Below are 288,358 nucleotides of genomic sequence, written 5' to 3' on the forward strand. Positions count from 1 at the left end.
CTTGGGAGCCTAAATCTTCTCTATTCTTTCTGCCTACTCCCTCCGCTCTCCAGATACCAAAGAGGCCCTCGACTCTTGCAGACCACGCTCAGCCAGGAACAAAGAGGTAGCCCCTTGTTTTCTACAGCTTTACAGCACAGAATCTAACGTCCAAAACCTGAGCTTTCATTTTTAACAAAGTGCTAGCAACAGGGGGTGCTCCAAAAACAGCCTAGAGTTCACACTCAGCTTAAAGAATTTTGTAACTTGACTAGTAAATTTTAAAATATACTGTAGCTTCATCTTTTTTTTTTTTTTTTTTTTTTTTTTTTTTTTTTTTTTGAGGCAAGGAGGGATAAGTGCTAAGTTTTAAACTGGTTACTCTTAAATAAGTACTCCATATTCATTGGGAGAAATTAGAAACTATAAACAGGTGTAAATAAAAAAAAAAAATCCACTCCTAATCCCACTATTATGTTATTCTAGAGTTCTGTTTCTCTTCTTCTATACACTTATTTCTTAATGGGATTGTTCTCTGCTTATAGTTCTATTAATTGTTTTTCTCACTTAAGCTTTACACTTTATAAGACCACAGGTGATCATCTGGTTTTTCTTTCCCATGATATCTCAGTTCCTAGGCTATCCCTGGATAAGGCAGTTTTCATCAAACTAAGTGCTAGGGGCAGAGAATGTAGTGCTATTTTGCAGGGTAGCCTAGTTTGGTTATTTTTTTTTAGTATGTGGATAACGGGTCCACAATACAGTGTCTCCCTGCCTCCTCTAAACCAAGTGTGGGCAGAGAAGTTCTGGGACAACTTTGGTCTCAATCAAAACAGGAAGATGATGGATACTTTATCCCCAGCCCAAGCGCTGTCCCTAAGCAGAAAGCCCAGGAGAGCTAATGATACCATACTCTTTAGTGGAGGCCTCTAGAACACAGATATAGGTAAAATTTGTTGTTTTATTTCACACGACAGATACCTCCAGGTTATGTTTATAATTGCTTGTGTTAAGAAATAGACTTTTAAAATTATTATTTTTTTCCCTCTGTCATCCAGGCTGGAGTGTAGTGGCGTGATCTCGGCTCACTGCAACCTCTACCTCCCGGGTTCAAGCAATTCTCCTGCCTCAGCCTGCTGAGTAGCTGGGATTACAGGCGCCCCCCACCATGCCTGGCTAATTTTTGTATTTTTAGTAGAGACAGGGTTTCGCCATGTCAGCCAGGCTGGTCTGGAACTCCTGACCTTAGGTGATCTGCCTGCCTCAGCCTCCAAAGTGCTGAGATTACAGGTGTGAGCCACTGCAGCCAGTCTCTTGTTATTTAATGTTGACAATACGTACACCTGTGTGTAAACACATACACACACACACACACACACACAGTGTTTAAAAGGTGAGACAGTTTCAGCCAACCACATAGACAGTCCTAGAGCACATTCACCTTCCACAGTTATCAACCTCAACTCACCTCACTCACCCCCACCCACATGCTCCTCAGATTCCAATCACCTGAAGCCTGGCCATTCTCCAAGCAAAGCCTGTAGTCTCCTGCCCTGTACCTGCCCCGCTTTATCTCAACACTAAAAGTCACCCACTCATAATTCTCTGGGCCCCTGTTACCTCTTCCTTTAAACCTCCTCTAGTAGTTCCTGGCATTCATTTGGCATCTGCATCTCCCAGGCCCCAGCCGCTCCCTTGAGGCTCTCCTCAAGGGCGGGACTTCAGCTCCATTCCACTCTGTCTCTGGCAGGCCTATGAGGTGTGCACGGCTGCTGTCCAAACTGTCTCGCTCTCATCTTCCCCCAAAGCAGGGGTTGTTTGGAGGGCGTGTTGCAGAACATCCTTCATCCTGACAGGGTATAACTGCACTGCCTAGGTGAGACTGATGAGTTGGTGCATCAGGACAGGAAATGCCATTTTTCTTCACGTTTTCATCTGCTAACATGCTCAAGATTTGACTTACAGGTACTGCTTGTCTGTCTCCCTTTATCAGCATGTAAACTCCATGAAGGCAGAGGTTTTTGTCTGTCTTGTTCACCACTGAACCCTCAGCCACTGAGGTCCAGTGCCTGGTCCAGGATAGGAACTCAGTAAATCACAATTGAATGAATGCATGAATTTGTCTCACAAAAGAGATCTCACAACAAAATCACCTTAGTCTGTTTTTTTGTTTTGTTTTGTTTGTTTTTTTCAAGACAGAGTCTCGCTCTGCTGCCCAGGCTGCAGTGGTGCGATCTCAGTTCGTTGTAACCTCCACCTCCCGGGTTCAAGCAATTCTCCTGCCTCAGCCTGCCAAGTAGCTGGGATTATAGGCGCCCGCCACCACGCCCGGCTAATTTTTGTATTTTTAGTAGAAACGGGGTTTCACCCTGTTGGCCAGGCTGGTCTCAAACTCCTGACCTCAAGTGATCCACCCAGCTCAGCCTCCCAAAGTCCTGGGACTACAGGCATGAGCCACCGCACCTGGCACTCGTAGTCTGTTTTAGAGTTTGCATCCGCATATGAGAGAGACAGGGATGAAATTAGAACTACCCAAATTGCCACAGTATCCCAGCAATTCTAGGATTCCTTGCATCCACCAATGAAAGCCCTCTAAAACTCCCAGGGGACCTGCGTATCCCCCACCAACTGGGTATCCATCCGCCTGCAGACTCATACCTCCAACCTTCTGGGAACACACACAATCTTAAGATGCACAACCACTTTTTCCAAGCCTCCTCTTCACTAAATGGCCCTGAGTATGTGTTACAGGCTGAACTAGGTCCCCTCCAAAACTCATATGGTCAAGTCCCAACTCCCAGTACAACAGAATTTGACTACATTTGAAGACAGTGTCTTTGAAGAGGTAATTAAGGTAAAATTAGGTAAATAGGGTAGGCCCTGATCCAGTATGATTTGTGTCCTTATAAGGAGACTGGCCGGGAGCGGTGGCTCAGGCCTGTAATCCCAGCACTTTGGGAGGACAAGGCAGGCGGATCACGAGGTCAGGAGTTCGACACCAGCCTGACCAACATGGTGAAACCCCATCTCTATTAAAAATACAAAAAAATTAGCTGGGCGTGGTGATGGGCGCCTGTAGTCCCAGCTACTCGGGAGGCTGAGGCAGGAGAATCGCTTGAGCCCAGGAGGCAGAGGTTGCAGTGAGCTGAGATGGTGCCACTACACTCCAGCCTGGACAACAGAACAAGACTCTGTCTCAAAAAAAAAAAAAAAAGGAGATTAGGACACAGACACGCAGAGGGAAGACCATGTGAAGGCACGGGGAGAAGACAGCCATCTGTAAGCCAAAAACAGAGGCCCCTGGAGGGTGGGGCAGGAGAATCGCTTGAACCCGGGAGGCGGAGGTTGCAGTGAGCCAAGATCATGCCTCTGCACTCACTCTGGGCAACAGAGTGAGACTCTGTCTCCAGAAAAAAAAAACAACAAAAAAAAACCCGGCCTCATAGGAAACCAACCCTACCCACACCTGGATCTCAGCCACCAAAATTGTAGGAAGAAAATCTCTGTTGTTTAAACTACCAGTTGGTGGTACTTGTTACAACAGCCCTAGAAAACTAAAACAATCTGGAAATCCCAAAGAGAAATATGTTTTTGTTAAGGATGCCCAAGTAAAATGCAAGCCAGTAAACTGCTTGGTACATTGTAAGAAGGAAAAAAAAAAAGAAGAAGAAGAAGAAGAAGAAGAAGAAAGAAAGAAAGAAGCAAAGGCATAATGCATTGACTTTTTTTATATTTGGTATTTGTAAGTCTTTAAAAAAATGTTTTCAGGCCATTTTTTCCTTAAAAAAAAAAAAAGCAACCAACAGCAATACTCTGTACAAGTATAACAAACATTAGAAATATGCATCATTCCAAAATAGTTACAAGAAAATTACAGTTTAGAGTCCACATCAACACATCCTATTCATATGTGCCCCCAAGGGAGAAAAAGCTACAGTATGTTAAACACACAGCTGCTACACAGTAGTCTGCAAACCCAGAACTTAAGACCTTCGAGGCAAATCAACAACAGTCACCGAGGCTTGTTTAGCTCAGTAAGTACAATCAAGCATTTCAAAAGAGAACCAGGCTTTTTCATCCCAGATGAAAAACAAACGCGATCGGCTGCAAAGCGGACCCCGCCCCTCCATCCCTAACCCCAGGGAGCCTCTGACTCAAGAAAGCACAAATCCAGTGGAGTCAATTAGGCAGAACTCTGGCTGGAGGTCACAGTATGGCCGCGGTGGGCAGACACCAAACGTCATTTCCTGCTGGTGCCGAGATCATCACTAGATTCGACTTCGGAGGCAAAAAGTGGTGGTTCCCGGGAGATGCTATCAATGGCCCGAATCCCCCAAATGAGCTGGCCACCAATCTTTGGCCCGTCCATTGATACCGAAACCCACACCAGCTGCTTTTCTGTATGCAACTGTCAAAGACTGAGCAGGGGCGCTCACACCATCCCCCCGATTCCATTGGACTCTTCCAATTTGAGCTCATTGTTCCTGGGAGGGGCTGAAGAAGCTCAGAGGCACCCTCCTCTTGCCTCTGACCAACCCCCAGCCTGTGTGTCCTTTATATTTACACATCAATCTTCCCTTTTCAAGCACTGTGCTATAAATACCCTTACCACCCCCACTGGCCCTGTCCCCAGCCCTTTTCAGGATGCAGAGAAGCATCGTGACCTTCGTGTGACCTGCCCATTTGGAATCCCAGACCGCTCCGCCGCAAGAGTTCCTCCCGTGATTGCTGGGGCCGCTTGCCCATTTCCCAAGCCCACACCAGGCGGAAGGAAAGAGGGTTACTGTGTTTTGCATTTTTATACAATGTGTTTACAATTATGTTGCTTTAATCTTTTAAAGGATTTAATCTTTCAAAGGATTTTTTTAGCAACAAATCCCTTCCTCTGACTTCCAGGTGGCAATGATGTGGGCAGAGCAGAGCTCAGGAGCTACCTGGGATTTGCCAGGCATCACAATGGTTTCAGACACATTGGACCGGGAGAGGACCACAGCCCACAGAACTGCTGCCTGAACAGGGACCTATGAATGAAGTACCGACTGCTCCGAGATCTGCATGAGTTGGAGGCAGGCCGGTGTGAAGGTGTGGGAGGAATCTGCCCACGCCCAGCTTCATGCAACGCCCCAAGGACAGCGTGGCTTCCCTGATTCACACCTATTGAGTCAACACCCCCTCTGAAGTTAGGTCAAGAGGGCCCCCCCTAGCCTGGCTAACTCATTCCCTTGAGGACCTGATACTCAATGAACTGCTTACTACCAAAACAAATGCAAAGGATTCAGCAAAAAGTGCAATTTCCATTTGAGAAGGAAGATTCTCCCCAAAACATGACACCACCTTTTCATCCTTTCAGTACCTCAAAGGGAAAGGGAAATAAAAGGCATACAGCACTAACCCTCTGAACTACAGCCAGGGCGTTTAAAAGTGTGGTTCACCCTTTAGAACCCTAAAAGACCCATTAACACGTCCAGTCAGTTATCAAAGTGCCAGTGAGGTGAGGGGCGTGGCAGAGTCAGGAGGGGCCAGGAGGCTGGAAGAGCCCGCTCCCATTCTCAACAGGACACACCTGTCCTGTTTCCAGCAGGACGCATTACTGTGGAAACAGCCACAGGACTCCAGGGACTTGGTTATTCCTTCATAAAACCTTGTCAACTTCATTGCCTATTGGAGGTTAAACTCAAAACTTCTTCAAAATATAACCTGAGCCACAATATAAAATAAAAAAGAAGAAAAAAAAATCTTTTCATGTTAATGCCTTAAGAAGTTTACAGATTATGTACCAATAAAATAAATCCACATAAATTCTGAAATTCTTGGTGGACACACACCTGAAGCAAAAAAAAAAAAAAAAAAATTACTCTACATTTTAAAAATCAAAGTAATTACAGCAGCAGTATAGTGAAAAGAGGTTTTAAAAATAATAATTACATCTTTGATACAAATTCAAACTTTGTACACCTCAATTCATAGGAATGACTGTTTTTGAGAGCTTAGTATATATATATATATATATACACAGTAGATTCCGATATGTGTCACGGCAGAGAGAGACAAAAGCCAGTGGACTTTGGGGAAGGAGGGATTAATCTGATGCTGAATTCACGCTGAAGTGTCCACAGATTGCCACACTTCTGAACACACACACACACACACACACACACACACAGACACTTAAAATGCCAACCTGAGTAAAACGTTACTAAAAACCTAGAACATCATGAATCACTAAGTCACATATTGCACCTTTAAATAATCCTTCATACCAAATACAGACATGAGAAAAGGGATAATACAGGGACAGGAAAAGGATTTCTGTCACTGTAGGATTCCTCTGCTTCTCCCATTCCCACCCACAGAAATTCTCAAGGTGATATTTGAGTCGCCATTCTCACCCAACCAATGGGCTGAAAATGTTGCCAACAGAAGAGTCTTTGGAGAAAACTGGGAGGGAAAAAGGAAGAAAAAATGGAGCACAAATGTACAGGGGGCAGGGGACGTGGGGTCAGGGCAAAGAGGCCTCCCCTGATCAAATGAGAACAGAAATGTTACGGAGGAGGCAAACCTCTGATGCTAAACTACTGTTTAAATATTCCGTATATTCCAATTATGAGATTCAGTACAAAAATATAGATCTCTACTGAGTTTTGCCTGTGGAAGCATAATTCAGAAAAGGCACATGTTCAAATAGAAAATCCATTCGGAAGAGGCGCCACGTACCCCTCCCTGCGCAACCATCATCCACAATTAGGTATTTTCCATCGGCTAGATTCCAAGATACAGTAGGTAAAAATAGACCTCTGATACTTAAAATATATTCAACCCAACACAATCCTGGCTTTAGCATGTGAACCATATAAAATAGTCTTTTTTAAAAAAGAAATTGTTTTGGAAAAAAAAATCATAGCTCCCTTTTCCTGGTTTTCCACAATCCTCAAGGGGGGGGAAAAGAAAAAAAAAAGAAAAGTGACCTCATCCCATTGGTCATCAGGAATGCAGGTGATTTGCTCCCCACCCATCCACAGCCCCCGACAGCCCCAATCTGTCATCTGTCACGTGCAGCTTCATGCCCTCAAAATTAGTTCTCACAAAACAGAACAAAGAATTAAGATATTAGACATATAAAAACATGTCGACATCGGGGCCTGTGCCTTCGCTGTGGGTGCGACGGTCTGGTTCACTCCAGAAAGGTTTTTCCTTTGGAATTAGGCGATGTAACCATTGGTCTTTCCGAACGTGGTCACAGGCGCCAGGTTTTCATAGATTGTCATTGCAGTTGTGTTCTGGTAGATGAGATCTACTTTGGAGTCTTTCTGGGATCTGACAATATCCAAAACACACTGATTGAGGAAAACATACTGGTCCTGATAGAAAAAGGAAAGAGAGAGACAGAAAATGAACACGGGTCCCAGAAATGAGCACCCAAAATTATTTTCAAACAGGTAATTCCCCGGCCCCACTCCCAAACCCCATCCACCCAACAGCAAACAGTTCAGGTGAACAGTTCATCGAGACATAACAGCACTGCAGTGAAATCTGAAATCACAGATGTCCATCGTCAATGATTCTCAACCAGAAGAGCACACTCCACACCTCCCCTCCCCAAGGAGAAATGCCACAGTCTCGGGGAAGGGCAAAGGAAGGAGGAAATGTAGAGGAAAGAAGGCAGACACACATTCGAACAATCAAATGTCCAACAAGATGGCCTTGGCTAGTGAGGCTGTGCAGGGTAAGAATCAACTGTTATGCCCAACCGAGGAGCGAGGTTAAAAGGAGATGATCAGGTGGAGCTGGACGAGGACTACCCTTCAGGCAAGTATATCAGAATCTGCGGGTAGTGATGAAAAAAAGAGGAAATGGGGGTATAAGCTGACACAGAAAAATATCCATGATACTGTAAGAGGAGGAAAAAAAACACAGAGAAGCAACATATATAAAACAGGATCTGGCCGGGCGTGGTGGCTCATGCCTGTAATCCCAGCACTTTGGGAGGCTGAGGCAGGTAGATCGGTTCAGGTTAGGAGTTCGAGATCAGCCTGGGCAACATGGTGAAATCCCGTCTCTACTAAAAATACAAAAATTTGCTGGGCATGGTGGTACATGCCTGTAATCCCAGCTACTCAGGAGGCTGAGGCAGGAGAATCACTGGAACCCAGGAGGTGGAAGTTACAGTGAGCCGAGATGGTGCCACTGCACTCCAGCCTGGGTGACAGAGCGAGACTCCATCTCAAAAAAAAAAAAAAAAAAAAACGGATCCAATTTTTTCAAAGTACTGTGTATGTGTGTGTGTGTGTGTGTATATGTGTTTACAGATGTACATAAAGAGCCTTATAAAGATGGACACCAAACTATAAACATTGGCTACCTCCAGGAAGCAGGACTGGGAAAGGAAGAGTAATAGAAAAATATATTGAGGCTAGGCACGGTGACTCACGCCTATAATCCCAGAACTTTGAGGGGCCGAGGAAGGCGGATCACGAGGTCAGGAGATCAAGACCAGCCTGGCCAACATGGTGAAACCCCGTTTCTACTAAAATACAAAAAAAATTAGCCAAGTGTGGTGGCATGCGCCTGTAGTCCCAGCTACTCGGGAGGCTGAGGCAGAGGAATCGCTTGAACCCAGGAGACAGAGGTTGCAGTGAGCCAAGATCACACCACTGCACTCCAGCCCGGTGACAGAGCAAGAATCCGTCTCAAAAATAAAAATAAAAAGAGAGAGAGAGAAAGAGAAATATATTGTCAAATGCTTTCATATGAATAAGTATTGTTTTGAAAATATAAAAAAGATTAGACTCTAGTAGCAGGGATAAGAGTTCTGTGTTTCTCAAAAAAGGATAAAAGATTGAGAAATACTACTTTATATAATCATAGCAGAAAAAAGACAATCTCTCTTTTGACCAACACAGGAGGTGAATTTCACTCTTTCCACAACAACCATCAAGCTCACCCCAGAGCACACAATGTACCCAGGCATCTAGAACATTCCCTGCTAGACTCAAAAACACAGCATATATTCATAGAGTTCTAAATCGGTACAGGACGATAGCCTGATACAAAATTAATATTCTGCTCTCATCCTGGTCAAGGAACATTCACCCCTTTGAGGAAAGCAACTTTGCAATATGTTCTCTGTTGAAAACATGCCTCAAAAACACTGCTTCTCAGTAACATTTTGGGTAAAACCAAATCCAACAGTAGTACAGAAATTATACTGTAGATATTAAGCATTCCTTTTCTTCACTGGTCAGCCACCCTTCTGTAGCTATGATAATTGATATTCTTTAAAATGTATAAGTCTGAGTGAGGATAAATTGCTGTATTAACATTTAAGTGGCATTATATGTCACATCATTAATGTTTGATGAGTTTGTTTCATTAGCTTATTTTAAAGATGGTCAGACCTTCTTAGAAACAAAGAATGGAAAATACCAGTTTTATGAGTTTAAAACCCAGAAGCCAAAGTTCAAAGATGTCCCAAGATTATTTAATGAGTCAGAGGCAGCAAGGTAGAGAATCCTGACACTATCTCAGGTTGTAGTTCCATTACTGACATCAGTACTACTATGTCACTTGTACTGGGTAACTTAATTCCGAGTCAGCTTAGAGTCTGCAAAGAAATCCAATGTTAGTTCACAGCCAAGAGCCAGAAAGATCTGGAAAGGTGACATATTTTAACACAAGTGCATGATACAATGCAACCTTTTAAAAACGGAGGGGAAGGGCCAGGCGCAGTGGCTCACGCCTGTAATTCCAGCACTTCGGGAGGCTAAGGCAGGCAGATCACTTGAGGTCAGGAGTTCGAGACCACCCTGGCCAACATGGAGAAACCCCATCTCTACTAAAAATACAAAAATATAGCTGGGCATGGTGTGCGTGCCTGTAATCCCAGCTACTTGGGAGGCAGAGGCAGGAGAATCGCTTGAACCCAGGAGGCAGAGGTTGCAGTGAGCCGAGATCACGCCACTGTACTCCAGCCTGGGCAACAGAGCGAGACTCTGTCTCAAAAAAAAAAAAAGAGGGGAAGGGTGGAATGTCAAATACAGATCTTGACCTCACCTCTGTCTGCACCATTAAAGGCCTATGCATTCGAAGGTCATACACAATCCCATACACATCCACGGTGTTCTCATTCTCTATCTGGTAGATGAGACGATCAATGGCAATGAAAGTGCCCGTCCTTCCGACCCCAGCACTGAGAGAAAAGAGAAATAAGCCTATTACAGTGGGTTCCCTCAACTGCAAGCCTCTTAGAGTTCCTCATTTGTACATACATCTTGCTTTCCTTCACTGTCACACTTTGAGGGCAATGCGCAGGATCAGTACACATTTGCTCAGATGAAGCCTCAGCAAGTCAGACAGCACTAGCTTGGGACTGGGGCCTAAGTTCCAAAGTCACATTTGAGTCAAATGCCACATATACAACCCCTTGCCCGAGCTTCTTCAATCTCAGTCGTATTCAAGTTGCCGCCATAACCTAGCATGGCATGTTTCATCGATTTATTCCCCACTGGGCAACAGAGTCCCTGCTGTCTTCTGTCCTAAACTAATTCCTTTAGCTTCAAAACTAACTTCTTGTTAGGCATTGGCAAACTTTTTCAGTACCTTTACTGAAAGGTAAAGATGTTTTCCAGAGAGGAAACATCTTAAGCTCTGCAAACCATATGGTCTCTTTCTGCCATTATAGCAGAAAAGCAACCATAAACAAATAAATGGGCATGCTGTGTTCCTAGAAAATGTTATTTACAAAAACAGCAGCTGACCAGATTTGATCCATGGGCTACAGTTTGCCAACCCCTGTTTTGGAAGTTCAGGGTTTAGGAAGTAAGTCCATGGTTCCTTATCCAAACCCTTTCCTGAATTCGTACATGCCTATTACATTCCCTCTTAGGCTTCGCTTATGTAAAGTGCTGATAAATATATAATAACATTGGAAATCTGTCGCACATGACGTGCCATCTGCATACCTGCAATGCACCAGAATCGGCGATTCGGGAGGACTCTGCTTCATGTAGTCACGAACGAGGTACCGGAAGTTGATGAGCAGGTCAGTGGTGTCGGGAACACCGTGGTCTGGCCAGGAGGTGAAATGGAACTGTCTCAGAGGGTGACTCTCACTTGTCTGGATCTAAAAGCCCAGAAAATGAGTTAGATCCAGACAGAAAGGCCGCCCAACAAATCAAAAAGGCAGGGGAAATCAAGCAGAGCCTGAGTAGTAACCGGGAGTTGTAATGACTAAAAATGAAACTTTACATTTGCGCAGCAGCTGAAAAAGTGCTTGTTCATCAAACCCTCACAATATGCCCAAGAAGGGAGTTTATTATCCCCCTTTAAAGATAAGGCAGCAGCGATTCATAGAAGTGAAGTCATTTCCCCGACACTGATTTTAGATGCAACAGAAGTCCCTCATCCTCCAGTTGTGCGTTTAGATCCTTCCCTTCCTGACACAGCTGCCTGTCAATAATGAACTCACATTCTTACACCTGCACCTCCTTAGAGCTTCATGAACCCCATCCCCAAGCCCCCCTGGGAATGTCACTGACCATAAAACCAAAAATAATTTACTCAAATACACCATGATAATCAGTGCCTTCTGGGCAAGAATGGCCTCATAATTCACTATGTCCCCTAGAGAAGCGAATAAAGTGACAGGCCACTAGCAAGCACTATGCAAGTATTTAGAATTCGAGAGAGCTGAGAAAGGACTTCCCCAAAAAACCATCCATTTCAACATCTGAAAGACAATAGAGCTCATTATTACACAGACTGGTTCCCTACCTCATTCCAAAGCATATACCTTGAAGCCCAGGAGCCCACCACAGCTGGGGCGGGTCCTGTCCCTAACTCAGCTGTACTCGTTATGCCCATACCAGGGAATGACCGTACCCATGTGACCCACATCCGTACTGCAGGCATTTCCATCTCCTTTATGACAGCTGCCCTTTGACACTCATTTTTTCAAATGTATATTCATGATAAGAACAATAAATCTGCAGTATTCAAAATTTAGAAAACAGCAGGAAAAAAAGATAGAGGGGAGAGGTGCTAGAAGACCTCATCACAGATAAAGTTAACATTCACAAATGTAACCAGAAGTACTGATCCAAAGTCAGAAACCAGCTGTGAGAGATGGAGGTGGAGGAAGAGGAAGAAAAAAGGAGGGAGAAGGAGAGGGGAGGGGAAAGGGAGTGGGAGTGGGGAAGGGGAGAAGGAGGGGGAGAGGAAGAGGGAGGAGTGCGGAGGGTTATACTTAGCATTATCTTCGCGGAGGGCCAAAGGGGCTCAGGTTAGGGGTGGTAGTCAAAGGAAACCATTAGCTCTGTAATGTTCTCAGTTTTCTAAAGGAAAATGTATTCATGCATTTTGTATAATTAAAAAATAACATGGTACTAAATGCCATATGGTGTCCTGGATCAGCTCCTGGAACAAAAGAAGGCTTTAGTGTAAAAACATGAAATCTGAATAAAGTCTGGAGTTCAGTTAATAAAAAATAATCATCATAGTAATAGCAATTTTAAAAAATGATGTGGACAACTCCACCCAAAATTCCCCTCCACAAAGGTAAGCCCCAAACAGTGAAGGCAACCAAGGAGAAGCCAGTCCGTTCAAATGAGCAAAATCTATAGAAATAAACATGACAGGCCGAGCACGGTGACTCACGCCTGTAATCCTAACACTCTGGGAGGCCGAGGCAGGCAGATCACAAGGTCAGGAGTTCAAGACCAGCCTGGCCAATATGGTGAGACCCCGTCTCTACTAAAAATACAAAAAAAAAATTAGCTGGGTGTGGTGGCAGGTGCCTGTAGTCCCAGCTACTCAGGAGGCTGAGGCAGGGGAATTATTTGGACCCAGGAGGCGGAGTTTGTAGTGAGCTGAGATCCCGCTACTGCACTCCAGCCTGGATGACAGAGTGAGACTCCGAAAGGGAAGGGAAAGGGAAGGGAAAGGGAAAGGGAAAGGGGGATAGGGAAGGGAAGGGAAGGGGAGGGAAGGGAAGGAAGGGGAGGGGAGGGGAGGGGAGGGGAGGGGAGGGAAGGAAAAAGCACGACATTTTTCCACTGCAGTGAGCTGCATTATTTAGGTGGCCAGATCAGTGAATGGTAACAGCTTTGATGGCATCTCCAGAGGAGGAACTGAAATATCGAGGCCAGACCCTTTGAGACACAGCAATTAGTAAAGAATTAGTATTTAATATACTATACTTTATCCATGACTTATGGAATCTTCAAGAATAATCTCATAAACTAGACCCTAACCCATCAACCCCAAAACCCACCCAAAAGATTCAAGATTCAACTCCAATGAATCTACTTTCCAGCTTTCCTTTTATGCACTACTTATAATATGCATAAATTTTCATCTCCTAGAATGTTTCTCTTACATGACATCCTATCATGTCCCCATGGTAATTATATAGTCTACCCATCCATTATTTTTCTTTTTTTTTTTTTTTTTTTGAGACAGGGTCTTGCTTTGTCACCCAGGCTGGAGTATAATGGGCACAATCACTACAGCCTCGACCTCCTTGACTCAAGCCATCCTCCTACCTCAGCCTTCCGAGTAGCTGGGACTACAGGTGTATGCCAGCACGCCTGGCTAATTTTCGGGTTTTGTTTTGTTTTGTTTTTGTAGAGACGGGGTTTCAGCATGTTGCCCAAGCTGGTCTCAAACCTGAGCTCAAGCGATCCTCCCACCTCAGCCTCACAGGCATGAACCACCACACCTGGCCCATCATTTCTAACAGCTGAATAATGATATTATAAGCAGGCGAGTCATAGTTGAGTTATCCATTCTACAAAAGCTAGATGTCTGCATGGTTTCCAGAGTTTTCCTCTATTATAAATCATGCTGAGACTCGTCTTTCTGAATAAGCCTTTTGTTGCATTTCAGATTATTTCCTTAGGAGAGTCTCAGACTTCGAGCCAGCAAATCAAAGAGAACAGACATTTTTAGGCCTGTGATATAAACAGCAAAGAATTATGCCAATGCACACACCCATCAACAGATACCAACGCTGCCTCACGGCACTGTCTCTATTTTCAAAGCATCCTTGAAAAAGAAAAAAGGCACATAAACTTGACTTCCTGGAATGCCTGCACAATTTAATTGGATTGGCTTTTGTAAATTTTGAGGGGAAGGGAGGCCATGTGCATAAGCCTTGGAATCCTATTAATGTAACTGTTATCAATTACTCCTAAGAGCAAGTAGCCGCTCCTGATGCCGTATTTCTAACCAAATAATCCAAAAGGCTCCGGTTTGTTCTATAAAATCTATGAGCACGTCACCTGGAAATGGAAAGAAAGGAAAGAGCTCCTGATGCAGAGCCATGCTCTTAAGATTCATTTTATTCAGCAATAACTTAGGAAATTCCCAAGAAAGTAAATTTCCCAGAAAAGTCAAGGGGTTGCCTTGGAGTATACATGCATATGGATTGTTCTGTTCTGAAAGGAAGGAAGCAAAACATTTCTCACTGCATAGGAAAACATATGAGTTAATATCAACCTAAAACATATCACCCCCAAATTAACATACAGTAATTACATAAGCTCGATTGATCCTGACTTCTTACTTACATTTTTCACTGTGAAATCTCTGATGGTCCATTCCGGAAGAACAATTTCTGATGTCATTGCCACAGTTATGTCTCCATAGTCCTGAGCCTGCTTGGAGGGCCAATACTCCTCACATTTGGTCTAGAACAAAATTGCATTTTTATAAGAAGACTCAGATCATGCCATCTGCCATCACTAAAACCTCACAAGGGAGACTAGCTATTGAAAACTGGCATCAGAGACGGAATCAGACCTTCTAGTTGGGTTTTGTTTGACTCTTCGAATTGTTTTATTTTTTAGAGACAGGGTCTCACTATGCTGCCCAGGCTGGAGTGCAGTGGCTATTCACAAATGAGATCATGGCACACTACTGCCTCCAATTCCCGCACTCAAGCAATCCTCATGCCTCAGCCTCCCGAGTAGCTGGGTCTATGGGCACACCACAGCGCCTGTCAGAATTGTTTTTCTTTTTTTAATTTACAGTTCTTGCTAACTCTTAAAATTCCTCATAAAAATCCAGACTTATTTTCTCTTTAAAAATCAGATCTGCCTACACCAGGCCCAGCTTTCAGCATGAAAATTGATTTAGAGCAGAGCAGCAGCTGGTCCTTGACCTGGGACACTGTCCCTATCCAGCTCCCTGTGCCCCTGGAGTCGCCACTCCACAACTGTTCACTGACCTCATCCTCTCCCACAACCCCAGAGAGCTGGAAGAAAAATGAGGACTTTTTCCCAAGGCTTTCAGATATACCTTGGTTGCAATACAAATACACACACCAATAAAGAATATCAAATTAAATTATTCTGGGGTCTTTGATTTCTATAAAGTTGGTGGACAGATGTGAGCAGAAATAACCAGGAAACGCCTGCTCTCCAAGAATATCTGAATCCCCATTTGGCAAAAGACGACACACAGACACACACACTCTCAATACTCTAAGGTGTGCTCTGCTGCTGGCAGTTTTCAAAGCTAATTGATTACCTGACTCACCTGAGAAGGCTGAGTTGTTTTGGGGTTTTGTTCTTTGTTTGTTTGAGACAGTCTCACTCTGTCATACAAGCTAGGGTACAGTGGCACAATCATGGCTCACTGCAGCCTCAACCTCTCCGGCTCAAGGGATCCTCCCACCTCAGCCTCCAGAGTAGCTTGGACCACAGGGATGTGCCACCATACCCAGCTATTTTGTATTTTTGTAGAGATAGGGATCTCCCTATGTTGCCCAGGCTGCTCTTGAACTCCTGGCCTCAAGTGATCCTCCCACCTCAGCCTCCCAAAGTGCTGAGATTACAGGCCTGAGCCTCTGTGCCTGGCCTTGTCATGTTTAAAAAGAGATGCCTGGGTTCTACCTCCAGAGATTCGGACTCTGGCTGCGGGATCTGTATTTCTTCAAAGACCCAGGTTCCGAAGAAAGAACCCAGGATCTGGATACACACTAGCAGGGAGTTGAGTCTCAGCTCAGCCTCTTACCAGGTGTATTTTTGGTTTTGTTGCTACCTTGTGGGCAAGTTCTTAAACTCTCCAAGGCTCAGTTCCCCCATCTATGAAATCGTAATATCTCACAGGGTTGTTACAGGAAAGAAATAACATACATGGAGAATCTAGTTCAGAAAATACACTCCCTTCCCCATTCACCCAGGGTCAGTAACACTCACTTCAATCTTGATTTTAGATGAACAAGACACCATTTAAATTCATCTTCATGTTCTCCATTAATGTAATTATGTCATTTTTGTTTGTCTAACAGATAGCTGTATAAGAATGTTTCATGTATAAGGCCCTGGGCTCAACAGTATTAAAAAGTTCATTTGCATTCTTCTTTTTTTTTTTTTTTTTTTTTTGAGACAGAGTCTTGCTCTGTTGCCTAGGCTGGAGTGCAGTGGTGCAATCTCGGCTCACTGCAACCTCCGCCTCCCGGGTTCAAGCCATTCTCCTGCCTCAGCCTCCTAAGTAGCTGGGATTACAGGCACGCACTACGACGCCTGGCTAATTTTTGTATTTTTAGTACAGATGGGTTTCGCCACATTGGCCAGGCTGGTCTCAAACTCCTGACCTCAGGTGGTCTGCCCGCCATGGCCTCCCAAAGTGCTGGGATTATAGCTATGAGCCACCACACCCGGCCTATCTACATTCATTTAAAAAACACTTTTGCTGGGCGTGGTGGCTCACGCCTGTAATCCCAGCACTTTGGGAGGCTGAGGCGGGTGGATCATAAGGTCAGGAGATCGAGACCATCCTGGCTAACACAGCGAAACCCCATCTCTACTAAAAACACAAAAAAATTAGCCGGGCGTGGTGGTGGGCGCCTGTAGTCCCAGCTACTCAGGAGGCTGAGGCAGGAGAATAGTGTGAACCCAGGAGGCAGAGCTTGCAGTTGCCGAGATCACACCACTGCACTCCAGCCTGGGTGACAGAGCGAGACTCTTGTCTCCAAAAAACCAAACCAAAACAAAACAAAACAAAAAACGCTTTTATTTCTACTATAGCCTATTCTCCTGATGCAACAAGAGGGTAAGGAGCCCACCCTCTATCACAAGCAACATGAGGATGGGCGTCATCTCTTACTGCTCTGTTATCTTTCCCTCCTCCATCCCCAGCCCCTAGCACAGGACCTTATATACACCAGGGGCTGGATAAACATCTGCTAGCCTACGATGAATTATAGAACTTTAAAAGAAATGATGCCTGATGGGCTCCCACTATCCCAGGGACAGCACCACTCCAAGTGTGCACCCTGGTGCCACAGCAGCAGAATCATCTGAAAACAGGCAGAAATGCAATTCCGAATTAGAAATTCTGAGGGTAGAACCAACCTTCTGGTGATTCTGATGGACGCTAAAGTTTGAGATCTACTGGCTTAAGGAATCGACTCCTATTCCTCAAACAATGAACCTACACTAAAAAACAACTCATAAAGCAACATTAAGTCCCATTCCTAAGGCACAGCATTTTTTAGATTAGCATGTGTTTTTCAGTTCTCTTCACATCAATTTATGGAAATACAGAATTTTATTACTATAAAAAATCTTGTCCAGGCACGGTGGCTCACGCCTGTAATCCCAGCACTTTGGGAGGCTGAGGCAGGTAGACCACAAGGTCAGGAGATCGAGACCATACTGGCCAACATAGTGAAACCCTGTCTCTACTAAAAATACAAAAAGTAGCTGCGCACGGTGGTGCCTGCCTGTAATCTCAGCTACTTGGGAGGCTGAGGCAGGAGAATCGCTTGAACCAGGGAGTTAGAGGTTGCAAAAGCCAAGATCGCACGACAGCACTCCAGCCTGGCAACAGAGTGAGACTCCATCTCAAAAAATATATATATATATATATACACACACACATATATACAATCTTTGATGGAAGCAGCAGAGGGATTTCAGGGCATTACAGGAGAGAGGGGGCTGCTGAGGCTTATCCAGGGATAAGTCTGAGATTTTGCTCAAAGAAAGGGTTCCAGGCCAGGTGTGATGGCTCACGCCTATAATCCCAACACTTTCGGAGGCCAAGGAAGCAGGGTCACTTGAGGTCAGGAGTTTGAGACCAGCCTGGGCAACAAAGTGAGACCTTGCCTCCACTAAAAACAACAAAAATTATCCAGGCATGTGGTGCACGCCTGTAGTCCCGGCTACCCGGGAGGCTGAAGCGGGAGGCAGACCACGAATTCAAAGCTGTAGTGAGCCATGATCACACCACTGCACTCCAGCCTGGCTGACAAAAAAAAAAAAAAAAAAAAAAAAAAAAACCTGGGGGGCTCAGTGCTCAACCTAAGCTTGAAAATCACCGAGCTGATGGAAACCCTCATCTCACAGATGAAGATACCGGTTGCTTAGAGACATGATGGGCTTGTCCGTGTTCATGGGGCCAGTGAAGGACAGCGCCACACCGTCCGTCAACAGCATCTTGCACTACGCCTGGGAGATTGTTCCACGGCACTAACCCGTTCCTGCTTACTAACTCCAGCCACGACGTAATAAACAGAAGACACTGATATGTGTCCACAAAAAAAAAGATAATGACAAAATTGTTTAAAGAATGTTTTTAAATGTTTCTCTTAAGGGGAAAAAAAAGACAGAAAACAAGTTTGTAAGAATAAAGTGCTAATGTTTGAAGTTTTTTTTTAAAGAAACAAGTGGTTTTTAAGATACCCCTCTGCCACAATAAAAAGCAATTAATTTAATGTAATTTTAAATTTCAAAAACTAAAAAACATACTTACTCTTCCCTGTTCAACGCATTTGGTCAACATAATGATGGCATATACATTTTTCTCCCAAACCATACGCCAAAAATCTTTCAAAGTGTTCGGTAAAGGTCCTTGTGTGGCAATAAAATCTTTCTTGGAGTGGTAGCCCTAAAAATAGGAAACAACACACAGTCAACCTCAAAGAAACAGAAAGAAGCAAAGCGTTCTGAAGATTTCATCGAAACAGTCCAGCACTGCGAGACCATCCCCCAACTTACAGGCATGTAGTTGGCATTGATGTAGTCGTCCGTTGAATGGGTCTGGACCGAAAGTTTGACACGGGAAATATCATCTATGACATTAAAAAAGGTCCGCATTATAAGCAAACATGTTAGTAAAGCTGGACACAAAACAGAAAAAAAAAATGAAATTCAAAATGGCAACACTGGGACTTGTGTCTTTGAAGATGCACAGCATGGCATTTCACATAGACCACCTCATTGAATCCTCATGGTCACTCTATGTGACCATGGCACAGAGCAGTCACACTATCACAGAGCAGAGCTAATGAGTGGCATGGCCAGGATTTGAACCTGCAGCCTGACACCAGGGCCCAAGATATTAACCACACCAGACGCCTTCTCACATAAAATGAACCTGCTACTATTAGCATCCTCAGGGGTCTACCATGAGCTCACATGAGGGAATATGCTAAACAATTTTATTTACTCCTCAAAACCACCCTACAAGCCTCTGCCCTGTTTCACAGATGAGGAAACTGAGGGTTATAGAGATTAAGTGACTTCTCCAAATCCATATATCTGGTGAGGGGCAGTCGAAATTCAAATCTAGTGCCCCTTACACTAGGACAGGTTAGGTCCCTAGGTTAACCTTTCTACTCTGCCTCTAGCCTCTATTCTCATACAAACAAGTTGTTATAAAAAGAGAGTACCAAGTTCAAGAATAAATTGAACGTATAAGACTACTATCAGTAGGAGGATCTAAAACACAGAATTATGTTTTATAAATATTATTGTCATCTCAAAAGCATACACACAAACTTGCCCAACTTAAGAGATGAAATAATAACCTTAGAACTGCGAGTGTCAGGCTGAGCCAGAAGCAGCACCACCTCAGTCTCCCTGTCTCTGATTGTACTACCTCACCCTCCTCTGGACAAAATAACATAACAATGCTAAGTCCAGTACTGACCTGAGTCTCAGCCTAAAGACTTCCCAATAAAAACAATACCCAAACACCCACGTCCCAGCTCCCACTCCAGATCTGAGAATCTCCACAGACATTCACAAGAAGAGGCCGATAGCCGGGCGCGGTGGCTCAAACCTGTAATCCCAGCACTTTGGGAGGCCGAGGCGGGTGGATCACGAGGTCAGGAGATCGAGACCATCCTGGCTAACACCGTGAAACCCCGTCTCTACTAAAAAAATACAAAAAACTAGCCGGGCATGGTGGCGGGCACCTGTAGTCCCAGCTACTCGGAGGCTGAGGCAGGACAATGGCGTAAACCCGGGAGGCGGAGCTTGCAGTGAGCCGAGATCGCGCCACTGCACTCCAGCCTGGGTGACACAGCGAGACTCCGTCTCAAAAAAAAAAAAAAAAAAAAGAAGAGGCCGATAATCCCAAATCACCCTTAGAAGGGCAATACCCCCAGCCTAGTTTTAAAAGCATTTCCCTCAGAACATGGGCCAATATTCCTTGTCAAGTACAGGGAAATAAACGGAAAGAAAGAACCCAAGAACAATGCTGAATTTAAAAAGAACTTAATGTTTTAGTCCAGGAATGAAAAAACACAGCTTCAAATAAAGACGATGATGTCCTGATGTAAAAATTATCTGCAAAGTCTATCAATTTCAGCTACATCAGAACATGGCTACAGTCTACTTATGCTCCTCTCCGTGCCCTAATCCCCACCCAAAAGAGTGATCATGATGAACTTTCAATGGAGAAGTATTTACATTTCATCTAATGGTTTGATGTAATAAATAATTCTCATTTTAAACTCAGTTTGCTGTTATCCCTGTTGACTAAGATGCAGACATTCTGAAAAACAGGAAATGAGCTAAATATAATTCATACTTAGCTGTGGAATTCACTCAGCCCATGTGTCTGGACACAGAAAAGTGTGACTCCCTGTCTCGCTCTGCTCGCTTTCATTCCAGAATTATAGAATTGAAATAAATAGTTGTGAGACAGAGGGGTTAAGAACACAGACTCTGGCCTTTTCCCTCAATAAGACAGACCTAGTACAAAGCCTAGTTTTCCCGACACTACCTGTGTAACCTTGGAAAGATCACCTAACCACTCTGTGCATTTTCCTTACCTGCGAAACAAATATTCTACTACCTACTTCATAAGGCTGTTGTGAAGATTAAATTAAAGATAATGTACCTAAATATAGTGCTTAGCACATAGTAGGTGAATAACGGATGGTTGTGGAAGTAGGTGACTAATGAATGGTTGTGGAAGTGGTTACTTAGGATCACTGATTCCCTCCCCTCTACAGTTAGAGATGTGATGGCCACTGACAGAAAACAGAGAAGATGCTGTGGATAAAATAACTTACAGGGCAGGACATTATTATAGCGATTCTTTCCTCTATTCTCAGCCAGTTCTGCTGCATATTTAGGTTGACTAATTCCAACAAGCTTCAGATCCTGAAAACAGAACAAATGAGGTGTTCATTTATTTAGTCTTCAAATATTATTCATATTTAGCATAGCATATGACAGTGAAACCAGCCCAACAGTCCCATAGACAAGTTGTTTTTGAACAAACATAGAAATTTACCCTTCTTCTATTAAAGCCTGAAACTTGTATTTATCTGAGTTCCTTTCTCAGGAAAGGACCTTCAGGAAGTACCAAAGAACTGAAACTAGTCAGATCACTGTACCAGATGCCTCCTTGCCCCTCCCTAGTTCCTGTTTTCTTACACATTGTTACATTTCTTTCCTGCTACATAAACCCCAGGTTTTAGTCAGTCAGGGAGATGGATTTGAGATTGAGCTCCCATCCTCTTGGCTGCAGCACCCGATTAAAGCTTTCTTCCCTGGCAATATTTGTTGTCTCAGTGATTGGCTTTCTGTAAAGGCAAGGAGCAGGACCTAGACCAAACCCGTGGTGTTTTGGTAACAACAGAACAAAGTGGAAATGTAGAGGCAATATGGCTTAAATTGTACCCCAAAAAGACATGTTGGATTTCTCACCCCTAATACCCATGAGTGGGATCTTATTTAGAAATAGGCTCTTTACCTATGTAAACAAATTAAAGTGAGGTCATACTAGAATAGAATGGGCCCTGAATCCCATACGACTGGTGTCCTTATAGGAGGAAAACAGACAAAGAGACATAGACACGTGAGGGGAGATGGCCATGTGAACACAGAGGCAGACATGAGAGTGTCGCTGCCACAAAACTAAGGGACGCCTGGCACCCGGAAGCTGCAGAGGCAAAGAAGGATGCTGCCCAGAGGCTTAGGAGGGAGTGTGGCCCTGCCCACACCTTAATTTGGGAGTGTGGCCTCTAGACAGTAAATTTCTGTTGTTTTCAACCTCCCAGTTTGTGGTGCTTTTTTATGGCAGCCTAGGAAACTAATACAAAGGTTAAAATATAGGAAAAAGGTTAAAATATAGGAAAAACTGCCTTCAAGCAGTTGCAATCTGGAGGAGAGGTGCACTGTACACAGAAAAAACTAACATTACAACAAGGCAGAATTAAAGAAATGCTGAATATTGATAACAAGCAACAGGGGAAACAAAGCAGTCTGAGCACACAGAACTCAAGTTCTCCTAATGGGATCCCAGAAAGCCCATGGAGGAGGCAGCATGTGCACTGTGCTGAGTGCTGAGCAGGATTTCAAGAGAGCAAAGGCAGAGATGCTGGACAGGGCAGCACATGAGGACGAGTGTGCACGGACACTCTGAGCAGGGCTAGTTCCTGGGCTGGTTGGAGCACAGCAGGGGGAACTGAAAGGCAGACACTGGCCAAGAAAGTCCTTGTGCAGGGCTTCATGTGAACCTCACAAGCCACCCTAGGCCACACTGTCATCAAGCCCCAGACCTCACCATGCCCATTTGGTTTCTTTCCAGCTCATATAGTTTCCTAAGTATGGTGGCTAATAGTTCCCTGACTTGAATTCCTAGTTTCTGTTAACAGTTTTCTAACTTTCAGGAAAAACAAGCCAATTTCTAAGGAAAGTGGCTGTGCTTCAGTCAGGAGTAGTCCGAGGCAGACATCCAGGACAGTATGACACAACAGGTTTGGAGCGCAGGTGCACAACCCTGAGGTTATATAGCCATTTAATGTAACCTGTTTGGGTGAGTTCATACCTGGCTTTAAGCCACTATTACCTGTGAGTAATATAACTGCACTGCTGACTCTGTAGGAGACAGAATAAAGCCATGTCCCAACTGCCTACAGTCCCTCAAGTCCTTCAGCTACCTGCCACCCGTCCACCAACTCCCCTCGGACCCCGGGTTGGGTTGGAACCTGACACAATTAAAACACAGTATTTACAGCAACGTACTTCATATTCCTCTGCAAACCCACAGTTGGAGTCGGCTTGCTGCTTCTTGAAGTAGGCCTCAAAATTCTCCACTCGGATTAACTTAGATCTAAGAAAACAAAACTTATCAGGATTTTTTATATTCAATGAAGTCCATATTCAATAGAAAAGTACAAGTTATTAAAAAAAAATAAAGAGATGACTCACTTTTTAGGCCTTCATGATAGAAAGGGAAAGAAAAAAGTAAGCGATTAGAAAGACTCATTCATACTCTAGAGATGACAGTAAACAATCTTCCCAAAACAACAAAACCGAGGGTATAATTTGGCAAGAGGGGATCAGAGTACTAGTATTCACAAAACACTAAAATATGAATCAGGAAATCTGATTTCTAGACCGTACTTTGTAAATAATTGGTTTTGTGACTTTAAGTAAGTGCTTCTCTCCCTTGGATCTTGATAACCTATATGACTTTTTTAAATAAAAAAATATGTATTTATTGGTAGAAGAGTAGAACATGTCAAGGAAGCTAGCTTCAGGAGACTAATAAAACATAGATTCCTTGCAGAAAACAGAGTTAGTAAAAACTTCCAAATGATCATGGTCAAAATGTGCCAATCAGGAAAAATGACAGCAAGTTCCATCAAAAATTATTTATAGATAGTCACTGAACAGATTGGAGGATTTAAAATAAAGCTCATAATTTGAGAGACTTACTTAATTTGAGAAAAGGACACTTCATTATTCTTTGCATCTTTCCTGTTTTAAGAGAAAAGAGACCCATTAGACAAAAAAGGATTCCTTCCTGTGCTTTTCCCTTGCGTATCTGGAGTTGATGTCACCTATGAAATAAAGGTGTTACACCTTTTCCTCGGGCATTAGTTCACAGATGACACCAAATCCTGCCCCCTAATACTAAACTTAATGACCCAAGCTGCAAATGCTAATTATAAATTTGTGAAGTTATTTTCTTTTGTACTATCTACAAGAATGAAAAAAATCATATCCAAGTCACTTTTAAGAATTTCCTTTCAGCCGGGCGCGGTGGCTCAAGCCTGTAATCCCAGCACTTTGGGAGGCCGAGGCGGGTGGATCACGAGGTCAGGAGATCGAGACCATCCTGGCTAACACCGTGAAACCCCGTCTCTACTAAAAATACAAAAAACTAGCCGGGCGTGGTGGCGGGCGCCTGTAGTCCCAGCTACTCGGAGGCTGAGGCAGGAGAATGGCGTAAAACCCGGGAGGCGGAGCTTGCAGTGAGCCGAGATCGCGCCACTGCACTCCAGCCTGGGTGACACAGCGAGACTCTGTCTCAAAAAAAAAAAAAAAAAAGAATTTCCTTTCAAATATATAGCAGTGACATTACTTTAATGTAAAGCAAGACTTGTTATTTCATACTTTGCTTTTGAGAAAGCTTTTCTGATAAATGAATGCAATAAATCAAAAAACATATCAGATCCAGAACTGGCAAGTTGGTGAGGCATCTGCACACTCCTGCACTATTGACTCAACTCTGCATTGGCGTTTAAGAACAATTTTCTGGAAGGCAATGTGGCAGTATGTATCAAAACTGAAAGCATGCATACCCACTGACCCAGCACTTGCCTAGCTTGGAATTTAGCCTAAGGAAATAATCGTGAATGTACCCAAAGATTCAGGCACAAGGATAAGTAACTGTGGCCAAGAAAAATTTTTAAAAGTGGAAACACCTAGGAAATTGGCTAAATAGATCATGGTACTTCCATACAGTTGAATACTCTGTAGCCACTTAAAATGATGATGAAATGGGCCAGGCATGGTAGCTCAGGCCTGTAATCCCAGCACTTTAGGAGGCCGATGTGGGTGGATCACCTGAGGTCAGGAGTTTGAGACCAATGTGGCCAACATGGCAAAACTCCGTCTCTACTAAAAATACAAAAAAAATAGCCAGGCATGGTGGCGGGTGCCTATAATCCTAGCTACTCAGGAGGCTGAGGCAGGAGAATCGCTTGAACCTAGGAGGCAGAGGTTGTAGTGAGCCAAGACCGTGCCATTGCACTCCAGCCTGGGCAACAAGAACGAAACTCTGTCTCAAAAAAAAAAAAAAATGATGATGAAATGAAGCTGCCAACAATGTCTAAACTGAATAAAGCAGGCTAGATACTAACATGTAACATAATTCCATGTATGTGCACACATTTGTGTGTGAGTTTGGTCACATCAAAATGTTAAGAGTAGTTTTGTGTGGGTTCTGCGATTGCGGATTTCCTATTTATTTGTGCTCTTCTTTTCTGTATTTTTTTGCCATAAGCATGTATTACTCTTATTCTTAACAAGAAACAATAAAACTGTTTTACCCAGTCACTGACTGATCCATCTCCTCCCCCAAAATCAGAACCTAATCTGTCAGGGCGCAGTGGCTCACGCCTGTATTCCCAACACTTCGGGAGGCTGAGGCGGGTGGGCCCCTTGAGGTAAGGAGTTCACGACCAGCCTGGCCAATATGGTGAAACTCCGTCTCTGCTAAAACCACAAAAATTAGCCGGGTGTGGTAGCGGTGCCTGTAATCCCAGCTACTCAAAAGGCTGAGGCAGGAGAATCACTTGAACCCAGGAGGCAGAGGTTGCAGTGAACCGAGATCATGCCACTGCACTCCAGCCTGGGGGACAGAGCCAGACTTCACCTCAAAAAAAACAAAACAAAACAAAACAAAACAGAACCTAATCTAAAAGTTGGAGCGGGGTGGCAGCACAAGGAACCCACCTGGGCCACATGAGGACCCCTGGGGCAGGACGGAGTTTCCCTGGTTGGCAGCACCCTACAGCAAAGAAACCCCAACTCACACACACAGGCTTCACATACTACACAGACAAGAGGGCGTGCCATGAAGTACAAGGACCAGGTTCAAGTTCTATTTCCACACCTCCTGACTCAGCATCTGCATCCGTGGAAGGGACTTACCGGACTTCCCTCGCAGAGCCTCATGCATGAGATAATTCATGGAAAGCACAGATGCAGGCACACAGTGAGCACTCAAAAAAGGGCTGCTACTTTTACCATTTAATGACCTCACAGGGCAGTTATACAGGTAAAATAATAATAGCATCCAAGGTACAAAACACTGAGAAGTGCCTTATTCAATCCTCCTTTGCTTCACAAGTTAGGCACAATGATTATCCTCCTATCATAGATGAGGACATTAAAGCTAAGCTTCCTAAACAGCTGGTCAAAGACAGAGCTGGTGTTCAAACTTAGCTACCTCTAAAATGAAATCTCTTAACATGATAATACTATGAAACTGACTTGTAAACAAGAACATATCGTTTGAAAGTAGCATCCCATACTGCGGCATCTATCAATGGCCTGATGTGACAGCTGGGAGCACATTAACATCACCCAACTGGGGGCACAGAGGAAACACGATTGGCCAAATGCAAAAGACTGTGGGTGAAGGGAACATGGCACTCATGATATCATTCCTTCCAATTCTGTGAATGTTTGAAATGTTCCTCAATAGAAAGCTTCCTTAAATACCAGAGTATTATTATTAGCATCAGCATCACCTCTTCTTTCTCCAGAAGATGAAGCCTCCCACAGTCACAATAACCAGGGCACCAAAGATACAGCCAAAAACTGCTCCACAGATGACACCTGAGAAAAGTCAAAACAGGAGACACTTGAAGAGGTGGTCATGCAGACCACACGACGTGCTAACAACCAGCCAGGGACCCTAACACCAGAGGGTTCAGGTATATGTGGCATACACACACACACACACACACACGTGCACACACACAAGAGTTAAATAGCTTGGACCTAAAATTAGTCCATGCATGCGGAAGCCAGGTTCGTATTCCCAACCCACTACCACCTGGATGGTCCTGAGAAAGCTACTGTTCCTTGCCAGGTCTCAGTCTCCTCAACTGCAAATTTAGGGAACTAGGCTGGATTTTCAAGGATTTTTCCTGCCACCTCTGACGTGTTAAGACTAGCACCCACATATGAGCAGAGGTACCTACAGCAGCATCCATGCTCAGGAGACAGGAAACCCATTGGTTTACTGGAGAAGGATGTGGGGACTCCCTAAACTTTGCTTCTGGGACAGGCATTCTTTCCGGCACCCAACAACCACCAACCAGGAAAAAAAGCAGACAAACTAACAAGCCAGTCAGTCCATTCGCCTCTGGCTTGAAGGTAGGGGATGAATCCCTCTTGGATCCTTGAAGCTCCTGTATCACTTAGGTCTATGCGATAAAGGGTAGAAGCACTTGACAAGGGTCCAAGACCAGAATTTCAGGCCTGCCTCTAAAGCCACCTTGTAACCCTGGGCAAGTTACTTCCCCTCTCTGGGCCTTAAGAATCTCATTTCCAAAAAGCGGGCAGAGCACAGTGGCTCACGCCTGTAATCCCAGAGCTTTGGAAGAAGGTGGAAGGAAGCTTGAAGCCAGGGGTTCGAGGCCAGCCTGGGCAATAGAGCAAGACCCCATCTCTACAAAAACTTAGCCAGGCATGGTGGTGAGCACCTGTGGTCCCACCTGGGAGGGTGAGGCAGGAGGATCCCTTGAGCACAGGAATTCAAAGTTACAGTGAGCTATGATCACGCCACTGTACTCCTGGGCAACAGAGCAACACTCTATCTCAAAAATAAAATAGATAGGCTGGACATGATGGCTCACGCCTATAATCCTAGCACTTTGGGAAGCCGAGGTGGGCAGATCACCTGAGGTCAGGAGTTCAAGACCAGCCTGGCCAACATACCTAAACCCCGTCTCTACTAAAAATACCAAAATTAGCTGGGCGTGGTAGCAGGTGCCTGTAATCCCAGCTACTCAGGAGGCTGAGGCAGGAGAATTGCTTGAACCCGGGAGGCAGAGGTTGTAGTGAGCAGAGATCGTGCCACTGCACTCCAGCCTGGGTGACAGAGGGAGACTCTGTCTCAAAAAAAAAAAAAAAACCATAAAATAAAATAAACAAATCAATAAATAGAATTAAAATTATGAAGTAGAATAAACAGGATTGAACAAGACAATTTATGTGGCTTCCTCTGATTCTAATATTTAAGGATTCAATGCACTATGTCAAACTGTGCACCTGGCATATGAGGACTCAATAATCTTTGCAGATTGGAAGAACAACTGGCACTTAGAGAAGGGAGAGTGTCGGGTCCAGGCTATGGGACCTCAGAGGAGGAAGCCCAGTGAGCCCGGTGACCCAGTGACATCTCAACCTCTGGGAGGGGGGAGTTGGGCACACCAATCCTCCTGAAGGTCTGAGGGAGGCATGCACACAGCTGGCCTTCTATGGACACGTGGAGCAAAATGCCACTGAACCGGTACCAGGACTGTTGTCTTCTCCCTACCTGGATCCTGGGGCAAGGAAACAGCATCTGAGTAGCGACTGAAGGACACGTAGCTCTCAGCCCCATCGATGAGCCCATGGTTTTGAGGGTGGAAGGTAATGTTGGTGAAGCCAGCCACACAAGCCCTGTGGGATGACAAAGAGCAAAAAGAGGTCCCTGAGACGTGTCTGACCACAGGCACGGAGAGCTTTATGCTCATGAGGCTCAGCCCCCAGACAGCAAGAACCAGAAGACATTACCGGTAGGAGCCCAGAGGTTCCAGCTTCCCATTGTAATAGCCAAGCGTGGTTGACTCATTCCCAACATCAATTTCATATTTCAAAACTTCAGACAAGCTCTGAGAATGTCCCTTTTCTTCTGTTCTGATCAGGTATGTCACATAAGTATCTGAGGCTCCCTTTTTGAAATCCTCATACGTGTATTTCAGGACATCTGCAGAAGGGTGACCAGCTAAGAAAGGTACACAGAAGGAGAATCATAAGAAAGTGACGGCAGAGAGACGACTTCTCCTGCATGTCCACATGGTGGTGATGCTGGGTGACAGTGATACCAGCAACCACCTCTCAAGTATCTCTCTGTGCCAGGGTTGACTCACGTTGAATTCTAAGGACTTCACCTACAGTAACTCACTTCATCCCCATGAATCCCATCACATAAGCTTATTGTCTCCATTTTACAGACAAGAAAACGAAGGTACAAAAGGCTAACAGGACCAGGCACAAGGTCACATGGCCTATGACAGAGAGGTGGGTTCCTAATCCAGGGCATCGGGTTCAGAGCCCAAGGTTTCATCCAATCACAGACCAGCACTGGTCCGTCTGGCTGCCATGCAACATGGCCTTCCTCGATGGACTTGTTGACAAGCATCACAGCAGAATGACTAAGAGCTGGAAACAGACCCAAAATGAAAAGATAGAAGAGAGAGAGATTTCCACCTCACTTTTTGAAATTTTGCCACAGGTTATTGCACCAGAAAATTTCTATCCTCCCAGATCCCCAACCCCCTGACAGTGTGTTTGGTCTCTATCCTCCTCGAGGAGATGAGGACAGCACCACAGTGCGAGAGAGTGGGCAGAGGAAACACTGCATTATTCATGCATAAAGCATCCCCTAGACCAGGCACAGAGGCTTATGCTTGTAGTCTAGTCCTAGCACTTTGGAAGGCCAAGGTGGGAGGATTACTTGAGTTCAGGAGTTCAAGACCAGCCTGGGCAACATGGTGAGACCTTGTCTCTAAAAGAAAGAAAGAGGAGAGGGCAAGAGAGGCAGAAGGGGAGGAGGAGAGGAGGAGCGGGAGGAGGAGGAAGGAACCCCCACAACAAAACTTGGGGGGAGGGGGGGAAGGAAACAGGAGAAGGGGGAGGAGAGGGGGAGGAGGAGGGGGGAGGAGGGGAAGGAGAAGGAAGATGAGGAGGAGGACGAGGAGCAGGACGAGGAGGAGGAGGAAGGAACCCCCACAACAAAACTTGCGGGGAGGGGGAGAAGGAAACAGGAGAAGGGGGAGGAGGAGGGGGAGGAGGAAGGGGGAGTAGGGGAAGGAGAAGGAGGAGGAGAAGGAGAAGGAGGATGAGGAGGAGGAGGAGGAGGAGGAGGAGGAGGGAAGCCCCATAACAAAACTTGGGCTTTTAAATCTAGGCCTGGGCCGGGCGCAGTGGCTCACACCTGTAATCCCAGCACTTTGGGAGGCCGAGGCAGGTGAATCACGAGGTCAGGAGATCGAGACCATCCTGGCAAACACAGTGAAACCCTGTCTCTATTTTAAAAAATAAAAAAAAATTAGCCAGGCGTGGTGGCGTACGCCTATAGTCCCAGCTACTCAGGAGGCTGAGGCAGGAGAATGGCATGAACCTGGGAGGTAGAGCTTGTACTGAGCCAAGATCGCACCACTGCACTCCAGTCTGGGTGACAGAGAGAGACTCCGTCTCAAAAAGAAAAAAAAATCTAGGCCTTATGCAAGCGCTCAAACACAGCTACCAAAGAGACTCTCGAATTATTCCTTTCCTACCACAAAAAAATGTAACAGAGCCCTTTAAGGAAAAGCAGCCTTTAATCCACCTCTTCTCTCAGCTAAGGAGATACTCTGCAAATTCCCACTAGCAAATGCAAATCTTTTTCTATTTTCTTTCAAAGGAAATTCATCCACTGAGGATGGCATGTGTGTACGTGTGTGTTGTGAGTGAGAAAGAGAGACAGAGTTGGTTAAAACTAATATTCTACCACCTAAAAGGTCCTGTGATGTAAAAGAGAAGAAAAACCTAGATCACAGATCAGCAAGTTATGGGCCACAAACCAAATCCAGCCACCTGCCATGGTAAATAACATCTAGTGGGAATGGCCCCACTCATTCCTTCCGTATCTTCTGTGACTGCCTGCACACTACAATGGCAGAGTCGAATGCTTGCAACAGAGTCTATACCACCGGCAAAGCTTAAAATATTTGCAATCTGGCCCTTTCCAGAAAGCTTGTCAACCATCAGACAAATACCTCACCCTCCTCCTCTGTCTGAGTACACAGCATGGGCTGCAGTGAGAAGACAAGAGTGTGTCTGCATCACTCACGTGCCTCAGTGGGCACAGAGAAAGCTCTGGTCACTGAATCACTCACATGCTGTTTAACCCACAGAGGCCTCTCCTTACCTTCCCCAGTGGTGAGAACGACAGCATAGGCTTTGATGGGTCCGTGGCTGGCTTCAAATCCACTGAACTTGACCTTTACTGAATTGTGACTGACAGATGTAATATTAGGGGATCCATCTGGAGGAGGGGGATCTAAAACAAAACAAAACACGATCACCCAATATTGAAAACCAAAGCAACACATTAGGTAGAGAACATGCTTCAGCGACCTCCTCAAGATCTTACTCTGGAAACTACATGCTGGGCTCTGCAAAGCAGCAAATCCAGAAGCAAAAAGCACGGAAGGAAACTGGTGAGGAGCAGAGACAGCAGATCCTGGGAAACCTGCCCGGCTCACAATGACCCCTTCAGGGCATCCAGTCACATCCCCAGGGCAGGCACCCAGCAGCCTTGTTTGGTTTTGCTATTGTTGTTTTGAACTGTGCATGCTTTTATTTTATTTTTTAACAGATTGATTGAAATATAATTAAAATACAACCAACGAGATGAAAGACTTGTACAGTGAAAACCACAAAACATTGATAAAATAAAGAAGACACAAATACATACAAAGACATCCCATGCTCATGGATTGGAAGACCTGATATTGTTGGAAGACTTGACACTACTCAAAACGATCTATAAATTCAATGCTACCCCATCAAAATCCCAATGGCAATTTTTACAGAATATAAAAAAAAAAAAAATCCTAAGGTTCATATGGAACAATGAAAGACCAGGAACAGCCAAAGTAGTATTGAAAAAGAATAAAGCTGGAGGTCTCCCACTTCCTGATTTCAAGATCTATTTATTCAAAGCTGCAGTAATTATAACAGTATATTACAGGCATAAAGACAGACATCAACCCACAGAACAGAATACTGAGCCCAGAATTAAACTCTCACACATACAGTCAACTTATCTTCAACAAGGGTGCCAAGAAGACACAATGGGGAAAAGACAGCCTCTTCAACAAATGGTGCTGGGAAAACTGAATATCCATGAGCAAAATAATAAAACTAGACCCCTATCTTACACCAGACACAAAAATAAACTCCGAATAGGTTCAAGACTTAAACATCAGACCTAAAGCTGTACACTGTTAAATTTGTTTAAAACAAAACACACACACACACACACACACATCGGGGAAGAGCTTCTTGACACAGTATTTACAACAGTTGCTTGGATACCACACAGAAAGCACAGCAACAAAAGCAAAAATAGACAAGCAAGATTAAATCAAACTGAAAAGGTTCTGCCCAGTAAAAGAAACCATCATTAGAGTAAGAAGTTAGTATCCTTGCATGGGGAAGCTAACCTGCCCTTGTCCTCTCCCCCAGTCCCTTCTGACTCGAGATGAGCCGGGTTCATTATCCTGAGATCAGGGGTGGAAGGAGAGTGAGAAAGAGACTGTGGTGGAACTCTAAGGTGTGGCCTTGGGAGCTGCACGCTGACACCACACGGACTTGGCCTGGCCCCAGGATCAGCCGGTCGGCTGAGAGCAAAGATGGAGCAGATGTCCAAGAAGAATAATCAAAGATGAGGTGGGAGAGAACGTACTTTCTACTGAGACCTGGCCACGGCACTGCCCCGTGTTCTTCATAAACAGTCCCCACATTTTTCCCAGAGTTGGTCTAAAATACCACCTAGAGAAACCCAACAGATCCTCTTCCCAGAAACCAGAAAAGCCCCCACAGGACCCTCCATGGATAACCTCCATGATTCTGCACCCTCCCTTTCCAAGCCAGGGTGTAGAGCCACTCTCTGAACTAACACAAAAGAAAGAACATGCTGAATTAAAGATGATCCACTCTACACACTCCCTCTCTACTTAAATTCATCTCACATATACAGTTTGGATTTTTTTATATTTTTTAAAAATAAATGAGATGGGATCTCGCTATGTTGCCCAGGCTGGTTTCAAACTCTTGGGCTCAAGCAATCCTTCCACCTCAGCCTCCCAAAGTGCTGGGATTACAGGCATAAGCCACCACACCCAGCCTGTTTTCATTATTATATATATTCAAGATTCAAGGAGACGGAAATCTGAACTCCAGAACAACCACAACATAATTGTCTAAACTTGCGGCCGATACAGCAGCCCCTAGCCATACGCAGCTGCCGAGCCCCTAAGAGGTGACCAGTTTGCATTCAGATGTGCTACAAGCATACAATACAGACGAGATATCAAAAACTTAGTACAAAAGAAGATGTAAAATAATTCATTAATATAGAAATTACATGTTGAAATAATACTTTTAATATACTAAGTTAAATGTTATTAATGTTAATTTCAGCTATTCCTTTTTATCTTTTTTTCAATGTGGCTTCTGGAAAACTTTAAATTATACCTGAGGCTCACATTGTCCATCTAGTGGATGGTCCTGTTCTAAACTACAAGCTTCAGCAACCTCGCAAGTACCTGGCAGCAGTGCCCGCTGGGAGGTGCTGTTCTCATGTCTAATGGTCAACTGCTAGCACAGGCTCTTGCATTTCCCATCAGCTCTATGCCCTATAGCTGGCCAGAGAAGGTCCATCCCCAGGTCCTTGCTCCAAAACTGGCAGCAGCATGCTAGCTCACCCACCACCAGACCTGGAAATCCTCTCCTTCTCAATGCTCTTCTCAGTCCAGTGCTCCAGGGGCCCTGTCGTCCATACTTCGCATAGAGTCCCTCACCACAGCACACAGTAAGCCACCAACAGATGTGGGCTAACGGACGACCAGGCGCAGTGGCTCAGGTGGGTGATCCCAACACTTTGGGAGGCCAAGGTGGGTGGATCACTTGAGGTCAGGAGTTCGAGACCAGCCCCGCCAATATGGTGAAACCCTATCTCTACTAAAAATACAAAAATTAGCCAGGCGTGGTGACATGTGTCTGTAGTCCCAGCTACTCGGGAGACTGAGCACCAGAATCGCGTGAACCCAGGAAGCAGAGGTTGCAGTGAGCTGAGATCGCGTCACTGCCCTCCAGCCTGGACAACAAGAGCAAGACTCCATCTCGAAAAAATATAAAAGAAAACATGGCAATGAGTTATGCTGTAAAGAAAAGGAGTTTTTAGAATGCAAAAAAGGAGCCTCTCTTACTCTGCTTTTTTTTCTTTCTATAGAATTACTATAGAATGAGAAACAAGTCTATGCCAATAAAAGCAAATATTTCAGGGGAAATAAAAAAACAAAAACAGGTTTCTAGTCCACACGTGCAGCCCCACTGGGTCAGCCGCTCCAGGAGTGGTCACCGTGCCATCTGGCCAGCCCCTGCCTTGGAGCCCACCTGTGATGCCAGTGGTGCAGGTGCTCTGCGTGGGGGCTGCCATCTTTCCACAGGACACGGTGGTGATGCTGATGTTGTACGAGGTAGAAAAATTCAAATACGTGACTTCTGTTCTATACTCAGTGCCATTCTCAGAGGAGCAGCTCTCCAGGTGGGTTGCATTGTCCCAGGCTCCACTGCTGACCTCCAGCTCAAAGCCTGCATTGGCACCAGGAGGGCAGGCCCATTTGAGAACCAGGGCTGGCTCTTTGGGGACCACTTCACAGTCAAAGGAGGCCACCGACGCGGGATCTGCAAAACAAGCACAGCACAGCATGAGGTTCCGGGACTTTTGCCTTTGCAAACACAGAAATAAGGAGTAGCAGAATCCTGGCGATGAGGAGGTGGGTGGGTGATGTGGTGGAAGAGGCAGGGGCTGACCCTGAATTGGGGGACACCAAACTGTGTGACCTTGGGTCAGTCACCCAACTGCTCTGAGCCTCGGCTACAGGACTCTTTGAAGAGTAAATTGAACAATGATGTCCGGCACCAAGAAAGATGCCTGGAAGAGACCAGGGCTCCATGAGAGGCAGCTACATCGTCCTGTGAGAGGTAGTGACATCCTCACTTGCACCATCTCATCTTGAGGACCCACCTCCTTTTTTTTTTTTTTTTTTTTTTGAGATGGAGTCTCGCTCTGTTGCCCAGGCTGGAGTGAAATGACGTGATCTCGGCTCACCTCAACCTCTGCCTCCCGGGTTCAAATGACTCCCCTGTCTCAGCCTCCCAAGTCGCTGGGACTACAGGTGCATGCCACCACACCCAGCTGATTTTTGTATTTTTAGTAGACACAGGGTTTCACCATGTTAGCCGGGATGTTCTCAATCTTTTGACCTCATGATCCACCCGCCTTGGCCTCCCAAAGTGCTAGGATTATAGGCGTGAGCCACCAGGCCCAGCCAAGGCCCTCTTGATGGTCCTTCTGAGACAGATGAGGCCCATACTGTCCCATCTGCAGATAAATCCACAGAGGCTCAGAAAGGTTAAGTAACTGGCTGATGATGACATGGCAGGTGATGAAGCCAAAACTAGATCCCAGGTTTTCTAAGTCTAAGTTCAAGACACTCTCTATTCACATAACATACTGCATCATCAATGACAAATGGTATCAGCTTCCTCATCTTCAAAATAGAGTGTTATTTGTCTCTGAGGGCCAATAGATTTTTACTGAGGACTAACATCAAACTCATGTAAATGGAAAACTCCATATTAAAACTGGAGGACAGTATTATCATTAACTGAATGTCACAGAATTTTAGAGCAGGAGAAGCTCTACCAAGGCACCTAGTGCAACTCCCACATTCGCCACCCAAAGCCTGGAAAGGTAATCTGAACACTGCACCTACTTTCACAGTTCCTGTTCCACCCATACTCAGTCATAAATGCTCGGATACACTTTTTCTCTGGCTATAGGCTACAAATAACTATAGCTAAGATAGATATCAGCAATGAAAGGCATCCAAATATCAAAGATGGGTGTCTAGACCAGGTGGGATGGAGCAGAGGTGACCCAAAGCTGCAGGGATTTCTGTGGCCACCCCACTGACCACTGAAAGGCCAGAGGCCATCACGGGTGGAGCTCCTACATTACCAGGCAGGCTGATCCCATGAGATCCCCACTTCCAAATCAGCCTGAACATATGAATGGCCTGCGCTAAAAAGGGAAGAGGTAGGAGCAAGGTGAGCAGAAAATGAGTAGTGCACAGGTGCTGAGTGATAAAGGTGCTACAGTCAGCACTGTGAGCAGAAGTGCCCACCACTGTCTGCAAAGTCTTCCCTGGACTGCCCTGAAAGCATCCTCAGTTACACACAGGGCTCTTCTCTTTATCACACATTTTGAGTTGCGAGATAGGTGAGGATCCAGATGGACACAAAGGCTGGGCATCATGTCAACAATAACCTTTCCATCTTCTCCAGCACAAAAGACAAACCAATGCCAGACATCATCCACGTCCTGGCCCAGCCCCACCCAAGCCTCACCTCCCACCTACACCCTCCTGTTCCTGTGGGTCCACTCCTCCCACCCTTGCCTCCCGCTCTTCCTCCAGCCTCCAGGACACGGTGGTGATGCTGCACAGGCCCCTCTGCACAAGCCTCTGCCTGTAATGCTCTCATGCCCTGATATCCAAATAGCTGGCTCCTTCCCTTTATTCAGATCTTTGCTCAAAAGTCACCTTCTCACTGAGGCCTTTCCTGAGCATCCTAGATAAACATTCCACTTCCTCCTTCCAAAATAAAAGTTCCAAGAAGGCAAGGACTTGACTGGCATATGGTATATGCTCAATAAATATTTATTGAATGCAGAAATGATGAGGGCATGGAGACAGCACCAATAAGCTAACAGGATGCCTCAGAAAGCTCGATCACTGCACATCACACAAAACCAAACAAACTACAGACTGTGGAGGACTGACCTGCAAGGTTAGCACCACTCAGGGAGGAGTCCAAGAGGCAGCTGGGGCTACACTCACCTGTACAGAATGACTTCCAGCCAGGTTCCAGTGACTTGATTCTGTCCCCTACTTGTGTGAAGATCTCCACCGTGTATGATGAGCCAGGTATTAATTCAGTGACAGTAGCGTTAGTAATTCCAATGCCCGTGACTACTTGTGTTGCGTTGCTGGAATTTCCAACCTTCTCAATAAGAAGGCAGTAGGAGTATGTGGGAGAGGCGTCATCAAAGTTCTGCCAACTTAAAGTTGCTGCTGTGGTGCTGGTACTTACATCAATGTTGGACACATTGCTGGGCCCTTGATTTTAAAAAAAGGCAATTCATGTAAAAGCACAGATTAACCAGAATTCCAGGACTATTTACTATATCCAAAAATAGCCTGGCTCATTTTAGAAAGAATGAATAAAGCTAATATTTGCTGGCTCAAAAGACGGAAAACTTCCCCAAAACACATCAAGAAAATAATTATACAGATTAAATCTCAAAAGAAGTTTAATTTAGGCTTCTTTTAATACTTCGTTTATTTCAAATATATTTTTAAGATATAATTTCTAATCTGTTTTTCAAATCTAATAGATGAAGGAGAAAAATATACTAAAAACATATTACAAACATCTTTACCATATATTTAATTCAAAGATTTGCAAAACACCTCCCTCACTGTCGCAGGTAAAGCTCCTCATCTGGGCAATATCTTCCAATACCAACATGACAAGGTGACCCTTCTCTACTCTGTATTCCCAAGGAATGACTAGAACAGTTTCAGTCTCCACTCCCAAGGAATCACTTCTTGCTTCTAATGACAATTCTAAGTTCACACAGCTTGAAGAACAGTGCCCCATGGGGACAGCAGAACCGTTGCTGAGACCAGTGTTTTCAACTTCAGCAGTTTCAGGGTCAACCTGGATCCTAGAAGCACACTGGCCATCATTTAACCAGTGCCTCCTCCAAGAGACGGTTAGAGAGGCTGTTCCTTAGAAGGGCATCCTAAGAGACTTACGTGTGTACTGTGTAGTGGAGCTGGGGTCCCCCGGGACGTGGTCCACTTCTGGAGAGATGGTAATGTTATATAAGGTACCCGGGATCAGGCCCTCGAAAGTGACCACGTTGTCAGATGTGTTTGTGTGGTTACAGCCATGCTTGGACTCTATGACTAAATGGTAGACATACTCGGAAGCATTGCCTGGGCTCTTCCACTCCAGCCGCATCTCCGTGGTGGTGACGTAGACCACGTGGATGTCAAACACTGCACTGGGAGCTGCTCAGAAGAAAGGAAGAAGGGAAACCCATTATTGACTATCATGAGGCCCAGCTTCCTCTCCAAGTGCTGTCGAGAGAACCTGCTCTTCTGCCATCACACTTTCAAATGAGTTCATAAAAGGCACACTCCAAAATCGAGCTGAGAAATGCACACACTCGGTGCTCTCAAGAATTTTAGCTCTTCTACAACGCAGACGAACTTCCCAGTTTATCTGACCAGTTCTCTAGTTTTTTGTTTTTGTCATAAAAATGAGCCCTTAGGCTGGGTGCAGTGGCTTATGCCTGTAATCCCAACATTTTGGGAGGCTGAGATGGGTGGCTCACTTGAGGTCAGGGGTTCGAGACCAGCTTAGCCAACATGCTGAAAACCCATCTCTACTGAAAATACAAATATTAGCTGGGTGTGGTGGTACACACCTATAATCCCAGCTACTTGGGAGGCTGGGGCACGAGAATCACTTGAACCCAGAAGGTAGAGGTCGCAGTGAGCCGAGATCACACCACTGCTGCACTCCAGCCTGGGCAACAGAATGAGACTCTGTCGCAAAAAAAAAAAAAAAAAAAAAAGAAGGCCAGGCACGGCGGCTCACGCCTGTAATCCCAGCACTTTGGGAGGCCGAGGCGGGCGGATCACATAAACTCAGGAGTCTGAGACCATCCTGACCAAGATGGAGAAACCTCATCTCTACTAAAAAAAAGTACAAAATTAGCCGGCTGTGGTGGCGTATGCCTGTAGTCCCAGCCACTGAGGCAGGAGAATGAATCGCTTGAACCCGGAAGGTGGAGGTTGTTTTGAGCTGAGATCGCGCCATCGCACTCCAGCCTGGGCGACAACAGCGTAACTCCGTCTCAAAAAAAAAAAAAAAAAAACCTTCAAGGGGTCATCTGAGGTGGAAATCACATTCAGTTTCTTGATATGGGTGCTGGTAACGAGGTGTGTTCAGTTTATAAAAGTTCATGAAGCTATGCGCTGAGGATACGTCCCTTTTCGGTATGTATATTACATCTCAATAGAGAGGTTTTTTTGTTTTGTTTTTTTAAATCACTCATTTAGAAGGAAACATCTCCCCGTGACACTGCCTGACACACTGAAGAGGAGAACTGAAATGGAGAGCTGACCTTTACTACGCTGCAGCATTTGAGGACGGATGAGGAAGGGAAGAAAACGGGCACACCCTGCACCCTCAGGGCAGAGTCAGAAGTGGAGTCCCCCACAGAAGCCCACCCGCCAATCATCTCCCCGCTGCACACTCAGCCACTTGCACCAGGGATGCCTACATCGAGGCCCGGAAGTAACCACGGAGGCAGGGCCGGTTTTCCAGGGCAGCTTTCAACCCCGTCTCTCTTTACCTGGCAACAAACATCGCCCGCCTCCAGGGAGAGGAAATGGGCAGGTAGGGGACAAAAAAGGGAAATGCTTTCATTGCAAACACCTTGTCCTAAAAAATAAAAAAAAGTGCCATGTTTACGTATGATCTACTCCAAAATTAATTTTTTTTTTTTAAATCTTAAGTGCATTCTCCTTAAAGAGAAGCCGCTGGGAGAAGCCTTTGTTTCCTACTGGCAGATTCCTGGTGTCAAAGGGATTCCACAGACAAAAGACCATGAAAGGCAGCCTTTGCCTATAAACATAAAAAACTAGAAACAACCTAAATATTCAATAACATGGGGGGAGGGCTGTGGGCACTGTGATATGGCTGCATGATGAAATATTCTGCAGCCACTAAAAACATGAAGACCATGATAACTAGAGGGGAAAGTTGTGGTATAGACTGAGTAAAAAAAAAAAATTCAAATACAAAACAAAAGTACTCGTATAATAATTACAGTAATACAAGCAAAATGTGGACATAGAGAGAAAAGGAATGTGGTTGGGTTAGAAAAGTAGAGATATTTGTTTCTTTTCCTTTTTATTGTGGTAAGACATACATACCATAATATTCATCATCTTAACCATCTGTCAGTGTACAATTCAGTGTCATCAACATTCACAATGTTGTGTAACCATCACCACTACCTGTACCCAAAACACTGTTATCATCCCCAGCATAAACTGTAGCCATGAAATAATAATGCCCACTCCCTCCTCTGCACAGCCCCTGGTAACCTCTATTCTAATTTCTGCAGAATATTAAGTTGCCTAATCTACGTACTCAGGTAAGTGGAATCATCCAGTATTTGTCCTTCTGTGTCTGGCTTATTTCACTTAGCATGATATCCTCAAGATCCATCCATGTTGTACCATGAATCAGAATTTCTTTCTTTTTAAGGCTGAATAATACTCTGTTGTATGGATGAACCACATTTTGTCTATCCAGTCACTTGTTGATGGGATCTTCGGTCCCCCTTTGGCTACCGTGAACAATGCTACTACTATAAACACTGATGTACAAATAACTGTCCAAGGCCCTGTTTTCAATTCTTTTGGAGATATACATAGGACTGGAATTACTGGATCATATGGTATTCATTTCCTTTTTTCAAAATTGCTTTTAATGCTGTTAAGCTGACTTTTTCCAATAACAATAAAGGTTGTTCAATAATAGAAAGGTAACTCCCAAAGAGTTTAGATCTTATAGCAAGCCTTCTTGACTTTCATTCAATGGGACCACTGAATGAAATGGGTCCTTTGAGACAATGGAATTCCAGGCAGGTGTTAAAATTACCATGTGAAAATTACCCTGCAGAAATACTGATATTAAGAGGAAAGAACATTCACAATAAACTATAGTAAAAGAGATGCCTTCTCCTCACTAATACTAAACTTTACTGCTGTACCACATCAAAGTGTCAATCTACATGGTGGATAAGCACTTGGTCTTAGACACCAGACACAAGTCAGTTTGCCACCTCATCACTCTGGGCCAGTTACTTAAGTTCGCGGAGCCCCCATTTCTTACTCTAGGACAGAAATGATAATAATACCTGCTCCATGAAGTTGTGTTAAAAATGTAAAATACAGTATGAGAGCACTCAGCACTTTGTAGACCCCCAACATATTATATTATTGTTACAGTAAGTTCTGAGCAATAGCAAGTAGCACGATATCACACATCCCCGTCAGTGGTGATCCTCTTACCATTATCCACATCCTTAAAAGACAGAAGAAACATGTTGATGTTAAGACTTCATGTCAACAGTCTAAAATGCAGACTTGCAAAGGGAATACTGCATTTCATCTGAGGGATGCATTTTAGTAGACCCCTTATTTCGGAAGCAGATCCTCTGAGTGACTATTGGTGCTTAACCTAACCAGCACAGTTGAAGAAGCTTCTTCAAGGAGAATCTCAAAAGCCTAACTCATTTCATGTGTGTTTCAAGGAATCTGTCCCATTTCTTTATTCTACCCTCTGTATAAAAGATTTCAACTATCTTGAATCAAAGATCTAGGAAGACTGTATGTTTTTCAACCTTTCAAAAAAAATAATTTCAAATTTTTAAAACGATAAAAAACATTACTCTCTAGAATTTTCCAGAAGTTTCTCCTGTAGGCTAGAAACAATTTAATAATTTATTTAAACTGTTTCTATAAAAAAAATTTTTTTTTTTGAGACAGGGTCTCCCAGGCTGATGCTGGTCTGCAACCGCTGGGTCAAGCAAATCCTCCTGCCGCAGCCTCTCAAGTAGCTGGGACTATGGGTGCAGGCCACCGTAGCTGACTACAAAATGATTTTATCAATTTCAATTAGCCTAGAACTGACAAACTATCACATCACAGTGTTGTGTATGAAAGACTGTCAAGAGTCCACCTGCCCAACACAGCACAGTAGTTAATTTCTAACACATCTTGACCAGAGGTTCTTAAACTTTTTGCTCTCAGGACTTCTTTACCTTCTTAAAGGTTATTAAGGCTCTCAGAGAATTTGTATTTACATAGGTTATATTTATTAAGATTTACTGTATCGGGGATTTAAAATGAAGAAATTTTTTAAATGTAAGAATCTACAGCATATATTCCATTAGCCCTCAGAGAGACAGTGTCATCCCATGTCAGATCAAAGTTGGAAAACTCCAAAAGAGAATGAGAATGAAAAAGTCAAGTAACATTTTAGTATTGTTACGATAATACTACCTTGGAGACACCTTGAAAGAACCTAGGGATCCCTAGAGAGCCCTGGACCACAATTTGAAAACCACTGATCTAGCCCAGAGGTCAGCAAACATTCTCTGTAATGGCCAGAAAATAAATATCTCAGGCTTCACAAGCCACACATTCTCTGTTGCCACTACTCAATTCTAGCACCAAAGTAGACATAGACAGTACATAAGCAAATGAACATGGCTGTGATCCAATAAAACTTTATTTACAAAAACAGACAGTGAGCCAAATTTGGCGTAGGGGCCATTCTTATCTGCCAACTCTGTTTCAGATGATGGAATTCCAGGCAGGTGTTCAAATCATCTTGTAGAAATATTGTATTAAGAGGAAAGAATATTCATAATTAATTGGCAAGTTGGGGAAAAGGCAGATTACAAAACCACGTGTACAGATGGCCTCACCGCGGTGGCGCACACCTGTAATCCCAGCGTTTTGGGAGGCTGAGGTGGGTGGATCACTTGAGATCAGGAGATCAAGACCAGCCTGGCCAATATGGCAAAACCCCGTCTCTACTAAAAGTATAAAAATTAACCAGGTGTGGTGGCACACACCTGTAATTCCAGCTACTCAGGAGGGTGAGGCACAAGAATAGCTTTGCTTGAACCCAGGAGGTGGAGGTTGCAGTGAGCCGAGATCACGCCACTGCACTCCAGCCCGGGTGACAGGGTAAGACTGTCTCAAAAATATATATATATATATATGTGTGTGTGTGTGTGTGTGTATGTATTATATATATGTATTAAATATGTATGTATTAAATATATGTAAGTATACATGTTTTAAAATTATAAAATGTCATACATCAAGAGTGATTATCTCTGTTTGATGGTTTCCATGTAAGTTTTTTCTACTTGCCTGTATTTCATATAATAAGCATTACTGTTATTATGAAAATTGTTAAAGGTTTTTCTTAGATAATTAAAAGAAAAACAATATTTGGAAACATTATGTTTATTAATTATGCTGATTTCCTTTAAGAAACATGACGGTTTAACAGAAAAGCCTATTTGCTTACCAGTTCTATTGCAAACTGTCCGAGACGCCCCTTCAGTCCCATTTGGTCCTTCTGGAACTATTTCAAAGCAATACTTGGTTCCAGGGAACAAGTCATCAATGATAATACTTTGGTTGGTGGTTATTTCTACCCAAGCAACCTCCTGCACACAGGATATGCATGTGATATGCATCTGAAAGGATTCTGCATCATGGCTACTCCACGCTAAGCCGATCTCCGTCGTGCTGACCACTGTCACTCGGAAGTCAGAAACTGGACCAGGGGCTATGCAAAGAAAGTAAACAACTAGATTAAAAATATATTTCTCCAGGAGACAGGGATGTCCCACTTCAGAAAATATTTACACTGAGATGAAATGTACACTTAGGACACCTGATCCCTCTCTTTGTCTTCTTTGTATCATCATCTACAACACGAGCCCCTCAGAAACAGCTGTTTCTGGCCATGGAGAGAGCACTTGACCATGAGAGTGCAGAAGCTCCGTGCTCACACTGCACACAATCGTTCACAGGAAATGAGAGGAGGCGTGAGCTCCTGTGGTCCAGGGCTCAGGCTCTGGAGGAGAACCTTAGCCACATGGGCTGCTTTATCTTGAATGCATTACTAGCCTCCCAGAGCCTCTGTTCAGGGACGGACAGCAGAGACCACTCTTGACCCCCAAAATCCATTTCCCTGTTTTCCCTTCATCATACCCACCCAGATTTTTAGCACTGTGTGTGCACAGCTGTTCAAACAAAGACCACATTTCCCAGCCTCCCATGCAGCTAGATGTTGCATGTGACTAAGTTTTGGTCAACAGAGCGAGAGCAGAGGTACTGGGTGACTTCTAGGAAATGTCCTTTAAGGGTGGAGCACAACCTTCTGCCCTTCCTCCTTCTTATAGCTGGAGTGTGGATGCGATGACTGGAGCTCACGCTGCCTGGCTCTAGAACCAACACTACAGCAGTGGCTGCAGCTTCCTGATCCCAGGATCACAGCTCAGAACATACACCCCTGGATCCAGCAACTACAGCAGGGACTTCCTGATTCCTCCCTCTGCTGTCTGTGACCAAGGTGGTGACTCTCCAGGGGGTCAGCTCTGCAGCCTTGTCCAGGAGTCATTTCTTGGGGCCAGGCCTAACGCCTGCTCCCCAGCTGTTATGAGCTGACTTGTGCTCCCTCACTCCCAAATGCATATGTTTATGTCCTAACCCTCAAGACCTCAGAATGTGGCTGTCTTTGGAGATAGAGTCTTTAAAGAGGTAATTAAGTTAATGTGAGGTCATGAAGGTAGGCCCTAATCCAGCAATACTGGTGTCCTTACAAAGGGAGATGAGGACATAGGCACACGAAGACTAAGGACAACCACGTGAGGGAGAAGACAGTCATCTATAAGCCAAGAGGGAGGCCTCAGAAGAAACCACACCTGCCGTTGCCTTAATCTTTAACCTTCAGCCTCCAGAACTATAAGAAAGTCTATTTCTGTTGTTTAAGCCACACAGCCTTTGGTACTTGTTCTGGTAACCCTAGCGAACTAATACGCCAGCTCTTCCAATGATTCTGTGACACCTCAATTGCCAGGATAAATCCCTTTTGGTTAAAAGAGCTCACAGTTTCTGTTTCATGCAACTGAGTCCTGGATAACCCTGTCCTGCCTAGCACTGGGCTTCTGTTACAGGAGGGAGAAATAAACCCGTCTTGTTTAAGCCATGGATACTTGGGGTTTGTTGTTGTTGTTTTTAGTGGTGCTATTCGTGGCTGAACCTAATCCTAACTAATAAATAGTAAAAGAGTAAAAGGTAAAGAAATGCAAGCATATTTCATTTTCCCAAAGAGCCAGTCCAAAATACATCTGTAAGAATGCTGAGGTGTGCTTCCTGGGAAGGAATGGACGTTCTTGTGGGATAAGCCCTGGGTCCAGAGCCACACACGCCTGGGTTCAAGTCCAGCTCTGCCACTCACTAGCTCTGTGGCCCTGGGCAAACTGTTCCGCCATGAGGGTGTCGCTCCCTCATCTGTAAAAGGGGACCCCAATACCTATCTTGGAGGCCACTGCAGTGTCTATAAATCTCCTGGCACAGTGCAGAATGCAATGCTGGTGTCACTACTATCGTTTAATCGTATATAATCAATATTATACCACCATACCACTAGTGCACCATTACTGTTTTATTTTACATTACTGGACCTTCTTTGGAACCAAAAGCTTTTTATTTGCTGCATAAAATCTTAGTTTTAAGGGACATTTAAACAAACAAAGATGAGATGCAGCTGTGCCAGTGATTCATTATAATGTCAGCACCCAAGACACAAGGGGACATGAATATCCAGGTCATTTTTGTCTCCATGTATTAATTCACTCTAGGTCTCCTCCACACTGGAGAGGGAGTTACAAGCGCAGGCTCCAGGTGAGAAATACCAGAGGCTTAATCTCACCTCTGCCACTTTCCAGCTGTGACACCTGTCTAGCCCCTCTCTCAGCCTTGGCTTCCTATCTATAAAATAAGGCTACTGCCAACCACGTCGCAGGGCTGTTGTGAGCATATCATGTGCCAGTGCAAGGAAAGCATGTCACACGAAGCTCGGCGTGTGGTCAGCTGACAGTCACCATTATTATATCACACACCCTGTGTTCGGGCCTACCATGTAGCACGACAGCAGGAAAGGGTGGCGAGAGCCAGGCATGAACTCACGGGTGTACACTTGGAGGAAGCCCGGTGTGCCCTCAGTGTCCCCTAGGAAAGGACACACTGTGATGCGGTAGAAGGTGCTTGAGCGGAGTCCCGAGATGACAGCGCGAGCCTCGCTGACGGTGAGATTAGGAGAATCTGTCTCCCCGGCCACATGTATCTTGTAGGTATAGTTAGACGACGACTCATTATCACTGACTTTCCAGGTCAGGGTCAGGCTTGTGGCACTGATATTCACAACGGTGACGTCAAAAACCTGAATAGCATCTGTGAGAACACAAGAGGAGTTCAAAATAACCAGAACATCCAAGGCAGAGGGAGGGAGAGGTCATCAGGGCATGCTGTCGAGCCCAGGAAACTCCTGGGGAGTGTTCCTTCCTCCTCTGCACCATCAGCCACGGCTAGGAAAGCATGAGGGTCCCAGCCAAAGTCAGGCATCATCAGGCAGTGAAGAAACAACCTGGCCAATGGCACCTACAGGGTTATTCTTTGTCCCTTTTTGTAAGTTGACTTTAGAGATTTGACCTAAATGATGACTTGGACTCTATGCGTGTCTTACCCTAGGGCCAGGGGCACCCAGAAAAGTTGTCAAACACAAATGATGCAAAAGCGAACACTGCGATCTACGTGATCGCCTGAGATCACAGAAGTCAGGACGAGGCCGGCCTGGGTTCCAGGGCTCACTCTGCTGTGACACCCAGTTGGGCCGCAGGAAAACCACTTGAGCTCAGTTTCCTCATCTATAAAACTGGGAGAGCAATCCTAACCTCAAGAAAAGACAACCCAAGTGCCAGTTATTCGCCACCTGCCCACCCCACCCTCCCGACGTATCTGCTGTCCTTCCCTCACCTGCTCTGTGCCCAGGAGGTTGACCCTGCACAAGGCATCACAGGGGGGTCTTGCCACGCGGGCTGTGACCAGGTTCCACCATGAGCCAATGGGCAGGCCCTTGAAGGGCCACAGGAGAAAGGAGTCGGTGCCTTCCTCCATCGCCTCCTGCTCTGGGCCTCCTGTTCTGACACAGCTGTGTCCTCCACTGCCCCAGCTCTCACTGGGCTCCAGAAACACCCTGTCCTCCTCTAGCCCTTCAGTCCTCAAGGTGGCTTTCTGCTGTGGACGAGTCTTGGGTGCCTCAACAATGTCCTCTGATGGTTTCCTTAACCCTGCCCCACCTAACTAGTCACTTGAAAAGTGCAGGGTGCTCTGAGGTGGGTGGAAATGTGTGTGTGTGTGTGTGTGTGTGTGTGTGTGTGTGTGTGTGTGTTGCAACAGACTGAATGTTTCTGGCCCCATAAAATTCCTGTGTTGAAATCCTAAGCCCTGTGATATGATGGTTTTTGGAGGTGGGGCTTTGGGGAGGTAATTAGGTCATGGATTACCTCCCTCCCAAATGGTATTAGTGCCCTTATCAAAAAGGCTGGAGAGAAATCCCTCCCTCACCCCTTCAACCACATGAAGACCCAGGGAGCCTGCAACCCGGAAGAGGACGACGGTGTTCACCCAGAGCCCAGGCATGCTGCAGCACCCCAGTCTCAGACTTCCAGCCTCCAGAACCCTGAGAAATAAATGTTCATTGTTTACGCCATCTAGTGCATGGCCATTTGTTACAGCAGCCCAAACTGAATCAGATCTATTTATACACACACACTCGCCCCTTAGAGAGAGGGAAAGGCTACTATAATGATTATTTACCAAGCATGAAGACAGTTCAATGCAAACCAGGATGTGTGTGAATTCACACCACCAAGAGCCTGAGATGTAATCACTACTACTTTGCTTTTGCTCAAATTGCTTTAAAAAACAGGGACCCCAGGCCCACACGAATTCATGAGTCATTTGAGCAAATCAGGCAAAGGGCCCTTCTCCTGGCTGGACCCAGCCCTGGGTGCATGGCTTGATGCAGGGCACACAGGCCAGATTTCAGCCCCTTTCACCCTCTCACGCAAGCTTACCATGTGCAGGACACCCCACCACTGCCAACCGCACCCATGTAGGAGCCCCTCCCTCCTCCTCCAACTAACCCACCCTCTGAAATCCAAGCCCTCCTCACCCGAGAGCCTCCCGCCTGCCACTCCTGCCAGGTTACTGCGGACCCAATGAAGTCAGGTGGCCTCTCCTACAGCCACATCCTCCCCACCCACCCCGACGTTAGCAAAACAAGTACAAGGGGAAAGAAGGACACAAATGGACCCTCCTTCAATGTGGATACCACGAAAAGCTGTCATTCCTTACAGACATGGCTTCTCACCGATGTCTTGCCAAAACTTCTAGCCCCGTACAAGTAACACAGCCTGGCCAGTAACTACCTCTAGGTATTCCCAAACGTGTTCCCCTCCCGCTCTTTTCACCAAAGCCTCCAAATATTGGTGAACTTACAGAGTGAAAGTGCTGATAAATTACAGCGAGGAAGCAGCAATGTGCATTTCAACAAGCATTTCAACAGAAAGACTGGTACGAATGACGAGGGCAGGAGACAAAACGAAACTCACTTTCTTAACTCAAAGTAGGGGAAAAATAAGCAATAATGATCTATTTTTAAAGAGGAAAGTATGACGCCAGTTTGTGTCATCGGCCACCACGCAGAGCTGTGAAAGACGGCGCGAGGCAATGCCCGGTGCTCGCACACAGGGGCTGCTCCGTGTATTTGATTTCACTTAATGAGAGATGTGCACTGCCCATGGAGTTAAGAAGAAACTGAGCAGATCTGCTCTGTCCAAAATCTCCGCCAGAAAGCTCCCTCTGACATCAAAACTAGTTGTTATGCAAGAAATCACTCAGAATCGGAATCACAGGAGACAGAACACTGCGCTAGGAAACTCTGGCTGCCACCATTTTACAAAGCTCAACCTACTTGTCCTGAACTCTATGGTCTGGGGCTGTCCTTCTGTGCCATTCGCTGCCTGGGAATAAACGGTGGCATTGTATCGGGTGCCAGGCTTTAACTCGACAAGCAGGACTTCCGTGTCTCGGGACTGCTGGCTGGAGGATGAGTCCGCAGGTCCCAGGAGGGACTCATTGTGCCCAGGGGCGGTGGGGCTGCCTGCCCGGCTTCTCTCTGTGTTGCTGGCATCTGTTTCAAGCACAGGAGACAAAAAGACATCAACCTCAAGAGGGACACATCCCCCATCTTCCTTTGGAGCCCCCCGCCCCATCAGATGGCCATCAGACAGTGGCCACAGTTGGTGCTCCATCAATATCTGCTCCCTTCCTCCTCCAGAGAGAGAAGCAGCCCCATAAGAAGGCCTGATAGCTCCATCTCCATTTGTACTGTTATTCCAGTAGCACCACAGATATCTGGTGCTTCTCTTTCAAACTCTGCTTATTTCAGGTCATTCTCCCTTCTTTGGGACGTTTTCTTCTCCTGTCCCAGCATGGATTTCCAGGGATAGCTCTGTGAAGCAGACTTTGCTAATCAGACCCCACTCAAGACACGTTTCCCTGGACCAGACCTTGGCTGGTGGGGCAGCTGCAGGGTGTGAAACGGGAGCAGCTGGGCTCCTTGAGTGTGCAGAGGGAGCTGCTCTGAGAATGAAGCTGACGAACAGCAAGAAGCAGGAGGGAGGGATGAGAATTGCCTCATCTCTTTCTCTAAGGCTTCCCGCTAGCAGGAAAATCCACACGAGACAATAAATTGTTCCTTCTGTCTGAGCTATCCAAAGTCTGGTTTCTGTCACTTGCAAGCAAGGACCCTGACATCCACTCTGTGGCTGTTTTCCTAAGTGTACAATGCAGGTTAAGTTCCTGTCCTCCTCGTGGAGTTAGCCTGGGGATCCTCTACAAATGCTCTGAAATCTGCAAATAACAACGCCAACGTCACCCAGCAGACGTGATAAGTTCCTCTGAAGGCCCAACTTGGGTTGACACAGCTGTTATTTGCTCAATTGAAAGAGAGAAAGCTAAAGGGGCCTCCACTTTCCCGGGTACCAGACTCTACACAGTTTCAATCCTTATTGCTGTTCTCAGCCCCAATGTGTTCCCCTGTAAAATCAGAACACGTTTCCTTCCTTCCTCATGCAGGTGGGGGATCAAACTAAAATGCGGAGGAAAAGCCCTCTATAAATTCTAAATCTCCATACACATGGAAGAGCAATTTATTTTTTAAAACATTAAGATACTGAAAGTGAGAACCAGTAAGGGAGATGGGAGGTACCCTTTGTAACTCACCCAAGCCACCTTCTGTGCCCAGAGGGTCTCCCTCTGTCTTATCTGATTGTAGAAGATATGGGTTGATGCTGTATTGAACCCCTGGCTTCAGGCCTGAGATATTGACTGCGAAGTCTTGAGTCGACTCCTCATAGCTTCCAATGCCTTCAAGAAGCACCCGGCAGGAGGCAGTGCCATCGCCATTGCTCCAGGAGAGAGTAGCCTGCCTCACACCCGTGAGGGCAACACGGAGACCAGAAACTGGAATCGGCTCTATTTTTAAAACACAACATGCATTAATGGAATAAGAGATATGCAGTCACCTTCATTAAGAATGACTAGGGTTCAGTGCTGGGAGCAGGTTTTCAAAGAAAAGAAAAAAAGAAAGAATGAGGTCACTGAGGTCCTGATGTGACTCACTAAAAATACTTCCTTTCTATCACAGTCCAATGCATTTCCATCATTTCACAGCAGGGCTGGGGGAGAAAATAATAACGCGGAAAAGAAGAAAAAACCTTAAAACTGAAATTGTTTAGGATCCACACTGGTCTCCAAGATTAACCCCAATAGTGACTGGACACTCTTCTAAATTGTCCCTTTTAAACGGTAGCATTTAATTACATGTGTTTTAGCTATCAGGAACAAAGCCTCAACTAAAGTGACTGCCTACTAATCTAAAGGTCTCAACTTGTCAAGACAATGCAAATAATATCACTCTAAATTACCGTGATATTTGAAGTAAGCAGCACATAAGACATCCCAGCCCCGAGGGGATTTTTCAGAAGACATTCCATCTCCACTATATCCTGGCCCTTCCTCCCATCACCTTATTTGGTTGATGGTGACATAAGTCAAACCACGTCACCCAAAATGACATGCACTCCCCTCACTTTTCCGATAAGAACACGGAGACCCAGAGAGGCAGGGCGGTTTGCTCAAGAATGCACACTCCCAGTAGCAGTGGGGACAGGAGAACCAGGGCTGCAGCTTCACGAACAGAAAAGCACAGGTAGGGCTGCAGATAGAGCCCTGCCTGAGGGCTGCAGCGGTCTGAAGGTGAAGACGTTGGCCTAGATGATTCTAAGGCACCGTCCAGCTCCGAAACAGTGAGATGATTCCTCACAGCACATGTCTCTCATGCAAAGATTTCTAAATCAGGTCAGTCGTGTCTTTTTGTTTTATTAAGTAACGCGGAACCAATCAATTCCCAGCTCGGTGACTGTGGATAGCTGTTATGAACATCACTGCACCACAGTGGTCTAGAGTTAGACTCCGGGTTCCAGCCCCACCACTTGAAGCTCAGTCACTCTGAGACGCCGGAAGAAACTTAACTTCTCCACATTACAGCGTCTTCCACTGCAGCCCCCAGGGTTACTGTGAGGACAAAATAACAGTAAGGACAGCGAGGCACACGGTCCGTGCTCAATACGCAGCAGCTGACGGACCGGCTCCAAAGCAGCCCTGCGCTCGGGGCTGTAAGGCAGATAAACACGCTCAGCCCCTCTACCGGTGCTTCCTGCCCCTCCGCATCCCCTTTCCCACGGCCACCCCCTCGGGCTCACCTTGTCCTCATCACCATTTCCAAGTTCTGTGCTCTTTTCTCTCATTCTCATCTCTTCTGTCATCTCTCTGTGCTCTCCTTCTTTTCCTCTCTTTCACAAGGTAACAGAGCAAACCTTTACAGCGGGTTCCCCCCGCTCCCCCACAAAATAGGGCTCTGAGGGGCTCCAGGAGTTTTGTGAGGGTGCCCGTGACACCCGTTTCTTTGGCTCTTTTCTCTTCAGCTCTTTTTGTTTTTACTTATTGAGCTCCTGGGCAAGGTTTTGTTTAAAGAAATAGTTTCCTGACTAAAAATGTTGGAAGCTACTGGTTTCGTGTTTGCTGCTCCACGCTGGACCTTGTTCACCTCCAGCCGTGGGGGCTCCAAGAGTTCAGGTGCCCATGGGCGACTCCAGCCCCTGAGATCACACCCCCAAGTCCCCCAGGTCAGAAAACTAACAGAGGACCTCTTTTTTCAATTTTTGGTTCTCTTCACCTTAAAAAAGAGTTTCTCCACCTGTTTTTTAAAAATGTTTGGTTCTTTTCAGCTTAAAAAAAGAGCTAAGTTTGCAGCTCTAATAGATGGCTTAGGCACTGACATCTAAGATAAATCAAAATCTAAACTATCAAATCTGAATTAAAATTTAAATATCATCAAGCTCTTATTTCATTTGAAACACACACTCCTCTATAAAATACACCAAACTTCCCTGCCCAACAGAAACTCCTGGGAATACAAACACAGCTTCAATTTCCTGGGAGCTTAAAAGGCTGGTAATTACCATGAAAACACGTTTTTAAGGAAGTCTCTACTCCTGAGTCTTAACAGAAAAGTAGGTATTAACCAACAATAACGGACGATTTGTAAAATCACACAGAAGTAGTTAGAACTTCCCAAAACACAGAGGGCCTTCATACTGAATGATGTGGTCACCAGAAATCCGAGGCTTGCAAAAACACAGCACCTTTTCTCCTCTTCTAGTTTATGAAAACCACTCTCTTCCCAACAGGCAACTTGAATGGACAAGGCCCTAGAATACAGGATAATACGAAATGGTTTGTCATCATCCCTGGGAGCCAGTCATCTTACCTGTGACGACATTTATGACTCTGGGATCTCCCCAAGTCTCATTGCCTGTTCCTGGAGTGACGGAGAACACATATGAAGTTCCAGGACGTAAGCCTGTGATGTTACACCGTGGTTGACACACAACAGTAACTGTCTCGTTTCCCATCTCATTCTTAACCACACACTTGTACTCGGAAGCAGCTGAGTCGTTACTTTTCCAGGTTAAGATCACATTGGTTGGACTGATGGAAACAGCTTTAATGTCAAACACAGGACTGGGCCCTATATTGTTTTCAAAAAAAAAAAAATTATTGCACTTCAAAAAGAAATGTAAGAGCGAGGTCTGCTCTATATGTCTAGTTTCCAGAAGTGACTTTCCAATCACAGAGTTTTATCTCTTTGCTTCCTAGAATTCCCTGCACCAGAATTTATTTAAATCCATATGCATACATGTATGTGTGTATGTTAGTAAAACAGAAGCCTTTGGAACAGAAGCAAAACTGATAGAAGTTGGTCGTGTTGGCTGTGACTTAAAAATGGGGTTAAGTCTGTATAGAAGCTGATACAAAAAGAGACCAAACTTTGGGAGGCCAAGGCGGACGGATCCCCTGAGATCAGGAGTTCAAGACCAGCCTGGCCAACATGGTGAAACCCCATCTCTACTACAAAAATACAAAAATTAGCTGGGCATGGTGGCAGGTGCCTGTAATCCTAGCTACTTGGGAGGCTGAGGCAGGAGAATCACTTGAACCCGGGAGGTGGAGGTTGCAGTGAGCCGAGATCGCACCACTGCACTTCCAGCCTGGGTGACAAGACTGAGACTCCGTCTCAAAATTTAAAAAAAAGAGATCAAAGATGCAAAATGAGTCCATCTCCCCATTCTCAGAAAACGCTGCATGATGCAGAAGCACATGCTAACTTTTTTGCCAAACTCTGACATCTAGAAGGAAGCTCAGTGGTTTTCTGACATAAAGATAGCAGGGGCCGAGCAGCATAAAAAGAAAAGAACTGGTCTTGGAACCCAGATCTGGGATTAAAGACCTGCTCCATCCATTAGCTGTGTGACCTAGAATTAGTCCCTTCAAACCTCTCCGTCTCCAATTCCTCTGTTGACAGCTCTAGCACACCACACTAAACACAATCAATTATTATTGAACCACCATGATACGATAAACAAGGGACAAGATTTGGACATTAGAAATCGGGTTTCAGGGTCCAATTCTGCTAGTCGCTCACCATGCAATTTTACTCAAAGTAATCTCACCTCTCTGAACCTAAGTTTCATCATCTTAGATGTACAAGATCGTAAACCAGTGGAAGCCATCAGGGTTACTAACTGTAGAACTACCAAATGGATGCATCCTAATTAAGCTGAAGACTGAGGAGTAATAACCAGAAACTGAAGAGTAAAACCCAGGTGATATGGCCATCATTCTCAAGGAGCTTGGGACTAATCCCAAAGGAGTAAAGATGGCATAAGTGTTACCATCTTGGTATGTGCATGGGAAGTGTGCCTCACCTGGCTCATGGGATATACAAACATTCATCCAATCAATAAAAAAACTGCAGGAAGCCAGGCACACTGGCTCATGCCTGTAATCCCAGCACTTTGGGAGGCCGAGGCAGACAGATCATTTGAGGTCAGGAGTTTGACACCAAGCCTGGCCAACATGGTGAAACCCTGTCTCTACCAAAAATACAAAAATTAGTTGGGCATGGTGGCAGCCACCTGTGATCCCAGCTACTCAGGAGGCTGAGGCAGGAGAATCGCTTGAACCCAGGAGGCGGAGGTTGCAGTGAGCCAAGATCGCGCCACTACACTCCAGCCTGGGCAACAGAGCGAGACTCTGTCTCAAAAGAAAAAAATTAATTAATTAATTAAAAAGGCAGGAGAAGAAAGAAGAGAAGGGAAAATGGAACAAGCAGGGAAGGATCCTGTGGCCCACAATTCAACAAACACCATGCCAGAAGGCCCCTCCAGGCTTGAGTGTCCTCTTTATAAAGTGACACGTTCACAGAGTCAGAGTGGCATATTTGGAAGATGATCGCAGCTGCTCCCATTTACAATCAGTAACAATGATGGTGGTGAGGATAATGATAAAACAGTAACAATAGTTGCAGTGATACAGGTAGCAAGAACAGCAGCACTCCTTTTGAGAGGCCAACCATGTCCCAGATGCTATACAGTATGTTCTCATTTATGCCTCACAACAACTTCATGAGAAAAGTATGGCACCATTTTTTTTTTTTTTTTTTTTTTTGAGACAAAGTCATGCTCATCACCCAGGCTGGAGTGCAATGGCACAATCTCAGCTCACCGCAGCCTCTGCCTCCCAGGTTCAAGCGATTCTCCTGCTTCATCCTCCCGAGTAGCTGGGATTACAGGCGCCCGCCACCACGCCCAGCTAATGGCACCATTTTAAAGAAGGAGAAATGCTTTAAGAAGTAAATTTTATTGATTCACACAGGAATTCTGGGAAGGTTTTGGAAAAGCAAGTTCTTAAGTTCAGAAAAGAAAGCACAGTTAACAATATTTTTTGGTCAAATGTTTTTTCTGCATCTGCTGAAATGATCGTACGGTTTCTGTCCTTCATTCTGTTAATATGGTGTAGCACATGTATTGTTTCGCACAAGTTGAACCCTTTTTGCATTTCTGGGAAGAATCCCACTTGATCATGGTGAATGATCTGTTTAATATGCTGTTAAATTAGGTTTGCTAGTGTTTGGTTAAAGATTTTTGCATCTTGGCCTGTAGTGTTTTGGGTTGTAGCCTTGTCTGGTTTTGGTATCAAGGTAATGCTGGTCTTGTTAAATGAGTTTGGAAGTATTCTCTCTTCCTCAATTTCTGGAAGCATTTGAGAAGAATTGTCGTTAGACCTTCTTTAAACGTTTGGCAGAGGACTGGGTGCGGTGGCTCACACCTGTAATCCCAGCACTTTGGGAGGCCAAGGTGGGGGAGTCACTTGAGGCTGGGAGTTCAAGACCCGCCTGGGCAACATAGTGAGACCCCATCTCTACAAAAAAATTTTAAAAGTTAGCTGGATGTAGTGGTGCACACCTATAGCCCCAGGTACTCGTGACGCTAAGGCAGAAGGATCATTTCAGCCCAGGAGTTCAACTTACAGTGATCTATGATCACACCACTGCACTCCAGCCTGGGTGACAGAGGGAGACACTGTCTCTTAGAATAATAATAATAATAATAATAAATAGAAATGGGAGATGTTCTATTACTGATTCAACCTCCTAACTCATTATTGGATTATTCAGATTTTCTGTTTCTTCGTAATTCAATCGTAGTAAATGGTATATGGCAAGGAATTTATCCATTTCTTCTAGGTTATCCAATTTGTGGGCATATAATTGTTCATAATTGTTCCTTTGTATTTCTGTGGTGTCAGTTTATAATGTCTCTCATTTCTGATTTTCTTTGAGTAGTGTCTCTTTTTTCTTAGTCTAGCTAAAGCTTTGTCAATATTCTTTATCTTTTCAAAAAAACAACTGAGTTCATTGATCTTTTCTATTGTTTTTCTAGTACCTATTTCATTTATTTCAGCTTTGACTTTTATTATTTTGTTTCTTTTACTAATTTGAAGATTAGTTTGTTCTTGTTGTTCTAGTTCCTTAACGTGCCACATCAGGTTGTTTACTTGAGGGTTTTGTTTTTTTTGCTTTTTTCAGACAGGTTCTCAATACCCAGGCTGGAGGTGTGAGCTTGCTTTTTTTTTTTTTTTTTTTTTAAGATGGAATCTTGCTCTATTGCCCAGGCTGGAGTGCAGTGGTGCGATCTCGGCTCACTGCAATCTCTGCCCTCTGGGTTCAAGCAGTTCTCCTGCCTCAGCCTCCCTAGTAGCTGGGATTACAGGTATGTCTCACTACACCTGACTAATTTTTGTATTTTTAGCAGAGACGGGGTTTCACCATGTTGGCCAGGCTGGTGTCGAACTCCTGACCTCAAGTGATCCACCCACCTCGGCCTCCCAAAGTTCCGGGATTACAGGCACGAGCCACCATGCCCAGGGAGCTTTCTTTTTTGATGTAGGAGTTTATTGCTGCCAACCTTCTTGGAAGGGTTGCTTTTGGTGTATCCCATAGGCTTTAGTATATTGTGTTTCCATTTTCATTGGCTTCAAGAAATTTTTTAATTTCCCCTTTAATTTCTTCACTGACCCATTGATTGTTCAGGGGCATCTTTGACAAAACAATTAACAATAGTTACTGTGGGAGATGGCAAGATCAGCATCACCCCTATTGGGGACCTGACCATGTCCCAGATCCTGTACCAGGGCTGTACAAGCATTTTCTAATTTATGTCTCACAGTAACTTTATGAAGGTGGTTATGGCACCATTTTAAAGAAGAAGAAGAAATATGTTAACAAATTTGCTTAAGAAGTGATGTTTGTCTCAAGATATTTTTTAGTTTCCCTTTTAATTTCATCATCAACCCATTAGTTGTTCAGGAGCATGTTGTTTAATTTCCATACATCTGTGAATTTTCTGATGTTCCTCCTGTTATTTATTTCTAGTTTGATGCCATCATCAGAAAAGACATTCAATATGATTTCACACTTCTTAAATCTGTTAAGACTTGTTTTGTGGTCTAACATATGATCTACCTGGAGAATGTCCCAAGTGCAATTGCAAAGTGTATATTCTGTAGCTGTTGGATGGAATATTCTGTATATGTCTGATACATCCATTTGGTCTAAACTGTAGTTTAAGTCTGATGCTTCCTTATTGATTTCCTGTCCGGATCATCATCCACTGCTGGAAGTAAGGAAGTCCTCTACTATTAATGCATTGCAGTCAATCTCTCCATTCAGATCCATTAATATGTGCTTTATATATTTAGGCATTTCAATGCTGGTTACATATATATTTACAATTGTTAAGACTTCTTGATTAATTGATCCCTTTATCATTATAAAATGATGTTTGTTGTCTCTATTAAAAGTTTTGAACTTAAAGTTTATTTTATCTGATATAAGTATAGCTACTCCTGGCTCTCTTTAGATTTCCATTAGCATGAGTATCTTTTTCCATCCCTTCACTTTCAGTCTAGGCATGTCCTTGCAGGTGAGGTGAGTCTCTTGTAGACAGCATATTATTGAGTTTGCTGCTTTTTTTTTTAACCCATTCACACACTCTATGTCTTTTGACTGGAGTATTTAAACCCTTTACTTTCAAGGTTATTATTGATAGGTAAGAACATACTATTGCCATTTGGTTGTTTTCTAGACTTTTTGTTCCTTTCATCCTCTCTTACTATCTTCCTTTGAGGTTAAGTGATATTCTCTAGTAGTATGTTTTGATTCCTTGCTTTTTAATTTTTGTGTATTTACTAAAGGTTCTTCTTTGTGGTTACCATGAGGCTTATAAAAAGAATCTTATAGTTATAACAGGTTATTTTATGCTGATGACAACTTTGATCACATGCACAAAAACTGACCTCTACACTTCTAGTCCATTCCCCCCTCACATTATGAATTTTTTATGTCACCATTTACATCTTTTTATATGCATATCCCCCACAAGTTACTGTAGTTATTATTTTTTAAGTATTATCTATTGACTTTCATACTAAAGATACGTATGACCATTACAGTATTCATGTATTCTGAATTTGGCTGTGTATTTTACTAGTCTTATCCTTTCATATGTTTTCAATTAATCACTAGTGTCCTTTTCTTTCGGCTTAAAAACTCTCTTTAGTATTTCTTATAAGACATGTCCAGTGGTGATGAACTCCCTCAGCTTTTGTTTCTCTGGGAAAGTCTTTTATCTCATCTTCATTTTTGAAGGCCAGTTCTGCTGGGTATAGTAATCTTGGTTGGCAGGTTGTTTTCTTTCAGCACTGTGAATATATCATCCCACTCTCTCCTGACCTGTAAGTTTATGCTGAGAAGTCTGCTGCTAGCTAAAGTGGAGCTCCCTTATATGTTATTTGCTTCTTTTCTCTTTTTGCTTTCCAAATCCCCATTATCTGTGATGTTTGACAGTGTGATTATGTTCTGGAGTAGTCTTGTTTGAATTGACTCTGATTGGGGTCATTTTTCATTCCCATACCGGATATTTATATCTTTCTGCAGGTTTGGAGAGTTTTCTGCTACTATTTCTTTAAATAAGCTTTCTACCTCTTTATCTTTCTCTTCCTCTAGATGAACTCTGATTCAAACACTACCTCTTTTGATGCTGTCCCATAAATCCTATAGGCATTCTTCATTCCTTTTCATCCACTTTTTCTTTTTCCTCCTCTGACTGTATATTTTCAAATAATCTGTCTTTAAGTTCAAAGATTATTCTTCTGCTTGATCAATTCTACTCTTGGTGCTCTCTACTACATTTTTCATTTTGTTCAAAGTATTTTTTAGCTTCAGAATTTGTTTATTCTCTGTTAATTATCTCAATCTAGTCACTTATTGTTTTCCTCATTTCTTTGAATTATTTATCTGTATTTTCTTAAAGTTTGCTAGGCTTCCTTAAAACATGTATTTTGAATTCTCTGCCAGATAGTTCATACATCTCCCATCTCTTTATGGTCAACCACTTGCACTTTATTTTGTCTCTCTAGTAATATCATGTTTGCCTGATCATTCTTGATCTTTGTGACTCTCTGTTGATGTCTGTACCTTTGAAGAAGTAGGTTCTTATTCCAGTCATTGTAGATTGGCTTCCTCTGGAAATGCCCTTCAACAGTAAGCCCGTCCAGAGATTTCTGGGCAGACTATCTGGTATGGTCCCAACCCATAGGGCTACAATGGCCACTGAAGTACTAGGGGGTGCCCTAAGCCCATTTTTGTAACAATACTTAACATAAGCTCCCTAGGAATTTCTTTTATTTATTTACTTTTTTTTTTTTTTTTTTTTTTGAGACAGAGTCTCACTCTATCAGGAGTGCAGTGGCACCATCTCCACTCACTGCAACCTCCACCTCCTGAGTTCAAGCAATTCTCTTGCCTCAGCCTCCCGAGTAGCTGGGACTACAGGCACGCACCACCACACCCAGCTAATTTTTGTATTTTTAGTAGAGATAAGGTTTTGCCATGTTGGCCAGGCTGGTCTCGAACTCCCAACCTCAGGTGATCACCTGCCTTAGCCTCCCAAAGTGCCAGGATTACAGGCGTGACCCACTGTGCCCAGCCCCCTAGCAATTTCTAAAAGTTTCTCATATTACCCTAGAAATAATTCAATGATTTAACTGTGTATGTGAAATGATACTATCAATACTTCTAGAACTAACAAAACTATTGTATCACAATGTTTTTTATGAAAAAAATGCAAATAATTTAAATAATCTACCTTCTCAACAACAGGGGAGTAGTTAAATAATTTACAATGCTTCTAGACAAGTAATTCTTCAACACTGTGGTCTCAGGGCCCTTCTAACTGCTTCAGAATTATTAAGGCTCTTGGAGAATTTTTGTTTATATGGGTTATCTTGATTAATATTTACCATACTGTATTATAAATTAAAAAGATAAAGTTTTTTAAACATAACAATACGAAAGCATACATTCCATTAGCTGTTAGAGTGACAGCGTCATCCCATATAATATAGAATCTGCAAAACTCCACTGTACACTCATGATAAAATGAGAGTAAAAAAGCCAAATAACATGTTAGTAGTATTATGATAATACCCAGAAATACCTTGAAAGAATCTAGGAGACCCCTAGAGATCTCTGAACCACAGTTTTAGAATCACTGATCTAACCCAGGTCTCAGCAATGTTTTTCTGTAAGGGCCAGAGAATAAATATTTCAGGTTTTGCAAGCCACATATTCTCCATTGCCACTACTCAATTCTAGCATGAAAGCAGCCATAGGCAGACTCAATAAAACTTTACTTACAAAAACAGGAAGTGAGCCATATTTGGCCCAAGGACCATTATTATCTACCAACCCTGATTTAGACAACAGAATGCCAGGCAGGTATTAAAACTGTCCTGTAGAAATGTACATACTAACAGGGAAGAATACTTGTAATATATTGTTGAGAAACTACATGTAAAGGATGACCTTGATACTTGTAAAACAAAATAAAACGTATATATATGTATATACATACGCACACAGGCACGTATACATCTTAAAATTGTAAAACTCGTATATCAAGTGATCAGTGGTTATCTCCAGTTAATGATTTACTTGTTATTCTTTTCTTCTTGTCTATATTTTATATAATGAATATGCATTACTATCATTATAAAAATTGTTTTAAAGATTTTCTTAGGTAATTGAAAGAAGAACAATATTTGAAAAACATGACATTTTAAATTATACCGATTTCCTTTAAGAAACATGACTGTTCGGCAGAAAAGCCCATGCTTACCAGTAGCACTGGGAGTTTTTTGAGATGCTCCATCAGTCCCATTAGATCCTTGTTCAGGTGTTCTTAAACTGTCATTGGCTCCAGAGTCTTCGCTACCCTCACTAGTATTTGTTGGCACCTGAGGTGTTCCAGTTCCATTCTGGTTGTAAAAGGATGCTGCTTTACTGCTGATCTGGGTTACGCCACTTTCCCCTGTGGCAACAGTTGTTACTGAAGGGTCACGAGTTGGACCAGGGGCTATGCAAAGAAAGTAAACAATTAGATTAAAAATACATTTCTCCAGGACAGGGATGCCCCACCTCACAAACTATTTACGCTGAAATGAAATGCAAACTTAGGAAAACTGATCCCTCTCTTTCTCTTCTTTGTATCATCACCTACAACATGAGCCCCCTCAGAAACTGCTGTTTCTGGCCACATGGAGAGTACCTGGCCATGAGAGTGCAGAAGCTCCATGCTTACACTGCACACAGTCATTCACAGGAAATGAGAGGAGGCGTGAGCTCCTGTGGCCAAGGGCTTAGGCTCTGGAGGAGAACCTTGGCCACACTGGCCGCTTTATCTTGAATGCATTACTAGTCTCCCAGAGTCTCTGTTCAGGGAGGTGCAGCAGAGACCACTCTTGACCCCCCAACTCCATTCCCCCATTTTCCCTTCATCATACTCCTGGAGATTTTTGGCCCTGTGTGTGCATGGCTGTTGGGAACAAAGATCACATTTCCCAGCCTCCCATGCAGTTAGATGTTGCACGTGACTAAGTTCTGTCCAACAGAGTGTGACCAGATGTTCTGTCTGACTTCTAGGAAGAGTCCTTAAAGGGTGGAGCACAACCTTCTGTCCTTCCTCCTTCTTTACCTGTAGTGTGGATGCGATGACTGGAGCTCACGCTGCCTGGCTTCCAACACTACAGCGGTGGCTGCAGCTTCCTGATCCCAGGATCACAGCTCAGAACATGCACCCCTGGATCCAGCAACTACAGCAGGGACTCCCTGATTCCTCCCTCGGCTGTCTGTGACCAAGGTGGTGACTCTCCAGGGGGTCAGTTCTGCAGCCTTAGTCTGGGAGTCATTTCCCAGGGCTAGGCCTAAAGCCTGCTCCCCAGCTGTTATGAGCTGACTTGTGCTCCCCCACCCCCAAATTCATATGTTGAAGTCCTAACCCCCAAGACCTTGATCTTATTATAGCAGCCCTGGCAAACTAATACAGCAGCCCTTCCAGAGACTCTGTAAACTCTCGCTTCCCAGGGTAAACCCTTTCAGTTAAAATAGCTCATGGTTTTTGTTTCCCACAACTGAGCCCTGGCCAACATTCTACGATCTACGGTAGATGTCTGCAGAGAAGTGTTCTTCTGTGGCCCTAATTCAAGCCTGTACAAGGTACCCACCAGTTTATTTATTAAACTGATTAACAGGAAGAAAAACCAATGGCAGAACTCTTCCCATTGTTTGTACAGGCTCTAATTACCATTATTAATTGAGATTTGCTTTATTAGAGGGTTTCAGCAAGATCTGACCTTGTGTATGCTTCCAAGAGTACAATCTAATTATTATCTCTATTTTATCTCACAAACTGAGATTTTACCAATCAGGAAAAAAAAGTTCCCAAATTTTGAGAAGAAACAAAAGCCACTGTTTTTTTTTTTTTTTTTTTTTCCCTAAAAGGTACATTTTTTAAACCTACCAACTACTATTATCTTTAATTCTTTTTTTTTTTTTTAAACAGAGTTTCACTCTTGTTGCCCAGGCTGGAGTGCAATGGCATGATCTCAGCTCACTGCAGCCTCCACCTCCCGGGTTCAAGTGATTCTCCTGCCTCAGCCTCCCAAGTAGCTGGGATTACAGGCGCGTGCCACCCTGCCTGGCTAATTTTTTGGTATTTTTAGTAGAGACGGCGTTTCACCATGTTGACCAGGCTGATCTCGAACTCCTGAATTTAGGTGATTTGCCTGCCTCGGCCTCCCAAATTGCTGGGATTACAGGCGTGAGCCACTGCAACTAGGCTTCAATTCTTATAGAAACGTTTTATGACCAAAAAATTAGTAAGACCAGATTGTCGGGGCCAAAAAATAAATAAATAAATAAATAAATAAATAAATAAATAAATAAATAATCCCGGGATGGATGGTGCCTTCAACTGAATATATTTAAGCTTCCGTAAAAATCTTGTAGTCATATCCTTATTTTTCTCATTTTATTACAGACCAGGGAATGAACCAGCACTGTCAGCAGTTGGGACTCAGCCCTGTACATGAAAGCAAAACATGCAGGAGTCCAGGTCTCGTTTTCCAAAGGTTATGCCAACCTTGCACACCATTCTTTAAACGTAGCAATGTAGCAATAAAAGGGCAATGTAGCAACACAAGAAAATACTTAAAGGATAACAGTATATAAACCATATACAAATACTGTATTACAATTTCAACTAAGTTAAATCACCCACAAATGGGGCTTGAAAAAAATTACAGAAAATATAAATTTTCATCATGATTGCACAATTAATTAAAATTTTTTCTTTCATTTGTTGTTTCCACCCTTACTCCTACTTCTAAAGAAAAACTGGGGCCCGGCGTGGTGGCTCGCACCTGTAATCCCAGCACTTTGGGAGGCCGAGGTGGGCAGATCACCTGAGGTCAGGAGTTCAAGACCAACATGGGGAAGCCCCGTCTCTACTAAAAATATAAAAAATTAGCCGGACATGGTGGCACGTGCCTGTAATCCCAGCTACTTGAGAGACTGAGGCAGGAGAATCGCTTGAACCCGAGAGGCGGAGGTTGCAGTAAGCCGAGATGGCACCACTGCACTCCAGCCTGGGCAACAGAGCAAGACTCCGACTAAAAAAAAAAAAGAAAGAAAGAAAAGAAAAGAAAAAGAAAAATTGGAAACCGAGCAGGTTTTATTTAATAAATTAGCATTAGCATTTTCACATTGCTGTTAATGTTGCTATGTGTCCATCAGGGGGCAGTAGCGAACAACACAAGAATGGAAAGGAAAACGGTACTCACGGTCACCTGCGCACAGGATCTGAAACAGAAAAAGAAAACGGAAGTCAGCAGATTCATTCAGCCATGGAAAATGCAAATCAGAAATAAAGCAGTTGAGGATTTAATAATGGGGGTGGGGTGGTAAGAAGCACATTAAGCAAAGGTCGGCTGGTCAGGGTTAGGGCGTCCTGGGACATTAAACACAAGGAATCATTGCAACCTCGGGTCATTTACAAAGGATTAACTGGGTTATGTGGGGGCTGGCGGCTGCTGACTCCCAGCGCCCAGTGCTTCTCCCCAGACACATCCCCCCACCTCCAGCCCTCTCCCCAGAGCAATTCCCCAGGTCAGCACCTCCCTCCACCCACTGTGTGATGAGTTGAAGCAGAAGGACACAGAAGCAGACACCAGATTGTTGGGGCCAAAAAAGGGCAGTTGGGTGGGTGAGAGGGGGGTACCAAGACCAGCACACCCCTTTCCCAGACCCATTTCCCAGTCCTGACAGCACGGTAGAAACCAGATGTGCAGCAGAAGAAATCCACTGGGCTTGGGATTTTCACTGTACAAAAATTCATCTTGTTCTATCAGTAGGTGGCAGTAAAATTTTTTAATCACATGTCAAGCAGCTTTGGGAAGAATTAGTGTTTGACACACAAGAGGCCTTAAGGGTTTAGCTGACAGTGTCAGCTGGGGAAGGGAGCAGCCCTCAAGGATATTCATTGTGATCCATAATTATTTCCCTATACTTTAAAAACCTAAAGTGATTCAAGGTTGTACACTCTACTGTTTCATAAACACATCTTTTTGGTGAATAGAATTTTTTTTTTTTTAAGTAGGATTGTCACAAAGAATAAAATAATCAAAAAGGACCCCGGTGGAAAAAACCATCCTCCTACTTTCCATGACACTTAGAATAAAATTCAAACCCAACCACAACCCACCAGCCCCTCTGGTCTCACTGCCCACTCGCATTCTCGAAACTGATTCTCCCCTACAGCCTTTACATATTGACTCCCTCCCACAAACACACTCTGCCCAGACCTTTTCATGGCCTGCCCAAAACGCCACCTCCTTGGCAAGTCCTTCTCCAAGCAGCCATGGAAACCAACAGCCCTCACTCTCCATCCATCACTGACTCCTCCAACCACACTGTGTGCTCCATGAGAATAGAGACCTTGTCTGTGCCCCGTGGCTAGAATGGTGGACACAGTAGGCGCTCAATAAACGGCAATGGAAGGAAAGAACGAACCCAGAGGGGAAAGTCTTGCCCCAAGGTCCTCCAACTCTCAAACTTCCCATTCCCACCTTTCACCCTACCGGCAAAGTCCTTCGCATCTCGGGTCTACCATTTTTCAGCTCATCTTTCTCCTCCAGTCCCTGCCCTTCAATCTATGCTGAGCCTCAATCCACAGTCTATGATGAATCATAGGAGACAGGGAGAAAAAAGAGAAGTCGATAGCTAGGCAAGTCGCACAGGGCAGCAAACATTTTTTTTTTTTTTTTTTGCCCAGTTAGGGGAAAGATTAAAGTAAAAGCACTGGGGGAGGCTATACTTGGAAACGCATTCTGCGGATAAAAAGGAACTCTAACTTACTAAGTACCTACTATGTAACAGGCACTGTGCTAGGCTTTCTACATCCCTTGTCTCAGCACAGAACCATGGAGTGATGGCTAAGAGCTGGGACCTGGACTTAGACCACCTGAAGGAAGTCGTTCACTGCTTCTGGCCATGTGACTGTGGGCAGGCAGCTTGCTTAATTAACCTCTCTGTCCCTCCCTGTCTGTATCTGCCAATAGGACGATCCCTGCTTTAACGAGAATTAAGTTAAATGATCTATTTGCACTGCTGTTGTCACCATCATCATCCTTACCTCTTCACAGCAACCCTGCGAGGCACTTTTATACCCATTTTACAGATAACACCACTGAGGCTCAGATCCTCCTGATAGAAACCAATGTGTAATCTGAAGCTCATACTCTCCCCAGCATTGTTTTCCAAAGTATTTTTTGAATAATTTATTTTTATAATTTTTTTTTTAAGAGACAAGGTCTCATTCTGTCACAGGCTGGACTGCAGTGGTACAACCACAGTTCAATGCATCCTTGATCGCACGTGCTCAAGCGATCCTCCCACCTAAGCCTCCCAAGTAGCTGGGACTACAGGCATGCACCACGACCCAGCTAATTTTTTTATTTTTTATGGGGACAGGATCTCACTTTGTTGCCCAGATTGGTCACAAGCTCCTGGGCTCAAGCAAGCCTCCTACCTTGGCTTCCCAAAGTGCTGAGATTACAGGCATGAGCCACCATGCCCAGCTTTTTTCTCCAAGTATTTAAATAGACCAACAACCCAGTTGCAGAGGGCACGGAGGCCCAGAGACAACAAGTGGCTTGTTCAAGGACACACAGCCAGAGAGGACGCACAAGAACCAGAACCCAGATCTTGACCTCCACCACTCTCCCTTACATCTTCACAGCAAAGTCACTAGTACAGATGACCCAAAGCTTCTGCTGGTCCCCGTAGCTGGACAAAAGGAGCAAATACTAAGAAAAGAGATCAAGCTCACAACTCAGCAGTGACAGACACGGGAAGAATGCAGTACGGCCCACAGTTCTGGCCAAAGACTTCCCTGTACACCCCAGGTGTGGCAGAAAACCCGTTAGTCACCCAGATGTGCCCAGGAACACGCAGTGCTACCCAGAAGGTGGAAGCTTCTCTGTCCCCTTTCCTGAGGGGAAACCCCTTGCCGGTGAGCCTTCCAGCCTTGTACACTGCCCTAGAGATGGTTCTAGTTTCACATCCTCCTTTGTTTGTGCTGATAAGTCGAACCCTTTCTTTTTTCTTTTTTTTTTTTTTCCTTGCCAGCAGGAAAAAGCACTGCCAGTCCCAACTATGGTTCCAGTCACAAGGATCCTCCTCCAGGCCTCAGAGAAAAATAAACTGTTAACACGGCTTTCTGCAGCATCCCAATTCAGCTAAGCCTGCAGCCATGACATCAGTGGTCCACTCTGAACATCGGATTCTTCCCACTCAAAAACTAAGGCCGGGCATGGTGGCTCATGCTTGTAATCTCAGCACTTTGGAAGGCAGAAGCAGGGGGATCACCAGAGGTCAGGAGTTCCAGACCAGTCTGGCCAACATGGTGAAACGCCGTCTCTACTAAAAATACAAAAATTAGCCAGGTGTGGTTGCATACACCTGTAATCCCAGCACTCTGGGAGGCTAAGGCAGGAGAATTGCTTGAACTGGGGAGACGGAGGTTGCGGTGAGCTGAGATCGCGCCACTGCACTCCAGCCTGGGTGACAGAGTGAGACTCCGTCTCAAAAAGAAAAGAAAAAAAAAAGAACTAAGTCACAGGGATCTTACCAGCTGCATTTATACCTAAAACTTCTAAAATTTTCCCCAACTCCTCTACACGAAAATCCTACACGTACATACACATCAAAACACACCCCCTACGTATTCTCCTCTTCCCCTCTGACACGACTGTGTCATTAAAACTGTCTCCCAGTCTGCAAACCTGAATAACCTCTGGTTCTTCCCTCCTCTTCATTCTTTGTGGGTCACACAAAGATGTTTCCTTGCCCAGCGCACCCTGACTTCCCCGCTTCTGTACTGTGCATATTGTAAACCAAGTCCTCATCACCTCCAGCCCTAAATCACAGAAACAGCCTTCATCCTAGCGCTGACGAACACTCACAGTATTTCCATTTTCATTTATTGAAACTCCTGGGGCACACACGTACACACAAAATTAGGAAGTATCAGAACAGGGTTGTACCTACTGCCGTATATTTTTGGTTTTGCTTCTGTTAGAGCATCACCCTGACTCGACCTATAACCCCTCATTTGGAATTTAAGAGGCCTTAAACGGGGGCCGTTTGTGAACACCAGTGGGGACAGCCAGGCCCTACTCCCTCATCCATATACCTGGTTGCCTCTCCCTTCAATCCACAGTAAAAAAAAAATAAACAGAACTGCGAATTCCTCTTTCCAAAACATGCAGTATTAGCCAGGATCCCAGCTGGAGCAGATGACACACTCAACCAGGGTGAGTGAGGGAGAGTTTTAAAGGGTCTGTTTTCAAGGGTGAGGGTGGCGTTAAGGAAAACCAGTAAGGGATGGGCAAGAATCCTGGGGTAGCAGCAGCGAGAAAGGGCAAGGAGAGAAGCCAAGGCTGCTTCCCCTCATCTCCAGCTGGAGCCTCTCGCCAGGCTGGCCCACTGGAAGCTGGAGGCCAAGGGCACCCGCTGGTGTAGAACATAAAGGTCAGTCTCCTCCTGCTGGGAAGAGAAGGGTAGAGACGGGTGGGCAGGGTCTCAGGAGCCCACAAGAGATCCGTAGCACAGAGCTCCCATCACGTCACCACTGAGAGCCCATCAGTCTGGCAGGTGTGGACTAGGGTGGTTAAGAGGTTAATTCAACTTCCACTGTCACTCATGAGCTCTGGCACATGAGGCTCTCGTGGAGCCATTGGTTTCATCTACTGTAAAATGATGCAGGGGCATCTGCAAGACAGACCCCACATCTGAGTTGTCCTGAGACTCGAACAACAGAAGGTTCCTTCATTCCCAGCCTAACAGCCTTCTTCTTGCCTCACTGAACCTCCGCAGCTACCGCCCTTCAATTCACTTAGTGACTTCCTGTGACTGCTGTAGCCCCTAGGAGCTCTCCAGGCTCTCAGCCCCTCTCCGTCCATCCTGCTGTCTATGCTGCTAACTGTGGCCCTGCAGGGCCCCAGGCCCCAGGTTAGGTGCCAAAGATGCAGAGGGTACTTAAGGTGGTCCTGACTCCCGAAGAGCTCACAGGCAAGAAAAGCAGTGAAAGATCTGGGTGCGCCAGGACCTGGTGAGCCTGCGGGATGGAGAGGGAGGGACTTGAGGGATGGGGAGGGAGAGGCTTGGGGGTACTCCAGGGTAATATGCAGGGGGAGAGTGGCAGAAAACATGATACAAGGAGTGACCCTGTGTGAGAATCTAATGCTGTTCCATTCTACTTATTATAATATTGACTAAACCCTTAGCTACTGGCCAATCGCATGTCAGATGTTGTATTTATCATCTCATTCAAGCCTTACAATAATCCCACCAGGGAAGAACTGTTTATCCCCATTTTACAGATGTAGACACGGAGCCCTGGAAAAGTTAAGGTCCTGACTGAGCATCTTACAGCCAGTAAGTCTAAGATTCAGTCCCAGGTCAGTCTGACCCTGAAGTCCTTGACCTTAACCACCCCCAGGGAGCACTAAGCTGGTTCAGCCCTGGGCAGGTCTCAACTGAGACCATGAAACCCAAAGGCAGTTCCAGGGCTGCAGGTCCCAAACCCCCGCCTGTCCTGGGCCTTGGGAACAGCCCCCATCAACCCATTTGAATGGACTGAATTAAGGCAGTTTGCACAAGTTTCTCAAAAGGAGCAGTGTTTGGGGGTAAATTCATGGAGCAGCCTGATTTCAGCAAGTGACAAAGCTCTCCAGGTTTTCTGTTATCCACGTTGGGCTTTTAAGGATGGGTAATAAGTGACTGAATAGCACAATGGGTAACAATAGACTCTTTATCCTTCTAAAACCAAACCCACACACCATATGACAATAGTTATTTTTACCCACTGACGTAATTAACCAAAATGTGAACCGCTTCAAGCAATGTTTAAAATCAAATAGCAGTTTATGGGATTTGGAGCAGCACAGATTTCAACTCTGAAAGGCCATCATTCTTCCTGCTCTCCCATTTATCTGCCATGTGAGCATTATCCAACAACTCCCTATAAAACTGATTCCTCAAAGGTAAATCATTAAAATGACAGGCTGGGTGGGCCCTCCCACTCGACCCAGAAGCCAGACAACGAACACCCATTGTAGAAAGCTCCCCAGAAGGCAGGTGTGGCATTGTGGGGTGGCCTGAGTATCTCCCGTCCAAAAGGCAGGGACAGGCAGGCCAGCAGGCAGCCCGGCGAACAGTGCCTCAAGCACAAGGCATCAGGCACAGCAAGATGAGAACAGGCTGGCTTCGCTGTCTCATCTGCAAATAAACTCTGGACTTCATGCTGTCATCAGGGACTGTGGGGAAGGGTCAGAATAATTCACAATTCCAGGTCCCAAAAATGCCATGGAAGGCTTCAGTGGAAGGAACGAGAACCAACCACCCTGCAAAGATCCCCCTGGCTCATCTTTCCCCTTGGGGAGCTGGAGGCACGATGGCCTCTTCCAAGAGCACACAGAAAAAAGTAGCCAGAAGGGCTATTTTGGTGAGGCTGTGTGGACTTTGAGACGCACAGCTGAGGGTGAACTTAGAAATCCCAGGCCAGAAGTTTCCATTGGGTATTTTTAGCAATAGAACTATTTTCTCAAAAAGACTCTTAGGAGGAACTCCATACATACGGGTATAGAGTTCCACATTTCATACATATCTGTGTATGCATATACCGGGTATACACCTGGATAAAAGCAGCTTTTTCAAAGTTCAAATCACCTTGCTTTTTACTTTGAACATAACTGATGTATAATCAAATTAAGAAGCAGATGGTTTCCAGTGAATTTTAAAATTTGATGTGATTTGCTATTTGGGCAAATGTGTTGGTTGGTTTTTTTGGTTTTGTTTGTTAAATTGTTTTTTTGTTGTTGTTGTTTGTTTGCTTTTTTGAGACAGGGTCTCACTCTGTGGCCCAGGCCAGAGTACAATGGCATAATCACAGCTCATCACAGCCTTAAACTCCTGGGCTCAAGCAATCCCCCAGCCTCGGCCTTCCGAGTAGCTCAAACTACACATGTGTCCCACTATACCCAGCTAATTTTTTTTGTTTTTTGTAGAAATGGGGTCTCCCTATACTTCCCAGGCTGGTCTCAAACTCCTGGCCTCAACTGATCCTCCCACCTTAGGCTTCCAAAGTGCTGGGCAGGCATGAGCCACCACACTCCATCCTCAGCAATTGCTCTCATTACAATTTCAAATATACTCAAATACGAGAGCGCAGGTTGCTTTTAATTAAACTGAAAGTAAATGCTTATGGAACCCCTGACACACCTCAAGGAGCACACTTTAAAAATGTGTGATCTACCTATCCTTTGACTTTATGGAGGAAGAAAGTAAGTCCCAGAATGGTCTAGCAACTCAACCCAGAGCACCCAGTATCGAGACTAAACTACAAATCCCACACTCCTCCACAGGGCTAATCTCTTCATCTGAAGAGAGGGTCAGAGTTGGCAATCCCCAAGTCCCTATCTGAACCCTTCCTCCACCATGTATGATAAATCTGGGGGTCCTAAATTAAGGCTCCCCTGTCTGAATCTAGCCCACTGCCATGCATTGCTTGACCTGTGATGTTATTAAAATCTTAAGTATTTAAAAATTAGGGAGATAGAAGTCAGGTGCAGTGGCTCACGCTTGTAATCCCAGCACTTTTGAGGCTGAGGCAGGTGGATCATCTGAGTTCAAGGGAGTTCAAGACCAGCCTGGCCTGTAACATGGTGAAACCCCATCTCTACTGGAAAATATATATATATATATATATACACACACAAAAATTAGCTGTGCATGGTGGTGCACACCTGTAATCCCAGCTACACGGAAGGCTGAAGCCGGAGAATTGCTTGAACCTGGGAGGCAGAGGTTACAGTGAGCCAAGATTGCGCCATTGCACTCCAGCCTGGGCAACAAGAGCAAAACTCCATCTCAAAAAAAAAAAAAAAAGAAAATTAGGGAGAAAGCATTTTTTAAATCTTGTTTTTTGGCTTCTCAGAAACAGATCTGGTTTTCTCCTCCGGCCACATTAAAGACATGAATTGGATCTGAGTGTCAGCCTCGCTTCCCATGGGGGAAGCGCTTGGAGTTCACAGCCATTCCCTAGTAATGTCACCCCAAAGCTGAGGACAAATGGCAGTTGCCAAGCAACATGGCCCCCACGCTGTTGGTTTTCTGTATCAAACATGAGCATGCAAAAGACTGAGAGGCAGTATGCTTTTCCACCTTTTTCTCCATTCCACTTATTTATGTCCCCAAATATCCCTGAAGACGGTGGTGTTTGTAACCCTTGATCAAAGTGCACCTTGCAACCAAAGTCCACGGGCTGAAATGATTAACAAACTGTTTACTTTCTAAGTGTCTCTCCTAGGAGACGATTTCTGGCCCATGTCAGGTGTGAATAATGTGCACAGTGTGAATATAAAACGTACCATTCTGCTTACCACTACCTTTTCTCCTCACCCCTGAACCAGCCCCTCACACTGCCACCACCACGATCCCCAAAAAAGAGCAAAAACCAGGGCAGAGAGTTTCAGTTCTTCAGTTGAAGACTTCTGGTTGCATGCACAAAAATCTGAATAATGAAACCACTCCATTAATCCTACCAGTTCTCTCCTGCACTGCTCGTCCACCTTAGAACATGAGTAAAAACAGCTAACAGGCACCATTTACCAAATGCTTGCTGTGTTCAGGGCTAGCTCCCCACGGAATCCTCCCTTCCCCACTGCCCAGCTGACTGTATATACAACATATGCCTTCCTGACTCCCCAGGTTCCACATCCCTCCCAGAGGAGGACACCGGCTTCCAAGTTCCTGGTTCACAAACTGCCTCTGACTGACCACAAAATGCTAAGCGGGTCTCTGTCTACACTCTGGCCAGAAAAGCCAAGGGTGAGTCCTATCACAGGCCCATGAGGAACATCAGCAGTGAGGTCAACAGACCCAGATGCTTCTCACGGAACTATCTGCAGTCACCTGGGTCCTTCCGAGGCTTTGCAAACAGAAGTTCCCACAGTCAGACGACCACCCCACCGACCCCACCACACTACAGACATGAGGAAGACAGAGACAGGGTGGGGCAGAGGAGCCACAGGACTTAGAGTCAGGCCTGGGTTTGAAGCCTGGCACCACCACCTATTAGCAGGATGTCCCCGGGCCAGTGACCTAACTTCTTGCATCTTTTCACCTGTCAGTTACCAACCACTCTGCAAGCTTGGTGAGGGGATTAGCAGCACACAGTAGGGGCTTCAGAAACAGTAGCCAATGTCATGGACCCCAAAAGGGGAGTCACCTGGCACTGTCAGCCACTGAGTGCAGGAACTTTGAGGACAGCAGGATCCTACCAGCTACATGAACCTGAGGAAGCCACTTACCCACTCCCAGCAACGAGCAATGCCAGGAGGGAGCTGAAGCAAAGGTGGGTAAAACGCTGATCAGTACTCAACCTGAGACATGGGCACTTGGAAGTCGATTTGATCTTTTCTTTTTTTTTCTTTTTGAGAACAGTTGCACTCTTGCTGCCTAGGCTGTAGTGCAATGGCGCAATCTCCACCTCCCGGGTTCAAACAATTCTCCTGCCTCAGCCTCCCAAATAGCTGAGATTATAGGCATGCACCACCACACTCAGTTAATTTTTTGTATTTAATAGAGACAGGGTTTCACCATGTTGGCTAGGCTGGTCTCAAACTCCTGACCTCAGGTGATCCACCTGCCTTGGCCTCTCAAAGTGCTGGGACCGCACCCAGCCCATTTGATCATTTTCATAACTAAGAGAAAATGGCAGGGGGTGCTTGGGATATCTCTGTGAAACTTGCTCTACATTTTGCTGTGAACCTAAAAGTGCTCTAAAAATAGTCTTTAAAAAATATATATATATATACACACACACACACACACACACACACACACAGTATTTACCTCATAAGACTGTTGTGGCAAGTATTAAATTATATAATCTACATGAGGCATTTAGCATACCAGGGACACACAATAAATAGTAACTATTTATAATCACTCCCACTAGCACAGCCTCGGGAAGGAGGGTTCAAGTGCTGAAACACGGGAGAGGTGAACCACCTCACTAGGACAAAGCAGGGCCAGAAGGTATCTCTGCGAACACAGAAGCCTGAACAGCAGACAGGGGCAAGTCAGTGTCTTGGATTCTGCTGCATGAAAGGAGGGACCTGGGGTGAAGTTCTCAGACTAGCTACATTCTTGTCTCCTGCTGCCCATCATGGCCAGAGCTGCACTGAACCCCCAAGGCAGCCACCCCACCTCCACCCAAGGAGCTCATGCCCTCTGCAAAGCCTCCATCACCCCCACAACACACACCTGTCAGTGGGGTCTGCCGAGTTTAGCTGGGAGCCCAGGACCCAGGTCCCTTCTTCCCCATGTGCCAGGAAAGTCCAAGGCTGGGCTCAGACATCTCAGGTGGTGGTGACAGGTCAGCTCTTAGACAGTCTCCTGCCTACAATAGTCCCTTTCAATTAGAAGTTAGGGCATCATTTGACTTCAATCCAGACAGCACAGGAAACTGCCGCTGTTCTGCAATCCCCTTTCAACGATAACCTAAATACAACGATCAGCAAAGGCAAAACAAATTCAAGGCAAACCCATCTAGTCATCCTAAGACTTTTGATAAAACGGCACCTTAGCAAATCACATTGAGCAGGTACTCTCAAGCCAGAAATGCCACAAAGCAGACACTTTTATTTGACATCCATGCAATGGAAAAAGAACTCTGAGCGTCAGATAGGAGATCACTGGAGAGCTGGTACACCAGAGCCTAACCACAATCAGAAGAGAGTGACAGGAGGAGACAGGTGATTTTCAACATCTCATCAAGCCTCGTGAGTGCCCCAAATCAGGGGTCAGCAAACGTCTTCTGTAATAGGTCAGACAATAAACATTTTAGGCCTGGCAGGCTTTACACTGTGCCCTTGTACTGTGAAACCAGCCATCGATGATACGTAAACTAACGACTTTAGCTGAGTTGCAACAGAACTTTACTTACAAGCATTAAATGTGTATTTCATGTAATTTTCATGTGTCATGAAACATTATTCTTTATTTTTTTTTCTTCACCCATTTAAAAATGTAGAAACTATTCTTGGCTCTTGGGCACCCAAAAACAAGCAGTGGCTGCCTTTGGCCACTGTTTGCTGACCCTTCCCCTAAATCATCCATTTACCCTGGACAGAGCCACAGGGATGGACCAGCAGCAGCTCAGAGCAGGGACCGTGTGGTCTGGTCCTGATTCTATATTCTGGTTCTGACGATTACTAGCTTCAGATCTGAGCTAAGTTTCAATCTTCCCCTCTGAAAGGAAGGATTATGGCAGGACTCTCCTCAAGCCCTTAAGAGAATTAAGTGAAATAATATCAGGCATAAGGCAGATGTTCGAGAGAAGATAACTCTATTATTACTATCGTTATTTCTAGATTTCAATCAACCCAATTTAAGAACACAAGATCTCAATGCTCGTCTGAATTTCCCATTGGAGATTTTTGGTGGATAAGACATGGGAAGGAACAAATGCATACAGGTTATTTAGGAGATAAAATGATTTGAAACACGGGTCCACTGGCAACAGAGGACGGTGCCTGGTGGTCAAGGCGGTGGGACCACAGCTGCCTTCTGAAAGCAGGCCCTGTGGTGTCCAGGACATGTGCGGCCTGGCCCACTCTGTGAGCCATGGCATAAGCCTCGCATTTCCATGGATTTACCTTATCCCGCTAGTTACAGCAGAAACTGTTGAGGTAAGAGGAGTCACATACTTCCTACCCACTGGAGCCTAGCTCGTGGCCTTCCCCATTACATGCTCATTCAGCACCCGCTGGGAACTGGCTGGTGAGGGGAGTTTTAATGGGATGTTCAGGGCCTGGAACAGAGCTGGCCTGGCCTCTCACGGGTCAGGCTGAATAGGCATGTGTGGACACCAGGGCCTCCAGGGCAAGCAGTGAAACTGTGTGATCAGTCATAAAGGGGACGAGATCCTAGGGATTACCTATATCGACATCCTCTGTTTAGAGTTGAGGAAAGAGGCCCAGAAAGGTAAAGTGGCTTATCCAGAACACCTGGGTCTGAAACTCATTCATTCATCCCGGTTCACTGACTGTGTCCCCTAAGCCAGGCCCTTTGAACTCTCTAGGGATGGAGCGAAAAAGCCCCCTAGTCTTGGGTTGTTTAAAGGCCGGCAAAAGCAACTAAGAAATAAACAACAAAAAAACATTTCAGGCTGGGCGCAGGGGCTCACGCCTGTAATCCTAGCACTTTGCGGGCCGAGGCAGGGGATTGCCTGAGCTCAGGAGTTTGAGACTAGCCTGGGGCAACATGGTGAAACCCCGTCTCTACTAAAACACAAAAACTTAGCCGGGCATGGCAGTGTCCGCCTATAGTCCCAGCTACTCCAGAGGCTGAGGCAGGAGAATTGCTTGAACCTGGGAAGCAGAGGTTGCAGTGAGCTGAGATCACACCACTGCACTCCAGCCCAGGCAACAGAGACTCCATCTCAAAAAAAAAAAAAAAAAATTCTCTGGGTGGAACCATTTAATTTGGCAAGAACAACTGTTCACATCTTACCATTTTATGTCTCCACTTGATCTCGTTCTGAACTCTTCAACATACACACTTTTTAAAAAAACAACAGATGTAATTCAATGCTTCTGTAAAGGAAAGGGTGAGTCTCAAAAGCAGGACTCACATTTCAGGTACATTTTTCCATGTATCAACATACCTCAAATTCCCTGAATAAGCCATGCTGTCGTCCCCTACCTTGGCTCATGCTGGTCATACTACCTAGAAAGTGAGAGCTTCCTCACTCCCTCCTTTGCCCACTTAATTTCTGCTCATCCTTCTATGAAGATGACCTCTCTAAACCCCCCTCCCCAGCACAGCCAGAGCCTTCCTCGGTGAGTCCGCTCAGCACTCATCTCTTACCACCAGGTGCTGGAACGTCTATGGACTGGCCTGAGACTCGATATCCATGCCTAGCACTTGAACTGACTGGCAGTGGGGCTGGATGGGGAGCAGGAGGGTGGGCTGAAGGATGAGAGCAGGGACAGGGTCTGGGTGTGAAAACTAAATTTGATTTGGACAGCAGGAAGGAACACAGAAGAGCAATCAAGCCAAGAACAAGGTGAGAAAAAATTTCAATGGCAAGAAATCACAAAGGCGTAGTTCTCACAGGCTAGGAGGTAGCAGAACCATCCAGGGGAACTTGGTAAAAACACAAAGGCCCAGCACTCTTCAGCTTCAATCAGTCTGGGCTCAAACCAGCCTGGGCCTCTGTTCTTTATCACAATCACTCTTGAGGTGACTCTCCCAAGTTTGAGAACAACTGGCTTCAGGTACTTTAGAGAGACAATGTGGAAGGATGATACAGCCCAGGGTCTGCTCTGATCTGAGGCAGCCACAACCACAGGCCGCCAGGAAGGGCCTGAACAGCCCTAGGGGATGAACTCAGGGGTGGTTTGGTTTGAGGAAAGCTCAGTCCAGAATAAATTGAAGACATTCTTTAATGGTCTTTAAACAAACAAGGTGGGGGGGGGGGGGAGGGGGCGGGGGCCAGCACAGGAAACTGTTGGGCTAAAACCAGGATAGTTTCGGTGGAGAAGTGGCCAAAGGGAGTGTCTCCCTCCGATGCCCTGTAAACTTCTGATAGCTTCTTCCAGTTCTCCCTTCAACAAATCCAGCAATCCAACAAATCTTAAAAACAATCCCATCGGCCTTCGCAGGAATTTGGGCTAAGAGTGATTTTCCTCACTAAGAACTCGACACGGTTTTCATACCAAGGTCAGGAAGACCAATCCTCTGCCCCTCAGTGCCTAGCAGATCATTTTCCCGCCTGCTGACCGGCATCCTCTGTCCACACAGCACACGGTCGGTCACACTGCGGAGCCCGTGCTTTGCTTTGTGCGGTTTCAGGAAAGAAAATCGACACGTAAAAGGCACAATGGGTGCAGACACAGCCTGTAAACTGCAATGAACTGTGATCAACTGAGTAAGTCAGTAATTTACAGAGAAAGAACAATGCTGTGGGAGTCAGGGCTGGGTTTGAGTCTCTGCCCCATAACCCACTATCTGAATGCTACGGGTGAGGCACTAATTCTCCCAAAGCGTCAGTTTCCACATATTCATGGGGGAGCAATGTGGCCAACCACGGCTGTGGCAGGAAAGAACTTCCACAAGCTCTTGTACAAAGTAGATGCTTGAGGCTGGGCACGGTGGCTCATGCCTGTAATCCCAGCACTTTCAGAGGCCGATGTGGGTGGATCACCTGAGGTCAGGAGTTCAAGACCAGCCTGGCCAACATGGCAAAACCCCATCTCTACTAAAAATACAAAAATTAGCTGGATGTGGTAGCGGACACCTGTAATCCCAGCTACTCAGGAGGCTGAGGCAGGAGAAATCGCTTGAACCCATGAGGAGGAGGTTGCAGCGAGCCGACATCGTGCCACTGCACTCCAGCCTGGGTGACAGAGCAAAAACTCCATCTCAAAAAAAAAAAAAGTATATGTTTGATAAACATTATAGCTGGTTACACTCATAAGGTGCACTCATCTTCAGAATTAGCAACGTTTAGCTTTGAACAAAAGATATTCTCCCTCTCCTCCTACCCCTCTCTCTCTCTCCCTCTCACACACACAATAGTATTTTACCCAGTTGAAGATCATTATTAGCTATTAACAATAATTGCCACATTGTACAAATAAATTGCATTATAGAAAGAGTTGCTCTCTTCCAAAGTTTCATTAACAAAGAAAAAGCTAAAATTCTCAAAGTCTCATAAGTCCAGTCCATCTTTCTTTGCCATCTAATAAAACACTTTTTATTTCCTTTCATGGGCTTAAACTTCACTAAAAGGCAAATTGTCTGAGGGCACGCTGCTGAGACAACAGGACTCTGTGTGTGCTCAAATAATCCCCTGTTCCAGTTGACTGTTTTCTATTTTTCTGAATAGACACTGGACAGAATTGGGAATCAGAAACGGTCCTGTGATCTCTCTAATTGCTTCCACAGACAAGTCCAAAATGGGTAATTTTTTTAAAAGACACAACTGACTCAAACTCCAAATGCTTCTCAAGGAGCCTCCGCCTTCTCTCCGACCATGGCCCGGCTCCCTTGGCCAGCCCTCACCCCCTCAGGGCTGGGCAAAGATTCACATGACAGAAAGGGCTGCCCCTCCAAAGACCCATCACTACCCAGAACTTAGAAGACAGGGGCCAGGAAGTCGGAGACAACATGTTCCCGGGTATCCATCCTCTTGCTACCCTGAAGTTGACCCAAAGCCTAATCCAAAATGTAACGTTTGGGAGCCTCTCTGTTACACAGAACTTCTGCACACCAAACACATCCTTAAAGGCCACATACCGACTTCAAATAACACACCCATCGCAGTAAACATGGCAGAAAAGCCCACCAAATCTCCAATTTGACACATCCCAATAGAGATCAGAGTCTAAGTCCCTCCAGCATTTTACTGGGGTTCTCCAAATCCTTGTATTAGATCTGCAAGAAAACAGGTCCAGTTAATCAAAAGGTTGGGCCGACTAGCCCACGCAGAGGCTAATGTCTTATCAGGAAAGAGTGCAAGGTTCAAATTCCCCACAGGCTTGACATCAGACAGACAACACTTCATTTCAGACATCAACCCCTGTCAAAGTTATTTCCCCACTCGGTAAACTTACGCCACAAAGATCTCATTATGGTACTTGGTTAGCTTGACAAAATGATTTTATTGCCATTTGTTAAAAAAAGGTAATAAGAAGCTCCAGCAAGGTGGTTTTGGCAAGGTCGCTTGGTGGCACTCTCTTTGGGACCTCACAATGTAAGAATTTTCTTCTTCTTACATGTTTTAGCAAATTAAATATCATGGGAACATTGTACTTGGTCCTTGCTGTTCAAAGAAAAATTTCCCTGCTTGCACCGTGGCTTCCTGATATCCTGCCAAGTTTCAGACACTGAAATATGAATGGGATTAATAAGGATTAAGAAAGAGTAAATGCTATTAACAGCTCTTCTATTGCATGCATCTATCTTACTCAGGAGCCAATGGCCCACCAGGGAAAAAGAAGGGCTGGGAGGGAACTGAGCTCATTCAACACCTGCTCGCAGACGGCAAGGTCAGCAGTTAATGCTGGGCTTTCTCCAACCACGACCATGTGTCTGTCAAAGGTCTGCACCACTCATCTTGACACTTAATCAAAGAACACTTCATCAAGGATCGTCAGAGCCGCAGGAGCCATTAGCAACCAGTGGCTTCCCTTTTGTTCTTTTCTTTTTTTTTTTTTAGGGCAGCAAAATCTTCTGGAGAAATTACATTTTATAAGAAACCCAAATAAACTCAGATAAAATGGATAATATTATTAGTAAGCCTTAATTTGAAAACTCCAAATTCACATTTACTTATTAGAGAGTATCAATCTCTTTTAAAAAGGCAATTAGAGCAAACAAAAAATATATAAAATTGCTTGCTACATTTCCTTCACTTCTGGGTTTCATTTAGTTGTACACGATCAATAAAAGTCTGACTCACAGAGATATATAGTTGCTAATGGTAAAAGTTTAACAATTCATCTCCATTAAATAGACAGCAGAGGTTTCCTTCCTGAAGATGTCATAAAAACAAGTTAAGCTGGCACTAAAAGCAGCACATGGATGGTCACCAATGCTAAAAGTTTTAAATAATAAAAAGAAATATTTTAAAAATTGAACCAAACATCTCATGAAATTCCTGAAACATATCACAAAATATTTGATTGAGAAAGTTTACTCGTGTATACTCTCACCTTAGGCAAACTCTACTAAATAATTTTTTAGAAGGATAAACATTTACCTCATTCTATGAAGCCAATATAACTCTGATACCAAGACAGACAAGGACAAAATGCGAATGAAAAGTTACAGAGCAATCACATACATGATCATTGAGGCAAAAACCCCAAAGTATTAGTGAAAATAAATCCAGCTATGTATAAAAATGAGAGTAACACATCAGTTGATTTACACCAGGAATACAAGAGTGGTTTAAAAATAGAAAATATAGGTCATTTATTATAGCATAGATTTTTAAAAATACATAAAGTCATCTCAATGAATTCAGAAAAGCATTTGATAATATTCAGCGCTCATATACGAAAAGCTGTTTGCAAACTCAGACTGGAAAGGAGCTTCCTTAACATGGCAATTTGCCCATGTTCACTGCAGCACTATTCACAATAGCCAAGGCATGGAAACAACTCACGTGCCCAGCAGAGCCTGGAGGACATGATGCTGAGTGAAATATGCTAAACACACAAAGACAAACACTGCACAACTTCACTTGCATGTGGAATATTTTTAAAAAGTCAAACTCAAGCCGGGCGCAGTAGTTCACACCTGTCATCCCAGCACTTTGGGAGGCTGAGGTGAGTGGTTCACCCGAGGTCAGGAGTTTGAGACCAGTCTAGCCAACATGGTGAAACCCTGTCTCTACTAAAAATACAAAAATCAGCCAGGTGTGGTAGCAAGTGCCTGTAATCCCAGCTCCTTGGGAGGCTGAGGCAGGAGAATCTCTTGAGCCCAGGAGGCAGAACTCGCAGCAAGCCAAGATCTCGTCACTGCACTCCAGCCTGGGCAACAGAGCAAGACCCTGTCTCAAAAAAAAAAGAAAAAAGGCACTGAATTTTTCAGCAGTAAGTAAGATGCTACCCTTATCAGTTTGGTAACTACCTTGCTATCCCACAGCAGTAGCTAGAAGTATCTACCCGCATTTCTTTTTTTATTTTTTTTTAATTTCTTTTTTTTTTCTTTCTTGAGATGGAATCTTGCTCTGTGGCCCAGGCTGGAGTGCAGTGGCACAATGTCAGCTCATTGCAACCTCCGTCTCCCAGGTTCAAGCGATTCTTTTGCCTCAGCCTACTGAGTAGCTGGGATTACAGACATGCACCACCATGCCTGGCTAATTTCTGTATTTTTGTATTTTTTGTAGAGTTGGGGTTTCACTATGTTGTCCAGGCTGGTCTCGAACTCCTGAGCTCAAGTAATCTGCCTGCCTTGGCCTCCCAAAGTGCTGGGATTACAGGCACAAGTCACCACACCCAGCCACCTACCTGCATTTCTAAACAGCACCCAGGGGACTCCAGAAATAACCATTCATGCTGCCAAAGCCTATAACCTACCAGCTTCACAGGGGAGGCTTACCTCTACCCCACAGACCAGCAATGAAAGCTTCAGGCCCAGTCCTATCCTCAGCAAACTCTGGTTCCCAGAAAACAGGACTGGATCATTCTTATGGTTGGGAAGGGGACACCATCCTTTGAAATCACAGTCCTGCATAAAGAGCAAGGCCTCTTGGGAGGTATTTCCAAAAAGCTGACTTCACTCTTGTTGGTTCATTTAGTCTTGTCTTGAAACTAATTCTGAGGAAGCAGGTGACTTTCAGAATTTTTTCAATCACCTAAAGGAACAAAAGGTCAAATCCAGAGCAGAAAGGGAAAAGAAAAGTTGCGTAAACTACATGTTTTTCCCCTGGAGAAGACCAAGTCAAGAGCTGCCTTTAAGCAGACAGTAATTATAAGATCACCTGGGTAGGTGACTTCCCCAGCAGTCACCAAATGCCCCTAACTAAACAAGCGCTATCCTGCCCCAAGGTTCTAAAGGATTTTACTTTGTAGCCTGACCTTTTAAATATACACACACACTTTCACACACTTAACGCCTCACAGGGAAATAACAAGAAAATGCAAATCTGGGAGAGTAACGATATTAGGGCAATAGCAAGCTTCGACTGAGCTCTTCCCCTAGGCCAGGAAACATTCCAGCACCTTAAGTAATCCTAGTAACATCCCTGTGATATAAGGGATGCTCTCAGCTCCATTTTACACGTGGGAAAATTGAGGTGCAAACATAGGAAGGGAATCACCCAAGACCAGACAACTCACCTGCAGCTCCAAGGCACAAAGGCTCCTAACACTGCCCCGCCTTCCTCCTCGGGGCACAGCTGTTCCCTAAGAGCCCACACACCCTCCCCTTTCATCAAGGAGGGGTTTGCTGGATGGCAGATTGAAGAACACCTCCTAGGCAAACAGGTAAATGCCCTCATCTGAAGTCTTTGGAATGTGGTATGACAAACAGCCTTGGGTTCGAGAAGCACCACCACCTCCCCGTACTCACCCTTTGGAGTGGGGCAGGCTGGGTGCCTTTCCCATAATGCTTGACATCATGAGGCAGATGCACCACCAGGACAAGGACTGGGCCTGAGTGACTCACAGTGGAGAGTGCTGGCCACAGGACCAGGCAGGCAGGACCAGGGGACGGACAGCTCCAGGGCACAGGCACCCGAGAGAATCGAAGATGGAAAAGCCGGTGGCCCATGCTCTTTCTCAGGAAAGGGAAAGGTACACTCCTGGCCTCTCGAATTTAAGCAAATTGGGAAATTGTTCATCATAAGGAATTTATGACATGCTGACTGTTTCAAATAAACCAGCCTTCTCTGACACTGAAGTGTGCTGGGTCCAAAAAGCAGCATTCCAGGGCAGGAAACAGCCTGCGAGGCCCATGTGCACCCACTGCTGGTCTGGGAGGACAACAGAGGTACCATCCTGCTGCACAGATCTGTCTCTGAAGAGGGCCACCATGTTTGGCTCTGACCAGAAGATGACACCGAAGCCTTAGGGGTGGCTTCAGGAGACACGCAAAAACTAGCTACCGGGCTCTGTCAGATGCTAGGCCCTTCAAGACCAGTGTGAGCCAGGGGCCTGGGAGGGAGAGACCACCTCCTACTTCTTACTTCCTACTTCCTCCCTGAAGCCTGGAGAGCAAGTGTTTGAAGGAGACAAAAGAGGGTACCAGGAGGAAGGGAAGGATGCAGGGCACCTGAGGCTGTGAGCCTCATCCATCAGCTAAGGATGCACGGGCAGGTGCTGCGCTGGGCAGGGGATGAGTGCTGTGTCTGCCCTCGAGGGCTGCTCCCGGGCCAGCACTGAATCACACAGTAGACTGGGAATTAAAGAGAGTTTTCTTGGTTGGGGACAGGGAGAGGACTGAACACCTGCTTTGTTTAAAAATGTGTTTTCCGCCCGGGTGCGGTGGCTCATGCCTATAATCCCAACACTTTGGGAGGCTAAGGTGGGTGGATCACAAGGTCAAGAGATCGAGACCATCCTGGCCAATATGGTGAAACCCCGTTTCTACTAAAACTACAAAAAAAAAAAAATAAAATAACTGGGCTTGGTGGCAGGCGCCTGTAGTCCCAGCTACTCGGGAGGCTGAGCCAGGCAAATGGTGAACCCGGGAGGCGGAGCTTGCAGTGAGCCAAGATTGCACCATAGCACTCCAGCCTGGGTGACAGAGCCAGACCCCGCCTCAAAAAAAAAAAAAAAAACATGTGTTTTCCAACATTTTCCTGAATAATAACAACCAATACCTACTATGAGATGACTACCCAGCAGCAGAGCTCTAAGGATCTTAGAGGGGATATTTCATTAAATCCTCATGACAATGCTTTGGGGTATATGATAATTACCCCCACTTTACAGATGGGGAAACGAAGGCGCTGCACTTCGATGGCTGACTTGAGGCTCTAGCAGCCAGATATGGCAGAGCCAGGCCTGGAACGGGGCAGTCTTGCTCAGGAGCCCACTCTACCTTACACCCTCCATAAAAATTCCTTCCATTTACTGTGAACAGCTCCAGGTGCCAAGCACCTTGCTACGCATTTTACATTTATCACACAGCAGCCCTTCAAATGAAATCTATCAACTCCACTTAAAAATTTATATATGAACACTATGACAACTAGATTTTTTAACACATTTTTAAAAAGACTGAAAAGGCACACAACCATTAACAATGGGCTCCTCAGGTGATAGGAAACACGCAATATTTATTTTTTGTTGTGTGTTTTGTTTTGTTTGTTGTTGTTGTTTTGGGGTTTTGGGGGTTTTTTTTTGTTGTTGTTGTTGTTGTTGTTGTTTTGAAATGGAGTTTCGCTCTGTCGCCCAGGCTGGAGTGCAGTGGCGCAATCTCGGCTCACTGTAACCTCTGCCTCCTGGGTTCAAGCGATTCTCCTGCCTCAGCCTCCTGAGTAGCTGGGATCACAGGCCTGTGCCATTATGCCTGGATAGTTTCTGTATTTTTAGTTGAGATGGGTTTCACCATGTTGCCTGGGCTGGTCTCGAACTCCTGGTATGAAGTGATCCACCCACCCTGGCCTCCCAAAGTTCTGGGATTATAGGCGTGAGCCACCGCTCCTGGCTAATGTTTATTTTTTCTAATGTTTCTGTGCTTGTCATGATTTCCACGTAGGACATAGCTTCCTTTTACAATTTCTTTTTAAAATGGGGTTTTATTTCATGCCATTTAACCACAACATATTGGCATGAATAAATAACCAAAGCAAAAACGTGCAAAGTGGTTCTTAAAGACACAGACAGCCCTCCTGGCTGCTCAGCACACTGACCAGGGATGAAAAATGGGAGCAGCACCGAAATTAAGAGATCGAAGTGTGTTACCTGAATAAATAATAGATGATGAACTCTTCGCAGAGTCACTAAAACAAAGCATGTGAGCTGACTTGGCAGAAGCCAATACAACATGCATTTCCTTAATACGGCATGGCAGGGTGGAGAGCGCATTTGCTAACATCACCCTGAGCCAAGCACAACAAAGCCTCAGTAGAGAAACCAAGGAGGGGGAGAAGGAGGCAGCCTTGTGCACAAACAGACCTATCCTGGGTACCTAGCTCATCCGTCCTGCAGAACACAAGAGCCATAAGAAGCAGATACTCAAGTAACATGGAGAGTAACGTGGCAAAACCTCAGGACGTGCCCAGAGTCAGGAATCCTCAGGTGATGACCTCTATAGAGAGCCCATAGAAGGCCCACTGGACACCAAGAGCAAAGGTGGGCATTTTTCACACATCACTGTGCCCGGGTCTCGAGGCCAATCCTGTGGCAGCAAGCCAGGAGCGTTCGGAGCTGTTTGCCAAGTTACCACGCTTCCTTCTTCTGCAAACATATGCAGCCACTAAAACTGTCACCAGGAGAGCCTGGTACAGCACAGCTTGGGCCAGGGCCACTCCATTCCCACGAGATAATTTATGGCAGTTATTACAAGCCTTCAAGAGGGAACATGGGATGTTCTTTGGTCTTGAAATCTGTCAGGATGTCATGAGAACTTCTGCATGCTTGCTACTCTGTAATGTCTCTGTTAAAAGGGGGCCTCCCAGTCCTCTAGATGAGAAGAAAACATTATAAAGGAGTGTTATTGTTGTCAATCATCTTGGGTCTCCAAGAAGGGGACAGGTCATCTCAAGAAAGGAAAGAGCGACCAAGCTGCGTACACAGCATTTGACCCTGGGCAAAACACTTTTTATCTCATCCTCCAAAGACCTGTGCTGGAATTGGAGATAGAGATGCTGGTAGAGGGATTTCAAAGCTCTTCCTAGATCTTTGAACTCATTCAACAGCTAGAGAGAGAGATCACCAAGAGAGAGCTGAGAAACCAACGCAAGCAACAGTTAATATTACTTAGGATTGTAATCGTACATGCAGGGACCTTGCTGAAAACAAAGCCCTTCTGGCTGATATTGCTCACTGACCTATCACAAGGATCTATTTATTAACAGGTGAAGGGGAGGCAAGGAGAAGAAGGATGGGGAAAAATTTGCCAGTTTTTCCTAATCCAAATCATCTCATTAAATCTTCCCATGAACCCCTTGGGTAGGTATCCCACTTTCACAGGTAAGAAATCAGCTCATAAGTAACAGAGGCAGAATTTGAACACAGGTGTGTTCAAATGGATGACTCAAAACCAGTGCTCACGACCATCCTCTGAGGGTTTGTAGCCGACTTGCCTCAGATTTGCTGTGTGACCTTAGGCAACTCACATGCCTTCTCTGAGCCTGAAGTTCTTTATGAAATGAAGGCAGTATTCCTTTACTAATTCCTAAGGTCCCTTCCTGCCCTGACACTTTTTAGTTTTATCCACCTGGGTTTGAGATTTTACAGACCAATGCAGTTTCAAACATTACACACACCAAAATGTGACGGGTCGACAGGGGGCCACAACTTTTTACTTTGCCAAATAAAAGGTACTTACCGCCTCCTAACATTTTTGTCTCACAAAAGGAAATATTTTCCCCAAAAATATACAGGAAGGACATATTCTCACTGAAGGATGATCCTTTGAGTCAAGTAATATTTAGCTTCATTTAGCTTCACGAGAATCTCAACACTTTATCCTTTATCTCTTTTTAACAAGGACCGCTGAACACTCCACAGGCTGTGTTCCATCTGCACACCAGTTTGGGAACCACTGTCACATGCATTTCCAACCATACTAATCTTAGTACATAAAATGTACTGTTGTTCCTGGCACACAGGAAGAACCAGAGCATTTTAGTTGTAGAACGAGCTTCTGTACTACGCGTTATACAAGTCAACTATCAAGATTGCTAAAGAGAAATAACACTATCATAATGATGCATTGTGTTATTATTATTATTACTATTGAGTCAAAGTGCTCAGTGCTTGACATGCATTAGTTCATTTAATTCCTTCAGTACAACTTTTTTGCCCATTTTCTATCAAAGTATGCATTTCCCCAGGTGCACAAAGATACGGAAATATTTTGGAGTAGAAAAAAAAGATTGAACATATTTCATGGCTCAAAGTGGGGAAACACACACAGAGACATTTTTTAAAGCACTGCTGCTCTGAGAAGAGCACCCGGAAGTTATAGAAGAGCAACTAAAATAAACACACACAGTGTCTTCCTTGAAGAATAACTGGTCAGTCGAGAGACGCAGGTGGCCTGAGGCCAATGACCTCAGTGGCTCAATAAATCCCAGGAAAAGATCCCATGGAAGGTCAATGCTGTCATCCTGGGCTATGGAGGAAGGAAACAAAGCTTCGGGCTACAAGATGGAGACAGTCTGGGACCCAGGATGAATGTAACAGCCTTCATCTGTCGCTACCTCAGTTTACCCATCTGCAAGATGCAGTGGTCCCCGCATCTAAATATCCTTTCTGGGCTGGGCACTGTGGCTCATGCCTGTAATCCCAACACTCTGGGAGGCTGAAGCGGGCGGATCACCTGAGGCCAGGAGTTCGAGACCAGCCCGGCCAACGTGGTGAAACCCCATCTCTACTAAAAATACAAAAATTAGCCAGGCATGGTGGTGTGTGCCTGTATTCCCAGCTACACGGGAGCCTGAGGCAGGAGAATCGTTAAACCCGGGAGGCAGAAGTTGCAAGGAGCCGAGATCACGCCACTGCACTCCAGCCTGGGCGACAGAGACTCCGTCTCACAACAAAACATGCATTGGTTACTTGGAAAATATCAGTTCACTGAGATTGGCACACATGAGGGAATGGGAGTGAAAGGACAAATAGTTCACTATTATTATAAAAATACTTTGACCTCACAGACCTCACAAATACCTAAAAGGATCTCAGGAATCCCCAGGAGTCCCAGGACCACTCTTTGAGAACCATGGGTCTAGACTAAGGTCCAAGAACTTCCCACCCACTTAAGTATTCATTCATTCATTCCACAAACATTTACTGGGTACCCACTACATGCCAGACACTGTCCTGGGTGCTGGAAATTCATGAGTGAACAAAACAACGTCCTGACCTCATGCAGCTTACATTCTCACAGGAGAGGCAGACCATACACAAATAGACAAGTAAACTTACACTTGTCAGGTAGTACAAGTGCTAGTGGAAAAAAATGAAGCACTGTGTCACCAGACATTTGCACACGTGGGATGTGGTTTGCCTGGGAAGCCTTACTCAGCCAGCCTGAGATTTGCTAATTTAAGTGTTTTACAATAAAATAAGAGCTTTTTAGAAAAATAATATTTTTTATTTGAGACAGTTTCACTCTTGTTGCTCAGGCTGGAGTACAATGACATGATGTCGGCTCGCTGCAACCTTCGCCTCCCAGGTTCAAGTGATTCTCCAGCCTCAGCCTCCCAAGTAGCTGGGATTACAGGCATACACCACCACGCCCGGCTAATCTTGTATTTTTAGTAGAGATAGGGTTTCACCATGTTGGTCAGGCTGGTCTCCAACTCCCGACCTCAGGTGATCCACCCACCTCGGCCTCCAAAAGTGCTGGGATTACAGGCGTGAGCCACCGCACCCGGTCTTAGAAAAATAACTTAATACCAAAATGCTTGCAGACACAGGGTGGTGGAAAAGGGACCTGCCCTAGAAGAGCTGAGAGCTTACCACTGAGTCTGAATTGCTTTCCAACTGCTTTAGGAAGAGTAAATAAACCGCAGAGGTCATCTCACTTAGGGCATCTACCCCTCCAATGAGCCAACCACACCCTCTGCTTACACACATTATCACTTCCGCAACCCCTTGCACCCATACGGTGCATTCACATACACTATGCTTACATGAGCCTTGCACAACTCCTGGAGGGTGGATACTATTCATCTATTTTACATACGAGGAAACTGAGCCTGGGAAAAGTTAACAAGTGTCACCCCTATTACGTAATACATGGTTTATTGCACCGCATGAATTTTTACCAAGTCTTTAACCTCTGATATTCCTCCATGTAAAGAGAAACTGGACCAGGCAGAGTGGCTCACACCTGTAATCTCAGCACTTTGGGAGGCTGAGGTGGGAGGAACACCTGAAGCCAGGAGTTCCAGAACAGCCTGGGCAACAAAGCAAGATGACTTCATCTCTATTAAAAAAAAAAAAAAAAAAAGATAGCCTATCAGGCTGGACAACATAATGAGAACCTGTATCTACAAAAAAAAAAAAAAAAAAAAATTTAGCCTGGCTTGGTGGTGCATGCCTGTAGTCCTAGGTGCTCTGGAGGCTCAAAGGCCGAGGCAGGAGGATGGCTTATGCCCAGGAGATAGAGGCTGCAGTAAGCCATGATTATACCATGCACTCCAGCCTGGACAACAGAGCAAGACCCTGCCTCTCAAAAAAAAAAAAAAAAATTAGCCGGGTATGGTGGTATAAGCCTGTGGTCCCAGCTACTCAGGAGGCTGAAGCAGAAGGATCACTTGAGGCCAGGTGTTTTGAGGCTGCAGTGAGCTATAATCGTGCCACTGCACTCCGGCCTCCAGCCTGGACCACAGAGTAAGACCATGTCTGAAAAAATAAATAAAAAGAAGAGAAACTGGATGAAACTTTGAAAACAGAGGTAATGTTTCTTCCTCCAAAAGTGCCCTGTTCCTCGGATCCCCTCTTCTCAAACAGCAAGTTCAACCTGTGAAGAAGACAAAAGAGAGATGGAGCTGACGCTTCGTAGGTGCCAATATTTGGAGATACTGGCCCCATAAACATTTATGGAGACTACTGTGCGCCCAGCCCAGTTCTAAACAGTGGGGATGCAGAGAGGAAGAAGAAAGACCACGCCCCTGCCCTCTGGGAGCTTCTGTTATAGTGGGCCACCAACAGCACAATACCAAGAGACTATTCACCACATCTACCCTGAAAGAGTTAACTACAAAATTCGAGCTTCCTGAGACTTCATCAGTAGCATCAGCCCAACAACAGAGCCCTGTGTTCAATCTTGACATGGGCCTTAAAACATCCCTTTCAGGAGAAGAAAGAAGCTTTATGATGCTGCCCCTTCCCCCCACCCATTTTACAGATGGAAAAGTAAGCCCAGGGCCCAGAAGCCACTCCCTCTGAATCTTACAATGAAGTCTGCGGTGGGACAGGAGAAAAGGCAGCTCTCCTGTCTCCCCGCACAGCCCTGGCCGCAGCCTGGCCCCATTCTCTCTTTTTATATCCCAAGAGGCCTCCTTGAACAACAGCCACGCATTTGTGGCGACCGACCAACACACAAGCCAGCCAGGGAAGTGACTATTTCAAGAGGAAAGGGGCATATTTAGCAGTGGTCCTCGGCGGCCACCCAAAGTCCGGCCAGTCCCACATCGTCGGCCAAGCCCAAGCCCCACATGGAGCTTCCTCTCCTCCCTGTTCACTTTGCCAGCACAGTTCCCACCAAGGTTTTAAAAAAGAAGTGGAAGTTCCCTTCTGCCTGACTGGCCAGCACATTCCACTGACTCAGACTGTTCTGGGCACCACGGAGAAGACACTGTTCATTTTCCCTGGGCTGAGAACTGGCCCACATCCGGACCTGTCGCCGGCAGGAGGAGGCACTTGGCGGCTCGGCACAAGCAAATGAATGGCGTGCTATTTTTAATGCTTACTTCCTGTCTTTATTCCAGAAGGCTGGGCACCTGTGCCAGGGTTGCTGCAAGTGTGGTTTGCAGACCACCCGCATCAGAAACACCTGGGCGCTCCCGGGAAATTCAGATTCTGGGGTCCCACCCCAAACCTAGGAGTCAATCACCAGGAGTAGGGCTCGGGAGTTTTGAATCTTTAACCAGCTTTTCAAGTGATTCTTTTGTAAAATAAGGTTTAAGAATCATTGACAATCTGGTATTGAGTATTCACTCATTCTTTTATCCACTCAACAATTCCTGAGTGCCCCCAATATGCACTGGGCTAATATGCCCTGGGCTATAGGCACTGGGCTAAAGAAGTAGGACTACAAAAATAAATGGTACATGCTCTTGGCCTTAGGGCCCAAGGGGAGGCGTGACACAGTGTGAGGTGCTAAAGACAGAGCTGAGGCACTCTGGGAGCTTAAAGGTGGAGGAAGTCAATCCTGCCGGGGTGTCAGGGGCAGTTTTAGAGGAGGGGAGCGTGGAGCTGAGGCCAAGAACAGTCATTCCCTATCTCGGCCGATCTTTGGCATTCTCTTTGGCTTGGCCAAAGCCAACATGGTATACAATTTGTCCTCACCAACCCAACACCCTTCTGACTTCTTGCAGGTACTCAGTGCACATCTGATGAATGAACAGAAACCGAGAATGGATTGGACAATGGAAACAGGAGCTAGGAAGCCACTCAGAACAGTTTTATGTGCCCCTATTGGCTAAGGACATTGGCTCTGAGTCAGTCTCAAACGGATTCCGGTCCAATTTCCCTTTTGAGTTACCGGATCACAGGCAAGTTGGCCTCTCTAAGCCTCACTCTTCACACTTGCAAAAGAGAGACAATAGCTACTTCCCATAGTTGCAGTGAAGACTAAACATGCAGATAAAGCATTAGCATGCAGCACATAGCCAGGCACACAGTACGCAGTTGAAAAAGTTAAGATTTGTTCCATAGTAATAATAAAAGACCTGAAATTAAATCCAAGTTCCAGCACCAACCAGCTTTGGTAAATCCATCCATCTTGGGCCTTGGGTGGTTTCTCATCTGAAAAATGAGAGGCTTAGACCAGAACCTCTCTGAAATATTTTCTATCAATAAGACTCAATTTCTGTAAAGGTGGGAAGAAGCTTTTGTCCCCAGGAACTGTCCTGGACTGATGGGCATCTGCCCTCAGACTCACAGCATCTGAGATGACCATTCTGCACCTGCAAGCCAGGTGAAAATCATGCCTCTTCCCTGATGGGGGATATCTTCGGGATTTCTGCTGTCCTCTGGGGTCTCCCTTTTCACTCTGTGCTTCCTCTTTGTATCTTTTCACATTTAGAGAGTTCCGTGGGCAGCACTCTCCCCTGCCCCAACCCAGAAGCAGGCACTGCACTGTAGAGAAGTTGACCTCCTGGCCCTCTCTTTAAAGCAGTCATCAGCTTCCCCTATCATCCCAAAAGGCAAGTGGGGGAAAGCCTGAACACAGCCAGAAAAAAAGAGCTCCAACACCTTAGGTCAGACGCAAACACACCCTTGAGAAGTGATGGCTTGGTAGAAGACATTCTCCCAGGGGCCGCTCCTCCTCCTCCTCTGCCCGCCTACCTTCTCTGCACAACACAGTTGCCCCCAAAAGCCTCAGAGTTAGCTGTGGGCCTTTGACTTCACTGCCCAGTCTTGTCCGGCTTCATCAACAGGCAGCAAGCTGTCCAGCCATGAAAGTTGCACTAAACTCGCAACCATCCAGTGTCTGGGTTTACTCTAAGACTAGCTCAGCATCACTCACATACACACACACACACACACACACACCAGCGTCATGAAGGCACAACCGTTTCACCCTCCCACACACAATCCCCTGCCTAAAGATGCCTACATCTAGAACACCACCACCAAGAGATGGAGTGACATCAGAAAAGAATGGAAGGCCAGGCACGGTGGCTCACGCCTGTAATCCCAGCACTTTGAGAGGCCGAGGCGGACGGATCACCCGAGATCGGGAGCTTGAGACCAGCCTGACCAACATGGAGAAACCCCATCTCTACTAAAAACATAAAAATTAGCCGGGCTTGGTGGCGCATGTCTGTAATCCCAGCTACTCGGAAGGCTGAGGCAGGAGAATCGCTTGAACCCAGGAGGCAGAGGTTGTGGTGAGCCAAGATCGCGCCATTGCACTCCAGCCTGGGCAACAAGAGTGAGACTCTATCTCAAAAAAAAAAAAAAAGAAGAAGAAGAAGAAGAAGAAGAAGAAGAGAAGGGAAAACTCTCCTGTACCATCTCTTCCTCTAACCAGGCTTGACCAACCCATGGCCCACATGCAGCCCAGGATGGCTTTGAATGCAGACCAACACAAATTCATAAACTTTCTGAAAACATTTTGAGATTTTTTGTGTGATTTTTTTTTTTTTTTTTTAGCTCATCAGCTATTGCTAGTGTTGGTGTATTTTATGTGGGGTCCAAAACAATTATTCTTCCAGTGTGGTTCAGGGAAGCCAAAAGACTGGACACCCCTGCTCTAAACTGTCCGTTGATCCTGCCTGTCTTTGCATTTCCAGTCATATGCTCACTCACCCTGGATGGTCTACACCTGGGGTCTGCTAACTTTTTCTGTAAAGGGCCAGATAGTCCATATCTTAGTCTTTGCAGGCCATACGGTCTCTGCAGCAACTACTCAGGGCTGGCATGATTGTGTGAAAGCAACCACAAACAATGCATAAATGAAAAGTATGGATGTGTTTCAGAAAAAAAAAAAAAAAAAAAAAACCTTTATAGACACTTACATTTGAATTTCATAGAATTTCCACATATCACAGCATATATTCTTTTGATTTTTTTCAACCATTTAATAAGGTACAAATCATTCTTAGCTCTCTGGGTATACAGAAACAGATGGCAAGCCATTGCTTTGTGATCCCTGGTCTATACCCCTGCCACCTCCTTCCTAGACTGTAGCAATGTTCTCCTACCCAGCCTTCCTGATGCCTCTCACTCCGCCTTTTAAATCCATCCCACTCACTCCTACTCAGGCAGATCTTCCTAAAAAATCCACTTTAATCATCTCATTCCTCTTCTAAAAATGGTCAAACATCTTGGCTGGCACTTGAGGCCCATCTGTGTAGGGCCCCAAGACACCTTTCCACCTTTGTCTCCTAACAACCTGAACTGCCGAAACCCATCTTAAATTTTGCACATAAACTGAATCCATCAGGCCAGGCACGGTGGCTCATGCCTATAATCTCAGCCCTTTGGGAGGCCACAGTGGGTGAATCACCTGAGGTCAGGAGTTCAAGACCAGCCTGGCCAATATGGTGAAAACCTGTCTCTACTAAAAATATAAAAAGTAGCCAAGCGCAGTGGTGGGCTCCTGTCATCCCAGCTATTCAGGAGGCTGAGGCAGGAGAATTGCTTGAACCTGGGCAGCAGAGGTTGCAGTGAGCCAAGATCACACCATTGCACTCCACCTGGGCAACAGAGCAAGACTCCACCTCAAAAAAAAACAACAACAACAACACTGAATTCATCTTTAGCTATTTGTCCCAGATCTCTTCCTTAAAACCTTCCCTGATCACCCAGCTCCAACTTAGTCTCAATTCCTATAGCATCTGTTTATGCCATTCACTTAGCCATTGAAGGGCAGGATACAATTTACAGGGATAGAAGTGTAAATAGATCATTCCAATAGAATAAAATGACTAGAATATTTGTTCGCAAGGTTACAAATCATTGGAGAACAAAGCAACCAGCTGGGGAAAAATCAGAATTCTCCTTAAAGGATTTAACCCTTGAACCAGGTCTTGAAGGTTGAATATGAGGTCAGGATTTGGGAGCAGGGAAAAAGACCCATCTCAGGCTGGAAAGATTCGTGCAAAGGCATGGGGAAGAGCCAAGGGTGAATGAGTGGGCAGGTGGCAGGATATTGGATCAGGAAGACTGTAGCACGCTCAGTAAGGCTGTCGGGGGGAGTCCTGGCATGGTGCTGAGACACAGAGTAGGCCTTCAGGAAATATATTTTGGGACTACCATCAAAACTGGGAGGGTTTTCTCATTCCTGGAAGAGTCGGTCACTCCAAGCCTCAAAAAGTCAACAAACAAGAGCATCAAAGGGTCCATGGAGGGAAATTACTGGTCTTTAATCTCCCTGTCTTCTCTTTCAACCCACATCCACAGCTCCAAGAAGAAGATCCAAGCCTCTGTTTTCTGCTATGTAACCTGCAACCCCACTTAGCCATCTTGGAAAATGTCACATACAAGTTAAGGCTTTAATTCTGTCCTAAGATCTTGTAACTAGGACAAAATAGTAAAAGTAACCTTTTTTTTTTTTTTTAAAGAAAAAAGATGGCCAGGCACAATGGTTCACACCTATAATCCCAGCACTTTGCGAGATCAAGGCAGGTGAATCACCTGAGGTCGGGAGTTCAAGGCCAGCCTGGACAACATGGAGAAACCCCATCTCTACTAAAAATACAAAATTAGCCAGGCGTAGTGGCACGTGCCTATGATCCCAGCCACTCGGGAGGTTGAGGCAGGAGAATTGCTTGAACCGGGGAGGTGGAGGTTGTGGTGAGCCGAGATCACACCATTGCTCCCCAGCCTGGACAACAAGTGCAAAATTCCATCTCAAAAACAAAAAATGAAAAAGAAAAAGAAAAACGAGTTGTTCTTTTCTACCGATTGTAAAATCCCTTTCATTTCTCTAAGACATCTTTTTTCTTTTTTGGAACTTTACTGGCTTATGTTTGATATCTTAAAGGTGCAGATATTTCTGTAACCCTCCCCCTTTACCATTTAAAAGAATTATAAAAATAGAAGTCCCCAAAAAAATCTTAAATGCAACTGCCACAGGGTCTTCCATTGAGGCCAATTCCTACAGGCTTCAGGGGCAACTATTTCTGGGCTCGGGGGGGGGAACTTTGAAGTCAACTCTTTGAAGTCAGCCTGGTACTTTCTCAATACTAAAGGAAGTAAAAATGGAAGCTAAAAAATGAGGAGGAAGACAGAACAAAAAAAGGGAAGAAGGCCCCTTTGAACACAAGAGCTCCCTGATTTCATCCCTTATCCAGAGTAACTCCAGACCGACTTGATCCTACAGATATCAGCGAAACACTTTTTATATATCAAACAAAGACACGACAGTGTCATCTCCCATAAGATTATAATTTATTAAAACAAGATAAGACAAAAAAACAAACTCTAATACAATAGTGAATGCGCAGAACACCATTAGAGAAACAGAAGAGGTAAGATACCAATGCTTGGAGAGAAGCTACTATAGTCAGGCCCTGTGTGAGGTACTCCAGATGCACCTGCTCACAGGTGTTAGGTATCCTCTGCCCCATTTTGTAAGGCACTGAGAACATAAATTGACCCACCCAATACCACTCCCCAGGTAAACAGATGGGTGGGACTGGAACCTAGGTCAAGTCACCATGTTCTTCCTATAGAGTAATTCCAAGAGGAGAGAAAGTATACCTGGTTGGGGTAGGGGGAAGGACCATGAGAGGCTTCATGGACAAGGGGACCTTTCAGATGGAAATGGGATGACCAGGACTTTAGCTGGGAAGGAAGAACACTCCATGCAGGAGACTCAAACACCTGGTTCCAGGAGAGAAAACAACAGGCAGGCTAGCTGAACTGGAACTCCGGCTATGTTTCAGGGAATGAGGCTGGAAAACGAGACATGGTAGAAGGTGCAGAACGCCAAGGTAAAATGTGGCAGCAAGCAGCAGCCACCAAGGGAAGGGACATAACATCTGGGAAAGACGTTAAGAGCCCAGCACGGGACAGGTGCGGTGGCCCACGCCTGTAATCGCAGCACTCTGGGAGGCCAAGGTGGGAAGATCGCTTGAGTCCAAGAGTTCAAGACCAGCCTGAGCAACACAGTGAGAACCCATCTCCACCACAAAAAAAAAAAAAAAAAAAAAATTTAATTAGCCAGGCATGGTGGCACATGCCTGTAGTCCTAGCTACTTGGGAGGCTAAGGAAGATGAATCACCTCAGCCCAAGAGTTCCAAGCTGCAGTGAGCTATGACTGCACCACTGCACTCCAGTCTGGGTAACAGAGTGAGACCCTGTCTCAAAAATAAATAAATAAGGCCAGGCGTGGTGGCTCATGCCCGTAATCCCAGCACTTTGGGCGGCCGAGGCAGGTGGATCACGAGGTCAGGAGTTCGAGACCAGCCTGGCCAACATGGTAAAACCCCCGTCTCTACTCAAAATACAAAAATTAGCTGAGTGTGGTGGCGGGCCCCTGTAATCCCAGCTACTCGGGAGGCTGAGGCAGGAAAATCACTTGAACCCGGGAGGCAGAGGTTGCAGTCAGCTGAGATCGTGCCACTGCACTCCAGCCTGGGTGACAGAGTGAGACTCGTCTCAATAACTAACTAAATAAATAAATAAATAATGCTAGCATGTAACTGCTAGTTGTTAACAAAGACAGAAAAATATCGTAGGTTCAATGGTTTCCAACTATTCTTCATGTTCTCTTCCTTTAGCTGTCCCAGCTAGTATACACCCACTAGCTCCCCTGTATGCAAAGGAACCTGGCCAAGGGACTGACAGCCATCACTGCCCCTTCACTGCACCTCAACCATGCTTGCTTAATGTGTAAAACCCACATAAAATGTTTGGAGGTGAGATTCTTCCATGCTGAGAGCACTGACTCCTGGCCCTAATTTGCTGAAATCTCCTATTCTCATTAATTATTCCAGCAAGGGCCTTAGAATTCTCAGAATTACCTAAAAACTAGGGCACACTGCACTTTAGACAATGTTCAATATAAGAGTCAAAAAAAAACTTTGAATTCCTGGCCTAAGGCTTAAGGTTCAATGTCTCCACAACCGTCATGTTAACACCGAACTTCACAGTTTCACCCAAATTGCATCAGTACAATAATTGACTTTTCTCACACCAACTTTACTAATGACCCCTCTGGGTTACAGGAGAAAGGGTCTAATTAGACTAAGGCTCAGAAAGATGACACACTTTGCCCAAATTCACAGAACAGGTGAGAAGACAGCCTTTGCCACTCCCTAAATGATGCTGGTTTATATAACGCATCGTTGCCTAGAATCTAAACACCGTCTATTAATTTGGGCCTCATGCTGGGGAAATTACCAATTCAGTCATGATATATGTGATTCTTATCAAGTAAAAGGCTCTAAATATATCCATGCACAAATTAATCCAAGGTTCCAACCTGTCAATACTAAAGACAGCTGAAATAATTACTGCTGCAAAAATGTTAGGAACACAGAATACATGAAGATATTTAAGGTTCTCAATTTAAAGTCCTTTAAACCCTGTTGTTTTTTTTTGTTTTTTTTTTAATTACAGCCTGAGCAACATGGTGAAACCTCATCTCTACAAAAAATACAAAAATTAGCTGGACGTGGTGGCATGTGTCCACAGTTGGGAGGCTGAGGCAGGAGGATTGCCCGAGCCCGGGAGGTCAAGGCTGCAACGAGCCGTGATCGAGCCACTGCACTCCAGCCTGGGTGACAGAGTAAGATCCTGTCTCAAAAATAAAAATAAAAACACGCTACATGGCTTATAAATTATAAACTATGGTTTTTTAAAGTTTAATATGTTTTAAATATAATTCTGTCATGTAAATATATATATAAGAAAACAGCTGCAAGCTGTCTTAAATATAATATTCTAAAGATTTACAAAATGAATGGGTCAACTGAAAATGCAAGAAAAACCTGTAAGACATTTTCAGCCACATGAGTTTACTTTTAAATCACATATACATAGAAATTTTTTAAATAATAAACCATCACCCAGAAAAAAAGGAGAAGAGAAACTGAACTCGAAAGTGAAAAGATGTCAAATATCTTTTTTTTTTTTTAAAGGAAAAACTGATCAAGGGAATTGGGAAGGGATCCTTTTACTATGAGTCCAAAAGTCCTAAGTCTGGAAATTTTCAAGTTACAGTTGATCAGTTCACACTGAAGAAGCCGTAAACAGACAGAAAATAGGACCTATTGGCAGCAAAGGAAAAGTGACTCGACAGTAATGACAGTTGTTTGTGCCAGCAAACACTGTGCTAAGCATTTATGTTCTCTCTCCATCTTACAGATGAGAAAACTGAGGTGAGCAGTTCATGGGAAACGGATCAAAAGGCAGGACGACGGGTGGGAGGCTGGACTGCAGGGAGCATCTGCTAAACAAGGTCACCGTCATAGCAGCTGCACCTCCGGGGATCTCAGGAGGAGCTGGACCTCATGTGGGATGCCCACATTTTAGAATAAAGAGACTGCCAATGGAGAAAGGCCGGGGCAGGAATGGCCAAGGCCCGCAGGGAACAGATCAGATAACTGGGGACATTTAACCCAGAGAACCTACCACAGGAAATGAGAGAGACATACATAGCTCCCTGTGTATGACCCCAGAGGAACCAAACAGAGCCAGTGGGCACAAGGTGAGGCCTGGAGACCACCCGATCGCAAGACTGTTCTGAGCAGCAGAACCACATTAAAATGAAATGGTTTCTATGAACACATACGTCACTTAAATTAATTCGGACATTCAAGTACCATCATCATTTTTGCTGCAGCCACAAGCCATTTACACGATTATCTATTTAATATTTTTATTTAAATTGACCTGCATGTTTTTTACTGAAATGAAATTAGCTTCACCCTATGTAATACTATCCAAGAAACCATGGGGTTTTAGTGGGTTTCATTGTTTTATGGGCTTTTTCCTAATACATATTAAAATAGATGACTATTAAATGTTCATCTGTGCAACATTTAAAATCATCCTGTAGTGCAGTATATCAACACATTGAGAAACACAGATCAAAAAGAGTCAAGAAAAACAGATCATTGGCTTTTGGGACAAAAATCAATGATCTTCTGTTTCTAAGTGAACACTCCTGAATTTCTGTGCATTTCCAAATGGGTATGATACATATTGCTGTATCTATTCGAATGCTTTTTAGGAGTGTTGGAAAAAATACACCCCTGTACAAAGCACATTGCCAAGGACCTAGTAGTTTGATACTTCTCGCCACCTGCCATAGTTTAAGTGTTTGTCCCCTCATTGTAACAGTATTAACAGATGGGATCTCAGAGAGATGATTAGGCCATTAGGACTCCACCCTCATGGGTGGGTTGGTGCCATTATAAAAAGGGCAAGTTCAGCCCCCTCTCTTTGTCCTTCTGTACTTCTGCCATAGGATGGCACAGCAAGAAGGCCCTGGCCAGATGCTGGCACCTTGATATTGGACTTCCCAACCTCCAGAACTGTGAGCCAGTAAATTTCTGCTCATTATAAATTACTCAGTCTCAGGGCTGGGCACAGTGGCTCACACCTATAATCCCAGCACTTTGGGAGGATGAGGTGGGTGGATCACCTGAGGTCAGGAGTTCAAGATCAGCCTGGCCAACATGATGAAATCCAACCTGTACAAAAATACAAAAATTAGCCAGGCATGATGGCGGGTACCTGTAATCCCAACTACTCAAAAGGCTGAAGCAGGAGAACTGCTTGAACCCAGGAGGCAGAGGTTGCAGTGAGCTGAGATCACACCACTGCACTCCAGCATGGGTGACAGAGTGAGACTCTGTCTCAAAAAAAATGGCCAGGCGCAGTGGCTCACACCTGTAGTCCCAGCACTTTGGGAGGCTGAGACAGGTAGATCATGAGGCCAAGAAATTGAGACCATCCTGGCCAACATGGTGAAACCCTGTCTCTACTAAAAGTACAAAAAATTAGCCGGGCATGGTGGTGGGCGCCTGTTGTCCCAGCTACTCGGGAAGCTGAGGCAGGAGAATGACGTGAACCTGGGAGGTGGAGGTTGCAGTGAGCTGAGATCGTGCCACTGCACTCCAGCCTGGGCAACAGAGCAAGACTCCATCTAAAAAAAAAAAAAAAATTACTCAGTCTCAGGTATTCTGTTACAGCAGCAAAAGCAGACTAAGACACCACCTCTACTAATGTTTTTCACATTGTTTGACAGGAAGAGTTCAATCAATGGCCACTGTTATAATGAGTTACTATATCTGTTCAGAACCCCATTGAACGTTCCCTGCACTGGAAGAAAAGTAAACTAGATAGTATCTAACCCTTCTTTTAACTCGTCTGTAGTTCTAGTGAACCAATAATTATGCAATCCCAGGAAAACCAAGTCCCTCTACCTCTCAGAAAATAAGTAATATACTTTAACAGCAATTTGCACAATTACGTGACATTCAGACCAACTAAAGGTCCTATCATATGGTACTAAATTATCAACTTCCCTCTAAATTTGAAAATGTCAAAGCCACTTTTAATTAAAGAATATGAAAATAGCTCTGTCCTCCAAACAGTCATAATGAATGATATTTGCTGCTGTTGATAAACTGCCAGAGGATAAACAATGAAGTATACTTCAATAATCCCATTTAAGAAATTTTCCACACAGAATAACATACAGAACAAAAACTCTTAGCAATGGCATGTTCACGTTTAAAATCAGATCACCAGCAGGAGCAAAAACAAAAGGCCCACGGAGAAATCCCCTAGCATAAGCGTATTACTCAGGTGAATTAAACTATACTTGCTGAGGGGATTCAGGTAGTGAAATAAAAATAATTTAAATAGTATGGGTACTACTCCACCCATACTATGGAGTTGAGCCTGAACTGGGAGATCTAAATCTACTGAGTCCCAATTCCTGTGTGCTTTTTTTAATTTTATTTTATTTTTTTTTTTTTTTTTTTTTTTTTTTTTGAGACAGTCTTACCTGTTACCCAGGTTGGAAGGCAGTGGCGGGATCTCAGCTCACTGCAACCTCCGCCTCCCGGGTTCCAGTGATTCTCCTGCCCAGCCTCCCTAGTAGCTGGGATTATAGGCGCCCGCCACCACGCCTGGCTAACTTTATTTTTAGTAGACATGGGTTTTCACCATGTTGACCAGGCTGGTCTCAAACTCGTAACCTCAAGCGATCCACCCGCCTCAGCCTCCCCAAAGTGCTGGGATTACAAGTGTGAGCCACCGCGCCCAGCCCCTTGTGCCATTTCTCCACATCCTCATGGTGAGCTAACCTTTAAGGATATGGATTTTCCATACAGGTAGCCCCGAAATACAGTATTTTATTGGATGCCCAACCAAGGATATAGCACTTTTTTCAGCCATACAAGGACCAACTGGCTGAGGGGAGCTTACTGAGATATGGTGAATGTTTCTCAAGGTGGCAGATAAATATCACTTTGCTCATTATATTTTGGGATGATCCAAGGGATGATTTTCACTGATGATTTTGACTAAACATCATTTCTCCCACAGCACTGACTTTTCAGGGAGAACCAACTACAAATGAGATGCAAGTCCACGACATTAGCTGTTTCCTTGAACAACAACTTGACATCTTTAATGGTGACTTTGGTCCAAAACCACAATAAGTATTATACAGTCAAGTTGCATGTGTTCACCATCATCACATAACTGGCTTTCCATAAACAAATTAATTGTCAATGCAGTTTTTATCACAGCCATTTAGAATTGAGAAGATTTGGGCCAGGTACAGTGGCTCATGCCTGTAATCTCAGCACTTCGGGAGGCCAAGGCAGGTGGATTCTTGAGGTCAGGAGTTCAAGACCAGCCTGACCAACATGGTGAAACCCCGTCTCTACTAACAATACAAAAATTAGCCAGGCATGGTGGGAGGCACCTGTAATCCCAGCTACTCAGGAGGCTGAGGCAAGAGAATCACTCAGACCCAGGAGGTGGAGGCTGCAGTGAGCCAAGATCGCCCCACTGTACTCCAGCCTGGGCATCAGAGCAAGACTCCATCTGAAAAAAAAAGAAAAAAAGAAAAGAAAATTTGAAAATGGGTACACATCTTATTCTTAACTGGTGTCACCTTCTTTGCACCTCCTAGGGTGATTTCAAGATTGGATTCAAAAATCACTTCCTCTCCAAAGCTGTCCTGGAATTCTCCCTAGGGCAGATTTGGAATGTCAAGGAACATAAAAATAAGAGACATCAGAATATGCTAGGCTGTGTGCAAAGGCAGTTTCCATGCCTTTTCTCATTTAATCTTCACAAGAGACCTCTAAGTGTAGACCTTTCTTGATCTTCATTCCATACATGAGCAAAGTGAGGATGAGGGAGGAGACGAACCCAGCCAGTGCTCCTGGAGCAAACAACGGCAGGGCCAAATTCAGTGCATGGACCATCCTGGCTCTGTGCTCCTCTGCCTGAGCTCGCTCTTCTATCTTAAAGTGGATCACATGAGCTCTCGCCGTCACTACAATGCAAACTCCCTACAGGCAAGGTCCATGTCTGTATGAGTCTGTTCTCACGCTGCAAATGAAGACATACCCGAGACTGGGTAATTTATAAAGGAAAGAGGCTTAATTGACTCACAGTTCCACATGGCTGCAGAGGCCTCACAATCATGGTGGAAGGGGAAGGAGGAGCAAAGTCACGTCTTACATGGTGGCAGGCAAGAGGGCTTGTGCAGGGGAACTCCCATTTATAAAACCATCAGCTCTCGTGAGACTTATTCACTATCACAAGAATAGTATGGGGGAAACCACCCCCCAATTCAATTATCTCCACCTGGTCCCACCCTTGACACATGGGGATTATTACAATTCAAGGTGAAATTTAGGTGGGGACACAGCCAAACCATATCAGTGTCTTTTCATCTATCCATTCCCAGCAACCTGCGCAGTTCCTGACCTATACCAGCTGATTTTAAAATGTTCGGTCAGTGTTCCTGCTGCCTAAAGCAGGCCATTCAATCAATAAATCAATCAATCTAGCCATCGCTAACATGTCTATCTCAGCCCTGTTGCCTCTCCAAATGAGGAAGAAAAGAAATGATGGAAATCTGTATGTATTGCACTGTGTCATCTTCCTAAACTGAGTGCTCTGAATGTAATATCGCCCTGATCTTCTAAGCAGGCCGAGTCGTACAATGAGCAGACTGTTCCTACTGGGCTGGATTAATATTTTTCGGGCCTACTGAGACATGGGCCTTCTGGATTCTCATTAGAAACTAAGCACGTTAAGGGTCCCAAAGGCTATGGAAGCGTTTGAGCACATGCCTCCCCGTTTTTCAGTTTCTCCCATTCTGTTTCCACCCTGTCTGTCATAGCTTTTTGCAGGCCTCTCCGATTCCTTCTAATATCTGCTTATCTAGATAGGAAACTAGAAGAACTGCATTTGTTGGACCAATCTGTAAAACATGAATGAAAAGACTGTCCTCTGAGAAAAACAAGAAGGCATGCTTTGGGGAACTTCTATTCTCCTTGCTTGTTCGGGTTTCTTTTTCCTGTGGTTTGCCTCTTGGTGCAGAGCAGTGGTTTGGATAATTGCTGTTGCCTGGCCTGTCAAATCCAGGGGGAAAGAAAAAGAATACTTCCTGGGATAAGACTCTCCTCTCTTTCAAATTTCCAAATAAATTCACAGTCAGAGGGCCCTTCCCTGCCTAAGAAAGTCTGAAACTTTCTTTCCTGGACAACAGGCTGTAGAGAGTGAAAGCACATCCTACCTCCAGGTCCTACCAGGGGACCTCCGAGGAGGGACTTTGAAAGCGCAAGCAAGTCTGGCATTGAGGAAGTCATCCGCACCATTGGCAGTGGCATTGCTTTCCTTTCCTTCCCCCCATTGTCCGCAGAATGGTGTCTCCTCCAGGCCGGTGAGGAAGGTTCCAGGCCGGAGGCTCTGTAATTGCTCTGGGGGAGGGAAGGGCCAAGTCTGATCACAGGAAAGGGACTCCTTTCCAGGAGGCCTCCTAATCCCTTCTCTCTCCAGAGAAGAGAAAAAAGGAAGGGGCAGAGGGGGCTGGGGGTGGAGAGACTCATTCTACTTCCTTCTTTTCTGTATTCCCCACCACAGGTTTCAGATTTTCTAAACCAAAACTGAAGATTTGCATTATTCTGTCTTTGTCCAAATTAATTCCCTTTTTCACTGAAACCCTGGGAGGTACCCACAATCATTATTTAATTGTGACTCATTTAACCATTTAATTGTGACCCTGGAAGGTGCCCACAACTTCCTGGAAAACCATTTGTCAAGAATACGACTGGAAGGCTGGGCGCAGTGGCTCACGCCTATAATCCCAGCACTTTGGGAGGCCGAGGCAGCCGGAATCATCTGAGGTCAGGAGTTTCAGACCAGCCTGGCCAACATGGTGAAACACCGTCTCTACTACAAATACAAAAATTAGTTGTGCATGGTGGCGCAAGCCTGTAATCCCAGCTACTTGGGAGGCTGAGGCAGGAGAATTGCTTGAACCCGGGAGGCAGAGGTTGCAGTGAGCCAAGATGGTACCACCGCACTGCAGCCTGGATGACAGAGGGAGACTCAGTCTCAAAAATAATAATAATAATAATACGACTGAATAATTCCTATAAAACCAGCCCCTGACTAGTTTCCCAGTAAATGGTCACAGTGGAAAGGGGAGATCTGGATTCAGCTCAAGCTCTTCTGTTGCACCATTCTGTGCCCCGGAGCTGACTTAACACCTGAACTTTGGCCCACCGCCTACAGAGCGATGGTGGGGACCCATTAGGGTAACTACATTATGTTATGATACTTAATGTATAAAATACACAAGCTTTCCAAGTGGCAAGTCTTCAAGAGCATCCCTTGTTAACTCTCCAGTCTATCTCAGAGCACTGGAGAAGGAGTGGGGATTCTCACTTTTCACTTTTGTGCATCTACACTATTTAAGTACTTGCTGCAATATGCATTCGTTTGGGTTTTTTTTTTTTTGTTATTGTTTTGTTTTGACAGAGTCTCACTCTGCCACCCAGGCTAGAATGCAGTGGCATGATTATAGAGCTCACTGCAGTCTCAAATTTCTGGGCTCAAACGATCCTCCTGCCCCAGCCTCCTGAGTAGCTGGGACTACAGGTGCACACCACCGTGCCCACCTACATATTACTTTTGAGTTTTTTAAGAGAAGGGTTTTCATGTGTCAAAATAAATCAAAGTGACAATTCCTTATCCTGCTCAATAACATGAAGGCCAGCATGGTATAGTGGTTAAACACCAGGATTCTGAAGTTCAGTTGCCTGGGTTCAAATCCCAGACCTCACTTGGCAAATGCCTGGCCTCAGGAGTGTCACTGCACCTCTCTCTGCCTTCTTCTCTCCACCATGTAATAGGGGTGACAATAACACAATGGATGGTTGGGGAAGATTAGTAAGATAATGTGTATAACATTCTTAGAACAGACCTGGCATAGTAAGCACCCCATAGGGTCTACCTCAGTATCGTCTATAAACATTACTTATAAGTAAAACAATGCATGAAAGGGCTTTGTAACCTATACTCTTCAACACAAACAGTTCACCACAGAGAAAGACACTTACTTTTTAGTGGTTTAATCTAGCAGAGGATATACAATTTACAAACAGGAAAAAGATATTTCTAGAACATGTAAACGTGAATCTGTGTAATGGGGAAACTCTGAGGGGTACCCCAGGTGGGGGTGTGAAGACAGGAAGAGTGCAGATTTGGGCATGGGGCTCTGGGAGAGCCACTTCCTCCCAGGAATGACACACACTGAGGGGGCTTAGAGGAGGAGGGAGGACCCAGAAACCAAAGCAGTTGGCCAGGTGCAGTGACCCACGCCTGTAATCCCATCACTTTGGGAGGCAGAGGCAGGCAGATCACCTGAGGTCGGGAGTTCGAGACCAGCCTGATCAACATGGAGAAACTGCTTTTCTACTAAAAATAAAAAATTAGCCGGGCATGGTGGTGCACACCTGTAGTCCCAGCTACTCAGGAGGCTGAGGCACGAGAATCGTTTGAACCCCGGAAGCAGAGGTTGTGGTGAGCTGAGATCACGCCATTGCACTCCAGCCTGGGCAACAAGAGCAAAGCTCCATCTCAAAAAAAAAAAAAGGCAGTTGAGGAAAACAAGTCTCAGCCCCACTGGTGCTGGGGAGAATCTCTTCCTTCAGTTTTCCTATTAAATTTGCAGCTCGGGGCCAGGTGCAGGTGCTCACGCCTGTAATCCCAGCACTTTGGGAGGTCAAGGTGGGTGAATCACCTGAGGACAGGAACTCAAGACTGTCCTGGCCAACATGGCAAAACCCTGTCTCTACTAAAAATAAGAAAATTAGATGGACAAAGACTCAGTCTCAGGCCCGTGGTGGGCGCCTGTAATCCCAGCTACTGAGGAGGCTGAGGCAGGAGAATTGCTTGAACCCAGGAGGCGGGGGTTGCAGTGAACTGAGATCTCACCACTGCCCTCCAGTCTGGGCGACAGAGTAAGACTCTGTCTCTAAATAAAGAAAGAAAGAATTTTGCAACTCTGGCTGCCTAGTGGGCTTCATTCCCCACTCCTTGTTCAGCAGGAAAACATGCTGAGGATCCTCAGGGAGCAGGAAGGGCTCGGGCAACCTCTGCCTAAACAGGCAATGCCCAAGTTCAGCCCATGGTGAGCTGACCTGGCAGCTCCGACTGCCGCTGGGCTGCTGCTGCCCGGTGTCAGCTCAGCTGTTCAGACCCTGCTGTATCCTCTCCCCACAGAAGGTCCAGCCCTTCCCACTTTCTGAACCAACCCAGCCCTTAGAGGAAAAGACCTCCAGGTCCTCAAGGAAGGGCCATGACAAAGCCAGGGTTCAAAGGCCTTCACCATCTTCCCGGACTCACAGAATTATACATGAAGAAGAAAGAGGACCCATTTGACGCACAGTGAAAATGAGGGTGGAGGGGTGGGGAAAAGAGCCCGTGTACTTTGAGACCCTGTCCCTCATAAAAACTAAAATCAGAAGGAAACACAAGCTGGGAGCAGCACTTAAAGGCCTAAAAAACTGATTAAGTCACCTCTAAAACGAAACAACTTTAGGCACCCACTTGAGAGCTGGACTTTCAAGGAGTAGAAAATCAACTCTCAGGCAGAAAAAAAAAAAAAATTCACTGAGAATCCAAACTAAAGCCAAAATATGAACTGTTTTTAAACACACACACACACACATAAGCTGAGAACTTTCTACAACAAATGCCAGATTTCAGCTTGGGAGAAAAACAGAAGCCTTTGGATAAAATAAACAGAAGGGCGAAAAAGTTCCCCTCACATAAACCAAGGGGAACCTCCTTCCCCAGATCAAGTTCTGACCTTTATGTGAACTCAAAATAACTAGCTCATGATTTCACAAAGCAAAAGGAATGGCAAGCATTTTGAATGGTGCTAAAAATCTTAGTTCTTCTCTGGCTTTTTGTTAGGCAGCCAAGTGTATCAGTCAGAGCAAAAGTAGCTGAAAAATGTGCACTTCCCTCCTCTGGGAAAGACTGGTGAGGCCATCACAAATGGCCACCCCCCAGCAGCCTGTTGGGACACTGCCCATATATGTGAAAACCAGAATTTTTAATAAGAACTGAGCAGGGAAGGCCGATTACCTTTCGTTCATTCATTCATTCAACAAATATTTACTGACTACCTACTATGTGCCAGTCACTATTTTAGAGCAGTGAGCAAAAGAGACCAAAACCCTACTTTTCAGGAGATAACCTCTCCAAAGTTAGGGGTTTTTTCTTTATTTTGTTTTGTTTTGTTTTGTTTTATTGTTGTTGTTGTTGTTATGGAGTCTTGCTCTGTCGCCCAGCCTAGAATGCATTGGTGCGATCTCAGCTCACTGCAACCTCCACCTCCCAGATTCAAGCGCTTCTCCTGCCTCAGCCTCCCAAGTAGCTGGGATTACAGACATGTGCCACCACACCCGGCCAATTTTTGTATTTTTAGTAGAGACAATGTTTCACCACATTGGTCAGGTTGGTCTCGAACTCCCAAACTCAGATGATCCACCCACCTCGGCCTCCCAAAGTGCTGGGATTACAGGCATGAGCCACTGCGTCCGGATCAAAGTTGGGTTTTGAAATACAGGCATCAGTTCTCTCTTTTAACAACTAAATGGACATCTAAGACATTCCCCGACACCCTCATTTATACAAATCTGCTCTCACCTAGCTCCTGTTTCTGCATAGCTAGCAGCCTGGAATGCATGACAACTCCACTGCCCCTGCCTCTATCCAGGCAGAGACAAAGATAACCTGACCAGGAACAAATCTTAGCCCCAGGCTGACAAAGACTAGCTCTACCTAAGTATGCACCTGTTGGAAAAGTTGGCAGGAAGGAGATGATTAAATGGGAGAATATATGAGAAAGTGCTTCAGAAACAAAGCTGTCCAAGGGCAAAGCAGGCTTCTTGTTCGAGCTCTCTTCCTTGACGCTGCTCCAGTACCTTGTCCAACCTCGCAGGCAATTTTCTATCTCCACATCGACACGGAGAACAACAGTTGCTCAATTACCTGCCAGTGTTGTTGATAATGATCCTTTAACAATAACAACAAAAGAACAACAAGCACTGAGGATGTGCCAGGCACTTTTTTAAGAAACCTAGAAGTTTGTCCGGGAGTGGTGGCTCATGCCTGTAGTCCCAGCACTTTGTGAGGCCACAGCAGGCAGATCACTTGAGTCCAGGAGTTAGAAACCTGCCTGGGAAACACAGCAAAACCCACCAAAAAAAAAAAAAAAAAAATTAGCCAGGCATGGTGGTGTATGTCTGTAGTCCTAGCTGCTCAGGAGGCTGAGGTGAGGGGATTGTTTGAGCCTGGGAGGCTGAGCCGAGATCACACCACTACACTCCAGTCTGGGCAACAGGGTGAGACCCTGTCTCAAAAGGGAGAAAAAACAAACAAAAAAAAACTCTAAGTCCGTGCCATTATGATCCCCACTTTACAGAGATGGGAAGACCAAGAGAAAGAAGGTTAAGGAATGTGTCCAAAGTCACACAACATGGAGTGTTTCCATCAACTACACAAAGCATTCGGCCCTTAGTAATAAGTAAGGGGGGTATTTTCCCCAATAATAAGTCCTCCCAAAGCAGGCAGCCCACCCAGGACACTTGCAGCCTCTCAAGGCCCCTCTGGGGTGGGACTCGCACCTGTGTGAGAGGCAAATGCTGGTGCCAGGATCCCAGCTCTGTACTTAGTATGTGGCCTGAACGGGTCAGTTGTCTTTCCTCAGACTGTTTCCTCATCCACCCGACAGAGATCATGATAGTATCTCCCTTACCGGGTCACTGTGCATGACACAGCACTGCCTGTGTTACTATCAGCAGCAGGAGAACCATTACTGTAGCACCTCTGAGCACGGCATCCATACCTCAGTCACGCCAGAGTCAATCCTCCACAGAGGGCTTTCCCAGGAGCCCCGCCAGTGATGACAACCTGCAACCATTTGCCAACACTGGGTCACGTGGTCACTCCTATGTGTGAGTGAAACTGAGAAGCAGGGTTGTGTTAGAAAGGAGAAGAGGGCCAGGCACGGTGGCTCATGCCTGTAATCCCAGCACTCTGGGAGGCCGAAGTAGGCAGATCACCTGAGGTCAGAAGTTCGAGACTAGACTGGCCAACATAGTGAAATCTTGTCCCTACTAAAAATACAAAATTAGCCAGGCATGGTGGTGCACGCCTGTAATCCCAGCTACTTGGGAGGCTGAGGAGGCTGAGGCAGGAGAATCGCTTGAACGATTGATCATGCCATTGCATTACAGCCTGGGCAACAAGAGCAAAACTCCGTCTTAAAAAAAAAAAAGAAAAGAAAAGAAAGAAAGGAGAAGAGATTGAGACTAGAAGCAGTCAGTAGTGTCCTCCACGGTGGCAGAACCGAGACTGGTCGCCAAGCAGCACACTGCACACAAGAGTTCTTTGGGGGCAGCCTGAGCAGGGAGCAGTCTCTGCCCCCTCAGAGGAGCAAAGTCTCAGCCCCAAGAACTAATCTCAGCCCCTTCAGAGGCCCGCTAAGAAGCCACCTGACACACAGGACTTGAAAGCCGTGCATTATTCTGGAAGAGTAGAGATGAGGAAGAAAAGCAGGCTAGAAGCTGGGGCTAGGGGATCCTGGCGGCTCAAAGGAGGCAAATCCCCTAATTAATGTCTACAATAACAAATTCGTTGAGATGGTGGTTCTAATAGAACACTACACAACCTAGAAGCTTCTTCCAGACTCACTAAAATTAACAGGAGCCCCTAAAAGAATCTGCCATTACCTCACTGGCTTCCGACTTCTCCTTCAATCAACCCTACATCTTTCCAATTGCGCATGTGGGCAGAGCAAATGCTTGTTTTTGGAACACACTGGTTTATTTTGTTGTTTGTGTGGCAAAATGAGTGTGGAACTTCAGAAAAAAAAAAACAGCTTCTGTTTCTATAAGTTATAGAAACGTGGCAGCTCACGGGAGCTGAATCTTTGTTTACAGTTACACCATCCATACTTTAATGGAAAAGAGAGTTTTCCTGGAGTTTGCTTCCTGGCTAAAAACAGGACATCTCAAAAACGCTTTTCAAAAAATAAAATCGCATTCAAATGTTATTTCGTTAATCCACTTCTTGAATTCTCAGTAACCATATAGCCCTCAATCACTTTAAATTTTACTAATGGCAAAAATCTACTTTATAGACCTAGAGGGGGAAAAACAGGCATATCTTCACTTTCGAAAGTGTGATGTATTTCACTTAATCCGAAAAGCAAGCTAATTGGGGGCCAGTCACTCCATTTACCAGGGGAGTTCACTTAACAAAACCTCCCTTCCATGGAGGCTTCCCAGAACCCCTTTTCCATAGAGCACCCCATTCACCGTGCTCAAAGTTCCTTCATAGCTTCAATCAAACAGGATATGATGATTCCTTAATGCAATTCGGGTTTGAATCCGGCGGCAGCTTCAAGAGCACAGATTCTTGAAGCCAAGATCCACAGCTAAAGCTCAGCTTCACCACACGCTAGGTGTGACCCTGGGTCAATTACTTATCCTTTCTTTGCCTTACCTGTAAATCGGATGTGATAACTAACAGTAGCTACCTCGTCAGGCGGCTGGGAGGAACCATTTGGCACAGTACCTGTCCTAGAGTAAGAGCTATGAAGCGTGCACTACCTTGTCACCCAGGAGACCATACCCCTGTGAGGGCAGGGACGATGTGTCTTGCTCCTGCTCTATCCCAGGTGCACAGAGCACAACCTTCAGTATTTGTTACAGGACCATATTCTGTTCCTACTCTGTGCCAGACACTGTCTTAAGTGCTGAAGAGGCATCAGTCAACTAAACAGACCAGCATCCCCCTGTAGCCTCCATTCTAATTCAGGGAGGGGCAGCGTCATATATTAGAGCCAGATCTATGGGTAAAAACCAGAGCAGCCGGGAGCGGTGGCTCAAGTCTGTAATCCCAGCACTTAGGGAGGCCAAGGCGGGTGGATCACCTGAGGTCAGGAGTTCGAGACCAGCCTGGCCAACATGATGAAACCCCACCTCTACTAAAAACACAAAAAATTAGCCAGACGTGGTAGCGGGCACCTGTAGTCCCAGCTACTTGGGAGGCTGAGGCAGGAGAATTGCTTGAACACCGGAGGCGGAGGTTGCAGTGAGCCGAGATCGCGCCATTGCTCTAAAGCCTGGGTGACAGAGTGAGACTCCGCCTCAAAAAAAAAAGCAGAGCAGAGTAGGGGGCGATCAGGAGTATTAACCAGGAGGACCTATTATAAAGCGGTTGATCAGGGTCGGCCTCTCTGTCGGGTGGAGGAAGTGGGGAGAGCCCTACGTTGTGCCTGGGAAGAAGGACCATGCAAAGCCCAGAGGTAGGCATGAACGTGATGTGTTCTAGAAACTGCCAGGGCCAGTGTGGCTCTGCAGAGGGGGCAGAGGGGGCAGAAAATGAAGAGGCCAGGGAACTGCCGGGTGCAGATCATACAGGACTTTGGGAGGATCTTGCCTTTACCCTGGGTGTGCCAGGGAATCACTGTGGGGCTTTGAGCAGAGGAGCGACATGATCTGACTTCAGTTTTTAAAAAAGATAATTCTGGTGGCCTCGTAGAAATAGACTGAAGAGGGACAAGGGCAGAAGTGGGGAGACCAGGAAGAGAGCCCTGCACTAACCCAGGTGAGAGACGATGGTGGCTTGGACCAGGGCGGTGGCTGGGGAGAGGTGAGAAGTAGTAAGCTTCTGGGTTTGCTTTGAAGGTTGAACCCACACACTGGCAGATGGGCTGGATATGAGGTTTGAGAGAAAGGAGTCAAGGAAGACCCATGGCTGGGTACGGTGGCTCATACCTGTAATCCTAGCACTTCAGCAGGCCAAGGCAGCAGGATCGCTTGAGGCCAGGAGTTCTCAAGACCAACCTGGGCAACATAGCGAGATCCCATCTCTACCAAAAAAAAAAAAACCATGTTTTTATTAGATGAGTGTGATGGTACACATCTGTAGTCCCAGCTATTCAGGAGGTGGAGGCAGGAGGATTGCTTGAGCCTAAGAGGTCAAGGTGCAGTGAGCTATGATCACACCACTACATGCCAGAGACCCTGTCTCTTTTGGTTTTGTTTTTGTTTCATTAAAAAAAAAAAAAGGCTGGGTGTGGTAGCTCATGCCTGTAATCCTAGCACTTTGGGAGGCAGAGGCAGGTGGATCACTTGAGGCCAGTAGTTGAAGACCAGCCTGGTCAACATAGTGAAACCCCATCTCTACTAAAAATACAAAAATGAGCCAGGCATGATGGCACACGCCTGTAATCCCAGCTACTCGGGAGGCTGAGGCAGGAGAATCACTTGAACCCGGGAGGCGGAGGCTGCAGTGAGCCGAGATCGCGCCATTGCACCCCAGCCTGGGTGACAGAGCAAGACTCGGTCTCAAAAAGAAAAAAAACAAAAACAGGAAGACCCAAAAGTTTTGGGTGTGATCACCTAAAAGGATGAAGCAGTCATGAACTGTGGTGGAGAAAACTGGCTAGAACCATTGGCAGAAGTAGTTTCTTATTTTTGTGGGTGTTTTTCTGGGGTGTTGGGGAGCTTTCTTTAATAGTCATTGTGATCGATATGCTTCTTCCCTACATCTGGCTTCTGAAAGGAAAGATTTTTTTCCCCTCAAAACTCCAGGTTCCCATCTGCCCCTCTACACAGTTCTCCCCAGCAGGGCGCAGGAGTGATTTCTCTCACTCAGGTGGTCTGCTCTTCCACCCAGAAGTTTTATGGGGGCTGCCGGCACCACGGCCACCACCTCCACCACCTGCCTCGACCCATGGGAGAAGGCCTCTGGGTACCCGAGGCTGCCTGTGACTGGCTGGGTACATCCACCTAATCTCAGCCTCATATCAGAAAGCTAACGCTGTCCCACAACTAAGCCGCATTCACCAAGCCTCTATTAGGAGTAAAGGTGATATTCTCATCTCCACCTTCTTTACACTGTGCCTCTCTTAAGTGGTTCTGAAATCTGAAATACAGGGTGCGTTTAAACCCCAATAATAAGCACCTCAGGACATTTAAAAGAACAACTAACATTTACCCAGAGCTTTTCTAGCTCACTGGAACTTCGTAACACGGTCAGTTAATTAGCAAACGATGCCTAAGCACCTATCATTAAGCACTCAGAGCCGTGAACCACACCAGGCAATGGGGGGCGGTCTGTATCATTAGCACCATTTTACAGTTGGGAAGGCAATCAGAGTCAGGCACTCTGCGGTAGGCCACACCACCAGGACACAGCATGCAAGCGTGCCACCCAAGTCTTCTGACTCTAAAGTCCCTGCTCTTTTTATATTTATGAGCTGGGTGACCTTGGGCAAGTTACTTAACCTCTCTGTGCCTGAGTTTTGTTTTGTTTTGTTCTGAGACGGAGCTTCGCTCTTGTCACCCAGACTGGAGTGCAACAGCACAATCTCGGCTCACTGCAACCTCCTCCTCCTGGGAGTGACTCTCCTGCCTCAGCCTCCTGAGTAGCTGGGATTACAGGCATGCACCATCACACCCGGCTAATCTTTTTGTATTTTAGTAGAGACGGGGTTTCACCATTTTGGCCAGGCTAGTCTCAAGCTCTTGACCTCAGATGATCCGCCCACCTCGCCTCGTATAATCCTAAAGTGCTGGGATTATGGGCACGAGCCACCACGCCTGGCTGCCGAGTATTATCATCTGTAAAACAGAGATTAGAATAGCACCTACCTTATCACTTTATTGTGAGAGTTAAATGAGCTAAGTGATGCAAGTACTTGGAAGAATAGCTGAGGTGGCAAGCACTCGGTGAAACTGTCACCATCATCATTATTCATGTCATGCCAAACTGCAGCTCTAATAGTTAAGATAATAGCTACCATTACTAAACATTTACACTGTGGCAAGAACTGTATACTAAATGCTTTACACACCACAACTCACTGAAACCTTACAATAATCTTGAGGTTTTGTACCTATTTTACACTCAGGAATCTGATGCTCAGAGAGTAAGGTCAAGTACACTGGCTAGAGCTCACACAACTAAGAGGGATCAAAGCCAGGATTTGAACTCGGGTCTTATGGCTTATCTGGCTGAAACATATTTACTGCATCAAGTAAAGCAATATGTGTGCGTCTAACTTCTATTCAGATGTTAAAAATGCATGCAGAATCAAGGATACCTCCTTGATAAACAAAGCTCCTTTTGAGACACCTTCGCTCAAAAGTACAAAAGAGGAGAAAAGCTTCACAATTTGTGTTAACTTTATCCACAGTGTGTGATACTAATCATCCCAGACCACATCCTATACCCACCACAACCTGAAAACCCACTTCCTCCCCAGAACACATCCCAGGGAGCACAAAAGTCAACATTCAGCTCCGCCTTCTCCAAGAACATCTTGTATATTGACCTATGCATGCCAGCAAGTAACCGAGCTGGAAAAAACATTCTCCCAAAGCCTGGAAAGGGATCAGAGTGCTTTGGGTTGAAATGCATCACGTCTTCAACACTGCTTATTACTCCCAGCACTCGCAGAGCTGAGCCAAGCAAGCTAGCAGTGTCCTGCTGGATCCCGAGGTCAGCGACCAAGACCAGAGACAGGCTAGCCTAGTGGCCTTTTCTGGACCCAACTTCAGGGATCTACCTTCCTCACCTGACCCCGAAGCCCCAGAGTGGAATGGGACCCCTATGCCCCTAGAACTGCACAGGGATATCTGTCACCATGCCTTGGAAACTAGCCTGCCTTGAAGTATGGAACCTAGAGACCCTTCTGAGAATGTGGAGTAGGGAGTGGCACTTCTCTTCACTTGTCAATCATAAGACCAGCCCTCAAGGCTCCCAAGGCCAGAACTTACCAGAAATGTTGTAGAGAGGATGTGACCATCACACTGGTGGGGGTGGGGAGGAAAGAGGCCAAGAATGAAAACCAAAAGGTTGACTGGATGTTAACCTCAGAGATCTGGCGGGAGATCTGGAGCCTTTCAGACCCCAAGGATTACTGCTGCATCAAAAGTTCCCATGCTTGCAGGCAGACAGCCAGGCAAAAATGCAGCCTACTGCCACCAAAAGAATCCATGTTCCCTAAATGCATGGTGAGTCCTGGCCACTTGGAGGGTCATCTTTTGAGGGCTTACCATGTACCAGGCACCATGCTAGGGGCTTTATTTTTTTTTTAATTAATTTATTTATTTACAGATGGGATCTCACTGTATCGCCCAAACTGGAGTGCAGTGGCGCCATCATGGCTCATTACAGCCTCAACCTCCCTGGCTCAAGCAATCCTCCCACCTTAGCCACCCAACTAGCTGGGACTACAAGCATGCACCACTATGCCTGGCTAATTTTTGCATGTTTTGTAGAGAAAGGGTTTCACCATGTTGCCCAGGCTGGTCTTGAACTCCTGGACTCAAGCAATCCACCTGCCTCACTCTCCCAAAGTGCTGAGATTACAGGCATGAGCCATCATGCCTGTCTGCTGGCAGCTTTATATACCCTCCCCTTCAGTTACTTCTTCCAAACACCCTGTGAGAATGGGGACTGGCCCTTTAAAAAAAAAAAAAAAAAATGAGGAAATTTACACTCAGAGGAGTTAAATAACTCGTTCTGATATAAAACAGACTCCGCGGTAGGGCAGAATTAAAACCTACTCTAACTTACAGCTCATGCTCAACTTGTTTTCACAAAAGGGCATCCACGGGGGCCACACTGTGAGAGGCCTGGCGTGCACCAGGGACCATGAGTCGTAGGCAAGACCACAGAGAGGGCAAACAAGCGGTGAAATGAAACGCGACAGGAATCAGAAGATGACGTGCTTCTAACTACACAGACAAATCACTTCACCTTTCCAAGTCTCTTTCCTCACCTGAGAGACAGAGCCAATCTAAAAGAAGATATCGCAGACAAAGTACTTGGCACGTAAGAGGAGCTAAGAGATCATTTCTCTCAACGCGACTTCTTAGAAACATAGACAAGATGACCTCTCCTTCATAGAGTTTCTGTGAGAGCAGAGGGCCCACAGAGCAGAAACTTCCTGGTAAACTCTAATTTGCTATGTAAGAGGTTGCGCAACGGGGCCCCCGTCCAAGTCCAGCCCCAGACATGTTTTGTTTGGCCATATATATTTTGTGAACTAGGGCCGGGCGTGGTGGCTCATGCCTATAATCCCAGCACTTTGGGAGGCTGAGGCGGGCAAATCACCTGACGTCAGGAGTTCAAGACCAGCCTGGCCAACATGGTGAAACTCTGTCTCAACTAAAAATACAAAAATTAGCCAGGCATGATGGCAGGCAACTGTAATCCCAGTCACTGGGGAGGCTAAGCCAGGAGAACTGCTTGAACCCAGGAGGCAGAGGCTGCAGTGAGGTGAGACCATGCCACTGCACTCCAGACTGGATGACAAGAGTGAAACTCCATCTCAAAAAAAAAAAAAAAAAAAAAAAAGGTGAACAAGGTGCCAGCATTTAAACAACAGAATATTTCCCATAAGAATATAATTTCCTGGTCAGGCACGGTAGCTCACGCCTGTAATCCCAGCACTTTGAGAGGCCAAGGCAGGCAGATCACGAGGTCAAGAGTTCGACACCAGCCTGGCCAACATGGTGAAACTCTGTCTCTACTAAAAATACAAAAATTATCCGGCGTGGTGGCACACATCTGTAATCCCAGCTGCTTGGGAGGCTGAGGCAGGAGACTTGCTTGAATCCACGAGGCGGAGGTTGCAGTGAGCCAAGATCACACCACTGCACTCCAGCCAGAGCACGACTGCATCTCAAAAAATATATATAAATATAATATTATATATAAATATAGTATTATATATAATTACATTATAATAATATGTAAATATATAACTATATATTATATAATTATATATTATATTTATATAATTACATATTTATATATTTATTATATGCTATATATTATTTATATAACATAATATATAGTATATATTTATATAACATATAATACATATATTTATATATATAATATATAATATTATATTTGACCTCTCCTTCATAGAGTTTCTGTGAAGTTATATATTTTTTATATATATATATATATTTCCTGCTTCTGTTGGAGGGGAAAAAAAAAAACAGAAGATCTGGAAACACAAAGCCACATTCTCACATGATAGTAAGGGCGGGTGAAGAGTGGTGGCCACCTTTCGGAGGACATGACCCCTCCAACTCCACACCAGGGTCCTTAGCACGCTTCCCTCATCTCCATGGCTGCCAGGCCCCTGGCGGCTGGTGGCTCACACACTGCACACTGAGGTGATGGAAAGGGCGCAGCTGCTCAGCCATTACTAGTTTCTCCATTTCTGATGAGTTGTTTATTGCACTGTAAGATTTTTGGTACTACTTCCCTGTTACCCAGGGATGCATGAAGGACACGTATTAATGGCGGTAAGGTAGGGTCAGCCCTCTTGGGCAAAAAAGCTTGACACTCTCCCAACCTCTTCTCTGTACCCTGGGTTTATCTGTCCCATCCTTTGAGATCCGGGTTCCCACTGATTAAGATGTTCCCCTTAAAAGTATCGATGAAGAAACACAGACCCATGAGATCTCTGGCCTCGCGTGGCTTCAGAGGCACCCCCAACCACCCAGAGAGCAAAAGCCTTTGCCAAGCACCGTGGAAATGCCTGCCCTGCTTTCACAGCTCTGGCACTAACCCAAGGCTGGAAATGTTCAGGGCCTGCATTCCAGGTTGAGGCAAGCAGCGGGTGAGGCCACCCCTGGGCTCCGGAGGACATCCAGGATCTCCTGAAGTCCCGGCAGGGAAAACATCTTGATTAACGAGAGAGAGGAAATGCCTGCTGCAAGGGAACCACACTCACACATTTCAAGAGCCTGAAAAGTGTCCATCCATGCTCCCAACACACACTCACAGTTGAATCATGCCTCTACTACGTTCATAGACCAAACATACACACTGAGCTGGATGTCACTGTAGACGGGCTGGCTCACATCTTTCTAAAAATTCTAAATTTAGCCACATCCTGACGGGATCCAGGGGCAAACCTACAGGCAATTCTAGACAATAGAAAGAAAGCGCAGAACAAGACAAAACTCTGTCCTCAAGAAGCTTAGACGCTTCACCTTCATACTGGGTTAAGCCCCATTGCCATCATCATCATCATCGATCTTTATTATCACTATCATCACTGTTATCAAGGCACTAACGTTCACCAAGTGTTCACTGTGTCCTGGGTCGCATTTCATTCTCATTACATTCAGATATGACTATCATCTGCCTATGCAACACGAGAAACCTGAGGCTTAGCAAAATTAAAGCAATTTGCTCCAAGTCATAGAGGAAGCTAGGATACAAACCCTGACTCCTGAACTCATGCTCAAAATGCCAGAGAAGCATCATTTTCTGATTTTCAGATGAGGGAACTGAGCCCCAACAAGTTTATGCAATTTGTCTAAAAACTAGGGAGACGTCTCACTCCCAAGCCCACAGGGCTGATGTGAAGAGTAAAGGAGACCAGTTATGCAATGCCCTGAGGTCAATGGCTGGCTTACAGTAAGCAGTCAACGGCTCTTAGTTATCATTAACATAATGATTCTGATGTCCAGATGAGACCCACCCCACCGTGACCTGGAAAACCTCTCTGAACACCAGGAGTAGGTTTTTCCACATCACATTTACAGGATTAGCACAACCAGCAAAAGAATCATTTTCCTATGCCATGGGTGGGGGGGAAAAGCATGATCAAGTGACTTCCTCTAAATAAAAAACAGAAAACACGGCCAGGCACAATGGCTCACGCCTGTAATGCCAGCACTTTGGCAGGCGGAGGCAGGCAGATCACTTGGGTCCAGGAGTTTGACACCAGCCTGAGTAGCATGGCAAAACCCTGTCTTTACCAAAAATACAAAAATTAGCCAGGTGTGGTGGTGCACACCCGTAATCCCAGCTACTCGGGAGGCTGTGGCAGGAGAATCACTTGAACCCGGGAGGTACACGTTGCAGTGAGCCAAGATCGTACCAGCAGACTCCAGTCTGGGTGACAAAGCGAGACCCTGGCTTTAAAAAAAAAAAAAAAGGCATCCTGGCCTAGGTCAAATGCAAGAGTCTTCCAGCTCAAGTCTGGATCCCAGCTGCCCATCACACGGCCCTGGTGCTGTGAATCAGTGTACACACGCATGCACACGCCCACCACACCAACCCACACACACACACACACACACACACACACACAAAGTCCCGAGCAGCAGAGCAACACTGCAGTCACAACCCTTTATGAAAGTGAGACAACAAAATGCCCAATAAGAGAATAAACAAAATGTGTTACAACAGATGCTGGAATGTCATGCAGCTGCTAAATGTGGTGCTTTAAAAGGACAATTACCAACATGAGAAGGCACTCACAATAAGACATCGAGGCAAACAAGGTACAAAAAAAAATGATATATGTATTCTGGGGGATAAAATCATAAGGAAATACAGCAAAATGTTAACAACATTGATACCTAGACAGCAGACTAAGGGATTTCTTTTTCTTTGGTGTGCCTTCCTTCATTTCCCCCGTTCTTTTTCTACAATGATCAGTGTAAGGCAGGAGAGCTTTGTGGGCAAGTACAGGTTAAAATCCCAGCTCTACCACTCACCTACCATTAACCTGAGTTAATGACGCCACTCATAACAGCAAAAACTCTGAAAGACAGTTATTACCTTTACAATGGAGGAAGAGTTAAACCCTGGGAATAAAAATAATGGATACTATGGGATAGAAAGATGTCATCAGTTGGCCGGGTGCGGTGGCTCATGCCCGTGATCCCAGCACTTTGGGAGGCCAAAGCCGGCAGATAACAAGGTCAGGAATTCAACATCAGCCTAACCAACATGGTGAAACCCCGTCTTCACTAAAAAAAAAAAAAAAAAAAAAAAATACAAAAATTAGCCCAGCGTAGTGGTGTACACCTGTAATCCCACCTACACAGGAGGCTGAGGCAGGAGAATCGCTTGAACCTGGGGGGCGGAGGTTGCAGTGAGCTGAGATCACATCATTGCACTACAGCCTGGGTGGCAGAGCGAGACTCCACCTCAAAAAAAAAAGTCATCAGTTAACTGGCTATCACCTCCGAAAAGTACTATATTAGTCCTAACTGGAGGACAGAAATATTCACCAGCCGCCTTGGTAAAACTGCTGTTAGGGTTACCAAAACTGGCAAGTGAGCTATTTCCTAGAAACCAGCCACTCCCATGAGATGTATAAAACATAAGACCACTAGGACACCCCGCCTCAAAGGCTGCCTGCTACAGAAAGGGGCACAGTGCACCTCGGCTCAGATATGTGTTACTGAAAAAGTGTGCCTAAAGGGGTATTGTAAATTGAACCCAATTCATGACATAACAGGAGGGAGCTCTGTTTTACAGAATCTATGCAACGGAGTTATCTAATTTTATCATCAGAAAAAAAAAAAAAATCCCTAAATTTACTGTTCTATTTGAGGTTTTTTATAAATTGGATTTTCTAAGTACAAGACATCTCAGCAAACCGCATGCTGCAATGTTCAATGAACTCTCCAAATAAAGGCTCAGGGGCTTCGAATACAGTAAGCACTTAAGCGTTGAGGAACAAATGTGTGAAGAAATGTGTGAACAGGAACTATACATATCGACCTGAGGAAATCACAGTTACATGTCATCATACCTTGTCCAAACCCAGAGAATGTACAATGCTATGCATGAATCCTAACAGAAACTACAGACTTTGTGTGATAGTGATGTGTCAATGTACGTTCATTGATGGTACCACTCTGGTGGGAGTGTTGCTAACGGGGGAGGCTGTGCATATGTGGGGGCCAGGGGATATGGGATATCTCTGCATCTTCCGCTCAATTTTGCTGCGAACCTAGAACAGCTCTAAATATAAAATTTATTTTAAGAAAGAAAAAAAAAATCACATTTGACAAAACGTGACAGGTTTACTAGCCCTGTGTATAAAAACAAACTCAGAGAGTCTGTGTACATACACCAGAAAACACGCATTCTCAAACCATCTGACTGAAGAGGCTATGAAACCTGAAAGGCAGGTTCATCCACAGCTTGACAGAAAGCACAGGAATGTTCTGCTGACTGACTATATATTCTCAACGTGTCTCTCAGCAGACTCAAAAGAGGCCCTTCTAGTTTTCACCTGGTGCTTTTTAATAGAAAATGCTTTTATCCACAAAACTTCAATAAATCTAAGACTATGATTTTTCCCCCAAGTTTCCATTGCAGAAAGAAAATATTTTAAGGGAGTTTCATATAGGAGGGCTCCAAGAGGCCTGCAATATAATTTGATTTTCATGATGAAAGGTTACCCCACATTAAGCCCATTGTCAATCTGTCTGCCCACACAGAGGGCTGCAGTTAAAGCAGCAGGGTCCTCCAGGTTTTCTAAGATAGTGCCATTTTTTTTTTTTTTTTTTTTTTTGAGAGACAGAGTTTCACTCTTGTTGCCCAGGCTGGAGTGCAATGGTGCGATCTCAGCTCACTGCAATCTCCACCTCCCAGGTTCAAGCGATTCTCCTGCCTCAGCGTCCCAAGTAGATGGAATTACAAAAGTGCATCACCACACTCAGCTAATTTTTGTGTGGTTTTTTGTTTTGTTTTGTTTTTGTTTTTAGTAGAGACGTGGTTTCACCATGTTGGCCAGGCTGGTCTCGAACTCCTGACCTCAGGTGATCTGCCCGCCTCGGCCTCCCAAAGTGCTGGGGTTTGGCATGAGCCACTGTGCCCAGCCGACAGTATCAATTCTAAATGTTCCACCTTTCTCCATCTCCATGTACATCCCGGCTTAGGGTTTGAAACGGTTGCCATGACTCAGTGGTTCTCAATTAGGCAAAATTTTGTCCCCCAGGGGACACGAGGCAATGTCTGCAGACATTTTGGCTGTCACAACTGAGCAGAGAGTTGGGAGGGTGGTGCTACTGGCAGCCAGTAGACAGAGGCCAAGTATGCTCCAAACATCCTGCAATGCACAGGACAGCGCTCACAACAAAGAATCATCAGGCTCCAAACATCAATAGTGCTGAGGCTGAGAAACTTTACCAGAACCCGGAAGCATACTAGTGGGAAAGCTAAGGGAGCTTTAGAACCACCCTGCTCAAGACTATAAGTGAAGGTTTATTCCAAGCAACAACCATGCTCTCTGGGTGCCACACAGCGCTCCAGCATTGGATAAAGTGACTGATTTTATCCAAACCTTAGATAGGCGTCAGCTGTACAGTGAGGATAACAGAAAAATCTGCCTTCCAAGACTGTGAAAGTGGTATGAGATTGTGTACATAATTTATTTTTATGTTTATTTCTGATTTTTTTTTTTTTTTTTTTTTTTTTTTTTTGAGATAGAGTCTCGCTCTGTCACCCAGGCTGGAGTGCAGTGGCACAATCTCGGCTCACTGCAATCTCTGCCTCCCAGGTTCAGGAGATTCTCCTGCCTCAGCCTCCCTAGTAGCTGGGAATACAGGCACGCGCCATCACACTCGGTTAATTTTTGTATTTTTAGTAGAGACGGGGTTTCGCCGTGTTGGCCAGGCTGGTGTCAAACTCCTGGGCTCAAGTGATCTGCCTACCTCAGCCTCCCAAAGTGCTGGGATTACAGGCAGGAGCCACGGCGCCCGGCCCATAACGTGTTTGGAGTGCTCCAGTGGCCAGCACACTGCAAACACAAAATGCATGAAAAACAAACAGCCAACTGAAACGCCTTCCGCACTGCAGCAATTGTCACAGCCGTAAGCTGTGCAGCGGCAGGTCTGAAGAAGCATCCAGCAGGGAGAGGGGTCTTCCCAGCAGCGGGGCACAGCCACTTAGGAGGCAAGGAGAGCTGAGGCAGATCAGGTTCTGTGAGAAGGGGCATCAACAACTGAGCAGAGCTGCTTGGGGTTACCTGTACCCCCAAAGATGCCCTGGATGAATGCAATGACCTCCCAAGCAAAGGCAAGCGAAGGAGGGGCCCAGGTATCAGAGACTCTCGTGCAGCATTTGGTGGGAGGAGGGCAAACACCATCAAAGAAAAGGATTCGAAACAGCAGCAGACTAAACTGCAACCCCCTCCAATGTGTCCTTTAAATAACATGGACAACAACAACTGAAAATGCAGTGTTCAGGGGCCTCAAACAGGCTCCCAAAATGCCCCCCAAAGCCATTAATGACCAGACCCCAATAAAGTTACTAATAACCAATCTGGGAAGTACACAGCCCCCACAAAAGCCCCACAAGAGGTGAAGGCTGCATGTGCAGTGGAACTTCTGTTTCCAAACAGAACCACCTGGCATCTGCCCCAGGCCACGTCAGCCCCACCCCGCCCCCAATCCCATGCCACACTCATGCTCACAAGGAACAGGAGGTCACCAGTGGCTCAACTTGAAATTTCCAGACTTCTGTTTTCTAAAACTTTGAGCAGGGTTTAAAAATTACCAGAGATTAGCCTGGGTGACATGGCAAAACCCTGTCTCAACCAAAAAGTGCAAAAATGAGCCAGGCATGGTGGCACACGCCTGTAGTCCCAGATACTTGGGGGGCTGAGGAGGAAAGATCGCTTGAACCCAGGAGGCAGAGGTTGCAGTGAGCTGAGATCCCGCCACTGCACTCCAGCTTGGGCAACAAAGTAAGACCCTGTCTCAAAAAAAAAAAAAAGAAAGAAAGAAAAGAAAAAAAATTACCATAGGTTAATATTGACAACAAATTTGAGAGGTTTATTTTAAAAAGTTTTTCACCCCAACCCTAACCGGGAGACCCCTGCAGCAGGCAGAGACCCTCACTCTGACCTTTAGACCAAGACAACTCACACTCCTCAGTCCAAATTACAACAGACCACAGGACTTCACCTTTACTTGTTAGCAGCTCTCAACTTTTTAAAAAATGTGTTCAAGAGTTCACCAAAAAGTTAACAAAAGGATTGATAATTCTTCTGCAAACTGCTGATTTTTAAACAGTTTTTATGTAGGGCCTGGCACTGTGGCTCACACCTGTAATCCTAGCACTTTGGGAGGCCAAGGCAGGTGGATCACCTGAGGTCAGGAGTTCAAGACCAGCCTGGCCAACATGGTGAAACCCCATCTCTGGTAAAAATACAAAAATTAGCCAGGCATGGTGGTGCACACCTGTAATCCCAGCTACTCAGGAGGCTGAGGCAGGAGAATCATTTGAACCCAGGAGGCGGAGGTTGCAGTAAGCCGAGATCATGCCATTGCACTCCAACCTGGGTGACAGAATAAGACTCTGTCTTGAAAAAAAAAATTATGTAAACATATTACTCATAGAAAGGCAGCATAGGACAGAACTCAACCTAGGGTCTGTTCAAAGTCAGGTCCTCTTCTGTGCAACCTGGGATAAGTTACCTAGCCTCTCTGAGCCTAAGTTTACATATAAGTAAACTGTAATAATTCACATAGAGTAGCGGGGAAGCACAGGGGAAAATGTAGTAACATGGTGCAATATAAAGCATTTGAGTAAAATGAGCTAAAATCCTAATTCCCTCTGCAGTCCCCAAACCCTAATGATCACCCTCTCCCCACAACACCACAAAAGAAACCATAATAAGGGATCTTTATCCCCAGACTCTCAACTCTATGAGAACAGGGAACTTGTCAGTCTCATATACCAAAGCGAAGCTGAGGCCAGGGCCCAGCACAGAGTAGACACCTAATAACTATTGTTGAATGAATAAATGAGTAACAGCAACCCTTAGCAAAGAGCTCTCAGTCTCCATTTCCTTACCTACAAGACAGAAATATTACCCCGTTGTACCACTGTGAAGATTAAATGAACTAACTTGGCCGGGCATGTGGCTCATACCTGTAATCCCAGCACTTTGCGAGGTGATTTGGAGACAAGAGGATCTCTTGAGGCCAGGAGTTCAAGACCAGCATGGGCAACATGGCAAAACCCCATCTCTACTAAAAATACAAAAAATTAGCCAGGCACAGTGGTACACAGCTGTAGTCCCAGCTACTCAGGAGGCTCAGGTGGGAGAATCACCTGAGCCTGGGAAGTCAAGGCTACGGTGACCCGTGATTGCACAACTGTACTCCACCCTGGGCCATGGGAGTGAGATCCTGTCTCAAAATAAATAAATGAGCTAATGTATGGAACTGTGCTCAGCCCGGGGCCTCAACCTAGGTGCTCTATAAGGTAGCAATTCATCCCTTATAAGGCACAGATGAGATCACAAACAGAAGAAAACTCTGAAATGGTTGTTCAACTAATGGTTGAACATGATCAGGAGGTATTTTCATTTTGTCCTCCACTCACGGTAACATAAGTAGAACCAAACTTGTTAAGTACCAGGTGGCCAGGCGCTCATCCCTCCAGCAGGCAGCAGGGCAGGGCTGCAGCCTGCAGAAGTCAAACTATGAGGCCAAACAACCGGGCCACAACCACCTGCCCTGACCCAGGAAGGGTCTGGGAAGCCTACTCCACACTCACTGCAGCAGAACTTCTCTACTCAAATACTGCACCAGTTCCCTTCCACCCGTCACTGCCCAGATAGCCACGAGGGGCTCAAAACCACAGGCGGGCAGAGAAAAGGGAGGCGGAGAGAAGGGCAGAAAACCAAACTCTGGAAAGACAAACCCTTGATATCTGCAAGAGTCTGGAGCAAATGGTTTCCATTTATTACATGGACAAAGAGACACTCCCACCATCCTGAACTGAGACGTTCTCCCACTCAGTTCCATGTGGCAGGAACCAAAGCGGCTTCAATCTTGAAGGATGTCTCTGATCACTCTCGGGGCCCACTCATAGTCCATATTCATAGTCCAGGGACACCCAATCGGATCAGGGCAGAGAAAGCCCTGCAGTGAAGGAGGAGGTTCAAGTTCAGCTCTGCCTCTGCTCACCTGGGGGCACCAGGTGCTTCCCAAAACCTGTCTGGGATCTACTCTCCCAGTGAGGAGATAAAATAAAGAGGTTCTAAGGAGTCCCTTCCAAGGTCTATCTGCATCAGAAGCAGGTTCCAAATCCAGGCCTCGAATTAACACACGGAGCCTAAAGTTGTCTAATTCTCCAATCCCAAATCCCGTACCTACGGGGGGAAAAGAGGAACGGAATGGGTATCCCAAAGGTGCTGCTCAAAACCTGATCCTACTCCTGCAATAAGAAGTGTTACCCAGAGAGAAGAAAAAAGGGAGTTGCAAAGAGAGGAACGAAATTGTGGAAGGTACTGAGCAAGTGAAAGAGGTCATTCCCAACACCAATATTCTTTCATTCACTCAGCAAACACTCATGAAGAACCTGCAACAGCCAGATGCTGTCAGCGGCTTGGCACACAGCAGTGAACAAGACCAACGCCAACTGTGAAGGCTTCGACTCTGTCTGTGGTCACTGCTAAGTCCAGTCACCCCTTCCTTCCCCCTCAGCTTTGGTCACTTGACTTGGCCTGCATCCTCTCTCTGGCTTTAACAGAGTAGTGGGACGAATACCAGTCTTGGAAGAGTAGCTGCGGTCCAACTACCTTACAATCTGAAACAAATCTCCATTTTCTCGTGTATGAAATGGGGTATACAGAAGCACCTGAGCCTGCCTGCCTATCTTACTTGTCTCCTGCGAAACCCAAAACCCAGTTGTTACATATGAAAAGTTAAGCAAATGAGTTATTCCCTCATCCAACCTCACTAGCCAGCTCTCAACTAGCCAGCCAACCAGTTTTGAAGATCCCTTAGCGTCCTGCTGAAAATCACACGCAACCACCACCCTAGCCCCAGCCAGGTTCCAGGGTGATCCAATTCCTCTCAGGCCCTCGCCACCTGCCAGGCCTGACCTCAGAGCAGCTGTGAAGCTGCCCAACCATACAGTGGCCCTCATGAGGTTACATTTCCCACCCCCGAGGCGGGACCCACTGAGGCAGTCAACCCTATGTCCAGCTGGGCGAGGAATGAGTTCAACCGCATGAAGCACATACGCCTCAAAACAAATACAAGTGAAAAACCCAATGGGAGACCTCACTATCCCAGAGACGGCTGTGTGGGCCAAGGCCAAAGCCCCCATAGTCCTGAGCATCAGAGGTTCCTCATGTCTTTCGCACGTGCCCAGTCCCTCCTGCAGGAGGAAAAACGCCCAGAGCCTCCTGAGCAAGCTGACCACCCAGTTTTGGAACATCCTAGAGTGTCAAAGCAACAGTGAAGGATTATGCCTCCCTTCAGAGGGAGGGGAAAGGGCTGCACACTGAGGACGTCAAAGGTTCCTCCAGCAGCAGCCTGTGTGGTTTCAAAGCCAATTAGAAGCTGTAAGATAGAGAGTCACTGGCTGCTGGTTCCCTTTAAACCCCAGCTTCCTCCACCTGTAGAATGGTTTTGAGAAAGAAGCACAATGCCGGGCACAGGGCATGCATTCGGTAAATAGAGCCATTAGCCCACCATGGCTGAGCCCCTTCAGAGACCCCCACCCCACAGACCCCTCCCCAAGGATCCCACCATCCACTTCACTGGACCTTGCCATTTTGAGACATCTCTCTGGGGGTGGGGGAGACTCAGGGTGGAGAAGGAACAAAAAACTCAAGAGAGGAAAAAAAGAGTTATTCAACCATTTCCTTCCCTCTTCTGCTTTGACCGTCTGCTGTCTTATACAGGTGGCACTTGTTCTAGTCAACTGAACACTGAACTTCTCCTCAAGACAAAAAACCACTGCTTTCCCCTCACTCACTGATGCTCAGCTCCCACAGCCCTCTAGCCAAGAGGTTGCTGGTCTTGCTCTACCTGGGTCTTCCTGGCCTGAGGAGCATGGTTCTGTTCCTCCAGAAACGAAAAAGACCCAACTAGGAGTCAGGCAAGGTGGCTCCCGCCTGTAATCCCAGCTTCTCAGGGGGTTGAAATGGGAGGATGGCTTGTGCCCTGTTCGAAGCTGCAGTGAGCTATGATCATGGCACTGCACTCCAGCCTGGGCAACACAGCAAGATCTTGTCTCTCCTTAAAAATAAAAATAAAATATCTGACTAAATGTGACCCCATTTATAAATATGGAGCTAAAAGAGAAAGTTCCACCCAAAAGGAAAGTGATCAAAGATTGTGAAAACCACGGTCTACACTTGCACCAGGCTCCAGATCTCACAGGTCAATGCCCACTCTGTGGGAGTTTATTTTCCTTCTCATAAAGCAGGCTACCAACTACAATTCTACACTTCTCTAAGACTTTTCATAATATCAGAATCACAAATCAAAAGAAAACCTTTTATCAGACTTGAGCCTGATTCCAGGACTGGAAAATATGGTTATCTATGTTTCTTTGGGTCTTACGTTTCAGGAAGTCCTGTTCTACTCTGTACAACAGCTTCCTCCTAATCAATCATTCTTCCTTCCCAGCTCCAACCCCAGCTCTCTCTCTCTCTTTCTCTCTCTCCTCTCCCTCTCCCCTTCTCTCTCTCTCTCTCTCATACACACATACACACACATATACACACACACAGGCAAAAGAGAGTCAGAACCCAAGGTCATAGATTTATCCTTGTAAATGTCTCCAATGTTCTAAACCGCTGTACTCCAATACTGAATACCCACCCCTCTAGCTTCAGGACACAGCACTGTTTTGGTTCAGAAGAGCGGAGGGGAGGAAGGGATTTCCAATCATTGGCAGAACATCAATTTCTAGTAAATTTGCTAAAATTAGTCATGTAATTAATCATGTAACTCAAAATATAATTTTCCAAACTCAAAAGACAGAAGGGAAAGAAAGAGAAAATACAAGACATGCTTTCCTTGTCACACAGGAGCACCAGAAAAGCTTTACCTGGATTGCCCCAAAATGAAAAAGCCCATTGGTTCAAACATTAGAAAAATACACCACGTGCTGGCCCCAGTGGAGCAACAATTCAGGACACAGAGTGTTCTATTCATGAGCAAAACATAAGAGAGATGTTTTCTTTGACTATTCAGAGCCGCAGACATGTCCTACTGCGCAAATAAAATTCATATGACCAAAAAGACACTGAAGACGTAACTCCTCATTACTGCAACACCCTATCCAGCGGTCCTGTGTCCTTCACAAAAGGTGAACTCAGTCTCACAGGGATATCAGATTCTGAACTATTCAAAGAGATTGTATCTTTATTGATTCAATAAACAAGTACACCTTGGCCTTCGTGTAAATGCAAACTATTTGAGAAGGAAAAGTCTTTCTCTCTCTCTCTCGCCCTCTCTCAAGAGTTGGACAACTGGGAACCTTCCAGGGCCCAAGCACCTAAAATTCTGTTTAAAATATTGTCAGGCTGGGTGCGGTGGCTCATGCCTGTAATCCCAACACTTTGAGAGGCTGAGTCAGGCCAATCGCTTGAGCTCAAGAATTTGAGACCACAGCAAAACCCCATCTCTACAAAAAATACAAAAATTAGCCAGGCGTGGTGGCATGTGCCTGTGGTCCCATCTACTCAGGAGGCTAAGGTGGGAGGATCGCTAGAACCCAGGAGGTTGAGGCTGCAGTGAGCCACGATTGCACCACTGCACTCCAGCCTGGGTGACAAAACGAGACCCTGACTCAAAAAATATTAATTAAAACAAAATAAAAGATTGTCATATTTCCCTGAGTCTCAGGGATAAAGCCTTTCAGCTTGAAATCCTAAAAGTGCCTCCTAATGCTCAGAAGCCACAGTCAACTCTGGTAAGACTTCTCATCTGAGACACAAAGAGAAACAGGGCCCTGGTTTCTTTATTTTTGTGATGAAGTTTGTAATAACGCTACATGTCTGGGAGTTCTACATGGGTTAACAATAAATAAACTGTGTAACACACATGGAATGCATGCACACAGTAGGCCTTCAACGAGTAGCAGTGTGTATGAGAGTTATTAGTCAAACCTGGGAATGGTCAAGGAACAGAAACGCTCAGCCTTCCATCTCCCTGCATTTTCACACGAATCCTTCACTCCACACACAGTACCTGAGCCCCTACTGGGCACTAAGCACTGAGCTGGGAGGTACAGAAATGAAGAACACGTGATGCCTGCCCTCAAGAGATGAATGATCAAGTTGAGAGGGAGACGGAGATAAAACCCAGCACAGTGAGCTCAGTGACACAGAAAAGAGGATGGACTCGGGGTGGACTGGACTGGCACAAATTTCCAAAAGTGGCCAACAGGAACTAGCCAGGTGGAAGAGGAGCAGGAGGGTGACACGGATGGAGGGTGCACCCAGCCTAAAAGGTCCATAAAAGGGCAGTGCACATGAACAGGACAACCTGGAGACCTCCATGGCTGCAGTGAACAGAAGAAAAGAACGTAAGAGGGCGTGGTGGCTCGCACCTGTAATCTCAACATTTTGGGAGGTCGAGGCAGGCAGATCACTTGAGGTCAAGAGTTCGAGACCAGGCTGGCTGATATGGTGAAATTCCATCTCTACTCAAATTACAAAAACTAGCCGGGCATGGTGGCAGGTGCCTGTAATCCCAGCTACTTAGGAGGCTGAGGCAGCAGAACTGTTGGAACCCAGGAGGCGGAGGTTGCAGTAAGCTGAGACTGCACCATTGCATTCCAGCCTGGGAAGACTCCACCTCAACATCTCAAAAAAAAAAAAGGTAAGTAAGTAAGACAAGTTGGAGAGGTGAGCAGCCACCTGTCCTATCACCCTGAGGGCAACAAGGAGCCAAAAAATAATTTTCGACAGTGGAATGGCACAACCAGATCTGCACTTTGGAAACAACTCTGTTTAGTGGCAGTGGTATGGAAAATAAATTTGTGGAAGCTGCAAAAAAGCAAAGATGAGCAAAACATATGGAATCCCTGTCAAAGCTGTGTACATAAGGAGACTAGCCAAATTTGGGTTCTGGGGAAAGAATTTCTTTCACTCCCGGTAAATGTTTACATCTCACTCACTAGGTGCACACGCATGTGCGCGCGCACAGCATCCTGAGGGCCCTGTGATGGAGTTCCTGGTGCTGTGTTGTTTAGCAAAGCCTGTGCTATCTGGGAACTTCGGTGAGAAGTAACACCTACCTGCAGTTTGTCTCCAAAGAAAACAAATCTTGAGACTTGGAACTCAGAGGCGCTTGGGGACAGGATGCATTGGTGATGTCAAGAAAGGGCAAAAGCGGCCGGGCGGGGTGGCTCACGCCTGTAATCCCAGCACTCTGGGAGGCCAAAGCGGGCAAATCACTTGAGGTCAGGAGTTCGAGACCAGCCTGCCCAACATGATGAAACCACATCTCTAATAAAATGCAAAAATTAGCCAGGCATGGTGGTGCGTGCCTGTATTCCCAGCTACTTGGGAGGCTGAGGCTGAAGAATCGCTTGAACCCGCGGGGTGGAGGCTGCAGTGATCCAAGATCACGCCACTGCACTCCAGCCTGGATGTCAATAGCAAAACTCTGTCTCAAAAAAAAAAAAAAAAAGGAAAGGGCAAAAGGGAGACTGGGGGGACACTTACCTATTACTGTCAAACTTAACAGTGGGAGCCCTAAAGCCTCAGCCAGTGTCTCAATAAAACTTCAAAACTAAGAAGAGTGAGGGGAGAAACAGAATTAAGACACCTTAGCCACAGTGAAACCCACAGAGACCATGTCCAGCAGAGAGAAAGAAATGATGTTATTCAGAAAGAAAAAAGAGACAGGAAAGGAGTAGGGAAGATTCAGGATCAATTCACTAAGTCAATAAAGGCCACACACATGTGCATACACACACACCATAGTGTTCAATAAAGGCCACACACTTGTGCATACACGCACACACACCATACTGTTGTATTTGGCAAAGTTATATGGTATATGAACTGCAGAACAAGACACACTAAATGTAATCCCCAGCACTGCCGTTTACTATAAGACTTTGTTTAGGCCAGTTTGTTGTCTTTTTTAACCTCTCTAAGCCGCAGGTTTTGTCACTGCCTGAATAACAAAACCCTATCTCATGGGTAGATGTAAGGATTAGAGAAATAGTGTGCGTAAGCAGTTAGCACTGTAGCAAGTGCTCAGAAAACTGAGGGCTGTTATCAGTAGTCTTTGTTTTTTTGGTTTTTTGGTTTTTTTTTGAGACAGAGTCTCGCTCTGTCACCCAGGCTGGAGTGCAGTGGTACGATCTCAGCTTGCTGCAATCTCTGCCTCCCAGGTTCAGGCAATTCTTCTGCCTCAGTCTCCCAAGTAGCTGGAACTACAGGCGCCTGCCACCATGCCCGGCTAATTTTTGTATTTTTAGTAGAGACAGAGTTTCACCATGTTGACCAGGCTGGTCTCAAACTCCTGACCTCAAGTGATCCACCTGCCCTGGCTTCCCAAAGTGCTGGGATTACAAGCATGAGCCATGAGCCACCACACCTGGCCATTTTTTTTTTTTAAGTGTAAAGTGATAGCAAGTTTATTAGGAAAGTAAAGGGATAAAGAATGGGCCACTCCACCAGGCGCAGTGGCTGACACCCATAATCCCAACACTCTGGGAGGCCGAGGCGGGTGGATCGCAAGGTCAGGAGCTGGAGAACAGCCTGGCCAATATAGTGAAGCCCTGTCTCTACTAAAAATACAAAAATTAACCAGGCATGGTGGCAGGCGCCTGTAATCCCAGCTACTCGGGAGGCTGAGGCAGAAGAATCACTTGAATCTGGGAGGCAGAGGCTGCAGTGAGCCGAGATCATGCTACTGCACTCCAGCCTGGGTGACAGAGAGAGGCTCCATCTCAAAAAACAAAAAAAACAAAAAAAACAAAAAACAAGAATGGCTACTCCATGGATGCAGCTGCCTATTTTCAGTAGTCATAGATGAAACCATCATGTAACTGATCTCTGAAGTAAGGCTGTCCTCCCCAGTGATGCTGAATGGAGGGAAATGCAGATTCTGTGTCTCCTGCAGTAACCTGAGGTCAGCATAGAAATTGCTAGGGGGAACAACTTCATTGCCAACACTCTTGACAGGAACTCTCACCACTGGAAGTATTAAGTTACACCATGAACACTTGTTCGCCAAGCATTTACTGGGCACTTACGACATGCAATGCAATGTGAGAGCCTATACTGCAGGAATGGAGCCCAAGACCAGCTCTTGTCTTCAAGCAGATGAATCAAAAGACATGTACACAAATAACTGTAATACCAGATAGAAAGTGCTCCACACAACAGACACAGAGAGCAGCAGACCAAGAGACCGAACCGTACAGAGTAGATAAAATGATAAAGCAAAGAAGGATGATCTGAACTGAGCCTTGAAAACCGGATGGAATTTAGCAATGTTGAGGAAAGAGAAAGGCACACCAAGGAGATAAGGGCACATGTGGACTCACGGAGGCCAGAAAAAATAGGGAGTGAAAAGGAGATGGCAAGTATGGGGTCAGCCTGTACAGGGCTGAACAACTAGGTGTGTGGAATTTTTTTTTTTTTTTTGAGACAAAGTTTTGCTCTTTTTGCCCAGGCTGGAGTGCAAGGCGCGATCTCGGCTCACTGCCCCCCGGATTTAGGCGATTCTCCTGCCTCAGCCTCCTGAGTAGATGGGATTACAGATGCCCATCACCACACCCACCTAATTTTTTGTATTTTTATTAGAGACAAGGTTTCACCATGTTGGCCAGGCTGGTCTCGAACTCCTGGCCTCAAGTGATCCGCCCACCTTGGCCTCCCAAAATGCTAGGATTACAAGCGTGAGCCACCGCTCCTGGCCGTGTGTGGATTTTAATTCTAGCTCAGCAACATTCCATATGCTGCTTATTCCACAGGATTCTCAGTAGGTATTCTGTGGGACACACTGGCTTCCAGACAGACTCAAACAGGCTTCCTGACCGTGGCATTTCTCTGAGCCTTCAACTGCTGTAAGCACTTTGGGAATCTCATTATGAGGCTTTTCCCCAGTTGGTCTGACCAAGGACCACCCCCCACCCACCTCCTATTAAATCCTGGTTCTGAGAGAATACAGAATTTGGAAAAGACTCTTGTGTCAATCAGAGTTCTGCTTCAGAAAGTCTCTTTTATATATCATAGATACAGAAAATACGTTACTATACTGACTAAAACTGCTAACTGATATTTCCAAATAGGAACTCTGAAGCACTCTACAAAAGTTCTGAATCAGGTGGATTAAGTTACACTCAATATGGCCTCCAAACTATATTTTACACTTTCAAGCATGATTTTCTTCAACAATGTGATATTGTTTAACATGTGATATTTGCATGTGCAAAATATATGACAACCTGTGCTCACGTCACGTAAAGCAGATGACTCTGATACAAGCTGACTTACCTGGTGCTGCCCCAGGGAATGGTTACCCACTGCCAAGTTAAAAAAAGAAAAAGCAGAAATACAATTCTGGAGCAAACCACCCTAGACTGCCCAGGTGAGAAGCAGCTCACCGGTGTGGAGCAGTATCTGCGTGGTTTCTCTGGGAGAGTTCTAGAATTCTGCCAGGTAAAAAAGACAGGAGAGAAAGCACATCAGTAGAAAGAGTGCTGGATTTGAAGGGAGACAGAACTGGCTTTAAATCCTTACTTTCTCTTAAGCTCATATTCTCAGTGAACTCATTTCTAGGAATCTCTCCTAGACTCATTGCCAATATACATGACTTACAACAGCAAAAGAAGAAAAAACTAGGATTCAACCTAAACATCCCAAAATGGTGAAGTAATAATATGTAGATATAAGGCCACCACTAAAAATCACTTTTCAAAAATGTTTAAATAATATTAACAATTACATTTACAACCCATGTAACACTGAAAGGGATAAAAATATATATATATATGTGACTTCAGACCTGATACCGGTGACATGAAATTTACAGAAAAAGAAATGAGGGAAAGGAATGCAAGAAGGTAACAGTCAGGAGCGAACCAAAAAGAGCAGAGCACTGGAAACTCTGCAATGAAAACAAAGCTGAGAAGTCAATGGCAGGCAACCCGAGACGGCCTGCCTCGGCTCTGGGACACGCTCCCTTGGAGGCTGTGCTGGGAATGCCAAGAAGGGGGCAGAACAGAGATAGACTCTTCTATCTGTTTCAGCCGAGATATAGGTCAGTGTGTCATTTCTTCAAAGAGGTGAGTCAGGAGCAGAGGAGACAAGAATTCAAAGGCAGAAGAGACAAGAGCTAAATTAAAGAGGCCCCTCTAGAGAGTCCAGCACTCCCCTAAGACTTCAATCTTCATGCTATTTTTTACCCAGCTATTGACTCAGAAGAATGCACCATTAAGTAGACCACGTCTCCCCCTCTCCCACTGTCCTATAAATTGGTCCTGTGTTTCCCAACCCCAAATGGGGTAGTAACTCATGGAGAACAAAATACCAGTAGTACAGATTTAGAACATGGGTTAAAAACTATTCTGATCAAACCCCCAGCAAGAACCCTGAAGAGGAAGACAGAGGGGGAAGCAAGCAATAGGCTTTCTCTCCCTACAACTTAATTCCATGCTCTAATTCAGAGCAGTATAATTAACCCCGAGTTTCACTGCTAACACTGAAGTTTTTCAGCCTGATGAGAATATCATTTAGTATCCTGCAATCGCCAATAATAGCAATATGACACAATGGTGCCTATTGAGGCTCTAATCAGGGCACATAGTCATTTACATAGAACATTTTCTGTGACTCTCTGTAATACAACGCCACAAAGACTCAATTGAGACACAAGTCTCCCTTTCCCATAAACCAAAAAAAAAAAAGAAGAAGAAAGAAAAAAGAAAAGAAAGAAACCACAATTTCCTTTCCAGGAGAGCACAGATGGTCCCCACCCATCCCGGGGGCTCACCAGGCCCAGGCTCTTCACTAGAAACAGCTTATCCTGATGCTGACAAGAAACTAGACACTTGCACGTTACCGTGTGTATATACATCTGCCCAATCTCTTCTCACGAGAAAAGGAGATCTACGGTGCTCTAGGAAAGCCCTAGGCTTAAAACGGAGCAAGGGACGTGGAGGGGCTCAGCTGGATTAACAGCTTTCAAAGCCAAGCTCTGACGCTGCTGGCCTCCCTGGGGTGGCTCATGTCACCTCACAGTCAGGCCTGGAGAAATGGGAGCCACTGTCCTGTCATGACACAACTGGGTGCTATGGGCCACGCAGTGAGTCTGAAAGGAGGTAACCGGGTGCCATGAGTCACCAGGGAAGGAACATGTGACAGCCTTGCAGGACAGCCGCCATGCTGAGGAAATAGCAGGATTCAGAAGCCAGACAAACTCGAGTTTGAATTCTGGCTCCACTCCTCAGCTTTGGACTTCGGGCAAGTTACTCAATTCCTCTGAGCCTTCATTTCCTCCTCTGTAAAATGGGCTCTTAATATCTTGCAAGGATGAAGAATCTCATTCGTGCATCTGAAATACACGACACAGTGCGCAGCATATAAAGCACAACAATTACCAGAACGGCCATCGCCACTGTTCTTCGGTAAAGATTGATGGGGCTGATGGGGCCGGGCGCGGTGGCTCACGCCTGTAATCCCAGCACTTTGGGAGGCCGAAACGGGCGGATCACGAGGTCAGGAGATCCAGACCATCCTGGCTAACACGGGGAAACCCCATCTCTACTAAAAATACAAAAAAAATAGCCGGGCGCAGTGGCGGGTGCCTGTAGTCCCCAGCTACTCAGGAGGCTGAGGCAGGAGAATGGCGTGAACCCGGGAGGGGGAGCTTGCAGTGAACCCAGATCCAGCCACTGCACTTCAACCTGGGCGACACAGCAAGACTCCGCCTCAAAAAAAAAAAAAAAAAAAAAAAAAAGGTTGATGGGAAAACCGACAGGCCTTGGAATATAATGGTGAAGAACCTAGAACCTGGAGCCAGGCTCCCCAGTTCAAATCCTAGCTCTACTGCTTGTTAGTTGGGTGACCTTATTTAACTGTCTGTGCCTGTTTTCTTGCCTGCAAAATGAGCAAAATAATAGTACCTACCTCCTAGGGCTGCTGTGAGGGGTCATATGTACAAAGCTTTATACAGTATACACACGTGAGTACAATAGAGCACCAGGCACTATTCTAATGATTTATTATACAAAGAAAAATAAGATGAATCAATAAAGGACCTGGGGAATAGAGGTATCCTTGAACGCAATCAAAGCAACGTTTCCTAGTATCTATATTATGCTTTCACAGCCACTATATTATTTAATCTTCTAATGGAAACCCAAGAAAAACAGAATCCCATGATGTAAAACTGAGACCTAAATTCTAAGTAAGGCCTGAGAGCCCTCCTTTCTTAAAGGTTTCCTTTAAGATAAAAGAAAAAAAAAAAAAAAAAAGGCCCTCGTTAAAGGGAAGCATCGAATGAATAACCACTTGTTCTTTTTCTAGCTCAAGTCTTTGCCTATCCAGCCAAGATCTTCTCACCACAGCACATCCTCCTCACGTGTCATCTCGAGAAGATGGTCAGTGCAAAGGCCAGAGCCAACATTCAGCACCAGAATAGGATGGGCCAAAGGACAGGAAAAGGGAGACTTGGGCCAAGTTTATAGGTTACTCTCCGCCCAAGTGAGAAGGACTCCACTCAGCAACTGTTAACAGTGTCAGCACCCAGAGTTCAGACTAGAAGCTCTTGTAAGTTCCTGTTCCTCACATACCCCAGTTTCCCTTGGAAAGAAGAAGCCTTTCAGGAAGTGAAGCGTCTGCTGAACAGTCAGCTGGTTACTACAGGTCAAATGCTGTGTATCTGCTAATCCAATCCAATCCCAAAAGATCCACAAAGACTTTGGGTAGGTGTCTTCCTTGTTCCCGCCTTGGACCACCTGGTCCTCCTTCACAATCTTCAAATCCCTTGAAGGGCCATCACCGTGGGTACCACCTACCATCACAGCTATCCAGGCCAGATCTCGAGTACAGGCTCACCAATCAGTGGTCGACTATCTTCCTCTCCACTGCTCCCTGTCTCATCATTCTGAGGGATTTCCACACCTACACAGTTAATCCATCCCATAGCCAGGTTTGGAGCAGTTCAGTGGCTTATCCTTGGTCACTCTGCCCGGACACAGATTAGATGCCAACAAGATGAACAGGTACTTGTATCCCAGGAACATCCGCTGGCACCACCTGGCCAGTCCCATCCTCTCACATGACGGTGATCTCACCCTGTCCCATGGCTTCCAAAAAGCTGATTTCTCTCAAACTTACAGTTCCAGCCTTCACGTCCTCCCTCAACTCCAGACTCCTGGGTCCTGTAGGCTGCTCAGCATCTCCAAGTAGGTATCTCAAAAGCTCAGACTCCAAAATCCACCCCACCCCACCCCCAGCTCATTCCACTTCCCACCGAGCTGATCCTTGTTATTCCAGAAAGATGCCAGCAAGTCTTCCGGGCCTTTGCACCAGCTGTTTCCTATGGTCCCCACCAGGAGGGGCTTTCCTTGGAAAACAGCACCCATCTCCTCAACATGCTGTATTCCCTTGCCCTTCATCACTTCTTTCACAGTCCTAAAGTCTACCTGATGTTAGACGTTTTGTTTTTTTTTCTAATAGAGACGGGGTCTCACTATGTTGCCCAAGCCGATCTTGAACTTCTGGGCTCAAGTGATCTCCCCACCCCGGCTTCCCAAAGTGCTAAGATTACAGGTGTGAGCCACTGCACCCAGCCTATACTTTTGTTTCTGTATTTGTCTCTCTTCCACCAAATGTAAGCTCCATAAAACAGGGAACTTGGTCTGTTTGGGGCATATCCCCAGTGTTTGGAACAAAGTAGGCGTTGAATAAATTGTTCATGCTGAATGAATGAATTAGATTTGGGGTTTTTTGTTGTTTTTTGTTTTGTTTTTTGAGACAGAGTTTTGCTCTTGTCGCCCAGGCTAGAGGGCAATGGGGTGATCTCGGCTCACCGCAACCTCCGCCTCTTGGGTTCAAGCGATTCTCCTGCCTCAGCCTCCTGAGTAGCTGGGATTACAGGCATGCGCCACCATGCCCGGGTAATTCTGTATTTTTAGAGGAGATGGGGTTTTTCCATGTTGGTCCGGGTAATTCTGTATTTTTAGAGGAGATGGGGTTTTTCCATGTTGGTCAGGCTGGTCTTGAACTTCTGACCTCAGGTTATCTGCCCGCCTCAGCCTCCCAAAGTGCTGTGATTATAGGTGTGAGCCACCGCACCCGGCCTACATTTGTTAACTAAATAGAAGCCAAGGTAGCAAAGAAAAAGTCAGCAAACAAAATCACATCTGAGGCCTAACTTGAAAGTTCTTAAGAAGTACTGAAGCCCAGCTGAGAAGTCCTCTGTAGCCGCTCAGCTGTCAGAGTTGGGTCAGGTTTCTCAGCTTCTCTCTTCTCCCTTCCCCCGTTGATGTTGTGTTTCACAAGGTTTTGAAACCAATGGTACACTGAAGTCCAGAGCTGAGGGATGAGCATTTCACAAAAAAAGGGAACTAGGCTAGAGGAAGCATCCCGGCAGGGGGCAGGAAAAGACACACTGAGAACTGAGTCACCCTCTGCCACCAGCCCCATTTGGCTGGCTGAACGCAGCAGCAGCAGCAGCAGCAGCAAGGGTCACTCACTGGGCCTGGACAGAGCACTGTGCACTGGGCCGGACACTGCCTGCAGTTACTTCATTTCATCCTCATCAACCCTATGATACAGTCACAGGGTGACTATACAGCACACCTTTAATATGGTGCTAAGTTCTAACGTTGACGGGGGTGGGGAGGGTGCCTAAGCAAAATAACCCTTAAAATGTACCAATATAAGCATTCATTGGCGAAGGACACACCATCCCCCAAGCCCCAACACTGGAACAAGTAAAATAACGGGTTAGTGGCTTGCATTCAGGAGCCACGCTGTATGGAAATTACATGCTTCAGTCACACTCTCCATAGCAGGATAAGAATAAGCACACCATGAGAGGCACCAGGAAACCAGCAAGAAAGACCAGATGCATGTTGCCCATCCTGCATTCCCTCTGAGCCAAATGTGTACACACAGCAGTAAGGAGCAGAGCCAGGATCCGACCCTGTGTGTTGAGCCAGACTCAGGCTGGACCACACAGGCCTTTCCGTCCAAGTGCTTCATCCCACGACGTGATCCCACCCCATCTTACATGATGCCCATCTTACATGGGTGCTTCCCATGTGCCTGCTGGAAGCACCTCAGCCACATAAAGTATTCGTCATCTGCGCCACGCTTTGGAGTCCTGTAGGCCCTTCCACAGCACCATGTTGGCTGAGCCTCACTGCAGACCCATAGGGTTGTCCTTCTCCATCTTACTGATGTGGAAAGCTCAGAGAGCTAAGAGACTTTACCGAGTCCCAGGAGAGGACGGACCAGAGTTGACCCAGGTCTTCTGACACCAGGGTCTGGGCTCATTCTAAAAGCCAACAGAATTTACCTTCTGCTCCTGTGCTAGGTGACCTCTGACTCTGCTTTTCCAAGTTTCCTGAATCCTCATTCTACCATTTATTTAAAAAAAAATAAAAACTAAAAAAAAAAAAAAAATGAGGCTGGGAATCTATTCACCAAGAATCTAGCAGGCAGTGGTCACCACGCAGAACAATTAGGTGGCGCTTTGGTTAGAGGTGAGCAGAGGAGTAGAAAGGCAGCCAGTTTACAAAGTTCTACAATCTGTTTCAGTACTTTGAAAACACTTCTTGCTGCCCATATCCAGAACATCCAGTCTCTTCTTCCTCCTTAGTAAAAGGACCCTCGTTCTGAAGTTTATACATATTGTATCTGGGACAAAGAGACTACACTTCTCAGCCTCCCTTGCAGCTCAGTGTGTGCATCTAAGTTATGACCAATGAGATAAGCAGAAGTGTTCCATGGAACTTCCCAGGACCGCTGCTCAAAGACAGCTGACACAGCAGGAAAGTCCTCCTCTTTTTATTTTTATTTTATTTTTTTGAGACAGAGTCTCGTTCTGTTGCCCAGGCTGGAGTGCAGTGGCACAATCTCGGCTCACTGCAACCTCCACCTCCCAGGTTCAAGCGATCCTCCTGCCTGAGCCCCCCCAGTAGCTGGCACACACCACCATGCCCGGCTAAATTTTCTATTTTTAGTAGAGACGGGGTTTCGCCATGTTGGCCAGGCTGGTCTCAAACTCTTGACCTCAGGTGATCACTGCACCCAGCTGAAAGGCTTCCTCTTGACCTGTGCCTTTCCTACTTCTGCCAACATAGGGCTCAGACAAGGGGGCTGGAGCCCCAGCAGTCATTATGGACTGCGAGGTGACCTAGATCCTGAAAGCCACATGTAGGCAGGTAGAAGATGACAGCCTGGGGCCTCTAAGGGCCCTAAACTACTACCTCTAACTGATTTTTATGTGAGAGAGAAATAAAACTTTACATCACTTAAGCCTCTGTTAACTGACTATAAATCTGATTTGTTGCTGTTGTTATATGCAGCTAAAGTTAATCCTAAGTAACATAAGCTCAAAGCAAAAATAAAATACCAACATGACCCTGCCCCCATTTCTTAATCCCAACCAACTCTATAAAAAACAAAACATCTGTCCAGATAAAAATCCAACATTCCTACAAATTAAGCTGTTTTACATTTGAATGTCCAGAATTTCTTATACTGTCTCTATCACTGGCTCCAGAGAACGTACAATCAAGATACTATGCCTTTTTCTAATTAAGATAAAAATTTCCCCCGTCTTACAGGAGGCACTCATCAGGGGCCTTTGTGAGTCCCGGGGTGGGAGGGTGTAGAAAGCAAGCTAAAGTTCCTACATGGAAGGGAGGGTGGGCCAAGTAGAACTTCAAGTAGAAAACAGTACTGTTCATCTTTACTATTTTCCTTCTTTCTCTTATGCAGCTACAGATATATTTATCAAATACAAGCTGTGCCAATCCACTATAGCCTTCAGGTGGGAAAGGGATTCAGTCTATTCTCCTCAAAAAAAAACCCATAAATCTAACCTCAGTGCTTTTACTATAATTACAAAAGACCGCTAAAGAAATCCTGGATATACAAAAAAGAAGAAAAAAGCTCTATGAGCACCTCTTATATATGCATAGGATTTGGAGAATTTCATACCAACCCACTTAATCCACATTAGAGAAAAAATAACAATAATATAAGTTAAGTTTTATTACTGTCCTGTAACATATAAGAGATGTGGGTTTGGAGAGGTTAAAGGATTTGTTGTAGATCACATGACTAGTGAGACATTCTTCCTGTTAAAGGAATTGGGAGGGGAAGAGAGAAGAGGGAACAAGTAATTTTCCCTGTTTTCCTTCTGCCTTTCTGTATAATATAAATTTTATGCAACATGTACATGCATTACTTTGATAATTTCGTTTTATCCCTCTAACAAAATAATATTTTTCATGACTCTGAAAAGGGAAAAGTAATTGAACCAACATGCAGTGACATCAAAAGGGCTAAGCAACAAATACAGGTATAAGAGGCTCACCTGAGCCAAGAAGATGAGCCCACATGCTCCAGGCATGGGTATCAATGCCAAATGAGGCTGTGTAGGCAGGACCACGTCCACTGCACTCCTGGCAGCATCTGCAGCCCTCAGCAGAGGGCCTGCACCCCACACAGCAGGCCCCAGGCCAATGCTGTGCTCAAAACCACCGCACCACACAGGGCCAACCTGTGTCACACAGCACATACTACCAGAAAACGGTCTGAAACCACACAGTGACAATTTACTTTAGATTCACTTCCAAACCACCTTTCATTTTCAGGGGTCCTAACTTGTAGCTTTAACCTCCTTCTCCACTATGGATCTAAACTTCTGCAAACTGGTGGGCTACAGGCTGAATCAGGCTTGCAGATGTGTTTGGTTCACGCACACAAGGTTGGTTGGTTGGCTGGTTGGTTGGTTGGCTGGTTGGTTGGTTGGCTGGTTGGTTGGTTGGTTGGTTGGTTGGTTGGTTTGCTTTTGAGATGGAGTTTCACTCCTGTTGCCCAGGCTGGAGTGCAGTGGCACAATCTCTGCTCACTACAACCTCTGCCTCCCGGGTTCAAGCAATTCTCCTGCCCCAGCCTTGTAAGTAGCAGGGATTATGGGTGGCCGCCACCAGGCCTGGCTAATTTTTGTATTTTTAGTAGAGACGTTTCACCACATTGGCCAGGCTGGTCTCAAACTCCTGACCTCAGGTAAGCCACCCACCTCAGCCTCCCAAAGTGCTGGGATTACAGGCGTGAGCCACTGCGCCCGGCCCACACAAGGTTTTAAAACAAATCTAAGCGTACTTGAACAGTGACGAGATTTCCCATGAAATGCCAAGATTTCCAGATTAACTGCATGATGGGCTACATTGGGTCCACATTCTCAGGCTGGCCATGAGGACAGAGGACAGTGTGGATTAGGGGGGCAGGTAGTGTTCTCCAAGCCATGCCACTCTTCAGCCCTATGTCCCCACTGTCAGAGAAACATCTTTCAATGTCCACGCCTCTGTGAAAAGCACAAAGTAGAACAATAAACCAAGGGGACCTTATGTTTCAAGTAAGGTGAGACCACTTATGGCTCAGTAGTAGCAAAGAAGTTTCCTTTATATCTAACATGCAAGCCCCATGCATCTGGGAAGAAATACTATTAACACTGGATGCCTTTTTCTTTCACTAGAGGAGCCTCCTTTACTTCCACTCACTGCCTGGACCCTGGATGCATGCAAACTTGGGACCTAAGAGCTCTCTGAAGAAGTTTTGTGAGGAAAAAGAAACAAACCTAACAATACCGCAGCCTTCCCTGGAGGGCAGGCAGCCCCTGTACTGAAGATTTTTTTTTTTTTTTTTTTTTTTGGAAACAGAGTCTCACTCTATTGCCCAGGCCGGAGTACAGTGGTGTAATCTCTGCTCACTGCAACCTCTGCCTGCCAGGTTCAAACAATTCTCCTGCCTCAGCCTCCTGAGTAGCTGGGATCACAGGCACGCACCACCACGCCCAGCTAATTTTTAGTAGAGACAGGGTTTCACCATGCTGGCAGGCTGGTCTCGAACTCCCAACCTCAGGTGATCCGCCTGCCTCGGCCTCCCAAAGTACTGGGATTACAGGCGTGAGCCACCGCACCCAGACAACACTGAAGTTTTATTGTGTTGGGGAACAGGGAAGGGATACAGTTCCACGTTATTAGCAACACTATGGAGATTCTAGCCCCATCCATATCAGGACCAAGTTGTTCATCTTGCATGGTGGCCGTCCCGTGAGGGACTCTGCATCCTGGGTTCTTACCCATTCTCAGCCCTTTCTGGCTATGTTTTAAAGGTATTCCAGGATCCACCCAAATCAGGCCATTGTCACGGAGCCTTATTTCAAACCTTGAAAAGGGCTCTTTAAAAAGTCTTCCTTCTCACGCAAAGGCATTAAGAATGACACAATGGACTCTGGGGACTCAGAGGGACAGGGTGGGAAGCAGGTGAGGGATAAAAGGCCACAAATTGGGTTCAGTGTATACTGCTCAGGGGATGGGTGCACCCAAATCTCACAAATCACCACTAAAGAATTTACTCATGGCCAGGCGCGGTGGCTGACACCTGTAATCCCAGCACTTTGGGAGGCTGAGGCAGGTGGATCACGAGGTCAGGAGATGGAGACCATCCTGGCTAACATGGTGAAACCCTATCTCTATAAAAATACAAAAATTAGCTGGGTGTGGTGGCGGGCACCTGTAATCCCAGCTACTCGGGAGGCAGAGGTTGCGGTGAGCCAAGATTGCACCATTGCACTCCAGCCTGGGCAACAAGAGCGAAACTTCATCTCAAAAAAAAAAAAGAAAAAAAAAGTCCTAGCATTCAAGTCAAGCCCCAGTGAGGCTCATGGCCAGAGCAGGAAGACAGCAGGATACTGCCTTCCCAAGTCAGAGAGAGGGTTTTAGGTATTGCCTTGGGCTGAAAGAGAGCTGGATCCAGTTTTACCTGCTCCCCTCACACCTTCTGTTCAAGCCAACTGCCCCTTTCCCAGGCTTATCAAAGACCTTAAGCACCTTCCTCATGAGAATCAGTTTTCCATACTCTACCATCAAGTATCTAAGTCACTAAATCTCTGTTGACTGTTGCCCTGAGCCAAATGCTATGGGGATACAGCAGTGCGTAAGACTCGAAACTTCCACAATGACCTTATCATCTACCAAGGAAGACAGACCTTTCTTAACAGCTATGTCATAAGGACTGTGGTGAAGACGCAGGGTGAGTGCTGCAGAAGCTGAAAGAAAGATGTGATTTATTCCAAATTTACAGAGTCGGGAGGGTAGCCGACTTCGGGGAGAATATGCCTTTTGTCCGGAGCCTTTTGACGGACAAGTGGGGAGTGGGATTTCCATAACTGGGGGGACGAGCATTCCAGGAAGAGGAGCAGCATGAGCAAATCAGGGAGGGAAGAAAGTGCAGCATGTTTTGGGAACACCCGGCTGTCTGAGGCAGATGCAGCCTGGGGGGTCTGGAGGGATTCAGGGCGAGGGAACACGGGACTGCTAAGCTGAGGCCACACATAGGAGCCGAGGCTACACATAGGAGCCGAGGTGCCATTTAGAACACCTAAAGGGCACTTGTAAGGAAGGCACGGAAGACCGTGAATGCCAGACAGGGAAATTTGGACTTTATCTATAGGGAGCAGTGGAGAGTCCTTGGAGGTACAGGAAGGGAAGGAGACAAGGAACAGAAGGCTTTCTGGTGGGCAAAGAACTTGACCTTCACCTCCTTAATACCAACTTTTGGCACCTGCTCTGCCTGCTCTGCATGTCATGTTCATTTCTGTGGCAATTCCAGTATCTGACCATCTGGACGGTGACTAACACCCACCTATTCTGACCCTATGGCAGGCGTTATGTCCCCTGGTGGCCTCCGGCATTCACCAGCCCTGCCTACTGCTCAGGGGCCAGCGGGCATGATACTATAGTTGAATTGGTTGCCAACTTTTAAATATTAGGGTACATCACTTTAAAAACCTGGGTTTTCTGGGGCTGTACTTTCACATCTCAAGAAGCTAACTGGCAGCTGCCCCCTTTGGGTGGAACATGTAACCTACAGTTTCCAGGGGGGACACACCTCTTTTTAATGTCTAGGACTGAGAATAAACAGCAACTGCCCATTTATCATTTCACTAGGCTGCCCGAAAGGCCTCTGAGTTTGCAAGCCACAGCCACATTTAGCTTAGATGTATGGCCCCACTAAATTCCGGGTCCCTCCAGGCCCAGGTGCTAACCCCTCTCCCAGATCCCATAGTCTGCCCACAAGATCCAGCACCCCGCTTATTCCCATACACTCTCAGGCCTGCCAGATGGCACTGCTGAAAGAAATCAGAAGGCCCCTTAGGGGATTAGGCAGCAAGCCTAGAAGAAATCTAATATACCTTTACTTTCTCTTCTATCACCCGAGAGTTCTGTAAACTCGACTCTTCCTGATTCCCTACTCTTCCTACTGTGTGGCAGGCCTTCTAAGCAGAGCTCAAAAAATGCAGCTGAATGAGACAGGATCCCTGCCTTTGCCAGGCCTGGGGAGCTGGAAAAACTCCAGGTAGCCCTGACGCAGATGCCACTCAGAATGAATGAAATGACAACACAGCTCATGCGTGAAACTCAGCAATCCACATACATTCTACAACCAAATGTTCAACACTCTCCAGGTAGTCAATGAGGCAGCAGGCACAGAGTTTCCAATCAGGGCTGATGTACAGTGCCTGACATTCATTCCCATTAGCAACGGCTGCTTGGGACAGATGCAAGGAAAGACAGAAAGAGAGAGAGAGAGAGAGAAAAAGAGAGAAAGAGAAAGAGAGAGAGAGAGAGAGGAGAAGAAGGAGGAGGAGGAGGGGAGGAGGAGGAGGAATAGGAGAGGGGAAGGGAGAGGAGAGGAAGGGCGAGGAGAGGAGAGGAGAGGAGAGGAGAGGAGAGGAGAGGAGAGGAGAGGAGAGGAGATGTAAGTGTGGTGCTATCTTCAATGAGCAAACAGTCTATTTGGGGAGCAGAACATGGAACCTTAGAGATTAATGAAGCTGCTAACTGTAAGTGTGGGAGGAATGTGAATATAGGTGGGGGTCCGAGTGGGGGGCCTGCTGGATAAGGGGTGCTAACACTAGGTTTTCCTTTTTATATATATTTTTTTATCTTTTCACTTCCATCTCCTTTTCCTGGTAAGTGTGGGGTTTTCCAAGAGGATTTTTGGATGGTGAGGTAGCCTAGGACGGCACACATAATCAAAATTCTGGTTTTGACCAAAAAAGTTGTGGATCTAATAAAAACTGGCATTGAAGAACTGATAGGAGACATTAAATTCCACTTTATTTATTTATTTATTTATTTATTTATTTTTGAGTCCGAGTCTCGCTCTGTTGCCTAAGCTGGAGTGCAATGGCGTGATTTTGGCTCACTGCAACCTTTGCCTTCCAGGTTCAAGCAATTCTCCTACCTCAGCCTCCCGAGTAGCTGGGACTACAGGCGTGCACCACCACGCCCAGCTAATTTTTCTATTTTTAGTAGAGATGGAGTTCATATTGGCCAGGGTGGTCTCAAACTCCTGACCTCATGATCGGCCTGCCTTGGCCTCCCAAAGTGCTGGGATGACAGGTGTGAGCCACCGCGCCCGGCCGGTAAATCCCCACTTTAATAAGAATGAAGTTCTAAAACCCAAGGAAAACTCTGACTCAGAAAGCCAAAGATTCGGCCTGAGAATGGTTTTTCTGCCTGGCAAAGCAGCTCTTCATCTCTAAGTGATCACACAAATGAATGAAGGGGCGTGCATGTCAGGGAAACTCATCGTGACTATTAGAATGGAAAGGAAAACAAGACAAGAGGAGGAAGTGGAAGCAAGAACATGAACCACCGGCAGGCACCCTCGGGTTTAAGTTCTGGCAAACCTAACAGCTGTTTTGTTCAGGCTGCAGAGACTTCCAGCAAATTGAATTTCTACATCCTTAAGACACTCATTTTTCTCCTTGTTTTCTTCCTCTTAGTCTCTCCTCTACACTCTGGTCACCTTACCCAAATGAGGATCTTGACACTTTATAACACGAAGCCATTTGTACCTTCCTAATAAGTAAATCAGCCCACACCATTTGGACAAAATTGTAACAGCTTTTACCCACCGCCCTATCCCACCCTATATTGAGTCCCATCCCACACCGCGTGACTTGAGTCTTCAAACCCTTCTCCCCCAGCCCCCTGTACATCCTCCAGGCCTATCCCCACCAGCTTCCCCTCAGCTCACCTACTTCCTCCTGCATCTTCCCAGAAACAGTCCTTGGGTCATCTTAGTCAGCCACTTCCACACTTCTTTGTTTATCAGACACACACACACCAGCAAGAGAACCCTTTCTTCCCACAAACCAAAATCTATAAATGAAAGGAACCCACACTGCTCTGGCTGAAGCAAGGATGGAGGTCCAGAAGCCTCTTTGACTTGGTCTTGGCGCTACCCCCACATCCACCCCTTACCACAGTCTAAGAAAAGCACTGTGCAAGTCAAACTTCTTCATTTTACAGGTGTGAAGTCAGTACCCCAGGGGAAAGGGCCTGGCCCAAGGACACACAGTGTTAGAAACAGGCCAGAAGCCAGGTTTCCAGACTCACCAGACCAGCGCTGTTCTCATGGCCCCAAGCTGTATCTTCATCATCCTAATTTTTTTTTTTTTTTTTTTTTGAGACAGAGTTTCACTCTTGTTACCCACGCTGGAATGCAACGGCGCAATCTCGGCTCACCGCAACCTCTGCCTCCCAGGTTCAAGCCATTCTCCTGCCTCAGCCTCCCAAGTAACTGGGACTACAGGCATGCGCCACCAAGCCCAGCTAATTTTGTATTTTTAGCAGAGACAGCGTTTCTCCATGTTGGCCAGGCTGGTCTCAAACTCCTGACCTCAGGTGATCTGCCTGCCTCGGCCTCCCAAAGTGCTAGGATTACAGGCATGAGCCACTGTGCCTGGCCCTCATCATCGTATATACAACCAACACTTACGTAAAACTTACCATGGGCCTAGCACCCCTCTTCGTAGACTAACATATTTAATTCCCACAATAATGTTATGATACAGGTTCTATTATTCTCTCTATTTTACAGAGTAGGAAATTGAGGCACGGAGATTAAATAACTTGACCAAGGTCACCCAGGTGGTAAGCAGCAGAGCAGGGGTTTGAACTTAGGCAGCCCAGCTCCACGCCCATGTTTCTTAAAGAGTTTGCCAGAAGGAATCACTTGCTGCCTTTGGTCAAGAATGGGAATACTACGCTACTAACCATCTGACAAGTGAAATGATGAAATATATCATCCAGAGTTTCCCTTAAAAAGCAAAGCAAAGTCCAGTAAAAATGAAAAACACAAAAAACAAAAAACGAAAAAACCCACAGACAATTGCACTGAAGATGACAATGAAAGGCTCAATGCACTAGACCCAGATTAAAGCACCTTTGTCAGCTTTCTTTCTCAGGTGCTGCATGCTTGGGGGAGGAGGGGCAGGGTGCAGTGCTCCTTAATCTACACAATGGCTGAGGGGCAGGGTGCAGTGCTCCTTAATCTACACAATGGCTGAAATTTTACAACCCATTCTCAATGCATCTGTCCTTTGGACACACCCATTTCTGGCTTCCTTTCCAACCCTGACGCCCCAAACCCTGGGGCTTCCATAACATCCATTAGAAATGGCCTGCATATAAACCTTAACCTCTTTATTTATTTATTTATTTATTTTGAGATGGAGTCTTTCTCTTGCCTCCCAGGCTGGAGTGCAATGGCATGATCTCGGCTCACTGCAACTTCCGCCTCCCGGGTTCAAGCGATTCTCCTGCCTCAGCGCCCCCCAACCCCAATAGCTGGGATTACAGGCAAATGCCGCCATGCCCGGCTAATTTTTATATTTTTAGCAGAGACGGGGTTTCACCATGTTGGCCAGGCTGGTCTCAAACTCCTGACCTCAGGTGATCCACCCGCCTCCGCCTCCCAAAGTGCTGAGATTACAGGTGTTAGCCACCCCGCCCAGCAGCTTAACCAACCTTTTGTTAAAGGTTCTGGGCTGGGCTGTGGCCAGTCTACTCTCCTACCACAGAAGAGTAAAATGCCCTGCATTCTCTTAAAAAATAAAAATAATGAAAATAATAAAAATAAATCACTGGTAGCCAGCCTGCCCTTTTGGGGATCTTTCTCCGTCTCTATTTGGGAATCTCTTTCTTCACCCAACTCTGGCACATGCCCCTCAAAATAAAGTCAGATACTCTGAGGTGGACTGTCCAAATCCCTTGCTGTTTTTTGGTTTCATTCACTTGCCCACGGGTTGTTCTTAGTGCATTTGCCCATCCAAACCTGGGAGGGACAGGAGGAAGAGTAGGGACGTCCGGCATTGGGACCCAACTCAGTCCGTGATACTTCCAGAAGCTCCATGCTGGAAGCTGGCAACTGTGGAATCAACAGGCAGATTGGCTTCAGAGGGTTTTGAGACCAGTACCTGCTCAGCTGCTGCCCCACCTAGGGTAACTGAGCCATGACCGGCTGCAGTCTGAGCCTTCACTCTGTCCCCGGACTGCACCGCGCTCATTTATGAGATCTCCAAATGTGAGTTTAACGGAGGCAGATGCACAACGGTTCTCACAAGCCCAGGGAACTCTAAACTTCTAGAAGGAAACCGGTAAAAAACCAGAAAAGATGATGGGGCAATCAAGAGACACTCCCATAACAGCAAGGAACAAAGAGCATTCATGGCCCCTACGCCAACGCCCTCCACCACCACCACTAAAAATTACCGTATTTCATAACACCAGCTGAGATAACTGCCTCAAATCTGTCCACTTCCACATTTGCATACTGGGTTCCAACATTTGCCTACCACTGAACAGTCACCAAGCAAGACACAAGGTGGAGACGTCCCCACAAAGCAGTATTTATTGTCTTTGGATCACCGCTAGCTAAAACCTCCTGAAGTTTCACCAAACTCAGCTCCGTAAAACAAAAGAAAAAGAACACCACTATAAATTACAGCCTCGCCAGGATCTCAGGACATGCCTATACTTTGTATTTTATAAGTTCCGTATAAATATTGGAACAGCACAGAAACGGGAATCTCAGAAATAACGCCATTTTGAAGGCCACACGACGAAACCCAACTATTCATTTCATTTTATGCTACTTCTTATCTCAAATACACAGTTCCTTTTTCCTTTAACGAAAATATCGCTCTTTTAAACAATATGTGATGCAAAGCAAATATAACAGGGTACGAACACAAATCTTTCCTGCCAAATTTATGGTTCCTCGCTTGTCCCCAGTTGCACCCAGAACCACTACTCTGGCCTATCGCTGTGTACACAACACGGGCTAGGAATTCTAAAGAACTGCCTTAATCTGTCAGCTGTGTGCAGTGCGATAGGGTACGCTTGGATGCCAGTTTTTAAAAAGCAAATCAACTTTCCTCAAATTATTAAGATAAATAATTAGAAGGGGAAAACTGGTGGTATTCAGTACAATAGGGGGAAAACCAGAAAACTGAATGTTCCTGAGTCTCACGCAGGGTGATACCTTGGAACAGTGAACACAGTACCCTGGCAAAAAGTCCATCACATTTTTTCACCCCTTAACCTGGGTCACTGTATTGTACTTTCTAGATGTGAGCAAACGAGTTTGCTGAACAGGCAACACAGGGACGAGGGCCCCTTCCTGGAGGTTTCTCAGCGCACTCTAACACAATTAACCCCTCTCGGGCTCAGAGAAAGGAGGCGGGGTTTGGGGGAAGGTGGGGTGGAGGGGCAGATTCTAGGGAAGTCAGAGGCCTGGGGAGGCTGTGGCGGTGGGGCCAGGTGGAAGGGAGGGAACCAGAAGGGCGAGATGCTTCCTCGTCACTGAAAATCCTCCGCTGTTGTTATAAAGGCCAAGTGCCCACCCAGCCCCTGCCACATCCACATTCCTAAACAGAGAGAGGGCCTTCCACAGGCAAGACAAGGGGACAGAGACCGGGAGGCTGCAACTTAAACTCCCGGCAGCCTAGAAGGGCGGGACCCACGGGCTCACTCCACTTACCCCAGCCTTTCCACAGGCTCTCCTGAGAGGGGTCCTCCACCCCGCAAGACACACACACACACACACACACACGTGTACATGCACACATACACGAGAAGAAAGCGTGCAGAGAGGGTAACCCGACTCCCCTGCCCCCCTCCCCACCAGCCTGCAGAGGCGAGGGGTAGCGGGGAAGGAGGGCCTCTGCTCTATCCTCCCAGGTATCTAACCCTCCCCGGGCAGCTGTCAGCTTCCATTTGCATGAATGAAGACTGTGGTCATTTGGTACCTGGGCGAGAACAAAGCAGGAAATAAAAGGGGCTGTCACTTACTCAAATCCAAAGCTCATCAAGTCTAACTAAAGGGAGTACCACATTCTGTGCCCCCAGTTCAGAGAGAGGGATTTGCTGGCCAGGCCCCGACGCCCCTCCCCCTCGCTGACACTGACAAAGGATCTGGTTCTTACTGAACCTGCTTCTCTTGTGACTGTTTCTAGTCTCCAAAGGGACTGTATTTATATTTTTAATTATCTGCTTTTTACAGCAATTTTTTTAAGTATTATGATGACTTGCACTTGGTAAGAAAAAAAAGAGCTAAACAAACAATGAAAAGCCTCCCCCCAAACCTCAGTCTCCTGGAATCCCAGTCTCTCAGCCATTCCAGGGGCTTCACTGTGGCCCGGGGCTTCACACCACTCACAGCCGTCCACTGCCCCCAGCCCCCAACTTCAGCAGAGCTGGCAAGCGCTCGCCTGCATTCAGCAGCATCCCGGGTGTAGAGCTTGTGCTTGGCACTGTGCTAAGGCTTTGCAAAATGGACTTTCCACAAATTGGTTGAAAGAAAAAAAAAAGCCATGTTGAACAGTTTCCAGAATATAAAGGGTTACAACAAAACCCTTTGCATACACCCAGAATTAAAAAAAAAAAAAAAAAAAACCAGGAAGGAAATATACTAAAACATTAAATGATAAAGCTACTTAGAAGGATTATGGATGACTTTTAGTTTCAATTTTACACTTTTCCTCTATTTTCCAAGTTTCACATAAATAAGCATAAAGTATTTTTATCATCAGAAATGAATCCATTCACGCATGCATACACATTCGTCTCCCCACTCAGCCTGGCAGGGCCATCATTTTTCGTGCATTTTGTTTTTGCAGGAACTGATTTACATTTTTAAGTGCTTTACAGCTGATAAAGTGCTTTGAAAACAGAAAAACTAACCAGGAGTCAATGATGCTCCTGAGACTAATCCTGGTGTCACTGCCCAAAGCTCTCTGAGAAACGGTGACACACTAAACTGTCCCTCACCCTTCTCTCTGGTCCATCACCCACCAGGCTTTCTGCAGCCAGCGGGCCCTTGCCCTCTGCAAGGTGCTTTCCCTGTCCTACACAGAGCACTTCCACTAACACGGTGCACGCAGGTAGGAGAGCAGAGAGCATTCCCCTCACAGAAGAGGACGCTGAGGTCAGGCGTGTGGCTTGTTCAGTGTGGCTAGCACTCAAATGCTGCTACTCTCAGGTGGGACATAAGCCAGTGCTACCTAGCAGGGGTGAGGTCACCATTCCAACTAATTTACATCTACGCTGCATTTTGTGGAATGCCGTGTCACTCTTACAACACAGACATTTTTATAGCAATGTGTAAGTATCTAGGCATCTCTTATTTTCTTTAATCCCACAAGGCACATTATTATATCATCATCTTATAGGTGAGAAACCAAACCTCACAGACAAACTCAGTGTCACAGGCTTCTTATCCGGCCAAGCCCCAGCTTCTATTGCTTCTCCAGGGCCAACCCCTACCCACACCCAACTTCCTGCCCCCAGATGGCTCCTACCTACCAGAATGATGTGCACAGATGTCCTCAACCAAACCAAAAAGGTCCTAGGCTTCTGCTATTTCCAACCTGATAGCAGTGATACCACAGTAGGGTCACTTGCTTGGGATCAAATCTGGGCTCTACTATCTAACATCTCTGCAACCTTAAGCAAATTACACAAACCTTTTTGAAGCCCCTGTTTCCACCTATAAAAATGGGAAAATACAGCCGGGTGAGGTGGCTCACGCCTGTGATCCTAGCACTTTGGGGAACCGAGGTGGGAGGATTGCTCGAGCCCAGCAGCTCAAGACCTGGGCCACAACATGAGACCCTGTCTCTACAAAGAATTTGAAAATAAAAATAAATGGGAAAATAATAGACGGTCCCTGCTCACCTGCTTGTTTTCTGCATTCATTAAGACAATATATGTAACGTTTACCATGGTGACTATTATAGAAGGCAGTGTTCCTTAAATGTTCACCACTATTATTACTATTAATACCATCACCACCATCATTAGCACAATGCAGACAGAACCCAGCACACAGGCACATGTGGTTAATGCCAGACAAAAGGCTTCCATGTTCATCGTCTCATTCAGTTTCTCATGACAATCCTGTGAGGCTGGCAGGGCAGAAATTAGGGCCCACATTTTAAAGACGAGGCAGCTAAGGCTCAGAAAAGTGACTTCCCCATATGCACATAGTAGTGGCCAGGACTCAAGTCCACGGCATCCACCTCCCAAATTCTAGGCTCTTCCTGCTTCCCATGCCACCTTCTCTCCCACAGAAGGTACCGTGGGTTCACATTGGAACTGTCTGGCCTGAGAAACGCCAGTGAGACAAGAGTGTTTCGTTGGGTTGCAGGCTCAGCCATCACCTGGTGGGCAGAGTCATTTCACCTCTGTAGGTCTCCATTTCTTCACCAATACCACCTGCTCATCCTCTCCCTCTCTACCCAGGGCTACCATGAGGATAACGAGTAGGAAGTAGCTGTGAAGAACATAACAATGTTCATCTGATCTCACCCCTGCTTGAAACCTGATGGCCCACAATCAAGAAGCAGAGGCCTGGGTTCTCTCCTGGGCGAGGCTGAGCAGCCCTCACCAAGAAGGAATCCACAGTCCAGAGCCTTGCTTGAGCCACAAGTGACACTCAGGTCAATCCAAACCACTCAACACCTCCAATCCAGCCAGCCCAGGTTCCACTGGAACCCATAACACAATGGCTGCAAAAGCCAAACAGACCTGGCTCCCACTGCAAAGGAACCTTGCAGTGGATCCTAATCCAGAAAGACACTGCGCATGTTGGAAAGACGGTGGGGCCAGGAGAGCTGGGATTGGAGCCCGACTTCCCCACAGAGTAGCTGGGGGATCTCGCTTTTTTTTTTTTCTTTTTTTTTTTTGAGACAAAGTCTTACTCCGTTGCCCAGGCTGGAGTGCAGTGGCATGATCTCGGCTCACTGCAACCTCCAACCTCCACCAGGTTCAAGTGATTCTCCTGCCTCAGCCTCCCGAGTAGCTGGGATTACAGGTGCATGCCACCATGCTCGGCTAATCTCACCATGCTGGCCACGCTGCTCTCGAACTCCTAACCTCAAGTGATCCATCCACCTGCCTCGGCCTCCCAAAATGCTGGAATTACAGGCATAAGCCACCATGCCTGCCCCTCACCATTATTTTTAAAATTTAGTTATACCCAGCTCCATCCCACCAAGTATACGTGGTGGTTTAGAATAATACAAATAACACAAAAGAGTAAAACAAACCATCAAGAGAACCAGGCAAGGCAAAAATGAGTATAGAGAAAATAACAAAGCGGGATGGGGAGTGGGGGCTTGGGGTAAGATCGGCACATAGAAATGCGTGCCATTTGGTCCCTTCCTGTGGAAGTGTCAAGATGGGCCACAAATCTAACCCTCAGGTGCTCAGTAACCAAAGCCAAAGGAAAACATGATGAGCCACACGCTTCTCGGTGCCCATAACACAGAAACAAACCAGTTGTTCCAGAGAAATACATCTTTCCCAGCCTGATTCAGAGCCTCAGAGAAATTTCCCATTGGGCCTTCATAAAGGGACACAGTGATACAGCAGCGAAGGTGTGCAGTATCCCCACCACAGACTCCAATTTCTCTCGCAGAAATTCCTTATTTCACCACCTCCCTTGCAATTTGATGACCTAATCCAAAAAGGACAATTCAGCCACCAAAGTGGCCAAGTTTCTTTACCCCTAGAGCTCAGTTACCTAGTCTTTAAAATGGTCCATCTGGCCTGGGACAGTGGCTCACGCCTGTAATCCCACCACTTTGGGAGGCCAAGGCGGGCAGATCACCTGAGGTCAGGAGCTCGAGACCAGCCTGGCCAACATGGTGAAACACTGTCTCTACTAAAAATACAAAAAAATTAGCCGGGCATGGTGGCGCATGCCTGTAATCCCAGCTACTTGACAGGCTGAGGTAGGAGAATCGCTTGAACCTGATGGAGGCTGCAGGTTGCAGTGAGCCAAGATTGCGCCACTGCACTCCAGCCTGGGTGACAAGAGTGAAACACTGTCATAAAATAAAATAGAATAAAATAAAATAAAATAGTCCATCTACCTCACCAGGCTGTTGTGAGGGTTAAAGAAGATAACGTGAGATAACTCACATGCCTAATATATAGTAGGTGCTCCATAAAAATGAGTTCATCACTTCTGCTAGAACGGAAGTTCTTGAAAGCAGGGATCTTGGCTGGAGGTGGTCACTGCTGTATCCCATGCACCTAGAGCAGTCACTAGCACATAACAGATGCTCAATAAAAACTTTTTGAATATATGAATTTTCTTTTTTTTTTTTTGAGACGGAGTCTCACTCTGTCGCCCAGAATGGAGTGCAGTGGCCGGATCTCAGCTCACTGCAAGCTCCGCCTCCCGGGTTTACGCCATTCTCCTGCCTCAGCCTCCCGAGTAGCTGGGACTACAGGCGCCCGCCCCCTCGCCCGGCTAGTTTTTTATATTTTTTTTTTAGTAGAAACGGGGTTTCACCGTGTTAGCCAGGATGGTCTGGATCTCCTGACCTCATGATCTGCCCGTCTCGGCCTCCCAAGGTGCTGGGATTACAGGCTTGAGCCACCGCGCCCAGCCCTGAATACATGAATTTTCTATAGCAGGTTCCTAAAAACATTAGTCTCATGAGATGCTTCTAAAAAGAGACAGCTGTAGAGTAAAACAAAAATCGAGGGAAAACAAGGGTTTTATATCCCATTCCCTCTGAAAGAGTTACCAACATATTTAAGTTTCTTCTAAGTCCTGCAGGAAAGACATCAATCTGATTTTGTTCAGACCAGAGTTCTCCGAACTTGCTTAACCACAATACCTCCCCTTTTCCTCACACAGAAGGAAGGACAGACCCACATTCATTCTCATGATCCCAGGGGACTCTAAATGATCCTAAGAAGGAAAGGGGCCACTCCCCCATAGAGAGATAGTCCCAAAACAGCAAAGGAACGAAGAGCATCCACACTCTTCACGTCAATCCCCTCCATCACCACGACCTACTAACTCTGGAACACATCATGTTTCTAAAAATCAAATAGATCCTTCAGACCTAAACAGCTGGCTTTGCCCGAACAGATGGACACTCTGGTTGCCCCTGCACATTCCAGAACCCACCTGCTCTGTCCAACTTCAGCAAAGCCAACTCCCAGCCTCCTAGTTCAGGGCCATGTGAAGACCCAAGTAAAGGCCAGATCCCAGAGGCTGGGGCCAGTGGAAGGTCCTCATCACCGCTGGGAGGGCAGCACTTTCTTTGAAGTGGGTAGGGGAGGAGGGATCTGGGTGCATGTCCCCGAGTCCCCGGGTGGCCGCCCACAGGGCGCATCACATGGTTCTGCTTGGCTCACTAAGCCAAGAGGCTCCTGGCAACAGCTCCCTCGTTGTGCTCACTGCTTACTTACCCACGCAGCCGTGAGCTGCCCCACTGCCCTGCCTCTGCAAGTTGATGCCACCACCCCAACTCCCAGAGAGCCAGCAAGCAGGCAGGCGGTCAGGCCACCCAAATGACAAGCACCCACTCCCCCACGAGAAGCAAGGTTCTCCTGAGCATGTCACAGAGCTTCCCTAGGCAGAAAATGTTTAACGAGTGTTTACCGAGCACTTCTGGGAGGCCAGGCCTCATCTCCCCCACTGGCCCTCAGATCCCGAGGCCCGTTCAGTCATCTGGGTCTACCTAGTACCGGCACTGGCTCCTGCAGGGAACAGGTTCTGACAGACCACTGGCCTTGACCTCTGACCCCTGTATGCTGCTGCACTCCAAGCCTGTGGTCCATGGCTGGTATGGCATCTACACAGCCACCGGATTCATGATCTTCCTAGTTCTAAATGTCCATTCCATGTGTTTGAAAGAAAATAAGGGGCCTAGGGGCGAACATGAGCCCAAATGGAATTTAACATCACCTGTCTGTCACCCTCACGTTACCCTCAGTCCTGTGGGGCTTGGCAACTTAAATGCAACATTTTTTTTTTTTCTTTTTTTGAGACCGAGTCTCACTCTGTTACCCAGGCTGGAGTGCAGCAGCGCGATTTCGGCCCACTGCAACCTCCGCCACCCAGTTCAAGAAATTCTCCTGTCTCCACCTCCCGAGTAGCTGAAATTACAGGCACACACCACCACACCAGGCTAATTTTTGTATTTTTAGTACAGATGCGGTTTCACGATGTTGGCCAGGCTGGCCTCAAACTCCTGACTTCAGGTGATCCACCTGCCTCAGCCTCCCAAAGTGCTGGGATTACCGGCACGAGTCACCATGCCCAAATTTGAACTATATACTTTTTAAATGGGTGAATTTTACTGTATGTGAATTATATCTCAGTAAAGCTGGTATTTTTTAAACTGCCATCAAAAATATGCAACACTTTAATGCCTGGGCTAAGTGCCAGGATATGAAGATGGATGAGAGCTCTGAAACCTCTCTCAAGGGGCTCATCCTGGAGGGCTCTTCTCCCAAGGCCCCTCCAGGAACACCTTTCCCTTCCCAGCTCCACCAGTCCCACCAGGGTTGCTCTTGCCTCCTGGAACATCGTTCCTCAAAGGTTACACTTGTTGTGTAAAAGACAGAGTAGGTGCCCCTCTCCTCCCTGACTAGATCACGAGTTCCTGGACTCTGGGGACACTGCTCTCCACAGTTCCTCCCCTGGTGCTTAGCATGGGGCTTGGCACAGAGCAGGTGCTCAGGGAAATCCTGCTGAATGAACAGGCATGGCTGATAGCCCTTTGGATGGCTACAATATGGTATAAGACCTTCTGACAAGGCCTCCCAAATGCCAACCTTGAAAACATGACCTTGGGGCTGTGGCTCAATTCAATGAGCACCACTTAGAGGGAGGGTGTGGGTCAAAACGAGCTGATCTGCAAGGCTGCCACAAGCCAAGCACTCACCAAAAAAAATGAGAAGAAAACTGGGACAGTGACTAGCACTGCACTCACCCCAGAACACCCACTTCACAGGTCCCCCACACTGTGCCCCCAACTGTGAACTCATAGGACTCCCCACAAAAAGCCACCCGAACTATAAAATATGTGTAAATGGAAACCTCCCTACTCTGTCACATCAACAGAGCAGACCTAAATCTTCCTCAATGCACTCTTCAGTGCTCTCTCCTTGAATATGTTTTTTTAAAAACTGAGGCGGGGCACAGTGGCTCACATCTATAATGTCAGCACTTTGGGAGGCCAAGATGGGAGAATCACCTGAGCCCAGGAGTTCACGATCAACCTGGCAATAGTGTGACCTCATCTCTACCAAAAAAAAAATTTTTAATTAGCCAGATGTGCTGACATGTGCCTGTGATCCCAGGTACTTGGGAGGCTGCAGTGGGAGGATCACTTAAAGCCAGGGAGTTTGAGGGTGCAGTGGGTGTGGTGTGTTTGTGCTACTGCACCCCAGCCTGGGCAACAGAGCAAGATCCTGTCCCAAAAAGAAAAAGAAAAAGAAAAAGAAAAAAGGGTGCCAGACACTTAGTGAGCATCACATGTGTGAATTTAAAAAGGAGGAAGACGGGGCAGCGTTCTCCTTCAAACAGGGCAGGTTCTCATGGTCTGCCAGAGTCCCCCAAACTCTCTACTGCCTTATTAACACCAATCACATAAGAGTGGCCCATCACATTCTGAGCCACACCTCTGTTTCATAAGAATAAGGCAAGAGAAAACACTTGGGACACTCTGAGCCCCTGATCGGCATTACTTTCTTAAGTGACTCCAAGAGTATCCATCTAGTAAGTGGTAAGCCCAGAAACAGAGCCCAGGCCACCTCCTGCCTCCAAGTCCAGCTCCTGTCTTACCATCAGCACAACACAGGAGGCCTTGTGCACATACATTATTGCTGCACAGGCTTGATCTGGATGGATCTCTCTTATAAACAGGCATACACAGCCCCGAGCTATGAAAGGTAGCAAAACTAATCAAGTCTTACAGATTAAATGTCTTACAAAGTGTGGTGACTCCTGCATGACAATGAAAGCTGAAAGGCAGATTGTGCCGATGTTTCTCTCTGCCTTTGCCCAGGGGCCCTGGTCCCTGAACAGGCAGTAGGCACCACCACTGACCTCTGTCCTGCCCACTTCCTAGAACAGTGCACCCACCCTGCTCACCAAACCCCACTCTTTATTTAAAGACCCAACTTGCTGGGAGGGACAGTGTGCACCTGTAATCACAGCTACTCGGTTGGCTGAAACGGAAGGATCACTGGGGCTCAGGAGTTCAAGTCCAGCCTGAGCCACACAGAAAAACCCTGTCTCCAAAATAATAATAATAATGGACCAGGCGCGGTGGCTCACACCTGTATGTCCAGCACTTTGGGAAGCCGAGGCAGGTGGATCACCTGAGGTCAGGAGTTCGAGACCATCCTGGCCAACATGGTGAAACCTCATCTCTACTAAAAATACAAAAATTACCTGGGTGTGGTGGCGTGCCTATAATCCCAGCGACTTGGGAAGCTAACACAGGAGAATCGCTTGAATCCAGGAGGCGGAGGTTGCAGTGAGCCAAGATCACACCACTGTACTCCCAGACTGGGTGACAGCAAGACTCAGCCTCAAAAAATAATAATAATAATAATAATAATAAAAGCCTAACTCAGGTCCCATGTCTTCAATTCATTCAACAAATTACTGAGCACCTAATGGGCCATGCAGTGGTTCACAACTGCAATCCCAGCACTTTGGGAGGCTAAGACAGGTGGATCACCTGAGGTCAGGAGTTTGAGACCAACCTGGCCAACATGGCGAAACCCTATCTCTACTAAAAGTATAAAAAATTCCCCGGGCATGGTGGCATGTGCTTGTAATCCCAGTTACTCGGGAGGCTGAGGCAGGAGGACTGCTTGAACCTGGGAGTGGGAGGTTGCAGTGAGCCGAGATCGCACCACTGCACTCCAGCCTGGGCGACAGAGCTAGACTCTGTCTCAAAAAAAAAAAAAAAAAAAAAAATTACTGAGCACCTGCTGGGTTGCCAGGCCCTATGACACGATGTCCTCGGGGAACCCAGTCTATTTAGGGAGACAGAGGAACAAGAGTTACCCCATCACATGCAAGGGCCTAGCAGCAAGAAAGGGTGTGGCACACTGGAGCGACTGTAAGAAATTTGGGATGGGGAGTCCCCAGAGTATGTATGTCCAGAAACGCTGCACTACATGCCAACCCAAATAACTCAACAGTATCCAACAGGCATGGGGGGCCTTGATGGCTCAGAGCAGTAGATAACTTGGTTGGTCTGATCAGAGCCACAGCACCTGAAGCCCTTTCTCTGAAAGTCCAGAGATCTCATTTAATTCTCACAACAACCCAAAGAGATAAGGTACTAGTCCCACTTAACAGCTGGGAAGCCTGAACTTGGAAAGATCCAGCGACTTGCCCAGGGGCACACAGCAGTTACGTGGCAGAGTCCAGACTTGGCCCAGGTCTGCCTAAATTGCTTTTCAAGCACCACATTATAGTGTACCACATATCCATATAAAGCATGGCTTCAAGTCTGAGGTCTGTTTGTTTGACCAATTTTTTTTTTTTTTTTTTTTTTTTGAGACAGAGTCTCGCTCTGTTGCCTAGGCTGGAGTGCGGTGGCACAATCTCAGCTCACTATACCCTCCGCCTCTCAGGTTCAAGTGATTCTCCTGGCTCAGCCCCCTGAGTAGCTGGGATTACAGGCATGAACCACCACACCCAGCTAGTTTTTATATTTTTAGTAGAGATGGGGTCTCACCATACTGGCCAGACTTATCTCGAATTCCTGACCTCCAACGATCCACCTGCCTCGGCCTCCCAAAGTGCTGGGATTACAGGTGTGAGCCACTGTGCCCAGCCTGTTTGACGGAATTAGGTTTATACTTTACTTTGAAGCTCACATCTTTAAACCTTTTTTTTTTTTTTTTTTTGAGACAGAGTCTTGCTCTGTCGCCCAGGCTGGAGTGCAGTGGCGTGATCTCAGCTCACTGCAAGCTCCGCCCCGCGGGTTCACTCCATTCTCCTGCCTCAGCCTCCCGTGTAGCTAGGACCACAGGCACCCGCCACCATGCCCGGCTAATTTTTTTTTTTGTATTTTTAGTAGAGACGGGGTTTCACTGTGTTAGCCAGGATGGTCTCGATCTCCTGACCTCATGATCCGCCCGTCTCGGCCTCCCAAAGTGCTGGGATTACAGGCGTGAGCCACCGCGCCCGGCCTAAACTTTTTATATCATAAACATCCTGCCATATCATGGAACATTTTTTCAATGCATTGGTAATGACTGCATAGCGGTCCACAATTTCAGCAATCCTCCACCACTCAATACTTAGGTTGTTTCCAACACATGACTTCTTGTTTTTCTTTAACAGACCATCCCACACATGGTTCATCCCATTGTGTCCTCACAGGAGGAAACCCTGCAACTCTGATAGCACCCATTGTGAGACTTATTTTATGCAAGGATGAGTAAGACAATGACTTTCAACGAAAATATCAGCAAGTTTTATTATAGAAGGCTACTTTCCTTTCCCAACCCACCCCCCAGTTCTGCTAACAATAATTCGTTTGGTTACTGGGTTGATTTCTCTATTAGACGCAAATGCAATAAACTAGGGTATGGCCAGGTGTGGTGGCTCACGACTGTAATCCTAGCACTTTGGGAAGCTGAGGTGGGTGGATCACTTGAGGTCAGGAGTTCTAGACCAGCCTGGCCAACATGGCGAAACCATACCTCTTCTAAAAATACAAAAATTAGCCGGGCGTGGTGTCGCATGCCTGTAATCCCAGCTATTGGGAGACTGAGGCAAGGAGAATCGCTTGAACCTGGGAGGCGGAGGTTGCAGTGAGCCAAGAACGCACCATTGCACTCCAGCCTGGGCAACAAGAGCAAAACTTCAACTCAAAAAAAATAAAAAATAAATAAATAAATTGGGGTGAAAGGTGTGGAACATCTGACAGCAAATATCCCTAAGGGTCCAGGCATGGGCTCAGCTTCCCCTCAAAACATTCCAGAGTTCAGTAGACACCTTCAACTCTTCCCCAGAAGTAACAGACTTTCCTCCAGCAGATCACCTGGTACATGTCAGAACTCAACCCTAAAAGCGCAACTCAGCCTCCATTAAAAACAGGTCAAAAATAGGTACGTTACTGAATACCCTGTGAGCTCACCACTGGATCTTTAGTGTCGGGAAGAAGAGGGCAGAAAGAACAAGGAATTGGAGCCAGGAACCTGGGCTCACAGTGATACTAGCTGTGTGGTCTTGGGCAAGTCACTTCCCCTCTCTGGGCCTTGGTTTCAACATCTCTAAAGTAAATGGTTTGCATTAGATGACCCTCAATGACCCTTCCTGCTCTGGGCCTGACTAGTTTTATAAGTGACCAGTGACCGTACATCATGATGTCAACTCACAAGTACAGCTCCTACCAGCTTGCTGCTGCCTGGAAGGAAGACAGTGGGAACCCACAGAAGAAAAAGGCCTCAGCCGGGCACAGTGGCTCACACCTGTAATCCCAGCACTCTGGGAGGCGGGCAGATCACTTGAGGTCTGGAGTTCAAGATCACCCTGGCCAACATGGCGAAACCCCATCTCTGCTAAAAATACAAAAATTAGCCAGGTGTGGTGGCACACGCTTGTAATCCCAGGAGCCAGGTGTGGTGGCGCACGCTTGTAATCCCAGGAGCCAGGTGTGGTGGCGCACGCTTGTAATCCCAGGAGGCTGAGGCACAAGAATCGCTTGAACCTGGGAGGCGGAGGTTGCGCCAAGATTGCGCCACTGCACTACAGCCTGGGCGACAGAGTGAGAAAAAAGAAAAGAAAAAGGCCTGACACTCAGGTCCCCTATGGAGCCATTGGTCAGAGTAAAGGGGGACACATCAGACTGCTAATTTGGGAGTATGGGTAGAATTCTGATTTCATATTTGAAAAATCATCTAACCTTTATCACATACACCTAGCTTCATATTAAGACGAAGGTCTTCATTTCATTTAAAAAAAAAAATGACTGATTCATAACAAGCCAGCAAAATAGAGTCAGAACAAGAGCAAGTCATCACGATACCAATGCCAAAGGGGAGGTTTCTGTCTTTATGTTCTAACTGGCAATGACAAGCTTTTTACAAAACCCAGGCAAGCTGCAAGTCAGTGATAAAGGGGACGGTCGGCCTTGCCACTTGAACAGAGACAGGCCCAGATAGGCAAGGACACTGGGTGACCTCTAAGACCCAGAAAGGCCTCACAGGTTTTAAGGTAATGCCCAGCAGGAATGAGGGAGGAATGTGCCATGGGATGGAAGGGGGCTGCTGACGCTGTATGGGTCAATACTAGACTCTTCTCAGAAACAAAGGCTCAAGTTTAAATATGTACTAGGAAAACCTGACAGTCTCTGGATTACAACCAGCTCATCGGCCTCCAGGTGGGAGTTTTTGCAGGGTTCAGAGCTCCCCTCAGTGGGCAGGGATGTCCATCCAGACGATCAGGCTACCTCCTGCCACACCTGCCTGCACCTGCTGCGTATCCCTCCCTGCCCCTAGATTATGAGCTCTGCAGGTTCTAGCAGGTTCTGCCCTCCTTTCCCACTCCACCTCTCTCGCCCCCATCCTCTCCCTCTCTCTCTCTCTCTCTCTCCCTCTCTTCCTCCCCAGTCACCCTTGAGAGAGGCAGGAAGCCAGAAGAGCCCCAGGTTCCAGATGAGGAAAGTGATGCTCAAAAGAGACGAGATCAGCCCAAGGTCACACAGGCCGCACCAAGAGTCCAACCCACTCTGCTAATTCCAAGTCTTCTTTCTCCCATCACATCTTCACAGTGGTCCTGTGGGTGCTGCCTCTGAAACATCTCCTCTTATCCCACAACCACTCACCCTATCCCATCCACGTCCAGCCTGCTGCCTCTCTCCAGCACCACACAGTCTCTGGGCCCCTCCCAGCCAAAACCACTGCAATCGCCTGGCCCAGCAGGGGCAGGTGGCTGCAAGCTGGCTAAGAGCTGGACAGGGCTGTGATCTGCCATTGCCCAGCTGTGCAGCTTACTTAACCTCACTGAGCCTGAGTGCCCTCATCTGTAAAAAAGGGATAATAACCCTGTCTCAGAGAGTCCCTTAAAAGAAAGGAAGTAGATAAAGCTTGCTCTAAACCGGGCCCAGTAAGGGCAGACACACACACAGGCTCCTCACAGCCCACCCCGCCCGAAGGCTCCAAACACCACTCCCCAGTTCAAAATCCTCCCACACTGAAAACCCGTGGCCACACAAACACTGGTAGACAAATGTTCATAGCAGTGTCACTCACAATAGCTATAAAGTAGAAATGACCCAAATGACCATCAACTCATAAAAGGATAAACACACATGGTATCTCTCTGTGATGAAATATCATTCAGCCATAAAAAAAGAACAAAGCAGTGATACCTGCTCCAAGATGGATGGACCTTGAAAACATTATGCTAGGTGAAATAGCCAGAATCAAAAGGACACACAGTGTATGGTTCTACTCACATGAAATACACAGAGCAGGTAAAATCACAGAAACAGAAAGCAAATTGGTGGTTGCCAGGAGATGGGGGAGGGAGAAATCAGCGGTGAGCACTCGTGGGCATGGGGTTTCTTTTGTGAGTAATGAAAATATTCTGGAACTAGACAGCAGTGATGGTTGCACAATTCTGAATATACTAAAAACAACTGAACTGTATGGTTTTTTTGTTTCTTTTTTTTAATATGGAGTCTCACTCTGTCGTCCAGGCTGGAGTGCAGTGGCCTGAACTCTGCTCACTGCAACCTCCACCTTCCAGACTCAAGCGATTCTCCAGCCACAGCCTCCCAAGCAGGTGGGATTACAGGCATGCGCCACCACGCCCGGCTAATTTTTGTATTTTTAGTAGAGATGGGGTTTCACCATGTTGGCCATGCTGATCTTGAACTCCTGACCTCAAGTGATCCACCCCTCAGCCTCCCAAAGTGCTGGGATTACAGGTGTGAGCCACTGCGCCCAACTGTGAACTGTATACTTTTTAAATGGGTGAATTTTACTGTATGTGAATTATATATCAACAAAGCTGGTTTTTTTTTTTTTTTTTTTTTTTTTGAGACGGAGTCTCGCTCTGTCGCCCAGGCTGGAGTGCAGTGGCTCAATCTCGGCTCACTGCAAGCTCCGCCTCCCGGGTTCACGCCATTCTCCTGCCTCAGCCTCCCGAGTAGCTGGGACTATAGGCGCCCGCCACTGCGCCCGGCTAATTTTTTTCTATTTTTTAGTAGAGACGGGGTTTCACCATGGTCTCGATCTCCTGACCTTGTGATCCGCCCACCTCGGCCTCCCAAAGTGCTGGGATTACAGGCGTGAGCCACCGCGCCCGGCCCAAGCTGGTATTTTTTATAGTGCCATCAAAAATACAACAAAACAATAAAATGACTAATATTTACAACATGAAAAGAAAATCCTTCCGTGAAACCTCATGCTCTACAAGATAGAGTCTACGTCACTCAGGCATCCTCCAAGTCCAGCCCCAGCTACCTTGCCACAAACACCCTGCATTTGCCCAGCAAGACCCCTCACTGTACCCCAAATGAGTCTTCCCCACTGCAGTCCTGGGCTCCTAACATTCACCCCCACAGCAGCAACAGTTACTCACTTGGCCTGATTCTTGTCTCAAGTCCTGGTTGTTCCTTTGAGGCCTGCACTGCCTGTGACTTGAAACTCTCTGACCAGCCCATCTATCTCCCCAACTAAGCTGGAGCGTCCTTTAAGGAAAGATACCTGGACCAGCCTGTTTTCCTCCTCTCCTGTCCCCACTCCTCAGGACAACAGTAACAGCAGCTGTCACCTATGACTTCCTGTATGCAAAATCCTTGACAAAACGACGTCCTTAATTCTGACAGCGGCCCACTATCAACCCAATCTACAAGTAGAGAAACTAAGGTGTGAAGTGAAGAAAGGGTAGGGAGAAAGCAGGGGGAGGAATTTGATCAAGGTATTAGTGCAAGAGGCAAAGCTAGGAATTGAACTCAACATCCTCTTCCCAAGGTGCTAACACACACTGCCTTCCTAAGATATAACCAGGAATGTGTAGACGGCTAGTAGGTGTCAGTCATATTTCATTCTGCAAGTGTTCATCCAACAATCACATTAGAGCTAAAAGATAGCTCTAAAAATAAAATGAGTGCACCTGATGACCTCTGCAGTCAGGTTATACACAACTAGGCTCAGCTGGTTTCTGGCTACAGTTAAGAGTTTTTCCGGGTACCACCAGACAAGAGCAGATTTCAGTACAAAACATAAGCAATTATTTGACATTTTCCCTGAGCATTAAAAACATGAAATTGTTTTTTTTAAAAAAGGATCACAGAAAACAGGCACTATGTGAGTCACACGGACAAAAAGTGGTGTGAGGCAGCCACCATGCAGCCCAGTTAGCATGTGTGCAAATGCAAATATTAAATTTAAAATCTTGGCTGGATGCGGTGGCTCACGCCTGTAATCCCAGCACTTTGAGGAGCCAAGGCTGGTGGATCATCTGAGGTCAGGAGTTCGAGACCAGTCTGGACAACATGATGAAACTCCATCTTTACTAAAAATACAAAAATTAGCTGGGCGTGGTGGCGGGCACCTATAATCCCAGCTATTTGGAAGACTGAGGCAGGAGAATCGCTTGAACCTGGAAGGCGGACGTTGCAGTAAACCAAGATCGTGCCACAGCACTCCAGCCTAGGAGACAAGCAAAACTCTGTCTCAAATAAATAACTAAATAAATAAATTTAAAATATTTGTTTTTAAATGATAATACCCAGTGCTGGATGGAGATAATGAAACAGGCAATCGCATATCTTCTAACAGCAGTGTAAACGACGAATTCCTTTTGGAACGTTATTAAGCAAGAGGTATGTGTCTAATATCAGAAAGATATCTGGAAATTAATCCTGAAGAATTTCTGCTTCACAGAAAATGCTATATTCATGAAGATATTGGTCCTTGCACCACTTGTAATGGTGAAAAAATTGCTACTGCCTAAATCTCTAAATACGAAAAAGGCTAAATGAATTTTTTTTTTTTTTTTTTTGAGACGGAGTCTCGCTCTGTCGCCCAGGCTGGAGTGCAGTGGCTCAATCTCGGCTCACTGCAAGCTCCGCCTCCCGGGTTCACGCCATTCTCCTGCCTCAGCCTCCCGAGTAGCTGGGACTATAGGCGCCCGCCACTGCGCCCGGCTAATTTTTTTCTATTTTTTAGTAGAGACGGGGTTTCACCATGGTCTCGATCTCCTGACCTTGTGATCCGCCCACCTCAGCCTCCCAAAGTGCTGGGATTACAGGCGTGAGCCACCGCGCCCGGCCGGCTAAATGAATTATAGTACATCCACTTCATGCAGTAGTCTGTAGCTATTAAACACCACGGTTTATGTTATCCATGTATTAACATGGAAAAAATAAAAAGTTCTCTTTATTTAGCCTTTCAGCATTAAAGGATCTGAAACTGTCCCTGCTCTGTGATTATAATTATTTTAAACAAGTAGCCACCTGGAATAAATCGTACTTGTAACTACTTTGAAATTATAATATTTTTGTGACGGGGGGATAAAGGGCTTTTTTTTTTTCCTTTCTCTAGTTTCTACATTTCTTTTAATGTTGTTATACCACTGTTACCTAACTAGGAAAAAATAAATTTGTTTAAATGACCAAGCTCATTTTGAAGCTGCTCAGTGTCACATAAACACTGAGGCCTGCCTGCCCCAACTAAAGCAGCCACGTGAAATGCAGCTCCGGCTGCTTATTCTTCTGTTGATCAAAACAGGGCAAAGCCGCCCAGAAAACTCACCTCAGCAAGGTGACCTGACCTCAGGCCCATCACAGTCACAAATCTGCATTTCCAATAAAAAATAATCCCAAAGAACAAAAGCACCCAGGTAACCAGTTATGGAAAAGCAAAGGATTGATGAGTGACAGGACAGTGAATTATTGTTTTTGTTTTTTTGTTTTCTTGGGGTTTTTGTACTGACCATAGTCACAATGCCTAGCACAAAGTAAGTCCTCAATAAGGATTTGAAGCAGAAAATGTTTTAAATAGGAAAATGCACTCATTTACCCATTTTAAAAATTTAAGGGAGTGAGGCCAGGCATGGTGGCTCATGCCTGTAAACTCAGCATTTTTGGGAGGCTGAGGTGGGCAGATCACTTGAGGTCAGGAGTTCCAGACCATCCTGGCCGACATGGTGAAACCCCCTACTAAAAATATAAAAATTAGCCAGGTGTGGCAGCAGGCTCCTGTAATCCCAGCTACTCAGGAGGCTGAGGCACGAGAGTCACTTGAACCTGGGAAGCAGAGGTTGCAGTGAGCCGAGATGGCGCCACCACACTCCAGCCTGGGTGACAGAGCAAGACTCCATCTCAAAAAAAAAAAAAAAAAAAACATTTTAAATGGGAAAATATACTCATTTGCCCATTAAAAAAACTTAAGGGAGTGCCCACACTTCCTGAGCACCAAGGCCCAAAACACCATGCACACCTCTGGCCTGAAAGTTGTGCTCCCTTAGTTCTCATCAACAGAAGCTGTGTTTGGAAGTGAGCAAGCAGGAAATTGGTACTTTTGTCACCAACTTGAACAACAAAAGTCAGAAAACTTAAATGTCACCAGGACAGTAAATGTCAAAGGGGGAGGGGTAACTAACGGTTTACCAAGTATCTCTGCACCACTCCCTGTTCCGGCGCCTGTGGGCATGATTTCATCAAGTCCAACTTAACACTCTGACTCCAGCACCAAGCTGCCTAGGCTTGAACTCTGACTCTCAACTGATTGGCTGTGTGGCCTCAGGCTGGTTGCTTAGCTTCTCTGCATCTCACTTTCCTCTCCTGTAAAATGAAAGCAAAAAGAGAAGAGACCTACCTCATTAGGGTGTCATGAGGATTCACTCAGCCAATACACAGAAAGCACTGGGTACAGTGTCTGGCACAAGCACAGCATCTGTCACTTACTTATTAGTATTGTGCTTACATTTTACAGCCAAGAAAAACAACCTCACAGAGGTTAGCAACGTCCCAAGATCACACAGCTTAGTAAGAAGCAATGCTCTGATTCAAACCCAAATCAAAGGATCTGTGCTCTTTTTATCAGAGCAAGCTAAACCCCACCTGCAGGATTATTATGATCTCCACCCCACACACACACGCACACACACACACACACAATTTATGGTTGTCACTGCAAAAGGTAAGAATATTATGAGATAAGAAGTGATATGGGGCCAGGTACAATGGCTCTCGCCTGTAATCCCACCACTTTGGGATTACAGGCAGGCAGATCACTTAAGTCCAGGAGTTCAAGACCAGCCTGGCAAACAAAGGGAAACCTCGTTTCTACAAAAACACAAAAATTAGCTAGGTGTAATGGCACGCGCCTGTAGTCCCAGCTACTGGGGAGGCTGAGGCACGAGAACTGCTTGAACCCAGGAGGCAGAGGCTGCAGTAAGCCAAGATCGTACCACTGCACTCGAGCCTGGGCGACAGAGTGAGACTGTCTCAAAATTTAAAAAAAAAAAGGGATACGGGACTGGAAGAGGAAGTCCAGTCCGTTGTAACCTATGGATAATACCAGCTCCCTGCACTTAATACCAGTGCCATGTCAGGAAGGTTCTTTCAATTCATTCACTAAGCAAGCATGCTTTTGAGGCACGCTCTGTCCTACACATGAGGATATCAGACATACAGGGTCCCACCCCCCTGAACTCATAATCCAAGAGGTGGGGAGACAGACGGAAACGAGTAGGTGATAAGGATGGGAGGAAATGAAGGATGATGGGATAGAGGGGCCTAAGTGATAAGAAGGAGCGAGGAGGATAGTACCAGGCCCCAGGGAGAGGGGCGGCGCAGTTCAAGTGTCTGTTGTACTAGAGCCAGGTGACTACAGTCTGTGAACAGGGAGTGGGTAGCCAGGATGAGGTCGGAGGGTGGAGGGGAGGAAGGGGTCTGATCATCCCGATCTAAGGTTCAGAGTCGTGCAGGCCACTGTTTGGGTTTATACTAAGAGCGATATGAAGCCACGTAAGCTTTTAAGCAGTGGAATAACACAACTCAATTTACGGGAAAGAAGCAAGCCAGGAGAGGTGGCTTGCACCTATAATCCTGCACTTTGGGAGGCCAAGGCGGGAGGATCGCTTGAGCCCAGGAGTTGGAGACCAGCTGTGGCAACAAAGTGAGACCTCCATCTCTACAAAAAAAAAAAAAAAAAATTTAAAAATTACCCAGGAGAGGTGGCACACACTTGTAGTCCCAGCTACTCAAGAGGGTAAGGTGGGAGGATCGCTTGAGCCCAGGAAGTCGAGGCTGCAATGAGCTGTGATCATACCACTGCACTCCAGCCTGAGCAACAGAACAAGACCCTATCTCAAAAAAAAAAAAAAAAAAAGGGCCGGGCATACCAGCACTTTGGGAGGCCAAGGCAGGCAGATCACCTGAGGTCAGGAGTGCAAGACCAGCCTGGCCAACATGGTGAAACCCCATCTCTACTGAAAATACAAAAAATTTAGCCATGTGTGGTGGCACAAGCCTGTAGTCCCAGATACTCAGGAGGCTGAGGCAAGATAATCACTTGAGCCCAGAAGGTGGAGGTTGAAGTGAGCCAAGATCGCACCACTGTACTCCAGCCTGGTTGACAGAGCGAGATTCTGTCTCAAAAAAAAAAGAAGAAGAAGAATCTCAGCATGACAGTAAAAGAGACTAGCATATGGGTGGCATTTGCTAAAGGCCTTTTTACCCCTAGTTTTCCTTCTCCTTGTGCCACTAGCCCAACATAACCGTAGACAATCATGTTCTCCCTTTCTGGGTCTCTGTTTCCAAAGAGTTTTGGTCTCAGTGGTTCTCAACCCTGGGTACATATTAACAACACATGAGGAGCTTGGAAAATAAAACACCAATGGAGGCGAGAGGTGTCCATCCACCCAGATATCCAGAATCCACTGGTCTGGGGATGGAGCCTCCAATTGGTATTTTCTAAAAGCTTCTCAGGTGCAGCACCATTTGAGAAGAGCCCACTTAAAGGGGCTTCTAAGGACTTTCTACCTCAGTGGTCTAAGTTCTAACTGGGAGAATTGCCAAAAGACAGTGTGTGCTCTTTGAAGACAGTTCCTCCTCACTGAAGACAATCAAGCAAAAACTACTTTGCTCAAAGATGCAACTCTATAATCAGACATTCTTAACAGATTCCTCCCAAAAGACATTTTTGTGGTTTAATGACTTGGGTGATCGTCCAGTGAGCAAGTCTTGGTCCTCAGTGTCCTCAGCTGCAGCCAAAGACAGCAAATAAACAGCGTATGTGCCACTCCTTGCCTCTCTTGCAGCCATGGCAGACATCACTAATTGATCCCAGCATAGCATTCTGCTGAGCCAGGACATCCCAAGTGATCTGAGAATCCCTTCTACACAGGGCCCAAGCAGTCACTCACTATCAATCATCTGAAGATGGACACAGACTGGAACCCATTTGTCTTTCCTAGCCTAATGTCCCCAAGGTATTTTCCAACTCTGACATTCTTTGAGGGGATGATCCTTTTAAACTTCTTACTAGCAATCATTAACTACCAAGTTGCAAGGCAATGAGCTCAGCTGGCTTGAGGCTAGTCAGACCACAAGGTCACATGTTTCATCCCTGAGGAAGGCTCTTGCTGTATTTCCTGAACTTCAGACTCTTTGTCCTCTCCAGGTAACATCCCTCCCTTCCCTGGCAGCTGCACCTCCAACATGTATTTACCGAACAGGGCCTGAGATAGATTACTCAATTAGATCAGGGCAGACCTGTCCATATTCCTGGAAAAGCTCATCCAAGCAGGCGTCCTTTATGATCACTGGTAGCTGAAACAATAATAATGACAGCAGCTGGTGTGTACAGAGCACTTTCTGTATGCCAGGCACCTTGCCGGGGGCACTGCATACATTTTTTCATGGAATCTTGATCACAATCCTCTAAGGTATTTATTATCCCCATTTGGCACACAAGAAAATTCAAGCTTTGAAAGCTACTAAGTTGCTGCTGAACACAAAGCAATAGAAGCGAGATTACAGGAGAGCCACATACCTGGCTCTGGGCAAGTCCCTCCACCTCTCTGTGCTTCATCTCTAAAATGGGCGTGATAATTTTTTCAAGAACACAGTTTTGGGGCACATGTGGTCATTTAATACATTCACACAATTTGTAAAGATCAAGTCAATGTACTTGGGATACGTATCACTGTAAATATTTGTCTTTGCTTTATGCTAGAACCAAATCGTTCTCTTCTAGCTCTTTTGAAATATACAGTAATCACTGTAAACTGTAGTCACCTTACTGATCTAGCTAACATGTCTTTAAAATGAACATAATAATTGTAAGGATAAAATGAGAGCCCAGCACACAGTATATGACAGTCCAGTGGATGTGTCAGAAAAACCTGATGAAATCTGGTGGCTCAAGCCTGTAATCCCAGCACTTTGGGAGGCCGAGATGGGTGGATCGCGAGGTCAGGAGATCGAGACCATCCTGGCTAACACGGTGAAACCCCATCTCTACTAAAAATACAAAAAAAAAAATTAGCCGGGCGTGGTGGCAGGCGCCTGTAGTCCCAGCTACTCGGGAGGCTGAGGCAGGAGAATGGCGTGAACCCAGGAGGCGGAGCTTGCAGTGAGCCGAGATAGTGCCACTGCACTCCAGCCTGGGCGACAGAGCAAGACTCCGCCTCAAAAAAAAAAAAAAAAAAAAAAAAAAAAAAAAAAAAAAAAAAAAATCAAGGATTGAAGTTCTGACCAAGTCTACTCTACACTCTGCTAGGAGCTGTTTTTTGGCCTCACAAAGTGAAATATTCTTGATAAGTCATGTGCACATCCCAGTTTTCAGAAAGCAAATCCTACACCTCGCTCCATTCACCCCTGGCTGGCATCACCCTTGAGGTCAGTTTCTTCTCCTGCCTCTTTCCTGCTATTCTCAATGTCACTGGCTGGAAGGCATTCTCTCTCGTTTTACGCCCTGAGGCCTCTCCACACTCTAAAAGCTGAAAATTGCTCCAGGGAGCTGGTGGGAGGGGGAACTTGGCAGGGAATCTCTTTGTAACAGGATCTCCCTTTGACCGGGCATATCTCTTGTATGGAAGGAACTTGGCCTCAAAGCTCCTAATAAAAGGTAAGCCTTTCCCTCAACTTCACATCCCTTGCAGCAGAGCTTAGCACCACACCATCAATCACATTAACACGGGGTTCCTTTCCCACCTAGACGGGCAAAGTATCAGCTACTCCCATTTTACAGAGTAGGGCCGAGGAGGAAGATGAGGCTGAAAAACACTAGGAAGGAACTCGACACCTAGGTGCCCAGAGTGCAGCACAAACCCCGCCACAGCATCCCAAAAAAGGACTCAGTGAATGAGGGGGGAGTCGATGTGGACCCTCTTTTGAGCTCTGGCAACCTGGATGTGTGTCGCATGTGTAAACCTTGTTAGTTTAGACCTACGGTCTCACGAGGAGGAAGTCCGCTCCCAGCCGAAGGCTGATTCCATGAGAATGAGAGGACAGCCAGTCCCATCTAGTGAGGCTGCCAGCGCACAGGCCATCCGCATCAGTACTTCAAAGCAAGTATTACCTACAGCAAGGGCAGTGTGCTCTTTACGGGACATCTGCCAATATCTGGAGACATTTCTGTCTGTGGGGGAGGAGCGCTACTGGCACCTAGCAGGCAGAGGCCAGGCAGGCTGCAGGTCGTCGTATGGTGCACACAGGACAACCTCCCAAAACAGCAAGTTATCGAGCCCAAAATGTCAATAGGGCTGAGACGGAGAAACCAGGTTCTGGAGGAAAAGAAGTTGTCCTCACTCACCCCAACCACATGGTGGGATAGGTGCAAGACCTAAGCCAAATTCCAGGGAAGAGCAAAGGCTAAGCATTCTATGTGCATCTTCCAAAAGACATCAAAAGGCTGGTCCCAAACTCTGTGGCCAGATAGAAGCTGAGGGTCCGAGTCTTACTCCACAACACGTCCTCTTAAATAAGAGCTTCCGGCCGCGCGCGGTGGCTCAAGCCTGTAATCCCAGCACTTTGGGAGGCCGAGACGGGTGGATCATGAGGTCAGGAGATCGAGACCATCCTGGTTAACACGGTGAAACCCCGTCTCTACTAAAAAATACAAAAAACTAGCCAGGCAAGGTGGCGGGCACCTGTAGTCCCAGCTACTCGGGAGGCTGAGGCAGGAGAATGGCGTGAACCCGGGAGGCGGAGCTTGCAGTGAGCTGAGATCCGGTCACTACACTCCAGTCTGGGCGACAGAGCTAGACTCCATCTCAAAAAAATTAAAAAAATAAAAATAAATAAAAATAAGAGCTTCCACCCCGCACCCTCATCTCCAACGATTTCTCTTCACACCATAGGATTTGGCGACTGCTCTACGCAACAATAGTCCCTGGCACTGAGGCTGACAGAAGTTGTTTGAACACCTTCAGGACGGGTCTCCCTGAACCCTGGGCACATGGCAACACTGGCCAGTGCTCTGCATCACTCTGCAGCCCCAAAGTCAGGAGATGTCGTGTTAACAAGGAGGGCTGAGGTGAGAGCAAATGTGCTCAGGCCTACCAAGTGCCGCGATCTGGACTGAGTGCCTTCCATGCCTTCCCCCATTTAAAGCTAGTAACACAACGGCCTGGTTGTTACTACCCATTTTCCAGATGCTGATTCTGAGAGGCTCAAGTCAAGGCAAAGAGCAGGGTCACACAGCTATAGGGGAAGAGCATGGAACTGGACACATGCCTCTGCTGACACCAAAGCACATGCTCTTTCCCATGTTCCTCTTTTCTTTTTTTTTTTTTTTTTTTTTTTTTGAGACGGAGTTTCATTCTTGTTGCCCAGGCTGCAGTGCAACAGCGTGATCTCGGCTCACCATGACCTCTGCCTCCCGGGCTCAAGTGCTTCTCCTGCCTCAGCCTCCCAAGTAGCTGGGATTACAGGCGCGCGCCACCACACCCTGTTAATTTTTGTATTTTTAGTAGAGACAGGTTTCACCATGTTAGTTAGGCTGGTCCCGAACTCCTGACCTCGTGATCCACTCACCTCAGCCTCCTTTCAAAGTGCTGGGACTACAGGCACGAGCCACTGTGCCTGGCCCCCATGTTCCTCTTCTAATGGGACATCCTGAAGTTATGTCATCCACATGTGACTTCAATCTCTATGAAATCCCAAATAATTTACAACAGGAGGGCCCACACCCCAACATGATACCATGATATCACTTAATCTGGGTCAGACAGCCTTCTTACCACCTTACAGCTCCAGGATCTAAAATCCAAGACAAAGATACTCTTGTTTTCTGTGGCTTTGGGAATCATTTCACTCCTGCTGCATTAGGGTTCTGAGCATCCAAGGTCAACAAGTCACCTATCCTCACAGGAAGATGGCCTTCCCACCTGTGAGACTGGCCCAAGTCCAGCTGTCCTTCCTGGAGACTCAGACACTCCCTGGCCTATGGAGACCCTCCCATCCAGCTCCCTTGTGCCTCAAAGGAAGCCCACAACTAGCTGGCAGAGGTTCTGAGTCTCAGTTTCCTTCCCTGTATCTACGTCACAGGATTAAATGAGTTAATATGTACAATGTGCTGACAACAGTTCATGATAAATATTCAACTGACGGTAGCTACTACTGTTACTTTTATTATTCAATTTATCTTAAGGCAATCACCAGATGATGTATTCAGAGATCTAATCACAAAGTCAACTGGATAGGGCCTATCATGGCAAAAAAAAAAAAAATTGGAAACAAACTAGAAGACTAATCACAGGACTTATTAGATAAATTAAGGTACCTCCACATAATGGAATGGATGCAACAGCTAACAGTTATACAAAATAAGAATACTTACTGGCAGGGGGAAATGTTTGTAATACACTGTCAGTCCTTCACAGATTGCCATACACTGACCCTGAGAATAGCAAGGGGCGCTCTCACACCCCCAGAGTCTGTGGGGTAGAGATTTCTTTGTTGCGTACTGTACTGGTTGAAAAAAAATCCTGATGCAAATGTGGTATCTAGTCCATAATATGTCCATGTTTGTTTGCTTTCAAAAAACACTACAAAATAATTTCTACTGAGTAACAGTGACCCTCCAGCAAGATGCCTCCTTTTTATCCTGGGGCTTCCTGGGGTACCCCTAGGGAGACATCCACATCAATGGTTTTTATTTTATTTATTTATGTATTTATTTAGAGACCGAATCTCACTCCGCAGCCCAAGCTGAAGTTCAGTGGCACAATCTCAGTTCACTCCGTCTCCAGGACTCAAGCAATCTCCGCCTCCAGGGCTCAAGCGATTCTCGTGCCTCGGCCTCCCAAGTAGCTGGGACTTCAGGCGTGTGCCACCACTACTTTTTTGTATTTTAGTAGAGACAGGGTTTCACCATGTTGCCCAGGGTGGTCTCTAACTCCTGAGCTCAGGTGATCCGCCTGCCTCGGCCTCCCAAGGTGCTGGGATTACAGGTATGAGCCACCACGCTCCGCCCACCTCAACTGTTAAAAAATAAAAGATGTAAGTTACAAAGCACATGTAGGAGGTTACCCTATTGTAGTATAAACAGACAGACAGAACATGCATTTAAAAAGACAAGGATCTCCCACCAAAAAGGTACCAGGAGTTAACTTGGGCGAGTGGAGACTACAGGTAATTTTGCTTTCATTTATCTGTATTTTCAATCTTATATTTTTAAAAAATGGCCGGGTGCAGTGGCTCACGCCTGTAATCCCAGCACTTTGGGAGGCTAAGGCGGGCAGACTGCCTGAGCTCAGGAGTTGGCGACCAGCCTGGACAACATGGTGAAACCCCGTTTCTACTAAAATACAAAAAATTAGCCGCGTGTGGCAGCCTGTGCCTATAGTCCCAGCTACTTGGGAGGCTGAGGCAGAACTGCTTGAACCCGGGGGGGCCGAGATCCCTTCACTGCTCTCCAGCCTGGGCAACAGAGCAAGACTCCCTCTCAAAAAAAAAAAAAAAAAAAAGATGAACTGATTCATGGCAGTTGAATTAACCTGGGGATCAGGATCCTTCAGCCAGTTGGGCTAACAATCTCCAGAAGGTTCATTCAGGCCCATGCAAATCAGTGTTGGAGGCTAGAGACAGGAGAGCCTAGAGGTCAGGCAGGGCTGAGCTGAGTCACCCACTATTCAGACCTCCCTCTCAGAGCCTCAGCTACTGGATGATGGTCATTAAGTTCTCATTTAAACTATAGATGCAGGCCGGAAACAGTGGCTCATCCCTATAACCCCAGTACTTTGGGAGGCCAAGGTGGGAGGATCACTTGAGGTCAGGAGTTCAAGACCAGCCTGGCCAACATGATGAAACCCCCGTCTCTACTAAAAATACAAAAACTAGCTGGGTGTGGTAGTGCACATCTGTAATCCCAGCTTCTCGGGAGGCTGAAGCAGGAGAATCACTTGAACCTGGGAGGTTGGAGGCTGCAAGGAGCCGATATCACAACACTGCACCCCAGCCTGGGTGACAGAGTGAGACTCGCCTCAAAAAGAAAACACATAAACTACAAATGCAGTAGTGCTAGCTCTCTACCAAACCCATTTACCAAAGGAAAACACAACTCTGACCCATAGCTTGTTCACTAGGCTGGTCGCCTGAAGTTTCCAGAAAAGCAGCTATTTAAAGGCAGGCCTCCACAGCTTTCAGTCAGCCCACTTCCCTTCCTGAAGTACCTCTCGAGAATGGTTCTTCCTGCACCACCTGCTGCAGGCTGGTTTCCAGCTACACACAGAGACACTGACAATGCATAACTAGGGACTTTATACTGGTTTTTTTACTGTCTCTGGAAACAATCCACCTCCATCCCCCACCAGGCACTTTCCACCATTCCCTTCCCTGGAACAGTGACTTCCAGTGTTTTCTGGCAACAGCTGAACCCACGATAAGAAATTCATTTTATATGCAATTTAGTACACATACACACCACACACATGTGCGCGCACATATATAACTGAAATGAGTTTTATGACACAATACTCACCAGCAAACTCTAATATTTTTACAATATTTACCAGCAAACTCTGATATTCTACCATTTTCTTAATGCTGGTCATAACTCACTAAATGGATTTTACATCCCACAGTTTCAAATACACCGCCTTATAGTATGTAAGTCTATGATTTGGTTTTCCAAACTTCACTTTAAGTGTGTACTTTCTGGAACATATTAGATTGGAACCATATACAAATACTAATATTCACAGGACCAAAAACAGTAATTTTATACGGTTCAACCTAATAATTATGTGTGAACCAAACTGGAGGACTCCACTGATTCGCCTCTTATAAGCTAACTCTGAGTAATTCTTAAAAGTGGCCTATACTTGGGCACGGTGGCTCATGCCTGTAATCCCAGCACTTTGGGAGGCCGAGGCGGGCAGACCACGAGGTCAGGAGTTCCAGACCAGCCTGGCCAACATGGTGAAACCCCATCTCTACTAAAAATACAAAAATTAGCCAGGCGTGGTGGGCGGGCACCTGCAACGCCAGTTACTCTGGAGGCTGAGGCACAAGAATAGCTTGAACCCAGAAGGCGGAGGTTGCAGTGAGCTGAGATCGCACCACTGCACTTCAGCCTGAGTGACAGGGTGAGACTGTCTCAAAAAAAAAAAAGGGGGGGGGCCTATACTATGAATGTACACTATTATTACTGTGCAAAAGACAGATGACACCTGAACTGGACAAGTCGATTATAGCCACTCTGAGTCATACCTTTTTTAATGGGAATAACAATGACAAACTCAAGGATGCTGTGAGGATTGAACAAGTTCATATATGTGAAAGGGCCTTGTAAACTATAGTATAAAGTTAAAACTTTTTTTTTAATTTTTTAAATTGTAAATTATGCCAGTGTCTCAGCAAAACAAGATAATAAAACAGCAGCCAATATCTGTTGAGGGAGGCCAGGCGCGGTGGCTCACGCCTGTAATCCCAGCACTTTGGGAGGCCGAGGCGGGCGGATCACAAGGTCAGGAGATCGAGACCATCCTGGCTAACACGGTGAAACCCCGTCCCTACTAAAAATACAAAAAAAAAAAAATTAGCGGGGCGTGGTGGCGGGCACCTGCAGTCCCAGCTACTGGGAGGCTGAGGCAGGAGAATGGCGTGAACCCAGGAGGTAGAGTTTGCAGTGAGCCGAGATCGCGCCACCGCACTCCAGCCTGGGCGACAAAGCGAGACTCTGTCTCAAAAAAAAAAATCTGTTGAGGGGTTTTTTTCATGCTAAGCATTTGTCATGCAGATCCATTTAATCTTCCACAGCAATCCTATAAAGTAGGTATTCTTGTTGTCCCCATTACACAGATGAGGATAGAAGAGACTCCAAGCATTAGAAGGACGGGCCCAAGGTCACACAGGTAGGCGGAGAAGCTGCGTCTGACTCCAAAGCCCGTGCGTAAAGCACTGGCCAGCAATTTCCCTTCACACCCAGAACAATCCCCCCACAGTTCTCCATGTCCTGGCCACAGGAACAAGACCACGAGCCTGGTGTGCTCTCAGTGAGAGAGGAAAACTTCCCCATGACACAATGACATGAAAACGCACTGGCGCCTGGGCCAGCAGCAGGAAATGCACAATCACCTTGCTGCCGTGGAAACAGGTGGCAAGTCGGCACAGTCTCTCAGCCTCCCATCTCCCGCAATTACAGCCAAGGATTATGTCTTTAAAATTCCCCATTGGTGGCTTAAAATAACTCCTCTTGACCCCACAGAAAATGTACTGAGAGACAGGAGGCAGCCATAGCCAGAGCTGGCCAGGTCACAAGATAAAGAGAAATGCTCAAACCAATGCAAAGAGAGCTCTATGGTATTTTTTTTAAAGGGACACAGTCAATATCCCTGTGCTCCTTTGGGGCTAGGAAGAGCCACTGGCCACTCTTCAGTCACACCTGGTGGTCACTTAGTTTATTCAACTATGCACATTTGTCAAAAAGGAAATATTTAAATTGTGCTATCAGGGAAGTTCCACTACTTCCTATTATACACTTTAATACATTTGTATGTGTCTGTGTGTGTATATATAATACACACAATCCATCGTGGATTTAATCTCAAACCCAATTTAAGAGGTTTCATGGGGCTGGGTGCGGTGGCTCATGCCTGTAATCCCAACACTTTGGGAGGCCAAGGCAGGCAGATCACTTGAGGTCAGGAGTTCGAGACCAGCCTGGCCAACATGATGAAACCCCGTCTCTACTAAAACTACAAAAATTAGCCAGGCATGGTGGCGCACACTTGTAACCCCAGGCTGAGGCAGGAGAATCGCTTGAACCTCAGAGGCAAAGGTTGCAGTGAACCAAGATCATGCCACTGCAATCCAGCCTGGGCGACAGAGCGAGACTCCATCTCAAAAAAAAGAGGTTTCATGGCATAATTCTGACAATTCATAATTATTGATAATTATGATATTATGGCCTTTGCCCTAACTCTTCAGTAAATGGAATACCTCTCTCTTCTGATACACAAGTATCTATATTCACCTTTTTTTTGTTACTTTAAAGGTAACATTACATATACATTGTTCTCTACATAGCCTTTTAATTTATTCAGATATCTTGGAGAGTATTTCCCGCCTGCACCTACAGCTATAACTCATTCTTATAAATGACTGGCTAGTGTTTTTTGGTTTTTTTTTTGAGATGGAGTCTCACTCTGTTGCCCAGGCTGGAATGCAGTGGCACGATCAGAAATACTCTTCTGATCTAACTCTTCAGTAAAGGGAATACCTCATGGTATTTTGTAAAATGCTGTCTTTATGTTTCCATATCCATTTACAAGGAATTTTAGCATAATATGATCACACTTAACTTCTCCAACTACCCTGTGTCAGAGGTACTCCTATTATTAGCATTTCTGGAATATGAATAGCAAGGATCAGAAAGGTCAAGATACCTGCCCGCGATCACACAGCTAATGAGGTGGTAGAGCCAAGACTCCAACCAAGGAGTTCTGTTCCAAATTCTATGCTCTCTTCACCACCCTAGGGTCTTATTTATCCCTGAGTTCCTGAGGAACAAGGGCTACATCTAAAATAATCGGGAGGGGAAATGTGTTTGCAATACAAATGACAATCAAAGGACTAATTTCCAAAGAGCTTATACAAATTAAAAACAAAGATTATATCTATATCTATGTATCTATAGATACAGTTTTTTTTGTTTGTTTTTTTTTTAAATGAACAGGGAGTTAACCAAAAAACAAAAAATGGGGCCGGGCACAGTGGCTCACGCCTATAATCTCAGCACTTCGGGAGGCCGAGGCAGGTGGGTCACCTGAGATCAGGAGTTCAAGACCAGCCTAGCCAACATGGTTCTTAAGGAACAAATCCCAGCTCTATTAAAAATACAAAAAATTAGCTGAGCGTGGTGGCGCACGCCTGTAATCCCAGCTACTTGGAAGGCTGAGGCAGGAGAATCACTTGAACCTGGGAGGTGGAGGTTGCAGTGAGCCAAGATCACACCATTGCACTCCAGCCTGGACAACAAGAGCAAAACCCCGTCTCAAAAAAAAAAAGAAATAAATAAATAAAACAAGAAAAAGAAGCAGCAGCACAGGCAAATGACCAAAAAACTCAACTAACTCAAAATTAAAGATACAAATAAAAATAACAAGATATGGCCAGACACGGTGGCTCACGCCTGTAATCCCAGCACTTTGGGAGGCTAAGGCGGGTGGATCATGAGGTCAGGAGATGGAGACCGTCCTGGCTAACACGGTAAAACCTTGTCTCTACTAAAAACATAAAAAATTAGCTGGGCGTGGTGATGGGCGCCTGCAGTCCCAGCTACTCGGAAGGCTGAAGCAGGAGAATGGCCTGAACCTGGGAGGCGGAGATCGCACCACTGTACTCCAGCCTGGGCGACAGAGCCAGACTCCGTCTCAAAAAATAAATAAATAAATAAATAAATAAAAATAAACAAACAAGATACAATTTTTCACCTTTCAGACTAGCACACATGTAAAAATTCTCATTTCAGGTGAGAAGGTATGGAGAAACAGACACTCTCCAAACCTATGGATGCAGGTACAAACTGAGGTGACACTTCTGGAGGACAACCTGACAAAGCAATCACACTTGTAAATGCATGCATCTTCCAATCCTGTAATCCTGAAACTAGAAATTTACTCTACAGATACACTTGTGAAGGTTACAAGAAATATCAACCATAGACATGAAGAAGTATGATTTGTGACAGGACAGGGAGGTGTACTAAAACAACTAAAGTATCTATTGATAGGAGAATGGTCAAATAAATTGTAGCAAATCCACACATCAAAATACTAGTCATGGTCAGCCATGGTGACTCACATCTGTAATCCCAGCACTTTGGGAGGCCGAGGTGGGTGGATCACTTGAGGTCAGGAGTTTGAGACCAGCCTGATCAACATGGTGAAACCCCGTCTCTACTAAAAATGCAAAAATTAGCCGGGTGTGGTGACACGTACCTGTAATCCCAGCTACTCAGGAGGTTGAGGCAGGAGAATTCCTTGAACCCGAGAGGCAGAGATTGCAGTGAGCCAAGACCGTGCCACTGCACTCCAGCCTGGGAGACAGAGTGAGACTCCATCTCAAAAAAAAAAAAACTAGCCAGTCATTTATAAGAATAAGGCATAGCTATAGGTACAGGCAGGAAATACTCTCCAAGATATCTGAATAAATTAAAATGCTATGTAGAGAACAATGTATATATAATGCTACCTTTAAAGTAACAAAAAAAGGTGAATATAGATATTTGTGGGTATCACCTAGAAATTTTCTCTTTTTTTTTTTTCCTGGAAAGAAACCAAGGATACCCACAGTGGTTCTCTTTGAAGAGGACCGGTAATTTTCTAACCTTATACAATTTCGGATTGGAGGTTTTTTAACCTGGGCTTCATGGACTGTTTTTAAAGAGTCTATGAAGCTGGGCACAGTGGCTCACGCCTGTAATCCTAGCACTTTAGAAGGCCAAGGTGAGTGGATTGCTTGACCTGAGGAGGTCGAGACCAGTCTGGGCAACATGGTGAAACCTCATTTCTACAAAAAATGCGAAAATTAGCTGGGCATGGTGGCTCATGCCTATAGTCCCAGCTACTTGGAGGGCTGAGGTGGGAGGATCACTTGAGCCCAGGAGGCGGAGGCAGCAGTGAGCCGAGATCCAAGATCAAATCACTGCACTCCACACTGGGGTACAAACTGAGACCATGTCTCAAAAAACAAAAACCTCCTGAAATTGGATACAATATTGGAAGTATGTGCATTCCCTTCTGGGAAAGGATTCTTCCCTTTTACACACTCTCTATACTCTCTAAGGGTCTTGTACCTCTTGTTTTCCCCTCAAGAAAGATTCAGAGCCACTGTGTTATAGGCTCCATATCGATGTGAAGTTTGAATATCCACTCACTCATTTACTCAGAAACCGTGAGATAACACTGGGCTAGACCCTGGCACAGGCATCCGGAAAAATATCACCCAACTCCTGCCCTGGAGACGCAGGTCGTTTGTAACACAATAACGACATTGTCTGCCCAAGTTTCAGAAATGGCAACAGGGGACAGCTTCCCTCTAACAGGAAGAAGGAAAAGTGGAACTGAAAATTATTTGCATGTTTAAAATTAGACCTTCTGTGGGAGCTGACACTGCTTCGTTTTCAAAATGCCCCCCCACCCCGCATCTGCTTACCCCCAGCCCTCATCCTCATCCTGGCATTTACATGCCAGGGAAATTCTGAGACAATAGGATGACTGCAGCTATCACTAATAAGGAAGTAATAACAAACTTCCTACAGCCCCTATCCTCCGAGGGGTCACCAGTAAAGCCATTGGAAAACCAGCCATACAAGGTGGTAACAAAATTGCTCTGGGCTTCTCTGGTCTGAGATATTCACCACTTCCAGGGATCTCCACTTAGGGACTGGCTGTCCCTCGCATCACCATTCCTTCTCTGGCAAGTGGCAGCCCTTTCTCTGAAGGGGGCAGCAGGGATGTCGTTCACAGTCACATCCTACATCGCAACTGTGACTGGTTGGTTGGTGTGATCTGAGTTGTATTGCCCAGTGGCCAGTAAGAGCCGTGAAGACAGGCTCCTGTTCCCCACCATGGCCTCTGCTCAGTGCCTGTCCCCCAGACTTCAGCAACTGATCATCTTTACAATCTGGTCATAACCACATCATACTAACATAATTATTTACTCAATGTTTTTCTTTAGACCAACTTTTTATCATATTTAAACAAATTTATCATGATACCACATTTCACCTCATTCGAACTATAAAATCATGGACTTTTAGGGGGTCTTTCTTTAGTAAGACCCCCTAAAATAAATTATTTTTTATTTCTTTTTGAGACAGGGTATCACTCTGTTGCCCGGGATGGAGTACAGTGGCATTATCAAGGTTCAGCTTCAACCTCCCAGGGCTCAAGCCGTCCTCCCAACTCAGTCTCTCAAGTAGCTGGGATCACAGGTCCACACCACCATGCCCAGCTAATTTTTTTTATAGACAAGACCTCACTTTGTTGTCCGGGCTGGTCTCAAACTCCTGGGCTCACCTGATCCTCCCACCTCTGCCTTCCAAAGTTGAGACTACAGGAATGAGCCACCCCGCCCAGCCAATAATTCTTAACATTAGAAAAAAAAAAAGTATTGTGACTGAGCTCAGTTCATCTTGCACATACCCAGGGTTATTCCACACCACTCTGTGGAAAACACTTCATAAATAATTGTCATAGGGGCCAGGCGCGGTGGCTCAGATTGTAATCCCAGCACTTTGGGAGGCCAAGGCAGGTGAATCGCCTGAGGTCAGGACAAGACCAGCCTGGCCAATGTGGTGAAACCCCGTCTCTAAAACACAAAAATTAGCCAGGCGTGATGGCGCGTGCCTGTAGTCCCAGCTACTCGGGAGACTGAGGCAGGAGAATTGCTTGAACCCGGGAGGTGGAGGTTACAGAGAGCGGAGATCGTGCCATGCCCTCCAGCCCGAGCAACAGAGTGAGACTCCCTCTTAAAAAAAAAAAAAAAAAAAAAGTGATATGAACTAATGATCTGGGGCCTCATTTCTTCTCTCCAAGTAACAGCAGCAGCCACAACTAGCAGTTGGGCCTTGCTTTAGGTGTTACGTAGCAATTCCTCTTCCATCTCATTTGATCCTCTCAACCACCCAGTGAAGCAGGAAGTGTTAGTCCCATTTTCCAGATAAGGAAATGAGAAGTCACAGAGGTTGAGTGACTTGCTGAGTTTATGCAGCTACTAAGTGGCTGAGAAAAGACCCAAACCCAAGTCTTTCCATCCCAGACCCCAATCTATCTCCACAAAGGCAGACTTGCCTTGTAAACTGAGGCCCCAAAGAAATATAAGCTGGAAAGAGGCACCTGGGTTCTCTGTGTTACAAATGGAGCAGATTATACAGGGTTTAGGACACAAAGAACCCAAAATAAAAGTAGCATGTCCTTGTAGTCCTGGCTGCTTGGGAGGCTGAGGTGGGAGGATCAACTGAGCCCAAGAGTTCGAGTCCAGCCTGGGCAACACACCAAGACTGTCTAAAAAATATCTGGGACAGGTGCGGTGGCTCAGGCCTGTAATCCCACTTTGGGAGGCCGAGGTGGGCAGATCACCTGAGGTCAGGAGTTCAAGATCAGCCTGGCCAACATGGTGAAACCTCATCTCTACTAAAAATACAAAAATTAGCTGTGCATGGTGGCGCACATCTGTAATCCCAGCTACTTGGGAGGCTGAAGCAGGAGAATCACTTGAAATCAGGAGGTGGAGATTGCAGTGAGCTGAGATCACGCCACAGCACCCCAGACCAGGCAACAGAATGAGACTTCATCTCAAAAATAAATAAATAAATAAATACATGTCTGTCGCCTCCTCTCTCTCTCTTTTTTATTTTTTTTTTTTTTTTTTTTTTGAGATGGAGTCTCGCTCTGTCGCCCAGGCTGTAGTGCAGTGGCCGGATCTCAGCTCACTGCAAGCTCCACCTCCCGGGTTTACGCCATTCTCCTGCCTCAGCCTCCCGAGTAGCTGGGACTACAGGCGTTTTTTAGTAGACACGGGGTTTCACCATGTTAGCCAGGATGGTCTCGATCTCCTGACCTTGTGATCCGCCCGTCTTGGCCTCCCAAAGTGCTGGGATTACAGGCTTGATCCACCGCGCCCAGCCGTCGCCTCATCTCTTAGCTGCCCACAGAAAACCTTCTCCATGACTTTTTACAACACAGGATGGTAAATCGGGGCAGTGGAGACATCACCCCTGGCTCTGCCACGTAGTAGTTATGCATCTACAGTAAATTATCTTTGTCTTTTTTTTTTTAATTTCTCTGTGGAGATTCCAGAAGTATACAATTAAGTTCTGAACCTCAATCTTCTCTCAGATAAAATAAAAATATGGCTGGGTGCAGTGGCTCATGCCTGTAATCCCAACACTTTGGGCAGCCGAGACGGGGAGATCACTTGAGCCCAGAAGTTCAAGACCAGACAGACAGGGCAACATAGCAAGACACCATCTCTATAAAAAAAAAAAAAAAAAAATAGCCAGGAATGGTAGCACACGCCTTTAGTCCCAGCTTGAGAGGCTAAAACGAGAGGAGCCCTTGAGCCCAGGACGTTGGGGTTGCAGTGAGTTACGTTTGCACCACTGCACTCCAGCCTCGGTGACAAAGCAAGACCCCGTCTCTTAAAAACAAAACTAGGCCGGGCGCGGTGGCTCACGCTTGTAATCCCAGCACTTTCGGAGGCCAAGGTGGGTGGATCAGGAGGTCAGGAGATCAAGACCATCCTGGCGAACATGTTGAAACCCTGTCTCTAATAAAAATCCAAAAATTAAAAATTAACTGGGCTTGGCAGCACGTGCCTGTAATCCCAGCTACTTGGGAGGCTGAGGCAGCACAGTCCCTGGAACCCGTAAGGCAGAGGTTGCAGTGAACTGAGATCACGCCACCATACTCCAGCCTGGCAACAGAGCTAGACTCCATCTCAAAAAAAAAAAAAAAAAAAAAAACAAAAGCGGGGCACAGCAACTCACGCCTGTAATCCCAGCACTTTTGGGAGGCCAAGGCAGGTCGATCACCTATGGTCAGGAGTTCAAGACCAGCCTGGCCAACATGGTGTAACCCCGTCTCTACTAAAAATACAAAAAGTAGCCAGGTGTGGTGGCACATGCCTGTAATCCCAGCTACTCGGGAGACTGAGGGAAGAGAATCAACTGAACCCAGGAGGTGGAGGTTGTGGTGAGCCAACATTGCACCACTGCACCCAGCCTGGGTGACAGAGTGAGACTCCCTCTCAAAAAAAAAAAAAAAAAAAAAAAAAAAACAGCACCTATCTCTTGGTATTTCTGAAATGGCCAAATGAGATAATGCATTAAAACCCTTAGCACAGTGCCTGTCATGGATAATGTTACCTATTAATTATAATATCATCAGTGGCATTATATCAGAAGGGAAATACACAGAAAACTGCCTCTTATCCTGCACTCAAAATAATTCCCTAGCCCAAGAAGTGAATGAACTGAGAAGTAATTACTGATGATCCTCTGGCTACACCCAGGCCTATGGTCGTTCTGCCTCAGCCCCAACCCCAAGCAAAAATTACTTTTAGGAGCTAAATAACCCCTTTCCTGACCAAAATTGCTCATTCGGAAGCCACGATCCTCACTGCTTAGGAAAGCTTGGGTATTCCACGGTTATCTTTATCCTGGGGCCGAACTTGAAATCAGCTCAAAGTCACGGTCTAACCATAAACCAATTTGCTCTGTTTTCGTAAACTGTCTGCAAACAAAACATAATCATCTGGTTTACCCGTTGTTCTGAAGCAAAACAAAAATATTTAAAGTCACTCATATGAGAATCTAACACGCAGTTTAAAGAGGAGTCAAAACATATTTTGTACTCTGGATGGAACAGGTAAGGAATCAGGCTTAAGGATTAGCCATGATAGATAATAAACCCAGTTATTATTCACCAGGAAACAAGAAAGTGAAGATAAAACAAAACCAAAACACTACAAGACCAATAAAACAGCTATTAGTCACCAGTTTTTTTTCATTTATTCTTTTAAAATCAGCCCACATCAAGCTGATTTCTTAAAGAACCTGTCAGGATTAAATTTCTCAAGAGAAGGAAGCACGAGGAAATCTGCTTTGTCACATTGCCTAAAACATACCCACAAACCAAAACTAGTGTGCAAAACTGCTATGAGAATGGGAGGAGTCAGACACTGCAACTAGCAAAGTCCTCATGTTGGAATCATCTCTGACCGTCCTTCCTGTCTCAGAAAAGGGGAATGAGATGCCAGTTCAAAAGCTGCTTTTCCGGGCCTACTAAGTACTTAGCCTACCAGCATCTCAGCTTTCCAGCTTCCACATCCGCCCTTATTAATGTCCAAACAGAGCTGTGTCTTTTCCATGACTTGTCCATTTGTTTAACCTGGTAGAGTTGATTCCATTTTATAACACACACACGAGCACATACACACACAATCCAGGCCTCAGAAAACCAGTCGGCTTTTAGGAAGGTAGTCACATACTCTTGTTTCCTAAACAAACTTCAGAAGTATCTCAAATTTGATTCGACTTTGAAAAATTCCATTCACACCCACCATTTTGAGAAGACACGGTGATATGTCGCTATCATTAAAAGTAAGATCAAAGTGAAAACACAGAAAAAAAAAAACAGCACTTTGAAAATACAAGGCCCAGGCAGGTGACCCAGGTTCCCAACTTGTCTTCTCTAATGCTTTGCTGGGTGACTTCTGCCTGCTCCCTGTCTTCTCTGGACCTCAATATCCTCATCTAAGAGCTCTGAGGGGTTTCAGCTATCTTGAAAGTCTGGTCCAGCTCAAAAATGCACTGATTCCCTGAAATATCCATTATCAAAATGAACTGCTGAATGTGGATTTTGAAGATGCTTCTTCTGAGAGCCTTTTAGATTTCCTATTTCATAATGTATCCAAAAAAAAAAAAAAAGAAGAGAGTCCTTTTGAGGTTCTACAGAACAAACCATAGAGGAAGGAAATATTTAAATACAGGACAAGTGTAGAGTGGCAATATGCTAATGAAATACAAGGAAGGATTGAGCAAGCAATAAATTTACCCAAGAAACTTTTTGCTGATTGAAAGCACAGCTAGCAACCAGTATGGCTGGAGCAAAACAAAAATTATATTTATAATCTAAAAATTTTTTTGCTGAAGCGAAAAAATAAATTACATATATATTTAAAAATAAATGAAGCTTTAAGTTTGGGGGTTTTCTGTTTTTTGTTTTTTGGGGTTTTTGTTTGTTTTACCATAAACTTTGATACAAGAAATCTTCAAATGCAAGGCTTTTTTAACTTCAGACACTGCTTCCCTGAATTTCCTTGCATGGTCAGGGAGAAGACAGGCCCCCCCACACACTGTACCTTAATAATGAGAATCCCATCTGGAAACCCTTAATATTTACAAAGCTCTTTTAGACATTGGCCAGTGGAAGCCCCTCAAACAATTCCATCGGGAAGGGGGTGCTACGCCCATTCTACAGATGCTGTTAACTGAGGGTAGAGGAGCCTGAAGAGGAAGTCCAGCCCTGCGGCCTGGACCTGGAGCCAGTCTCCTGACATCGACTCGAAGGTTTTCTGCAGGAGGTCACATTGCCTTCCGGCCCCCAGGAAAGCCCGTGCAGAACCTGCTGAGGAAACTGCGAGGAGAGACCCCTGGATGCCGAGGGTCACGCAGCCCCTAGGCCCCAGCCCCTTTCTCCTACTGCCTGCTGGGCGGCATTTCTGCCCCAGGGAGATGCTTCTGCTCTCTCCTGTATTCGAGCTGGAGAAGTTTTCCCTGAAACCAGGTTCCATCACCAGTCAATAACTCATTTCCTCAGAGATGGTGTCTGTATAAACCAAGCAAGACGGTCATTTGCAGAAACGCACAGCAGGGCAGCCCCAGGTCACTTCCCCTGCGGGTTCAAACCCCGATAGGCTCCAGAGGCTGAGAGAACGCGCCCGCTGGCTCAGCTCCCATGGCACGGGCTGGGTGCTCCGCTCTTTCACTTCTCTTCCTCAGTTCCCCATCTGTGAAATGGGAATGCCCCTCAGCTGCCCTGCCTCACCCCCTATGGAAATGCCAGGAAGGGGAAAGGTCGGTCACCAAAACGCCAGGGACAGCATTATCCGAAAAGTGAAGCAAGAAAAGAGGGCGGGGGTGGGGTGGGGACGGTGAGCCGGCGCCCACAAAGCACGAATAAAACACCCATGAAATCAAGCACGACGCCAAAAGGGCCGGCTACCTTGAGAAAAACCAGCGTTCGGCCACCTTTTCCCCGGCCTGGGAACTTTCCCCAGAAACAGCGCCCTCGGCCCCGAGTCCCGTGCCTCGCCCAGGGCCCCACTGCCCAGCGCCCTGCCCTGCCCTGGCGCCCCTGCCGCCCCTCGGGCCCCTGCAGGCCGGGTCGGAGGTCGGTCGGCGAAGGCTCGGCCAGGCCGCCCGGCACTTCGTCCCCAGACCTCCGCAAACACGCCCCCTCCGGCCGCCTCGGGCTGGCAAGCCGGGCCCGTGCCGGCCAGATGTGCCCAGCGCCGGGAAGAGCCGGGCCGGGGACGGCCTGGAACCCGCGCGGAGGCTTTCCCCGGGAGGCTCGGGCACCGCGGAACCCGGATCCAGCCTCCCTCCCCCTGATCCTGGGCAGCCGGAAAAGGGCTCGGTCGCCGGCGTGCGAGGCCGGCCGGGGTCCCCGCAAGCCGCCTTCAAGAGGGGGGATCCGAGGATCCGGACCCTCGCCCCCTTCCACGGAACCCCCCAGGCGGGGTACTCCCGGGCAGGTGCAGGCAATGCCAGTCCTGCCCCAGCCTCCTGCCCCCCGCCCGAGCCCACCCGGCGCTTACCTGGCCCAGGCGCAGCAGCAGCAGCAGCAGCGGCAGCGCCCAGCGCAGCCCGGGTGAGCGCGGAGGCAGCCGCGCCTCCCGCGCCGCCGGCTTCATGCCCCGCGCGCCCTGGAACGTGCCCGGGACGCGCGAATCGGGCCCCGCCGTGCGCCCGAGCCCGGGCACAGTCGTCGCCGCCTCCTGCCGCCTCCTCCGCCTCCTCCTCCGCCAGCCGGTCCGCCTCGTCCCCGCTCCGCCCGCCCCGGGCTTCCCCGGGGACATGGCAGCGGCGGCGGCGGCCGCGGCCACACGCCGGAGCCTGGCGCGGCTGCCGCGGGGGGGCCGCGTCCCTGAGCGCGCAGGGGCTTCGCGGGGCGGAGCGAGCGGCGCCCACCCCCAGCGCGCGGCTCCCCGGTCCCGGCTCCCGCGGCTGCTCCCGCTGCCTCCTCCGCGCGTCATGCGGCTGGGGCTGCAGGGAGCCGCGGCGAGCGCTCGGCCCCCTCCCTTCCCCTCCCCCTCTGAATATTCATCGCTTCCTCCCGCCCCGGCCGGCCCGGCGGCTGCCGAGCTCCGCAGCCCCTCGCCGCCGCCCGCCGCTGCCCCCGCCCCCTCCGAGCCGGCCGCGGCTCTCCTCCCGCGGGCAGAGGAAGCGCCCCCGCCTCGCCCGCCCCTCCGCCCAGCCCTCCCACATTCCTGGGACTTCGAGCCCGGGACCAGGCTCCGTGGCTCTAGCGCCTCGAGCCGGCACCCTTCAGGACGGGCTCCCCTTCTCTCACCCGGTCCACGGCGCCGGGTTCGGGTAGGCAGAGGTTGACCGAGACCCCTGCTGAGAGCGCAGCCAAGCCTTATTGTAGACAGCAGCCCGGCGAAGGCGCGCTTGACCTGTCCCTGGGTGGGCTTGGGGGTGCGTGAACCCAGAAATTGTAGGAGGCACGCTGTACATTGTGTTCTGTCCCTCAGTCCCCGAGCGCCTGCCAGGGAGGCAGAGAGCCCAGTAGAAGCCAGTCCAGGGATTAGAACCCCAGCGGTGGCATATGGTGGGCCGGGCTCTGCTGGCAGTACCAGCTCTGTGAACTCTGGAGACGCATTTCTCCTCTCTGGCCGCCCCCACACCCACCTCTCCTCCCGTGTGAAATAAAGATCGTACTAGGACCTGTGGAGAGAGAGGTCCACTGCACTCACGATTAGACGAGACAGTGGTTAGTAAAGTCCTAAATACCTAGCCTGACACATCGTGGGACTCCACATATGTTAGCTCTTCTGGAAGCTTTCATCACGTTGTTAAAGAGGTCCATGAACTGACAGGAGTTAAAAATCGAGGAAGACGCTAGGATCAGGGAGGCTAAGCCACTTGCCCAGGAGAAGCCGCGAGAGAAAGGGCCAAACCAGAGAGTGCTAAGGAGGAAGAGGTTAATTCCAACCAGGAGAGAGGTGACACCTGAGCTGGGCTTTGAAGGATGGGTTGAGTTTCACCAGGCCAGTAGAGGGGAGAAGTGTCTCAGGAGGTGGGGCCGACTTGGCAGAAAAGAGGCAGCAGATGCTTCAAGCTTGGCCTTGGGAGAAACAGTAATGGGAGGCTGGGGGATTCATACAGGGAGAGACTTCAAAGGCCAGGATAATGAGTCTAGGCTGGATTCTGTGTGCAGACCACCAAGTGTCCAACGCTACCTCCAGACACCCCTTGGGTCTCAGGTTACCATCTACAAGATGGAAACACACATTCACGTACAGGGTCTACGTGGCTCCCACCAGACGACACACCCAGAGAAGCACTAAGGATAAAGAAACTTGGCCGAGCCGCAAGATGGCTCACGCCTGTAATCCCAGCACTTTGGGAGGCCGAGGTGAGTGGACCACCTGAGCTCAGGCGTTCGAAACCAGCCTGAACAACAGAGTGAAACCCAGTTTCTTTTTTTTTTTTTTTTTTTTTTTTTTTTGAGACAGTCTTGCTCTGTCGCCAGGGCTAGAGTGCAGTGGCCGGGTCTCAGCTCACTGCAAGCTCCGCCTCCCAGGTTTACGCCATTCTCCTGCCTCAGCCTCCCGTGTAGCTGGGACTACAGGCGCCCACCACCTCGCCCGGCTAGTTTTTTGTATTTTTAGTAGATACGGGGTTTCACCGTGTTAGCCCGGATGGTCTCGATCTCCTGACCTCGTGATCCACCCGTCTCGGCCTCCCAAAGTGCTGGGATTACAGGCTTGAGCCACCGCGCCCGGCCGTGAAACCCAGTTTCTACAAAAAATACAAAAATTAGCCGGGTGTGGTGGCACACGGCTGTAGACTAAGCTACCTGGGAGGCCAATGCAAGGATGACTTGAACCTAGGCTGCAGTGAACCAAGATGGCGACATTGCACTCCAGCCTAGGGAATAAGGTAAGACCATGTCTCAAAAAAAAAAAAAACAGGCTGGGCGTGGTGGCTCACGCCACGCCTGTAACCCCAGCACTTTAAGAGGCCAGGGCAAGCAGATCATTTGAAGTCAGGAGTTCGAGACCAGCCTGGCCAACATGGGGAAAACCCATCTCTACTAAAAATACAAAAATTAGCTGGGCGTGATGGCGCGCCTGTAATCTACTTGGGAGGCTGAGGCAGGAGAATCGCTTGAACCCGGGAGGCAGAGGTTGCAGTGAGCCAAGATTGCGCCACTGCACTCCAGCCTGGGTGACACAGTGAGATTCCATCTCAAAAAAAAAAAAAGAAACCTTACCTATGGGCTTAAGCACCTTGCCACCTTTCATTTAAACACTATGTAATTATCATAATTCACAAGGATTTTTGTTCCTCCGTGCCTCCTCCCCTCTTAAGGCAGAGATGTAAAAGGTGTTCATGTCCATGATACCCAGAGGGAAGGAAAGCTTGATTTAAGATGCTACCGGGGGCTGGGCGCAGTGGCTCACACCTGTAATCCCAGCACTTTGGGAGGCCAAGGCGGGCGGATCACCTGAGGTCGGGAGTTCGAGACCAGCCTCACCAACATGGAGAAACCCTGTCTCTACTGAAAATACAAAATGAGCTGGGCGTGGTGGCGCATGCCTGTAATCCCAGCTACTTGGGAGGCTGAGGCAGGAGAATCACTTGAACCCAGGAGGCAGAGGTTGCAGTGAACGGAGATCACGCCATTGCACTCCAGCCTGGGCCACAAGAGTGAAACTCCATCTCAAAAAAAAAAAAAAAGATGCTATTAGGTAGCCACGGATGATTGCCAATTATACAAAAGAAAAGAAGAAGGTGCTAGTAGGTCTGCAGGCTGCCTCAGATCCTCACAGACCCTACAGACCCTACAAACCCTGAAGACCGGCCCAGGTCTCCACAGATTCATGACTTGGGTCGGCGAACAGCCCTGTGAACTCCTGCACGCCCTTCAGTTTTCTCCTGGGTAAAATGTATGCCCAGCTTAAGTATTGGTTGGAACTGGATTTTGCCACTGCATGGTGATGAAACAGAATAAACAGCCTTTGCAGGAAAGGGAGTGAAGCCCTGAGTAATAAACTACCTCTTCAGCCATAAACAGATCACACTGGATTAATGACCTCTGAGAGAAATGAAATTAATCCTGGGTAGGTGTTACATCAACTCCCTGAGGACAGGGGTTGGGCCCTCCTCACCTTGGTAGCCCTTCAACATCCGACCCAGTGCCTTGCCCGTAGCAGGAACTGAATATTTGTGCAGATGCATGGCCGCGTAAATGTATCCAGGGGTACCATGATGTGAAAGTTCATTTTTCCATGAAGATAAGTCGGGGAACGATCATTCCCTTTGCAATGGATTTGAGACTATATTCCACTCTATAGGTTTCTCCCTCAGATGTCACTTCGCCTAGAAATTCCAAGATGCCCCAGCATTGAGTTGGGTGCACTTCCTCCTCCATCCACCATAGCTCCCTGTGCTTAACCTTATCTAACCACAGTTTTGTAATTGCCTGTTTATTTGACCATCTTCCTCACTGGATTCTAAGGCCCTTGAAGATGGGGCCTGCATCTTGTTTATCGTTGTATCCCCAGCAAATAGCAGTCACTCAGATAATATTGATTTAAATTAAATAGCAAACTAAGGTATTACGTATATGCCTGTTCTCTCACGCACAAAACAAATTCCATCTGCAAACAGCTTTTCAGGAATAAATTCTACTATGCAAAGTTCAGGACACATTCGCCTTGAGAATATACAATATTTGACCTTCTAATCATGTCTCCTTCAAACAAACCTAAAGCTTTCCTGAACAGAGGGCCAGATAAGTAGAGGACCAAAAGGCCAAACCAAGAACCTGGAGTGGAGGGTTCCTGGATGCAGTACAAAACTGCCTTATAGAAGCCCCCCAGTGGCAGCTCACACCTGTAATCCCAGCACTTTGGGAGGCCAAGGTGGGCGGATCACAAGGTCAGGGGTTTGAGACCAGCCTGACCAACATGATGAAACCCCATCTCTACTAAAAAATACAAAAATTAGCCAGGGGTGGCGGCACACACCTATAATCCCAGCTACTCTGGAGGCTGAGGCAGGAGAATCGCTTGAACCCGGGAGGCAGAGGTTGCAGTGAGCCAAGATCATGCCATTGCACTCCAGCCTAGGCAACAGAGCAAGCCTCTGTCTCAAAAAAAAAAAGAAAGAAAAAGAAAAAGCCACCCAATGGCTTGTTATAATATAGATTCCCATGCCTTTCCATAGAGTGTAGAGGGTGAAGCCTGGGAATCTGTATTTTATTATTTTTTTTAGACAGAGTCTTGTTCTGTCACCCAGGCTGGAGTGCAGTGGCGCAATCTCGGCTCACTGCAACCTCTACCTCCTGGGTTCAAGTGATTCTCCTGCCCTAGTAGCCAGGATTACAGGTGCCTGACACCATGCCTGGCTAATTTTTGTATTTTTAGTAGAGACGGGGTTTCTCCATGTTGTCCAGGCTGGTCTCGAACTCCTGACCTCAAGTGATCCATGCCTGCCTCGGCCTCCCAAACTGCTGGGATTACAGGCATGAGCCACCACACCTGGCCAAGGAATCTGTATTTTTAACTAGGCCTTGGAAAATTCTTACTGTCAGGGCATGATTAGAAAACATTGTTTGTCTGCTGGGTGCCTGTAGTCCCAGCAACTCAGGAGGCTGAGGCAGGAGGATCACCTTAGCCCAGGAGTTCCAGGCTGTAGTACACCACAATCGTTGCCTGTGAATAGCCAGTGCACTTCAGTCTGGCAAACACAGCAAGACCCTGTTCTCTAAAAGGAAAAATTTTACAGCTGGGTGTGGTGGCTCATGCCTGTAATCCCAGCACTTTAGGAGGCCGTGTCAGGCGAATCACTTGAGCTCAGGAGTTTGAGACCAGCCTGGGCAATATGGCTAAACCCCATCTCTACAAAACAATACAAAAATTAGCCAAGCATAGTGGTGGGTCCCTGTGGTCTCAGCTACTTGGGGGGCTAAGGTGGGAGGATCACTTGAGCCCGGGAGGCAGAGGTTGCAATGAGCCGAGATTGCACCACTGCACTCCAGCCTGGGTGACGGAGTGAGACCCTATCTCAAAAAAAGGAAGGAAGACAGGGCACGGTGGCTCATGCCTGTAATCCCAGCACTTTGGGAGGCCAAGGCAGGTGCGGATCACCTGAGGTCAGGAGTTTGAGACCAGCCTGGCCAACATGGCAAAACCCTGTCTCTACTGAAAATACAAAACCACGCTGGGCATGGAGATGCATGCCTGTAATCCCAGCCACTCAGGAGGCCGAGGTAGGAGAAACACTTGAACCCAGGAGGCAGAAGTTGCAGTGAGCCAAGATCAAGCCATTGCACTCCAGTCTTGGCTACAGAGTGAGACTCCATCTCAAAAATAAATAAATAAATAAAAAATACAGACCATTCATCAGGTACCCACTGGATGACAGCACTCACCTAGGTACTTTACATCCATTATTTCTACTCCTTACAACAATGCTGTCTAATAGGCATCATCATCAAATTTTTACAAATAAGGAAACTGAGTCTCGAGCTTACTTACCTACACAAGGCCACATAGTTTCAGACTGGCAAAAACCAGGATCTGAAACTATATCTTTCTTGCCATTATGCTATGATGTTCCTCCCCTTGACATTTGTAGACAAGTTAACATAAGGTGATCTGTGTGTTGGCTCTTATTTCTTATATTATTACTCTCTTGGGCCTCAGTTGCCCCAATTTTAGAATGGGAAGGGACAGAGTACAAGACTTTCTACTTCATCCCCCAAGAACAGGGAATAGGTGAGGCAACTATGCTTAACAACAAGTCCAGTAACCCACCAGGAGGCAGCTCTGCTGAGCACCAGCCCTAGAACCAGGTCACCAGCCCCGCAGGGAGCTCATTCAGCCTGGCAACCCTTGGTGTATTTTAAAAGCCACCATGAGCAAACCATTCTCCAAAGCCCTCCTAAGCGGAATGGAATGTGTCTTGGGAGTCTGATTAGCTAATGTTGCAGGCATGGCTGCCCTGAGACCTTCCTGCCTCACAGACTGAATTGAATCAGAATGGAAAGGAAGACTTTTAGAAAATTATTAAAAAAAAAAAAAAAAAAAAAAAAAGTAGCACTTCGTCTTTATAATAGTAACAGGATGTTTCCTGTGGACTAATAACTGGGCTGTGGTTAGAACTCCATGTTTGTCCACCAGACCTCAGTTCCTCTCTAAGCACTGTCTTAGTCACCTGCCCATACGCAGAGCTCGGGAGTGCCTTGGCCGTCCTGTTCTTGTTTCTCACTTCAAGCATTTGCAACACTAAGCATTTTCCCAATTCTTTTCTAGTGTGTGTGTGCATGTGCATGGGTGTGTGTGTGTGTGTGTGTGTGTGTGTATGTTGAGATAAGAAACAAAGTTTGACTTCCAAAGAGATAGTTGCATGCCAAACCCCAAACACAAGAGACTAGAATGCAACCCAGCCAGAGCCCAAAAATCATATTTTAACCATAAATTTCCCCAGATTTTCAATGCGGGCGAATAAAAGCCTATAATGTCTGGGAGAACAGAAACAGGGCTGTTGCTGTCAAGGGTCCCCACCCTGTCCCCATGTCAGATACCTGCAGTGATGAGCCCACTGGCCTCTGTGCCCCAGCCCACCTCCAGAGCTGTTAGGATCTGAGTCAAACCCCCAGTGCCTGCATGTCTGGCAGGACAGATCCGGGACTCAGGGTTTCAGGATATCTGAAAACACAGGGAGTGTGTGTGACAAGGAGAGTCGAGGCCTAGAGGACAAGGACCTTTTGTCCAGGACTTGAGAACAACTTCTGTACAAAGCCCAGAAGTGAGGTGGGCACAGTGGCTCACGCCTGTAATCCCAACACTTTGGGAGGCTAAGGCAGATGGATCACCTGAGGTCAGGAGTTCGAGACTAGCCTGGCCAACATGGTGGGACCCCATCTCTAGTAAAAATACAAAATTAGCCAGGCATGGCACATCCCTGTAATCCTAGCTACTCAGGAGGCAAGGCTGGAGAATCGCTTGAACCCAGGAGGCAGAGGTTGCAGTGAGCTAAGATTGCACCATTGCACTCCAGCCTGGGCTACAGGAGTGAAACTCCATTTCAAAAAAAAAAAAAAAACAAAGCCCAGAAGTGGCAAGCAGTGGGCAGGAGGCAGTCAAGCCTGCAGTGGAACCATCACCTCAAGCAAAGAAAGGACTGAGAGGTACAAAGACAAGAAGGGCACAAGGCCAGAGGCCCACAGCTTCTCTGCATCTGTGTCCTCCAGGCTTGTTAGAAATAAATTAGTTTTTTCCAGGCTTGAAAAGAATGTTCTTTTTTTTCAGGTTGAAAAAAATTCTTAATCACATTGTGCTGGCTGCATAGAACACCTTGGTCCCTAAATTAACTTGGACCAATTGTGTCATGTGGAAAAGTGCCCTGCAATCTAAATAAGCAAATAAAAATTATATACGGTAGCCAGGCACGATGGCTCACGCCTGTAATCCCAGCACTTTGGGAGATCGAAGTGGGAAGATCACTTGAGGTCAGGAGTTCGAGACTAGCCTGGCCTATATGGTGAAAACCCATCTCTACTAAAAATACAAAAAAATTAGCCAGGTGTGGTGGTGCGTGCCTGTAATCTCAGCTACTCGGGAGGCTGGGGCAGGAGAATCACTTGAACCCTGGGAGGCGGAGGTTGTGGTAAGCCGACGTCACGTCATTGCACTTCACCCCAAGTGACAGAGTGAGATTCCATCTTAAAAAAATTTAAAACTAAATAAATTTAAAAATAAACTCATTCTTTCTTTTTTCCTTTTTTTTTTTTCTTTTTTTTTTTGAGACAGAGTCTTGCTCTGTCGCCCAGGCTGGAGTGCAATGGCGTGATCTCGGCTTATTGCAACCTCTACCTCCCAGGTTCAAGCAATTCTCCTGCCTCAGCCTCCCAATTAGCTGGGATTATAGGCATGTGACACCACGCATGGCTAATTTTGTACTTTTAGTAGAGACAGAGTTTCTCCATGTTGGTCATGCTGGTCTCAAACTCCCGACTTCAGGTGATCTGCCCACCTCAGCCTCCCAAAGTTCTGGGATTACAGGTGAGAGCCACCACACCTGGCCCATGACTTTTGACCTCAAAGAGCTGTAAAGAGAAAAGGAAATGACACATATGAAGTTTCTGGTACATTTTCCGGGAGACCCAAGTGGTAAAGACAGTAACTGATGGAAAGGAGATTGAAAGTCAGAGCCCTGAGACCTCATTAAGCAGGTATCAGAGCACAGACAAGTTACTCCTCCTGGGCTTAGTTTCTTCTTTTATAAAATGTGGGTTAGATTGGCATATCAGTCAGAACGGGCTAGGTTACTCTAGAGTCACAAACAACCCTCCCAGATCTCAATGACTTAAGACAACAAAGCTGTATGTCTTGTTCTTACTACGTGTCCATCATAGGTCAGCACAGGGCTGTGCTCCGTGCCATCCTCACTCCAGGGCCTCTCTGCTGGAGCAGACACTGAAACACTGCCAGTTGCCATGGCAAAGGGAAAGAGACCTTGAAAGGATCTGGAACCAGCAATTAACTGTCCAGTCCTGGGAGTGACATGCCTCTCTTGTTCACAGCTCATTAGCCAGAACAAGTCACTTGGCCCCACCTAACACACAGGGCTGGGAAGTATAATCCTATCATATGTCAGAAAGCAAGGCAAGAAATGTCTGCTAAATAGCATTAATAACCACCACAATCAGAGAGTCACTAAAATGTTGCTATTAAGAATGTAATCACCAGGCGTGGTAGCTCACGCCTGTAATCCCAGCACTTTGGGAGGCGGAGGCAGGATGATCACAAGGTCAGGAGATTGAGACCATCCTGGCTAACAAGGTGAAACCCCATCTCTACTCGAACCCAGGAGGTGGAGGTTGCCGAGATCGCACCACTGCATTCCATCTTGGGCGACAGAGCAAGACTTGGTCTCAAAAAAAAAAAAAAAAAAAAATGTAATTTACAGGCCAGCCGCAGTGGCTCGTGACTGTAATCCCAACACTTTGGGAGGTTGAGGTGGGTCGATCACTTGAACTCAGGAGTTCAAGACCAGCCTGGCCAACATGGTGAAACCCTGTCTCCACCCCCGTGTGTGGCAGTGCATGCCTGTAATCCCAGCTTCTCGAGAGGCTAAGGCACAAGAATGGCTTGAACTTGGGAGGCAGAGGTTGCAGTGAGCCGAGATCACACCACTGCTCTCCAGCCTGGGAAACTGAGTGAGACTCCATCTCAAAATAAAAACAACAACAAAAATAATAATAATAAAAATGGAGTCCACAGACAGCAGCATGGCCACCACCTGGGAGCTGGTTGAAAATGCAGAATCTCTGGCCCTACACCAAACCTGCTGAATCAGAATCTACATTTTTTTTTTTGAGACAGAGTCTCACTCTGTTGCCCAGGATGGAATGCAGTGGCGCCATCTCGGCTCACTGCAACCTCCGCCTCTCGGGTTCAAGTGATTCTCCTGCCTCAGCCTCCTGAGTAGCTAGGATTACAGGCTCCTGTCACCGCACCGGCTAATTTTTGTATTTTTAGTAGAGATGGGGTTTCACCATCTTGAACTCCTGACCTCGTGATCCACCTGCTTTGGCCTTCCAAAGCGTGAGCCACTGCACCTGGCCAGAATCCACATTTTAACAAGATCTCCAATAGATTCCTAGGAACATTAAGGTTTGAGAAGCACTAGCCTAGTCTGTTGTGTGGCAGGACAGCATGCTGCCTACGAGCTTGGAGCTCGGCCTTGATTGGTGAAACATACTTATTCCTGGGCCACACTCAGGGGACTCAATTAGAGTCTGGAGGGAGAGAGCAGGAATCTATAGTAAGAGGCACACAGGTAATTCACATGCAGTTGGCTTCCTCTACCCCCACCTCGAGAAAATAGCCTCAATTTTTTTCTGGATATTTTTTCTTTTTCAGTTTTATTTATTTTAATTTTAACTAATTAATTAATTTATTAGAGACAGGGTCTCACTCTGTCACCCAGGCTGGAGTGCACTGGTGCAATCACAGTTCACCACAGCCTCAACTTCCCAGGCCCAAGCAATCTTCCCACTTCAGCCTCCCAAGTAGCTGGGACTATAGGTGTTCACCACCACGCCTGGCTAAGTCTATTTCTTAATTTTTTGTAGAGACAGGGTCTCATTATGCTGCCCAGGCTGGCCTGGAAATCCTCGGCTCAAGTGATCCTCCTGCCTCAGCCTCCCAAGTAGCTGGGACTACAGGTACAAGCCACCACACCTGGCTAAGTTTATTTCTTAATTTTTTGTAGAGACTGGGTCTCGCTTTGTTGCCCAGGCTAGTCTCAAATTCCTGGGCTCAGGTCTTGGTCACCAAAAGTGCTGGGATTACGGGCATGAGCCACCAAGCCCCATCTGGATTTTTATTTTTCTGTGATGCAAAAAGAATGTTAAAAGGCCTAGACTACCACATCTAAGCAGAATAGCATAGAGAGTTTCCCTTTACTTGCTTGGAAACTATAACCCAAGATAAGGAGAGGGCAAAAACCATTACTGGCAGCTAACTACATACCCAGGTCTGGGTAGGCTATCAGAATACACTTTATCTCATTTACCCCTTACCACCACTCTGTACCACAGGCACTAGCATGATCTCCATTTTATGGCTACGGAAACTAAAGCATGTGCAGTTTAAGTAACTTGCTCAGTGACACACAGCAGGCCAAGCCCAAGCTTGTGTTAAATACTACATGATCTGCTTTTCAGAACAGACATCCCTAGCCTAAGGAGGGCGCTCTGCGGAATTCCTCTGCCCTGGGCAGTCTCCTACACGGTCCTTTAACTTCTAGCTTGCTGGAAAGGGCAGCATGTTAGATACCCCTGACTTCACTGAATGCACATCATAAATGAACCATTTCCAGACAAGAACATACAAATTCTTCATCTCCTTTGATTCTTATTCATCAACTGCCTTCATTTTCCTCTGTCACTGACATTTTCTTTTTTTATTAATTTTTTTTTTTTTTTGAGATGGAGTCTCGCTCTGTCACCCAGGCTGGAGTGCAGTGGCGCAATCTCAGCTCACTGCAACCTCCGCCTCCCGGATTCACGCCATTCTCCTGCCTCAGCCTCCCCAGCAGCTGGGACTGCAGGCACCTGCCACCACGACCAGCTAATTTTTTGTATTTTTAGTAGAGATGGGGTTTCACCGTGTTAGCCGGGATGGTCTTGATCTCCTGACATCGTGATTCACCTGCCTCGGCCTCCCGAAGTGCTAGGATTACAGGCGTGAGTCACTATGCCCGACCTCTTTTTTTTTTTTTTTTTTTTTTTTTGAGGCGGAGTCTTGCTCTGTCGCCAAGGCTGGAGTGCAGTGGCACTATCTCGGCTCACTGCAAGCTCCGCCTCCTGGGTTCACGCCATTCTCCTGCCTCAGCCTCCCAAGTAGCTGGGACTACAGGCCCCTGCCACCACGCCCGGCTAATTTTTTTGTATTTTTAGTAGAGATGGGGTTTCACCGTGTTAGCCAGGATGGTCTCGATCTCCTGACCTCGTGATCCACCCACCTCGGCCTCCCAAAGTGCTGGGATTACAGGCTTGAGCCACCGCGCCCGGCCCCGACCTCTTTTTTATGTTTTATTTTTTGAGATGGAGTCTCACGCTGACACGATCCCGGCTCACTGCAACCTCCACTTCCTGGGTTCAAGTGATTCTCCTGCCTCAGCCTCCCAAGTAGCTGGGACTACAGGTACCCTCCACCACACCCAGTTACTTTTTATATTTTTAGTAGAAACGAGGTTTCACCATGTTGGCAAGGCTGGTCTCGAACTCCTGGTCTCAGGCGATCTCCCAAAGTGCTGGGATTACAGGTGTAAGCCACCACACCCTGCCAACAATTTCATCAGGCATTTTTTCTTAGCCTTGCATCCACTCTACTAAAAGCTGCTGCTGCCACGCTTGAAGTTTATTGCTCCGAGGTTCAGGGAATTGTGACACGTAACACATGACAAAGAACCTTGGAGAAATCCAGTCCAACCTGCTCATGCCACAGATGAACAAATTGAGGCTCAGAGAGGTTAAGCAACTTGCAAATGGTAACACAGCTGGTCTAGAAATCAGCAGCACTTTAGCCATGAGGCTTCTGTCCTGTCATCTTCTTTGACGTGGCTCATTCTCCTCTGTGTGACTGGCAGAGAAGAAAATGAGATCTTCCTCATTCTGGGCCTCCAGCCTTCTGAATTGACCTCCATTAATTTCTGGGCTGCTAAGAAATGTTGGCCAGGCTCTGTGGCTCATGCCTGTAGTCCCAGCGCTTTGGGAGGCTGAGATGGGTGGGTGGATCGCTTGAGCTCAGGAGTTCAAGACTAGCCTGGGCAACAAGGCAAAACGCCTATGTCTACAAAAAATACAAAAATTAGCCGGGCATGGTGGCATGTACCTGTAGTTCCAGCTACCTAGGAGACTGAGATGGGAGGATGGCTTGAAATCAGGAGGTAGAAGTTGCAGTGAGCAGAGATCACACCACTGCACTCCAGCCTGGGTGACAGAGCCAGACCTTGTCTCAAAAAGAAAAAAAGAAAAAGAAGAAACAAAGAAATGTCAATATGCTTGAATGCTTGATTTAGCCAAGTCTTGAAGTTTGCAGTCACCAAAGATGTAGAGAATGTGAAGCATTTTTGCCTTGGGCTTCTGGACCCTGGGAAATCAGGCTAGGCTTAGCTCATCCTGGACCTGGTTCTAACCTGGTCATTGTCCAATCATGATCCTGGTGTAGATGAGGCTACAGCAGGCGTCCCAGGTGTCCTGGATTTCCTGGCAAAGTTAAACTTGCCTTACTCTTGTCCCCACTGACACAATGACAGCCTGGAGGATCTTTCTTTCTTCCTTTCTTTCTTTCTTTTTCTCAGACAGAGTTTTGCTCTTGTTGCCCAGGCTGGAGTGCAGTGGCGCGATCTCCATTCACTGTAACTTCCGCCTCCCAGGATGAGGCAATTCTCCTGCCTTAGCCTCCTGAGTAGCTGGGATTACAGGCATTTGCCACCATGTCTGGCTAATTTTTTTGTATTTTTAGCAGAGATGGGGTTTCATCATGTTGGCCAGGCTGGTCTTGAACTCCTGACCTCAGGTGATCCACCTGCCTTGGCCTCCCAAAGTGCTGGGATTACAGGCGTGAGCCACTGCACCTGACCTGGAGGATCATTTTAATTTTTTGTTGTTGCTGTTGTTTGCGGTGCGGTGGGGTTTGAGACACAGTCTCGCTCTGGAGTGCAGTGGCACTATTTCGGCTCACTGCAACTTCCACCTCCTGGTTCAAGCAATTCTCTAACCTCAGCCTCCCAAGTAGCTGGGCATACAGGTGTGTGCCACCATGCCTGGCTAATTTTTGTATTTTTAGCAGAGACAGAGGTCTCACCATGCTGCCCAGGCTGGTCTCAAACTCCTGAGCTCAAGCAATCCTCCCACCTTGGCCTCGCAAAGTTCTGGGATTACAGGCATGAGCCACTACGCCCAGCCCAACCTGGAGGATCATTATGCCTGGAGTAAAACATCCACATTGCAGAATTATAAACCTAAGCAAAGCAGAGCAGTGAAGGGATCCTGCCTTACTCCCCCAGTCACCGTGGAGTTTGTTATCTGGGAGGATCCCTGGCTCCCTGCTTCCCGGCCTTAGGGCCTTTAGCACCAAGCAGAGGTAGATATGCTTCCTGCACACCTGGGCCATATCCAAGTGTTAGCCAACCAACCCAACTTTTGGCTGTCAGCTGGAAGAGAGTTTAGAAGTCATGCATTTAACCCCTGATTTCCTGATAATTAGCAAAGGCCCAGAGAGCCTGGGCACAGTGGCTCACGCCTGTAATTCCAGCACTCTGGGAGGCCAAGGCAGGCGGATCATGAGGTCAGAGTTCAAGAATAGCCTGACCAACATGGCGAAACCCCGTCTCTACTAAAAATATAAAAATTAGCCGGGCGGGGTGGCGAGTGCCTCTAATCCCAGTGACTCAGTAGGCTGAGGCAGGAGAATGACTTGAACCTGGGAGGCGGAGGTTGCAGTGAGCCGAGATCGCACCACTGCACTCCAGCCTGGGGGACAGAGCGAGAGACTCCATCTCAAAAAAAAAAAAAAAAGGGCCCAGAGAAGGATAACAGCTTGACTAAGGCCATGGGAAAATTTATAGGAAAAGTCAGAATGAGGACAGGGATGAGATGTGGAATATAGTAGTCCCGCCTCATCCATGGTTTCACTTTCCGTGGTTTCAGTTACCCTCAGTCACCCTCAAATAGGAATGATGTAGGAATAAATTTAGGAATAACTTAGGAATAAACTATTCCTGAGCTTTAAATTGTGCACTGTTTTGAGCAGCGTGAAGAAATCTCTTGCCATCCTGCTCTGTCCTGCCTGAGTTGAGCATATCCACTCTGTATATGCCACCTGATGTTAGTCATTCACATCGTGTGTTCCTGACATCCAACCATGGACATTGTCATGGCCCAGTGCTCCAGGATCACCCAATGCAAATGATCCTCCTTCTGGCTCTCAGAGGGTCAAGAGCAGCCGAATGCTGCCACACAATGGCTGCCTCATTTTCCTTGCTTCATCTCATCACACAGGCAGCTCATCATCTCCCTTCATCACAAGGAGGGTGAGTACAGTACAATAAGATATTTTGAGGGCCGGGCACAGTGGCTTATGCCTGTAATCCCAGCACTTTGGGAGGCCGAGGCAGGCACATCACTTGAGGTCAGGAGTTCAAGACCAGCCTGGCCAACATGGCAAAACCCCATCTCTACTAAAACTACAAAAATGAAACAGGTGTGATGGTATGCACCTGTAATCCCAGCTACTCGGGAGGCTGTGGCAGGAGAATTGCTGGAACCAGGGAGGCAGAGGTTGCAGTGAGCTGAGGTCACACCATTGCACTCCAGCCTGGGTGACAAAAGCAAGACTCTGTCTCAAAGGAAAAAAAAGATTATTTTGAGAGAGAGACCACACTCAAGTAACTTTTATTACAGTTTATTGTTATAATTGCACTATTATTAATACTGTTAATCTCTTACTGTGCCTAATTTATAACTAAAACTTTATCATAAGTATGGATGTATTGAAAAAACATAGTGTAGGCTGGGTGCAGTGGCTCATGCCTATAATCCCATCACCTTGGGAGGCTAAGGTGGGAGGATTGCTTGAGCCCAGGAGTTTGAAACCAGCCTGGGCAACATGGCAAAACCCTGTCTCTACAAAAAATTAGCTGGGTGTGGTGGTGCACATCTGTAGTGCCAACTACTCGGGAGGCTGAGGTGGGAGGATCACCTGAGCCCAGGAGGTTGAGACTGCAATGGGCCGAGCAGTGATGAAGTCACTGCACTCCAACCTGGGTGACAGAGCAAGACCCTGTCTCAAAACCAAAAACAAAAACAAAAACAAAAAACGTAGTGTGTATGGTGTTTGGTACTAGCCACTGCTTCATATATCCATTGGGGGTCTCTGAACGTGTCCCCTATGGGTAAGCAGGGGCTGCTGTCTATGTAGGTATAGACATGCATGCACACACACAAACACACACAATTTTATACCACGTTAAAGTTTACGAAGTTCTTTCACATATGATCGGGAGTAATACTCAAACTATTTTAGCCAGTCGGGCACAGGTTCTGATGAATCAGGATGAGCATCGGTTTGCAGCCCTACAAACATTAATACATTTGGCATCTCACCAATCCTGAGAAATGGGCACTGTTACTATTCCCATCTGATATCGTTTGGATCTTTGTCCCTGCCAAATCTCATGCTGAAATGTAATCCCCAGTGTTGGAGGTGAGCCTGGTAGGAGCTGGTTGGATCATGAGGGTGGATGTCTCATGAATGGTTTAGCACCATCTTTGAGGGCTGTCCTCACGATAGTGAATAATTTCTCAGGAGATCTGATTGTTTAAAAGTGTGTAGTGCCGGGCGCGGTGGCTCACGCCTGTAATCCCAGCACTTTGGGAGGCCAAGGTGGGCAGATCATTTGAGGTCAGGAGTTTGAGACCAGCCTGGCCAACATGGTAAAACTCTGCCTCTACCAAAAAATACAAAAATTATCCGGGCATGGTGGCACATGCCTGTAATCCCAGCTACTCAGGAGGCTGAGGCACAAGAATTGCTTGAACCCAGGAGGCAGAGGCTGCAGTGAGCCAAGATCATGCCATTGCACTCCAGCCTGGGAGACAGAATGAGACTCTGTCTCAAAAAAAAAAAAAAAAAATTAATGTTTAGCCCTGTTCACCACTTTAAACAACGTTTATATTGCTTGTGTGCAGGTTACAGAAGTAGCTTAAGCAAAGAAGGGCTTTATTATGAGGACACTAGAGTGCCTCATAGACCTCCCCTACCGAGGGCAGGGCCACAGCAAGGATTCCCCAAGGCCTGGCACCAAGAACTGGAAAACCACCAAGAGCCCAGACCAGCTGTTTCTCTTTCTCTCTGCACATCTGCTTCTTGGTTCTCTCTAGCAGGCCACCCTTCTCTGCATCTCCGTGACCTTCTCATCAGTTTCCCTGACCTCTATTTCATGTTGTTATAGTGACTCCTAGTCCATTTTGAATCCCAATTCCCAAGCCAGGCATGGTGGCTCACACCTGTAGTCCCAGCACTTTGGGAGGCCGAGGCGGGTGGATCACCTGAGGTCAGGAGTTCGAGACCCGCCTGGCCAACATGGTGAAACTCAGTCCCTACCAAAAATACAAAAAATTAGCAGGGTGTGGTGGCGGGCGCCTGTAATCCCAGCTACTTATGAGGCTGAAGCACTTAAACCTGGGAGGTAGAGGTTGCAGTGAGCTGAGATCATGCCACTGCACTCCAGCCTGGGCAACAGAGCAAGACTCTGTCTCAAAAAACGAAACAAAACAAAACAAAATAAAACAAATCCCAGTTCCCAAAGGGAATCTGATTGGCCCAGCTTGGATCCCATGTCCACCCCTGGTCCCATCAATGTGGCTAAAGGAACAAGGTCATATGGTGTAAAAATGGCTACCACCTGGTGTAGTGATGCACACCTGCAGTGCCTGCTACTCAGGAGGCTGAGGGGGGAGGACTGCTTGAGGCCAGGAATGATACCAGACCAGGCAACATAGTAAGACCCTGTCTCTTAAAAAAAAAAAAAAAAAGGTTGAAGGTGGGTGCCTACTTCCTTTAAGCAGGAGCTGCAGGAAAAAAATGAAATAAAAATGTTAAAAGGCTACCAAGGCCAGGTGCAGTGGCTCACGCCTGTAATCCCAGGACTTTGAGAGGCCAAGGCAGGTGGATCACGTGGTCAGGAGTTCGAGACCAACCTGACCAACATGGTGAAATCCCGTCTCTACTAAAAATACAAAAATTAGCCAGGCATGGTGGCGTGCACCTGTAATTCCCAGCTACTCAGGAAGCTGAGGCAGGAGAATGGCGTGAATCCAGGAGGCAGAGGTTGCAGTGAGCCAAGATCACGCCACTGCACTCCTGCCTGGGCGACAGAGCAAGACTCTGTCTCAAACACACACAAAGAAAAGGCTACCAAAGAGCACCTCCACTGGAAAGCAGATGCACAGTTGGGGGTAGCATTGAGTTGAGCAAATGCCCCAAAAGTTATCTACTATGGTCACGGAGGACATGCAGAATCAGGGTTCCAACCCGGTGTCCAGACTCTCAGAACAGAATGCTCTTTCCATAGGATCACTGATACCCCTGTTCCCACCATCCAAATGCATGCCTGCTCACACCACACTAATCCTTAGAAGCCAAGGGATATCCCTGCAGCCCTAGAAGGACTTGGGCCAAGGGCTAAGATTCAATTTCAGCTGTGGCTAGGCCTCCTACCCAGATGAAGGAAGATCCCCTGATTGATTCGTGAGAGTATTGATGAAATTGGACAGGAAAGTAGAGGAAAGATAAAAACCTGCCTTCAGTCATGAAGCCCCAGACTCCAGCCTGCTTCTTGCCCTCTGGTTGTCTAAGGCCTCCACTTGGGGGCCATTGAGTCAGTGGTTGATCCTGTGGGAAGCACTGCATGGTGCCATGGTAAATGGCAGGAAGATCTGCAGGGAACCTCAAAACCAAAGGCCTGCTCAGAGCAGGCGGGAAGCCGGAGTCAAGGAGCCGGAGATGGGCAGCACCAAAGGTTGCCAGGCTGAAAAGCCAGGGCTGACACTGAAAGACAAGGTGTGTAGCCAGTGAGAGAACCCAGAAGGAGAGGGAGAGAGAGTGAGCAGGAAATAGATGTGGACACACTGCTGGACACCTCCCTCCAGTCGCTGCCTGGACCTGGCTCTTAAGGACAGTGGCGGGAGGGGGCACAGGAGGCTCACACATTGCAGGTGGGAATAGAAACCAATCCAGTCTCTCTTGAGGCAGTTTGGCAGTATGTATTAAAAGCCAGTGTGGCTGGGCGTGGTGGCTCACACCTGTAATCCCAGCACTTTGGGAGGCCGAGGCGGGTGGATCACCTGAGGTCGGGAGTTAGAGACCAGACTGACCAACATGGAGAAACCCCGTCTCTACTAAAAATACAAATACAATTAGCTGGGCATGGTAGCACATGCCTGAAATCCCAGCTACTCGGGAGGCTGAGGCAGGAGAAGCACTTGAACCCGGGAGGTGGAGGTTGTAGTGAGCCGAGATGGTGCCACTACATGCCAGTCTGGGTGACAGAGCAAGATTCCGTCTCAAAAAAAAAAAAAAGAAAAAAGCCAGTGTTTTCAGGCACAGTGGCTCACACCTATAATTCCGGCACTTTGGGAGGCCAAGGAGGGTGGATTGCTCAAGCCCAGCAGTTCAAGACCAGCCTGAGCAACATGGCAAAACCCTCTCTCTGCTACAAAAAAAAAAAAAAAAAAAAAAATTAGCCAGGTGTGGTGATGCACGCCTGTAGTCCCAGCTGCTCTGGAGGCTGAGGTGGGAGGATCGCTTGAGCCTGGGAGGTGGAGATTAAAGCAGCTAAGATGGTACCACTACACTCCAGCCTGGGTAACAGAGCCAGATTCTGTCTCAAAAAAAAAAAAAAAAAAAAAAAAAGATTAGTTGGGCACGGTAGCTTATGCCTGTAATCCCACCACTATGGGAGGCCAAGGCAGAAGGACCATTTAACCCAGGAGTTCGAGACCAGCCTGGGCAACATAGTGAGACCAAAAAAAAAAAAAAAAAAGAAAATTAGTCACGTGTGGTGGCACGCATCTGTACTCCCAGCTACTTGGGAGGCTGAGGTGGGAGAATTGCCTGAGCCCAGGGAGGTCAAGACTGCAGTGAGCCATAATCACACCACTGCACTTCAGCCTGAGCAACAGAGTCAGATTCTGTCTCAAACAAAAGAAAAAAATAGGCGGAGGCAGGATGCAGTGGCTTATGCCTGTAATCCCAGCAGTTTGACAGGCCAAGGCAGGAGGATCACTTGAGGCCAGAGTTCAAGACCAGCCTGGACAACATAACAAGACCTCGTCTCTACAAAAGAGTTTTTAAAATGAGTAGGGCATGCTGGCACGCACATGTAGTTCTAACTACTCGAGGCTAAGCTGGGAGGATCACTTGAGACCAGGAGTTTGAGGCTGCAGTGACCTACGATTGCACCACTGCACTCCAGCCTGAGTGACAGAGTGAGACCCTGTCTCAAAAGAAAAAAAAATTCTCAATATTTTCTTGGGCACAAAATGCAGGACAAAAATAATACCATTTTACACAGAGAAGAAAACATTTTAATATATGCACAGAGATAAGTTAATGATGTACCAAAATAATAGGCGATGAAATTTTAGGTAATTTTAATACTTTTTCATGTAGTTTATTTCCATTTTCTAATTTTTCGATACTTACTATATATTATTAGTATAATTAAAAATAATAACAGAGGCCAGGCCCAGTGGCTGATGCCTGTAATCCCAGCACTTTGGGAGTCCGAGGTGGGTGGATCACCTGAGGTCAGGAGTTCAAGACCACCCTGGCCAACATGGTGAAGCCCCGTCTCTACTAAAAATACAAAAATTAGCTGGGCGTTGTGGTGGGTGCCTGTAATCCCAGCTACTTGGGAGGCTGAGGCTGGAGAATCGCTTGAATCCGGGGGGCGGAGGTTGCAGTGAGTCGAGATTGTGCCATTGCACTCCAACCTGGGCGACAGAGTGAGACTCCGTCTAAAAAAATAATAATAAGAGAAAAGAAATTAACATACGAAAACTTTTCTCATCAAGAAAGAGAGAAGTGGGCCAGGTGCGGTGGTTCACAGCTGCAATCCTAGCACTCTGGGAGGCAGAGGTGAGAGGATTGCTTGAACCCAAAAGTTCAAGATCAGCCTAGACGACATGGCAATACCTCATCTCTAAAAAAATTTAAAAATACAAAATACAAAAACTAGCCGAGCATTGTGGTGCATGCCTGTAGTCCCAGCGACTTGGGAGGCTGAGGGGGGAGGATCACTTGAGCCCAAGAGTTTGGTGCTGCAGCAAACCATAATTATGCCACTGCACTCCATCCAGCCTGGGTGACAGAGCAAGACTCTCTCTCTCTTTTTTTTTTTTTTTTTTAATATTTTCCCTTAAGATTCTGTCTCAAATTAAAAGAGAGAGAGAGAGAAGTGGGACCAGGAGCAGGATGGGGACAGGTGATCAATCAAGGAATGATTTCTGAGCGCCAGTTGTGTATGGCGCCAAGTGGTTCAGCACATCCCAAGGAGTCAACAGTGTGATAGCAACAAGTCACCAGGAGGGCAGGAGACAGCTACAGGCTACTGCTGAGACTATGGGGGCACCTGGACCACCAGCAGCCTTTTACTTCCTGCCTAACTGGACCTGTGATCAGAGATAGATTAAGACAAGGCAGGCTAGGGCTGTGGACAACAGAAGCTGAAGAAACAGAGATGCAGCCAGAACCAGGGAGAACAAAAAGGCCAGCTATGATGGATGAGAGCCAACTACATCAGTGAGAATTTAATTTAGCAGAAAAAATAAAAATAAAACACTCGACTTCATACTATCCACTGTGATAGGTGCTAAGGATAGAGTTAACCAAAACAAGCAAGGTCGGCTGGGTACAATGGCTCATGCCTGTGATCCCACCATTTTGGGGGATAGTTTGACCTCAGGGGTTCAAGATGAGCTTGGGCAACTTGGCAAGACCTCATCTCTACTAAAAATTAAAAAAAAAATTAGCAGCCAGGTGCAGTGGCTCATGCCTGTAATCCCAGCACTCTGGGAGGCCAAGGCAGGTGGATCATGAGGTCAGAAGTTCGAGACCAGCCTGACCAGCATGGTGAAACCCTGCCTCTACTAAAAATGCAAAAAAAATAGCAGGGTGTGGTGGTGTGTGCCTGTAATCCCAGCTACTCAGGGGACTGAGGCAGGAGAATCACTTGAACCTGGGAGGCGGAGGTTGCAGTGAGCCAAGATCGTGTCATTGCACTCCAGCCTGGATGATAGAGCAAAACTCTGTCTTTAAAAAAAAAAAAAAAAAAAAAAAAAAAATTAACCAAGTGTTGTGGCACTTGCCTGTAGTCCCACTGAAGTGCGGTTACTCAGGAGGCTGAGGCAGGAGGATTGAATCCTGGAGGCTGAGGTTGCAGTGAGCTATGATGGCACCACTGCACTTCAGCCTGGGTGACAGAGGAAAAACCTATCTCAAAAAAAACAAAACTAGCAAGGTCCCTGTTTTCAGGAAGTTACAGTCAGATTAGGGGGCAGGCAGAGAAAATGTATCAATCAATAAATAAACCTATATAACAAGAAAAACATCAGATAGTGATAAGTGCTATCTATTTTTTTTTTTTTTTTGAGACGGAGTCTCGCTCTGTCCCCCAGGCTGGAGTCCAGTGGCCGGATCTCAGCTCACTGCAAGCTCCGCCTCCCGGGTTTACGCCATTCTCCTGCCTCAGCCTCCCGAGTAGCTGGGACTACAGGCGCCCGCCACCTCGCCCGGCTAGTTTTTTGTATTTTTTAGTAGAGACGGGGTTTCACTGTGTTAGCCAGGATGGTCTCGATCTCCTGACCTCGTGATCTGCCCGTCTCGGCCTCCCAAAGTGCTGGGATTACAGGATTGAGCCACTGCGCCCGGCCTAAGTGCTATCTATTTTTAAGCTTCATCCAAATATCCTCACTGTCTTCAAAAAGCAAATGTCATAAGGAAGAATAATATCATAAACATCCATCCAGGCATTGTGGTTTATGTCTGTAATCCTAAGCACTTTGGGAGGCTGAGGCGGGCAGACCACTTGGAGCTAGGAGTTCGAGTCTAGCCTGGGCAACATAGTGAGACGCCCCCTGCCTCCTGCCATCTCTATAAAAAAAATTGGCCAGGTGCAGTGGCTTACATCTGTAATCCCAGCACTTTGGGAAGCTAAGGCAGGCAGATGACTTGAGGCCAGGAGTTCAAGATCAGCCATGGCCAACATGGCAAAACCCGTCTCTACTAAAAATACAAAAGTTAGCCAGGTGTGGTGGTACAGGCCTGTAATCCCAGCTATTTGGGAGGCAGAGGCTCAAGAATCACTTGAACCCAGAAGGCAGAGATTGCAGTGAGCTGAGATCACACCACTGTCCTCCAGCTTGGGTGACACTACCTATATACATATGTAATATGTAATATATATACATATTATATATATTATATATGTATTATATGGTATATATTACATATACATAACATATATGTAAATATACAATTATATATAATTAACCTTTTATATATTACATATAATTAAACCTTTTATGTTTATATATATAATTTTATTTATTTATTTATTTATTTATCGAGACAGGGTCTGGCTCTGTTGCCCAGGCTGAAGTGCAGTGGCACATTCTCCACTCACTGCAACCTCTGCCTCCCAGGTTCAAGGCATCCTCTCACCTCGGCCTCCCAAGTAGCTGGAACTACAGGTACATGCCACCACACTCATCTAATTTTTGTATTTTTTGTGGAGACAGGGTTTCACTGTGTTGCCCTGATGGTCTCAAATTCCTTAGCTCAAGTGATCTGCCCGCCTCAGCCTCCCAAAGTGGTGGGATAACAGTCGTAAGTCACTGCGCCTACCCCCAAAATATTTTTTACTGCTTTTTTTTTCAAACTAGGATCCAATCCTGTATTTGGTTGTTTTTACTTCTAAGTATCTCTTTTATCTATATCTCATCTACATCTATATCTACATGTATATCTATAGATATAACTCTATTGTTCAAATGACTGTTCCCAAATGTCATGTACCCAGAAAAAGGACGCATCCTAGCCAGACGCACCCAGATAAAACCGAGGCTATTTGTGGGTAGCAAATGCTGCAGCGTGGTCCTCCCCTATCCACTGGTAAGAGATGACTGATTACGGGTAAAATCCGTGACTTTGGAGAAAACCAAAGGAAACCCTATATGCGGATCAGCCTCGTAGGAAAAGGACTATAGATATGTAGTTTCTCTCTCCCTCCACCTTTCTTGTATAATTCAAAGAGGCAAATGGGTGTAATGAGAAGAACAGAGGCAGATAAGACTTTAACTCTAGCTCCATGACTGTAAAGCTATATGACCTTGGGCAAGTCTTTCACCTCTTTGAGTTTCAGTTTCTTTATCTGTAAAGTGAGGACAATGCCCATTTGAAGTGTTATTGTGAGGGCAAAATGAATTAATTTATACAGAATGCCCATCACGGTCCTTTAATTCTCTGTAAAGCTTAGAGCAGATATTGCTACCTGATTACTACATCCATTTCCTTTTCTTCCTGGGGACCCAGCTAGACTACATTTGCCAGACTCCCTTGCAGATAGATGTTGCCCAGTGCTCAAGCTCTAGCAGTGAAATGTGAGCAAAAGTGTGCTTTGCAAGCTATTTCCAGGCTTAGCCCATAAAACCTTTTATGCTTATGGGCCCAGGGCAACCCTTCAAATGACCTGGTGAAACTGACAGAATCTCTATGTGTCTGGATCCCTGAATGACAATGTGGAGTACAGCTCTTGTCAATAAGAGACATCTGATTTGGACTCTATGTGAGCAAGAAACAAACCTTTATAGCATTAACCGATGAGGTTTTAGCTGTTACAGCAGTTAGAATTGCTTTAACCAACACGAAGCTCAATGTGACAGATGAAGTCATTACTAAAAAGGAAAACCTGTTGGGTGCGGTGGCTTACAGCTGTAATCCCAGCACACTTTGGGAGGCCCAGGCAGGCAGATCACTTGAGGTCAGGAGTTTGAAACCAGCCTGGCCAACATGGTGAAACCCCGTCTCTACTAAAAATACAAAACTTAGCCAGGCATGGTAGCACACGTCTGTGGTCCCAGCTACTCGGGAAGCTGAGGTAGGAGAATCCTTTGAACCCAGGAGGCGGAGGATGCAGTGAATAGAGATCACACCAACGCACTACAGCCTGGATGACAGAGCAAGACTCTGTCTCATAAATAGGTGGCTTTGGGAAAACCATATAGGGAACCATACAACTGTTAGGGGGGATATTCACATTTTAATATTATATTTCATCAATTTGCAACACTGCTTTTTTTCACATTTTTACACCAATGTGTAAATTGATGTGCAATCGAAGGCATCTCAAATTGCTGATGAATTGCCGACAGCCAGGTCATAGTCATTGCCTACACGTGCACAGGGCTGGTCACAGCTCTTCCTCTTGCAATCCTTTCCCTTAAGCTATGTGCACTGTTAGCACTATAGGTATTGAGTTTAATCACTACTTACAATGTCTTCAAAAACATTCCACACTGATTCGGCACTGAAATGAAAAATTATTGTATGCTAATAAGGGTAAGGAAACAAGCAGTTTGATATACGATAAAAATCTATGTCTAAATAAGACTTAAAAGAGTTCTTTTAATATGCATAAAATGAAAATTTTAAGTGATAGGAAAGCTTTGTGTCATGGTTTTTCTATTTCTTAGAAACTCATCAGTAAGGGTGTGGGTTACAATTAATGGTGACTTAGATTTGGTGAAATTGTCAATAATGTAGACATGTCAGTGATTTTAACCCAGGAAGGAATCCAGTGTAAATAATAATAACAAAAAAAATTCCCATATGTTGAGAGCCAAATATACACAAAATTCATGCTTTACTCATATCTTATTATTTATCCATCATAATAACCCCATCAGATGGTTACTTTTTTTTTTTTTTTTTAAGAGACAGAGTCTTGCTCTGTCACCCAAACTGGAGGGCAGTGGCATGATCTCCGCTCACTGCAACCTCCGCCTCCCAGGTTCAAGTGATTCTCCTGCCTCAGCCTCCTGAGTAGCTGGAATTACAGGCATGCGCCACCACACCTGGGTAATTTTTGTATTTTTAGTAGAGATGGGGTTTCACCATATTGGTCAGGCTGGTCTTGAACTCCTGACCTCATGATCCACCCACCTCGGCCTCCCAAAGTGCTGGGATTACAGGCATGAGCCATGGTGCCCAGCCCGATGTTTACTCTTATATATGATTGCAAATTGTCCTAAGTGCTAGGAGAGTGAATAACAGGGAAGGAAAACGTAATTAAGATTAGGAGGAGAAGCCTCCCTAAGGAAGTGACGAGACTGGAAAGTTAACAGTAGGCAGCATTTATTGAGCACTTACTATGGACCAAATACGATTCTAAATTTACCATGTTGACTCACTCAATCCTCCCCAAAACCCTAAGAAGATTATTATCAGCTCCACTTTACACAAAAGAAAGTCCAGACAGGAGTAGAGAAGTTGCATAACTTGCTCAAAATAACTCAGGTTACACATTACGGAAGATAAGCCTAGAATTGGAACCATGGCAGTCCAGCTCCAAAATCCGTGCATTTTACCACTTCACCATCATCTCTCAGTAGACACAGATGAACAGTGTCACATGAGTGAGGCATCCCCCTCTTTATCAATCAGGGTGTCAGTAAATGATCTGGCTACAAGCGAAGACTTCAGAGATTGACGTTCAAAGTCAGGCTCTGCAACTGCTCAGCAAGGTATTTTATCTTTCTATGCCGCGGTTTCCCCATTTGTTGTGATTACATGAGGATTAATGAGTTGATACACATATAGAACTTAGCTCATAACCAGAAGATAAACGTTAAGTAGTCTTATTATCTTCACACAATGCTCATCACAACCCAAAGGAAACAGAGCCAGAGAGGTTTAGGAATTTGTCTAAAATCACACATTTCAAGAAGGGAATCAGGATTTGAACCTAAGTCTGTTCACCCGGAAGTCCTTTCTTTATATATTACCCATGAAGCTTTCCATTAAAAATGAGTCAATGGAGCTGGGTGCAGGGGCTCATGCCTGCAATCCCAGCACTTTGGGAGGCCGAGATGAGAGGATCTCTTGAGCCCAAGAGTTCAAGACCAGTCTGGGCAACTTGGTGAGATCGCCACCCCCGCCCCCCACCACCCTGCCATCTCTATGGAAAAATAATCAATTAATTAATTAAAAAATGAGCCAATGGTTTAGGTCTTCATTCCTAAAGATTTCCATTTAGAAAGGAGATGCTAAATCCCAATGTGACACCTCATTTTAACATCCCGAGTCTTAATCAACAGTAAGCCTCTCTCATTGCAAATCTAGTTTTCAATTGTTTTATTTTTGAGGCCATTTTCTCTTTGAGAAGCCCAAAGGAAGAGAGAAACTCACCAGTTTCTTTCTTTTCTACCCTTCATATAAGGTATTTCACATTTCCCAACCTATGTTGAGAAGGCTGGGACATTTTAGAGTCAAGCACAAAGCAGGTGCTCAAGACTGGGTGTGGTGGCTCTCATCTGTAATCCTAGCATTTTGGGAGGCCGAGGTGGGCAGATCACCTGACATCAGGAGTTCAAGACCAGCCTGACCAACATGGAGAAACCCCATCTCTATTCAAAATACAAAATTAGCCAGGAGTGGTGGCACATGCCTGTAATCCCGGCTACTCCAGAGGCTGAGGCAGAAGAGTCGCTTGAACCCGGGAGGCAGAGGTTGCAGTGAACCAAGATTGTGCCGCCTGGGCAACAAGAGCAAAAGTCCATCTCAAAAAAAAAGTAGGTGCTCAACAAAAATGTGTTACACAAATGAAGAAACAAGTGAGAAATCTCTAATGTACTTCACAGATCAGATGAACCCTACACTGTTCCGCCCCTGCCTACTCTGCTTGCTTTTCTTTGTTTTTGTTGTTGTTGTTGCTGTTGTTGTTGTTGTTGTTGTTGTTGTTGTTTGAGATGGAGTTTCACTCTTTTTGCCCAGGCTGGAGTGCAGTGACCCGATCTCAGCTCACTGCCACCTCTACCTCCCTGGTTCAAGGGCTTCTCCTGCCTCAACCTCCCGAGTAGCTGGGATTACAGGCACCCGCCACAATGCCCAGCTAATTTTGTATTTTGAGTAGAGACAGGGTTTCTCCATGTTGGTCAGGCTGGTCTTGAACTCCTGACCTCAGGTGATCCACCTGCCTCGGCCTCCCAAAGTGCTGGGATTACATGCGTGAGCCACCGCACCCAGTCTGCTTGCTTTTCTTTGACTCCCATGTCTTAACCTCAGTGTTTCTCAAACAAGAGTGTTGCAATGGCATTCTGAGGACATTGTGGAGTTGAAGTGGCCTTGGTATGTGGTGACATCCTAGGTTTCTTCATTCCTCATTCCCTTGAGACACTTTTTGACCAAGAGGATAGAGTGGAGTTATCTTCGCGGGCAGAATTGCTAAGGATGAGAATAGACAGGGGGATGGACGTGCACCCGCAGCCCTCACACATTGTAACAGTCGGTCAAAGTCACCAGATGTCACAGGCAGAGGAAGGCTGGAGCCCTACTAGACATTCACTGTAAAGTCAGGAAACCTGGCCGGGCGCGGTGGCTCCCATCTGTAATCCCAACACTTTGGGAGACCGAGGTGGGCAGATCACTTGAAGTCAGGAGTTCAAGACCAGCCTGGCCAACATGGTGAAACCCCAACTCTACTAAATATACAAAAATTAGCCAGGCATGGTGGTGCATATCTGTAATCCCAGCAACTGAGGAGGTTGAGGCAGGAGACTCACTTGAACCTGGGAGGCGGAGGTTGTAGTGAGCCAAGATCATGGCATTGCACTTCATCCCGGGTGACAGCGTGAAACTCCATTTCAAAAAAAAAAAAAAAAGACAAGAAACCTGAGCCCAGGGAGTATAGGTCAGACTCTTTTGGTTGCAAATAATGGAAATCCATCTTAAATAATCCTGAGGGAAAAAGAAAGGCATTGTATTGCTCACATCACTTGGAATTTCAGGGATGATGCTGGTTTTAGATACGAATGGATCTAGACATTCAAATAGGCCTCAACTTTTCTCCCTCTCTGGCCTGTTGTTTTTCTCTCTGTGTTTGCCCATAGCAGCCCCTCAGCAAGAGGCTTTCAGTAAATGACAGCTGCTGACAGCCCTCAGATCTTACCCTTCCAGTTGCAGGAGTTCTAGCCCTTATGACTGTGTTTAAGTTTGGGGCAGAGAGGAGGGGTGGTCCCAAGGGAGGAAGTAGGAAACGTTTCCTTTTGTCAAAAAATCAAAAGTGTTCTCAGAAGCCTTCCCTTAGGTCTTATTGGTAAAGCTGCAAGCGGGGCTGGGAAAGTGGGAAACAGAGTGTCCTTATTGGCTTAGATATGTAAGAATCTACCACCTGGGGCTGGCCATGTGGTCACCCTCAATGAAACTGAAACTGGTGTTTCTTTTTCTTTTTCTTTTTCTTTTTTTTTTTTGAGTTGGACTCTTGCTCTGTCACCCAGGCTGGAGTGCAGTGGCGCCATCTCGGCTCACTGCAACCTCCACCTCCTGGGTTCAAGCAATTCTCCTGCCTCAGCCTCCCAAGTAGCTGGGACTACAGGGGCATGCCACCATACCTGGCTACTTTTCTTGTATTTTTATTAGAGATGGGGTTTCACCATATTGGCCAGGCTGGTCTCGAACTCCTGACCTTGTGATCTGCCCGCCTTGGCCTCCTAAAGTGCTGGGATTACAGGTGTGAGCCACTGTGCCTGGCTGTTTTTTTTGTTGTTGTTGTTTTTTGTTTGTTTTGTTTTTTTTGAGATAGAGTTTCGCTCTTGTTGCCCAGGGTGAAGTGCAATGGTGCAATCTCGGCTCACTGCAACCTCCACCTCCTGGGTTCAAGTGATTCTCCTGCCTCAGCCTCCCGAGTAACTGAGGTTACACGTACCCACCACCACACCCAGCTAATTTTTTGTATTTTTAGTAGAGCCAGGGTTTCACTATGTTGGCCAGGCTGGTCTCAAACTCCTAACCTCAGGCAATCCACCTGCCTCGCCGCCTCCCACAGTGCTGGGATTACAGGTGTGAGCCACCACGTCCAGCCTCTTTTTCTTTTCTTTTTTTTTTTTTCTGAGATGGGTCTTGCTCTGTTGCCCAGGCTGGAGTGCAGTGGCACGATCTCAGCTCACTGCAGCCTCAACTTCCCAGGCTCAAGCAATCCTCCTACCTCAGCCTACCGAGGAGCTGGGACTACCGGCGTGCACCACCACACCCAGTTAATTTTTGTATTTTTTGTAGAGATGGGATATCACTACGTTGCCCAGCTGGTCTCAAACTCCTGAGATGAAGCAACCCTCCTGCCTCGGCCTCCCAGAGTGCTAGGATTACAGGCATGAGCCATAGTGCCCAGCAAAACTGGTATTTCTTTAGCCAGGAAGGAGGGAGACTGCATTGGGTAGATCACTAAAGGTGTCTACCACAAGAAAATATTGTGAGGCAACCTCACCAGATCTTGTTTTTGCTTTTTTGAGACTGAGTCTCGCTTTGTCACCCAGGCAGGAGTGCACTGGCATGACATTGACTCACTGCAACATTCGCAGGTTGAATCATCTCAGGTTCAAGCGATTCTCCTGCCTCAGCCTCCCGAGTAGCTGGGATTACAGGTATGCACCATCATGCCCGGCTAATTTTTGTATTTTTAGTAGAGATGGGGTTTCACCATGCTGGCCAGGCTGGTCTCAAACTCCTGAGCTCAAGTGATCCATCCCCCTTGGCCTCCCAAAGTGCTAGGATTACAGGAGTGAGCCACCGCACCCGGCCACCAGATCTTGTAACAAGGATGAGGAGAAGTTTTGCAAAAGTGGAAATGCTAGCTAGCCAGAAACAACTAATGTGCACGTTAGAGTTGGGGAACAAGGAGTGAAAGCCAGGAAAAGTGAGTTGAATCAGGGGACGTGGGCATGACTCGAAAGGAGAGGATGGTCCAGCTGTGGACAACACCTGCTGGAACATTAACAGGAACATACATTTCTTATCTAGAGGTTATTCCAGAGCAGGAGCACAACAAATACAGAAAATTCTGGGTGAGCAAGTGACAGGCTCCTCATTACACAAAGAGCCTAAGTTTTTTCTGCTGTTTTTGTTCAATCCCCACTCTGTTCTCCAAGGTGGCCCTAAACCAAATGAACAAAGATGCAGCTCTGGCCAGGCATGGTGGCTCACACCTGTAATCCCAGCACTTTGGGAGGCCGAGGTGGGCAGATTACCTGAGGTCAGGAGTTGGAGACCAGCCTGACCAACATGGTGAAATCCTGTTCTCTACTCAAAATACCAAAAATTAGCCAGATGTGGTGGTGAGCACCTGTAATCTCATCTACGCGGGAGGCTGAGGTAGGAGAATCGCTTGAACCCGGGAGGTGGAGGTTGCAGTGAACCAAGATCACACCATTGCATTCCAGCCGGGGCGACAAGAGCAACACTCTGTCTCAAAAAAAAAAAAAAAAAGATGCAACTCAGAGGCACCAAGGAAAGACATGTTCAAAAGTCCTCAGTGGCACCCTACCAGCCATGAACTCCAGTCCAAATTCTGAATCTGGCCTTATTGTCCTCTCCAGCCTCATCTCTCACTGTAACTCCTCCTCCACCCACTTACAGCAGCTCCTTGCAGCTCCCTAAATCCAGCCCAGACTTTCCTGACTCCAGGATTTTGTCCCTGCTGTCTTCTCTGCCCTTTCCTAACTGTGATGTCTCTGTGCCTCCGTTCTCTTATCTATAAAATAGGAAGTTCCTCCCTTACAAGGTATTGTGAGGGTTACAAAAATGAAATAAAACATGTTACATGCTTAGAATACTGCCTGGCACACTTTAAATGCTCACTACATGTTAACTATTATTATTATTCATGAACCACTAGTTGTTTGTCCGCTTGTTTGTTTGTTTCCTGAGATGGAGTTTCACTCTTGTTGCCCAGGCTGGAGTGCAACGGTGTGATCTCAGCTCACTGCAAACTCCGCCTCCCAGGTTTAAGTGATTCTCCTGCCTCAGCCTCCCGAGTAGCTGGGATTACAGGTGCCCGCCACCACGCCTGGCTAATTTTTTTGCATTTTCATTAGAGACAGGGTTTTACTATGTTGGCCAGGCTGGTCTTGAACTCCTGACCTCAGGTGATCCACCCGCCTTGGCCTCCCAAAGTGCTAGGATTACAGGCGTGAGCCACAGCTCCCAGCCTGTTTGTTGTTTTCAGAGATCGTCTCTCTCTGTCACCCAGGTGGGAGTGCAGTGGTGCAATCAAAGCTCACCGCAGCATCTACCTCCGGAGCTCCAGCCATCCTCCTGCCTTAGCCTCCCAAGTAGCTGGGACTACAGGCACACACCACCATGCCCTGCTGACTCTCGGTTTGAAGTATTAACCAACTTGGTGCCAAGGCACTTGGCATCCACATCACAGTCCTTACCCATTTCTTCCTTGCCATATCTGTGGATGTGTCTGGAGTGAGCATCACCAGGCCCAGGGTAATGCAGGTGGCTCCCGTGGCGTCTTGCTCAACTTTGTCGTGGGTGTGGCAAGCACACAGCTGTTTGACCTGAGATGGAAGCCGGAACCTGTCCAGAGGCCGAACCTGTCCATCCAGGACAGCTTGGAGAATGGAGTGCTAGGCTGGGCAGAAAGTTCCCTCTTGCTGGCCGAAGGTTCACATTAGAAAATGGAGCCCACCCACAATTTCACAACGAAGCTGTTAGGAAAGTCAGACAGATTCATCCACCAATGGTGTGCGGTTAAGGCCTGGCGCCAGGAATCTCCCCCAAAAAGGCAGGAACCTGCCGCTGCAAAGAGATGAGGATTGAGCCTCCCTCCTGGGCCCAGGAGCAGTGACTCAGCAGGAAGCCAGCCAAGGCCTGAGTCACTCCCTCCCCTACAACCACACCCAGGGCTTTCCTTAAGGGCTTGGAAAATTCACTGGGAGCTGGAGGTACAAATCTTTGGTACCTGGGGCTACCCAGGCTAATGAAATCATTTATTTAATGATTTAATAACTTACTATTTAAGAACACAAACTCTGCCTTCCTCAGCAGCTGCCTCTGCCTCTTATGTAACCTGGAGCAAGTTTCTTATCATCTCTGGTCACAATTTGTCCATCTGTAAATGGGAACAATAACAGTACCTCCCTCCTAGGAGTGAGAAAGCTTAGAATGGTATGCGGCATGTCCATGGGGTTCCTCTAACACACCTGGTCTCACTTCAAGGCCTTTGTATTTGTTGTTTTCTTTTCCTTCCTCTCTCTCTCTCTCTCTTTTTTAAACACAATCTCACTCTGTCACCTAGGCTGGAGTGCAGTGGTGCCATCTTGGCTCACTGCAACCTCTGCCTCCCAGGTTCAAGCAATTCTGCCTCAGCCTCCCAAGTAGCTGGGATTACAGGCACGCACCACCACGCCCGGCTAATTTTTGTATTTTTGGTAGAGACGGGTTTTTGCCATGTTGGCCAGGCTGGTCTCAAACTCCTGACCTCAGGTGATCCACCCGCCTTGACCTCCCAAAGTGCTGGGCTGCAGGTGTGAGCCACCGCGCCTAGCCGCCACATTTGTTGTTTTCTATGCCTAGAACGCTTTTGCCTCAGACAGCCACATGGCCAGCTCTCTCACCTGATTCGGGTATTTACTAATTACTAATCTTCCCAGTGAAACCTACAATGGCCAACCCTTCTAACTGCTCCTCCTCTAATATTCCTTACCCCCTTTCCCACTTTTCCTCCTTAGTACTTATCACCATCTAGCATGTATCTTCTCTATTGATCTCCCCCCACCCACAGTGGAATTCAAGTTCCACTGTTGTCTGTTTTGTTCCCTGCTGTAGGTCCCCCCAAGACCTAGAAAAGTGCCGGCGCATAGCAGTTCTCAATATACATATGGGGGGCCAGGCCGGTTGGCCTGTTATTCCAGCACTTTGGGGCTGAGGAGGGAAAATCGCTTCAGCCCAGGAGTTGAAGACCCACCTGGGCAATATAGTGAGGCCCTGTCTCTACAAAATAAAAACTACAAAAATTAGCCTGGCGTAGGGGTGCCTGCCTACAGTCCCAGCTACTTGGGAGGCTGAGGCATGAGGATTGCTTGAGCTCAGGAGGTCGAGGCTGCGGTAAGCCTTGATCATAATGACTATACTCCAGCCTAGGCCCCAGAGCGAGAGACCCAGTCTCAAAAAAAAAAAAAAAAAGACTGGGTCCAGTGGCTTACATCTTCAATCCTACCACTTGAGAAGACTAAGGCAGGAGAACCACTTGAACTCAGGAGTTTGAGACCTGCCTGGGCAAGATAGTGAAAACCTGTCTCTAGTAAAAAAAAAGACCGGGAGCAGTGGCTCACGCCTGTAATCCCAACACTTTGGGAGGCCAAGGAGGGCGGATCACCTAAGGTCAGGAGTTCGAGACCAGCCTGGCCAACATGGTGAAACCCCATCTCTACTAAAAAGACAAAAATTAGTCTGGCGTGATGGCACACACCTGTAGTCCCAGCTATTCAGGAGGCTGAGGCAGGAGAATTGCTTGAATTCAGGAGGTGGAGGTTGCAGTGAGCTAAAATTGTGCCACTGCACTCCAGCCTGGGCGGGCAACAAAGCAAGACTCATCTCCCAAAAAAAAACCTCAGCCTGGCCAACATGGTGAAACCCTGTCTCTACCAAAAAATCAAAAAATTAGCCAGGCATGGTGGCATGTGCCTATAGTCCCAGCTACTCGGAAGGTTGAGGCAAGAGAATTGCTTGAACCCAGGAGGCAGAGGTTGCAGTGAGCCGAGATTGCGCCACTGCACTCCAGCCTGGGCAACAGAGTGAGATGCTGTCTCAAAAAATAAATAAATAAATAAATAAATAAATAAATTAGCCAAGTACGGTTGCAAATGCTTGTAGTTCCTGCTATTCAGGAGTCCGAGGTGGGAGAATCACTTGAACCCCAGCAAAACAAAACAACCAACCAACTATATGTGTGTGCATGTGTGTGTGTGTGTGTACATCTATGTGGAATGAATGGAAATGAATGTCAGCTTATTCACCATTTTTTTTTTGAGGCAGATGGCCAATAAATACTGTATGTGAATCAACAGATAGTGGTGAGAACCAAGGAAGCTTGCAACCCCCACCTAAAGGCATTTAAATTCAAATTTAAAAGATAATTTAGATTCAGCTGCATTTCCTGGTTCCAGTCTGTAACTGTAAATGTCTCTTATCTCCCACTTGATCTTTCTGATTTTAAAAATCCAAATATTAATATGATTCAGAGTCCTTTATTCTTCTGAAAATGTTTTTCCTCCACGAGGGCACTACGATGACATCAAGACCCCAGGTGGCTTCACAGGTCCAAAGTCAGTTCCAATCCTTACTAGCTGCCCTATGCTGGGCTAATGTGCTGCCCTTTTAATTCCTCCAAGATTCAGCTGGGGGTAACTCACCAGTGCCTTCCCAAAGCCTAGCAGAGCTTCTGACACAAGGGAATGAGTGAGTGAGTGAATGAATGACGTGATGGCTCACAGGAGGCAGTCACAAGGGCCCACGGTATCTTCTTAGTCTCCATTATTCAATCTTAGTCTCCATTATTTAATTTCCCATAACCTCCCAGGGAGGAACCACTGTCCAGTTGGAATCTCCCTCCAGGAATACTATTTCTCCCTGACTCCTCAAGGGTGAAGATCTGCTAAAAAGACACCCAATTTACATCACTAAAAAGAACTCCTAGCGCAGCCCGCTACATCTGCGAGGAGATTGGGGTGACCCCACCCGCGTCCCCAAAGACAATGGGCGGGTATTTGCCTCGTGTTCTCAGAAAGGCCCTCCTGGTGACTTTCCCAAACACAGCAAGGCAGCTCCAAAAATAGGGAGGCTTCGGTCCTAGACACGGAAATCTCCGGGACTCCTCCCACCGTCCCCACCTCCGCCACGTGGCATTTTCTCATTAAAAGAGAAGGAATTAAGTCCCCGTGTCACACCCTACCCCCCAACACACACACAGATGGAGAAATGGAGCCTACATGGCTTTAAATTAGAATTTTCACCAGCTGTGTGGCCTTGGAGTTCTCTGAGCCTGTCTTTTCAGCTGTGAAAAAGCAAGAATAATGGAGTGACCTGATTGATTGGTTGCTGGGAAAACTAAATGCAAACCATGCCTTCTCCCGACTCGCCCACCCCCAGCCTTAGTCCCTCCCCCTCCCTCTGTCTGTCTTCCCCCACCCCCTCCCACCTATAATAATTGCCATTATTAGCCTGGTGGGTGGCTCACGCCTGTAATCCCAGCACTTTGGGAGGCCGAGGATCACCTGAGGTCGGGAGTTCGAGACCAGCTTGATCAACATGGAGAAACCCTGTCTCTATTAAACATATAAAATTAGCCAGGCGTGGTGGTGCATGCCTGTAATCCCAGCTACTCAGGAGGCTGAGGCAGGAGAGTCGCTTGAACCCGGTTGGCGGAGGTTGTGGTGAGCCGAGATTGCGCCATTGCACTCCAGCCTGGGCAACAACAGTGAAACTCTGACTCAAAAAAAAAAAAAGAAAAGAAATAATACTAATTGCCATTATTATTATTAGGGTTACTCCAGTGAATGGGAAACCAAGCCAGCCAGCCCCACACCAGCTCTCAGTACCCACCACCACCCTGCCTCTTAAAGCAAAGAACTTGGAAAAGCAAATTCACTGTAACAGATACGTGTCTGTGCAGCTTAAGTGAGATTTCAGCAGACCCCGTGTGTGTGTGTGTGTGTGTGTGTGTGTGTGTTTTAGACAGATCTCGCTGTGCCATCCAGGCTGGAGTGCAGTGATGCGATCTCAGCTCACTAAAACCTCCGCCTCCCAGGTTCAAGTGAGTCTCCTGCCTCAGCCTCCCAAGTAGCTGGGATTACAGGCACCCTCCACCACGACCAGCTGATTTTTGTATTTTTAGTAGAGACGGGGTTGCACCATGTTGGCCCAGGCTGATCTCAAACTCCTGACCTCAAGCGATCGGCTCGTCTCAGCCTCCCAAAATGCTGGGATTACAGGCTTGAGCCACCGTATTCAACCATGATTATCCTTTTTTAAAAAAGTAATATTTTATTGAGCCTGGATCTTTCTCTGTCACCCAGGCTGGAGTGCAGTGGCATGGTCACGACTCACTGCAGCCTCAATCTTCCCAGCTCAAGTGACCTCAGCCTCCCAAGTAGCTGGGACCACAGGTGTGCTCACACCATCACACCCAGCTAATTTTTTTCTTTTTTGTGGAGATGAAGTATCACTATGTTGCCCAGGCTGGTCTCAAACTTCTGGGCTCAAGTAATGTTCCCTCCTCAGCCTCCCAAAGTGCTGGGATTACAGGCATGAACCACCTTGGCTGGCCATGATCATCATTTTTATAGAAGCCTTACATGATCACAGCTCATTGACGAAAGCGTGAATATTTTTAGGCAGTTTCTGCCAGAAACAATGGTGTGAAGACATCACAGGAATCACCTGACAGCCCCGCAACCTTGAACACATCACTCATTCTTCTGCTGACCCTGATGACAGGTTTCACAATCTGCTCATCTGTGCCTCCCACTAACTAACCTGCCAGCACCAAGGGCTGAGATGAGTTTTGCTCCCGCACGCAATTCCTGGTCCTCGGTGTCTAGCACCCAACAGTGTTGAATAAATACTGCTTGGCTGTAAATGTGAACAAAGGCCATCTAGAGAGGTTTTTTCTTGCCTCTCGATCCCTCCCCATCTGGGGATGGGGAGGAGTGGGGCAGAGCTTCCCACTTTCTTCTTGTTCCCCACCTGCCCACAGGGTCTTGAGAACTGGGTATCTGGCCCTCTGTAGCCTGACAGTTCTTCCTCTTTCTCTTTGTCATTGACAATACAGCCTTTGACCATTAAATGTGAAGTGGCTCTGAGGGTAGTGAATCTAGGACAGAGGGATCTGGAAGTGCAAAGGCTGCTTTAGAGTATAAGCTTTGCCGCTAACCTGCTGTGCGATCTCAGGCAAGCAACCACATTTCTAATCTGCAAAGACAGAAAGCCAGCATTCATTGTATGCTTATAAGGTGTTTAGGCAGGCATTCACACGTTATCTCATTTGCATTGTGAAACGAAGGAGTTGGACTATACAATTTCTAAATTGCCTTTTGGGAAAGGTTTCAGTAGTGGCTTTCAAAGCCACTCCTGCTCTCCATCTGCAGAAGAGGCTGTGCTGCCACAGAGAGCGCGCAGGATATGGTGCCAGGCCGACTGACCCGGCATTTGAATATCTGGTCTATCATTTACCAGCTGTGCCAACGTGGGGCAAGTCACAGTCGCACTCTAAGCCTCAGTTGCCTCATCTCCAAAATGGGGACAGTAATACGCCCTTGTGGGGCTGCCTGGAGGATAAAATGGGACAGCGTATGGAGGAGGCCAGCACTGCACTTGGCATATAGTAGGAATGGACCAATGTCCTCCCTGCCCTTTCCCCAAGAAGACTTGAAGATGAGTCTTGGTGCAAATTATTTCTGCTACCCCCTGAAGTCTTTGGCTTGGGTTTGGTTTTCAAGAAGGAAGCAGAAAGTTACATCTGATGGTCTAGAAGAGTACGGATAGGGAAGGTTTCATTTCTGTAGCCTCTGCTCCAAGCCAGTGTTGACGGTCATCACCCCGAATCCTAGCAAAGTCAGCCTTCCCTCAGGACTCTGCTACCCAAGAACAAATATGGTTCTTTAAAAAGTGTGCCCCTTCACTGTGCTAAGGTGCAGCCCAGAATCTGCATCACTTTTTCTGAGAGTCCCCTCTGGATCCCCCTATTTACAATTCCAGCCCCTCCCCGCCTCTGGCACATCCTCTGCTCCTCTTTCCTGCTTGATTTTTCTCCATAGCACCTATCATCAGAGAACACAGACACAGACACAGACACAGACAGACAGACACACACACACACAATTTCACCAGCATGAAAGCACTGTTATGATAGGGCTTGTGAATGCTGGATTCACTGTAGAATCTCCAGTGCTGAGAACAAGACCTGCATTCGTAGGCACTAAAATTCGTTGAAAGAATGAATCTGGCCGGTCGCGGTGGCTCACGCCTATAATCCCAGCACTTTGGGAGGCCGAGACAGGCGGATCACCTGAGGTGGGGAGTTCGAGACCAGCCTGATCAACATGGAGAAACCCCATCTCTACTAAAAATACAAAAATTAGCCAGGCGTGGTGGCGCATGCCTGTAATCCCAGCTATTTGGGAGGCTGAGGCAGGAGAATCGCTTGAACCTGAGAGGCGGAGGTTGTGGTGAACCGAGATCAGGCCATTGCGCTCTAGCCTGGGCAACAGGAGTGAAACTCCATCTCAAAAAAAAAAAAAAAAAAGAAAAAGAAAAGAAAGAATGAATCTGGGCCTGAGCTAAAGCCAAGCTCGCAGCTGTGGTCACATAATAATAAAATATCACGTGAGCCCCTCATTTTACTGTTTTGATTGAGATGAGGTGTCATAATATTTATAAAGGCCTCTCATAATATTTATTTGATCCTGCTGGGTGGGATGGCAGGTAATCTAGCTACTTGGGAGGCTGAGGCGGATGGAGCACTTGAGCCCAGGAGTTCGAGGCTGCAGTGAGCTATAATCACATGACTGCACTTCAACCTGGGTGACGAAGCAAGACCCTGTGTCTGAAAAAAAAATTAAAATAAAATAATCATATCAATTTAACCCTGTGCAGAAGGATTTGACTCTGTGTTTTCGAAATGAAGAAACCTAACTCAGAAGAAATATCTCTGGAAAACAAAGGAAACAGTTTTGGCCTCTTGGCCTTGGGCAAGTCACTTCCCTTCTCTAATCTCATTTTTCCTTATCTGTAAAATGAAAAGACTTGGACTGGGTCTCTTCTGGAGCTAAGACTTTAAATTCTTAAATCCTATCACCTGATTGTTAACCCTTTTTTTTTTTTTTTAAACAGATTATCGCCCTGTCATCCAGGCTGGAGTGCAGTGGCATGATCTCAGCTCACTACAACCTCCACCTCCTGAATTCAAGCAATTCTCCTGCCTTAGCCTGCCTTAGCCACACTCTTATAGCTGGGACTATAAGAGTGTGCCACCATGCCTGGCCAATTTTTGTATTTTTTGTAGAGACAGGGTTTCACCATGTTGGCCAGGCTGGTCTCGAACTCCTGACCTCAAATGATCTGCCCCACCTTGGCTCCCAAAGTGCTGGGATTACAGGCATGAGTCACCACACCCGGCCTGTTAACCTTTTAAAGACTGACTCAAATGATGTTACCCACAAACCATAATTTCAGAATAAGGACAAGCTGATACCTTGGTACCACCCGATCTCATTTCAGTTCAGACCCCGCCACCACTGGGACACATTCCAGCTGGTCTACTCAGGCACTCAAACAAAAACACACAGTTAGTTCTATGCAAGCATGAGTCGTTATCATTGTTGTTGTTATATGGTCAAAGCGGGCAATTTATTTAGTTTAAAAATAAATCATTCTTCACTTGGCTGGATTTTTTTTTTTTTTTTTTTTTTTGAGACAGGGTTTCATTCTGTCACCCAGGCTGGAATGCAATAGCATGATCTCAGCTCACTGCAACCTCCGCTTCCCAGGCTCAAGTGATCCCCCAACTTCAGCCTGCTGAGTAGCTGGGACAACAGGCATGCCACCATGCCCAGCTAATTTTTGTATTTTTTTGTAGAGATGGGGTTTTGTCATGTTGCCCCGGCTGGTCTCAAACTCCTGGCCTCCAGCAGTCCTCCTGCCTCAGCCTCCCAAAGTGCTGGGATTACAGACATGAGCCACCACGCCCGGCCTATGGATTTCCAGTAATCTCCTGACTCTCCTAACTGCCTACCTCTAGCACTCCTCTCATCCATTCTACACGCTAGTGTTAAGCAAACCTTGCTTTCAGGAAATCAGCATCTTTCAGCAGCTCTCTACTGCCCACAGAAAACAGTTAGAGGCTTTAGGCTACCATCAAGGCTCACCTCACCTCAATCTCGCCCTAATCCTTTCAAATACATCTCCCTGCCCCACTCACTTCTTTGTTTCACCAGAACTCTTTGTTCTAATCGGTTCAGCCCATCCCTCCATTCACTCAGTAACTGTTTATTATATCCCTACTTTTTTTTTTTTTTGAGATGGACTCTCGCTGTGCCTCCCAGGCTGGATTGCAATGGCGTGATCTCAGCTCACTACAGCCTCCGCCTCCCAGGTTCAAGTGATTCTCCTGCCTCAGCCTCCCAAGTAGCTGGGATTACAGGCATGTGCCACCACGCTTGGCTAATTTTTGTATTTTTAGTAAACACGGGATTTCATCATGTTAGCCAGGCTGGTCTTGAACTCCTGACCTCAGGTGATCCACCCACCTCAGCCTCCCAAAGTGCTGGGATTACAGATGTAAGCTACCACACCCAGCCTACATCCCTACTATTGCCAAACACTCATAGCTATAGGCACTGGTGTGATGAACAAGAGAAATTTCTATCCTCATGCAGTTTACATTCTAGAGGGGAAAATGGACGATAAACAAGCAAACAGGAATAGGATTATTGCAGACAGTGATGAGGGCCAGGCTGTGATAGCAGGAGCACAAGCAATGTCATGAATCAGGGTGAAGTGACAGAAAGGCACTGGGGCTGCCCTGGACTTAGTGGTCAGGAAGTCCTCTCTGTGGGCACACATTTGAGGAAGACCTGAGTAAGAAGGGGACAGCCATGCGGAGACCTGGAAGCAGAGTGTTCCAGACAAAAGAAAAAGCCAGTGCAAAGGCCCCTGAAAACAAGCTTCTCATGTCCTCGGGGTGAATTAAAGGAAGTAACGAGGGCAAGGGAGATTGGTAGGAGATAAGGTCAGGAAGGTGGGCAGGGGCCAGCTCAAACAGCCTGGCCAGGAGCTTTGATTCTCTTCCAAGTGCAGCGGGAAGCTGATAAAAGCTGATCACACAGGCCGGGCATGGTGGCTCATGCCTGTAATCCTAGCACTTTAGGAGGCTGAGGTGGGCAGATTGTTTGAGCCCAGGAGTTTGAGACCAGCCTAGGCAACATATGGAAATCCCATCTCTACAAAAAAATTAAAAAATTAGCTGGGCGTGGTGGCATGCGTCTGTAGTCCCAGCTACTCGGGAAGCTAAAGCGGAAGAATCACTTGAGCCCAGGAAGTCGAGTCTGCAGAGACTGCACCACTGCGCTCCAGCCTGGGTAACAGAGTGAGACTCTGTCTCCAAAAAAAAGAAAAGAAAAGAAAGAAAAAAAAGAGGTCTGGGCACAGTGGCTCATGCCTGTAATTCCAGCACTTTGGGAGACCAAGGCAGGCAGATCTCTTGACCCCAAGAGTTTGAGATCACCCTGGGCAACACAGCAAAACCCAGCACTTTGAGAGGCTGAGGCAGGAGGATCACTTGATCCTGGAAGGTCAAGGCTGCAGTGAGCTGTGATTGCACCACTGTACTCCAGCTTGGGTGACAGAGTGAGACCCTGTCTCAAAAAAAAAAATTTTTTTGTTAAGCAAAAAGATGTTCAGTCGGGCACAGTGGCTCATGCCTGTAATCCCAGCACTTTGGGAGGCCGAGGCAGGCAGATCACAAGGTCAAGAGATCAAGACCATCCTGGCCAACATGGTGAAACCCCATCTCTACTAAAAAAAAAAAAAAAAAAGTACAAAAATTAGCTGGTCGTGGTGGCACACTCCTGTAGTCCCAGCTACTAGGGAGGCTGTGGCAGGAGAATTGCTCGAACCCAGGAGGCGGAGGTTGCAGTGAGCCAAGATCGCGCCACTGCACTCCAGCCTGGCAACAGAGCAAGACTCCGTCTCTGTTCACAGAAGAGTGAAATGATCTATGTTATAAAACATGATTCTAGCTGTTGTGTGGAGAATGAACTGTGAAAAGTGTAAAAGAAGTAAGGAGACCAGGCCGGGCGTGGTGGCTCACACCTGTAATCCCAGCACTTTGGGAGGCTGCGGTGTGTGGATCGCTTGAGGTCAGAAGTTTGAGACCAGCCTGGCCAACATGGCAAAACCCGGTCTCTACTAAAAATACAGAAAAAAAAAAAAATTAGCCTGGCAGGGTGGCAGACGCCTGTAATCCCAGCTACTTAGGAGGCTGAGGCAGGAGAATTGCTTGAACCCTGGAGGCACAGGTTGCAGAGCCAAGATCTCACCACTGCACTCCAGCCTGGGCTATAGAGTGAGAGCCTGTCTCAAAAAAAAAAAAAAAAGAAAAAGAAAGAAAGAAAAGAAAAAGAAAAAACAAAAAAAGAAAAAAAAGGCAAGAAAAGAAGAAGTAAGAAGGAGACCAGTGTGGAGGCTTTTGAAGAGAAAGCGTGGTGAGGGGTGATGTGGCCTGAAGGCAGGTGGCAGTGCAGATGGAGAGAAGTGGAGGAATCACGGATGTTTCTGGAAGTAGAGCTAACAAGACCAGCTGGTGGATTCTTTAGAGGAGACGCAGGGTAGTGGGGACAGGAGGAGTCAACATTTTAGGCTCATGGCCCTCCTCAGCGAGAGTGGATGCTTTTCCTCCCCTCTTTGTTTTCTCTCCATATCCTCTCTCTACTCTACTTTCTTTTCATCTCTAAACCTATCCATTTTTCTTTTCTTCTTCTTCTTTTTTTTTTTTTTTTTTTTTAAGCTGAGTCTCACTCTGTCGCCCAGGCTGGAGTACAGTGGCAAGATCTCAGCTCACTGCAACCTCTGCCTCCTGGGCTCAAGCAATTCTCCTGCCTCAGCCTCCCAAGTAGCTGAGACTACAGGCACCCACCACCACACCTGGCTAATTTTTTATTTTATTTTATTTTTTATTTTTAGTAGAGACGTGGTTTTGCCATATTGGTCAGGCTGACCTCGAACTCCTGAACTCAGGTGATCCACCCACCTCAGCCTCCCAAAGTGCTAGAATTACAGGCATGAGCCACCACACCTGGCCTTTTCTTTAAAAAAAAAAAAAAAAAAAAATAGAAACAGCGGTCTCGCTCTGTTGCCCAGGTTGGTCTTGAACTCCAAGGCTGAAACAATCTTCCCACCTCGGCCTCACAAAGTGCTGGGATTACAAGCATGAACCACCACTCCCGGCCTCTATTTTCGTAGAAGACTCACACCCCCCTCCCCCATTTGGGGGCACCTTCCTTTTCTGTTCATTTCAGTCCTAAGAATCTTCCTTCACTGAATCTCTAGCTCCTGCGGGGTGCATATCCAACAGTACATACGGATGGATTTCTCTTTTGATGGCTCTGTTGTGGCTCCCCTACTAAGGATCAATTCTTTAAGGGTCGGTGGGACAGAATGGCCTGTTAGCTATGGGCACTACCAGAATCTCGTTTTTTAGTGCTGTCAGACAAGTGTTTGACTTATCTGAGCCTCAACGTGAGCTAAACAAAAAAAAAAGAGGGATTGTATAATTACGTAGATAATGTACACAAAGTGCTTAGTACTGTGCCTGGCACGTTAGTAAGACTTCAAGGAATGATAACTGTGGCTATTATAGTTGTTCCTCACTATTTGTGAGGAACTGGTTCCAGGAATGCTCCCCAACCCATATCAAAATCCATGGATACTTAAGTCCCTGAAATGGTGTCATATTGGCATACAACCTGCACACATCCTCTCAAATACTTTAAATCATCTCTAGATTACTTTTTTTTTTTTGACAGAGTCTTGCACAGTCTCCCAGGCTGGAGCGCAGTGGCGCAATCTCAGCTCACTGCAACCTCCACCTCCCAGGTTCAAGCAATTCTCCTGCCTCAGTATCCCAAGTAGCTGGAAGTACAGGCGCACGCCACCACAGCCAGCTAATTTTTGTATTTTTAGTAGAGATGGGGTTTCGCAATGTTGGCCAGGATGGTCTCGATCTCTTGACCTCGTGATCCTCCCACCTCGGCCTCCCCAAGTGCTGGGATTACAGGCATGAGCCACCAGCACCAGTACTAGATTACTTACAATACCTAATACAATCAATGTAAATTGCTATGTAAATCATTGTTATAGTGTATCGCTTGGGGAATAATGACAAGGGGAAAAGTCCATGCATATTCAGTACAAACTCAACCATCCCTGCCTTTAATATTTTCCATATTCAATTCCACCTTCAATATTTTCTATACATGATTGGTTGGATCCACCAAGGCAGAACCCAGGAATATGGAACTCACAGAAGGCCAACTATGTTTGTTTTGATTTGTTTTTTTGAGATGGAATCTCGCTCTTTTGCCCAGGTTGGAGTGCAGTGGTGCCATCTCTGCTCACTACAACCTCCACCTCCCAGGTTCAAGCGATTCTCCAGCCTCAGCCTTAAGAGTAGTAGCTGGATTACAGGCACATGCCACCACGCCCAGCTAATTTTTGTATTTTTTAGTAGAGACGGAGTTTCTCCATGTTGGCCAGATTGGTCGCGCACTCCTGACCTCAGGTGATCCGCCCACCTTGGCCTCCCAAAGTCCTGAGATAATAGGCATGAGCCACCGCGCCTGGCCCCAACTGTATTTGCAAAGCATTTGTGCTGCTTATGGCTATGACTTTGACCAAGTTGTTTTCCCACTTCGAGTCTCAGTTTGCACATCTGTAAAATGGGATGTAGCTAGCATTTAGCTCTAAGATTCTCGGCACTCTGGTCTACTTGTTAACACTTTAATCCACTTTAAATAACGTTACCCAAAACCCATGCGATATGATTTATTCTTCGTAATGTTGTACCGCCCTCTATTGGAGATACTCTGCCAACATTTGTCGGAGTCTTAAATCTGCAGATGCTTAAATGAAGGCCCAGGCCTCCTAATTTATATTCTGAAAACAATCTCTCCTTAAGTAACATCTCTTCCCCTATAGCTATAGGTTATTTTTACAAAAACAAACTTTTTTTGCATTTTAAAATTCTGTCCTCATTTTATTCCTTTTCTGAAGACCTTGTCAAAGTTCAAGGATTTTATAAATTAACATTTATTTTGACATAATTTTAGATTTACAGGAAAATACTACAAGAATATTATAAGAATAACAGTACATCCTTCACCCAAATTACCCAAATGTTAACATTTTACTGCATTTGCTTGATCAATTTCTCTCTCCACACACATATACTCATACGTATGTATGTAATGTGTACATATTCTTTTTTTTTTTTTTTTGAGAAGGAGTTTCACTCTTGTTGCCCAGGCTGGGGTGCAATGGCGCGATCTCAGCTCACCACAACCTCTGCCTCCCGGGTTTAAGTGATTTTCCTACCTCACCCTCCCGAGTAGCTGGAATTACAGGCATGTGCCACTATGCCCGGCTAATTTTGTATTTTTTTTTTAGTAGAGATGGGGTTTCTCCATGTTGGTCAGGCTGGTCTCGAACTCCCGACCTCAGGTGATCTGCCCACCTTGGTCTCCCAAAATGCTGGGATTACAGGTGTGAGCCACCACACCTGGCCGAATCTGGATTTTCTTTTTTTTTTTTTGAGACAGAGTTTTGCTTTTGTTGCCCAGGCTGGAGTGCAATGGCACGATCTCAGCTCACTGCAACCTCCGCCTCCCGAATTCAAGCAATTCTCCTGCCTCAGCCTTCGGAGTAGCTGGGATTACAGGCAAGTGCCACCATGCCCGGCTAATTTTGTATTTTTAATAGAGATGGGGTTTCTCCATCTTGGTCAAGCTGGTCTCGAACTTCTGACCTCGGGTAATCTGCCCACCTCAGCCTCCCAAAGTGCTGGGATTACAGGTGGGAGCCACTGCACCTAGCGTTTTTTGTTTGTTTGCTTTGTTTTGTTTTGAGATGGAGTCTCACTCTTGTTTGCCCAAGCTGGAGTAGAATGGTGGGATCTGTGCTCACTGCAACCTCCACCTCCCGGGTTCAAGCGATCCAAGCGATTCTCCTGCCTCAGCCTCTTGAGGAGCTGGGATTACAAGCATGTGCCGCCACACCCGGCTAATTTTTGTATTTTTAGTACAGACGGGGTTTCGCCATGTTGGCCAGGACGGTCTTGATCTCCTGACCTCGTGATCCATCCACCTCCACCTCCCAAAGTGTTGGGATTACAGGTGTGAGCCACTGCGCCTGGCTGGAATCTAGGGTATTTTTATAATTACTTTTTTTTTTAAATCAGTATAATTTAAATAATGTTCATATGCATCGCACTTAATTTGCAAAGCTCACACATCTCATATCTAATAATACTAAGTAAAGGATAATAATGACAATTTATTGAAGGCTTACTATGAGTCAGGTGCTATGCTATAAGCTTTACATGGATTCCCTTTTAGTCAGCTGCTCTTTGACGTAGGTATTATTGTCAACTCCATTTTACAAGATGAAGAAACTGAAATTTAGAAAGGGCAAGTCACCTGCCCAAGACCAAACAGCTTCTAAGTGTCAGAGCAAGAATCTAACTCTAGAGCCTTAAGTTAATAGTACTTCATAGTACACCGCTATGTAATTGCTAGGGAAAATAGGTACTCTTATGCAAACTCAGCTACATCCATCTTATTTGCATGATGTCTGTTAAAGGTTATTTTCCATATCAGATGAATGTGTTTAATATGAAAAATATCTTGCTTTGGTTAGTAACTTTCCACCAACACTCAGGCACGTGCTCTTTTCTAAAAAGCAAACACACAAAATAAATAACAGTAGCTAGGCAATATTCAGTCATTTCATTTTTTTTTTTTTTTTTTTGACACGGAGTCTCGCTCTGTCACCCAGGCTGGAGTGCAATGGCCTGATCTCAGCTCACTGCAACCTCTGCCTCCCAGGTTCAAACCATTCTCCTACCTCAGCCTCCTGAGTAGCTCAGATTACAGGCGCTTGCCACCATGCCGAGCTAATTTTTGTATTTTTAGTAGAGACGGGGTTTCACCATGTTAGCCAGGCTGGTCTCGAACTTCTGACCTCGTGATCTGCCTGCCTTGGCCTCCCAAAGTATTGGGATTACAGGCATGAGCCACTGCATCCGGCCTGGTCATTTCATTTATAATGAGGATTTTAAAACATGATGCAATATTTTTGAATATTTATAGAACAGAGTCATTAAAAAAAAACCTCAAAGAATGCCTTTCATTTTTTTCCCATGTATCAAGACCAAAAATTTTTGCTAAAACGACGAGATCTATCTAAAAGGCTTGAGATTAGGAAAACAACATCTAAGTCTGGTTTCGTTTCGTGTTATTGAGTTTTCATTGCTTTTTTTTTTTTTTTTTTGAGATGGAGTTTTGCTCTGAGTATGATGGTGTGATCTCAGCTCACTGCAGTCTTCACCTACCTGGTTCAAACGATTCTCCTGCCTCAGCTTCCAGAGTAGCTGGGATTCTAGATGCTGCCACCATGCCCGGCTATGCTTTTGTTCTTAAGAAAAAATATTGGAAAAATATGTGGGCCATCCACTGTGAGTTACAGAACAAGCACAGGACTGGAGTTAGGAGTCCTGGGTTTAAAAAATGAAGTCCTAATTTAAAAAATGAAGGGATTGGACCACACAGCTCTAAGGAACCTCTTAGCTCAAAAGTTCATGATTTTTCCTCATATATAAAGAATGTACTTTTTTTTTTTTTTTTTTTGAGATGGAGTCTTGCTCTGTCGCCCAGACTGGAGTCTCACTCTGTTGCCCAGGCTGGAGTGCAGTGGTGAGATCTCGGCTCACTGCAACCTCCGCCTCCCGGGTTCAAGCGATTCTCCTGCCTCGGCCTCCTGAGCAGCTGGGATTACAGTGGGCGCCACCACACCCAGCTAATTTTTGTATTTTTAATAGAGATGGGGTTTCACCATGTTGGACAGGCTGGTCTTGAACTCCTTAGTGATCCGCCCGTCTCGGCTCCCGAAAGTGCTGAGATTACAGGCGTGAGCCACCGTGCCTGGCCCAGGGAATGGATTAAAAAAAAAAAAACAAAAACCGCTTAATTTTACCACTGGGTTGTCCTGCACTGTCTGTGTTACAAACCTGAGTCTAATGAACAACCCAGTGGCAGTCCTTTCCCGGGACAGAACAGACCTGGGATAGTGCCACTCACAGCAACAGAAGAGAAGTGAAATAAGGCGGTTTCTCCCTATCAACCCTCCATCCATTGAGGCTGTTCTCACCTCTAGCCAGAAGGAGGAGAATGCAGAAAGAGAAACAAAAAGAGCTACTAGAGTTGAAGAAGGAGGAAGAAGGAAAAAGTGGAAGCACAGGAGGGACGAAAAGGGAAAATATGTCTCTTTTGTTAAGGGTTTTATGTCTTTAAGCACCCCAACATTTTGTAAGTGACAAACTATATAATATATTCTTGTATTACAAATCAGATAAAATGAATTTAGATCTCTAAAGAACTCTTTAAAAGTACTGTCTTTAAAAAAAGATTCTCGGCCGGGCGTGGTAGCTCACGCCTGTAATCCCAGCACTTCGGGAGTCTGAGGTGGGCGGATCACGAGGTCAGGAGATCGAGACCATCCCAGCTAACACTGTGAAACCCCGTCTCTACTAAAAAATACAAAAAATTAGCCGGGCGTGGTGGCGGGCACCTGTAGTCGCAGCTACTCGGGAGGCTGAGGCAGGAGAATGGCGTGAACCCGGGAGGCGGAGCTTGCACTGAGCTGAGATGGCGCCACTGCACTCCAGCCTGGGAGAGAGCCAGACTCCGTCTCAAAAAAAAAAAAAAAAGAAGATTCTCTTAAAAAATTTGTTGTTGAAAGTTTTCTCTTCCCATCGCTCATAATTTCTGGAGCTATGTTGTACAAAATGGTAGCCACTAGCCCCATATGACTATTAAAATGTAAATTTAGATTAACTAAAATTAGGCCGGGCATGGTGGTTCGTGCTTGTAATCCCAGCACTTTGGGAGGCCAACATGGGCAGATCACTGAAGGTCAGGAGTTTGAGACCAGCCTGGCCAACATGGTGAAACCCTGTCTCTATTAAAAATGCAGAAATTAGCCAGGCATGGTGTTGGGTGCCTGTAATCTCAGCTATTCGGCAGGCTGAGACAGCAGGAGGCGGAGATTGGAGTGAGACATGATCACACCACTGCACTCCAGCCTGGGCGACAGAGTAAGACTCGGTTTCGAAATATATATATATATATTAAATTAAATTTTCCCAGGTGTGGTGGTTCACGCCTATAATCCCAGCACTTTGGGAGGCTGAGGCGAGCAGATCGCTTGAGACCAGGAGTTCAAGACCAGCCTGGCCAACATGTAGAAAACCCATTCTATTAAAAATACAAAAATTAGCCAGGGGTGGTGGCACACACCTATGGTCCCAGCTACTCAAGAAGCTGAGGCAGGAGAGTCATTTGAACCCAGGAGGCAGAGGTTGCAGTAAGCCAAGATTGCTCCACTGCACTGTAGCCTAGTGACAGAGCGAGACTCTGTCTCAAAAATTTTTAAATTTAATTTAATTTAAAAATCAGCTCCTCATTCAAACAAACCACATAACAAGTTCTCAATAGCCACATGGATAATGCAGATGTGGAATATTTATTCTTATTTGTATATTTTTAGAGAGAGGGTCCCACTCTGTCACCTAGGCTGGAGTGCAGTGGTGCGATCACGGTTCACTGCAGCCTTGAACTCCTGGGCTCACATGATCCTCTCCCCTCAGCCTCTAAGTAGTGGGGCTACAGGTGTGAATCACCAAGTCTGGCATATTTGTATACACACACACACATATAATTTATATATAATTATATATTATATATATTCTTATATATAAAAAATATATATATTTTTTGTAGAGATGGGAGTCTTGCCACGTTGCTCAGGTTGGTCTTGAAATCCTGGGCTCCAGCATTCTCCCCTGCCTCAGCTGCCTGAGTAGCTGGGACTGCAGGTGTGTGCCACCACGTCCAGCAGAATATTTCCTTTTTTTTTTTTTTTGTAACGGAGTCTCGCTGTCTCCCAGGCTAGAGTGCAGTGGTGTGATCTCGGCTCACTGCAAGCTCCACCTCCCAGGTTCACGCCATTCTCCTGCCTCAACCTCCCTAGTAGCTGGGACTACAGGCAGCTGCCACCACGCCCAGCTAATTTTTTGTATTTTTTTAGTGGAGACGGGGTTTCACCGTGTTAACCAGGATGGTCTCGATCTCCTGACCTCGTGATCCACCCACCTCGGCCTACCAAAGTGCTGAGATTACAGGTGTGAGCCACCGCACCCTGCTGTCCAGCAGAATATTTCAATCATCAAAGAAAGTTCTATCCAACTGTTCTTGGGTGTTTGATTAGGGGAAAATAAGGTTCAGAACACTTGAGAGAACATTAGGCAATAGGAGGGTGAGAGTGATATAAATAGGCAGTTGTTAATATTTATAATTATTATAATAGTTCCAAGAACTGGGTTAAACAATTTATATGCATGGTCCCTCATTCCTTATAACCTCTTCATGAGGTGGGCACACATATTATTCCCATTTTACAAAAGGTTAAACACCTGCTTATTTCTGCCTTTTCCTCCACCCCATCAGTCTCTACTGTGGTTTTTGATGATTTCCCCTTTGTTCAAGCATTCTGGTGAACTAGGACCCAAAATAGAAAACAAGAGAGTGCTGACTTGGATGGGAAATAGAGTTGCTTGAACAACTCCAAGCAAAAACAATGTGCTGATCGCCGTCCCCTAAGCATCACCAGCTCACATTTACCACCAGTGTCACCTTACAAGTCAGGGCCAACACTTTTACTCTGCAGCCAGCACATGAGCGTTGTGGGCCTGTTATGGAAAAGACTCATCTGTGCAGGCTCAAGGGGAGAAACAGAAGTGGGTATGTATGTCAAGGCTTCTGCCCTCAAAGAAGCCTACCTTGTAAGGAAAAAAGACGATGACTTCCGGGATCCTACGTGTTTATGCCAGGCTGTAAGGAAGGGAAATTTCATGGACAAGGAGGATTTGAGCTGGGACTTGGAGAATGGGAAGGATTCTAAAAGGCAGAAACAATAAGGAACTGCCTGTCACGCAAACAGAAAGGACGACAGAAAAACATGGATAGAGGCAGGGGTGGAAGAGATGCATCTACTGGGCACAGCAGCCAGCATCTGTCTCATCAGTTCTGATTCTGGACTGATCATTCAAAGCTTTTATTTTTATTTATTTTTTAATTTTTTGAGACAGAATCTTGCTCTCCCAGGCTGGAGTGCAGTGGTGCAATCTTGGCTCACTGCAACCTCCGCCTCCTGGGTTCAAGCAATTTTCCTGCCTTAGCCTTCCAAGTAACCGGGACTACAGGCACATGCCACCACGCCTGGCTGACCTTTGTATTTTTATTAGAGGTGGGGTTTCACCATATTGGTCAGGCTGGTCTTGAACTCCTGACCTCAGGTGATCTGCCCATCTCAGTCTCCCAAAATGCTGGGATTATAGGCATAAGCCACTGTGCCCAGCCTTTTTTTTTTTTTTTTTTTTTTTTTTTTTTTTGAGACAGTCTTGCTCTGTTGCCAGGCTGGAGTGCAGCGGTGTGGTCTTGGCTCACTGCAACCTCCGCCTCCCGGGTTCAAGTGATTCTCCTGCCTCAGCCTCCCAAGTATAGTAGCACGATCATAGAGTATAGTAGCACGATCATAGCTCACTGTCATCTTGAACTCCTGGGCTCCAGTGATCCTCCCATCTTAGCCTCCCAAGTAGCTGGGACCACAGGCGTACACCACCACGCCCCCTTTTTTTTTTTTTTTTTTTGGTAGATATGGGGGTCTCCCTATGTTGTCCAGGCTGGTCTTGAACTCCTGGGCTCAAGCGATCCTCCCACCTCAGCCTCCCAAAGTGCTGGAATTACAGGCGCCTGGCCTCATGATTTTTTTTTTTTTTTTTTTCCACATTTATCACTATCTGAAATTCTCTCGTTCATTCATTTGGGTCCTTGATCGTTGTTCTCCTTCCCAGGCCGCCAACCAGACTGCATCCCCATAAGAGCAGGGTCCGTTGTGTCACTGCTGTTATTTCCAGCATTTCACAACAGTGTCAACACGGACTGGGCACTCCATGGATATTTTTTGAAATCCACAGAGGGCTGAATGATAGTATCTCTCAAATGCACACGTGCACACGCCCTTTGACTCAGAGTGATTGTGAATGAGAATGTGAGGGTGAATCCGACTTACACTTTTCTTAAAGGAACCAAGAGAAGCTCTGAACCTCAATCATCTAAGTTGTATATTACACCATTGTTTATAATAACAAAAGACTAGAAGAACCTAAATGTCCACTTGGTTAAATAAATTATGATACAGGTATGCAATGAAGATACTAAGCACACCTATAAAATAACACAGAAGCTCTTTGTGAACTAATATAGAGAAAGATTTCCTGGATATTTGTTAAGTGAAAACAACAAGTGTTAAGGTAGGCTATTGCTGGTGAAAGAATGGGGAAAACATATACATATTTGCTTGTTTGTGAAAAAAACAAAAGGGATACAAAAAAAAATTAGTTATGACGGCTGGGCATGGTGGCTCACGCCTGTAATACCAGCACTTTGGGAGGCCGAGGCGGGCAGATCACAAGGTCAGGAGTTTGAGACCAGCCTGGCCAATATGGTGAAATCCCGTCTCTACTAAAAATACAAAAACTGACCGGGCGCAGTGGTTCACACCTGTAATCCCAGCACTTTGGGAGGCCGAGGCAGGAGGATCACGAGGTCATGAGATCGAGACCATCCTGGCTAACATGGTGAAACCCCGTCTCTACTAAAAATACAAAAAATTGGCCAGGCCATGTGGCGGGCGCCTATAGTCCCAGCTACTCGGGAGGCTGAGGCAGAAGAATGGCGAGAACCTGGGAGGCAGAGCTTGCAGTGAGCCGAGATCTTGCCACTGCACTCCAGCCTGCGTGACAGAGCCAGACTTTGTCTCAAAAAAAAACAAAAAAAAAACAAAAAAAAACCAAAAACTAGCTGGGTGTGGTGGCGGGTGCCTGTAGTCCCAGCTACTCAGGAGGCTGAGGCAGGAGAATCCCTTGAACCCGGGAGGTGGAGGTTGCAGTGAGCCGAGATCAAGCCGCTACACTCCAGCCTGGGTGACAGAGCGAGACTCTGTGTCAAACAAACAAACAAACAAAGAAAAAACTAGTTATGACCACGCAGTACCTCATGCCTATAATCTCAGCACCTTGGGAGGCTGAAGCAAGAGGATTGCTTGAGCCCAGGAGTTCAAGACCAGCCTGGGCAACATAGTGAGATCCAATCTCCACAAAAATGAAAAAAAAAAAAAGAGTTATGATGACGGCCTACAGGGAGGGTAACTGCGTAACTTGGAAGTAGGAAAGATTTTTCATGATAAGAGTAGGAGGAAGGAGGGTATAGGGAGGGATTTGTTAAATGACACAAAAGTATAGCTAGATAGACGGAAGGAACAAGTTCTAGTGTTTTATACCACTGTAGGATGACTAAATAATCATATATAGTTTCAAATAGCTAGAAGAGAGGATATTGAATGTTCCCAAGATGAATAAATGGTTAAGTGTTTAAGATGTTAGATATACTAATTATCTGATCACTATACAATGAATTTTTTTATTACTTTATTTTATTTTATTATTATTTCTTGACACAGAGTCTCGCTCTGTCACCCAGGCTAGAGTGCAGTGGCGCCATCTCAGCTCACTGCAGCCTCTGCCTCCCAGGTTCAGCCATTCTTGTGCCTTAGCCTCCCAAGTAACTGGGACTACAGGTGAGTACCACCACACCCAGCTAATTTTTGTGTTTTTAGTAGAGAGAACGTTTTGCTTTGTTGGCCAGGCTGGTCTTGGACTCTTGGCTTCAAGTGATCCCACTGCTTCAGCCTCCCAGAGTGCTGGGATTACAGGCTATTTATTTATTTATTTTTTTATTTTTTCTATAGGTGCAATCACAGCTCACTGCAGCCTCGACCTCCTGGGCTCAAGTGATCCTCCTGCCTCAGCTTCCCAAAACGCTGGGATTACAGGCATGAGCCACTGCTCCCGGTCTACACTGTATATATTGAAACATCACTATGTACCCCACAAATATGTACAATTATTATGTGTCAATTCAAATAAATAAATATATTTTCCACAATAAGCCTTTTTGTAACTTTTGAGTTTTGAACCATAGAAATATAGTACCTATTCAAAAATAAAATCAATATAAAAATACACAATTCTATTCACAATTTTTTTTTTTTTTTTTGAGACAGAGTCTCGCTCTGTGGTGCAGGCTGGAGTGCAGTGGTGTGATTTCAGCTCACTGCAACCTCCGCCTCGCAGGTTCAAGCAATTCTCCTGCCTCAGCCTCTTGAGTAGCTGGGACTATAGGTACATGCCACCACACCCAGCTAATTTTTGTCTTTTTAGTAGAAACGGGGTTTCACCATGTTGGACAGGATTGTCTTGATCTCCTGACCTCGTGATCCGTCTGCCTCAGCCTCCCAAAGTGCTGGGATTACAGGCATGAGTCACTGAGCCCAACCTCTAGTCACAATTTTTAAAAATAAATATATATTGATTGAACAATTTGGTGAATGAGGTTTAGAGTTTCCCTTGGTGGCTTTCAGGAAACAAGTTAGTGACTCTGTCACTCAGAGTCACCCACCTGGGCCTGCCTATAGTCTCCCTCTCCATGTCCCTCCCCTCCCCTAAAAAAAGGCCAAGTTCTGGAAGACTGGACTACTGCAGCAGCTGTCCCGCTGGCTGGCTGGAGGTGTATGAAGGACAGGTAAACAGCAGCATGTGGTGGCAACAGAAACTCCCTCCATGCCAATGTGTCCTGTAAACAGAATGAAAAAAATGTCATCATGTTTAGCTTCTAGGGAGTTTTACAAAAACAACTTTCCTACTTCCTTAAGCTACTAGATAAAAGAAAATAAACTTAACTGTGCTCTGAGTCATCTGACTTAGCTATAAACCATGGAGTCTGAGGGAAATTTTTGGTCAAGAAGTGGTAGCAGGCCAGGCACGCTGGCTCATGCCTGTAATCCCAGCACTTCGGGAAGCCGAGGCGGGTGGATCACCTGAGGTCAGGAGTTCAAGACCAGCCTGGCCAACATGGCGAAACCCCATGTCTACTAAAAATACACAAATTAGCTGGACATAGTGGCAGGTGCCTGTAATCCCAGTTACTCAGGTGGCTGAGGCAGGAGAATAGCTTGAACCCGGGAGATGGAGGCTGCAGTGAGCCCAGATCGCGCCACTGTACTCCGATCTGGGTAATGGAGACGCCATCTCAAAAAAAAAAAAAAAAAAAAAAAGTGGCAGCAGCCTCTTGTGTGCCTGGTCTATCCTGGCTGCTGAGAGTTCTCTGTGGAACAAGTATCATTCTTGCACTGATGGGAAAAGGATCTCTGGGAAGTTGCAGTGTCCACAGAGAGAGCAGGGCCAGCACAGAAAATCTAAACAAGCCTCCTGGCCTGTCTCCAAAGGCAGCAAGCAGGGCCAGTGTCATGGGTGTGCAATCTCAGCTTAGAGGTGCCCCTGCAAGTGGCTGAATGCTCTACTGACACCATCTTGAAATTTTTAATAATTTTTCAACAAGGGGTCTATATTTTCATTTTGTGCCAGGCCCTGTAAGTTATATATATAGTCAGTTCTGCAGGAAGTGTCACAAAACTCCTTTGTCACCTCAAGTATCCTAGCTTATTATTTTTGTTTGTTATGAAATGCATCGAATCCATTGTTTTTCTTTTCCTTACTTTTTTTTTTTTTTTTTTTTTTTTTGAGACAGAGTCTCGACCTGCCATCCAGGCTGGAGTACAGTGGTGCAATCTTGACTCATTGCAAACTCTGCCTCCTGGGTTCAAGTGATTCTCCCACCTCAGCCTCCCGAGTAGCTAGGACCACAGGGGTGCCACCACACCTGGCTAATTTTTGTATTTTTAGTGGAGATGGGGTTTCACCATGTTGGCCAGGCTGCTCTTGAACCCCTGACCTCAAGTGATCCACCCGCCTCAGCCTCCCAAAGTGCTGGGATTACAGGCATGAGCCACTGCGCCCAGCATATACAGCCTATTCTTATTCACTAGTGTGCCAGAATGTATGGGATCCTTTCCTAAAAGCCATTTTATTTATTTATTCATTTTTTTATTATTAGAGACAAGCTCTCGCTCTCTCTCGCTCTGTCTTTCTCTTTCTCTGTGGCCCAGGCTGGAGTGCAGTGGCATGATCACGGCTCACTATAGCCTCAAACTCCTGGGCTCCAGCGATCCTCCCACCTCAGCCTCCGGAAGTAGCTGGGATTACAGGCACAAGCCACTGCACCCAGCTTGAAAGCCATTTTAGAAGGGCTTGAGGATCCAGGCACTTGCACCTGTGGATGTGTGGGAGGGGGAAGGCCACAGTCAGGATCAAGAGAGCAGACAGGGAGTCTGGGTTCAGTAGCTCACACCTATAATCCTAGCACTTTGGGAGGCCATGGCAGGCGAATCGCTTGAGCCCAGGAGTGTGAAACCAACCTGGGCAACATGATGAAACCTCATGTCTACAAAAAATACAAAAAAAAAACCCCAAAACCCTAACCTGGCATGGTGGTGCATGCCTGTAGTCCCAGCTACTTGGGGATGCTGAGGCAGGAGGATCACTTGAACCTGAGAGGTCAAGGCTGCAGTGAGCAGAGATCATGCCACTGCACTGCAGCCTGGGCAATAGAGGGAGGTAGGCCAGCCTACTAACTTGATATACAGCCAGGCATTTTATCCCACTGCAGAGAGAGAAGAGAGGAAAGGCATTGCAAGCCCCTTCAGCACTGGGTGGGTACTCTTAGGACTGGAGAAGGGAGCTAGGCCAGTTACCATTTCTTGTGCCAGCATCTCTCTTTATTCCTGGTTCCATGGAGTGCTCAGAATTACTGGTTCACAGTGTAGAATCTTTGAGGAATATCTTCCAAAGAAGACACAGAAGCAGTCTTTAATTTTTGTTGTTTGCTCTGTCATTCAATAAATATTTACAGACTCTGTCTCTACAAAAAAAAAAAAAAAAAAAAAAAAAAGGCTGGGTGCAGTAGCTCACATCTGCACTCCCAGAACTTTGGCAGGCCAAGGTGGACAGATCACCTGAGGTCAGGAGTTTGAGACCAGCCTGGCCAACATGGTGAAACACTGTCTCTAATAAAAATACAAAAATTAGCCAGGCGTGGTGGTGGTGGCAGGTGCCTGTAAAGCCAGCTATTTGGGAGGCTGAGGCAGGAGAATTGCTTGAGCCTGGGAGGTAGAGGTTGCAGTGAGCCAAGGCCGTGCCCCTGCACTCCAGCCTGGGTGACAGAGCAAGGCTCCGTGTCAAAAAAAAAAAAAAATTAGCCAGTGCACACCTGGGGTCCCAGCTACTCAGGAGGCAGAGGTGGAAGGATTGCTTGAGCCCCGGAGGTCAAGGCTACAGTGAACAGTGAGCTGTGATTACAACACTGTACTGCAGCCTGGGTGACAGAGTGAGACCCTGTCTCTAAATATATTTTTAGTAGAGATGAGGTCTTGCTATGTCACCCAGGCTGGTCTCAAACTCTTGACTTCTCCTGGCCTCAAGTGATCCCCCTGCCTCAGCCTCCCAAAGTGCTGGGATTACAGGTGTGAGCCACCACACCCAGCCAAAAAAAAAAAAAAGACATTTATTGAGCACTTAGTGGAGCTAGACAATAAGCAACTAAATGAACACAATGATAAATATGAATTGTGGTAAGGGTTATGAAGAAAACAAAGACTGCCAAAAGAGAGTACCTGGACAGAGGTGGGCAAGGGCAGGAGGACTACTTGGTTAGTATCATTGGGGAAGAACTCTGATAAACTGAGCTTTTTCAGCTGAGATCTGAAAGATAAGTAGAAGCAGCTATGTGCAAAAAGTGGGAAGGGCAGACCCAGGAGGGGAAAGCACTTTGGGATGTTGGGATGTGCAGGAACGTGGCCTCTTCAGGAAATGGACAAAGGCCAGTGGCAGACCAGGCATGGTGGCTTATGCCTGTAATCCCAGCACTTTGAGAGGCCAAGGCAGATGGATCACGAGGTCAGGAGATCGAGACCATCCTGGCCAACATGATGAAACCCCGTCTCTACTAAAAATACAAAAATTAGCCGGGCATGGTGGCATGCACCTGTAATCCCAGCTACTCAGGATGCTGAGGCAGGAGAATTGCTTGAACCTGGTTGGCAGAGGTTGCAGTGAGCCAGGATCATGCCACTGCACTCCAGACTGGGCGACAGAGCCAGACTCCATCTCAAAAAAAAAAAAAAAAAAAAGGCCAGTGGCTGGAGTGTCAGGAACAATGGGGAGTATGCAGTAAGAGGAGGCGGGGCCTGGAGAGGTGGGCAGAGCCAGACCCTGCAGAGTTCCGCAGGCCACACTGGGGACCTTGGCTGTCATTCCAAATGTATTGGTCTTTGAAGATTGTAAGAGGAACAGTAATGCCATCAAATTTACATTTGGGAACCAAGAATAAAACCCAAATCTCCATTCTAGCTCTCTTTCTACTTCACTCAAGGTCTCCTAGGTTTGGCCCTCTTCCAACTACAGAAAGGTCAGCCCTTGTACTAGAAGAGCTTTGAGGAACAGAAGACTAGCCAGAACTGAAAGGCAAAACGTTGCTTAGCAACCAGAAGGGTGGGGAAGTGTGGTTTTGCCACCTGGCATCCATTTACCCTTCTTACTAGTGTCTTCAGCTGCAGATTTCCTCTTGGGGAATGGGACAGGACCCCAAATGAAAAAACTAGCTACAAGTTACCAGTTAGGTAAGAAATGGCAGTGTCTCAGACAGGGGCAGTAGTAATGGGAATGGAAAAAATGAGTGGAATCGAAGTATGCTTTAGAAGGGGAATAGTTAGGATTTAATGATGGATCATGGCAGGATAAAAGAGAGAGATGTTCAAGGTCACAGGTATCTGGCATGAGAAACTGAACAGCTGTAGGCAACATTTATAAAACTGGGTGAAAACTGATTTTGGAGGTGAGGATCAAGATCAAGAGATCTATTTTGAAGATGTTAATTTTTTTTTTTCTTAGAGATAGGATCCTACTATGTCACCCAGGCTGGAGTGCAGTGGTGTGATCACAGCTCACTGTAGTCTCAAACTCCTGGGCTCAAGCAATCCTCCCACCTCAGCTCCCTGAGTAGCTGGGACTACAGGTGCACACAACTACAGCTAGCGAATTTAAAAATTTTTACTGGAGTCAGGGTCTCACTTTGTTGCCCAGGCTGGTCTTGAACTTCTGGCTTCAAGCAATCCTCCGTCCTCCGCTTCCTAAAACACACATGTTAATTTGAGATGACTGTGAGATATCAGAGTAGATATGGCTATCCCAGCCCCACTAGACAGGTCAGAGGGAGGCTTCTATCCAAAGGCTTGCTCGAAGGGACAGAATGTTCAGAAAAGAAGGGCAGGGCCACCAGGCGCAGTGGCTCACACCTGTAATCCCAGCACTTTGGGAGGCCGAGGCAGGTGGATCACCTGAGGTCGGGAGTTTAAGACCAGCCTGACCAACATGGCGAAACCCTGTCTTTACTAAAAATACAAAATTAGCCGGGGTGGTGGCACATGCCTGTAATCCAGCTACTCGGGAGGCTGAGGCAGGAGAATCACTTGAACCTGGGAGGCGGAGGTTGCGGTGAGCCAAGATCGCGCCATTGCACTCCAGCCTGGGCAAAAAGAGCGAAACTCTGCCTCAAAAAAAAAAAAAAAAAAAAAAAAAAAAAAAAAAAAAAAAGAAGAAGAAGAAGAAGAAGGGCAGGGCCAGGCTTCCTGCTCCCTCACTGCCAGCTGCTGGGTCCTGGGCCCCCAGACCAAGACTCCAGGATAGATTGTGCAAAATTTGGAATAATCAGTGACCTTTGTTTCTCAGCCATCCTCACAGTTGCTTCAGGTCACCCCTGATGTGGCACTTACATGCAGAATAACAAGGTTTAGAATAAATACAAGTAAAAGACATGCACTGTGGAAGGGCTTATGCTCATTGAATGTGGGCACTAGCCTTTTCTCAGGAGCAGCAAGTCCCGGAACCACACTGGCCCGGGAGACCCGGACCCTGGGTGGATGGGCCCTCCGTCTGCACAGCATTTTGGGGCTTACAAAGCACTTTCACATCCATTGTCTCATTTGATTCAACAACTTTTGAGGGATTATCTTTAACTCCACTTTATATAAGAAGGTGCAAAGAGGTTAAGTAATTTGCCCGGGTTGCACAGGTATTAGAAGGAGTCAGAAATTAAGGACAGGGGCCAGGCGCAGTGGCTTATGCCTATAATCCCAGCCATTTGGGAGGCCTGGGCCTCCCTGAGGTCAGGAGTTCAAGACCAGTATGGCCAACATGGCAAAACCCCATCTCTACTAAAAACAAAACTTAGCTGGGCATGGTGGTATGCACCTGTAGTCTCAGCTACTCAGGAGGCTGAGGCAGGAGAATTGCTTGAGCCCGGGAGGGGGAGGTTGCAGCGAGCCAAGATCGTGCCACCGCACTCCAGCCTGGGTGACGAGCGAGACTCAGTCTCAGAAAAAAAAAAAAAAAGAAATTAAATTATCAGAAACCAAAACAAATCATCTGATGCCAAGATTGAGGCACTTTCTAGCAAGCCACATTCCATAGCAGGGATTGCCCATGCTCAGAGAAAGCTGCCTTCACTTCTAAGATATAATATGAGAGGCACAGGAGGCCCCCACTGCGTATGACATTGCCCAGAACCCAGCCTAGTAAGTTGCAAGGGCCCCACAGAGGTTCTATTCAGTCTCCTCGTCTTACAGCTGAAGAAAAAACTGAGACTCAGGGAGGGAAGAAAGTACGTGGCAATATCAGGACTAAAACCCAAATCTCCAGCCCAGATCTCTTTCCACTTCACTCAAGGCCCCGGGGTTTGGCCCTCTTCCAACTCCAGAATGGTCAGCCCTTGTGCTAGGCGAGCTTTGCAGAACAGAAGAGGAACCAGAGCAGAAAAACAAAATGTTGCTTAGCAACCAGAAGGGTGGGCATGTGTGGTTTTGCCACCTGGCATCCATTTACCCTTCTTTCTAGTGTCTTCATCCCCGGCTTATTCTCAGGGGACCAGCTACACCCCCCCTTTTCAGGCTCTGCTCCTCAAAGAAATTCATTTCCTGGAGTTCACTTCACTTCCCGCTCCAAGAGTGGGCATGTGACTCAGGTTTGTCCAATCGGAGCATCACATTCCTCTGGCCAGTAAAGTAGGGGTCTAGGGCGGGTAGCCGGTGGATAGGCTTTTCACATGTAATGCTTCACAATACTGCAAAGCACCACCCAAGGACCGGAGGCTGGCTGAAGTGCTTTACGGGCAAGGTCCTGAGTCTAATCCTGCCTCCTCTGCAACTCCAAGTCACGGCCTGATTTTGGCCAGCTGTTCATGGATGTGAATAAACAGGGAAGAAAATGTGAATCCAGGCCGGGTGCAGTGACTCACGCCTGTAATCCCAGCACTTTGGGAGGCCAAGGCTGGCGGATCACTTGAGGCCAGGAGTTCAAGACCAGCCTGTCCCAACATGGTGAAACCCCACGTGTACTAAAAATAGAAAAAAGTAGCTGGCTGTGACGGCGTGCACCTGTAGTCCCAGCTGCTTAGGAGGCTGCAGCATGGGAATCACTTGAACCCAGGAGGCGAAGGTTGCGGTGAGCCAAGATCATACCATTACACTCCATCCTGGGTGACAGAGCAAGACTCTGTCTCAAAAAGAAAAAAGGAAAATGGGAATCGAGTGACACAAACCCCTCGACAATATAACTCCAATGTCCTGCTAACAGGGGAGGTGGGGGAAGTCTTGGAAGGCTCACAGATTTCTCAAGATTCCTAAACTCATAAAGTACAGATTGCAAAGAGAAGTAGCAGAGATTCACCCATCTCCCCCATATCTCAGACAAGGAAACCAAGGCTCAAACTGGGGAGGTGAGTCCTTAAAGCCATGCAGTGAGTAGGTGCCCCCAGGTCAGTACTGAGCCAGCAATGGTCCCCGGTTGCTTTTATGTTATGAAAGCAAACGGCCCAGGGTCATTTTTTATTTTTTGTTTTATTTATTTATTCTTTTGAGATGGAGTCTCACTTTGTTGCCCAGGCTGGAGTGCAGTGGCGTGATCTGGTCTCACTGCAACCTCTGCCTCCTGGGTTCAAACAATTCTCCTGCCTGAGCCTCCTGAGTAGCTGGGATTACAGGCGCCCACCACCACGCCCAGCTAATTTTGTATTTTTAGTAGAGACAGGGTTTCACCATGTTGGCCAGGCTAGTCTTGAACTCCTGACCTCAGGTGATCTGCCCGCCTCAGCCTCCCAAAGTGCTGGGATTACAGGCGTGAGCCATAGCGCCTTTTTTTTTTTTTTTTTTTTTTCCTTTAACCACTAAGTTGGTAGACAGATGGCACCTTCGGCCTTGCAGATTGGGATACTTGTCAAAGCTGAAGAATATCCTCTGGCACCCCTGTCTCCTTAGTAGTAGCAACAGAGGCAGCCCTGACCCAGCTGCATTTTTCTCAGGCTTTCTCAGACAAAGGGCCTGCATGCCTTGCCTTGTTATCTCTTAGTCTTAATCAGCTCTGCTCCATTTTCTATCATGTTTTATCTGCAAAAGCCTCCTTGGCTGCCCAACAGGAAAGCTGGGACGAGGTCCCAGCGTTACTTTGAAAGCCAAGCTGGGACTGGTTTGATGGGAGAAAGAACAGCGGATGTGTTGGGCCTGCAGCCCGCTGTGCCTTCAGAGATCCGTATCTCTACACGCGAAGGCAGTGTGGGGGAGGAGAAAGAGCAGGCCGGCTGGCCTGGGTTCACAGTCCAGTTACTGCCCAGCTGTGTGACTTTCAGTGAGCTATTTCGCCTTCTGAACCTTACCTTCCTCATCTGTGAAAGAGGATGATACCACTTGCCTCGCAGGGTTGTTGGACTGCATGTGTAGCATCATTAGCTCTGAGCCTGGAGGATGGAACTCTGGCTATATTTGTTTTCCTGGTGCTCAAGGTGTGGCGTCGTACTACTGAAGAATCAGTATTCTTATCCACAGGATTAGAATTAGTATTCTATCTGCCCTGAAGGTTGGGCTGTAGCATGATAGGCAGAGCCCAGGAACTGGGTCTGAGAATGGTGCTGATGCTCACCAGCTGTGACTAATCCCACTCTTCTCTAAGATTCAATTTCCTCGTCTCTAAGTGGAAAGCTTAATACCGTTCCTGCATCCTGATATTATAGTTATGAAAGTGCCTTGTTAACTGTAAAATACTATGTCAGTTTTATTTCTTCTTATTAGTACACACTGGTGTATAATCAAATCCTTCTGAGACCTTGGGCAAGTCATTAAACCCCTCTGGGTATATCCATCAGGGTCCCAGCAGGAAACAGATGGCACATTCAAACTGGGCAATTTGATTAGCGTGTAATAATGGGGCTATTTACAAAGATGTAGGCACAGAATGGATAGGGCAGTACCTAGTAACCCCAAGGAGCCCTTGCTCCCCCTCGGCCTTGAAAGAGTGAGGGAGAAGCAATTCCTTGGACCAGAGATGGCAGCTGCATGGGGAAGGCCACCTGACAAGGGCCGTGGCCTTCAGAGGAGGGATGCAGATCATCCAGGGTGCCCTTGCAAGGAGGCGGTTGAGGAAATACCCATATGTCGCTCTCCTCCTGTCCTTTGATCTCCGGTGCATGCTTTCCTTTGGCCTCACCAAACTGGAAACCAGAGGGTAAGGGAACTCCTTGATGCAGTCCATATGGGTCACCCTCCCAGGACACAGGACAGGATGGAAAGGGTGGAGAGCAGGTCGGGTGACGGGGAGTAGGGGGGAATTGGCAGGTATCCAGTGCCCTGGGCTTTAATGTATTTCACAATTAGAGGAAGGTGTTGAATGAGATGATGTCTCCTTCTTTCCCACCCGCTAACAGATTCTCAGTGCTTTTTCCAAGCTTCAGATCTGGACCTAGGGTTAGATCGTAAGCCAGAATCCAAGCCCTCTCCCAGGGAGATCTTTAGTCTTCCTGATTAATCAAGAACAAGGACATCCTTTTCTGGCAGCCCCAAATTTAAATTACCCCCTTTGAGTCCCATACTCAAAGCAGTGGGTAAGCCAGCCACAAAGGGGGTAATTCTTTGGATTACTATGTTTTAGTATTTATTTTTCTCTTTTAATCAAAGTGCGCCAGGTGCATGTCTCAAATGCTAAACAGATGCCCTTCCGCTTTCATTCATTGGGGGGAAAAAAAAACTAATGCAATGTAGATGTCTCCTTAGGCCTTATCTTTAGAAATAATAAATTGCGTGCAAGTGAACACCCTAGAGCAATCTAATTTCTTCCAGTACCTTCTAGCTGACAGGCAGTGTGGCTCCCAGGGGAGAAATCAAAGAACTGAGTAATCTTGGAGAGACAATAGTTCCCAAGTCCCCTTTTTCGCTCCATCCTATTCCGGATGGTTGCTATAAATCATATGCCTGTAAAAGAAGAGATAAGAGAGGGCTTCCCCAGAAATTCCAGCATGGGCAGTACAGAACAATAGTTAAAACCAAGGGCTCCAGGCCTGGCACGGGAGCTCATGCCTGTAATCCCAGCACTTTGGGAGGCCGAGGCAGGCGGATCACTTGACGTCAGGAGTTCGAGACCAGCCTGGCCAACATGATGAAACTCCATCTCTACTAAAAAGACAAAAATTAGCCGGGTGTGATAGTAGGCGCCTGTAATCCCAGCTACTCCAGAGACTGAGGCCAAAAAATCGCTTGAACCTGGGAGGCAGAGGTTGCATTGAGCCAAGATTGTGCCACTGAACTCCAGCCTGGGCAACAGAGTGAGACTCCGTCTCAAACAAACAAACAAACAAACAAAAACCAAACCAAACCAAACCAAAAAACCATGGGCTCTGGAGACGGTAAAACCTGGGTTCAAGTCCTTGCTCTGTCACTCACAAAGTTGTCTCTGTGACCTTGGATAAGTGACCTAAGCTTCAGTCTCCTCATCTGTCAAATGAACATCATAATACTCTACCTACTCGTAGGGTTATTTCAAGAATTGCATGAAATGGTACATGTCTTTGGCATTCCGTAAGCGGTAGTGGAGGGGAAGTTGGGAGCTAAGGACACACTAGATCCACAATAGTGCCCCCTGGCCAGCCATGGTACATCATGTATGCTTCTTCTGTGGCCCTCATTGCTTTCCCTTGCATTTTAGCCATCGCTACCATCCCCCTGCTCTAGACATGTCAGTCAGCACTGGCCACACCCACAGTCCCTTCACTGAGGAGCGCTGCTCTTCCCCCCACTGCTATAAATCAGGGGTAGTTTTTAGCTTCTTAAGCAAATCACCATAATAAAATACTGTGTTTTATTTATTCACCCATCATAGATACAAGACAAAGAAAGGCCATCCTGGTTCTGTCATGCAGACGAACCTAGAATCAGAGAACCCAGGTATTGTACTAGATGGAACCTGGAAGACTGACCTTTTTTTTTTTTTTTTTTTTTTTTGAGATGAGGTCTCACTCTGTCACCCAGGTTGAAGCCCGGTGGTGCGATCTTGGCTCACTGCAACCTCCACCTCACAGGCTGAGGTGATCCTCCCACCTCAGCTTCCCAAGTAGCTGGAATCACAGGCACACGCCACCACGCCTGGCTAATTTTAGTATTTTTTGTAGAGATGAGGTTTTGCCATGTTGACCAGACTGGTCTTGAACTTCTCAGCTCACCTCCTTCAGCCTCCCGAAGACGTGAAACACCGCATCCAACCTAGACGAGTGACTTAACCATGGGTTTCTACGTGAAACCTATCAACGCACTGTGACAACACTAACCACCTGTGGAGAGCCAGACTGCAAACGCGAAGCATACTTAGGAAAGAAGAAAAGAAAGGCGAGAGGAAAGGAAGTTTGAAACATATTTACCTTTTATTTCTAATTTTTAAATATATTCATTTTTCTACTTATTTATTATTTACCTTTTATTTATTGGGAATTAGCAAGGAGTTTTCCTTATGAGATCATAAGTTGAGGACCACAACTCTGGGAAAGCTTTATCTTCCCCATTTTTTACAGCTGAGAAAAATGAGCTCAGAGAGGGTAAGTGACCTACCCAGAGTCACACAGCAAGTTAGAGAAACAGTTAAAATCTCAACAGAGTGATACATATGTTTTGCGTCACCCCTTTCAAAAGTAGGTTGTTAACATTCTTTATAAACAGCCCCTGTAGTTTCCTGACGTTTTGCTTGTATGTCAACACCACAGACTCTTATGCAATGTTATAAAATTTCACCATGATCTGTTTGCATTACAACAATGTACCTAAGCAAAACAAGACAAAACAAATGAACAAATAAAAAAGATGAGGCAAATGATCAGAGAAAAATTTTCTTTAGGTACATTGTTGCCCAATTGCCTAATCTTTTACATCTGTCTTTCATGGTGATAAACCACTGGCCTAGAGGAATCATCCAAGAATTTAAAGTGTGCTCTGGCCAGGCGCGGTGGCTCATGTCTATAGTCCTAACACTTTGGGGAGGCGGAGGCAGGAGGATTGCTTGAGTTCAGGAGTATGAGATCAGCCTGGGCAATATTGTGAGACAACCCCCTGTCTCAAAAATAAAAATAAAGTGCGCTCTTTCAGCCTGGCTTGCACCCTCCTTCCTTCATACCACCTTTAGTAAATGATAAAGTCTTACTCTAAAATCTTGAGCCTGTGGTCTTATTTTTCTGCATCCTTCTTCTCTTTCCAGCCCCACAGCAGTTTCTCCAGGTCAGGTCTTCAGATTATTGCGATAAGCTCTCGATGTTCTTCTCGCCTCTAGCCTCTCCATTCTAATCATTTTACACACATTAGTGATTAATTTATCTACTACACTGCTCATATCACAGTATTTAAATATTTTCATTAGTTTCCTGTTCCCTATAGGAAAAAAGCCTCTTCCTTCTTTTTTTAAATTTTGTCTTCTTTCTAATCTGCCTTCCACATATATATATACACACACACATACACACACATATATACACACATATATACATATATACACGTATATTTTTTTAATTTATTTATTTTTATTTTTATTTTTATTTATTTTTATTTTTATGTTTATTTTTTTTTTTGAGACGGAGTCTGGCTGTGTCGCCCAAGCTGGAGTGCAGTGGCCGGATCTCAGCTCACTGCAAGCTCCGCCTCCCGGGTTCACGCCATTCTCCAGCCTCAGCCTCCCGAGTAGCTGGGACTACAGGCGCCCGCCACCTCGCCCGGCTAGTTTTTTGTATTTCTTAGTAGAGACGGGGTTTCACCGTGTTAGCCAGGATGGTCTCGATCTCCTGACCTCGTGATCCACCCGTCTCGGCCTCCCAAAGTGCTGGGATTACAGGCTTGAGCCACCGCACCCGGCCCATATACATGTATATATACATATATACACATATATACATATATACACACATACACACACACACACATAAATTTTTTAGATGGAGTCTCACTCTGTCACCCAGGCTGGAGTGCAGTGGCGTGATCTCTTCTCACTGCAACCTCCGCCTCCCAGGTTCAAGCAACTCTCCCGCGTCAGCCTCCCAAGTTGCTGGAATTACAGGCGTGCACCACCACACATGGCTAATTTTTGTATTTTTAGTAGAGACGGGGTTTTACCATGGTGGCCAGGCTGGTCTTAAACTCCTGGCCTCAAGCGATCCACCTGCCTCAGCCTCCCAAAGTGCTGGGATTACAGGCGTAAGCCACCACGCCTGGCCTGCCTTCCCAATATTAACACCCATGCTCCATCGCCTCCATCAGACTGTACTTTTCACTGTTGCCCTCTTCTCCCTGTACTTTCCCAAAATGATGTGTCCCCCTTTCTCCTGCCTCTGTCTCTGCTTTTTTCTCTGTCTCCCTCCAGGCTCTGCCTCCTTGGTGAGGACTCCATGCTCGGAATTCTCCCCTTCTGCCTGCAAAGTAACTGCCAGTGGCTTCTAAGGATATGCGTTTCCATGTTCAAATTCAGCAGAGAAAAGAACCTCTGCTTCCTGGGAAATCTCTTTGTCCTCGCTGGCCTGAGTTTTGTCATACGGCCCCATCTTTGAATCAAAGCCCGTGGCAGAGGGAGGGGAGAGGCTGATGGTAGGAACTCCCCGAATTTCCCAGTCGTGAGGTTTGGGTAGGACTGACTCCCAGCTTCAAGTCTGGGGATAGGCCCTGATCGGCTTGGAGTAGTTTGGGGAAGACACTCTGGAGCTCTGGAGGCCACACCTTCCATAAAGCCTCTCCCTCACCCCCTTAGCTAGAAAGCAATTTTTTCTCTGAATTTGTGAGGCTCTTCTGAGCATTTCTTTTATTGGAGGAAGCACTGTCAACCTTGCATTAAAGGCCTGTCTCATCTCTGTGTCCTGAGCATCCACGGTGGTGCACACCACACCTACAATCTCCTATAAGAAATGCCCTGTCCACAGTGCCTGACTCAGCAGCCAGCCCTCTGTGTTCTCCTGTCTGTCCTGTCTCCCTGCTGGCCACGCTGATTAGACTTGGGGCGGACACCTGAACCACAGGCTGCCAACCAGAGGCCGGCCAGCAGCTTCTGAGGGGTCTGAAAGAAACAGTTCTGGCTAGGCATGGCAACTCATGCCTGTAATCCCAGCACTTTGGGAGGCCGAGGCAGGTGGATTACTTGAGGTCAGGAGTTCAAGACCAGCCTGACCAACATGGTGAAACCCCGTCTCTACAAAAATACAAACATTAGCTGGGCTTGGTGGCACGTGCCTGTAATTTCAACTGCTCAGGAGGCTGAGGCAGGAGAATTGCTTGAAGCCGGAAGGTGGAGGTTGCAGAGAGCTGAGATCGAGATTGTGCCACTGCTCTCCAGCCTAGGTGACACAGCGAGATTCCATCTCAAAAAAAAAAAAAAAAGAGGAAGAAATGTTTCTTTCTTTTTTTTTTTTTTTTTTGGAGACGGGGTCTCACACTGTCGCCTAGGCTGGAGTGCAGTGGCACGATCTCGGCTCACTGCAAGCTCTGCCTCCTGGATTCACACCACTCTCCTGCCTCAGCCCCCGCTGAGTAGCAGGGACTACAGGTGCCCGCCGCTACACCAGACTAATTTTTTTGTATTTTTAGTAGAGACGGCGTTTCACCGTGTTAGCCAGGATGGTCTCGATCTCCTGACCTCGTGATCTGCCTACCTTGGCCTCCCAAAGTGCTGGGATTACAGGCATGAGCCACCGCGCCCGGCCGAAATGGTTCTAACCAAACGGAGAACTCAGTGATTGACCTTGAAGGCCATGAGTGAGCTGCCATGAGGAGCAGGCAGAACCTGAGTAAGCAGAAGTCATAAGGCAAGCAAAAGACAAAGTGAGCAGAGAAGGAATTCTATTATTACCCCCGGGAAGAAGGAAGCTGAGACTCTGGGAAGTTAACTAACTCGCTCAACACTTGCCTAACTTGCCTAATTAGGCTGTCTAATTCTAAAGCCTACCCTCCGGACCTGTGCACCACACTGTCAAATTGCTAACGAAAACAACTGCATTATACTTGAGGCAGACAATTCCTAACTTACAAGCTAGTATGGGGTCATGTTAACAGGGAATTTAAAAAAAATAGGGTCATTAGAGTTATCTCCTTTTCCTGGGATGGTCACAGAGAGCCTCTCTTCTGACCCATTCGTCTTTTTCTATTTTTACTTTTTTAGTAGAAATGGGTTTCACTATGTTGCCCAGGCTGGTTTTGAACTCCTGGGCTCAAGCAATCCTGCCATCTCAGCCTCCCAAAGTGCTGGGGATACAGGCATGAGCCAGTGAGCCCAGGCCCATTAGTCTTTCGGTCATTCCTTTCAAGACTGTCCAGGAACCTTCCCCAACATACTATATCCCGATCAAGAGTGTTTTTTATCACCAGGCATGTTGGCTCACGCCTGTAATCCCAGCACTTTGGGAGGCCAAGGCAGGTGGATCACTTGAGGCCAGGAGTTCAAGACCAGCCCTGCCATCATGGTGAAACTCTGTATTAAAAATACAAAAATTAGCCAGGTGTGGAGACACACGCCTGTAATCCCAGCTGCTTGGGAGAATTGCTTGAACCCAGGAGGTGGAAGTTACAGCGAGCTGAGATCATGCCACTGCACTCCAGCCTGGGTGACAGACTGAGACTCTGTCTCAAAAAAAAAAGAGAGAGAGGCCAGGTGCAGTGGCTCATGCCTATAATCCCAGCACTTTGGGAGGCCAAGGCAGACAGATCACGAGGTCAGGAGATCGAGACCATCCTGGCTAACACGGTGAAACCCGTCTCTACAAAAATATAAAAAAATTAGCCGGGCGCGGTGGAGGGCGCCTGTAGTCCCAGTTACTCGGGAGACTGAGGCAGGAGAATGGCGTGAGCACGGGAAGCGGAGCTTGCAGTGAGCCGAGATCGCGCCACTGCACTACAACATGGGTGACAGAGAGGGACTCCGTCTCAAAAAAAAAAAAGAGAAGAAAAAAAGAGTGATTTTTATCTATTCTCAGCCAAGAGTGGTCTCAGCCAATATGTGGCAAGTGCCACTGTTTCAGTAGTGAATAAGCCGCATCTCTTCCATGAAAAGCTTTAGTCTTTATTTCCTAAGGTGTTTCTGCAGTTACATGATAGTAATAATAACTGTTAAACGTGCTGAGTTGAAGGCAAAGCCCTGGAAAAAGGCCACTGTAGTAGACCCCTCTGGGGGAGACTACCTAGCCAGCAAAAGCCTCCGCCTCTCAGAATATTTGTCCTCTCTCACCCAAGAGTGGTTTTCAGAAGCACTGTTGGCTCATTTCACAACAACCTTGAGATGATAACATTAAGGTTAAGTAAATTGTGCAAGACCACATAACTCTTCCATAGCTCTAGTAATGACTTTAACTCAGGTCTGGCTGGCTCTAACACACATGTTCTTTCCACTATTTCCTGCTGCCTCCAAACAGACAGACAAATGGGCTATTCGGTTTGACTTAATATACAATGATTGCCAAGGTTTTTGTTTCATTTTCCTTTTATTGGCATTGGCATCAGTAATATTCATGCTTTTTTTTTTTTTTTTTTTTTTTTTTTTTTTTTTTTTTTTTGAGACAGAGTCTCACCCTGTTACCTAGGCTAGAGTGCAGTGGCACAGTCTCAGCTCATTGCAACCTCCACTTCCCAGGTTCAATCGATTCTTGTGCCTCAGCCTCCCGAGTAGCTGGGATTACAGGCATGCGCCACCATGTCCGGCTAACTTTTATGTTTTTTTAAGTACAGACGGAGTTTCACCATGTTGGCCAGGCTGGCCTCAAACTCCTGAACTCAAGTGATCCTCCCACCTTGGCCTCCCAAAGTGCTGGGATTACAGGCGTGAGCCATCGCACCCAGCTGGCATCAGTAATATTCATTCCACTGGTATCTTTAACCTTCATATTGGCAATAATGCCCCTGTAAAACACCAGACAAACCCTTAACAAGCTAGCATGATGAGTCTGGGGAGTTTGTACACATGGCCGCGTCCATCCATGGGAGGTTATAGTGTTGGAGGAAGCCCCAGTAATATCCTCTCTTGCAATGAGGATATTACTGATGAGAAATAAAGGCCGGAGGGAAAACCCCCCGCAGTGATGGAACGTTTCCAATACATCTGAATGGAGTTGGAAATGTGCACGTAATGTGGGCATGCACACAAGCGATCTGCCCCCCTCAGCCTCCTAAAGTGCTGAGATTATAGGCGCAAGCCACCATGCCCAGTCTGCTGCCACCTGTTTTTGCAAATAAGATTTGATTAGGACACAGCCACACTCACTCAAAGCTCATCTTTGCATGCCCAAAGTTGTGTAGGCACCTTGGTCCAGAGGCATTCCCTGAATATAGCTAAAACTCCAAAAATTCAATAGTCCATGCCCTTTTCTTCAAATTGCTTCACTATCAGTTGCTACTGCTCTGGTCTGTTCAAATAATGGCACCTTGATATGAAAGAAGGAAATATGTATTTCATTTATAAAGTCAAAAAATTTATTCTGTGGCAGGCGCTATTGATTCAATAGTGAATAAGCACCATGAGAGCTTTAGTCTTTAATTCATAAGGCATTTCTGCAGTTCCACAATAGTAATGAGAGCTGCGTGCTGTTGATGCACAATCATCCATTTGAACTTCACCATCATTCTGGGGTAGGCTGGGTAGATTTTATAATCTTCGTATTACAAATGAAAAGCCTGGGGATGAAAGAAGTTATGGCTTTTTTCCAGTGTCACAACTTGTAATTATTAGATCTGAGGTTTTTTTGTTTTTGTTTTTGTTTTCCTGAGACAGGATCTTGCTCTGTGGCCCAGGCTGGAGTGCAGTGGTGCGATCTCAGCTCACTACAACCTCTGCCTCCTGGGCTCAAGCGATCCTCCCACTTCAGCCTCCCAAGTAGCTGGGACTACAGGTGCACACCACCACAGAGGCTAATTTTTGTATTTTTTGTAGAGATGGGGTTTTTCCATGTTACCCAGGCTGGTCTTGAACTCCTGAGCTCAAGTGATCCCCCACCTCAGCCTCTCAAAGTGCTGGGATTACAATGTGAGCCACCATACACACATGGTCAGATCTGAGATTTAAGACTGCTTAATCTGGGGGTCCCTTTTATGGAATTGCATGCTCTGTGGTCTTATTTCAAATTTGGCATTTCTTGGAGATGCGTAGTTTTCTGCTTCTGGTATTACACAGTAAGGGTTGGCAACCTACGACCTGTGGGTCAAACCTGCTGCCATCTGCTTTTGTTTGTTTGTTTGTTTTTTGAGACAGGGTCTCTCCGTTGTCCAGGCTGGAGTGCAGTGGCATGATCACTGGCTCACTGCAGCTTCAACATCCTGGGATGAAGTGAACCTCCCATCTAAGCCTTCTGAGTAACTGGGACTACAGGAGTGCACCACCATGCCCAGGTAATTTGTTTTTTGTTGTTGTTTTTGTAGAGACGGAGTTTCGCCATGTTGTCCAGGTTCATCTCAAACTCCTGGGCTCAAGCGATCTGCCCCCCTCAGCCTCCTAAAGTGCTGAGATTATAGGCGCAAGCCACCATGCCCAGTCTGCTGCCACCTGTTTTTACAAATAAGATTTTATTAGGACACAGCCACACTCACTCATTTATTTACTGCCTGTGGTGGTTTTGTACTAAAACAGCAAAGCTGAGCAGCTGTGATCAAGACTATATGCCCCACAAAGCCTAAAATATTATTTCTGGCCTTTTATAAAAGAGTTTGCTGACCCCTGGTCCACAACATAAACTTAACTTGCCCTCCCCTTGATTACTCCCTTTGTTGAGGATTATGGGTCAGTCTGAGACCAGGATCTGAGTTCGTTGTGAGGCTATCAAAGATTACAGTTGCACAACTTCTACCTTGCCTAGGGCTTTTCTCCATCTGCTTGACCTCAAAGATTGCCATGTGTCTCCACCTCTTCCGGTATGACTTAGAGAGGGCCCCCAGAAGAGCATATGACTTCATATCCAAAGGAGGAAGAACGTTCATAAACAAGAACTTGATTTGCTGGAAAACTGCCCTCATTGACCCTATCCTATAGCCATGGCACATTCCATTTGCTGTATGTAACATCCAACTCAAGAGGAGGCTGCCCAAGAACTCACTTGGTCTGAAAGCCAAAATGACTCTCTAAGAACAATCCTGTTTTTCCAATTGTGCTTTTCTAATTGTGCCCAAATTTGAAACACTTTCTCTTTACTTTGTACTACCAATGGGAGCCCAGGCAATCCCCACAATTTGCATATTTGAATGGTCAAGGCTTCCAGTCGCACTGTCCTTGCTTTTTTGCCCAATGTGCCATTTGAGATACCCTCCCAGCAATTTGCATTTTTCTGTTTTTTGTTTTTGAGATGGAGTTTCACTGTGTCATCCAGGCTGGAGTGCAGTGGCGCGATCTCAGCTCACCGCAACCTCCACCTTTTGCATTCAAGAATTCTCATTTCTCGGTGCAGCACACCAACATGGCACAAGTATACGTATGTAACAAACCTGCACGTTATGCACATGTACCCTAGAACTTAAAGTATAATAAAAAATAAATAAATAAATAAATAAATAAAAGAATTCTCATTTCTCAGCCTCCCGAGTAGCTGGGATTACAGGCGCCTGCCACAATGTCCGACTAATTTTTGTATTTTTGGTAGAGACAGGGTTTCACCGTATTGGTCAGGCTGGTCTCGAACTCCTGAGCTCAGATGCTCCGCCCGCCTCGGCCTCCCAAAGTGCTGGGATTATAGGCCTGAGGCACTGCACCCAGCCGCTCCCAGCAATTTGATTCCATCAGTAAGAGCCTCTTCACCTGACGCCCTCAGCGTCCATTAATGAACAAATCCTAATGAAGTTCTCTCTTTCTTGCTAGGCAAGTCTAATATGGTTTAGGGGAGGAGATGAGAGTCATTTAATCTAGGCTTCACATTGAAAAAGACCTCAAATTCAGGCTTTTGGCATCATCTATGAAAGAACTTACAAGTAGATTCGCCCTGCTACACTGGTAGGATTAAACTCAATAATGGACCACGTCACTTAGAGTCTACTTTAGACTCAATTGATATTGCTGTAGAACTTTTGCAATTGTTTGTGAATAACATTTGACTTAGTCCATTTGGGTTGCTCTAACAAAATACATTAGACTGTAATTTATTAACAACTGAATTTATTACTCACCGTTGGAGGACTGGGAAGGCCAAGATCAAGATACCAGCAGATGTGGTGTCTGATGAGGGCTCTCCACTTCAAAGACAACGTCTTCTTGTGGCATCTTCACACGGTGGAAGTGAAGGGCAGCTCCCTTCAATCACTTTCTTTTTCTTTTCTTTTTTTTTTTTTTGAAATGGAGTCTTGCTCTGTTGTCCAGGCTGGAATGCAGTGGTGCAATCTTGGCTCACTGTAATCTCCACTTCCCAGGTTCAAGCAATTCTCCTGCCTCAGCCTCCTGAGCAGCTGGGACTACAGGCGTGTGCCACCACACTCGGCTAATTTTTTGTATTTTTAGTAGAGACAGGGTTTCACTACATTGGCCAGGCTGGTCTCCAACTCCTGACCTCAAGTGATCCACCTGCCTTGGCCTCCCAAAGTGCTGGGATTATAGGCATGAGCCACCGTGCCTGGCCTCAACTGCTTTTATAAGAGCACTAATCACATTCACGAGCGCAGAGCCCACATGACTTAATCACTTCCCCAAAGGCCCCACCTCTTAAGAAAGTCGCATTGGGTGTTAGGGTCTAACATGAATTTTGGAGAAACACCAATATTCAAACCATAGCAACATTATAAAATTACGTTTTTACTTTTGTGGCAAAAATATTAACTTGGGCTAGGTGCAGTGGCTCATGCCTGTAATCCCACCACTTTGGAAGGCCGAGATGGGAGTTCAGGAGTTTAAGACCAGCCTGGGCAACATAATGAGGCCCCTGTCTCTACCAAAAAATAAAAAATTAGCCAGACATGGTAGTGCACAGCTGTAGTTGCAGCTACTCAGGAGGCTGAGGTGAGAGGATCCCTTGAGGCCAGCAGTTCAAGACCAGCCTGGCCATCATGGTGAAACCTCATCTCTACTAAAACTACAAAAATTAGCCAGGCATGGTGGCAGGTGCCTGTAATCCCAGTTACTCAGGAGGCTGAGACAGGAGAATCACTTGAACCTGGGAGGCGGAGGTTGCAGTGAGAGGTGATGGAGCCACTGCACTCCAGCCTAGGCAACAGAGCAAGACTCTTGTCTGAAAAAAAAAAAAAAAATGCATTGGTCTTTCCTAACAACATCCCAGAGTTTGGCCATAGTTGGGTACGTTTTACTTCCCACTACCATATCACACATTATTTGTCCGTCTCAGGATCCACATAGGCCAATGAGGAGGATGTCCTGCCATTATGGGGGTCATCCCCTCTCCTACATCTCCGTCCTGAAAAGAAAGGAGAAAAATTAGCCCTGGAGCAGGACTTATTTGAAATTTTCAGATATGAGGCCACCCGAGAACTATCTACTGCATCAATGGAACCCATATGCAGACTCCATCACACACAGCTGTAACTCAGTATTGCGAAGACTCAAATATTATCCTCAGTTAGCAACCAGCACGATTGTCTGCTAATGGCCTATTTTTTTAATTTTAATTTTATTTTTATTTTTATTAATTTATTTTTTTGAGATGGAGTTTCACTCTTGTTGCCCAGGCTGGAGTGCAATGGTGCAATCTCGGCTCACCACAACCTCCGCCCCCTGGGTTCAAGCGATTCTCCTGCCTCAGCCTCCCAAGTAGCTGGGATTACAGGCATGCGACACCATACCTGGCTAATTTTGTATTTTTAGTAGAGACGGGGTTTCTCCATGTTGGTCAGGCTGGTCTCGAACTCCTGACCTCAGGTGATCCGCCCACCTCAGGCTCCCAAAGTGTTGTGATTATAGGCGTGAGCCACCGCGCCCGGCCTGAGTCACCTATCTAAGTAGGCCCGGTGCTGCCTACAAAGCTGATATTAATATATACAATGTTAACATATATGTTTATATGTATACATACATGCACATGCATGTATTCATATACACATATATACCTAAAGACACACACATATATGTATGTAATGAATTGAATTAGCACTGATTTCTGAAATTGCACTTCCAGTTTCAGGTAACAGAGATGCATCTTTTTACATGATCTGGTGAAAGCCAGAGTATGAAGGGTCATTTACAGTTGGGTATACATTCATTTAATAAATTTTCACTGGACTGCCTAAACACCCAAGACTGAAAGAGCTGAGTAAGATGACTCTGCCTATGAGAGATTCACAGATCAGTGTCAGAGACCAACTCCAATATAAGTCAAACCACAAAAGTGCTGTTCTAGAGATATAAACCAGGCATTGCTGTATCTCCAAGAAAGAAGCAATGGATTGAAGCTGGAAGAAGACTTCTCCTAGAAAAATCAATATTGGGGCTAGGCCTTAAAGAATTAAAAGATTTTGAGGGAGAGAGAGAAGAGGAAAAAGGCTTTCTGTTCAATTTAACAAATACTCTTTGATCACCTACCTTCTACTGACGGCACTAAACTCTGTACCTTCCTTGAATAGATGCTCAGCTTTTGTGACACTATTATGATGCTGGGTGCAGACAGAGCCAGCCCTAGCCATATAGCACCTTTGTTCAATTAGAAAAGGTATTTGCCAGGCATGGTGTCTCATGCCTGTAATCCTAGCACTTTGGGAGACTGAGGCAGGAGAATCACTTAAGGCCAAGAGTTCAAAATCCTGGGCAATACAGCAAGACCCTGTCTCTACAAAAAAATAAAAAATAGCAATAATAATCAGTTGGGCATGGTGGTGCACATGTGTTGTCTTAGATGCTTGGGAGGCTGAGGTGGGAGGATCACTTGAGCCCAGGAGGTCAAGGCTGCAGTGAGCTATGATTGCCACTGCAATCCATCCTGGCTGTCTGGCACAGCGAGACCTTGTCTCTTAAAATAATAATAATTATATATATGTGTGTATATATACATATATTTATATCTATCTATCTTTCCCTCTAGACTTCTATTTTTTTTTCTTTTTTTTAGACAGAGTCTCGCTCTGTCACCCAGGCTAGAGTGCAGTAGCTTGATCTCAGCTCACTGCAACCTCTGCCTCCCAGGTTCAAGCAATTCTCCTGCCTCAGTCTCCCGAGTAGCTGGGATTACAGGTAACCACCACCACACTGGCTAATTTTTATCTTTTTGGTAGAGATGGGGTTTCTCCATGTTGGCCAGGCTGGTCTCAAACTCCTGACCTCAGGTGATCCGCCCACCTCGGCCTCCCAAAATGCTGGGATTACAGGTGCGAGCCACCCCACCTGGCCTTCCTCTAGACTTTCAGAGGCCAAAATCAGGGCTCATGCTTGGTGAATCAGGCTAGATTTTAGCCCCATTTACAGCCCAACTTACCTTCCATGATAAGCTCCTTTGTATAGTGAATAACCTGCTCAACTGTATGTGATAACCCTGAGTGCAGGAAGCAAAGATGAATAAGACATGGCTTTTACCCTTGAGGAGCTCAACTGGTCAAGGAAATAAATATGGAAATGTATATGATATTGTATAACATAATATAGGTATGAGTTGTTGTTTTTTTTTGAGACATAGTCTTGCTCTGTTGCTCAGGCTGGAGTGCAGTGGCCGAATCTCAGCTCACTGCAAGCTCCGCCCCCCAGGTTTACGCCATTCTCCTGCCTCAGCCTCCCGAGTAGCTGGGACTATAGGCACCCGCCACCTCGCCCGACTAGTTTTTTTTGTATTTTTTAGTAGAGACGGGGTTTCACCGTGTTAGCCAGGATGGTCTCCATCTCCTGACCTTGTGATCCGCCCATCTTGGCCTCCCAAAGTGCTGGGATTACAGGCTTGAACCACTGCGCCCGGCCTAAAGGTATGTTTGAACATTATAGGAGTTGGTATGGAGACGGAAATGTCATCAAAAATAAGGAAGCATGAAAACATGAATACCCTTGAGCAGAAAGGAGCAAGTGGCCTTATTTCCCTACCCTAGAGGTTCCCAAGTCTACAGGGTCATTAGAATCATTCGGTGAGCACTTAAAAAATTACAGACCCCTGCCCTCCATGCCTATCCCCGAGCAGGTCTGAGGTGGAGACCAGGAGTCTGCATCATAATTAGTTCCTCCAGGTGATTTCAGTGATTTGCTGGGTTAGGAACCACAGGTGTGAACAAAGCCCCACCCAGCCTCTACTCACCCAGTGCCACTTTCTCTTGGTGAGATAATAGGGTTCAGTACTTTCTCCCTAGAATAAAAAGGAAATGAAAGTTCTGTGGTCTCTAAAGCAGACTGCCCAGGTGAAATTTCAGTTCTGCTTTAGAAAGACAAAAGGCATCTGAGACCTGCGATGGCCGACACATCCAAGGGACAGGTTACATGGGGTCATATGAGCATCTTGCATGCACTGATGTGGCTGCTGCCAGGATGCAAAGAGAAGAAGGTGCAGCCTGGCCAGGACAGTGGCCTGTGAGCAGGAATTCTGATAACACACCCTCAGAGGAAACCAGTCTGGTGTCTGTGAACCTGACTATGATGCTCAAGCACGCCAAAGGATTCTTCCTGACTTCCTTGATTATGACTTTGGGATGTGTATTTGGGGAATTCAGTGCTGGCTTATTCAGTTGAAGGATGAAGTATGTTCCTAGGGCACCAGTGTGGCTTGCAACAGAGTCTTCCTATCCGTGAACATGGAATATCTCTCTATCATGCTTCTTTGATTTATTTGATCAGAGTTCTGTAGCTTTTCTCATGTAGATCTTTTTTTTTTTTTTTTGGAGATGGAATCTCGCTCTGTGGCCCACACTGGAGTGCAGTGACGTGATCTTGGCTCACTGCAACCTCTGCCTCCTGGGTTCAAGTGATTCTCCTGCCTCAGCCTCCAAATAGCTGAGACTACAGGTGCCCACTACCACACTCAGCTAGTTTTTGCATTTTTTAGTAGAGATGGGGTTTCTCTATGTTGGCCAGGCTGGTCTCAAACTCCTGGCCTCAGGTGATCCACCCACCTCGGCCTCCCAAAGTGCTGGGATTACAGACATGAACCACTGCACTCAGATCTCATGTAGATCTCGTACGTGCTTTGCTAGATTTATACATAAGGATTTCATTTTTGAAGTGCTAATGTTAATGGTAATGTATTTTTAATTTCAAATTCCGTTTGTGGGCTGGGTGACAATGTGATACTCCTGCCTTGGCTTTCCAAAGGGCTGGGATTACAAGCAATGGTTCATGAGCCCAGGAGTCTGAGACCAGTCTGAGCAACATGGTGAGACCCTATCTCTACAAAAAATTAAAACATTAGCCAGGCATGGTGGCATGTGCCTACAGACCCAGCTACTCAGGAGGTTGAGGCAGGAGATGGCTTGAGCCAGGAGGTCAAGGTTGCAGTGGGCCACATTCATGCCACTGCACTCCAGCCTGAGTGACAGATCAAGTCCCTGTCTCAAAAAAAAAAAAAAAAGAAAAAAAGAAAAAAGATTTACTTGTCCATTGCTGCTGTATGGGAAAGTGATTAACTTTTGTTTTTAACCTGTGTCCTGCAACATTGCTATAATCACTTACTAGTTCCAGGAGGCTTTTGCTGTTGATTCTTTTGGATTTTCTACATAGACAATCATGTCATCTGCAAACAAAGGCATTTATATTTCTTCCTTCCCAATCTGCATAGCTTTTATTTCCTCTTCTTGTCTTGTTGCATTAGCTAGGACTTCCGGTACAATGTTGAAAAACAGTGGTGATAGAAGACAGCCTTGCCTCACTCCTGATCTTAGCAGGAAAGCTTCAAGTTTTTCACCATTCTGTATGATGTTGGTTGGGAGAGTTTTAGAAATGTTCTTTAATTTATATATTTATTTATATTTGAGGTGGAGTCTCACTCTGTTGCCCAGGCTGGAGTGCAGTGGCACGTTTGGTTCACTGCAGCCTCCGCCTCCTGGGTTCACGTGATTCTCATACCTCAGCCTCTCGAGTAGTTGGAATTACAGGTGCCCACCACCATGCCTGGCTAATTTTTGTATTTTTAGTAAAGATGAGGTTTCACCATGTTGGCCAGGCTGATCTCGAACTCCTGACCTCAAGTGATCCAACTGCCTCAAACTCCCAAAGTGCTAGAATTACAGGTATGAGCCACTGTGCCCGGCCTATAGATGTTATTTATTAAGTTAAGGAAGTTTCCCTTTATTTCTAGTTTGCTGAGAGTTTTTTGTTTTTGTTTTTTTTTTTTTGAAACAGAGTCTTGCTCTGTCGCCCAGGCTGGAGTGCAGTACCGTGATTCCTGATGTGATAGATTATATTAATTAATATTCAAATGTTGAACTAGTCTTGCATACCTGGGATAAGTCCCACTTGGTCATGGTGTATAATTCTTTTTTTCTTTTTTTTTTTTTGACATGGAGTTTCACTCTTGCTGCCCAGGCTGGAGTGCAATGGCGCGATCTTGGCTCACCACAACCTCCGCCTCCCAGGTTCAAGCGATTCTCCTGCCTCAGCCTCCTGAGTAGCTGGGATTGCAGGCATGTGACACCACACCTGGCTAATTTTTGTATTTTTAGTAGAGAGGGGGTTTCTCCATCTTGGTCAGGCTAGTCTTGAGCTCCCAACCTCAGGTGATCCACCCACCTCGGCCTCCCAAACTGCTGGGATTACAGGCATGAACCACTACACCTGGTCGGTCATGGTGTATAATTCTTTTCTGACATTATTGGATTTGATTTGCTAATATCTTATTGAAGGTTTTTGCATCTATGTTCATGAGAGATATTGGTCTGTTGTTTTCTTTTCTTCTAATGTCTTTGTCTGGTTTTGGTATTGAGGTAATACTGACCTCATAGAATGAATTAGGATTGGTCTCTCTGCTTCTATCTCCAGAAGAGATTGTAGAGAATTGGTAAAATTTCTTCCTTAAATTTTTGGTAGAATTCATCAGTGAACCCATCCGGGCCTGGTGTTTTCTATTCTGGAAAGTTATTATCGATTCAATTTCCCTAACCCTCTTCCCATTTGCTCCGAGAATACTCGCCAGTGGCACTCGTGACTGCAGTATTTATCCCCAAGATAACTTTGCCACAAAATATCTTGCTTTTATCATTATTTTCGCTTCACTCTAGTACACTGATTTTGGAAACAAAAGATACCATTCTACTTATAGCATTCTGTTTTTAGAACTCATATTTCCATTTACAAAATATAGTAATTCTCTATTGCTGAAAATGTCAAATCCTAGAAAATGTAACATTCGTACGTATGATGTTAACATTATTCTCGAACAGTTGTTGGCTGAAGATTCATGTGATGAATCCAATTTTTCCAAAATAGACAATTCTGATTATTCAGATGATTCTGATGTTAGTTCTGTTTGGAAATAACTGCAAGAACAGTTTTTATATTTTATTTTCACATTGAAAATCAGATTTGCTTCAGTCTGAAAGAGCATGTTCATGTAAAATTAAATGAGCACAGACAGTGAGCTATCTTTTTTTTTTTCTAAGTGAGAAAAGGGTTAATAGATATAGGCCTGTTCAGATTGTCTATTTCTTCTTATGTGAGTTTTGGCAGATTGTTTCTTTCAAGAAATTGGTCCATTCCATCTAGGTTATCAAATTCATGGATGGTATGGTTTGAAGTCCCCTCCAAAACTCATGTTGAAATTTAGTTGCCATTGTGATGATGTTGAGAGGTGGGGCTTTTAAGAGGTGTTAGGTTGCAGGGAAACCACCCTCATGAATGAATTAAGGCTGTTATTGCAGGAATAGATTACTTATTTATTTATTTATTTTTTAAAGAAAGTTCAGCCCCTTTTTTCTCTCTCTTTCTCTCTCTTTCTCGGTTTCTGTCTCTGTCTCTCTCTCACCATGTGATGCCTTCTGCCATGGAATAACCATGGGATAACCCTCACCAGATCCTGGCACCATGCTCTTGGACTTCCCAGCCTCCAGAACCATGAGCCAAATAAACTTCTGTTCTTTATAAATTACCTCACCTGTGGTTTTCTGTTATAGCAGCAGAAAGTGGACTAAGACAGTTGGCATAGAGTGGCTCACAATATTTCTTTGTTATACTTTTAATGACAATGGGGTCTGTAATTGTGTCTCCACTTTCATTTCTTATGTTAGTAATTTGTGTCTTGTTTTTTTTTTTTCTTAGACTGGCTAGAGGCTTATTGATTTTATTGATCTTTTCATAGAGCCAGCTTTTGGTTTTGTTGATTTTCTCTCTTAATTTCCTGTTTTCAACTTTATATATATATATATATATATATATATATATATATATTTTTTTTTTTTTTTTTTTTTTTTTTTTTTTTTTGAGACAGAGTCTCGCTCCGTCACCCAGGCTGGAGTGGTGCAGTGGCACAATCTTGGCTCACCACAACCTCCACCTCCCGGGTTCAAGTGATTCTCCTGCCTCAGCCTCCTGAATATCTGGGACTACAGGTACGTGCCACCACACCCAGCTAGTTTTTGTATTTTTTAGTAAAGATGGGGTTTCGCCAAGTTGGCCAGGCTGGTCTCAAACTCCTAACTGCAGGTGATCTGCCCGCCTCAGCCTCCCAAAGTGCTGGGATTACAGGCATGAGCTACCATGCCCAGCTGCCAACTTCACTGACTTTTGCTCTAATTTTAATTATTTTTCTTCTTACACTGACTTTGGATTAAATTTGCTTTTTTTTTCTAGTTTTCTAAGGTGGAAGTTTACATTATTGATTTTAGACCTTTTTTCTTTTCTACTATATGCTTTTGATGCTATAAACCTTCCTCTAAGTGCGTTTTTGCTGCGTCCACACATTTTGTTAAGTTGTATTTTCATTTAGTTCAAAATCGCCTTTTTTTGGTGGGGGGGATGGAGTCTTGCTCTGTTGCCCAGGCTGGAGTGGAGTGGCATGATCTCTGCTCACTATAACCTCTGCCTCCCAGGTTCAAGAAATTCTCCTACCTCAGCCTCCCAAGTAGCTTGGATTACAGGCATGCACCACCACATCTGGCTAAATTTTGGTATTTTTTAGTAGAGACGGGGTTGTCCCATGTTGGTCAGTCTGGTCTTGAACTCCTGACCTCAGGTGATCCGTCCACCTTGTCCCCCAAAGTGCTGGGATTACAGGTGTGAGTCATCGTGCCCAGCCCAAAATAGTTGCAGCTGTCTCTTGAAATTTCTTCTTTGAACTATATGTTGTTTAGTAATGTGTTGTTTGGGGATTTTTCAGCTGTTTTTCTGTTATGGGATTCTAGTTTAATTCCATTGTGGTCTGACAGTAGACATTGTATGATTTCTATTTAAATTTGCTAAAGTGTTTTTTATGGCCCAGATTGTGGTCTATCTTGATGAATGTTCCATGTGAGCTTGAGAAGAACATGTAATCTGCTTTTATTGGATGAAGGAATCTATAGATGTCAATTATATTCAGTTGATTGATGGTGCTATTGAGTTCAACTATGTCCTTACTGATTTTCTGCCTGCTATTTATTTCTAGTAGAGGGGTGTTAAAATCTCCAACCCTGATAGTGGACTCATCTATTTCTCTTTATAGTTTTATCAGTTTTGCCTCACATATTTCGATGCTCTATTGTTAGTGCATACACATTAGGGACTGTTATGTCTTCTTGGGGAATTAGCCCCTTTGTCGTTATGTTATGCCTCTTTTTCTCTCTGATGACTTTCTTGCTCTGAAGACTGCTCTGTCTGAAATTAATTACAGCTACTCTCTGCTTTGATTAGTGTTACCATGCACTATCTTTCTCCATCACTTTACATTTACTCTATATGTATCTTTATATTTGAAGTGGGTTTCTTATAGGCAACATGTAGTTGAGATTTTTTTTTTCTTTTTTCTTTTTTAACATATCAACCACAGCAATCAGAGAGCCTTTTTAAAAATTCATTCTGACAATCCCTGTCAGAGTTGTGTATCTAAATCCCTTTTAGTTGGTGTATTTAGATCATTGATGTTTAAGACGTTATTGGTATATAGTGAATAATATCTTCTATATTTGTTACTGGTTTCCATTTTTTTGCCCTGCTTCTCTGTTCTAATTTTTGTTTTCCACACTTTTTCTGCCTTTTGTGGGTTTAATTGAGTATTTTGTATTCTCTCCTTTCTTAGCACATCAATTATACTTCTTTTATTACTGTCTTTTTAGTGGCTGTCGTAGAGTTTGCAATATACATTGACAATTAATCCAAGTCTATTTTCAAATAACACTATACCACTTCATGGGTAGTGCAAGTATCTCATAATAACAAAATATTTTTAAAATTCCTCTCTCCCATCCCTTGTATCATTACTGTCATTTATTTCAACCATACACAAACATACCAACACACACACACACACACACACACACACACATATACATGTAACCATACATAATCAATGACATTGTTGCCATTATTTTGAAGAAACTGTTATCTGTTAGATCAGTTAAGAATAAGAAAAGGGGCGGGCAAAGTGGGTCATACCTGTCATCCCAGCACTTTAGTAGGCTGAGGTGGGAGGATCACTTGAACCTAGGAGTTTGAAACCAGCCTAGACAACATAGGGAGACCCCCGTCGCTATTTAAAATAAAATAAGAAAACGATTTTATTCTTCGTTTATTCATTCTCTGATCTAATGTTCTTCCTTTCTCATTTAGAAACAATTTTTTTCTTATTTTCTAGAGATGGAGTCTTGCTATGTTGCCCAGGCTGGACTCTGGACTTGAACCCCTGGGCTCAAGCGATCCTCCTGCCTCAGCTTCCCAAGTAGCTGGGACTACAGGCATGTAGCACTGTGTCTAGCCTGTCTTCCTGTCTTTATGTAGATCTGGTTTTCCGAACTTCCTTTAACATTGCTTGAAAGGCAGATCTACTGATGACAAATTCCTTTAGTTTTTGTTTATCTGATAAACTGCTTATTTTCTCCTTCATTTCTGAAGGATAATTTTGAAGGGTACAGAATTCTAGGTTGGTGGCTGGGCGCAGTGGCTCATGCCTGTAATCCCAGCACTTTAGGAGGCAGAGGTAGGTGGATCACGAGGTCAGGAGATCGAGACCATCCTGGCTAACACAGTGAAACTCTGCCTCTACTAAAAAAAAAAAAAAAAAAAAAAAAAACTTAGCCTGGCATAGTGGTGGGCCCCTGTAGTCCCAGTTACTCGGGAAACTGAGGCAAGAGAATGGCATGAACCCGGGAGGTGGAGTTTGCAGTGAGCCGAGATTGCGCCACTGCACTCCAGCCTGGGGTATAGAGTGAGACTCCGTCTCAGAAAAAAAAAAAAAAAAAAAGAATTCTAGGTTGGTGATTTTTTTTCTCTCTCAACATTTCCTTCCTCCCTTCCTCCCTCCCTTCCTCGCTTCCTTGCTTCCTCCCCTCCTTCAGACAGAGTCTCGCTGTCACCTCAGGCTGGAGTGAAGTGGTGTGATCTAGGCTCACTGCAACCTCCGCCTCCCAGGTTCAAGCGATTCTCCTGTCTTAGCCTCCTGAGTAGCTGGGATTACAGGCATCTACCACCACGCCTGGCTAATTTTTGCATTTTTAGTAGAGATGGAATTTCACCATGTTGGCCAGATTGGCCTCAAACTCCTGAATTCAAGCAATCCATCCACCTCAGACCTCCCAAAGTGCTGAGATTATAGGTATGAGCCACCGCACCCAGCCACTTTTCAGTTTTATACATTTCTATTAACATATCCTCAAGCTCAGAGATTCTTTTCTCAGTTGCGTCTTGTCTACTAATGAGCCCATCAAAGCATTCTGTTTTGTTTTGTTTTGTTTTGAAGAACAAAAACATTCTGTTTTTTTTGTTTTGTTTTTGTTTTAAAGGTCTCACTATGTTGCCCAGGCTGGTCTTGAACTCCTGTCCTCAAGGAATTCTCCTGCTTCAGCCTCCCAGTACAGGTGCGAGCCACCATTCCCAGCCAAAGCATTCTTCATTTTTGTTACAGTGTTTTTGATCTCTAACATATCTTTTTCATTTTTTTCTTAGAATTTCTTTCTGCTTACATTATCCATCTGTTCTTTTTTATGTTTTCATTTGTTTTTGCATGTTTTCTACTTTTTCTTTTTTTTTTTCTTTCGTTCTTTTTTTTCTTTTTAATTGAGATGGAGTCTTACTCTGTCGCCCAGGCTGTAGTGCAGTGGCGCGAGCTCGGCTCACTGCCACCTCCACCTCCCAGGTTCAAGTAATTCTCCTGCCTCAGCCTCCCAAGTAGCTGGGATTAATGGCACGCGGCACCAGGCCCAGCTAATTTTTGTATTTTTAGTAGAGACAGGGCTTTACCATGTTGGCAAGGCTGGTCTCGAACTCCTGACCTCAGGTGATCAGCCCGTCTCAGCCTCCCAAAGCGCTGGGATTACAGGCCTGAGCCACCGTGCCCAGTCTTACTTTTTTCATTAAAGCCTGTAGCATATTAATCATAGTTTTAAAAAATTCCTGGTCTAATCATTCCAACATTCCTGCCATATCTGACTCTGGTTCTGATGTTTGTTCAGTCTCTACAAATTGTGTTTTCTGCCTTTTAGTATGCCTTGTACTTTTTTGCTGAAAGGCAGATATGTTGTATTGGGTAAAAGGAACTGTAGTAAAAAGGCCTTTTGTAACATGGTGGTAAGGTGTTGGGGAGGAGAAGTGTTCCATAGTCCTAGGATTAGGTCTCAGGCTTTTGGTGAGCCTGCGGCCCTGAAATGCAAACTTCACCAGTGCCTCTGTTTTCCCCCCTTAGGTGGGACAGGATAGCTAGAGGCGGCTGGGGTTGGGTATTTCTCTTCCCCAGATTGGATAGGTTTTGGTAAAATCCAGCAGGTTAAGCTCTGGTAAATAGTTTCTCCTGGGGACAAACCTCATTAAGAACAGAATTGAGGCCAGGCGCCGTGGCTCACGCCTGTAATCCCAGCACTTTGGGAGGCTGAGGCGGGTGGATCACTTGAGCTCATGAGTTCAAGACCAACCTGACCCCATCTCTACTAAAAATACAAAAATTAGCACATGATGGTGCACACGTGTAGTCCCGGCCACTCAGGAGGCTGAAGTGGGAGGATCACTTGAGCCTGGGAGGTGGAGGTCGCAGTGAGCTGTGATTGTGCCACTGCACTCCAGCCTGGGCAACAGAATGAGACCTTGTCTGAAAAAAAAAAAAAAAAGAAAGGAAAAAAAAAAAACTAAGCAAAAAAAGAACAGAATTGAGAATCAGGCGTGGCAGCTCACACCTGTAATCCTAGCTCTTTAGGAAGCCAAGGTGGGAGGATTGCTTGAGGCCAGGAGTTCAAGACTGCAGTGAGCTATGATCATGCCACTGTTATCCAGTCTGGGCAACAAAGCAAGACCCAGTCTCCAAAATAAACACAACAAACAAACAAAAAACAGAATGCTCTGACCTGTGTCAAAATGGTTCCTTTTCTCTTCCCCGGCCAGAAGCATGAGATTTTTCTCTGATATTCAATCCTAGAAGTAAAACTCACAAAAGTATAGCAGCTCCCACTATGACCGGTCTCCCTGAAATTTTTAACTCTCAGACTTGTCCACACCGACCCTCCAGTAGTCCATCAGCTATAGTTCGGGCTTTCTTCCCTTCCACCAATAAATATTGTTTTTCGTTATTGTTTTTGTTTTGAGACTGAGCGTCACTCTTGTTGCCCAGGCTGGAGTGCAGTGGTGCAATTTCAGCTCACAGCAACCTTCGCCTCCTGGGTTCAAGTGATTCTCCTGCCTCAGCCTCCCGAGTAGCTGGGATTACAGGCATGTGCCACCACACCCAGCCAATTTTTGTATTTTTAGTAGAGACGGGGTTTCTCTATGTTGATCAGGCTGGTCTCGAACTCCCGACCTCAGGTGATCTGCCCGCCGAGGCCTCCCAAAGTGCTGGGATTACAGGCGTGAGCCACCACACCCGGCCAAATATTGTATTTTATCTGCTTGTGTGTCTTTCCAATTTGCAGGGCAGACGTTTGCCCTGTGACCTCACTTCTCTGAAGAATATAAGAAGAGTTGTTGATTTTTAAGTTTGTTCAGCTTTTTACTTGTTTTGAGGACAGAGGGGTGACTTCTAAGCTCCTTACATGCCAGACTGGAAACCAGAAGTCCCTCACCAAAATTATTTTGGTACATAAGTCTCAGAAGGGCTTCCTCCACCCGGGAAGAATTGGATTTTAGTTAACATCTGTCAAGCACCATCTACGAGCCAGACGTCTAGTAAATACTTTCACATGCATTACTTCATTAAGTCCTCACAACAGCCCTGAGAGGTGGGTATTACTATTACCATCCCCATTTTACAGGTGAGAAAGCTGATATTCAGAAAACCAAAATGACTTGACAAAATTATAAAGGTAGAAGACCAGGCGCAGTGGCTCACGCCTGTAATCTCAGCACTTTGGGAGGCCGAGGTGGGCAGATCACCTGAGGTCGGGAGTTCGAGACCAGCCTGACCAACATGGAGAAACCCCGTCTCTGCTAAAAATACAAAATTAGCCAGGCGTGGTAGTGCATGCCTGTAATCCCAGCTACTCGGGAGGCTGAGGCAGGAGAATCGCTTGAACCCGGGAGGTGAAGGTTGCAGTGAGCCGAGATAGCGCCACCGCACTCCAGCCTAGGCGACACAGTGAGACTCCATCTCAAAATTAATTAATTAATTAAAAAAAATAAAACAATGTCTTCTGACACCAAGGCTAGGGACTTAACTTTAGAAAATGAAAAGTCTCAAGTTATTTTCTGCTCCTCTTCCTTCTTTCTCTGGGACCTTTACTCATGTTTGGGTTTTCATGGAGTTGGGGACATTGGCAGTACTGAAGTCTGCCCACTGAATCTAAGCTATAGCAGAGGCTTGAGCAACTATATGGCCAATGCAATTCAGATTTATTTTGACTTTCCAAAATATACCACCAGAATTAGCAGGCACCTGGCACAGTCCAATTTCAACAAGCAGATATATACATATATACACACACACACACACACACACATATATATACACACACATATATATATACACACACACACATAAAATACATATACACATTTCTTTTTGAGGTAGATTTTCACTCTTGTTGCCCAGGCTGGAGTGCAATGGCACAATCTTGGCTCACTGCAACCCCTGCCTCCCTGATTCAAGTGATTTTCCTGCCTCAACCTCCCAAGTAGCTGGGATTATAGGCACCTGCCACCACACCTGGCTAATTTTTTGCATTTTTTAGTAGAGACGGGGTTTCACCACGTTGGCTATCTTGAACTCCTGACCTCAGGTGATCCCCACCACCTCAGCCTCCCAAAGTGCTGGGGATAGCAGGCTTGAGCCACCACGCAGGCATGAGCCATCACGCCAGGCCCTCTTCTATATTATTTTTAACTGTTTAGAGCTTCTTAACCAAGGTCTATGGATTCCTTAAGGGTCCTCAGGGGCTTTTAGAGGTTTGTGAATCTCTTGAAACCATGTTACATCTTGTGGGTATAAGAAAAGATGAATTTGTTTTGAGGAGAAGGTTTATCTTTTTTCATTACCGTCTCAAAGAGGTCTCCGATGCAAACAAGGTTAAAAATAATTAACACAGGCTTTATCCAAGAAGAATTTGGTTTTAAACTTTTTGACCTCAGCCTAGGGAGAAAACCAGATACAAGTAAGGAATGCAGCAGCTCATATCAGGAAATAATAATAACACTAATACTTCAGTAATTACTTTTTTCCTCTGTGCTGATTGAGACACAGATCTGGCTTTTGCCAAACCAAAAAAAAAAAAAAAAAAAAAAAAAAGAAAGAAACCCCAGCGATTTGTGCTGAGACCAAAAGGATGCATCTGTTTCCTGAATCAACCAGATCAAATGAATACTCGATCAAAAGCTGCCAATGCCGAGACTTCATTTTCTTTCAGAGAAAGATGAAGAAGTTATGCTAAAGAGAGGCAGGGAAGAGTAAACCCAGGCAAGAGGAGAAACAAAAGCTCTGGTTCGGGATGATGCCAATGGATTTCTTGATATGGTATTTTCTCCAGACTAAAGATCACTCCAAACAGGTATTATTTTCTACAACACCTGCATGCTAACTCCTCTCTGAAATAGTTATGCAGTGGAGGCTTTGGCTCAGTCTGTCTGCAAGAGCTACATGGTATCTTGCCACCCACCCCTGCATCTTACCCAGTCTTCCACATACCTGCCACAATCTAGCCATGCTTAATTCTTTGTCATATTCTCAGTTACCATGGCATCTTTGCATTTGCTGTTCCCTGAGCATTTGCTGTTTCCTCTGCTTGAAATACCTATCACTCCCTTTTCCCCCTGGCTATCTCCCCTTCAGCCCAAGGGACATCTCTTCTAAGAAGCTTTCTCTAACCCCTTAGGGAAAATTAAGTATCTTTTACACACACACACACACACACACAGACACACACACACACACACACACATATATATGTATTTTTTTTTTTAAGGCACAGTCTCACTCTGTCGCCCAGGCTGGAGTGCAGTGGTGCAATCTTGGCTCACTGAAACCTCTGCCTCTGAGTTCAAGCGATTCTCCTTGAGTAGCTGGGATTACAGGTGTGCACCACCACGCCCAGCTAATTTTTGTATTTTTAGTAGATATGTAGTTTTACCATGTTGGCCAGGTTGGTCTCGAACTCCTGACCTCAGGTGATCTGCCTACTTCGGCCTCCCAAAGTGCTGGGATTATAGGCGTGTGCCACCATGTCCAGCCTCATTATTTAATTTTTAATTGACAAATAATAATTGTATATGTTTATGGGGTACAATGTGATGTTTTGCTGTATGTTCACAATGTGGAATGATTCAATCCTGCTACTTAACAAATTCATCACCTCGTATAGTAATCATTTTTTTTTGTGGTGAAAACATTTAAAAGTCTATTCTACAAATCAACACTTTTAAGGAATAGAAGAGCTGCTCTCTTTCCTGGAAGCAGGAAGCTGTGCAGAACGACTAGCGATGTTAGAATTCTATGATTCTTTTGTTCATGTTAGAATGGCATAAGATCATAAGTTTTGAGATTTAAAAGGGACTTTGAAGACCCTTTGAGAATCCAAGCTCTCATTCTACCCATATCCTGATTCGATTCATATCTGTCTGTTATTATATCCCTGGAGAGCACAGGTGGAATCCAACCCAAAATAGGCTTCCTCAAAAGGGTTTGGTCCTGTGAATACCTTCCCCAAGGATCGTGTGGTGTAAACACCTTCATTCGAGGCAAATGATATCTAAATATATGCTCCCCACAGATGCGTCCAGTGCTTTATGGTTTGTAAAGTTGTCCTCCTCACAGTTTCTAACTCAATAAGGGATAACTCAATGGCTTAAAGGTCATTCATCAAGGATAATTTGTCCAGGTCACCAGTTTCTTAACGGTGGAACTTAGGCCAGAACTCCTGGTAGAATGCACTTTCTGCCTCATCCTGATATTTTCTTATTGAAAATTATTCTGAAATGCTACTTGTACAATTTTGAGCAGAAGTGATGGCCATATCCAGGGATAATATAGAAGTAAGTTAAAGATTCTGATGTTTTACAGTGAAATTAACAAATCGTTGCTTGAAGTGGGCACAATCCATACAGCCCTTAACAAGGAAATGTTAGAGATGTTTTGAAGCCGAGGATAAACTGGTAACACCAAAGCCAGTGATGTTTTGCTTTATTTCAAAGCACTTCAGAGGCATCCTTCACAGGGCAGGATATGTTGCAAGCAGTGCTTCTTCTCAAACATTGATATGTATAGAGGCATCTCAGGATCATGGTAAATGCAGGTTCTGATTCTCAAGGTCTTGGGGAAGGCCTGAGATTGTGTATTCCTCACAAGCTTCCAAGATTTACCAAGGCTTCTGGTCCATGGACCACACCATGAGCAGCAAGTTGTAACGAAAGAACATCAGAGTTGGAAGTATAAGACTGAGACCCAAGTTTCAGCTGTGCTTTGATGAGTCCTGTGAACTTGGTCAGATTTCACTCTGAGTCTGTTTCCTTACCTGTAAAATGGGGTTATAATCATATCTGTATATGCACCAAGAGCCTTGAGACTGTTGTCCACCATTCCTTTCCTAGTACTCCACCCTAAACATGTGTGCAGATGTATGTGTGGGAGCATTTTTTAGCAAACATGTTCATCACAATACTTTTTTTTTTTTTCCTTTTTCTTTTCTTTTTTTTTTGAGACAGAGTCTCACTCTGTCACCCAGGCTGGAGTGCAGTGGTGTGATCTTGGCTCATTGCAACCTCCACGTCTCAGGTTCAAGTGATTCTCATGCCTCAGCCTCCTGAGTAACTGAAACTACAGGCGCGTGCCACCATGCCTGGCTAATTGCTGTATTTTTAGTAGAGACAGGGTTTCACCATATTGGCCAGGCTGGTCTCAAATTCCTGGCCTCAAGTGATCCACCTGCCTCAGCCTCCCAAAGTGCTGAGATTACAGGCATGAGCCACCGTGCCCAGCCCTCAATACTTTTGTAATAGTGATAAAAGAGAAGCAACCAAAATAGCCAAGATTAGGAAAACATTTTCTTTTTTCTTTTTGTTTTTTTTTCCGCTCACCATGGAATCAGAAGGTAAAACATTTAGTAAGCTAAAATATATCCATTAAATTGAGTATTAGGCAGGCATTTCCAATCATGTCTAGGGAGAAGATATACATAGAATACTATGAATATACATGGAATATTAAGCAGCTATTTAAAATCATGTCTAAGGAGAAGTACATTGAAAAATGTTCATGTGATAATAAACTTTTTTTTGTTTTTCAAGATGGAGTCTTGCTCTGTCACCCAGTCTGGAGTGCAATGGCACCATCTTGGCTCACTGCAACCTCTGCCTTCCGGATTCAAGCGATTCTCCTGCCTCGGCCTCCCAAGTAGCTGGGATTATAGGTGCCCACCATCATGCCTGGCTAGTTTTTTGTTGTTGTTGTTGTTGTTGGTTTTTTTTGTTTTGTTTTTTGAGACGGAGTCTCTGTCACCCAGGCTGGAGTGCAGTGGCACCATCTCAGCTTACTGTAACCTCTGCTTCCCAGGTTCAAGCGATTTTCCTGCCTCAGCCTCCCAAGTAGCTGGGATTAAAGGTGTGCACCACCATGCCTGGCTAATTTTTTTTGGTTTTTTTTTTAGTAGAGATGGGGTTTCACCATGTTGGCCAGGCTGGTCTCAAACTCCTGACCTCAGGTGATCCACCCACCTCAGCCTCCTAAAATGCTGGGATTACAGGCCCGAGCCACCGTACCTGGCTGAAAAATTAATTTATAATTTACTACATAACTATGAGGCATCACTACAATTATTTTCTTTTTTTTTTTTTTTTTTTTTTTTTTTTTTTTTTTTTTTTTTTTTTTTTTTTGAGACGGAGTCTCGCTGTGTCACCCAGGCTGGAGTGCAGTGGCCAGATCTCAGCTCACTGCAAGCTCCGCCTCCCGGGTTTACGCCATTCTCCGGCCTCAGCCTCCCGAGTAGCTGGGACTACAGGCGCCCGCCACCTCACCCGGCTAGTTTTTTGTATTTTTTAGTAGAGACGGGGTTTCACCATGTTAGCCAGGACGGTCTCGATCTCCTGACCTCGTGATCCACCCGCCTCGGCCTCCCAAAGTGCTGGGATTACAGGCTTGAGCCACCGCGCCCGGCCCTACAATTATTTTCTAATGGTGTTGATAAAATCCAGGTCAGGTTTTGTCTCGTGCTGTGGCAGGCTGCCCTAATTCTGCAACATAACATTTCCTAGAAGCGCTGGCTGCTTCTTAGCAGGAAGAATCCATTCTGACTATGCTTGAAAATATGAATTCAAGAATCTCAACTAAGAATCTCTCAACTAAGGGCTTTTAAGAAAAGCAAAGCAAAGAATGCGTGTTTCCTACTTCTGTCGTTACCCTTTAGAAAGAGGAAGAAGGGGACGATTTTTAAACAAGTTTTCTGGACAAACTATTTAAAAGGAGAGAATCAAAGCATAGAGATGGTTTTAAGATCAAATAGTCTTGGGTTTGAGTTCCAGATTTGTCACTTATTGGTTATGGAACTTTGAAGTTTGAATAAGTGGAACTTTGAAGTTTGAATAAGCCAAACTTATTGGTTGTGGAACTTTGAACAAGTCAAACACCAGTTTCTCTGAGCTTCAATTTCCAAATCTGTAAAAACAACTCTCATTGATTATTCTTTAAGGTTGTTTAGTATTTATTTAGTATTTATCTCTTAAGGTTGTTTGGGGATGAAATGAAATAATGAAATATGCTGAGTGTAGTATCTGGTACACAGCAGATTCTCAATAAATCACAGCTAATTGTAGACAAGGAGTTCTAGGGTGGCCCCTACGTTCACACCCTGCATGGGTGTGAGTAAGACCTTGGACTTGCTTGTAACCAATAGAATGTGATAAAGATGTTTAAAGTTATGATTATACACATTAGGATCCATCCTGCTATCATACACACTAGAGAGACTGTCTCTCCATTGCCGGCTTGAAAGAAGTAAGCTGCCATGTTATGAGAGGGCCCATGGAGAGGGCCCCATGGCAAGGAACTATGGGCAGTCTCTAGTAGCTAAGAACAGCCCCACCTGCAGCCAGCAAGAAAACAGAGACCTCAGTCACACAGCCATAAGAAAATAAGGCCGGGCGCCGTGGCTCACGCCTGTAATCCCAGCATTTTGGGAGGCCGA

General features: G+C 46.0%; 1 protein-coding gene across 2 annotated transcripts; it reads right to left on the reverse strand.

The window, feature by feature from the left end:
• Positions 1 to 3,689: 3,689 nt before the first annotated feature.
• Positions 3,690 to 225,226, reverse strand: PTPRJ (protein tyrosine phosphatase receptor type J). 2 transcript variants are annotated; one of them, XM_073016259.1, is made up of 24 exons: positions 224,980 to 225,226; positions 64,073 to 64,091; positions 61,072 to 61,308; positions 52,761 to 53,021; positions 50,153 to 50,404; positions 48,840 to 49,058; positions 45,992 to 46,255; positions 43,320 to 43,583; positions 37,946 to 38,203; positions 36,965 to 37,243; positions 34,455 to 34,745; positions 31,201 to 31,332; positions 28,803 to 29,013; positions 28,564 to 28,688; positions 26,768 to 26,855; positions 23,943 to 23,984; positions 23,247 to 23,334; positions 21,287 to 21,377; positions 18,981 to 19,054; positions 18,736 to 18,870; positions 14,544 to 14,663; positions 10,938 to 11,098; positions 10,030 to 10,165; positions 3,690 to 7,337 (listed from the first exon to the last, which is right to left on the reverse strand). In XM_073016259.1, exons 1-24 carry the CDS (start codon positions 225,022 to 225,024, stop codon positions 7,179 to 7,181), a joined length of 3,951 nt encoding a protein of 1,316 aa, XP_072872360.1. In that variant the 5' UTR covers positions 225,025 to 225,226; the 3' UTR covers positions 3,690 to 7,178. The 2 variants fall into 2 exon arrangements, with proteins under 2 accessions (XP_072872360.1, XP_037855247.2); XM_037999319.2 differs by lacking the exon at positions 224,980 to 225,226 and adding an exon at positions 192,995 to 193,394.
• Between the last annotated feature and the right edge of the window lie 63,132 nt (positions 225,227 to 288,358).

Source organism: Chlorocebus sabaeus, chromosome 1 (genome assembly GCF_047675955.1).
Source record: "Chlorocebus sabaeus isolate Y175 chromosome 1, mChlSab1.0.hap1, whole genome shotgun sequence".
In the NCBI taxonomy this organism is placed as follows: Eukaryota; Metazoa; Chordata; class Mammalia; order Primates; family Cercopithecidae; genus Chlorocebus; species Chlorocebus sabaeus.

Excerpts from the sequence above, each read along its gene's own strand:
- PTPRJ (XM_037999319.2), bottom strand. The coding sequence starts at position 193,255 with ATGTCCCCGGGGAAGCCCGGGGCGGGCGGAGCGGGGACGAGGCGGACC. Across the intron at positions 46,256-48,839 it reads GACCATAGAGTTCAGGACAA|ATGCTATTCAGGTTTTTGAC; the intron begins GTAGGTTGAGCT and ends GTGTTCTCACAG. Across the intron at positions 18,871-18,980 it reads TCAATGCCAACTACATGCCT|GGCTACCACTCCAAGAAAGA; the intron begins GTAAGTTGGGGG and ends TCCTATTTTTAG.